The sequence below is a fragment of the Chelonia mydas genome, chromosome 4 (assembly GCF_015237465.2).
Source record: "Chelonia mydas isolate rCheMyd1 chromosome 4, rCheMyd1.pri.v2, whole genome shotgun sequence".
In the NCBI taxonomy this organism is placed as follows: Eukaryota; Metazoa; Chordata; order Testudines; family Cheloniidae; genus Chelonia; species Chelonia mydas.
In genome coordinates this window covers 28,411,713-28,654,334 of record NC_057852.1, presented here as the reverse complement: position 1 = coordinate 28,654,334, position 242,622 = coordinate 28,411,713, and the positions used below count along the sequence as shown (strand labels likewise).

Sequence of the window (242,622 nt, the reverse complement as noted above, 5' to 3'; positions counted from 1 at the left end):
GGACACTTTACAACATCATTTTCTGCAGATAACTTTGAAATATATTCATGTCTTTGTTTCAACATATTACACACTATTTAAAAGAATTTCTTTCTTACGTTTTCATCTCTAATGTGTGTTAGCCACTGCCTCTCTCATTTGGTTTCTCTCTTTTTTTTTTTTTTGTTTTTGTTTCTTTCCACAAACATATTACCATGTCTTACTGTGTCAAATATAATGATTTGAAAGTGGTTATAAAGCACTCCTCATTACCATTTTTTTTAAATAATGAGTTGCATAATGTGCAAATCAGTCATTTGCAAGTAGGAGATGCTTGATCAATGAAATAGAGCAACACAAAATGAAACATTCAGGACTTCTGTCCTGGGCAGAGTGATTCATTTTGGAGAGGACATGTGACTCACAACTTTCCACTAACTTCAGATTTGCACTTTTTAAGACAAGCAACCTAATTTTTCAGCTCGGACAGTAAAGAGTATATAACTCATAGCTATTTGTGTGTGTTGTGCATCGCAAAGATTGTACGTTTAATAAATCAGCCAAGTTTCCAATAACCTGGGAATAGCTTCCAAGAGCGATGGAGTATAAATACTCTGAGGAATATTAGATTGCAACCTGAGCACTTCATGAAGTGTTCAAAAATGCTTGATGTGGATGTGAGTGTTTTAAACTAATGTAGCAAAATTCTCAATTACTGAGGGACAATCTCCATTCATTGATATATTTTGTTTTCCACAACCAAATCTCTGCACAACTTTTCATGAGTGATGTAGCTGAGTACTGTGTTTGGATTCTAATATTTAAACGGAATTGTTAAATCTATTGACCTGAAGTTGGGTTATTGCTGATTATGTGCTTTATGTATCATATGACTTTTAAAAACAAACTTTGTATTTGTGGATAATCTAAGCACTATACCCAGATGTACAGACACTCTTTTCTCAACCTATTTATTACATAATTTTTTTTAACGTTAGCTTTAATAAAATTTTTAAATCTGAGCCTTTTCAATTACAGCAGATAGGATCCTGAAGACTGCAGACTCAGCTGTTCGTGTCAGGGACAGTGATAGTTTGAAGATAGGCCATCTCATTTTATTATAGTAGGATGAAATGTGACGACCTCACAAGAATAGTCATAGGAGTCTCCATCACTGCTGTGTCCTGTCTTTTTGAAGGGAAGCCACGTAACTAAAAGAGCAGGTGCTCAAGGGCATGGAGTGAAAGGGGGACTTGGAAGACATGCACGCTTTCTTAGCTTAGGAAAATTTCATCATAAAGCATTAGTATTAGGATCAGTCAAAAATTAGTTTATATCTAATGGCTTGTCACTAATATGTTAAAGGACTATTTGACCTGCTAAATATATTTATTGGAGCACTTATGCTAAATGTGTGAGTGTACATATCTTGCAACTTATCTTCAGTGAGAGAGAGAATGGGGGGAGACTAGCTTTGTGTCCTTATGCAAATGCAGTAAGTTACAGATGGTATTGGGGAAAAAAACTTAGAAAATGTTGTTGATTGTAGTTGTTTCTGTAAACCAACACACTTCCCTCTCTAATATATTTGCTCAATAACCTACCATAAGCAGTTTCAGAGGAAAGTTAAGCATGCTGTTGAAAGGACACATTAGCATTGTTGCCATCATTTGTTCAGTAAGGACTCTCATACTCAGATTGTGCTTGTTCTACTGTTCTTCAAACTGACTGTATCATTTACTTTAAAGAACAAAGATAAGTAATGAAACGAGGTATCAATTCAATCAAGAGATTTCAGTTGTTTTCCCTACATCCTTAACTTGTCCTGTTGTCCTTTAGTTCATGGTTCTCAAACTTTTTCCTGGTATGTACTGCATCTTAACAGTAGTGAGCTGCATGGATCAACTGTCCCATTCAAGACACCTGTCCTCCTCCCATTCACTGTAGAATAATGCTCCTGGAGCAACACTAGCAATTGCTTACATGGAAAATTAGTATTAATTTAAAGTATTTTAAATTACTCCCTTTCTTTTCAATGTGACTTAGTAGGCGCAAACAAGGAGCAAGCGATAGCATCATGTAACCATTCAGTTGTTTTGATAACCAGGGGGCCGCAGACCAAAGGTTGAGAACCTCTGGCCTAGATCTTTTAGTGAACTGACAGGATTTGACATGTTCCCAATATGACCACACGAGACCTTCGAGCTGAGGTTGCTGCTTAGTTCTTAATGCACTCTTTTTTGCTCTGACAAGTATGAATGGGGCACCATGCTATCATAACAGATAGAAATGATTTTTGGTCAGGATGAGAACTTGCAGAAGGGAATTCTAAATATTGTTAGTTATCAGCTTAAATTTCCCTGAAATGGTGTGGCACAGCACTAGTAAAATTTTCCAAGATTGTCACACTTCATGAAGGAGCATATCCCGAGGCATAGCTGAATAATCTTACTGTGGAACTATAAACTGGAGTTGGCCAAAAAGTAGGAATCACGTTTTTTATTTTGTTTTGCAAAACTTGGTGGGTTGGGGGTTTGTTTTTTGCATAACCAAAAACAGGTGTGACCTCTTATCCAAACATGCCCAAAAGAGTGGGTTAAGGTAAGATTTCACTAAATGGTTCCAGTTTTAGATAGGCTGTGCTTGCCACCATTTCTGTGATCTTGGGTTTATTGAGTTGGTTTTGTTGGGCATTTTTGTCCACCCTTTCTTTCCCCACATTCCCCTTTCCCCCCCACCCCCAGTGTTAAATACATGACACTTCTCAGCTATTGTGAGAAGAATTGATCTAGATAATTGCTTGCTTTCTGCAAAAAGAGTATGTCATTCTACCTGCAGTCATGCCTTTTCTAGTGAACTAGGATTGAAAATTTAGGGTCAGCTTTTCAAAACCTGGTGCATAACTTGCACCCTGCAAAACATACATGTGCCCATGTACCTCTATAATTACATGAGCAGATGGTGTATCCACAGACAATGTGTCTATTTGTGGGCCTGACTCCTGTGTACAAATGTGTGTATACATGCACATACTTGTTAGGGGCAAGTCAGCTGCCAAACTTAAATTTGTTGCCTGAGTTTTTTGATCAAGTTGCTATCCTGTCTTACAGTGTCATGTGCTCTACTCTAGAATGTAGAGAAAAAGACTAGTTCTGTGGGTTACAACAGCTAAAGGTGTAATCAAGGTGTAATGTCGTACTGCCCAGTTGCTGTACAATGCATCATTTCAGAGAGGCTAGAAAGCATAACATCAGTGGATGTTCTCTTCACTTGATGTGCCAAGTTAATAGCAAATTTAGGTTTCCTTAAAGATGAAATGCCTGTGTTAAGAGTCTTGCAGGGTAAATGAAACATCTTATAATTACAGTTCTCTTAACCTTACTTGTATAGGCATTTTGAATGAAGAGCATATCCAAAAGTTTCCGGGGAAGTCATTCTGTATGTACTTTTCAGTGGTTTTTGATGAAACACTTAGGGACTAAACGAAATTAACGCAAGTTTGTTTTTAAAGGGGGAGCCAGCTTTAGGTAGGTTTTTAATTATTGTTGCTAATAGTACATATGGTAATACTTGAAGGGAACAATTGTGCTGTTTCAGAAGCTTTGAAGAGGAAGTTATTCTCTGGCAGTAAGACGTCTCTGATCAACGGGGAACTTGCTGTAGCGAAGGTGGGGCTTCTGTCGGAGTGCTAAGGAAGGACTGTGGCTCGTTCCTTGGGAGCTGGAGGACCTTCCTCTGTGTACATTTTTGGAAATTGGGATTGTAAGTCTCTCCCCTCTTGTGGACAAATGACCATCTCTCTCCCTTTCTGGAAAAGATTTTTGAACAATAAAGCTCTATACCACACTAAGCTTAGGCTTTGTTTTTCAATGTTTGTTTGGCTTTTACCATGTGTTTCTGGTAGTATTATGAAAATAGTAGCATGGAGGGTCTCCAACTGGATGACTCTTTGAGAAGATAAAATTGTTGGTCTCTGAGAAATTACAAAATTCCTTCCCTGGTTTCCCTTCTCATCGCTCCCATGTAAAGTCTCCTCCCACAGCTATTATAAACTATGTACTTTCACTCACTATAGAATGATAAAAGAAAAGGAGTACTTGTGGCACCTTAGAGACTAACAAATGATAGTACAGTAGTACTTTTGAACCAGTGTAAAGAGAGTGTACTCCCCCTTTTTTGGGTCAAACTCACTATATCCAGCTCTGCTAATACAGGTTACTGCTAGCACAGTCTTATGATCACATAAACCATTCAGACTGCCACTTTCTTGTAGAAGGAGTAGTCTCCTTATTGAGACTGTTGGGGGTTTCTCAGCTTGTGCTGCTTTAACCTTTACTGCACACCAGATGTAGGACACGTGGAAGATGGTGCTCTGAGGGAGGTGAAGCTGTCTGGGTAGGGGCTGCAAATGTGTCTTTGGTAGCTGAGGGAGACTAATTAGGAAAGCATGTTTTATTTAGAGGGCGAGGGGTGGCTAGGGACAAAGAGGAAGATGTGCTGGTTGATGGTGAAAGGCAAGGTGGAATCCAAAGACTAGTTGACTGGAAGAGTTTGGCACATGTCTGAAGAATAGCAGGAGGTTTTGACTGTGTGGAGGAAGAAATCAGGAGAATTTACAGAAAGGTCAAACCTCATGGTGGTAGTTGAAGTGATTGTCAGCAGCTGCAAATAAGTATACTTTGTACTGCTTTGTTATTGTGGTGTAGTCTCTGGGGAAAGTGATACATGAATGCTCTATCTAGAGAGGCTGAATCAGTGGTGGTAATAGCAGAGATTCTCAGAAATCTAACTCCCAATGAACTTGACATACTGTTGTATTTTTCATACTGCCATTGAATTCTCTTCATCCCGGTGTAGAAATAGACTCTAAAATGTTTAAAATTTTCAAGGATCTTACATACAAAACCTCAAAGCGCAACACATCTGCTCTATGGCATTGAGTACATTTCTAGCTGTATAGTGTCCTAGAATTTAGAATTTCCATCACCTACCTTGTTTCGTTCCTTTACTTGCTTCTGATGCTTTACTTGAAGGCCTGAATAGAACAGGAAGAGCTTATAAAGCCATAAAAAAAGAAACAGCAGGGATTTTGAGTGAGCTGCAATATGCAGCAATGGCTTAAAGGGTTCTTTGGCACCTGTAAACCTTGGCACTGCTCCCGTTGTATAACTGTGTACCCAAGAATGGAATCGCTTCTAGCTAGCAACATTTTCGATTCAAGCTCTAGCTGACAAGCGTCAATCACAAAACCAAGGTTTTCACCATTAACGTTTTTAAATATAATTCCATTCTTCATTTCTGTTCTAAATTCGCTGACTTTTCTGCATGAAAAGTTTCTTGCAAAAACCAGTCTGACTTGGTGAGTTAATTTCTTTAAAGAACAATTGAATAATACAAACAAAACAGCTCCTAGGTCTACAGGCATAGTCAGCAACAGATGTACAGAACATATTACACACTGAAGATTCATAGCCCAGGCTCACCTCTGGTAGTAAAAGGCATATCTCTTCCCCAACACCTCATTTATTTGTTACTGATGACTGTGGGCAACGATGAGAAAAAAAGACTTTCAGGATTTAGAAGCAGAATAATCCTTTGCCACAGGTAAATGATCTGGATTTGGGGAAGTTTTGAAATAGGAACATGTACAATTTCAAATATCTCTTGCAGAGCTTCATAGAGTACCTTGCCAAAGCATGAAAAAGTTACAAAACCTATTAAGCTTTTAAAACAAAAAAATCTCTGCTCAATATGAAAACGTGTTTTCTCCATCCTAATTAGCATGGAGTGAGCCAAATTCAAATTGAATGTTTTGGGGCAATTGTGAAATGCCTGACTAATTGTGAGTTCTTTTTGTTCACTATCTTAGGCCCCGATCCTGCAAATGGGCACAAAAGTAACGTCACCTGTGAGCAGTCTGCCTTCAGTGGAGCTACCCAATGCATAAATTTTAAGCACATGCATAAGCGTTTGCAGGCCTGGGCTTTTGTTTCTAATTGATATCAGAATCCGCCTCTGTGGTGATATTTCAATACTTCTGGTCTTCGCAATATTTCTGCCAGGACTAGAAGTAGAGAAGCACCTGAAATCAGGAGGAAGAGAGAGAAATTGTTCTCTCAAGATTTGCAGCTTAAATTTGCAGACATCAGCGCTTTAGGTAAGTTTCAGAAAATCATTCAAAATTTGAATCCTTCTCCTACAATGAACATAAACTCCTAACTTTTTGAGTTTAACAAATCCCTGATCCTTCCAATATTAAAGCAGACTTTACCTGAACTTGTTCACTTCTTCTCTTGGTTCTGTCCAAGGGATATGAGAAGGCTTCATTGTATCATGGACATTCAAGTTCTCCACTGCACTTTCTTTTGGTGTATTTTGCCGATAATTCAGCAAGTCCCTGCTAGTCATCTCTGAGCGAATCAAATTTGATACAAACTCTTTCTCTGAAACATCAAAAACCGTCAGAAAAAACTTCCTTTGAAAGAGGTTGCTTTAAAAAGAAATTGAAGAAAATGGAAAATTTCATTAAAGGCTATATTCAATCAATTGGATAACTTCTAATAGAAATCTGAATTGTATGTAAATATGCACAGCTTTATTTTTGTATAGTTCATGACTGCTAGACTGTTTTTATTAACAAACTATAATTGTTGGATTTTTTTCAGTTAAAAAATGCTGGAAAGGGATTTCTAGTTATACAATGACAGTAGTTGCTCTGTGATTAAGATTGTGAGGTTTCCACTATATATCCAACTTTAACGCTGTAGGGAGAAGAGGATGGGCAAAGTCATATCTGCCTCCAAATTGGTTAGGTCAAATTTTTCTACAAAAACATGAAGTGGGCTGAAATGTATAGCAGAGTTGAAAAACTATACCACTTGCTATTTTGTTTCTTTAAACTCATAGCTTACATAACTCTCTTCCTTCCATAGCCATTGGGCATCTTGCTCATTCAAGCCCCTTTGATAACTGATTTAGGCCTATGTCTAGCTAGCAGCCCTAGCCAAGTTCCCTGAGTGGGCACCTCCAGGTGAGAAGTCCCTAAAAGCAGAATTAAATCAATTTATAGCAGGGTTGGCTAAATAAAGAAGTTGGATGGCATTATGATCGTCCACAGGTAGGGTAACTATCCATGAGTAGTAATAACACATGACTGGTAGTCATTGTGCTGACATAACAGTGTGCATTAAGCAGGTGCTGAGGCTAAAGCCAAAGACTGAGTGCTTTGAGCACTTGTGAATCGGTACTGTAGCAGTGTGATGTACACACTTTCCCGTTGGTGTAGTTTTTTGCTTTGAGCAGTGTGTTTCAGGGGCATTTCCAACTTACAGATCAACTTCTACTGCCATCATTGAGATATGATCCTTCTTAGGAAAGATGTACCTTTCAAAAAGAATAATTCAATCAAGACCGTTGTGAGAAGGGCATGCCGTCAATGATACCCTAGTCATCAAAACTGCTACCCCTAGTCCAACCACACTTAACCAGATTCTGCCCTCATTTTCATCTTTGCAGTCTCACTAATTCAATTCAGTGGGAACTCCAAAGGTATTGCATGAGTGTAAGGGAAAGCAGAAAATGACCTTGTGATTAACTGGGGAAATGTGTGTTGTTTATATTGTGTGACTCGGTTTCCCTGTTCAATTTTGTATTGCTTCCTTGCTGAATGCATAGAGCTAAATCAAATGGGGCTGTAAATGGGTTGTTGCAGAACTGAACAGGAGAAGTGAAACAATAACACAAATAAGAAGTCTCTCACATACCCATCTTCAAGAAAGTGAAAATAATAATGACTGGACTACCAGTTGGTGGAGAATTTGCCTGGCTGGCTCAATTCAGGCTAGGATGGTTTACTCTTCCCAAGGCTAAGCCTCAGATCAAAAGACCCTCACTGGTTTAAAAAAGTGCCCCTGGCAGAATTTTTTTTCGGGGGGGTGAGCTGATGGAAGCTGGTCAGGATGTGTCAGTGGAAAAGCTGACAGATGAAAGGACTCACTCAGAGCCAGAGAGAGAAGAAAGCAGGTTAGGGTGTTTCTCCCATGTAAGAGATGTGAAGGAAGCCAGACACCCCTACACTATGGATAGAGTGGCTAAGCTTAAGGAAGGGAAAATGCAGTTAGGTCTTTGTTGTTTTAAGTCTGTTTCTCTAAGCACTGTGTACCTTTTAAGCAAAAGAAATGATGTTCTGTTTTGAAAAAGCTGTGTCTGTCTCATTGCAAATGTGTGCAGTCTAAAGCTCCCAAAGAGAAATCTTTGCCTAGCGTAACCCCAGCTGGACTTGCTGAATTAGTCACAGTTAGAAACCAGGGAGCTGTAACCCAAGTCCTGGTCTGAGAGTGTGTGGATTGTGGAGTTCCACCCACAGGATGTAAAGGCCTGACACCTGTGGGGTTGCATTTGGTGAGACCATAAGAAAGGATAGTAGTGCAGCTATCTAGGTAACTGTGATATGTCAATTATTATTTTAACACACATGCACATTTTACCTCTTATACTTGCCCTTGACAGCCACTCTTGGATCTCTGCAAGGGAGTCTGTCTGTAGAATGTCACGAAGTTTTTCCAAGACCTGGAAGAAGGGCAGTACAATTATGACTAAAAAGGGGTGCAAATATGCCAGACAGTTTTATAGTAGGGCAGTCAAACGATTAAAAAAATAATTGCGAGACTTAAAGAAGTCTAAATTAATTGCAGTTTTAATCACACTGTTAAACAATAATAGAATACCAATTTACAAGTCCACTCAGTCCTGCTTTTTTCAGCCAATCGATAAGACAAACAAGTTTATATTTACAGGAGATAATGCTGCCCACTTTTTATTTATGGTATCACCTGAAAGTGAGAACAGGTGTTCATGTGGCACTGTTGTAACCAGCGTTGCATGGTATTTACATGCCTGATATGCTAAACATTCATATGCCCCTTCATGGTTCGACTTCTGGGGGCTAAAGTTTTACCCTGTTTTGTTTTTCAATGCAATTACGTTTAAAAAAAAAATCTACGTTTGTAAGTTACACTTTCGCAATAAAGAGATGCCACTACAGTACTTGTATGAGGTGAACTGAAAAATACACTTTTTTCTTTTTTTACAGTGCAAATATTTATAATCAAAATAATATAAAGTGAGCACTACACACTTTGTATTCTGTGTTGTAATTGAAATCAATACATTTGAAAATGTAGAAAAGCATCCCAAAATATTTATAATAAATTTAAATTGGTATTCTCTTGTTTAACACTGCGATTAATCACAACTATTTTTAATCTAGTTAATTTGTCTTGCATTAATCGCTTGTGTTAACTGCAGTTAGTTGACAGCCCTACTTTATAGCACTAAACTGTTTACAATTTTTGCCTGTTTCGGTTCAGTTGTGAAATTGTGCAAAATTTTAGTTGTGCAAACTGCTCAGAATGAAATTGCACAGTTTTGTGCAGCCCTAGTAGACAGACATTCATACTGTGCAATGAGGAGAGCACCGTCTACACAGCACTGCAGGGGAACTGGAGCTTTGGGGAGTATGCCATGTACACGGCGTTGCAGAGAGCACTGATTGCAGATCAGGTAACTACTACTCTGCTCTATCCACTTCTGACATTTCCAATGGGAATACTGTATGAGGCTTCCAGTCTGGCAGGGGCAGCTCCCTAGGAACTCCCAAAATAACCTCTGAATACAAATTAACAGGTCAGCTAGATACAGGCAGCAAGAATTGAAACCTCCAGGCGCCCCCTTCTGGGAAATGGAAACATAACACAAAAGGAAAAGGAGGACTTGTGGCACCTTGGAGACGAACAAATTTATTAGAGCATAAGCTTTCGTGAGCAGTGAGCTGTAGCTCACGAAAGCTTGTGCTCAAATAAATTTGTTAGTCCCTTAGGTGCCACAAATACTCCTTTTCTTTTTGCAGATACTGACTAACAAGGCTGCTATTCTGAAACATAACACAAAAGGTTACCATTTACTACTTATATCTTACTTTTATTTCCTGATCCAGATAGTTTGGAACATAGTTTATATTCTCTCTGACTTCTGGCTTGTAATGCATAAAATGGGCTGGAGAAGAGGGACGGGTAAGAACAGAAGGATGGATCTCATGGCCATCTGCAGTCAGAGGACGACCTGGTTGTTTTTTCAAAGGATCTTCCTAAGTAGAAAGTAAGGTATGCAAGGATTCAGCAGATACCACTTACACAATTAAAGTCTAAATGAAGACGTACCCAATCTTGGGTTCCTAAAAGCATCGCTAAAACTGTTAGAGATTCCATGCAACAGGGCCACAAAAAAGGAGAAATACTTAATAATTTAGTCTCCAATCGCTGGTCACAATAGGTGCAGTGCCCCAATATGTCCAGATGTTGGTGCCATAGACCCAGATCCACAAAGGGACTTTGTTGAGTTAGCTGAGGCAGCCAAGCAGGGATTTTGTGGATCACAGTGGTGCTTAAGATTGGGGCTTAGGTGCCTAAAACTGTGGTTTAGACACCTAAAGAGCTCTCTGGATATAGGTCATAATCCTTAAATCTGGATTTTTCTATTCAAAAAGAAAATCTCTGTGGATGTGAGTCATTGTAGGCAAAGTTTTGAATTGTTAACTGTAGCAGATTATTGAGCATGGCTATAAAAAAAACCTGACCTCTTGTATATAATGCAGCACATGCTCGGACTCTCAATTAGTTTAAATTATTGACATAAAAATGCTGAAGAATGAAAAGTTAGACATTACATATATATATGAATGAAAAGTTAGACATTAGAAGTTGTATATTAGAGATGAAACCACAACATTTAAAAGCTCCCTCCTCTACTTGCTTGATGTTTGTGATCCCTTATTTTGGGTCCTTGTCATATTTTAAAGGCCACAGTCTGTGTTGTACAGTTGCTCTCCCTGGCAGTTTGAGAGCTAGGAGTGGATGTACAGTACCTAGGTGCTGAGGGCACAGAGCTGCTATGAATAACTGCAAATCTTTCTTTACCTTTCTCAGTAAAGCAAGGGAGTCTCTTGTCCTTTTAGAGAACTCAGCCATTTCTTCTCTCCCAGGCTCTGGAAATTAATACAGAAATGTGTTTTCAGTTAGTTTATGTTGAAATCAAGACAATAAAATTCCATTTTAACAGTCTGTGGGGTTAGCAAAATCATGGCTACTCACGTGAACTTGGTCGTGATGGACCTTTCCCAATGTGTGGATAAGCCTGGAGTCTTAGTGTAATGCTGCTAGAAGATGGCGTGCCCACGCCCTGCCCAGTTAGCCCATGTTGCTGATCATATTCTCGCTGTGGGATTAGGATTTTGCTGGCAGCCTGGTGTGGTCTTGAAAGACTCCCTGCATCTCTCACAACGCAGACAGGTGCATTATTTAACCCTGGAGGAGAGGCGAACACAGATGCAAACTTTATCACCCTAAACAATCTTCTGCAGACCATCTCAGGGTTAGGGCCTCTGCTGGGTGGGTGGAGGCTGCAGCTATCAAAACTCATTGATTTTTGTGTGGAGTGAATTTAGTGCCTGTAAAAAGGAGAATGTATACAGTACCAGAATATGTGCTGCACTGAAAGGAGAGTGCCAGTGTCTCCATGACTCTTATGCTAATCCAATAGGCCTTAATCATGACTCTGGGTCCTCTGCTTGGCCCCTCACAACCTGCTCTGGCAGAGACCAAGAATGCTGCAGAAGGTGTGTGCACAGCCCTTGTGGGGAGTGGACACCTCGTGTCCTTTTGAGAAATGACTCTTCTAACTGATGCTTGAAAAGAGATGCTTTGATAAGTTCTGCATCCAGCCCTTTCTAGGTGGAGAAAGGAGGTATTTATATTTATATTGCTTGATAATGCTGGCAGGATTGGCAGGTTCTGTGCAAGTTTTCTCTGCATCTCTAATAGTTCTGTGTGTTGCTCTGGGCTTCTTCTCTTAGCAGGCCACTCTTGGAGCTTGTCTGCATGGGAAAGTTAGTGCACAGTAAGCTAGGGAGTGAATTTAAAGCACACTGAGTGCTCTTGGGAGGCTTATCTTAATGTACTCCTAAATCATTAAGCTACTGTGAATGAAGGTGAGAAATAAGTGTGTCCACACTGTGAGCTAGTGCAGAGGGGCTAGTGTGCACTAGGTATTCCGCACTAGCTACTGCAGACTTTTCCCCTCATATAGACAAGCCCTTGTAACCCACTGAGATTTGCTCTGGATTCCCTTATGTTTTAAAGTTGGTATGAAACCAAAATCCCAAGTGTAGCCCTTCGAGGCCAAGCCTGGGTAAACAGAAACCACCTGTTGTTATAGTTCCCCCAAAACAGACAAACTTAAATCAGCAGGTTTTCCACAGTTCTGCTTGTGACCCTTCAAACCAAGTCTCTGCTTATGTAGCAAAAGAAGCCACTGCTAGCACAGCTGGCAGAGGGAACTAACGTTTAAACATTTGGATAATAGATATCACCTATTCCAGTAGAGGGCAGAGGAACACAGTCAACTGGTAATCAAGTGATGATGGTGATGATGTCCTAACTGCTTTCCTTTCTTTCCCCTCAGGACAACAGTCCGATAGAGCAATTCAAATTTACTTAACAGGGGTTAATAGATAGCAAATGTTAATAGACAGCTAAGTATTAACCATGGGCCTTCCTGCAGGCCTCCTCTCCCTGGATGAGGGATGCGACAGTTACAGTGTAGGGCTTTCTAATTAATGGGTCTATTTTTTATCTTTCAGATGCCATCGGGCACATCTGTTTTTCTTCTATAAACTTATTTCAATAACGTGTGTGTCCCGCTTATCTCTGTGCAGATTCAGAGAGTTCAGGACCAGAAGGGCCATTCGATCATCTAGTCTGGCCTCCTGTATGTCACAGGCCATTACATTTCACCTGGTTACCTCTGCATTGAACTCAGTAACTTGTGTTTGGCTAAATCATGTCTTCTAGAAAGGGATCCCTCTTGAGCTGAAGATAGCAAGAGATGGAGGCGCTGCCACTTTCCTTGGGAGGTGTGTTCCAATGGTTAATCACTGTCACTCTTCAAAAAAATTGTGCCTCATTTGTTGTTTGAATTTGTCTGGCTTCAGCTTCCGGTCACTGGTTCTTGTTGTATCTTTCTCAGCTAGATTAAAGAGCTCTTTCATGCCTGGTATTTTCTCCCTATGAAGGTACTTATGCACTGGAATCTAATCACCTCGCAGTCTGTTTTTTGATAAACAAAACAGACGGAGCTCTTTAAGTCTCTCCCTGTAAGGCATTTTCGCTGGCCTTCAGATCATTTTTGTGGCTCTTTTCTTCACCCGCTCCAATTTTTCAACATCCTTTTTAAAAGGCGGTTATCGTAACTGTGTGCGTTATTTCATATCCATCTCGCCAAAGCCATAACCACCTCCCGGCTGCCCTGTTTATACAACCCAGGACTGCATTAGCCCTTTTTGCCACAGCATTGCCCTGAGAGCTCATTATGAGTTACATGTTCACTGGGACCACTAAATCCTTTTCAGAGTCGCTGGTTTCCGGGATACAGGCCCCCATTCCAAAGGGCTGGTCTGCATTCCTTGTTCTGAGGTGTATAACTGCATTTGGCTATATTAAAACGCAGTTTGTTTGAAGGGGCTCAACTTCCTAACCAACCTAGATCACTATATGGCTGCTCTGTCCTCGTTGTTGACTGTTCCCCCAATCTTTGTCATCCACAGATATTATCAGGAGAGATTTTATATTTACTGTACTTTCAGATCATTGATGAAAATGATGAGTAGTATCAGTCCTAGTACAGAATCCTGCTAGAAACACCCTCGTTCAATTATGATTCCCTATTGCCAGCTCCTTTTCAAGCTCTGTTGGTTAGCCAGATCTTAATCCATTTAACATGTGCTCTTATTGATACTGTATAGTGCTAATTTTTTAATCAGAATATTCTGTGGTACAAGGTCAAACGTCTTAAAGAAATCCACGTATATTACATCTACACAGTTACCATTATCAACCACACTTGTAACCTCATCCAGTGAAATAAGGTTTACTTGACAAGACCTATTTTCCATAAGACCATGTTGGTTTGCATTAATTATATTCTTTATCCGTTGACTCCCATATCATCTTTCCTATTATTATACCCAGGACTGAGGTCATGTTTACCAGCCTATAGTTACTTGGGCCATCCCATTTGCCCTTTTTGAATATTGGCACAACATTAGTACTCTTCCAGTCTTCTGAAATTTCCCCAGTATTCCAAGATTTTTAAAAAACTAACATCAGTGGGCCAGTTATCTCTCAGCCAACTGGGATGTTTTTGGCCAAGTTATTTGGCCCTGCTGATTTTAAAAGGTTTATCCTTAGTAGCTGTTGTCTAACATCCTTTTCATTTGCTATTAGACTGGAAAGCACTTCATTATCAGAATTGTGTGATAGGAGTACATCATCCTGCTTCTTTCCAAAAACAGAACAGAAATGTTTATTGAATACTTCCACTTTTCCTGCATAATTAACAACAATTTTCCCATCTCCATCTAGTAATGGGCCAACACTGGTGTCTCTCACTGGGTTCTAGATAGGTCACATGACCAGTTTGAAAGCGAGGGCTCAGGAGGTGGGGATGACTGGAGAGCGATCCCATCCCACAGTTAACCTTCAGCATTGCCTTCTGTCCTGGGGGGAGCAGGGAGCTGGGCCTGGCCCTGCAGGAGAGGGGCCCCACTGTGAGTGCAGGACCTCCCTCCCCTCTGCACTGGACCAGAGTTGTGGGTTGTGGTGCTGGGCCAGAGGGTGCAGCTGTGCAGGGGTCAGTGCCCCCTCAGCATGGGTAGGAGGAAGAGGTGGCCATGAAGGAGGAAGAAGACATTGGCCTATCATTTTGGGCCTCCCCACCATGAATTTGGACCCTGGATGTGTTGCAAAAGAGGACAAAATGCAGTTGGTGGGTGTGACAGAGAGGCCCATTTGTGGTTCTGTGGCAGGCAGCTGTGTTAGCAGCTCTTCTCAGGCCTGACATACACACCACACTTAGCACACTGTTGTCATTATCTGTATCTAAAAAGTAGCATGTAAGATACCAACTGAAAATTAATAACTCACTGATCATTAATATTCTTGCAAGATGTCTGCACAGGGTGTGTACAAAGAATTATGAATATGTGCTAGAATTATATTCTAAAAATGTATTTGGCAAGCGATCCATAAGTCCAGCCTGCCATAGACAAAGGAATGTGTATGTGTTTGTCTCTGCCTGATGCCCAGGCTGGACGGACAATGACAGTCCATCTATATATAGAAGGTAAACAAAGCTATCCAGTGAGGGAGAAGACAGCAAGGCATTTACTCCCCAGCAAGAGAGAGAAACTTTCTCTTGGCAATAAAGGCTGGGTCTGAACCTCAAATAGGTAATAGAATTAACTGATTGTATATAATATACTGTTTTATAAAAGTGTATCAGGTAAGGCCTCTTCTGAAAGCTAATGACATACTGGTGATTAATATAATTGTGAAATGTATGTATTAACACTATATGAGGAAATATGGATACTCAGTGATCTCATGCTTTAAAGTCTGTGACCAAACACAGGGAGAAACAGCTACCTTCCTTCCTGTCTGGGAGAAATCCTATCTACCTGTCTCCAGTGAAATTAAGCAAGGTGTGACCAATAACGGGAAGCTTCATTTATATACAAATCAGCAGGGGGATGGGAAGTCCACAGGAAGAGAAGAACAGCATGAGGTCATCCTGAGCCTTGGAACAAAACAGTAAGTTCAGGAAGATATATATAGAGAGGAGAAGCCATCTTGGCATCTATTACTGGCCAGACACAAGGGGCCAGTGCTTTTGCAAGCTGAGAAAGGTAGTCCTTCAACCATGGGGATTGATGTCTCTGGAAATGAAAGAATGGAAAGGACCTTGAACAAAAACTAGCTTATTAAGTTAGGTCTTAGCCATTAGAATGTGTATTTTTACTTTTCTTTGTAACCCTTTCTAACTTTATTCGTTCTACTTGGTATCACTTAACCCTGTGCCCTTTTGTTAATAAATGTATTTTATCTTTGCAATAAACCAACTCAGTGCTGTGCTTGCGTGTGTATTTATCCCAGTAAAGTTAATAAGCTGCAATATGCTTTTATCTCTTCAAAGCAGCAAACAAATCTTATTATTTCTCTGAGTGTTTCAGAAGAAGCCTGGCCCCTTCAGGTCAGACAGTTTTGGGAAAATTCAGGACTGGGAATGTGGAGTCACCGCTACATAAGGTAACTGGGAGATCAAGACCACTCTAGTCTTATTCTCGTCCTCCTGTGTGTCCCTAATGCAGCTGATCTCCCAATCTTTTAAACACATGCACACTTCAAAGTTGACTTCACTGGGACTATGCGTGTAATTAAAGTTGAGCAAGTCTGTAATTATTTGCAAGATCAGGGCCTTATAGATTTTAGGGCTTCAGAGCAGTTTTCATTTTAATTCCATGTGTTAAACTTACAACATTCCGAAATGTGTGTCTTTTGGGCTGAAATTTTCCATGATTGTTCCCTGCCAGAATGTGACTGTCAAGTAAATGTAGGAGCAAGTCCCTTCAGCTAGGTTTTTAATTATCAAAGAATGAAAAATATTTTTCCATAGTAAAAAATAAATTAAAAAAGTAAGCACACTTTTTATCAAGGTTATAGCAAAAACGATGGGTTTATTTTGTGGAGAACTGGGAAACTTCTCATATATTTTCTTATGAAAAATGTGTGCCTGTTTCCATTCCCACCACTTCACCCTTTGTATGGTTATCTCCCCAGATGTGAATGGATTGATTTTTTTTTTTTTTTTTTGAAACCAGACAATCAAAGACAAAACAAGACTGTGGGGAAATCATCTAGCATGAATGAACTATCAGGAATTAAAATCACTGAGGTTAATTTATTGCAAATCTCTCGACCAGTGGTTCTCAAACTTTTTTTCTTGGACCACTTGAAAATTGCTGAGGGTCTCGGCGGACCACTTAATGCTCTTTCCAGATGTTGTTTGTACTGTTAGCTAATTATTGTAAACCACTTTGTATAAAAGCACTACATAAAAAAACCTTAATAATTAACATTTTTTGTTCTACAAATAAAAGCACACAAGTCATATTTTAATATCAGTACTCTTACCTTTCTAATGTGATGGGTGTGCCCTCTCTTCTCCACCTCAGCAGCTCCTGAGCTGGGGCTGGGAAGGAGACCCGGGGGAAGGTGATCTCTTCCTCTCTCCCCCGCCACAGCAGCCCCCGAGCTGGGGCTGGGAAGAAGGGCCATCTCTCCCTGGCAGCCACAGCCCTGGAGCTGTGGAAAGTCACCTCTTTCTCTGGCCACCTCAGCCCTGCACGTCCCAAATTCCTCCCATTCCCTCTTCTCACCCCACTACCCCCTCCCACCTATCCCCTATTCCCCCCAAGGCCACCACCTCACCTTACATGTGCTTCTTCTCCAGGGTCCAGGCACCTAATTAGTGGAGCCACGCCTGCGCGGCTCCACTATTTGGGTGGGTGGCCCTTCATTGTTTTGTGTGCGGCCACCCAGGCACGCACCTTAGAGGGAACTATCCACAGATCACCTGAATGGAGCTCATGGACCACTGGTGATCCACGGACCAGAGTTTGAGAAACTCTGCTCTAGACAGATAAACATGTCTGGAGAAGTAACACACCCTGGGGGGAATTGCATCTACTGATTTGACCAGGCTAAAGCGGCCCAGCAAACAAAGAACGGAGAATTGTATAAAATCCAGCCTGATACAGAGGCGGGTTCACTCTCACTTGATGCAATAACTAATAGGACACTGTGACCTAGAAGGACAAACCCCACCAGTGGGTTTAAAGGACTTTGAGACCTACCAGGGTTCTGTGTGGTTGATAGGTGTTACTTGGTAGTGAGCATGAAAGCTGTTTATTGTTTTATGGCATGTTTTCTGTGTCATCCTTTTGTTCTGAATACACACTTTCCTTTCTGAAGACTGGCTGGCCCCTGGTTAACCCTGTCATTGCCCCTGAGTGAGAACAGAATGGCTGTTGCTGAACTAAACTCAAACGTATTAAAGTGATCACAGTGAATTGCAGGAGGAATTGGCGCATGCACTGTACATTCACCTCAATCCGTCAGGTGCTGACAATGCACAAGAGAAGAGCAGGACAGGTTTCATTTGTCTAGACACTGGATGCCTGTGCTGCTGGCAACACCATGGCACTTTTCAATAACGGGGACGTCTATGAAAAAATTGCACAGGGGAAAGGAGTATGACAGGGGTCAGCAGCAGTGCCGTGCGAAAACAAAGGAACCATGGCAGGCACCACAAAGACACTCAGAAATACCGATTTTTAAAAAAAAATAAACCTCAGAATATATTTAAAGTACAATTTGCAGTATGTGTGCATGGTATATGGGGGGAAATCCTCCTCCTGGTGTGAATTTTAAGAATGCTGTTGTGACTGACGTGGGAGTTCCCTGTAATAAGTATGGATCTATGAAAAGTTGATACCTGTGTCTTGAGTGCTTGGGGATGGGCTGAGCGCCATCTTTAAATTTAAAACTTAAAGGAAAAAACCATGCAGATGCTTACCCAAAGTCCCTTCCCCTTCATCAGGCTTGTCTGAACTCCACTGGCGGGATTGGCTAGATTGTGTTGGAGTCTCAAATAGGTCATGGCTGGAACCCCGCACCGAATCTCCCTCTTCCTTCCCGTTCATGGCAGGTGGTCTGTCTTGGGCTCCTCTGAGGTATCCAGAGTGGTCTGCGGGGTGCTGATGGGGTTTCCGTTAAGTAAGGCATGCCACTCATAAAAGTGGCAGATCTGCAGCTCCGCACCAGATCAATTGTTGCTCTCCCTGGCCTTGTGGTACGCCTGCCACAGTTCCTTGGTTTTCAAGGGGCACTACTACTGATCCCTGTCATACCCCTTTCCCTGAATCCCCAGGGCAATTTTTTCATAGATGTCCACATCTCTGTGACTGGTCCATAGGTGTGCTTTCACAGCCTCTTCTTCCCACAGGCCCAGGAGATCCAATATCTCCTATCTATTCCAGGCAGGAGCGTGTCTCATGCCTGGAGCCAGCATAGTCATTGGGCAGCGGCGCACACCGGAGAGCTGATAGGTGCGCTCACTAAGGTAGGTAACCAGGAAAAGATGTTTCAAAAATACATGGGGGGCTAACAGGAGGGTTGTGGTTTCTGGGCTTCATGTCCCCTGGGCAGTGGAGTTTACAATTGTGACCAGAGTGGTCACTGTCGCAGGGCGTTGTGAGGCAGCTGTTGGAGGACTGTTAGGGTCGATACAGGTAAAGAAGTGTCTATGTTTGCACTGCGTTGATCTCAGTGCATTGACCATGGTTCCATGCCGTTTGGGGAGGTGGTTTTAATTTGTCACCATAATGGTGCACTTAGGTTGGCCAGAGACAAATTTGTGTGGACGCTGTGATGATGGCAGACCAGCCCATGCCAAGGCTCGTAGGCTTCAGCTGAACACTGACAAATACATTGCTCAAGCCAATTTGGCTCACCTGTGTTAACATAGGTATTAGAGTTATAAAATGTGTTGTGTTGGACTTTATGGAATGCTTGTAAGTTGCTGCCTGCACTAATCTCACTTATAATATCTGTATCCCATGTTATAAGGTAAAGTTTAAGTGTTTGCTCTGTAACTGTAAATCACCAGTCAGGAGAAAAGCATTACCAAGTGTGAAATACTAGTTTGCCACAGAAGATGTTATCTCCTGCCAAATGAAAGAAGGCCCATCAACACCAGACAAACCTCTGTGGAACATTAGAGGACCAAAGACTTTGTTGTTTGCTTCTCTCCCTGAAACCTCCCATGAAGAGGAAACGTGCAACTGAATTCCTCCCAACTGCTCAACTTGAAGCAGAAAGGGGGAAGGAATAAAAAGTGCTAACAAGGAGAAACTGTATCTTTCATGCTGCTTGGACTCTGAGGAACAAGAATGACAAAGCATAAGCAAACAATCCCCAATGCTGGGCGTGGGTTAGCACTAAAGGACATCTAGAGCTTGCCTATTATAGTAGCTTCTATTACCTTTTGAAACTTAAGACTGGAACTCTTTTATGTGTATATGTGTTTACCTGCTTTAACCTTGTAAATAACTCTCTTATTTCCTTTTCCTTGTTAATAAATCTTTATATAGTTCACTATAGGATTGGCTACAAGCGTCGTCTTTGGTGTGAGATCTAAGGTACAATTGACCAGGGGTAAGTGACTGATCCTTTGGGACTGGGAGTAACCTAAATATTGTTGTGATCTTTCACCAAGGTATGGTCACCTGGGTGTCAAAATAGATTGGAATACCCCGCGGGACTGTCTGTGACTCCATGTTAAGGCTGTTATAGTGTCTGAGGAGTCCACACTTGATAAGTGGTGAATTATCATTGGTGAAATCTGAGTAAGGAGCTCAAAACCAATTTGGGGTTTGTGCCCTGTTCCCTGACAGTCTGCCCTGTGGTTGATACTCATACCTTGAGGCAGGACTACTGGACAGACGCATGCACAAATCGGTCAACACAAGGTGACTTTTGTCACCCTAACTTTGTAGTGTAGACTAGGCCAAAGGAAATTGGGTTCCTTTTATTCTTTCAAAAGCCTCTATTCCAGATACAAGAAATAGTGTTACCTATTATGTATCTTTCAAAACCAGTTTGAGCTGCTTCACCCTTCAGTCCTCACTGCAAAAGGTACGTAAGCCAAGTGCTCCATAATTACTCCCGCCAGTCCTACGTCCACTAATCTTAATGTTTCTCTAATAACCAATTTGCGACTGGTTTTTGTTCCCCTTAGTGACTCACAATATACCTTGGCAATAGGTACCTGGCCATGTGTGAGCATTCCCACCACTCCCCGCATACCACCAACACAGTGTATTTATACAGAAATTACACAAAAGTGGGAAGTTTGATACGGAATTCTAAACTGAATATCCAGATAGCTCCATCAGTCAGTCAGCCTTTCCCAGGACCCTGCATCATGACCACCACTATATTTCTGGAGGAGGGGGATTGAATAGGGACTCCCTCCAGAGCCCAGCAAATGGTAAGGACTGTAAACAAAACCCCCAGAAACAGCTGCCCCTGAACTTTAAGGAAGTTTTGTATCTGGACCCAAGTTTCAGGGCCATTTTGTTCATTTGCTAAGTGACATGGAGACCTTCCTTTCTCAGGGCCTTTAGGGGCTTCCCTCCTTGTATCTGCTGATTCAGGAAAGAAAGGAGTAGGAATGATGATCACACCCAGGGCTCATGTGTGGCAGTGTGTAGCGCACTATATCTAGACCATTGAGCTGGCATTACAAACTACACTGAAACATATGGCTGCTATTGGGGAAGGGTGAGAGTTATTTAAGTGATGGCGGGAAGCTATGACATGTTGGTAGTTATATAAGGGGATTTTTTTCTCAATATGCTGTGCAGGGCTGTGCCAAATACAAGGTGGGAGGAGATGTGCTTCCTAAGGCTTTGTCTACACTACCCCCCGGATTGACACGCTGGGGATCGATGCACCAAGGTTGATTCAGTTGGTCCAGTGAAGACCCGACAAATCAACTGCAGATCGCTCCCCAGTCAACCCCAGTACTCTACCCCGAATGAGAAGACTAAGGTAAGTTGACGAGAGAGTGTCTCCCGTTGACCCAGCGTAGTGTGGACCCAGTAGTAAGTTGACCGAAACTATGTCGACTCCAGCTACGTTATTCATGTAGCTGGAGTTGCGTAGCTTAGGTCGACTTACCGCGATAGTGTGGACAAAGCCTAAGTCGGATTTCTCAGAGCCTACGGTTCCACGGTAATCATGTTACATCCAGACTATTGCTGGAGGGGCCTCGCAGCTGCCATTTACTGTTGCCTGCTCATTTACATTTGAGTTGTGCTTGGTAACTGGTTTTAAAAAAAATGAAGTAGTTTGTAAAGTTTTCTTCTTCAGAGAGAATAGTAAAACAGATGAGGAAGGTGAAATAGGTCCAGATTCTGCTGTCAATTACAGTGTTGTAAATTTGCCCTGTACAGAACACAATGGAATGAACTTCAGATTTATACATGTATAACTGAGAGCAGAAATTGGCCTTAGTCTGCATATGCAGGCATAGTTACTGGAGATGCCTTTTAATTTTTGTTCTCTGAATGGAGCTGTAGCATCAAATGTTCAAAGTCAGAGTAGGTCTTCACTGCACGGTGAGGGTATGTCTATGCTGCAAACAAAAGCCATAGCAGCAGAGCCTGAGTCAACTGATGGGTTCTCAAGGCTTGTGCTACGGGGCTCAAAATAGCAGTATAGACGTTGTGGTGTTACTGTGGCTTTAAGGGAATGAACAGAATCTTCAGGGTGTGGCAGCTGACAGCTGGAGAAGGCAGTCTGGCAAATTCTCTCTGCTTTTTCCAGATTTAGATCTGACTCCTCTAACAGTCTCTTTCTTACACTGATAGTGTGTAACGTTTATACCCACCACAATATGATCTCCTATCATTGACTGCGATAAAGCCAAAGGAGACCTTTTCAAAGATTTATAGAAAGCTGTTTAGAAAATTCTGTTATATATACAAATACATTTGTGCTAAGGAAGTGAGATGTGGTGTTACTGTGGCTTTAAGAGAATGGCTAGGATTTCGAAGGTGTAGGAGCTGACAGCTGGAGGAGGTTGTGGGTTTTAGGTTAGAGGTTAGGCTGACCTAAGCTAAGATGCTCTGTGTATATGTTAACTATGTATCCAATAAAGACTGTTGTTAAATTGCTAGCTACGAATTATTAGCGGATTACTTGAATATAAAACAACACAGTCCTTTCTGCTCCGGCTGGAGCCCACGCTCTGAAATCTGGTGAGGAGGGAGGGTCTCAAAGTCCAGGGACCAGCCTAACCGGAATATCTACACTGTTGTTTTTAGCCCCTTTGTGCAAGCCTGAGTCAGATGACCCAGGCTATGAGACTCACTGCCGTTTTGGGGTGTGTGTGTGTGTTTTTTTGTTATTGCAGTGTAGACATACCCTGACTGGCACCCAGGTTAGCCCAGCCTGGGTTTGAGCATCCCCCTTGCTAAGCCATACTTGAGTTACTGCATCCTCACTGGTGCTGCACCCCCACTGTCACTAGGACTTCTGGGGCAAATCCCATGGTTCTTTGTACTGAGATGCTCTAGGATTGTTTCCCAGTCAGTTGTGAGAGAACTTGTCTGTCTTGCTGGCGGGGGCACGGGGGGGTGGGGGGGAGTGTGAGAAGGCACTGGAGGACTATCAGTACTCAAGTGATTTATCCTGTGTGTTCACTGCAAAACTGGTGGGTTTCATCCTCAGTTAAAGTGGATCCTGGGCTCTAATCTGTACCCCCCCCCACCCCCCAGCTGAGTAAACTAACCCTGGCTTAAAGCACCTAAGAGTCTGGGTAAAAGGTTTTTCTGTGTGGACAATAGAGGGGTTTGGGCTAAAACCCAGGTAAGAGCCAGGGTTAATTCAACAGTGAAGACTTAGCCATTTCCATCCATTCGGGTATCTGGAGGAAGGAATTCCAGGATTTTGAACATGTCTTGAACATGACCAGGTAGGGTAGATTGCATTCTGCCCCCCAGAAGGGCCCGGGTCTTCATTACTGCACAGTAGGAGACCTCAATGCCTTTCTACCTGTGCTATGGAACGCGCAGTGGCACATTCCTCTCCAGCAGGTGCTAGTGGGGCCGGGGTGGTTTTGCCCTATTAAAATAAAGCAATTTTGTTAATAGGGACCATGGGAGACAGGCACCTAATTGTCATTTGTGCCTTTGAAAATCTCTCCCTTAAGTTAACCTATACTGTTTAAAGTGGGTAGCTTTCTAAATGGAAAGCAGGTGCCCTAGAATGTCAGTTGTGGCTTAGCAGTTGAGTACACTGTTAATTGATGACAGACTCTCACTCTAAACAAGGCTCTCTTTGAAGAAGGGATTATGTAAAAATGACACCTTTTTACTCCACAAGTGTGTGTTAAAAAATGGAGCTGGTCAGAAAAGCAGGTGGGGGAGCATTGCAACATTTAAAAAAAAAATTTCCTTTGTGCTGAAATTTTCTGACCAGCTCTAATTCAAAGTCGGACCACGCCATCCTCTTGACTGTAGGGATTTTAAAAAACAAAAGAAAAGCTGACTCATGTTAGTTGTATTGTCTCTTGAGTACTATAGAAGAATGAGTTAGGTTCCAATATGGTTCATGAATCATCATCCACAGATTCGTTAATTAAGTTCCAATTGCAGGGCCAAATTCTAAATGCCAGACCCGCAAACCCAGTCTGAGACATTTTTAGATTATCTGACTTTCAGTCTTTCAGTATCTCCTTATCTCTCCATCTCCTTTCCTCTCATTCTGGTACCTAGATTTACACTTTGGGTACTTTTTTTTCTTGTGAAACTGGAAACAAACGTGAAGGATTTTTCATGTTTGCTGCTGAGTAATTTTTTTTTTTTAAAGAAAGACCTAAAACACAAACATTTCTTTTCAGGAGAATCAGGCCGGATGTGGTTATGCGTCTCTAGGAGGATGTTTTACCTTGAATATGGCAGACTGCCCTGGGATGTGGGATGTGTCTGGAGAGAAAATAAGTTCCAGTTGCTCTTCCAAAAGGAGTATCGCTCAGGCTTCCCTGTGTTACTGCTCTGTAGTTGAACTGAGGCTGAGGCTGTTGTTTGAAATTGATATTCATGATGTAACTTTGCTATTCTCCCCACAGCAACTCTTGGGCTACTGGGTTCTGACAGTGTCTCATCAGCAGCGGCCAAATGCTGGAAGTACAGAATAACAATAGTCATGGGCATGAAGGGAGCAGAACACTTGAATTGCTACTGGTTTTTCTTGTGACTGTTTTATACTTTGTTACTGTCTCTTCAATATTCCTTCTGGGGCAGCCTTAAGCAGGCACAGGCTCAGTTGGAGACTGTCTAAGGCTCCACTTCTAGGGGATGGCATAATAGTCTTGGAACCACTTTGGTCAATTACCACTAGCCAGCACTGAACTGCTCTTCTACACATGCAAAGTCTCTGCCCACATGGTCCACCATTCATTGCTGCACACATCTTTGCAGAAACAGGGACACTTCTTTATAGGAGGAAATGACAGAGAGGGGAGACTGGATTTGTTGTTGAGTTGTGTGTGGGAAGAAGAGGGCAGGCAGTAATGGGTGAGGAATGCCACCTTTCCTTAGGATTTTGATATATTTATTAATAGTAGATGGTATTGTGATTGGATGGTAAACTACCATTCTACAGTTTACTGTTGCTGAAAACTCAGATAGTATAGCAGATATATTTACGACTCACTACCTCGCTTTAGATATCTTTATGACTCACTACCTTCAGCTTGTTTCTTCGCCCTCCCCTCCTTATAATAATACTCTCACACTGTCTGTCTCTCTCAGCCCTGAATTTATCACCTTGGATACGATACATTTGGGACCTCCAGCTCTAATGCAGCATTTTAAGAATATTTGAGTTGTTTTATGCCATCTCTATATTTACATCACAAAAACCTTTCTCATTTATACCTCTTTCAATATGTATCAAAAATAATTGTTTTTCCCTGTGTGTGTGTTGCCAGAGGAGTAAAACATGGGAGTTTTTCTGTTCAGCCGTGCTTGCTCGGCTGACCTTAACTAGTTTTTCTTTCGTAGAGTTCCAAGTCATTTTGCATGACATTGAAAATTCATTAGAAAAGATGAAAGCTGTTGTGCCCTTTCAGAAGTCATATGTAACAGTCTCACCGCCTGCTTTCAGATTTGGGGTTTCTCTGGAACCAACATGACTATTCAATCCTTTTCCTTTATTACTAGCATTTATGTTACAGGGTTAATCATATGACGGGGGACAATCAGTAAGCCATACACCCATTGTGGGTATTCTGAATATCACATGATGTCTGTATTTCAATATCCAGATAATATCCATAGGATGTGCTGGTGCTGTAACTTTCCATCTCCTCAATTCTGATTAAGAGAGAACTCTAGTTCAGAGGACTCTAATCATTAGTAAATCAAATTCAATCTCTTTCCAGGAAAAGAAGGAAATGAAATGAAGGCATCATCAGAAAACTCCTGTTTGTAAACACTACATGCTGTCAGTTGTGGGTATAACAGGGTGCTCTGCCCCTTTAAGGGCTAGGGAGACTAGAGCCAGCCAGGCCTGTTCTGAGGCAGAGCCCCTTTAAGAACAGGCCTTTGGGCTTGGTAGAGGGGGGTTTTTAGACCCAGCTGGGGTAGGTTGTCTGATTGCCTGATGATGAGCACCTGATGCCTACCAAGGCTGACAGAGCATAGTTGAAGAGGGGAGCTGGAGGAAGCAGGCTGACTGCTTATGGCGGACGGGGTATGAGCTGCCAGGGGCAGGGAGGGTTTAGCAAGGAAACTCCTGGGTCAGGGGAGTTGTTTAGCTGTTGGATGTATGTGGAATGGTTTTGTTTGGGGGGAAGGGTGTTACTGGAGATTCTTGGTGTTACCAATAAGTGGTGCCCTGAAGAAAGTTCCTGCAGATCCTGGGGGCGTCACTGATTCTTTCCTGGGCTGTGGAGGCCAGGCAGCATTTTACAGTGGGCTTTGCCAGTCAAACCTGTTCTCTGGTAAACTGCACAGAAATACTTTCCTAATTAGAATTTAGCATGATCTGGCAGCTGTGCCAATTAGTCAGCAGCTAACTGAGTAAATAAAACAAAAAGCACTGCTGACATCTATGGATTATGAACTGTTGGTTAGTTTATAGCTAATCCAGATTAGTACAGCAGAAAGGTGGTTTTTGTTGGGTTCCCTGAAAGATACTTACAATAATTACATTTCAATTAAACTGCCTCAAGGAAGGGTTAACATTTTTACTTAAACACACTAATGTGTGGATTATTTACCTTTGGGTCTCCTCTATGCACAGGAATCCCATTGCTTTCAACAATTCTTTGTTTACTGTAGCACCCACAGAGTGGTAAGTATTTTCCAGATGTATGAGAAGATACAGTCCCCACCACAAAATGCTCACAAACTAAGCACAGAGATGGATAAGTAGGCAGGAGAACAACAACATTGGCCATGGATTTACCTACAAACCCCACCCCCCATGAATTTCCCCATCACCCCCCACCCCGTGGTCAACTAAACTAGTTTTTTTAACTGTGTTGCCCATTTAGTCAGCTGGAATTTTGAATTGAAATTGGAACATTACTACATACTTTAAAAGCATATATAGTATTTAATGTTTTGTTTGTTTTTTTAAACAGCTATGCAGGGCATGCTCAGGGCAGAAGGTTACTTATTGCTTAATGTTTGTCTTAATGGGTGCCTGAGCCAACTCTCATGGACTTAAAGGGGAGTTAGACTGGGCCCTAAGTTGCGTGCTAGCCAATTTCATTTCAGTAGGTCTCCCTGTTAAACTGCACCATTGTTAAATTGATTACTGTGATTTGATTGCAAGAAAAAGCCTCCAAACCCATGATGTGTTGTACTGCATCAAAACAAAAGCTTCTATCTTTTTTGCGATCTACCTTAACCAAATATTGTGCAGGGGCAGCTATAAGATGACTGAAAATGTATTGTATAGAACATTAAAATAGTGTTACAAACCAAGTGTTAAGTAGTTACACAGCACTAAGTTTTATGAAGCTTCTGATTTGCTCTGAAGACTCTTGTTCTCCTTTGCTTGCCTATACAAGTGGACACACTCTTATTCTGGAATGAGTATGATGGGTCAAGAGCTACTGCCTGGATGGCAGATTGTGTGGGAACAGGGAGAGTATGGAACTAATGGGACAATTTGATGTGCGGAGGGGAAAATACATGTACTTGATTGATTTGGGGGGGGGGGGGGGAAGGAGAGAATATTTTCCAGGGAGATTTCACACGTATTATCAACTAAAGCAGAACACTTTTGAGGAAGACCCCACTTGACATGTTGCTCTCCTACCCTTCCTATCCCCTTGGGGAAAGCACGAGTGAATACATAGATTTTGCAACATGCCCAGAGGGTCAACAAACTCAGGGTTCTGTCTGATAACAAGGGAAAGTGAATTCCAGAGTTGAAGGCCTTCTATGGTGATCATCCTATCCGCAGACAAACAAATCTAGGGACTGTTAGCTTGAGTGTTGCAGCTGATCTAACTACCAGGTTGCTGCACTAGGAAAGATGCAATCTTTTAAATTATGCAGGGCAGAAACCATCTTGTGGAATGGTTCTGTAGCATTTTTCTTCATGTAAAATGTCTGAGATTATCTAAAATACCTCAGTAGAGACCACAACTAATAAGTTTAAAAATGAGGCCAATAGATACCACGACGAGATAGAAAAGTAGTCATTAGAACTACAAAAGTGCCTAGTTATGGATTTTTTCCTACTGGTATAGATAGAGAATACTGTCCAATGGCTCTGGTACAAGCTTTCCAATAGTCCTCCTCCTCTGCTCCTGGAGTGTAAAAGACTTTTCTCTCTTATTATAAAGTAATCTAATCAAAATCCTGAAGATTTGATTTGTAGAGTAGATTGATCATTTTGGATCATGAATCCTTAGTAGTCTAGGGGAAGAATAACTTAAATCAGTGGAGGGCCAAGAGCAGGTTTCAGGGAGGACGCCAAGCAGGGCCAGCATTAGACTCGCTGGGACTGGGACCCAGGGTAGAAAGCCAAAGCCTCCACCGCAAGGGGCCCTGCCACCCGAAGCCTGAGCAATGTAGCTTTGCGGGGGCCCCGGCAGCATGGGGTCCCAGACAACTGTTCTGCTTGCTACCTCCTAACTCTGGCCCTGTCTTTTCTATGCAGAAATCTAGTTACTGTGGCACAGAGGGGCCATGGAGTTTTTATAGCATGTTGGGGGAGGGGTCTTAGAAAGAAAAAGGATGAGAACCACTGGCTTAAATCATGAAATGTCTCATTTCTGTAACGTGTTGAGTGCTTTTGTTTTAGTCAATGAATTGTTGTTTTATTAATTAGTAACTTCTGGTTAGACTTTTTTTTTTTTAAATCCAAAAGCTTTATAAGGTCATTGCTTTCCAAGGGGCATAATGTTTGTCATTATGCAATCTGTCATGTCTTTATCTTAATCCTTTTTACAAAACTTATCTATAAAATCATTGGATGAAACATACCTGCTTTCTCCAAGTCTATTTTAATAGTCTCTCTTGCATGTTTTTTTGGTAATGTTTTTTGTCTATTCCTTACTGGGGAAATAGATCAAATGATGTTGTCTAACAATATAATAAGGTAATGTAGGGGGGTTTTGATACCATTTAATATATATTTTCTTTTGATGAGGCAAACAAAAGACACCCCCCCCAAAATAAGTTAAGATCAAGTCTTCTATTTTTTAAAATCTTCTCAGTATTAATTATGCTACATAAATAAAAAATATGTTTGCAAACTTTTACTTATCATTATATTTTGCAATGTTTAATGCTAGCTTTGTCTAGAGAGAGAACTGGGTGTGAGAGTGGGTACATATGTATAATATTTACTCCAACAGTAATTTTCTATCTGGATGAGTCTCTTAGAATAACAGGTTTTCATCTGTACCTTGCCAGTAACATTTAGGGGGAAAAAAAGGTGATTTTAAATAAACACTTATCCATCTACATCTGACGGGTTTCAGAGTAGCAGCCGTGTTAGTCTGTATCCACAAAAAGAAAAGGAGGACTTGTGGCACCTTAGAGACTAACACATTTATTTGCGCATAAGCTTTCGTGAGCTACAGCTCACTTCATCGGATGCATCTACATCTGAAACTTTCTTAAATGGTTTAAAATAAAGAAATTCAAAATACCTGACAAGCAAAATCTTGCAAGAGGATTGGTTTTTCAGCAGAATGCCAGGTCAGTAGGGCCTCTCGCTTTGTTCTACAGCAAGTGAAGCTTTCCTCTGTTGTGTTAGATATTTTTGACTCTCTAAAACTTCACTTATTCCTTTTGCTCTTTTATCCTTCCTGGCTCTTTGGTGGTTATGGTACACTGCACATCTTAGTAACAGGCAGACAGGTGTCCTGTGACCTGCTGAAAGTCTGAGTTCTAGAATCTTTTCTCTCTAGTATTCTGTATATCTTTTATGACATCTTCTAGTTGCACACAGCTGTAATGTCCCCTAACTAAGGAATACACCAGGTAGTTATCCTGAGGCACAGTAGCTTTTATCTCTGCTAATGGTAGGTACAGAAGTCCTTTTTCTATTGTATAGCATTAGGCTATATTATCTTGTCCATGGCGGGGGGAAATAACATATCCCACGACTGAATGAGAAATAACTGATTTCTTTGGAGACTGGAAACGCAGGGTGTTATGATGCACAGCAATATCTTTGGGCTAGATTTTCCAAGCCCTGTGATTTCATGATGTGCATGCACAGTGAATTTTATGGGAAACCTATAAAGTCAAAGAGCTGCCCCGGTAACAGTTGTGACAGCACAAGTGACATAGCTCCACAGTTAATTTCAACAAGTTATGTTTGCAGAATCTAAATTGTTAGACATAAAAGTGTCACAGAAACACCAGGGGAAATTAATGGGGGTGGTCAGGTATAAAATATTTTCAGGCCAGGTGTAGATGACCAGTTAGGCATTTAAATATAGTTGTGGGATTGGCATCTGGAATGTAGTTATTACTACCAAACAGAAGTGTCTAGAAAACAGATTGATATAATGGGAGGTGGTGACTGATTGTTACCTGGGCTGTCTCCAGAGGTACCTTATGACAAAAAATAAATAAGGCTTGTGTTTTCTTGACTACTATACTTAACGTATGACTCCAGATCTCCTTAACCTTCAGTGAGAAAACGATGTCACAGAGGCCTTTGGTTCCAGAAGTTTTCATAGTCCTCTGAGCCTCTGAGTTTGACTCCTTGTTGCTGCTAGACTTTTAGATAGCACTGGCTGCCAGAAATACGATGGGCCAAGAGATGTCTCCTCTGTAGGATACAGAACTGACCACAATGACATACGTTTGGGATCTCCAGGCTCAACTGTTGTGATGCATCGTACCTAGGAATGATCAAAGCAGCCTTAAAGGAGCTCCAGCTGGTTCATCATCGTTCATTGGACATCCTAGAGAACTCGGGTTGATAGGAACACACCAGGGCAGTGCATTGGCTCCCTAGCCAATACTAGGTTGGATTCAGTGGTCTTATACTGATTTTCAAGGCCCTCAGCAGGAAGGATCCAGGCTGTCTCAAAGACCCCTTTTTCTCTCTGTATCTCCCTGTCTTTTCTTTTGACAATTATGCTTATCAGGAACATAGATTTGTGGAATTGTCTGCAAACAGAGTGAGGCTCCTGAGGGCAGATCTGTCAGCAGTTGGCTCACAACTGCAGAACTCCCTTCCGGGGGGATTAAACAACATGAATTTCACTGCATTCAAGAATGAAAGAACCCATCGTTCTGCAAGACTTTTTCCACAATAATAAGTACTCTCACCACCCTGGAAAATAGCTCCGAGACTACACACATAGTAAAGGATGCCAGAGCAGAGAAGGAAATGAGGCAAGTAGAAGGAAAGTAGATTCTCTGTTTTTTTAAAACACCTTTAAGACTTGCTCCTGGAGAAACCAAGAGACATGCTGGTTTTTGAGTGTGTGTGATTTTGTCAGTCAATGAAATATGAGCCCTAAGAAAAGGGGCTGGGTAGAACTTACTAGAGCTGGTGCTATTGCTGTCCACGAGAGCTCAAAGGCATCCTGCTGCCACTTGAAAGTGCCTGTTGTTACTGGTTTCAGAGTAGCAGCCGTGTTAGTCTGTATTCGCAAAAAGAACAGGAGGAGTTGTGGCACCTTAGAGACTAACAAATTAATTTGAGCATAAGCTTTCGTGAGCTACAGCTCACTTCATTGGATGCATGTTGTTACTGTTTCCCTATAAGGCCGTTATAAGCCATAGCACTTGTCAAGGCTGATTCCCCACTCTGGCACTTTGAATGCAGAAGGTGGGGCCGCAAGAATTCTAAAAATAATACAACCCTGGAGTGGCCAGTATTAAAACTCCTAAGGTTACAGCTTTTCTCTGACCTTGGATGGGTAGACGCTGCCACCACCAAGTGGCAAAAACCCCTTTGGGAACCCAGGAAGGTGCACTTGGGAATGCCTTCCTGAGGGGTACCTTCAGGCCCTTTCACCCCACCTCTGAGCTGAGAAAGAAAACAAAGGAAATGAGCTGTTGCCACCAGCTAATTAAACAACATGTGCACAAACCTCTTAGGATACAAAAATCCAATCCTGTTCTTAAAAACGGTACATTTTATTAAAAACAAAAAAAGAAAATACATCTGGAAACTTAGGCTATTGTTAGATTTAAGAAGAGCAAATACAATAATTAAGCATCAAGAATGGTTTTCTTGAGGTCCAGCTTAAAGGTGACAAGCAAAACAAAATCATTTGGGGTTCGCACAGAGGAATCCACAAGCCTTAAAGAAATAAACCTAATCATGTCTTCCTAGACATTTCCTGGTCTCCTTACATATCTGGGGTTTTAAATAAGGAGTTTCTAGATATGATCTGATGATTTTTCATACCTGGCCCAAAGTTTTTTACAGCATAGTTCCAGCCCTGTCTCTGCTCTCCGGGAGAACAACACAGACAGACAAAGGGGAAGTTTTTTTCCCAATTTTAAAAAGTTCTAGCCTTCCCCATTGGCTCTTTGGTCAGGTGCCCACTCCCTTCCTTTTACCTATGGACTTGTTAACCCTTTACAGGTAAGGAAAGTAGAGAACAGCTACTAACAGGGATTTTATAGCTAGCTGGCTGGCTGAATGTCCATAAAAGGAGTTACCCTCTTCTCTCCCTCCTTCCCCGCCGCCCCTGCTTCATTTATCACAGCACTTCTTTCAGGAAGAACCCACCATATATAGATGCAGGTTAAATGGAACAGACTGTCTGATGGGAACCAACAATGCTGAGTAACTCCCCTCAGAAATGTGAGGGAGGAGAGCTGAACTAATATGTGACCAGTGCCACAGAACAAGAGCTATGTGAAAGTGAACAATCATGAGTGAGAGCAGATGTCATCACAGAGAAATCAGTGGGAATTGGAAGCATCTCCACTGGGTTCCTCTCTACACAGAAAAAGCCATCTGAGGCAAGAGACTGCTGTGAGGAGGGAAGGGAGAATGTGAAGTATGGGCTGATGCTGAATTGTCTGGTTTTACCAGAGGAGAGGTGGGACTGGTCCACACTACCGTTTAAGTCGATGCCAACCTATGTTGCTCAGGGGTGTGAAAAAGACACACACCCCCGGATGATGCATGTTACATCAACTTAAGCGCTGTCCATACCAGTGCTATGTCATCAGGAGACGCTCTCCCACCGACATATTAGCTTCCGCCTCTTGCGGAAGTGGAGTAATTATGCCAATGGGAGAAGGCTCTCAGTCCTGTAGCACCATGCAGCTGCGCCGATGTAGCACTGTAGTGTAGACGTACTTAAGATTGTCACTACACCAGGAGGTTCAAAAGCAGATCTTCTGTACAGCATGTTATGGATGTACACTTTATTGATCTTTTTTGGTAAAGGCTTCAACGTTGGCATGAGAATGTAGGTTTACACCTCAATAAACTGTGTGTGTGTATGAGAGAGAACATGAATGACCAGGCTCAAGGAATGCACACCATCTTTACAAGTAAAAGGTTACATGCAGCTGAAAATTCTCAGAATTCAAGTATAGTTCAATGGGCTGGGCAAATAGGTGGCACGATTCCTTATTACTATTCAGTTCAAATTTCTTCAACATACTATATAATCTCCAAGGAAACAATTATAACACAATACCTGACTGCAGTCTTGCTCCAACTCCTGGCTATCTGAATCAGAATCATGCTCAAAGGCTTCAAACTGTTCTTGTTTGGTGGTGGGGGGTTGGGGTTTTTTTTGTTTTTGTTTTTGGAGGGGGGGGCTTGCCATTAGTGTGGTTGAGACAAAAATAAAGTTCCGGTTTTTCACTTGATAACCTATGATTTACTGATAGCAGCGATACAGCAAACTAAGCAATAGCCAAGTTGAATCTACAAAAGGGTTATAGTGGCCACCACTAAAAGCTTATATAGTATGCACAATATTTGAGTTTATTGCATGGTTTTGTTTCTGCTCTGAGTTCAGCAATAAAACAGTTTGCATTATTGTGTCAAATGTTGAATTTTGAATAGTTGCCAGGGTATGTAAACAGAGAAAGGAAGAATAGATGGAGGTGGGTCAAGGATAGAAGTGCTGACTTCCAAGGTTTTAATTTCTATGGGGCCACATTTTGATAACTTAACTCATGCTGGGCAACATCTTACACTGCATTTAAAAACCCAGGGCTCGCACACGTCAGCTGACTCAGGCTCACAGGGATAAGGGGATGTTTAATTGCAGTGTAGACATTCCAGGTCCAGCCAGGGCCCAAGCATCTACACCACAATTAAATAGCCTCTTCCTGAGCCTGAGTCTGCTGTCACAGGATCGCCAGAGGTGTTTAATTGCAGTGTAGACATAATCTCTGAATACCTATCCTGGACCTGAAGAGGAGCTCTGTGTAAGCTTGAAAGCGTATCTCTTTCACCACCAGAAATTGGTCCAATAAATATATATTACTTATCCACCTTGTGTCTGGATAAATTATAAATTTCAAGAGTGTTTCGTCGTGAGGTATCCAGCACTTCATGTACCAACCAGTACTCAGAGCCTGGGGAGAATGTAGGCAAACGTTTCAGAGCATTAAAGGTTTGGTTCAATCTTGGTTATAACAATAGCCAGCATGAAAGCTCATCTCTAGTAGTTAGCACCCTTTAAAACTTTTTAAATAAAATTTAACTGAAAGAAGCCAGGCAATTGTTCTGAAGAGTTCAGTTTGTTAAAATCACCCCAGTTGGCTGGAGAAGCAATATATATATTAAAATAAATCTTGTGGTTGTTTTTTGTCAAAGAAAATGAACCTGGCAAAAATTAAGTACACTATACTTAGCATTATAAGATCAGCACAGGTCTTTGTTTTTGTTTGTTTTGTTTTGTTTAGTTTGTTTTTTAATATGTGGTGTGGTCAGATTCATTGTTCTATTGGGACTAAAGGTTTCCTGCCTGATGTGATAGGTGGAGGCAAAAGTTCCAAGTTGGCATGGTAAAAAGGGACAAAAATGGAATTGTCAAATCAATAGAACCCTAGCATGAATGCGGTGCAGGGGCTATTGGCCTTTGGATCCACAAATGGATGAGTCCATAGGGTCCCCATAATCCCCGACCTATGTCGATAGTGCTGTAGAGGCAAGTGAGCAGCGCTCCATGCCATGCCAACAATACAGAGTGCCCCGGCACAGCCTGCTCCCCATCCCTCAGGCAGAGAGGCTGTTCGTGAACAAAGATGCAGGAGGAGATTTAAAGAGAGAACATCTGGCTCTAGTCCAAGGAGCAAAAATCATACTACTTTTACACATTCTAGGAAATACTTTGTTTCCGGATCACATTCGTGGTTTGCTGACTTAAAGCATTTTATCTCTACGTAAGTGGTTATGTAAACTGAATTGACAAATATGTACACTGTACACACAGTGACAAAAAGCAAATCGAGACGATGGATAAAAGCCAATTTGAGGAAAAGTTTATAACCCTTCCATGTCTGAATGTGTTGAACTTGTTGGGACTTGGTGTAGGGTATGAAAAGCATATCTAAAAGTTTGAAAAATACTATAAAATGTCAATGTATTAGTAAGACAAAAGGGGACTGGAACTCTAGTTTCAAGCTGCCAGCCCTGTGCTCATTCTACTAGATCTTTGCCAATATGAAATGATCGACGGGGGGGTGGGTTGGTGGGAGGGGGCGAAGCTTTCAGATGTTGGCTGATATTTCTGTTTACCTAACTTTGCAACTGCATTTGTTTTATAACGTGATTTTAGAAACAGTGAAAGCTGCTTAACTGAAAGCTCTGGAAATTGATACCCATTCCCAGTTCTTGACCTGGTTGATCGGTCTGTCTGCAAGAGTGCCAAATAGTTGTAACTGTGGTGGTGGTTTTTGAATTGTCCTAAATTCTCAGGATCAGGACTGAGACAGTCGACTCATTCGACACAGGTTACTGAACTGAGTAACTGGGTGGGATTCTATGCTGTATTGCCAAAAGGCGTAGCGCAGAACTCCATAGCTCAAAAGGTGGAGGGTAAGGTGGCTTTAAGCTGCCTATGCGCCCTTCTGATCCTGGGCTGCTCCAGGAGCTGGAGAGGTTCCTGGAATAATTTAGACATCTCGGAGGGCTGGAAATGTGCTTTTAGAGCTCCTGCACAACACTGCAGCCTTCTTACTCCGTTTAAAGAGCTGGAGTGGGGATGAAGATTTTGCCCACTTAGCTTTCAGCAAGGTTACATAAATCAGTTTGTACAATACCGTAACCTGTTCCAAAAGCTATCTAGGGAAAGTGCTATACGTTTGTTCACTCTTCTGACCTGTTTTACTGTACAGTTTTTTCTGTGAGGTATTACATATTTGGGGTTTGTCTGATATTAATGACAGCATCTGGAGACTATTTACCAGTATGAATTTACATTCATACTGATAGCAGAATAGAGCCTCAAATTCCCCCCGCCCCTTTAAGTTCAGCTTTCTCTTGCAAGTATCGGGGGCTGGTTTGGCCAAAACAGGAGAATCTCTTCTGAGTTACAAGTTTAAAAGGTTAATCAACAACACGAGCTGACTGCAATTGTCAGCACAGTTTCTAGAAGGTTCTTTAAATTTTATTTTTATATATTCAAGAAACTGCATAAAATTATATAGAATAACAGGGCAGGCCCTTTATGTGTGCACGCATGTATTTGCTGAGTGCTGAGAGCGTGCTCTGTGCTGTACAGGAAAAAGACGACCGATAAACTTTCCCCTGCAGTTTATAATCTGAGAAACAAGAAAACAAGCTTGAGCATGCTCCTGCGAGGTGCTGGGCATCTGTCGTTCCAGCTGACAAGAAGACCGACAGTGTCTTGGGTGATGTTACTGGTGGCAGTACTGACACAGGGGTGCAATGTGAGGCTGAATCTAGGTCTCTGTTATAAGTCTGTTTCTCAACCTCTTGCTTTTTACTTCTCTAAACATAAATCCAACCGGCCTCAAATTCCCCTAGCCATATAGCATCTCTTTCCAGGGTAGGGTTTTTTCCTGGAAAACATGTGCAGAGTTGCACAAAAACGTAGACATTGGATTTAGAAACCTCTCTGTTCACTTTTTTCAAAGACTTTCCTAATGCTTATTGGCACTGTCACCTCTTTGAAACCGCTTTGGCCTCTGACTGTCACTCCTCCTGTAGTGCTTAACAAATAGAAATGTCTTTCCCTGGTCTTGAGGAAGATCAGGTAGCAGTTACTTAAAGGTGTTGTCAGACAACTATCATTAGATGGATGATTATATACTTAGTAATTTTACAATATGTGTATCATACCCATCCTTGGCTGAGTGCATGATCGGATTCAGATGACCACAAAGAGGTAGGTTTCTGGTAGCTATCACATACATTCATCATGATTAAAAATTTAATAGTCTCATTTTTCTAATCGAGAGAGAGAAACCTGTACGACGGTATATAAGGTTGTCTCAGAGGTTCTGGTTCTCAGGTTTGTGCGACGTAGACGACTGAGTTAAGATGATTTGGGTGACCTTTAAAGGTGCTTTTACATATTTGGGGATTTTTGTTACATGCAACCTTATCTTGGAATTTCCAAACATTTTAATATTGGTGGGGGTGTTCAGAAAATTATAACATCCTCTTAATTTATTTTTCGGCTGAGGTGATAAGTTTGTTCTTGTTGAACTCCTGGGGACTAAAGCTTTTTGCTTGGGGATTTTCTGTAGCTCCAATCTGCAACTCATTAGGTAATCTTACTAAAATCATGTGATTCTATTGTTCAGTTTGTTGATGTTGGCTTGTACTACTAGAAACTCTCAGCTTATGTCCATAGGGGAATCTTTAGCAAATTAGAGTTAATAAGTACATGTGTTTTTGAGAAGGACGATACAGCGATTGGAATGTAGAGATCAACTTTAAGCAAATCGTCCAGGGTCCTAGACAATCCTGCTAGGGTCAAGCCATAAACGTCATATCTCTGCTAAGAGGCTGGATAGTAGCAAAATGAAACTTCTGAAAGTACAGCACCTAGCACATTGTGGGCACTACTGGAAACAAATAATAAAAATACCAGCTCATACTTCTATCCCTTTCCATCGTCTTCTCATCTCAAAGAATGTAAGTTAGACTTTTTTTTTTTCTTCCTTGTGGATGTTGTGGCTGACACTGAAAGTTTCTAGGAGCCCTAAAAGTAAAATAAATATAATTGGTGCTTCCAATGGTGATGCAGGAGCACGAGTACCAACCTCAGGGTACACTTATAGCTGTGGCGTGGCCTGACATAAAAAATGAACATGTGGAGGAAGGCCTTATTTCTTTGAAGACAGCACAAACTTTCTGTTTACTTCCCTAATTCTAAGGTCAGTAGGCTAAAGGGACAGAATGTCAACAAACTAACATAAGGGGGAGAAGACCCAAGGAACTATTTACTATGAACTAGACCAGTGCTTTTCAACCTTTTTTCATTTGCAGATCCCTAAAAAATTTCAAATGGAAGTACGGAAATCTTAGATATGGTCTGCAGACCATAAGTTGAAAAGCACTGAACTAGATACCAAGGGACAAAATAAGTTAGGAATGTAGAGATGAGGAAGTCAAACTATGGGCAGTGCATGCTGCACAGGGATTGGTTCCTGCAAAGTCTCCAAGCCAAAAATGAGTGACGTAATGCATAGTAAATTCTATGAGATGTGTATAAAGGGAGAGGAATTCTGTGTAACTTGGGAGCTGTGATGTCCCCTGCATTCATTCCCGCTGCGTTTAAGTTTAGTTAATTTGGTGTAGCATGCCAAATAAAAATACCAAAGTAAGGGAAGGCTGGAGTCAAACTGACTTCTTGGGAAGCCAAATGGAAAGAGGTCGTGGAGGACATCCCAACAATCATCGAAAAACAAGGGCACAAATCCCAAATGGGTTGTGAAGTTGAAACTTAGGTTTTATCAACCAAGGGCAAACTTCTCAGGTACTTCAACAGCCTTAACACAGAGTCTCATTGCTCACCGAGTCTCCAATCTGTCTGGTCACCCAGGTGAGCATATCTCTGTAATAGATGGCCCCTGGCATCAAGAATCACAGCAATATTCAGGTTATTCCTAACCCAAAGGATCAGTAACTGGTCAGGTCAATTGTGCTTTCGGTTTCACACTATACTAAGCTGTATGAAAATTTAATAAATAGGAAAAGGAAATTAGAATGTTGTTTACAAGATTTAAGCAAGCAAACATAGACACATGAATAAGTTATAGTCTTAGGTTTCAACAGGTAAAATAGGCTTCTACAATCAGCAAGCTCTATTGTACTATAGGGCTAACCCAGGCTAAGAAGCTGGGGATCTCTTGCTTATGTCTTGAAACATCTTGCTGCCTTTCTTTCCCGAATCCAAGCAGCAAAATGATCCTTGGTTCCTTTGGTTTGGAATTTTTATCCCCCTCCTGCCATGTGCTGTGAGCTGTAAACTCAGCTGATGGGAGGAGTCCACCTGCATGACTCATCTTCACAAGGAGGAGAGCAGAATGATGAGTCATTAGTTCTTTTGTTGACCGCTTCACTTCTCAATGCAGATGCAAGGAGTTTTCAGTTGTAAAATCCAACCGTAGCTGTGTGGGATCGATGGGTCTCCTCTTTTGGGAAGGAGGGGCATAACAATTTCTGTAGAAAAGCAACTCTTCACACTAATGTCCCTCAGCTGAATGGCAATTCATACCGTCACAGAGGCTCATACCACAACCATTCAAATATTCCATTTCAATATGGAATACAGATATTACAAGTAAAATTAATGCATGTAGCAACTCACAAGCATTCACTAGACTTTAAAATCTAAACACTTTCTTAGAATTCTAATACCCATTTTATTAATATTAACCACCATGTGACCCAAACAGAGTCCAGCTACATATCTGTTAGTGTCCAGTTTGAGACACAGGACCTTCCATGAGCTGGCATGTGGCCTGCCAGCATCGCAACACTATTGTTTTTTAAACTATTTTACAGTTAAAGGCTTTCCTGCTTCATTCAAAACTGCTTTCCTCTTTAGAGTCTTTGTTTTTCTTCTGTGGTTTGTCCAATGCAGTCCAGATAATTTCAAATTCTTTATATATAAAGTGGATATTTCTGTACAATCAGCTTTTATCCTGCCTCTGATTAGCTGACCTCTTAAAATAAAATGATTCACTTTGAAAATACAAAATGGATTCTTTTGAGTTCACAAGCAGTAAAATGCTTGTAAAATACACCTCCCACCTGGTAATCAAGTATAGAGGACATAGAGAAACCGTTGGGCTTTTTTTAGACATTATTTACTGTTTTGTTTGTTTACATGTTGCAAAATGAATGCTCACCATTCCCTGCTTATTTAATTCAGCTCCACTGTCTTGTCAAAACTTGCATAATTTGTCATACTCAGTCTGTCCTATTTTAAACACATCTTAAATTTGGCATGGCTTCAATTTAAAGCCTGAAGCCTACCTTCTGCTTCATTTCCTCCCTGAGCTTCATTCTAATAAGCAAACATGTTGCCACATGCACTTTGGTGCAATTAGAGGCGAAAGGTAGGAAGGAGCCAGTTTATGCACCACCTCAAACTAAGCGTGGGTGAACTTCAGAGTTCTTGGAGGCTTATCTATCCATCACTGTCTTTGGGAAAACAAACCTGAACTTTTTGGGCCTAAGTAGGTTGTAGGAGAAGATAATTGAAAGTTAGTACCTGACTTTAAGAACAGAGGCCACACTTTCAATATATGGCTAATCACTTGTGTCTGAGGATTCCTGTCCTTGCCTTGTAGAGTGGGGTCCTTGTTCTTCCGATTAAATTAAAAAAAAAAAAATCCCTAAAACCATTACTGAAGAGCAACCCTTTTTTGAGCCACAAGAATTTCTGTCTTGGAAGAAATATGTAAGTTTATTAAACACAAACTGCATAAACCCAGGAAGTGGGTAAACCACTGAAAAACCAATCAACATTCTAAGATACAATAAAACCTACTCCAATTGGAGGCTGTCCTGTGTATATTTTATTATTTGCATAGCTGAATAATCTGTAATTGTCATTAAAATAAAATTTTGGTGCATAATTGAGCTTCTGAACATAACTTCTCACTACCAAAGAATTAAGTCTTTTTAGCTCTGGTTACAATATTACAATAAAGATAGCTCCGGCAGGCTAGGTGCAAAACAAATGTTGCAGGAAATGAATGCAGATAAGGGACTTCGGTGGCAAACTTTCACCCCCAAATTATACATTTAATATGTAGAAAAAGGCTGTGTCAGGGGCCCTCACTCACCAGCTGTACTCCCAAGAGAAGGAACTCAGCACTAACCAAGGGATCACAGGGACCTACAGCATACGCTGATGAGATGCGACTGGGGAGGGGAAGATGTGCTGCTGTCTGTCAGATGCGTGAGGGCAGAGAATGTTCACCTTTGATTACCTGCACACACGGTCAGATGCCATTGTAAGTATCTTTAGCATGCGCACTCTTCCTTTTTACAGATATTGCTAAATTTACCTTGGATATGCTGAAATTAACATGCTGTCAAAGAAAATTAGAAGGTGTAAATCTGGTACTGTGTGTTCCCTTGGACAAAAATGGCAGGAGGCTGATAGGGTGGTTATGTGGAAGGTGTGTCTATATTTTGTCTCTGGTTTTTAATTGCAAGGAACCAAACACCTAAAAGGAGTGTTTCAGGAGAGTGTAGTATAATCAGATTAGTGAGATTCACACAAATGAGAGGAGCACAGTTGAGAGAAGAGGCCATAAGAGAAACCTAATGCAGGTTTCTTCTGCTCTTAGATGGTGCTGACTGCTGTGGAGTATGGTATGTCTACACCGCAATTAAATATCTGCGAGCTGATTTGGGCTAGAGCTAGGGGCTGTTTAACTGAGATGTAGATGTTCAGACTCAGGCTGTGGCCTGGGCTCTAGGACCCTGCAAGGTGGGAGGGTCCGAGAGCTTGGGTTGCAGCCCAGGCCCCAACATCTATGCTGAAATTAAACCGCCCCTCAGTCCAAGCCCAAGTCAGCTGGCATGGACCAACCGTGGGTTTTTAATTGCAATGCAGACCTACACAAAGGAAGCTTCATATGGGGATCCCACCTCTTTTTGCCAGTGTCCCCCTGTTAGGAAAAGCTAATGTCAAGAAAAAGGATGAGCTGTAGCGTGACGCTCCATAGTCTTCCTAGAAATATTATGATGTGAATGTGGTCGAAGATCTATTTTATGCAAGATGGGTCTTGTAAGGTATCCTCAGAAAGGTTAAAATTTACTGAATGAGATTATCCAATTTGTATGCTTGTATCATTTCTGTATCTAAAGTTAGGAATATTGACTATGTAACAATTACAACTGTGTGTGTATTTGGGAGACACCCACCAGACAACAGGCCATCAACTCTGATGGGCCATTAGGAAAAAAACAATAAGACTTTGATGATACTAATCTCTCTGCTTCCTAAGAGGTGACCTGGGACACAGCTGTGACACTACTAGGTCAGGTGGTCCTGTCACCTGATACTAAACACCATCTTGAACCTCTAGTAATTTTCCACCAGAAGGAGGGGGAGGTCAAAGCTGGGAAACAGAAGATTCCTGCCTTATGTAAATTTTATTTAAGGCTGGGAGTAAGGCAAACAGGACTCTTCTCCCTTGCCTTCCTGCCCAAGAAGAAAGACTGCTGAAAGTATCTGAAGAGACAAAGGAACTGAGTGGTGGGAAAGGCAAATGCTGAGTCCAGACTGAGACAGAGGAGTCTCTGTCAAGAGAAATCCCTGAAACTCTAAGCTACAGAAACTTTGCAAGTTGCCTAAAACAACATTTAGGGTGAGAAATTATTTCTTGAAACCAGTCTCTTTAAGATCTTAAGCTCAGTATGCATGTTTTGTTTTATTGCTTAATAATCTGCCTTGTTCTGTTTGCTATCCCTTATAATCACCTAGAATCTGCCTTTTATAGTTAATAAACTTGTTTTTGTTTATTATTAAACCCAATTTGTGCAATTTCTAATGGGGGGAGAGGGGTAAGGAGTTTTGCATATCTTCTTCCACATTGAGGGAGGAGGCAAATTTATGAGCATACACTGTATAGATTTCTCTACAGTGCAAGACAATATTATTTTGGGTGTAGTTTCCAGAGCGGAGCTGCACTTGAGTGCTTGGCGATTTCCTAGCTGAACCTTCTCATAGAGAGCTGTTTGCAGACTCTGTGTGATTCTACAGCTGGTGTGTGCGTGTGCGTGCGTGCGTGTGTGTGTGCACGCGCTGCCATAGGCTGGATGAGCCTAATTTAGCAAAACAGGGAGAGGGAGCCCAGATTAGTGGAGCAGGTGGGCTCAGTGAAATCCCAGTATACCAGGTGGCATCCCAGAAGGGGGGTTCAATCCATCCCAGAAGGGGGGTTCAATCCATCACAGAAGCTACCTGCTGGCATCTACCTTCAGACTGGAGGACATGGAGACACACTGCTCTTAGGGGGACCTGAGCTGGGTTATGCATGACTGGCCCTCCCTGACCCATGCCTAGCCCTGCTGCCTCCATGTGGCATTATGTAGATGAGCTGGGTAGAAGGCTCCCTGAGTAGCTATTGTAATTTGTTTGCATTAGTCACTGATTTGCTTCATTGGTTGTGTAGGCTTTAGACTAATTCTTTATCCTTCCCACCTTCTTCCTAAATAAACTGGTTCTTAAACAAGAGGCAATCTGTTGGAGGCACCAGTCCTAACTAAATTAGAACCCAGGGACAAGTTACTGCAAGGAAACACTTTTAATCCCTGCAAAATCATACTATGGATGTAAGTGTCTTTGCACTAAGAAAGATGAAGGGACTCGGAGAAGAGTTGACTGGAAAAAGAGACAGAGGATCTGAGGAAGAAGGAAGCCGGGGAAGAGATGTAAAAGCCAGGGAAAAGGAAATGAGACAGTATCCTTAAGGAGGCAGCTGTAGAGCAAGAAGCTGTCCATCTCATTGCAGGGTTTGCCAGAAACTGCCAGCCCCTAGATATGGTGCCTGGTCAGGTTTTCTAAATCTTTACAAGGACTCAAAGCAACTTCTCACAGTTGTCAGTGAAGATTTTTTCCCCAGGTTTTCAGAGGGAAGTAAATTGTGTCATTGTGTTGATTGGAGATGATAGGTAATTTGGGGGAGGGGAGGCTGTTCCAGCTGAAGGGGGAATTATTTGTGTGAGTTCTTAGTCATTAAGACTTTTGTTTTATTTAAATGATGTTTGCTATAGCATCCTGTGATGTGCTGCCAATATTTTAACAAGGAGCACCCTCTAAGTGTTCAATCTCATTTGACCATGCCTTCACTTCCTCAAAACACACCAGTTCCCTTCCCTGCTCCCTTCCAAATCTGTCAATCCTTAAGAATATAAGAACAGCCATATTGGGTCAGACCAAAGGTCCATCTATGCCAGTATCCTGTCCTCTGACAGTGGCCAATGCCAGGTGCCCCAGAGGGAATCAACAGAACCGGAAATCATCAAGTGATCCATCCCTGGTCACCCATTCCCAGCTTCTGGCAAACGGAGGCTAGGGACACCATCGCTGACCATCCTGGCCAATAGCCATTGATGGACCTATCCTCCAGGAATTTATCTAGTTCTTTTTTTAACCCTGTTATACTCTTGGCCATCACAATGTTCTCTAGCAAGGAGTTCCACAGGGTTGACCGTGCATTGTGTGAAGAAATCCTTCTTTTTGTTTGTTTTAAACCTGCTGCCTATTAATTTCATTTGGTGACCCCTAGTTCTTCTACATTCCAGCCCTTTATCTCTGCATCCCTCATTCCACTGGCAGGCAGGATGTCCTGCCATTGCTGGCCATGGGAAGGTTGGTCACATGTGACCAACTTGTCTTCACACTCCAAGCTGGGTCTGGGAGGAAAGGCAGCTGGAGGAGAGTTGGTTATAATGGCTGTAGGGCTCCACTGGAGAGAGTAGCAGTTTCCTCCTGTCTTTCCCTGGTGTGATGCTGGAGCAGCTGGTGCAAGCCCTAGGGACAATGTGGAGTGTCTGCCATGGGCACCTAGCTGTGCTGTTGGGGACACCTCTTGCAGCAGATGTCTGCAGAGAGAGCTGAATATTTTAACAAGCAAAGCCAGCTTAGAATTTGGGGGCATGTTACAAACCCTCTTTTTATCGCTTGCACCCAAATGTAACCAACTTCTGTCTCTGATGCTCACATGTCTCTGCCTGAGCCTGGCCTAAGGACTTTAGGCAGGGCTATTGACATAATGAGTTGGGGTGCACCACAAACTAAGCTGACTTATTTTACATAAATATGTTCAGTAGCCCCACCCTCCTGCTGTGGACATGGAGCGCAGCTGTATAGTCCTCCTTACAGTTTTAGGAACTGATTTGTATCAATTCACATTTTCAAGGTGCTGTGCAAGGAATAGTGTTAAGTACATTCTTTTAAATACCCCCCCCCCCCCACAGTCAGCTTCTTTTTCACAAGTCCAAATGCCAGCTGTTACCAAGGGGCTTGTGCGAGTCCCCTCCACCTCATCAGTGCCCCAAAGGACCATACTGCTTTTTAAAAAAACCATAGAATTAAAAATTAAACACAATAACACCTCTGTTCTTGTTTTGCACTCAGCATGGGTAGATTTGCTGAGCCAACATGAATCCAAACTGCACCATGATAAAAGGTACTTGACCATGTACTAACATCACTGCTGGGTTAACTGCTGCCCCTTGCACTCCTCCTTGTCTCTTAAAATCTCCTCCCTTCAGGCCCAGGTTTTGGGCTGTCACATCTCTTGGGATGGAATCGAATGTTTCTCTCACTCAGACCAGATCTGGGTTGCAGGCGGTGCCAACGTCCCCCACATGAGCGACCTGTGTGATATCGCGGTGATCACCCACGCCTTCTGCCTGCTGACGTGTCCCGATGCCATGGTAAGGAACATCGCAGCAAACACCCTCCATGACACCACAAAGAAGCGGATTGGCAGAGTCCCCTCCAACCAAGACACCTCCATCTTCCTGTGAAATTCCCTGGATGGTGAATTCGGACGAGACGGGCGCGACATTGCTTCGCTGTGGTCCCACGCTCGCAATGCCACATGTCGCCTGGGGAAGCGCATCGGCTGCCGCTGGGAGCAGTGCGAGGAGCACTGGGAGCTGGGAGTCCTGGTGCCGCAGATCAGGTCCGACGACAACACCATAGTCACCCCGAGCGCCAGGGGCATGCTGGAGAGGACCCTGAAGGCAGCCATCCACTCACTGTACGTGGAAACCCTGAAGTGTAAACCAGACTAGGATAAAGCCTTTGAACTGACCAGCAAGTGGGATGCCAGCAACCGCTTCCTCGCCGGGGGCGGCTTCACCCGTTTCGCCAACTAGCGGTTCATCCACCGTGCCCGGCTCAACTGCGTCCCGCTCAACGGAGCCGTCCGCCATGGGAACCAAGACAAGCGTTGCAGGAAGTGCAGCTAGACCCTGCCCCAACGAGACCCCGCCCCAGGTCCTGTGCAGCTGCAAGCCCCACTCCAGAGCCTGGCAGCTGTGCCACAACGCCATCCAGAACCGCCTGGTGAAAGCCATCGCACCGCGCCTGGGGGAGGTCGCTGTGAACTGCGCCATCCCCGGTACCGAGAGCCCGCTGCGACCCGACGTGGTAGTCACCGACGAGGCCCAGAAAAAGATCATCCTGGTCGACGTCATGGTCTCCTTTGAGAACAGGACCCCGGCCTTCCGCAAAGCCTGAGCTCGTAAGCTGGAAAAATATGCCCCCCCCTCCGGCCGACACCCTGAGAGCGAAGGGCTACAAGGTGCAGATGGATGCCCTAATCGTCGGAGCCCTGGGCGCTTGGGACCCCTGCAACGAGCGTGTGCTGCGGACCTGTGGGATTGGTCAACTCTACGCACGGCTCATGCGGCGCCTCGTGGTCTCGGACACCATCCGACAGTCTAGGGACATCTACATCGAACATGTCACCAGCCACCGACAGTACCAGGAGGTGTGAGCCGGTACAACATCGTGCATCAACTAGGAGAAAGGGACCGAGAAACTTTTTCCATTGGACCATATGAACTGGAACCATAAACTCACTGAACATTTAAATCTCACCAAATGAGGGTAATTCCATCCTCATCATCGTATCCGCTCATTATACTCCACACCTGAACATAGCCATTATATGAACAACATTCCCCCATATCTCAATGTCTGTACTTTGACCCGTTAACCTTTTACCCCCAATCAGAGATATTGCAGATTATGTATTCCTTACGCCACGCGATCCTAAACCAAACTTCACACCCCTTGATAATCTGTACCTTATTCCCTGATAACCAGAAAGTTCTATGCTTAAACTCTGTCCCGTTTTCTTTTTCTTTTAACATCATCTTAATAAAATTATTAAATGCATGATTAGCTCCTCAGGCCTGATTTATCTTTGCTGCCCGCAGTTCTGTTCTCCCCAATGGTCAATATAGTGACCAAGCCACCTCCTTACAGCAAAGTATTATTTATTAAGGTGTTCTCTCAAATTTTTTTGTTCTATCTTAAAACAATAAAACAGACTATACGCATGTGTAGATTTTCTCTAATCCATTGCCTGGATCTGGGAAGGCCAAACTTCTTGACGCTTCTTCCACAGAGTCTCTCTGGGTCAGCCTGTTTCCCTAGGCAGCTTCTGATCAGTGACCTTCCCCTTCTTCTCTTGAGGAGTGTGTTTTAACGGTTCTTTTGATCTCTTCATTCCCAACATTGGCTAAGCAGGGCTTGCAACATTTTGGAGCGGGGGATCTTTGAAGCTAACTTCTTGACCCATTGTCTTTCAAGTCTGTACCTGAGGCTTTTTATCGCGGTCTATTGTGTTGCTTTCTTGTTTGTTCTTTCCACAGCCCACTATTAAGTTGGGCTGATGTCGTCATATAGGAAATGCTAATAAACCATAATTAGACAAGTTTCAGAATAACAGCCGTGTTAGTCTGTATTTGCAAAAAGAAAAGGAGTACTTGTGGCACCTTAGAGACTAACCAATTTATTTGAGCATAAGCTTTCGTGAGCTACAGCTCACTTCATTGGATGCATACTGTGGAAAGTTTAGAAGATCTTATTATATATACACAAAGCATGAAAAAATACCTCCTCCCACCCCACTCTCCTGCTGGTAATAGCTTATCTAAAGTGACCACTCTCCTTACAATGTGTATGATAATCAAGGTGGACCATTTCCATCATACACATTGTAAGGAGAGTGGTCACTTTAGATAAGCTATTACCAGCAGGAGAGTGGGGTGGGAGGAGGTATTTTTTCATGCTTTGTGTATATATAATAAGATCTTCTAAACTTTCCACCGTATGCATCCGATGAAGTGAGCTGTAGCTCACGAAAGCTTATGTTCAAATAAATTGGTTAGTCTCTAAGGTGCCACAAGTACCCCTTTTCTTTTTGCATAATTAGACAGTTACTTTCCTTCATTGATCAGATTGCATTGTTGATAAAATTATTGCATCTCATTCTTCTTAGATATTACAAAGCACCTCCGCTTCTGTCACAAACTCGTTGGGGTGTGATTAGATTCTATTTATTTCTTTTTTTTTAAATTAGGGAACCAACTTTTCTACTTGTTCACTTGTATCACAAAGTTGTTCCTGAAATGTGAAGATAGAAACTATGGGATTACTGAACAGAGTTATTGAGCGTTCTGAATTACTTTTGGGTAGTTAGAAAGTCCTAACAGTTCAAGGCACCTTTGGCTAAATCATTGATTTATGTTTATCGTCAGGATAGTGAACTTTGCTGCTATTTACTCAGTGACCATACCATAAGTTAATGAATGTCAGGGAGACAGCAGAGGGCATGGTTTGATTTTAATAGGCTGACAATGCTGACATTAGGTAAGCATTAAGCTAGTCTCTTGAAACCCTTTCCTCCTGGCTTCTGTTGGGCTTTGTAATGTAGTGGGCCCCATAATGTAGTAGGCCCCACAAGCAAGTTTACAAGGACATAGTTGTAGGGCTCAGATTGTAGATTGTCAAAGTTTTTTCTTTGTTTTCTGTGAAGTTCAGATCAGCCATGAATGCGGGAGGAGAAGGAAGAGGAAGAAAAATATGGTGAGGGGGAAATGAAAAGAGAAATAGACAGAAATACAGAGGAAGTAAATAGCAAGACAAGAAAGAAAAGGCGATGGCAGCTGGGAACACAGGGGTATACCCATGCCAAGGGGGACACTCACAAAAATAGGTGAGGAGTACTGATTATGTAGCTACTGATATGTATGATAAAGAGTAGTGCTGGGTGACATTTTTTGGTTGAAATTCTGCCCCCGCCCCCCGGGAAAAATGGAGATTTGGTGACACTGAAACATTCCACAAATTAATGCCAAGTTGTTCAAGTAAAAAAAAACCCCAAATCTCCAAAAATGTTGAAATAAAACATTTCAATCTTTTGGCTTGAAACAACTTTTTTGGTTTTGAAGTTTCCTTTTTATTTTAAAAATCAAAACCAGTTAAAAATGGTCAAAACTGAAACAAAACATTTTGTTTTGGTTCAAACCAAATTTGTTCAACCTGAAAAAACAAATCAAAAAAGTTGAAACAAGTTTGCGGAAAAATCAGAAGAATATTTCTGGGTTGACTCAAAATGATTCCCTCCTCCCCCCCCAGAATCGTCAGTGAACCAAAAAATCCATTATTCACACAGCTTTATTAAGGAACTCGAAACAACCTTAACTCTGCCCCCATATCCTTTATACACAGCATTCTTTTCATAGAAGGTAGACAGCAATCTATAACCAATATTACAACGAACTGACATCTTAGTAGGTTGGCCAGGAGCCTTAGGGGTAGGAACACTTTAAACCCTGGGTAATTTGATAACTTACAGTTTGAACTTTAAGAAGTCCAATCTTTGCCGCTGGACAGCGACAGCAACTACGGTTTACAAAGCAAGGGAGTAGGTGGCTGTACTGCAAGAGTTGATATGATTTAAAAGGTCTGCTCCGGTAGGGGGCCCACCACTTGTATCGTAAAGGATTATTATTGTTGGTGTCACAATGGTACTTACAGGCCCCAATCAGGGATCAGGGCCCCATTGTGTTAAGAAGTGTACACACGTGATGAAGACAGTTCCTGCCCCAAAGATCTTATGGGATTTGCATATGACATGAGACTGCAAGAGGGAGAACAAAATAACAGTGAAACAATCAGATGGTATTTTGTAATGGCAACAGGAGTGGCATGACTGCTGCTTTAGCCATTATCGAGAGTTTTGTAGACATCCCTTTTCTCCACAGGGCTTGATTTCTGCAGGGCAAGACAAACTAGTCCAAGGCAAGCAGTAAAGGAAAACAGACTCAACATAATTGCACTCCCCAAACTGATCCTCTTTATTAGCCACCTGAAATACTGATGTGACCCCCTCCTGGCTGACCAGGCCTGGCGATGATCCCTTTGGTCCTCGTCAGTACCCACCCTGGGAGTCAGACTGGGTTGCCTGAGAGCAATCCCTACTTTCCTTTTGCCAGCTCACTGCATCTCTGTAACGAGAGGAGTGTGGTGTTGCCTTGTTGGTGCTTATCAAAGCCTTTGCTAGACCAGGAGTGAGAGAGGTGCTAGAGATCTGAATTCTGATTTCCCCTGTGTAGCTGTATGCCTTGTACTTCACTGGGCTTACATCTGCCTCCCACTCATAAGGACAAGCACACTGTTCTTTATCTGGCATGCCCTATTTATTGTAAATCGCCATGTATGTTTGTGGCACTGTATAAATGCACTGTAATAATACAGTAGACTACCAGGTCAGCTCACTTCTAATTGTTTAATGTTACAAAAGTTCAGCGGAGAGTAGGCGTTCATTAGAGGAGTGGTTTAGTTTTTCTGTTCAGTGCTTTGGATGTTTGAGGGGTGGGGTTAGGGCACAAACAGGCTTGGTTAAAAGGCCCCAAGTAATATATTCATTGCTGCAAATTGCAGGAACAACTTTGAATCTATTTATCCAGCAGGACAGACTATCAGCAAGAGGAATCCTTGACAGCCGACTAAACTTCTGGAGCAAGAAACTAGCGTTAGCAAGCTGTGAAAGAGACAGACAGCATGAGCACTTCAGGCAAAGTAAGCAAGCAATTCATTTTAGAAAGTTCTCCTCATTGCAGATGATAAAGAAACTGGTACAGAATTGTTGTTTTTAAATTTGTGACTCTTAATATTTTAATAATTCATAAAACTCTTAAATAATGTTTGGCATAAACATGGTATGGAGTGTTTGTTGTGCTGCTCAAGAATATAAGCACTGTGCTGAAAATGAGCAACAAAGTTTAAATGCAGAACTTTGCTTTTCGAACACGCTCTATCAAGGCATAGCAGCAAAATCAAAATGAAACCCTGTCGTTTGTGCATTTATTTTGTATCTGGTTGTTTAGCTGAATACATTTCAGGTTCATTTTTTGTTAAGTACTTATTAAATGATACATTTATAACTTTCGTCCTGAAAGATTCCAAAGTGCTTTAAGCTGTGGGCATATGGATAGTGTTTTTCTATTTTATTTTCCTTTTTAAAAAAATTAAATACAAAAAATCAAGACCAAGTTTATGGAGTCTTAAGTTTGCTAATGTAACTGTAGAAATGTCCATTCAGAACCAAAATTTGCACAGCACTTGTAACTTAACCACGGTGAATACATATCTTAAATAAACGACAATGAACAACAAATACTGCAATCAGAAAAGGAGTACTTGGGGCACATTAGAGACTAACAAATTTGAGCATAAGCTTTCGTGAGCTACAGCTCACTTATGCTCAAATAAATTTGTTAATCTCTAAGGTGCCACAAGTACTCCTTTTCTTTTTGCGAATACAGACTAACACACCTGCTACTCTGAAATACTGCAATATATACCATATGCAAAATAGGGCTAAATTATGGTTGCTTTGGGAAACTTAATGTGTAAAAATTATCTACTGATCAAAATCATTTATTGAATATTTTCCTGTTCAATATTTAATTTCTAAAATTTATAATTTCACCAAAGATAAATAAAAATGAGTATTTACACCTCTACTAGGCTCTTGTAGTTTCCATGCTGTTGTAGATGTCATTGATAGATTTGGTTTCCTACATTTAATAAAAGGGACTAAAAAACCTTGATATAAGAACACTGGATTTTGATAGATGAACATGAGCCCTACCAGATGAAACACCTAAAGGAAGAATATACATCACTGACACACTCATTAAGAAAGTTCTGTTGAGGCTATATTTTTTTGTTCTATGTCCGGCCAGATTGTGTATAAAGAAGGGTTACTACATTGCAACAGAAATTTTGCCTCAAGACTTGTAGAAAGTTGGAGATGTTCTGAAGCATCTGACTGTGTGACCCCCAGCTTGTGCTGGGAGTTCTAACGGTTCCTACAATAATCCAATGGGTGAGTGCATGCCTAGGGCTCCCACTGAACTCAGTGGAACTTCTTCAGAGGGAGCCTTATGTACTTATACAGAAAGAATTGGGTTGAGATATATTTGTTTGCGTTAGGAATTTGTAATTCATAGTTTGGCGGTTTCGGCTACATTTCTATCCATAAACTATGCAGGACTTTGCCCTTTACAGATTGTGAAATCCGTATTGCCACATGGTAAATGGAATACTATATAAGACCAAAATGTACAAGCTTTTTCTTTTTCCCCACTCATGTCCTGTATCCCTTTAAAATGTGATCTTTGACCTCCACTGTAAATTGATGTTGGACATCCTTATGTCTGACATGTGAATTTGCAGACCTCATGGAGCATTTTTATTAGGTCTGTCCCTATAAAGGATTACAGTCATTCCCATCTTGAGTCAATGTGCTGGGGCTGGACTATTTTGTTGCACTCGGCTATTATTTTGTCGAACTTAATTTTTTTTGTTCAGATAATAGGATTTATTACTAATTGGAAATGTTCTTATTTTGTACTTTTGTTAAGCAAAAATTGGTATTTTCTCACTGCTCTGATGATAAAATCCTTTTGCATTTGTCAAGCCGGCTGGAGTAGCTGACTAGCATGAGTGACAACCTCAGGGCGGACTGTCAAGAAGAAGGACTCAAACCCCAAATTGGTTGGGAGTTCTACACTTCGATTTCACCAGCCAAGAAGTATGAACTCCAAGCGCTACAGCAACCTAACCATGGAGTCACAGATAGTCTCCTGGCGTAACCCAGTCTGTATTGCCACTCGGGCAAACTTGCCTTTGTGATAGATGGTCCCTTACACTAAAAAAAAATCACAAGCAATATTCAGGTCACTCCCAGTTCCAAAGGGCCAGTCACTTACCCCAGGTCAATTGCACCTTAGACCTCACACCAAAAGACAATACTTCTAGCCAATCCTATAATAAACCAATGAAAGTTTTATTAACTAAAAAAAGAAATGTTATTTACGAGGTTAAAGCAGGTGAACAAATCAGTTAACCTCTTTGGTTCCAAAAGGTAATAGAAGCTGCTGTGATATGCAAGCATTCTATGCTCTTGAGAACTACTCCAAGCTAAGCTTCTGTTTAGAAACATTGCCCTCTCTGAATGCCAAGCACCATAGTGATGCAGTTCCTTCTGGTCAGGGATTTTTATATCTTTGAGTTCAAACTCATGGGACAAGTGTTTGTGCCCATCTCTTCTTCATGGGTGGGTGTGTGAGAGGGGGCACAATCAACAAAGTCTTTGGCCTTTTGATGTTTCACAGCGGCTTATTTGGTTTCAATGGGCCTTCTTGTGTGAAAGACCAGCACTTTACATTAATTGATGCTTCTTTTCAGTTTGAGTTACGCAGGAGATTTACAAAGCAAACACTCAATATAACTTTATACCATGGGATATGGAGGTTATAAGTGAGATCAATACATCCTGCAAACATTTCATCAGGTCTAAAGACATTCTTATAAACTTAAGATCTCTTTTAACAACACTAACATACAGCTGAGCCAGTCTGGTTTTCAGCTGTGCATTTGTCAGGATTTGGGGAGGCCTTGGCATGAGCTTGGCAGCATTACATATAAAGGCCTAATCCTGCAAAAACATGTGTGTGCTTAACTTGGTGGACTGTGGGCTTGATCCTGCTGCCACTGATGTCAGTGGCAATATTGTGCCATGTGAATCGTCCCAGTGCACTCTATGAGACCAGTCACAGTGTGTAAAGTTAAGCACGTGCTTAAATCTTTGTGTGATCGGGGCTGAAGTTGCTTATTTTTGAATGTTGTGGTGTTTTCTATAATTACATGAGCTAGCTTTTACAGTGGGCACGTTTAAAAAGTCCATTTTACTTTTAGTGGTGCTAGTAACTATTTCCAGACCAAGTTTTTAATTGAAAAGTTCTTTTAAAAAAAAATCCATGTAATCTTTTGACATAGATGTTCTTTTTTCACTCAAAAATGTCATGTCTTTCTGATATTTAGACTTTTTAATAGGAAGTGTCAAAACAGTAGTCAAAATTTTTCATTTGCTGAAAACCCCTTTTCAGTAAACAGTAAATTTCCATGAACTTTTTAAAGATAATTTGAATAATGCTTTGGGTAAACACTTCAGAAATTAAAAAAAATTGTGACAGATTTGAATAAGAAAGAATCCATTTCAAAACCTTTCAAATTAAAACAAGTTTGACATTTTGAAAATGTTAATTAAATGAGGTTTTTTCCCCCTTTTTTTTTAAACCAGCTATAATTTTGAGAGCGATTCCTGGTTCCAGTGGCATTTCCCATTTTAAAAGTCACATCTACAGGTTGAATCTTTTACAATGGAATGAACTTTTAAAGTATGACTACTCCACTTTTAAAAGTCCAACAAGAGACAATGATTAAATTTAAAAAGGAAAGGGTTTTGGTTTTTTTTTTTTGGGCGGGGGGGGTGTCAATTTTTCTTTCGAATGAATTTTCATCATTTACAGAAATGTGGTTCTGGAAATGTCAGCAGATAAGCAATTCAGTGACCCCTTTAAATGCAATTAATTTAAAATATTTAAATATATTTCAAGTAGCAAGAATCCTGGATTTAACTTGAAGGTCTTATTTTAGGAAAATATGTTATCTTGGGGGAACATTCCACTTCAATCATTCTTTATAATGGTTCAACATACTGCACATACATTAAAATAGTTTTAAAACCAGACCAAATTCCACTGCATTTGATTTATACTCTTAGGCATATGTGTTGATTTCCTCTTCCACACACTGTGAAAAAAGGTTAACAGCTTGGTTAACATCAAGACATTGATGTATTTCCACTAAATGGCTCACATTTCCTGCAGATACTAGAAGCTTCATTATTAGTGAATGCACAAGTGGTACAATAAAGATGGAAAAACAAATTAAAAACAAAAAAGAAAAATGTTAAAGGGCTGAGGTAGACATCACACATGTGCTAGCCATTCAGTAGCGTCAGGGTCAGCAAAATGGAGCCTGGAAAGTCCTGCTGATAGACCAGCATGAGAAGAGCAGCCATTCAGTAGGTGTATGGCACTCAACCGCACCACAGCTATGCAATGGCACTTCCTGAGCCCCGCCAGTCTAGTCTTATTAGCTAGATCAAAACTTGAAAATAAACCTGAGAGAAAAATCTAAAAGTAGTGTGGGGGAAAAATTCAAACCGTTGAACTTGTTTTCCTTTCAAAATGGAACCATTTTTTTGCAATATTAATTTATCAATATTTTATGAAAATAGATAAACAATGAATTGTAAATTTTAATATTTGCATTCAATTTTTTCAATAATCTTTTACACTTTTTATGAAATATTTGAACTATTCACAATTTTTTGCACAAAAAACTTTTTAAATATATATTTTTTTCAAATAGCTTTTTGTTTGAAAAATTTCCACCAGCTCTACCTGAAACATTTGTTTGCTTTTTTTAGGCTTGTTTTCCTTCAGGAATTTTTTTTTTAAATGGAGAAACAAAAATAAAGAAATTGCTATTTAAAAAATGTGAAGCCTGCAGACTGGTAAATGCTCAACTCTCAGACGTGGTGCTAAGGATAACCTAACCTAGATTAGACTAAGTCAAATCCAGAGTTACTTTTTTTGTTCATTCCTTTTTCACATTAATATTGTTTCATTCATAAAGTGTGATGTGGAATGCAGGTTAAAATGAACAGGTGTAACTTTATTAAACTCTGTGGACTGTTCTGTCCATGTGGCTGAGTTGCTTCCAGCCTCGCGGCCTGCATTCCCTATTCCATTGGTGTCTTATCAGTAAGGTCCCTCTGGAAACACTGGCTGTGTGAAGCCAGTTCCACTGATAATGATACATCTTCCCTATTTTACAAACATTGGTATAAACTTTAAAAACAAAGAATTGATGTTCAGACTCCCATCCCACCTCCTTTCAGCCTGAAGCTGCTAATGCATAGCCGAGCTGGAGTCTCGTTTTTACCACAGACTCAGCTGGTTACATAGTCTGAGATAATTTTGGTCTTCTCATCAGGGGACCACACAGGAGTGACTGTCTCACTGCACCATATATCTGTGGCTATTGTGCCTGATAGGTTTTTATCCTTTCGCTTTAGGTTTCCGTTGTATTCCCCCTGTAAACATCCGTTGGAAATATTATTTATTCGGGGTACTAATTCACAATACTAATGTAAGCATAAATTCCTTTATTAAATGCAAAGGATTAAATCCAAAGGATTTATAAATAAATGGTATTTATAAAATTGCTCTAAATAATCAACAATTTATTACATCTAAACAGTAACAAAACATTTATAAGCATTTGCTCAAGATACTTACAAACAGGCTAAAGTCCTGGGTGCTTAGACCCATAGTAATTGGCTCCAACTTGGTCAGGCAGCTATTAGCAATGAACTCTGTTAAAGGGTATATTAAAAAAAAAAGTAACTCCTCTTAAAAACAAGTCATGTTATTGCCAATTATTGGACCTTAGCTAAGGCCAAATGTAGGCATTTATGTACCTGATTATTGTACCTGGTACCCAATTAACCATGTTTTTTTTTTCTATTACCTTATTTAAGATTTGGGCTAAAACAACATTGGTATTTCCAAGGGTCACTACAAGTTTAATACAATCTTCTTTCTCATGATCTCATCCTTTTTGGTCACATGCTTTGGGCCTGTTGCTCATGCTAATATCCCCACTCAATTTAAAACCGTAATTCACACAAATCTAATGTGGACCTACATTACTATCGTGTCTGTCTGTGAGATTGCCTTGCCGGAGCACCTCTTGTCACAGGTGCTGATCCCAAGTGCTGCAGACTGTCCCATCCCAAATCAGGGAGTCTGTCAAGTTCCCCAAAATTGCTTGTAGCAGCCATTGTGCATAGGGCAATTACATAGTGGGTCTATCCCCTGCCCCTCATTAGTCCCTGTTGAAGAACCTCTGTCACGCCTCAGTTTTGTTGTGCTTTTGGAAGCAATAGTTCCCCAGGGCTCCTAGAATCGCTATGAGGCCTGGGGAAGTGATGAGCTTCAGAGTGATACAAATCTCCTCTGCCTTGTTTCCCAATAAGGTAACGTAACACTTTTTTTTGCTTTCCTGCTGTTGTCATCCTCCTGCACAGCCAGGTCTGTGTACAGCTCAAACTCCTCCTTCCATCACTGTAAAATCGAGGACTCTGGGGGGCTTCAGACCAAGTTCTGTGGCACATGCTACCAGCTGCTACGCTACAGAGAACTCTCAGCTTTGACGCCATACTTCGTTAGCAAACAATGAAGCTGAGCACATATTAAATTGAACAAGTGGAACTTTCATGTAAGCTGAGGGCTTACTCTGTCCATGTGACTGAGTTGCTTCCAACCTAATTCCCCACATTCCTTGTTCTACTGATGTCCTGTCAATAACAGTCCCTGCGGGGAATCTTGTCCCTCTGACTTCAGTTTCACTGACCCTGATACAAATAGTGCCAACAATCTTTATTTTTCTGTCTTCCCCTCATTTAATAAAGGTCTAAAGTTGATGGAGGAATTCCATATTTTCTCATACCACTTTTCATTTTAGAAATTCCCCCAAGGACAGAGCTGCCCAAGCACAAGAGGAGGAGCCAGATGCTGCCCTTGCAAGGTGTTCTTTCCCTGCAAGAGCAGCCAGGAGCAGAGTTAACCTGATTTACAAAAGGCTAGCTTTTTTTCTAGTGTCTATGGTCTATGTGCAGAGCAGCGGCAGAGGAATGGTCTTTTAAGAGGGTAGAACAGAACAACACACACAGTAAAGAAGTGGGAAGAAAAGAAGAGGAAGTGAACAAACAAAAAACTAGAAGTGAGGAAGAGCCCCCCTCAGTGAGCAAGAAAAAACCAACAGAACAAGGCATGAGGGAGTTGCAACAATGGTTTTGCATCAAACAGTATACATTTGGGGACTGAATTTGGTTCCTGGTTTGCTGATCCAGGTGTTGTAATTGTTCTAATGTGGGTGCAAGTGTTCGCATTTACAAAGGGCTACCTCAATTACATGCATATTGTACTCCAATGAGCCAAGGTCAGGGATTGAAAATCAGAACCTTTAATATCCCCCTATTATAAATAAGTGGGACTGGAGGGAGAGCCTCCTCCCAAACATAGATAAAATTCCTGATTTCTTAAATGATGAAAAGGAGTAGAGGGATAGGATCTAAAAATGGGTTATTTTGGCTGGGTTCCACAGTTAGAATCCTGAAGCTGTATCTGAACTGCTCATACTGAAGAATAATTTTGCCAACAAAATTTGTTCTGAGTTGTTTTTAACTTGGTTAGTATTTTGCAAATATGTTTTGCAAGGTTCCTACCAAAGAATTAAAACAAACAAAATATGGAGGAAAGGAGGACAACATACAATTTAGTTGCTAAGTAGTTGGTTATATTTACCATGGGTTTTGTTAGCTCTGTGTGTGTGTGTGTGTATTTTTGGATGCAATTTTTTAAAGAGAAGTGTGGGGTTTATAGGCTGCATGAATATGGATACTGGAGGAACAGATCAAAGCCTCAAGCGTGAAATATGTCTGTGCAGAAGACAAAGCTCTCTTAGCAACTGACTATGAATCTGGAATTCATTCTTCGGTGATATCATGATGACCTCAGCATCTTTTTCACAAAATGCAAAAGCTACTGCATTTTGATCTAGCCTGCACACCATGACATCACAGTTGGGAGAAAAATATCTTCTGCCAAAACAAGAAACCATATAACATAGACTACTTACTAGGGGAAGGTGAGAGAAAAATCGCTATCTTGTATATGCTAAAATACTGGGAGATATTCAGAAATCTTGTTGTTGAGGGCCATCTGAGACAGGAAGCTGCTAAAAAAGGAGTGCTACAAACTAGAAAAATTGTTATACAATATCCTCTTTCAGTGTATCCTCTCACTTATGCAGAATGACTCAATCCTGCATTCCTGGTAGTATTCCCAAAACCAATATACACTCGAGACTTCACTGGGAGTTTTGATTGCAAAAAAAGGAATGCAGGATCTGACCGAGAGTCAGTAACTGTACACACATGTAAACCCCAGCTAGAGTTTGCCAGCTCCTGGAGGTCCAAACTCATACCTCTGAAGCTGCAGACTCTAAAATGTGGGACAGTGACCTTCAAAATGAGGGACAACACACCTTGAAATGAGGAACACTATAAGGGACATTACGTTTTCATTGAAAATAGCCTGGAACTTTCTATAATGAAAATCAACAGTGATTCTGTGTCCTAAAGCCATACTTCGTGTATGAAGTTTGAGAGCAGCCCTGAGACATCTCCTTGCAAAGCACTGCAATACCCTAGTAACTTGGGCATTTCTTGCATTGCACAAAAGGAATCCACAAGTTACAACTATAGATGCCCAGAACAGAAGAAGCTCTTCTTCAGCGTTACCTTTCCTCCCTGCTCTGCTACTTGCCACCCGTTGCACTTTCCATTTATGCAGAAAGTCATGCACTAGCTGGGGTGGAAGGGTGGGGGAGGAGAAATTTTATTCCTTTTAAATTACTTCATTGAAACCTGTGCAATAAGTGCTTGCAGAAAATGCATGGGAATCATTAGAAGTGATTACAGCGAAACCGTTCATTGTGCTGCCGCCTCTAGCCTTTGAGCTCGGCTGCTGCTGCCGAGCACGCAGTGCCAGCTGCCACTCAGCACGGTGCAAACAAAACATCAACCCTCCCTGCATGATCGAGCCAGGATGCTGTAATCTCGGGATGTGCCATCCCACATCCCTGAAAGGAGTAGAGGGAGGGGCAGGGTATTAATTAATTATTCCCCCCTTCTAGGTGCTATTTGGTAGCTCGGTCACCATTATTCCAAGTTGTTTTTGTTGTTTCCTTCTGTTTCTCTTGAAACGATCGCCTTCAACCCCTCCCAGAGCTGAAGTCACCTGACACAGCTGAGACGAGTCCTAAGACAAAAGTTATGCATTCAGAATGTATGTGATGAACGGATCATCCACCGGCAGCCTTCTCAGCCGTGATCACACGCCAGCAGCCATGATGGGCCTAGTGAGATGGGTGAGGAACTCGATGGAAATACTGGACTTTAGAAAGGATCTGCAGTACAAATAACCTCAAGAGACAATGCTGACCCATACAGCATGCACACACCTCACAGGATTCCGATCCTATTACTTCATAAAGTGGAAACTGAATTAAAGAGACTGGAATGGATTGATATGATTGAGAAAATCTCTGAGCCAACAGTATATTGTGTTTCAATGGTACCAGTTATTAAAATACAAGGAAAAATATGAATCTGTGTGGATCTTAAATGACTTAATGAAGCAGCTACAAGAGAAAAATGTATTCTCCCACCACTGGATGACTTCCTCCCCAAAGTGAAAGGAGCTACAGTGTTCTCCGAGCTGGATACCTTGAGCAGATTCTGGCAAATTCCTTTAGCTAAGAAAATGCTCCATTTATCACATCCTTTGGGAGATTTTACTTTTGAAGTTTACCTTTTGGGACCACCAGTGCACTTGAAAATTTCCAAAGAAAGATGGCAGAATTGGTAACTAACACAAATGGGGTTCTAGTTTTCATGGTCGACGCATGGATCTTGGATGGAAGAACACAAAACCCTCAAAGTCCTAAGCCTGACCAGTCCATCTGGATTAAAACTCAACAATGAAAAATGCATTTTTCACCTGCACCAAATCGAGTTTTTGGGATCGACAAAGAAAGATGAAATCAATCTGAGCCCTGAGAAAGTACAAGCAATTAGAGAATTGCTAGATAGATTCATGGAAGATAGGTCCAGCAATGGCTATTAGCCAGGATGGGCAGGAATGGTGTCCCTAGCCTCTGTTTGCCAGAAGCTGGGATTGGGTGACAGGGCATGGATCACTTGATGATAACTTGTCTGTTCATTCCCTTTGGGCACCGGCCATTGGCCACTGTCAGAGGACAGGCTGCTGGGCTTGATGGACCTTTGGTCTGACCCAGTATGGTCGTTCTTATGTTCTTACTTGACTACACCAACTAATGTACCAGAACTGAGACGTGTACTGGGGATGATAAGTTACATTGGTAGATACCTACAAAACCTTTCTACAGTGACAAAACCACTGAAATTGGTTATGGTGGCCTGTTAAGGGGCAGATATACCCCATCAGCCCCTTAGGGCAGTATGGCCAGGTGGCCCAAGTTCCTTAAGGCAGGCCTGGGCTTCAGGACCATAGGCTTAGTGGCTAAAGTCTAAGTAGCTGCTCTCCTTCCCAGGGCAGCATGGCCCAATGGCCAGAGTCAGTAGGGCTGTCCCAGGGTTCAGGACACTAAGGCCTTGTGGCCAAAGTCTTAAGTAATGGCCTTTGGTGGCCCAGTTCACCTCCCCGTATGGTGGCGGTGTCCATGGTGGGTTGGAAGGGGCAGGGAGACCGGGACCCTCCCTTCTCCATTGGGTTCCATCCAACCTAGGGCCTTAGGGAACTGATATCTTCCTGCTCAGTGATGGTCACCTGTTGCGACCATCCCATTCCCTGGGTTGCTTCTTACCCCTTCTCCCAATGCGGGGGGATCCCTCGGCAATAATTGCCTCCCCTCCATCAGCCTCAGCAGTTGACTGGGGTTCAGTAGAGGCAACGACCTGGCTGGCGCTGGCGTCTGGTGGCTCTGGCACTCTCCCAGAAGGAGCCTGTGGGGTATGTCTACCCTTGTCAGCAATCAGCCCAGACTGAGTTGAGCTTCTCCCTCTTATACTGAGGTTCCAGTCAGAGCGTGCCCAGCAGGTGTGAAGGGGCATGGCTTCCTCAGCCCATAGCATGGGATTAACTCCCTCCAGCCCAGTGTGGGGCAGGTATTCCGCATCATGGGGCCAAATTAAGAAATTACCTTCAAAAAGAAAAAAGAAAAAAAAGAATCTCAACAGCTCCCATTTTCAAGTACAACAATGTTAACAAACCCACAATGGTCAGCATGTATACAAGCAGCTATGGCCTAGATGGTGCATTGTTGCAACAACATGACTCTGAATGAATTTTGCATTTTGCTCTTACACACTCACAGAAACAGAAAAATGATATGTGCAGATTGAAAAGGAGTACCTGGCAAGCACATGAGAACTTTTACAGATCTCTGTGCAAACTTGATTTGTTTATACTGACAATAGACAATAAACCACTTGTAGCGCTCATTAACGGAAAAGATCTGGATCAAGCACTGCTGAAATGCCATCTGTTGCTAAGGTTAATGAGATTTAATCCAATTGCTAAGTGTGTTTCTGGGAAAAAACTGGTAGTAGCAGACACTCAGTCATGGAGCCCAGCATCACACTCAACTGCCCATCAGCTCAAAGATGGTGTAGAAGCATACGTGGCTGCTGTGGACACATATAAGCCAGTGTCACAAGAGAGACTATTCCAGATACAAAAAGCAATCTCGACAGACATACAACTTCAGGAAGTTCTAAGTTACATTAGGGGCAGCTGACTCAAGTATCTAAAGAACACTAAGGGTATGTCTACACTACGGAATAAGGTCGAATTTATAGAAGTCGTTTTTTTAGAAATCGGTTTTATATATTCGAGTGTGTGTGTCCCCACAGAAAATGCTCTAAGTGCATTAAGTGCATTAACTCGGCGGAGTGCTTCCACAGTACCGAGGCTAGAGTCGACTTCCGGAGCGTTGCACTGTGGATAGCTATCCCACAGTTCCTGCAGTCTCCGCTGCCCATTGGAATTCTGGGTTGAGATCCCAATGCCTGATGGGGCTAAAACATTGTCGCGGGTGGTTCTGGGTACATATCGTCAGGCGCCCCTTCCCTCCCTCCCTCCGTGAAAGCATGGGCAGACAATCGTTTTGCGCCTTTTTTCCTGAGTTACCTGTGGAGACACCATACCATGGCAAGCATGGAGCCCGCTCAGGTAACCGTCACCGTATGTCTCCTGGGTGCTGGCAGATGCGGTATGGCATTGCTACACAGTAGCAGCAACCCATTGCCTTCTGGCAGCAGACGGTACAATACGACTGGTAGCTGTCCTCGTCATGTCCGAGGTGCTCCTGGCCACATCGGCTGGGAGCGCCTGGGCAGACATGGGCGCAAGGACTAAATTTGGAGTGACTTGACCAGGTCATTCTCTTTAGTCCTGCAGTCAGTCCTATTGAACCGTCTTATGGTGAGCAGGCAGGCGATACGGATTGCTAGCAGTCGTACTGTACCATCTTCTGCCGGGCAGGCAAGAGATGAGGATGGCTAGCAGTCATATTGTACCATCTTCTGCCGGGCAGGCAAGAGATGAGGATGGCTAGCAGTCGTACTGTACCATCTTCTGCTGAGCAGCCATGAGATGTGGATGGCATGCAGTCCTTCTGCACCGTCTGCTGCCAGCCAAAGATGTAAAAGATAGATGGAGTGGATCAAAACAAGAAATAGACCAGATTTGTTTTGTACTCATTTGCTTCCCCCCCTTCCCCTGTCTAGGGGGACTCATTCCTCTAGGTCACACTGCAGTCACTCACAGAGAAGGTGCAGCGAGGTAAATCTAGCCATGTATCAATCAGAGGCCAGGCTAACCTCCTTGTTCCAATAAGAACAATTACTTAGGTGCACCATTTCTTATTGGAACCCTCCGTGAAGTCCTGCCTGAAATACTCCTTGATGTAAAGCCACCCCCTTTGTTGATTTTAGCTCCCTGAAGCCAACCCTGTAAGCCATGTCGTCAGTCGCCCCTCCCTCCGTCAGAGCAACGGCAGACAATCGTTCTGCGCCTTTTTTCTGTGCGGACGCCATACCAAGGCAAGCATGGAGGCCGCTCAGCTCACTTTGGCAATTAGGAGCACATTAAACATCACACGCATTATCCAGCAGTATATGCAGCACCAGAACCTGGCAAAGCGATACCGGGCGAGGAGGCGACGTCAGCGCGGTCACGTGAGTGATCAGGACATGGACACAGATTTCTCTGAAAGCATGGGCCCTGCCAATGCATGCATCATGGTGCTAATGGGGCAGGTTCATGCTGTGGAACGCCGATTCTGGGCTCGGGAAACAAGCACAGACTGGTGGGACCGCATAGTGTTGCAGGTCTGGGACGATTCCCAGTGGCTGCGAAACTTTCGCATGCGTAAGGGCACTTTCATGGAACTTTGTGACTTGCTTTCCCCTGCCCTGAAGCGCATGAATACCAAGATGAGAGCAGCCTTCACAGTTGAGAAGCGAGTGGCGATAGCCCTGTGGAAGCTTGCAACGCCAGACAGCTACCGGTCAGTTGGGAATCAATTTGGAGTGGGCAAATCTACTGTTGGGGCTGCTGTGATACAAGTAGCCCACGCAATCAAAGATCTGCTGATATCAAGGGTAGTGACCCTGGGAAATGTGCAGGTCATAGTGGATGGCTTTGCTGCAATGGGATTCCCTAACTGTGGTGGGGCCATAGACGGAACCCATATCCCTATCTTGGCACCGGAGCACCAAGCCGCCGAGTACATAAACTGCAAAGGGTACTTTTCAATAGTGCTGCAAGCTCTGGTGGATCACAAGAGACGTTTCACCAACATCAGCGTGGGATGGCCGGGAAAGGTACATGACGCTTGCATCTTCAGGAACTCTGGTCTGTTTCAAAAGCTGCAGGAAGGGACTTTATTCCCAGACCAGAAAATAACTGTTGGGGATGTTGAAATGCCTATATGTATCCTTGGGGACCCAGCCTACCCCTTAATGCCATGGCTCATGAAACTGTACACAGGCAGCCTGGACAGTAGTCAGGAGCTGTTCAACTACAGGCTGAGCAAGTGCAGAATGGTGGTAGAATGTGCATTTGGACGTTTAAAGGCACGCTGGCGCAGTTTACTGACTCGCTTAGACCTCAGTGAAACCAATATTCCCACTGTTATTACTGCTTGCTGTGTGCTCCACAATATCTGTGAGAGTAAGGGGGAGACGTTTATGGCGGGGTGGGTGGTTGAGGCAAATCGCCTGGCTGCTGGTTACGCGCAGCCAGACACCAGGGCGGTTAGAAGAGCACAGGAGGGCGCGGTATGCATCAGAGAAGCTTTGAAAACCAGTTTCATGACTGGCCAGGCTACGGTGTGAAAGTTCTGTTTGTTTCTCCTTGATGAAACCCCTCGCCCCTTGGTTCACTCTACTTCCCTGTAAGCTAACCACCCTCCCCTCCTCCCTTCGATCACCGTTTGCAGAGGCAATAAAGTCATTGTTGCTTCACATTCATGCATTCTTTATTCATTCATCACACAAATAGGGGGATGACTACCAAGGTAACCCAGGAGGGGTGGTGGAGGAGGGAAGGAAAATGCCACACAGCACTTTAAAAGTTTACAACTTTAAAATTTATTGAATGCCAGCCTTCTTTTTTTTGGGCAATCCTCTGTGGCGGAGTGGCTGGTTGGCCGGTGGCCCCCCCACCGCGTTCTTGGGCGTCTGGGTGTGGACGCTATGGAACTTGGGGAGGAGGGCGGTTGGTTACACAGGGGCTGTAGTGACAGTCTGTGCTCCAGCTGCCTTTGCTGCAGCTCAACCATACACTGGAGCATACTGGTTTGGTCCTCCAGCAGCCTCAGCATTGAATCCTGCCTCCTCTCATCACGCTGCCGCCACATTTTAGCTTCAGCCCTCTCTTCAGCCCACCACTTACTCTCTTCAGCCCGCCACCTCTCCTCCCAGTCATTTTGTGCTTTCCTGCACTCTGACATTATTTGCCTCCACGCATTCATCTGTGCTCTGTCAGTGTGGGAGGACAGCATGAGCTCGGAGAACATTTCATCTCGAGTGCGTTTTTTTTTTCTTTCTAATCTTCACTAGCCTCTGGGAAGGAGAAGATCCTGTGATCATTGAAACTCATGCAGCTGGTGGAGAAAAAAAAAGGGACAGCGGTATTTAAAAAGACACATTTTATAAAACAGTGGCTACACTCTTTCAGGGTAAACCTTGCTGTTAACATTACATACATAGCACATGTGCTTTCGTTACAAGGTCGCATCTTGCCTCCCCCCACCGCGTGGCTACCCCCTCAACCCTCCCCCCTCCCTGTGGCTAACAGCGGGGAACATTTCTGTTTAGCCACAGGCAAACAGCCCAGCAGGAATGGGCTCCTCTGAGTGTCCCCTGAAGAAAAGCACTCTATTTCAACCAGGTGACCATGAATGATATCTCACTCTCCTAGGATAACACAGAGAGATAAAGAATGGATGTTGTTTGAACGCCAGCAAACATACACTGCAATGCTTTGTTGTACAATGATTCCCGAATACGTGTTACTGGCCTGGAGTGGTAAAGTGTCCTACCATGAAGGACGCAATAAGGCTGCCCTCCCCAGAAACCTTTTGCAAAGGCTTTGGGAGTATATCCAGGAGAGCCGCGAATGCCAGGGCAAAGTAATCCTTTCACATGCTTGCTTTTAAACCATGTATAGTATTTTAAAAGGTACACTCACCGGAGGTCCCTTCTCTGCCTGCTGGGTCCAGGAGGCAGCCTTGGGTGGGTTCGGGGGGTACTGGCTCCAGGTCCAGGGTGAGAAACAGTTCCTGGCTGTTGGGAAAACCGGTTTCTCCGCTTGCTTGCTGTGAGCTATCTACAACCTCATCATCATCATCTTCTTCGTCCCGAAAACCTGCTTCCGTATTGCCTCCATCTCCATTGAAGGAGTCAAACAACACGGCTGGGGTAGTGGTGGCTGAACCCCCTAAAATGGCATGCAGCTCATCATAGAAGCGGCCTGTTTGGGGCTCTGACCCGGAGCGGCCGTTCACCTCTCTGGTTTTCTGGTAGGCTTGCCTCAGTTCCTTCAGTTTCACACGGCATTGATTCGGGTCCCTGTTATGGTCTCTGTCCTTCATGCCCTGGGAGATTTTGGCAAATGTTTTGGCATTTCGAAAATGGAACGGAGTTCTGATAGCATGGATTCCTCTCCCCATACAGCGATCAGATCCCGTACCTCCCATTCGGTCCATGCTGGAGCTCTTTTGCGATTCTGGGACTCCATCATGGTTACCTCTGCTGATGAGCTCTGCATGGTCACCTGCAGCTTGCCACGCTGGCCAAACAGGAAATGAGAGTCAAAAGTTTGCGGTTCTTTTCCTGTCTACCTGGCCAGTGCATCTGAGTTGAGAGTGCTGTCCAGAGCGGTCAAAATGGAGCACTCTGGGATAGCTCCCGGAGGCCAATACCGTCGAATTGTGTCCACAGTACCCCAAATTTGAGCCGGCAAGGCCAATTTAAGCGCTAATCCACTTGTCAGGGGTGGAGTAAGGAAATCGATTTTAAGAGCCCTTTAAGTCGAAATAAAGGGCTTCATCGTGTGGACGGGTGCAGGTTTACATCAATTTAATGCTGCTAAATTCGACCTAAAGTCCTAGTGTAGACCAGGGCTAAGGAAGTGACAAGAGATTACTTTGCAGTGTGTGTACAAATAAGTGAGTCAAGTGGACTCATAATTAAAGGGATTTGCATTGCAATTCCAAATGAAATGAAAGGAGAAAACCTAAACCTCATCCATGAAGGACATCAAGGAATAACTAAATGTTGTGAACGGGCCAACCAGTCAGTGTGGTGGCTGGGCATCAGCAAGGACTTAAAGAATAAAGCATCTGTTTGTGAACACTGCAGAACTTCCAGACCAACGTGACACAAAGAACCTTTAGTAACACGACATTTACCAGACAGATGTTGGAAGAGACTAGCTGCAGATTTATACTAATTCAGAGGACATCATTACCTCGTCATCGTGGACTATTTTTCACGTATATAGAAATAACATACTTGAAAGACATACCACATCACAGTGTTATCGAGAAAGTGAAGTGAGCTTTTGCTCACTTTGGTGAGCAACTAGTGATGGACAACAGACCACAATTCACTGCAGCAGAATTTAAGTTGTTCCAAACAAAATATAATTTTGATCCTATTACGAGCAGCCTACATTATCCATAAGCAAATAGAAAGGCTGAGAGATCTGAATAGACAGCCAAGAAAATCCTACAGCAGGAAGAGCCATTCCTCGCTCTTCTGAGTTACACATTAACAGTGGCTACTGAAAATAGTCCAGCACAACTCCAGAAGGGAAGACAACTCAGAGCTACTATTTCAGCTTTGGAAAAGAATTTATCTCCAAAGTGTCCAGACATGAAGAGAGTAGCCAAACTGGATGAAAAGGACAAAAGAACACTTTTTTAGAACAGATGTCACTCAGTTAGAAAATTGCTGGGTCTAGAACTTGGTGACTATGTTTATATCCAATTGGGTGGAGAAAAAGGATGGACAACTGCAGCTGTCCTAAAGAAAAGGAATTCAGTACACAGGTCATACGTGCTCGAGATTGACAGCGGAGACTTCTGCAGAACCCCTCAATGTCTGCCGTTTGTTCCTCAGAAAGAACAATCAACAGAGAAAACTCTACAGATGATGGATGCAGAAGAAGATGATTCAAAAATTCCAAACCAACCACAGCCACTCATTGCAACTAATGGACAGACAGATGACCAAGTAGTTACGCCTTTGGGTCATATAATTTAGAAAACCAGTATGATTCAGAGACACGTAACTGTACTGAATTTAAAAGACTGTGTGATAGTGTAGGACTCTGACCAGGAAGCGAGGAGAGGAGCCTGCCCCACCCAGCGCGAAGGCACAATAAAGAGGACCCTTTTTGTTTAAGCCAGCCAATGTTCACAGTGCTGCTGCACATGTCCCCAGATTCATCTCTAGCATACCATCTGCTGGGGAAGGTGCCAGGAAGGGACTTAGGGGTTGTGAAGATTTGAGTGTTGGGAGGTGGATAATTGGTTGATTTGCTCATGTTTTAATACTTCGTTACCCCTAACCTTTTTCTTCCCCAGATCCTATTTTCCAGCTTCAAATAAAGTCCCCTTTTGTTGTATTGTTATTTTTGGGTGTGTCATTCCTTTGCTGGGGTTTGTATTAATGTATTGTGTACTGGGTGTAACTGTAGTGCCCTCGTGGCCAAGACTTCCTGAGGCGGGCTCTGGCCAAGAACAGGGGCCTTCAGGAATGCATCAGGGAAACTCCCTTCCACCCTAGAGGCACTCGTTCTAACCTCTTCCCTCACGCACACTAAACACACGCAGATGCACACAGTGGAATAATACAATGAATATAGGAAAGGGAAATATTTATTTACAGGAGGATGAATGGAGGAAAATATAGGGGGAGAAGTAAAACGATTACATCCAATACAAAGATCCAGGAGCTCAGTGTTATCACAATGTAAAAGGACAGATGCTGAGCACCGCGTCCAGACTCAGAGTTCAGGAATGCTTGGCAGAATTCCAGTCCAGCAGTGAATCTTGGGTGTTCCTGGCATCTTCAGCACCAGTAAACTTTCCCCAACAACCCCTCCAGTGCCCTCTTCTATCTCTCTCCACAGAGCGACAACCCTCCCACTTAACTGGCGACAACCTTTCTCCATATTCTCAGTGTAGTCGTAAGCCTCAGTACTTATGGACCTATACAGTCTGTCTAAGTGACAGTGATATGAGGTGCAGCTCTGCTTTGTACTTCTGAGGTGATTCCTTACTGGCACGTGCTCCTCCTGGCTTCCATCCTGGGATGTCCCAAATCAGCTGCTTTGTCTCTCGCAGGCTTCAGGCTGGTTTTCAGCTGCTTCTCCAGATGAGGGTCTGCTTGCTGTACAGACACCCACACGTCCCTGTCCTCTATTTCAACCCTCTCCCCTTTGGACAACCAGCACTTCCTCTTCTCAGAACAATAGCACTTCCGCTGCCTTAGGACAAGGTTTTAAAGCGGCCATACTCTCTAAACCCCAAGGGGTTACATAGGTTTTATACTGCTTACCAGCAGTGGTAGCATTATTCATTTTCCCAAGGGACAAGGTGAAGAGTCACCTTGGGTGGAGGCATCAGGTGTCAGAAAAAGAACCCAAGACCCAACCTTAGTGAGTTGAGGGGAGAAGCCACTCTAAGTACAAAGTGCCAGGGAGGAGGCTTGAGCCACACCTTGGGGAAGATGCTACGTACACAAATGCCATTTTGTTTTCCTTGCTGTTTTCATAGGTCATTAAATGCAAAGCAGCTGTTGCCTGGGAGCCTAAGAAACCATTTTCCATTGAGGAGGTGGAAGTTGCCCCGCCAAAGGCACAAGAAGTTCGCATTAAGGTAGGAAAAAGATGAACTTTGTAAATTACATACTGTAGCGGTGTCGGTTTTGTTCATGCTAAAGAACTGTAGGGCTCAATCTTACAAATATTACCACCAGAGTGCTTACTACTCCGATGAACTCATATTGAATTATACAGGCTATTTAAAACTGCTGTGTTGGTTCCAAAATATTAGCGAGACAAGCTGGGTGAGGTAATATCTTCTGTTGGACCAACTTCTGTTGGTGAAAGAGACAAGCTTTCAAGCTACACGGACCAGAAAAAGAGTAAACATTTACGGAAGAGTCTTGTGTGGCAGATGACAAAGGCCATAACTTGCTGTGCAAAAACACTAAAAGTTATGATTTCTGTCATGAGTCATGGCTGTGATAAATAAGCAGTCTTAGGGATCATGTCTTAGGTTTATTATGGTTATACTCACTTCTCTGAATACAAAATACATCTTCACTTCTATATCATATCACACAGGTAAAATCTGAAAAATTAGTTCCTTACATATTGAAATATTCTTTGCTTTCCCTGCAGATTTTGGCAACAGGGATCTGTCGCTCGGATGACCATGTTATTAGTGGTGCATTTGCTGTGCCTTTTCCCGTAATTCTTGGCCATGAAGCAGCTGGTGTTGTAGAGAGCGTTGGAGAAGGGGTGACTTATGTGAAACCAGGTATAAGAAAGCATTAAGCACTAACCAATGATAAGTAGTTCTCACTGAGCATTCACACGCCCTGCTCCAATATCAAAGACACTCACATGTATGAACTCCTTTATTGCAGAGGAAACAAGTAGTCCAACATTCAACTTTCACAGGGCCTCATCAAGGATATTTTGGAGGAGAAATATGTTGTTTAAGTCTTTCTTGCTATACTCCCAAATGATCTTTCCTATTTCAAAAATGTTTGCCTGTTCACGTCTAGTTTTATGTGACTGTGAAGTGCTCCCCGTTCCCCAGCATTCAAAAGAGGTGCTTATTTGTATTTCACTCAAAGGGAACCAAATGTGAGCTACCATTTTGAGTTCAGATCCTCATTAGGGTTTCCGTTCAGCAAGGAATTTTAACATGTGCCTACCTTTGTGCATACAAATAATGCCATTTACGTCAGTGTGACTATTTTGTTAGGCATGTGCTCAAATACCTTGCTCAATCAGGGCCCAGGTCATCAGACTTTGATGGTACTGAAATTCACACTTTATTTCACACTTAGTATTAAGTGACACTAGCACAGAAAGTGTCTTAATTCATGTACTTAATTCATCTTCCAGACAAAAGATTTAGTTCCTGTGCCTGTTCTCTCACAGAATACCATTTCATTGTTTATTATTTCTTTCACCATATTCTCTGTGCCATAGAGCTGGTAAATATAAAACCCGAGGAGGAGGTTCTCATCTTCCTCTGTACACTGTAAGATGGGACACCAACGCTTGTACTCTTTTCCCAGTGACTCTGAACTGTGAGGAGGGCTGCGCGGAGTATTTAAGATAAAATATTAAATGAACCAGATCAGTATCTGAATCTTGAACTGAATCCAAACCATTTTTTAAAGATTAAAATATTTACTTACTCCCCTCCCCCCATGTCTCTGTACCTCCTGGCTATCCTGGCAATTGAAGTGCTTCAGTAATGCAAAAGCATCTATTCTATTCTTATTGGAATTAGAAAGGACAGGAAATCTTCTGAGAGAGCTTATTCCCATCAGATTTCCAGATCAAATTGCTTTGGATAAGCTTCAGATAAGCATGCAAACTGTTGGACAAGTTTTGGCTGTAAAGAAACACGTTTTCTTTTCTCCTTTTCTTTTGAGCTTGGCATAGAGTGTGTGACAATCGTTTGGTCCAGAGAATTCATATAAACATAATACTTTGAATTCTAACTACCACGTGATTTCAGTGGAGTCCTAGGCTGTACCTTTGGGCAAATCATCAGAACAACTTTTTACTTTGGAATTCTGTTGATGCTTTGGGCACACAGACCTGTGGGGTGGACTGTGAGACAAAGGAAGAAAGGAAAGTGTCTGTGCTAACTGAAGTTCAGAGGGCAGCTGGCAATGAGATCTATCAATCTCCTATTCCATCAGGTTGTAACAACAAAAACTGGCAAGTTTCTTTCAGCAGTCTTATTACTAAGTCCAGGTCACAGTTATCTAAAACTGGTTGCTTTCTGCCGTCTCCAGCTTCTAATTCCCTATGATTTCTTTCCCTAGATCAGCGTTTCTCAAATGCGGCCACCGCGGGCTTTTCTTGTGGCCACAGCCTCCTGGGCAGTGACTGGGGGGGAAAGCAGCTGCCCTCCTGTTGGTTGCTGGGACTGCCAGCAGGGGTTGGCCCCTGCCCCCCTCTGGAGACACCTGGGGCACAGCCCTGGAGGAGCAGGCGGGCTGTGAGTTCCCCCACCTTCCCAGGGGTGGTGGGGCTCGGGCTTCAGCCTTGGGATGATTGGGTGGCAGGCTCCGGCCACAGGGCTTCAGGCTCCTTCCTGGTGCCCCATCCCTCAGGCTTCAGGCTCTGGCTCCCCACTGCCTCCCCCCTCATCGCACCTGGACCTTGCTGCCTATACATCCACCTCCCCATCCAGGGCTTAATTTGTCACCAGGCTTGCTGGGGTTGAGTAAGTCTGCTGTGAAAAGTGTTAATATCCCTTTTCACAGCAGAGAGACTTGTTAGCTAGCTGGGAGGCTGTGAAACGTGATATTAACAAACGTACAAAAATAACTTTTCACAGCAGCAGACTTACGAGCTAGCAATAAATAAATTACAAGGATTTGGATGTGCATATTTATTTGTTTCTCTTCAAGTTAATTAAGTGTTTTAGGAAAAACTGTCAGAGCGACCACCAGCAAGAGCTGGTGGCCGTACTCTGAGGCCATCAAAAAATTTGTCGTGAGAACCCCTGCCCTAGGTAATCTGGCACTAGAAAGCCCTGACAGCCTCCATTTAAAGTTAGGTATTATGCGGCATGTGTTTATCCAAATGATCCTCTGAAATCTGTTGACGTTTGCCCATTGAGACTGGGCTAGGAAAGGTAGCCGCGGTCTTCCAAAATCCATCGTTCTGTGGGGGGGGCAAGTTTTTATTCTTTTGTCAGACACTGCAGTAAAATAGTGTCTAATCCTAATGTTATTTGCTAGAGTTCTATTGTGTATTTCTCCACCAATGAGCTAGATTTGTGTTAGTTTAGTAAAGAATATTAGCAGATTTTTTAAGAATTACCATGCCACTCCTTGTCAGCAATTCAGGTACAGGTTCTGACCTGACTTTGCCAGTACTGTGGTAGTTGCAATTGCATTAAGAATTTAAGGTTTTATTCTGCAGAGTGTCTCACATTTCTTTAGTACGAAGGTATGATTATAACTAAGGTCCAAACTTGCCCATATCATTGCTTCCATAACCAGGATTCCTAGAATACCATTTTAAAGTAAATTCATAGCACAGGGTTTTCTTCATTGTTAAAGGCAAATTTGTGCACCAGTCTGAAGCTGTTGAATTGTAATGACATGACACAGAGACCCTTTCATCAACTATCTCTGTTGTTCAAGGGAACGTTTACTGAGATGGGAAAGAGAAAACCAAGAATTCAGATCCTCATGTAATTAACTACCCTTATTGGTGACTAAGACCATGAGCTCCTAACCTACCAGACAGTTAAGAAAGACCTGCTGAACATTTTAAAGTATTGAAGGCAAATTTGTGGGTCAATCTGAAGCTGCTGAATTTTAATTTGATTGATCAGAAAGACAAACAGATGTCCTCATCAAATATCCCTGAAGCATAATAGAAGGTTCCCTGAGCTGGAAAAAGAAGAAACCAGACGTTCTAATCTACATGTAATTAACTACCCTTATTATGGTTCTATGGTAGCATAGTTAAGGTGATATTAAGAACTTTAATTTTGATAAGGATACATTTGTGACTATCTTCTGTTCTTGAATACGTTTCAGTAAAATGAAAACTGTTGTCGAAGCTGAGTTTCATCTTGGATTGTTTGTACTGGTTGTTGAATTTGAAGTTCTGAAAAATGTATAATAAGATGTTAAAATGGGTGTCTGGGCATTTCTTTCTGGGAGTGTCTTCACTTTCTACAGTGGTCTGTTAGCTTTCTTCCTTTGTGCTGTGGGTGGTTTGTTTTTTTCCTTTGTAAGCATATTACATAACTACAAGAAAATTTAACAGGCCTATAAAGTTTGTTTTGTCAAATCAGACTGTAATCAAATAGTCTGTTCCCTTTCTGTGGAATTTAAAAACTGCGTACATAATGGGCTGTAGAAATATCCCTCATCAATTCTCAAAGGTACTATAAATGATTAATATCTTTATACAGAGATAGCTCAACAACAATACATCAGAATTAAGGTTGGCAAAAGCAGAGCTGCTGGAAAAGATGGTAACATTTGATTATATTAAAAGTAGCCCATTTAAAAATGCCTTCGCTACAATTTTAAGGCATTAGGTTTTTATATGTTAAAAATTCCAGAGACATACATGTAGATTTTTCCCTGTTCGTGTACGCTGGAGCGTGTCTGCAGACATCTCCGCAAAATAGCAGATGCTCCTGTGTTTTGAATCTTCAAATTAAACTCTCGTAGCAGGTTCCATGGTATAGACTAGAAACATGAAAAATATTTGAATTTCATACCTCCATAGGTGCTAAAAATTAATTCTTCTTTGGAAATTGAATGACAGCTGCTCACAAAGATTAGTGAACATTTTAAGATGTAAAAGTACAATTCATGTTAATGATTAGATCAGGAAGTATGGCAATAAAACTTGCCACACATCCGCTGTGCATTTCATGTTCTTGGGCAGGCTAACGTCTCATATGGACCCATATATATCTGATACATTTTAAAGGCTTCCTTCTGACAAAAGTGGCATGATGATGCAACATTTGCTGTCTCTAGCAGCTGCGAATCAATTAGCTCCTCTAGAGATAGTGCCTTTCCTCCTGACTTACTGGAAAGGCAGCCAATAGTGTCCAGAATGGTTTTTCTTCAATAATGCCACAGTAAGCTTTAAGATATTCTTTGCTGATGTTTGCCCAAGAACTTTTGACTTAAACAAAATATGAGAGTGAATTGTTTGGTTGCTAATTGAGATTGTCTGGTAAATATATATATTTAGTGGAGATAAACTGTAAATAAATGAATTGGCTTAAATACTCAAAAGCTGGTGCAGAAAGGATGAGTGATTAAATGATCTAAAGAAGTTTGCCTTAAGAGTGTTTGGTAAAGGAAGAGGTTGATTACCTTTTGAAATTTTGGAGTATACTGCCATGTGTCTGGACAAAATAATGACACAAACTAAAGACGGAACAGTAAATGGGTAGGGAATGTTATAGAAAGGCTATCTAAAGGGAGTATTAGTCTAGGGACCGATCTGTGTTGGTATGTTCATCTTGGTTCCATCAACTCCCTGGACATTGGGTGGTAGTGATGGGCAAATAGTCCATTAATCTGATATGTATAACAGTTGGATGTGGAGGGCCTAGTAAAGGGGAAATAGCTGTACTTCCAAAATTTGGCATTTCATAGAATCATAGAACTGGAAGGGACCTCATGAGGTTTTGTAGTCCAGTCCCCTGCACTCAAGGCAGGACTAAGTATTATCTAGACCACCCCTGACAGGTGTTTGTCCAACCTGCTCTTTAAAATCTCCAATGACGGAGATTCCACAACCTCCCTAGGCAATTTATTCCAGTGCTTAACCATCCTGACAGGAAGTTTTTCCTATTGTCCAACCTAAACCGCCCTGGATGCAATTTAAGCCCATTGCTTCTTGTCCTATCCTCAGAGGTTAATGAAAACATGTTTTTCTTCCTCCTTCTTGTAACAACCTTTTATGTGCTTGGAAACTGTTAACATGTCCCCTCTCAGTCTTCTCTTCTCCAGACTAAACAAACCCAATTTTTTCAATCCTCCTTCATAGGTCGTTATTTTCTAAACCTTTAATCATTTTTGTTTCTCTTACTGGACTTTTTCCAATTTGTCCATATCTTTCCCAAAATGTAGCACCCAAAACAGGACACAATACTCTAGTTGAGGCCTAATCAGCGCGGAGTAGAGCGGAAGAATTACTTCTCGCCTTTTGCTTACAACACTCCTGCTAATACATCCCAGAATGATGTTCGCTTTTTTTGCAACAGGGTTACACTGTTGACTCTCATTTAGCTTGTGAGCCACTATGACCCCCAGATCCCTTTCTGCAATACTCCTTCCTAGGCAGTCATTTCCTGTTTTGTATGTGTGCAACTAATTTGTATGTTTATATGTATCCAGAGCCATCCCTTGGGTATGGCGAATCGGGGCGACCGCCCTGGGCCCCACGCTTTGATAAAAACATGAGGGGGACGGGGAGGTGAGGGGGCGGCGGCCTGGCGCACCACTGCTGCTCCTGGACTGCAGCTCCAGGGCAGCCTGGGACCAGCTGCCTGGGACTGCCCGAGCAGCGGCTGGCCCCGGGGCCGCCCGAGCTGCGGCCGGTGCCCAGCTGCTCCATGCTTCCATGAAAGACTTGCAGGCTTAATTATTATCCTAAGTAATTTGATATCATTCATGTAAAACTGGCCCATGTTTAAAATATCAAATTTATCTTTATTTTTGGTTGTCTTTTGAATAGCCTTGGTGCAGCTTGTGAATTAATGAACGATGGCACCACTCGGTTTACCTGCAAAGGAAAACAGATTCATCAATTTGCTAGTACAAGCACCTTCACTGAATATACAGTGGTGCACGAGACATCAGTTGCCAAAATTGATGCAGTTGCTCCTCCGGAAAAAGTGTGTCTGATCGGCTGTGGATTTTCCACTGGTTATGGAAAAGGCGAGCAGCAGGCAGGTGGGAGAGGGGTGAGGAGGCGAGCAGGCGGGTGAGGTGAGGAGGCGAGTGGCGGCCACCGGCAGCCCCCCTACCAGCGGCTCCCTCTCAGCGCCTCCTGCCTGCCGTGGATCAGATGTTTCGCAGCGTCAGGAGGCGATGGGGGCAGGGAGGGGAGAAAAGCGAGGGTGCAGCGCACTCGGGGGGGCGGGGGTGGAAAGAGGCAGGGTGGGAAGAGGTGGGGCTGGGATGAAATGGGGGGGAAGAAGCAGGGTGGGGTGGGGCCTTGGGGGAAGGGGTGGAGTGGGGGCAGGACCTGTGCGGAGCTGGGGGGAGCACCCCTGGGAGCATCCAATGAAGTGAGCTGTAGCTCACGAAAGCTCATGCTCAAATTAATTTGTTAGTCTCTAAGGTGCCACAAGTACTCCTTTTCTTTTTGCGAATACAGACTAACACGGCTGCTACTCTGAAACCTGGCAGATTAGAAACTCGGTGCCTATGTCCCAGGCCCTGCACCCCCGCCAGGGACGGCCCTGTATGTATGCATGGTATATTATCCAACCCTGATTACCATCTGTCCCAGAGCTTCAGAGAACATCCAAAAGGCCTGTTGCCCCCATCTATTCTTGGGCCGCAAAAATGGTGGTCCAGTTGATATTATTATAATATTTATAAAATACCAACATCGTACTAGGTTCTGTACATTCTATAGGTATGAAGACCAGGTTCCTGCCACGAAGAATTTACAGACTATACACAAAGAAATAATGCAAGAAGGAGATGAGGATGGGACATAAATCAATGTGTTTTGAGCACTGAAGTTCTGCACGTCTTGTGAGCCTTACTGTTTTTTAAAAAGAAGAGTTTACAGCATCTGGCTTGCTAACTCCTTAATGAGGAGAGACTAGAAGCTTATGTAGGAAGTGCTTGAAGCAGGGACTGGAGGGAAGAAATCATTTTGGGTTAGGGAGAATGGGTTTCAAATGTAGTGGACTGCATGGGAGAAGGCAGGGAGAATCAAAGAGCTGGTAAACTCACTCAGGTGCAAATTCTCCTCCTGTGATCTTCTGGGGAGTTGTTTAGCTGTCTGCATCCCCATGTTGCAGCAGCAGGACTAGATATGGGACAGAGACTCAAGACACAAGGGTAACAGTCAATGAATTCTTCATTTCCTGTTAATGCAGGTCTTTTGTATGGAGTTAAAAAAGAACCTATAAGGCCTATTTAATTTAGCACCTCTAAGCCCCCACACCAGTAGTTCTCAACCTTTTCCATACCATGACTCATGTTACAACAGAATGTAGTGGTTGCGTTTTGGAGTTAAACAGTTTTGGGAGGGAATTAATAACGAGCTTCATCTGATGACAAAATGCGGCTTCCTGGATATCCCTTAACATGTGTATTTAGTGGTCCAGTAAAGAGTTTTCATTTTTAACAAAACAACAAATTAATTTTTTTTATTGTTAGCAGCTAGACTTTATATTGCCCATTATTGGATATGTGACTCCTCCTCTGGAATTTTGGTATAGTAAAATATGGACTGTCTTTGTAATGGAAAAGCTTTCACACCATGTATGTCCACAAGAGAAGAGACACAAAGAGGATAGATATTTAGAAAAGTGGTCACCCTTCCTAGTGTACTCAGAGGAGGAGGGCTCGCCAGCCAGAATCTTTAGCCAGATTCTTTACTTGTTTAGCATCAATATTCAATGTGTGATGTATGTTAATGTTCTATTCTAACTTTGCCTTAATAAAAAGGTTTTCGAAAAAAAGTTTCATGATCGCCCTACTATCTATTGGTAAATTAAATTCACGCTCCACGCTAACAGTCCCCCTCCCTCCGCCCCGTGAGAAAGGGGAAATGTGGTAGATTATGAACAGGCAACAAAGCTTTGTCACATACCATGTATCCAGCACATCCACAGCAGCTGATAGATACCATCTGTTTGAATTTCCTAATGTTTTTTGTGTTGGAATTCCCAGTCAGAACTTGGTACTAATATATTTTGCAGTGAATTTTGAGTCTTGGAGAGCAAAAACATTTAAGTACTTACTAGCTACTCTGTTTGTTTGAAATGGTTGTGGTGAGAACTCAAGTCTGCACTGTACTCTTCCTGCACATGTTTGTGTAATAACTGTACCCGCTACAATCTTTTACTTGTGTGCTCTTCGGTGCTCTCTATCTGCTTGACTGAAATTTTCATAACTGCTCTGCTCTATTTCTAGGAGACAAAGTCATCCCGCTCTTTGTTCCACAGTGTGGAGAGTGTAGCTCTTGCATAAGCTCCAAAGGCAATCTGTGCACTAAAAATGAGTGAGTTTCATTGATTATTATTATTAAGGCTATGATTTAGTCACGGGTACTTTTAATACAAGTCATGGATAGGTCATGGGCAATAAACAAAAAGTCACGCCCCTGACCTGTCCATGACTTGTACTAAAAATACCTGTGACTAAATCTTAGGTGCTGGCTGGGGCACTCCCACAGGTGTTGCTGCTCCTGGGCCAGGGGTGGGGGGGAGGTGCTCTGGGACTCCGCTGCTGCTGGGGGGTAGGAGATGGGGGGGAAGCTCCAGGCCCATGCTGCTGCTGTTGGGGGTAAGGAGCGGCCTGGGGCCCCACTGCCGCTGCTGCTCCAGGCGGGGGGGCGGCCTGAGGCCCCACCGACACTGTTGGGGGGCGGTGGCCTGGTGCGTCACTACTGCTCCTGGACCGCAGCTCCAGGGCAGCCTGGGACCAGCTGCCTGGGGCCACCCGAGCAGCAGCCGGTGCCCAGCTGCTCCATGCTTCCATGAAAGACTTGCAGCCTTAATTATTATCCTAAGTAATTTGATATCATTCATGTAAAACTGGCCCATGTTTAAAATATCGAATTTACTTTTATTTTTGGTTGTCTTTTGAATAGCCTTGGTGCAGCTTGTGGATTAATGAACGATGGCACCACTAGGTTTACCTGCAAAGGAAAACAGATTCATCAATTTGCTAGTACAAGCACCTTCACTGAATATACAGTGGTGCACGAGACATCAGTTGCCAAAATTGATGCAGTTGCTCCTCCGGAAAAAGTGTGTCTGATTGGCTGTGGATTTTCCACTGGTTATGGGGCTGCCCTCAATAGTGCCAAGGTGAGGATTAGCATGTGCATTTAAAGGACAAACTCTGTTGTTGGGATAGTGCTGATTATTTGTATAGTCCAGTAAAGAGGGCATCAGCCTGAGAGTCAGGAGAACTGGCTTTGCGGCTGACATGCTGTTTAGCACTTTGAGTTCTACAGATGAAAAGCTATATACAAAAGCCAAGTATTATTATCATATGTAGGGTTTTCTCTGTTTGTTAGTTTTTATTTATCTATCTATCTTATGGCTCATTTTTAGGAGTAAATAATCTTGCATTTTCTGAATTACAAAAAGGTTTCCTTTAATTTATATTAAATAAATAAAGGCCTTCTATGAAATCATTGGTTCCCTGTAAGCACGGAGTTCTTCGGGGCTCGACAGTTTTCTGTGGCAACAGCTTTCATGCTGCAAAATTGGCCCAGTTCAGGTTTCTTTTCTGGCTATATTTAATGAAAACTAGAGAGAGGCTCCAACCAAAGCCATGGATGTGAAGAGCTCCAAAGTTTACATGGAGGGTTACGAATCCAAATCCACATGAGTATCTGATTTTACAGCTGGCCTCATCTCTAGAACAGGCTGAGCCCAAAGAAACCTATTCTCCAACATGTGCTTTGGTAGGTTTTATCCAGTTGTAATCCAGTAATGGGAACCTTTACTTTGAATAGCAAAAATGCTTTCATCCAATTGACAAGTGTTGTATCCAATACAAGCAGAGCCTAAAATGAAAAGATTTACAGGATAACTCATGCAGTGGAATCACTATATATCACTTGGATTCTAAGAGAATCTGATGTTTTTATGATTATGCAGGTGGAACGTGGTTCTACCTGTGCCGTCTTCGGTCTGGGAGGAGTTGGCCTCTCCGTTGTCATGGGCTGTAAAGCCGCTGGTGCTTCCCGGATCATTGGGGTTGACATCAACAAGGGCAAATTTGCCAAGGCTAAAGAGTTAGGAGCCACCGAATGCATCAACCCTCAGGACTTCACAAAGCCCATTGAAGATGTTCTGATGGAGCTGACTGGTGGTAATGGTGTGGACTATTCCTTTGAAGTCATTGGACGCACTGATACCATGGTATGTGACCAAAAGATGTAAGATGATGATGTAGTGCAAAATTAATCAGCTTCGAGTCGCTTATCTAGTGTCCTATGCTGGCCGTATTCAACTAGGAGGCAGTTTATGGCATGTAACTCCACTGATCTCTACTGAAATTAATTGAGTTACACTAATATAAAACTGGTATAACTGAGTGGAGGATTGCATTCTTTCCCAAGGCAGCAGCATTGGGGTTCACCCCCAATCCAGCAACTTTTGTCCCTCCTTGACTCAAGATGGCAGATGGATGGATACGGGCCACAATATTTATTTTACTTCTCATTGGGAATGTCCACTTAAGATGATTTCATTGTCTTAAATCAGACAGCTGCCCTGGCATCCTGCCACCAGAACTACGGAACGAGTGTGATTGTAGGAGTGCCTCCGACAGCATCACAGATCTCCTACAATCCTATGCTGCTCTTCACTGGCCGCACCTGGAAGGGGTCTGTTTTTGGAGGTATTGACATGAGAACAACTGGCTAAACTCTTTTGTGTGCTTGTGAAATTCACAGATTCTGAGCACTGTTCTGTTGATCAGGGACATTGTTGCAACATTAAGCAGTTATGTAATGGTCACAGGATGAGAGATATGAAGGATCCAAGGGCCCCAGGAGATGATGGGGGTACCAGTTACTGTCATGGTAAAGCTTGCTTCATCCAGCCTAATTTAGCGCCCCCCCCCCAGAACCTATTTGGAGTGACCCAGGTTAAAATGAATATGTGAGAATGTGGGGCTGCTGATGTATTACTATAGCTCTTTGGCAACCTGCTCTGTAAGGAATCACTTCCATTTTAAGATATTAACTTTTTGTTTGCACATGGCATTCCATGAGTAAATGTACATTGACAAGTCCCAACAAAGTCTCAATTGATGCACTGCTCTGATTATTTCGGTGGCAGTACATTGATAGATAATGTACAATCTTCTGTCTTTCAGGCTGGAAGAGCAAAGATTCTGTCCCAAAACTAGTTGCAGACTATATGGGGAAAAAATTCAACCTGGATGCCTTAATAACCCACACTTTGCCTTTCGATAAAATCAATGAAGGATTTGAACTACTGCGGGCAGGAAAGAGGTGACTTATTTATTTATTCATCTTGTAAATACCATTTCCATGAAAGGTAGCAGCACTGAACTGTAAAGTCAAAAGACAAGACAAAGTGTGAATTTTGACAGGCATTTTCAGAAAGAGGTAAGGTTCAGCTGAGCAGTTATTAAATTGTTTTTTATAGGACAACCCTGTTGTTGTTAAATGCTGACATATCTTAATTGGTGAGCAGTGAAATACAACCATAACAGCTAGAGACTGAAGAACAAGTGAGAGGTCTGTCCCAGTGGGATGTGCCCCACAGTCTGGGAAAGCATGTAGTGTAGAACCAGCAGAAACTGGATTTCAGTAGTCTAGTTGAATGTTTACATGGTAGGATAATATACATTCCTGACATGAAAGCAAGAGGACTGCATCTCAGGATTTCATTAGGGAGGTCTACAATAATGACAGAACAGTTCCCCTTAAAGGAAGCAACATATTCAGAATAAGGTTCCAAACATCAGTCATTAACCTGACTTTTTCTATTTCAGTATCCGCACTGTCCTACTAATAGCTGAGTAATGGACGGAGTCCTACAATCTTTCCAAGTTTATTCAAATATGAATGCCAACAACCACATGAGCCCAGAGCTTTGGAAATTAATTAAAGCAGTTAAATTAAAATTTGCATCTCATCTTTTAGCATTATTACAACGGAAAACATAGCCTTAACTGATGAAGTCCTTGATCTGTATCACCCACAAATGGGATTGGCAGAAGCAACTGTGAGGTTTTAATGCTCTAGAATTACATAAATCTAGCTAAATAGAGTTAAAAACATAACTTTTCCTAACTGAGCATTCAAAATTAAAAAAAAAAAAAAAAACCATAACACACTAGAGATTGTGACTTTTACTTTCTAATAGGCTCAACCACCTACCACATTTCCAAACCAGCTTGAGGTAAAATAACCAAGAAGCCATTTCAGACAAGAACAAAACCAAAAAATTTTTGAACTCTCACTATATAAAAGCAACATGGGGCCAGGGGACCAGATTTTTTAGGTTACTAATAAGCTTTCATGAAGTGAGCTGTAGCTCACAAATACAGACTAACACAGCTGCTACTCTGAAACCTATTATGCAGGTTCCTAAAGGCACATGCATTGCTGGGGGCAAAGAATGTCTGTACATGTATCTCTGAAGTAAAACAGTGCAGCACAAGAAAGAGCCTCTCCCCCCCGGCCAGGATACCTGAAAGAAATTGGAACAAGAATCTGATTATTGACCAGTGAAAGGCAGGAGCAGCAGTCTTAAATACAATATAGCCACCATAATGCAATTGCTTGACTAGTGCAGTAAGACACATACATACAAGCTATACTTTGATATGTCGGAAACGGCAGCACCCCCTTCCGTCCATCCTATATCTATATATAAATACCACACAAGTTAGCTCTGCTCTACTTGTAGTAACTCCGCCCAGGGGAGACTCCGCCGCCAGTACAGCCTTGCCCGGGGGGAGCGAAAGGTACCGTCTCTGACCGTTCCGAGGCCCGGCAGCCGGACACGCGCCGCTCCAGCCTCTTCCCTGCTCCCGATGCTTGGAGCAGCCGCCGCTCTCCCGCGCGGGGGCCGCTTCCTGCCCCGCCCGCGCCTCCCCATTGGCTGGGAAGGCGCCCAATGGGACGCTGTACCCAAATGCGCATGCGCCGCCGCACCAGATGAGTGCCGAGGCCGCGGGTCACGGAGCCAAGCACTGCACGGACCCAGAACAAAAAGAGAACGGCGCCTGCGCCCCCGCCCGCCAAAGAAAGCGGACTGTGACCTGAGCGAGAAAGCAGCGCGCAGCCGCAGAGGGGGCAGAGGCCTGGAGGCCAGCAACAACCGAGCGTCTGTCACCGAGGCGGACAAGGGTAACGCGCCGGGTGCGCGTGGCACAGAAGACAAGTGGGAAGGTGCTTTATTACACCCCCAGAGCAGGGCTCCTCCGGGGACCAGCACTTGCACCCTCCCATTCCCCTGGGTCAGGAGGCGCCTGACCACCACCACCCCTGCTCTTAGCATGAGGAAGTCTTGCTGCGGAGCCGCTCCCTGACACCCACCCCCAAGCCTCTAGTTACACGCAAGATTAGATACACACACCCACTACAGGGCCACTGAACACTTTCCCAAATAAACAGTACAAAGTGGCTTGTAAGATTCAACTTGGGACCAGCACTTGGCTTAACCACAGGCGCTGAGCTGACAGCACATGAGAATACATTTATTAACAAAGAACAGAGTTTGGAAACAAGGCATTACCGAAACCACCAAAATCATAACACGCTTTCTAGACACAAACTAGCAGGTTAACCTCCTGGCTGAAGACGTTTCTCTCACCCAAAGTCTGCTGCAGCATTTTCAAGCGAGGCTGCCTGTGACCCACGCTGTCTATTCGCTTGCCAGGTGCAGGGGTGTCTTCCATGCCTTCTGTATATACCCCCGACGTTCATTGGCTTTACTCCAAGGCAGGATTATCCCCTAGGGCTTGTTTTTGCCTGTGTGCTCCTTTTCTGTAGAGTTCACGTCTCTTTATTACATAGACTTTGTATGTAAACAGGCATGCATTCTGTTATTTTACAATGCTACATTTACATCCCAACAGAGACGTACACCTTTCAGAGTTTAAACACATTTTTTCAGTATATATACACACACACACACACAACTCCTTACATGGTATCTATGTAACATTTCACCACAATATTAATGACTAGTGTGTCCCCAGCATTCAGGTGAGACCTCACCTGAGATGCTTTGGGAGAACTAGAATGTTCATAGCAAACTTAGGAGGTTTCTGTAACCCCTCTGTACCCCCCTTGCCAGTTGCCATGAACATATTCTTGTGTCACAGACACCAGACCGGTGGCAATGAGTCAATGCGGGGATTTGTGGCTAGCCACCAAGCCCTTTCTTAACCCATCAAACAAGTAACCCCCTGGTCTCAGGAGGTGGGATGCGGCAGCCCTGGGATGGCTCTGTGTTGTAACCAGAAGGCAGGCCAAACTGAACGCCCAGGCAATGCAAAGGAGGTAAGCTACATGTTGCGATAGAACTGCTTGGCCTGTGACATAAGCAGATAGGTCACTTGTCAAAAATCCAAATACATTTCTATTTTGCCCTGGTACGAATTACAGAGGTACCTTCTGGGGTCAGTAACTGGAATGCTAGTATCCAAAACAAGGAGAATGAAAGGTACAGAACAAGTTACTCCTGAAGGCATTCTGCACCAAAAGAATAAAAATTCTGTACACAATATTTTAAAATTCTGCTCAATTCTGCAAATTTTATTTGTCAAATGTGGAGACTCCAGCATGGCATTGGGGAGCACAGGCCACTGGCTTCATAGAGGTGGGAGATCACTGTGCAGCTCCCCCCGGGACTCAGTGGTGAGGCTGCACCCAATCCTGACACAGTGCAAGGACAGGGCCTGGCCCAGAAACAGCCCAGGGCTCTACCCCACCTTGCTAAGTGCACCAGCTGTGGGCAGGCAGGCTCAGCAAGGCAGGATCCAAGTCTAAAGGGACTTGGGGGGGGGGAATCCAGGTGTGGGTTGAGAGGGTTCTAGGTGGGGCAATCTGGGTACAGGCGGCTCAGTGGGGGATCCGGCTGCTGGGCGGGGAGGGGTTGCGGACCTGGATGTACAGGGGCTTGTTGGAGGGTTCTGGGTGCAATGGTAATGGGACTCTGTGGGGTTGGGGGGTGTCCAAGTGAACGTGGTTGGGGCTCAGCGGAAGGGGGGTCTGATAGAGCTCGGAAGGGGCGTGGGGGAGGTCTGAGTGTGGGGGGATCAGTGGAGGGGTGCAGATGCTGGGTAAGTGGGGCTCGTCAGGGAGGTTCTGGGTGCGGGGGGGTGAGGCTTGGCAGGAGGGTCTGGGTATGAGAGGGTCTGGATGCACAGAGTTGGGCAGATGGGGGAGCAGCTCCCTCTACAGTGATCCCTCCCCCTGCAGCTGAAGAGCAATGGGTGCAGGAAGTGGGGGGGGGGGAATGTGCGTGCGGCACTTCCTGCAGTTGGGGGAGAAATCTGGGGGTGGGTCTCACATGACCCCAGATACCATGGAGGGGAAGAGGAAGTCCCATGCTCCCCAGCCCAGATGGGACTAGCAGCTGAGCCCGGCACATGGTAGGAGCTATCAGCCAGGTCTTCCCCAGTCCCGCCCCCTGCCCCACAGTGATTTACCTCTCTGCCGGGGAACATGCTGCTGGGGAAGGTTGCATGACCGCTCTTGTGGCTTCCTTATCAAAGAGTCATTTTTCTGTGGGGAAGCAAAGAAATTTGTGAGGAACATAAATTCTGTGCACATGCAGTGGTGCAGAATTTCCCCAGGAGTAACAAGTGGAAGAATTGGAACCAACGGATGGGCTGGATTTTAGTGATGTGAAGAGTTTTATAACTTGTAAAATCATCCTAGAAATACACAACCTCCCCTGCAACGTGGGGTGCCTCACAATTGTTGCTGTGGCTCCCAAGCAGGGCCACTCACAAACAGCCAAACAACTTGCAGGTCACACCCTGAACATCTTTGTATCGCCACGGCCCTGGTCCAGCAATTCTGACCCCGGCAGCCTGTTAGCAAACACCGGCCACTCTTTGGCTTCCGGCAGCCTCCATTACTATGTGCGTGGTGATCCCAACGCACTCCTGGTCTTCCCCACAGAAATATCTGTCCTGTACTGTCCAAATATATTCGGTCCATTGCCTCTGTGCGGGCATCGAGCTACAACACCTTAAATGGAGTTCCCCACAAAATTCACAACGCTGGATGAATTGTGATTAAGGAACAAAAGAAGTTTATTTAACTACAACAAGAGATTTTTAAAAAAGTACAAGTTATAGTCAGAAATGATTACAAGACAAACATAAAACGCTTCCTACTTCTCAACTTAAACTAGACATGGTTCAAGATGAAATTCTTACCACAGATTTTCTATAGCATTGCTGACCAAATTACAGGGCAGGATCTGCTCCCGACGTCCAATGGCTGTTTTCTTTTTGTCAGCTTAGGTGAAAGAGAGAGATGGACAAGAAGAGAAAATTTGGGATGTTTTTGCCCCTGTTTTACAGCTCAGTCACACTTTGGAAATCATGTTCCTGAGCGTGACCCCTGGTTAAAATCTCTTTCCAGCTGAGAGCAAGGAGACACAGAGTTTGGTGGGAGAAAGGTTTCATACTGTTGTTTGCTAACATCAGATCTGTGTGTTCCTGCCCTGCTTCCTTGTCAAAGAATGACTGCTTGATCAGGGCCAGATTAACTCTCCTGTGGGCCTGGGGCTATTTGATTTTGTGGGGTCCCTGGGGGTTTTGAGTGGGGGAGTGGGCTCAGGGCTGGGGCAGCTCCTGGGGTACCCAGCCACTGGGACCTGCGGAGCCAGTGCTGGGGGCAGCACACAGAGATTCCCTGAACGTCCCTCGTCTAGGTTCTGTAGGGGCACATTGGCGAGCCAGCGCTCACAGCTCCAGCCCTGGGTTGGGGGGGGGGGGCGCCTAGGATCGGGGACCAGTGTCCGGCCCACGGCATGGAGACTTGCCGCATGCCGGATGAAAAGAAGTAGTGGGCCGCATCCAGCCGGCAGGCCTGCGGGGCCCCGGACTGCAGCCCCTAAAGCCCCTGCATTAATCCGGCACAGCACTTGATAGGTGATGACACCTGCCTGGGGTATCAGCTTGTCTTTTGCTTTTGAGAAACAGGTTTGCCCACTCTCCAGACATATCCGGTAAACACATAGTATTGATTTTGGCTTAGGTTCATAACTTGACATATAATGTTGCTACATACATTTTACCGTGATATTATTGACCAGCAAGGTTTACTTCTCACATGGTACCCCCAAGCAGGCGTATTTTGTACAAAGATTTTTACAATCGTGCATCGGGTGTGAATACAGGGGTGTCTTCTGTCACAGTATCTTATTGAACTTTTCTTCCTGTATTATGCCATTATTGACTTTCCTCAATAAACCTGACTGCTATTGGTTATTTGAGCTCTTCTATATATTTCATAACAAACCAAAGCAGAGCCAAGCACTCAACGCTATAATTTATCAACACTGCCCACCGGCCACGTCGGTGGTTAATTACAGGTGGGCTCCTTCTTTAAAAAGCTCATCGTGGATAAGACCAGACCCTGGTGCCTCTTCAAGAAGCCGGCCACCCGGGACATTGGCCTTAAATGGTTGGTACATTCGCTGCTGAAGTAAACCCGGTCTTTGCTCCTCCTCACCCCCTTGCCCTTAAATAAGGGCCGCCCTCTCCTCTGGCGTGTGACACCGCTTTGCCTGGAAGGAGATATGCCTTGGTCTCGGCGTTTCTCTTCGTGCAGAATTATTTCTGTGAATTAAAAAACGCCCCCAAAACTATGGAAACGCCGACAGGGTTCCGAACACGTCGTGACAATTCAGCAAAGCGCCCGGGTCCCTGAACGGCTCGTGGAGAGACCCGGCTATACGGCGGTGGGTGATGCTCCGATTAGAGCCCCGTGAAACTAGAATGACCCAATGGGGAGAGACAGGGTGGGGGATATCCAGTCTGAAGTGGCGTCGGTGGGGTTACGCAGAAGGAATCAAAAGCAGAATCCAGCCCAGAGGCAAACAGCTGCTGGGCTTTCTGAGGGAGCGATGCCTCACTGCACCCTTGAACCCTTTCTGCTCTAATGACTCCAGCAGTAGTACCATCCAGGCGGGCTGTGCTCGTCTGGTGATGTGACTCCTACTCCCCGGGAACGTAGGGTGCTGATCTGAGAGCAGCAATGAGAGAGAAGGCGCTGAAGGGGGGGAGGGCAGCGACAGCCAGGAGCCAGCGCAGCTGGGCCGCTTGGGATCATTGTTGTGTGGGGTACGGTAGCGCCGACCAAAATCAGGGCCCGCATATGGCATGGGCATGATTAGCAGTATTATGATAGCACATAGAAGCCCAAAACCAAGGAGGAGACCCTATGACGTGCCCATTATCAGCAGCACATTACAGTAGCACCTTGGAGGAGCGGCGGGCCGTTATGAAGCACACCTTAGCAGCAGCACTACAATAGCGCCCACGGGCTCCCCTTTTTTTATAGTGCCTGGGGGGTATGTCCCAGAACAAAGTGCACATTATCCAGGGACATGCACAGAAATTTAACTTTGACTCCTTTTGTTGGGGCACTGTGTGCCCCCCAGCCCACCGCTCTGGCAGGAGCATGCTCTTCTCCCCGCCCTGGGTCCAACAGGAGCTCACTCTCCCCACCACTGCAACCCCAGGAAGAGTTCAGTGTCCCCGACAATTATAGGGGAGGGGGCATGCCTCTGCTTGTCCCCCCCCTTTGCATGCCCTGACATCATCATACCACCTGGGAGGTGCCCCAGTATGAAGTAGACATTGTCAGCAGCATTACAGTAACTGCCTCCCCTTTTTATAGTGCACACTGTCAGCAGCATTATGGGAGTGCCAGGGGGCGGCAGGGAATTATGAGGATTATAATCATGATCAGCAACATTATGGTAACTCCTTTGGCCTCTGTGGTTTGCTGTTACTCGGGACTGTGCTGAACTATTTCCATCTGGCACAATCCGAGTTACTCATGGAGAACACACAGAGTCCTGTTCCTTGAGGGAATCAAACCACCCAGGCCCTTTCCTTGCTCCGAAACCCAAGCCTGCTTCTCCAGCCGGCCCCATGTCCAAAAGAGCTGTTTCTCTGCTTCCTTCCAGGGTCCTGGCTTCCTTTACTGTCTGTTAACTTTCTGCCCAGAACACAGCTGATCCCTCAGCCCCTGCATCCACAACTGGTCCCAGAGACACCCCTCAGCTTCTGATCGGCTGTGCTATGCGGCCCAGTGTCTCCGGTGGTGGCTTCCCATTGCTCACAGCTATCTCTACACAAAGGGGCATTTAATTGCCCCTTCCGCTTAGCTGGAAAGAAAAGCTCTTCACACACTCAGGTCTGCGATTGTCTATAGATCAAAGAGCCATGATCACCTTCCAGCATAACAACAGTTAATACAGACATATTTTGGGGTGGGTATGAATCCTCATACTTCTGGGGTGGGGTGCAGGAGGGACAGGGGCCCCCCCCCTTGCCCGGTGCTGAGATGCAGCCACCTCTGGGGTAGGGTGCGAGGGCTGTTTACATGGGGATCCCCATGGGCTCTCTGGTTTATAATTTAACCCTTTGGGGACTGCACAGAAGGCAAAGTAAGAGGAGTTTAACCACAGTAACTTTTACCCTCACCGCACACAAGAGTCACAGATATTCAGATAAAACAAGCAAAGCCCATATGGCTCCCCCACCTCCTCCCTGTCTCTGCTCACCCCTTCTTGAGAGTCCACAGGGGCGTCCTCCTGTTCGCATTGTCAGGTGATGCTCAGCTGACGTACCAGGCCATGTATTTCCAGAAGCTATTGAGACATTTCAATGCTGTGGACCAGGCCTCATCTGGAACCCTAGGTCCAATTCGTGGCCCCAAATAGGAATCCTAACTAAAACAGAGCAGGACAACTACAATGCTCAGGGAAACAGCCTGCAACTCTTCCGAGAGGAGACTGCAAGAGTTTGGCTTGTTTGGCCTAAAACCAGGGATGTGGTTGCTCCCTGTAAGTACACCAGGGAAGGGAAAGAGCGAGTGAAGCTACAGGACAAGGTTGTCCCAAAACCCAATAGGGATAAACTCACCAGGGATCAGCTGAGACTGGAAATGAGAAGACTGTTCCCACCCACAAGCGGGGGGGGGGGGGGGTGGGTCTGGAAAACCCCAAACTAGCTGCAAGCTGGAGCAGTTTCTGAAGGGGATTCTCTGTCACAGCCCTCCCCATAAGAGAGAGCCCGGCCTAGATCCGGTGCTTAAATAAACTTCCTGACCCTGCTTTACCCACTGATCAGCTGCAGATCCCTGTCCACCTGGAGATCAGCCTGGCTCCTCCTCCTACCAAGGCGTCCACAGCTGATGATGACTGTGGTGTCAGCCCTTACAATGAGCTGCCCTGGGTCTCTGCTGACAGCTCAAGGGTCTCGTAGATCCCAAAGCCGGAAGGGATCCCTGTGATCATCTCATCTGTCCCCCTGTCTGACCCAAGCCCTGATTTAATCCCTGCTTGACCCAGAGCAGATCTCTTAGGAAAACATCCCAGCTTGATTTAAACCTGGCCAGAGCTGGATAATGCGCCGCACCTCATGGCGGGGAAATGTAAAGCAAGATGCTCACGTTCTGTCCCCAGCACTGGGAGAGTACTGGGGTCTAGTGGGGGGCTAGATACCAGGACTCCCAGGGCGTGAACGGGGCAGAGAGGGAAGAGGGGCTCTAGCACAGCCCAGGCTGTTCTCTCCCCTTAATGTCCTGGGATCTGCCAGTCAAAAGGACCCATGTCCCAGCCACCTACTCAGCAAGCAGCCAGATCGCTGTTCTCCTGTACCCTCCCGGCCTAGGCACTGACCCACAAGGCCCTCTCCTGCTTGCCTGGGGCTCTCCCTCCTATAGCACTCTCCTGCCCTGATCCTGTTCTTGCTCAGGGGGCACCTTGCCCGGGCTGCCTTCAAGGTCTGTGCCTTCAATGTGCACAGCTTTGGAGAGGCCAAGTGGCCAATGTGCGGGTGATAAGTACACTGGTTGAGGTGTGGGCTGGGGGAGGGCAGCTTGCTGGGGGGTGGCTCTGAGACCAGCCTGGCTCCACAGGAGGGTTTTAGGGACCAGCCTGGCTCTGGAGGGATGGGGGGGTGCGTCTGTCATGGGTTCTGCCTGGGGAACAGGTGCTGATGAAGCGAGCACGCTGCCTGGCTGCCCACGCCCCCATGCTCAGAGTGCGTCTCTGCAGATCCTGGTGCTCTGTGACGTTGCCATGGTGCAGCAGGTCCGAGACACCACGGGAGACGCTGTCCTGGCCCTAGCGAAGGAACTGACCGGGTACCGGGCCCAGCCAGGTTGCCTGGGTTCTTTTCCTGGTTTTCAAAGGGGGAATGGGTCTAGTGGGCTAGAGAGCAGGGGAGCTGGGCGCTATCCCTGGCTCGGGTGGGGAAAGGCAGGGGGTGAATGAGGTGATGTTCACAGCTCTTTCCCTGGGCAGGTACAACCCAGTTGGGGACCCAGAGGCATGGGTACGGGACCTACAAGGAGAGGCTCATCTTTGTGCATCTGTAAATTCTCCCCAAAGCACCCCTCGGTGTCAGGGTGCCGTGTCCCATTCCCCGCTCCCTTGAGCCAGCCAGTCCCCCTGCTTGGGGTCTGGATTGGAGCTGGCGTCCCCTACAGAGGAAAGGCCCTGTGTCCCATTTCCCTCTCCACACACATACACACACACTCCCGAGCCAACCAGTCTGCCTCCCTGCCCTGGGACCGGATCGGAGCTGGCACCCATGCAGACGTCATGCTCTGGACTGGCTGTGACCCCGCTCTCCTGGAAGGTCAGACATGGTGTCGGTCACCAGTTGGTGCCAGTTCAGGTATGAGGAGGCTGCAGAAGCTGGGGACTTTGCCAGGGGGCTCTTTGCTGCCAGATTCCAGGCATCCAGCACAAGTGGGTCGCCCGGTGACCCCTCTAGTGCTCCCTGCTGCCCTCCCCAGTGCCCCCTGATGCCTCTGTTGCTCTCCCACCCCACCCCATCCAGCAATGCCTCAGTGCCCTCTCCTTCCCCAGACCCCCCCCTCCACACCTAACTACTTCTCCTCCCAGTACCTCCAAACCCCAAGTGCCCCCTCCACCACTATAACCACCTCAGCGTCTTCCTCCTCCACTCCACCAAGCCCCCCATGCGCCCTAATCCTCCATGGCCCCCTTCCCCTCCACCCTTTGTGACCCTTCCCTTGCCCTTTTCCCTATGATCTCTCTGACCCCCATACCCATGTTCCCCCAGCCCCAGCCTCCACAGGGATGGAATGGGACCCAGGCATCCGGGAGGACGCCCCTAATGGCAGAACCACAGTGCTGCTAGGCCCAGGGGTGGGGGTGGGGGGTACAGCAAAGGAAACAGACCCAGCCACCCAGGTGTCCAAGGCAGCTCTCCTGGGAAAGGGATGACAGTGCTGCCAGCCCCATGGGCAGGGAATGTGACCCAGACATCCAAGAGAGCTCCGCGGGGGCTCTGTAGCTCCTGGGGATGGGGAGAGGGAATGGGACCCAGGCATCTGGGATGACTCCTCTTGGGGCTCTGCAGCTCCCAGCCCCTGGGAGTGGGGGTGCTAGGGAAGGGGACCCATGTGTCCAGACTCCTGTCTCATAGATTCATAGATATTTAGGTCAGAAGGGACCATTATGATCATCTAGTCTGACCTCCTGCACAATGCAGGCCACAGAATTTCACCCACCACTCCTGCAAAAAACCTCACACCTATATCTGTGCTATTGGAGTCCTCAAATCATAGTTTAAAGACTTCAAGGTGCAGAGAATCCTCCAGCAAGTGACCCGTGCCCCATGCTACAGAGGAAGGTGAAAAACCTCCAGGGCCTCTTCCAATCCGCCCTGGAGGAAAATTCCTTCCCGACCCCAAATATGGCAATCAGCTAAACCCTGAGCATATGGGCAAGATTCATCAGCCAGATACTACAGAAAATTCTTTCCTGGGTAACTCAGATCCCACCCCATCTAATATCCCATCACAGGCCATTGGGCCTATTTACCATGAATATTTAATTACCAAAACCATGTTATCCCATCATACCATCTCCTCCATATACTTATCAAGTTTAATCTTAAAGCCAGATAGATCTTTTGCCCCCACTGCTTCTCTTGGAAGGCTATTTCAAAACTTCACTCCTCTGATGGTTAGAAACCTTCGTCTAATTTCTAGTCTAAGGGTATGTCTACACTACGAAATTTGGTCGAATTTATAGAAGTTGGTTTTGTAGAAAGCGGTTTTATACAGTTGATTGTGTGTCCCCCCACACAAGTGCTCTAAGTGCATGTAGTCGGCAGAGTGTGTCCACAGTACCGAGGCAACCGTCGACTTCCGGAGCGTTGCACTGTGGGTAGCTATCCCACAGTTCCTGCAATCTCCACCGCCCATCTGAATTCTGGGTAGAAATCCCAGTGCCTGATGGAGCTAAAACATTGTCGCAGGTGGTTCTGGGTACATATCGTCAGGCCCCCCTTCCCTCCCTCCCTCCCTCAGTGAAAGCAAGGGCAGACAATCATTTTGCGCCTTTTTTCTTGAGTTACCTGTGCAGACGCCATACCACGGCAAGCATGGAGCCCACTCAGCTAACCGTCACCATATGTCTCCTGGGTGCTGGCAGACGTGGTACTGCATTGCTACACAGCAACAGTTTATTGCCTTTTGGCAGCAGACAGTGCAGTATGACTGGTAGCCGTCGTCGATGTAGTCCAGGGTGCTCTTTTAATCGAGTGCCTGGGCAAACATGGGAGTGACTCAGCCAGGTCATTTCCCTTTTAAGTTTCGTCTTGTGGCAATTCAGTCCTACCGGCAGTGCACTGTCTTTTAACCTCCAGTCAGCAGAAGACGATGGCTAGTCGTCATACTGCACCATCTTCTGCCGAGCACCCAGGAGATGATGACGGCTAGCGGTCGTACTGCACAGTCTGCTACCAGCAAGATGTATAAAGATAGATGAAGTGGCTCAAAAGAAGAAATAGACCAGATTTGTTTTGTATTCATTTTCTCCTCCTTCCCTCTGTGAAATCAACGGCCTGCCAAACCCAGTTTTGAGTTCTATCCTTGAGGTTTTGAGTTCTATCCTTGAGGGGGCCATTCAGTTTCTCACAAAGCCACCCCCTTTGTTGATTTTAATTCCCTGTAAGCCAACCCTGTAAGCCATGTCGTCGATCGCCCCTCCCTCCGTCAGGGCAACAGCAGACAATCGTTCCACGCCTTTTTTCTGTGAGGACGCCATACCATGGCAAGCATGGAGCCCGCTCAGATCATTTTGGCAATTAGGAGCACATTAAACACCACGTGCATTATCCAGCAGTATATGCAGCACCGGAATCTGGCAAAGCGATACCGGGCGAGTAGGTGATGTCAGCGCGGTAACGTGAGTGATGAGGACATGGACACAGACTTCTCTCAAAGCAGGGGCCCTGGCAATGTGGGCATCATGGTGCTAATGGGCCAGGTTCATGCGGTGGAATGTCGATTCTGGGCTCGGGAAACAAGCACAGACTGGTGGGACCGCATAGTGTTGCAGGTCTGGGACGATTCCCAGTGGCTGCAAAACTTTCGCATGCGTAAGGGCACTTTTATGGAACTTTGTGACTTGCTTTCCCCTGCCCTGAGGCCCAAGAATACCAAGATGAGAGCAGCCCTCACAGTTGAGAAGCGAGTGGCAATAGCCCTGTGGAAGCTTGCAATGCCAGACAGCTACCGGTCAGTCGGGAATCAATTTGGAGTGGGCAAATCCACTGTGGGGGCTGCTATGATGCAAGTAGCCAACGCAATCAAAGATCTGCTGATATCAAGGGTAGTGACCCTGGGAAATGTGCAGGTCATAGTGGATGGCTTTGTTGCAATGGGATTCTCTAACTGTGGTGGGGCCATAGACGGAACCCATATCCCTATCTTGGCACCGGAGCACCAAGCCGCCGAGTACATAAACCGCAAGGGGTACTTTTCAATAGTGCTGCAAGCACTGGTGGATCACAAGGGACGTTTCACCAACATTAACGTGGGATGGCCAGGAAAGGTACATGACGCTCGCATCTTCAGGAACTCTGGTCTGTTTCAAAAGCTGCAAGAAGGGACTTTATTCCCAAACCAGAAAATAACTGTTGGGGATGTTGAAATGCCTATATGTATCCTTGGGGACCCAGCCTAGCCCTTAATGCCATGGCGCATGAAGTCATACACAGGCACCCTGGACAGTAGTCAGGAGCTGTTCGACTACAGGCTGAGCAAGTGCAGAATGGTGGTAGAATGTGCATTTGGGCATTTAAAAGCGCGCTGGCGCAGTTTACTGACTCGGTTAGACCTCAGCGAAACCAATATTCCCACTGTTATTACTGCTTGCTGTGTGCTCCACAATATCTGTGAGTGTAAGGGGGAGACGTTTATGGCGGGGTGGGAGGTTGAGGCAAATTGCCTGGCTGCTGGTTTCACACAGCCAGACACCGGGGCAGTTAGAAGAGCACAGGACGGCGCGCTGCGCATCAGAGAAGCTTTGAAAACCAGTTTCATGACTGAACAGGTGTGAAAATTCTGTTTGTTTCTCCTTGATGAAACCCCCCGCCCCTTGGTTCACTTTACTTCCCTGTAAGCTAACCACCCTCCCCTCCTCCCTTTGAACACCGCTGTCAGAGGCAATAAAGTCATTGTTGCTTCACATTCATGCATTCTTTATTCATTCATCACACAAATAGGGGGATAACTACCAAGGTAGCCCAGGAGGGGTAGTGGAGGAGAGAAGCACCAGGAGGGGTGGTGGAGGAGAGAAGGACAAGGCCACACAGCACTTTAAAAGTTTAGAACTTTAAAACTTATTGAATGCCAGCCTTCTGTTGCTTGGGCAATCCTCTGGGGTGGAGTGGCCGGGTGGCCGGAGGCCCCCCCACCGCGTTTTTGGGCATCTGGGTGAGGAGGCTATGGAACTTGGGGAGGAGGGCGGTTGGTTACACAGGGGCTGTAGCGGCGGTCTGTGCTCCTGCTGCCTTTCCTGCAGCTCAACCATATGCTGGAGCATATTGGTTTGATCCTCCAGCAGCCTCAGCATTGAATCCTGCCTCCTCTCATCACACTGCTGCCACCTTTCAGCTTCAGCCCTCTCTTCAGCCTGCCACCTCTCCTCCCGGTCATATTGTGCTTTCCTGCACTCTGACGTTGTCTGCCTCCACGCATTCGTCTGTGCTCTGTCAGTGTGGGCGGACAGCATGAGCTCAGAGAACATTTCATCACGAGTGTGTTTTTTTCGCCTTCTAATCTTCACTAGCCTCTGGGAAGGAGAAGATCCTGTGATCATTGAAACACATGCAGCTGGTGGAGAAAAAAAAAAAAAAAGAGGCAGTGGTATTTAAAAAGACACATTTTCTAGAACAATGGCTACACTCTTTCATGGTAAATCTTGCTGTTAACATTACATACGCAGCACATGTGCTTTCATTCCAAGGTCGCATTTTGCCTCCCCCCACCACGTGGCTAGCCCCTTCCCCTTCTTTCCCCCCCCCAGCTAACAGCAGGGAACATTTCTGTTCAGCCACAGGCAAACAGCCCAGCAGGAACGGGCACCTCTGCATGTCCCCTTAAGAAAAGCACCCTATTTCAACCAGGTGACCATGAATGATATCACTCTCCTAAGGATAACACAGAGAGATAAAGAACGGATGTTGTTTGAATGCCAGCAAACATACACTGCAATGCTTTGTTCTACAATGATTCCCGAGTACGTGCTACTGGCCTGGTGTGGTAAAGTGTCCTACCATGGTGGGTGGAATAAGGCTGCCCTCCCCAGAAACCTTTTGCAAAGGCTTTGGGAATACATCCAGGAGAGATGCAAATGCCAGGGCAAAGTAATCCTTTCACATGCTTGCTTTTAAACCATGTATAGTATTTTAAAAGGTACACTCACCAGAGGTCCCTTCTCCGCCTGGCGGGTCCGGGAGGCAGCCTTGGGTGGGTCCGGGGGGGACTGCCTCCAGGTCCAGGGTGAGAAACAGTTCCTGGCTGTCGGGAAAACCGGTTTCTCCGCTTGCTTGCTGTGAGCTATCTACAACTTCTTCATCATCATCATCATCATCTTTCTCGTCCCCAAAACCTGCTTCTGTGTTGCCTCCATCTCCATTGAAGGAGTCAAACAGCACGGCTCGGGTAGTGGTGGCCGAACCCCCTAACATGGCATGCAGCTCATCATAGAAGCGGCATGTTTGGGGCTCTGACCTGGATCGGCCGTTCGCCTCTCTGGTTTTCTGGTAGGCTTGCCTCAGCTCCTTAAGTTTCACACGGCATTGATTCGGGTCCCTGTTATGGCCTCTGTCCTTCATGCCCTGGGAGATTTTGGCAAATGTTTTGGCATTTCGAAAATGGAACGGAGTTCTGATAGCACGGATTCCTCTCCCCATACAGCGATCAGATCCCGTACCTCCTGTTCGGTCCATGCTGGAGCTCTTTTGCGATTCTGGGACTCCATCATGCTCACCTCTGCTGATGAGCTCTGGCCAGCATGGCAAGCTGCAGGTGACCATGCAAACAGGAAATTGAAATTCAAAAGTTCGCGGGCCTTTTCCTGTCTACCTGGCCAGTGCATCTAAGTTGAGAGTGCTGTCCAGAGCGGTCACAATAGAGCACTCTGGGATAGCTCCCGGAGGCCAATACCGTCTAATTGCGTCCACAGTACCCCAAATTCGACCCGGCAAGGCCGATTTAAGCGCTAATCCACTTGTCAGAGGTGGATTAAGGAAATCGATTTTAAGAGCCGTTTAAGTTGAAAAAAAGGGCTTCATCGTGTGGACGGGTGCAGGTTTACATCGATTTAACGCTGCTAAATTCGACCTAAACTCCTAGTGTAGACCAGGGCTAAATTTCCTGGTGGCCAGTTTATATCCATTTGTTCTTGTGTCCACATTGGTACTCATCTTAAATAATTCCTCTCCCTCTCCGGTATTTATCCCTCTGATATATTTATAGAGAGCAATCCTATCTCCCCTCAACCTTCTTTTAGTTAGGCTAAACAAGCCAAGCTCCTTGAGTCTCCTTTCATAAGACAAGTTTTCCATTCCTCGGATCATCCTAGTAGCCCTTCTCTGTACCTGTTCCAGTTTGAATTCATCCTTCTTAAACATGGGAGACCAGAACTGCACACAGTATTCCAGGTGAGGTCTCACCAGTGCCTTGTATAACGGTACTAAAACCTCCTTATCCCTACTGGAAATACCTCTCCTGATGGTTCCCAAGGCCGCATTAGCTTTTTTCACGGCCACATCACATTGGCGGCTCATAGTCATCCTATGATCAACCAATACTCCAAGGTCCTTTTCCTCCTCCGTTACTTCTAATTGATGCATCCCCAGCTTATAACTAAAATTCTTGTTATTAATCCCTAAATGCATGACCTTACACTTCTCACTATTAAATTTCATCCTACTACTATTACTCCAGTTTACAAGGTCATCCAGATCCTCCTGTAGGATATCCCTGTCCTTCTCTAAATTGGCAGTACCTCCCAGCTTTGTATCATCCACAAACTTTATTAGCACACTCCCACTTTTTGTGCTGAGGTCAGTAATAAAAAGATTAAAGAAGATTGGTCCCAAAACCAATCCTTGAGGAACTCCACTGGTAACCTCCCTCCAGCCTGACAGTTCACCTTTCAATAGGACCCGTTGTAGTCTGCCCTTTAACCAATTCCTTATCCACCTTTCAGTTTTCCTGTTGATCCCCATCATATCCAATTTAACTAATAATTTCCCATGTGGCACGGTATCAAACGCCTTACTGAAATCTAGGTAAATTAGATCCACTGCGTTTCCTTTGTCTAAAAAATCTGTTACTTTCTCAAAGAAGGAGATCAGGTTGGTTTGGCACAATCTACCTTTTGTAAAACCATGTTGTGTTTTGTCCCATTTACCATTGACTTCAATGTCCTTAACTACCTTCTCCTTCAAAAATTTTTCCAAGACCTTGCATACTACAGATGTCAAACTAACAAGCCTATAATTACCCGGATCACTTTTTTTCCCTTTCTTAAAAATAGGAACTATGTTAGCAATTCTCCAATCATACGGTACAACCCCTGAGTTTACAGATTCATTAAAAATTCTTGCTAATGGGCTTGCAATTTCATGTGCCAATTCCTTTAATATTCTTGGATGAAGATTATCTGGGCCCCCCGATTTAGTCCCATTAAGCTGTTTGAGTTTCGCTTCTACCTCAGATATGGTAATGTCTACCTCCATATCCTCATGTCTCTCTCTGTGTCCCCCCAGAACATGATGGTGCTGAGGGACCTGAATGGGGGTGGGGCCTGCATCCCATCCGGATGTGGTTTCCCCTGGCTGATCGGTGACGGTGCTGACACCATGATCAGAGTCCTGACCCACTGCAGCTATGACGGATAGCCGGGGGCCAGCATGGGGACAGGGGTGCAGTCCAGGGAGGGCTGGAGGACTGGGAGAATGAGCACAGGGCGGGGAGGAGTGGGGGTCTCAGCCTGCCATGTGGAGAGAACTGACTCCGAGCCCTGGGTGTGGGAGGGCAGAGAAGTGGATCAGACCACAATGATGTGGGGGGTGGGGAACTGACTCCAAGCCAGAGGACGGGCTCCCCAGGATGGGTGGGGGTCCCAGCATGAGGGGTGGACGAAGTGAGGCACAGACTGCCCCTGGCAGAGAGGAGTGGGTGGGGAACAATAGGAGAGTGCAGTGGTCTCACGCCCCCGCAGTTTATAGATTAACCCATCTGGGCAGGTATTGCAGGGAGTTGAGGGCTCTCTACCCCCAGAGCAGATGGCAGGAGCAGCAGCTTTCCCCCCACCCCAAGCCAGTCTGTTCCCCCAGGGTACACAGATGGGTACAGAAGATTAGGAGTTTGGGTTCAAGGAGAGGCTTGTCAGATTAATCTAAATTGACCTTGTAATCATGATATCCACTCAGTCCACACCTAATCTTCTGTCTTTCTCTCTTGCTCTCTTTCTAGCAACTCTAAAGACAAAACATGTTACACTAATAAAATAATACCAATAGGATCTTATAAGAGGGATAAGGCAAAAGAAATGCCATGTTTATTGTAACTACAACAAAACATTACTATATGCAATTTCTATATAGATCCATTCACACACACAGACATTCACACACAGGTTGTACATAAAGGTTGTTATAGTTACCAGCTTAGATGTTGCTCGTGCCAAGTCACCGACCAGGTGGCCTGGACACGAGAGCGGAGCCGAGTCGTTGTCAGATGCGCATCCGATGCTCCTGGAGGGTGGTCGCAGAACCAGACTCAAAGAACACAGTCCCAGGGTCCAATCTTTATAGGTCTCTGGTTCAATACAAGTCTATAGAAGTTGCTTCATCGTGCTGAATTTACAATTGAGATGACCATCAATCAGCTCAGTCAGCAGATGGTACATCCATGACTGCTCCATGACAGCTAGGTGTTATCTTCTTGTTCTTCCTTTATGCATTTTGGGTGGATTCCGGTTCGCCCTCTTGGGGTCATCCGGTTATCTCCACTCTGCATACTCTTCGGCCCATCGATACCAAGGTTGTAATTCTTAGGATTAGGCTGGCACCATTTACTAACCAATTATTTACCTGCTTCAGACATTCCATTCCATGCACTCATCATTCATTCTTTTACTTAAAAACACAGTCTCATGACTCCTTTGGGTTTAACAAGTTTCATCCCATTGTTTTTCCCTCTTTGGTTACAAAGATTTACATAGGCATGATAAGGGGCCCCCGCGGGGGAGGAAGAGCATCAGGGTGTTGCTTCAAAGAACATCATTGTTTTCTCAAAGTTCGTATCACTCTCCAGCACAGACTTTGTCCTGTACTGGCCATTCTTATCATCTCCTTGCATAGCCTATTAACTCAGTCCTTGTACTGGCTTGAGATAATTAGCATTTTGGCCTTGCATTTGTTACAGAGTGAAATTCAACATAATAGTACAGCATGGAAGTGCTATTCATAACCTTTTACAATACCTATATAACTCTTATATCTATCTTTATTTTTACTACTACTTGATTATAATTTTACCATACTTATATGACTATGAGGGTGACCCAACAAACAGACAAGACCACAGAAGCACCAAAGAAATGGCAGGAAAAGAGAAGGGAAGAAACAGCCCCGGAAAAAGGACGGAGACACACTGTACACATGCCTCTGCTCTCCTGTAACGAGGGCTCGGGTCCTAAACACTTGTTTCAGTGGGTTTAAGCCCCCTAGAAGTGCCATGTAGAAGGACCTCCCTGTAAATAGTCATCAATGTCCTTCACCTCCAAACAAATGATTTGGGTATCCATTACATATCTGTAGCTCAAGGACCACGCTTAAATATGGGCTCTGGTCTCTTTCTGTTTCACACCTTTTAAATGCCCTGTGTGATTGACCTCTCTGCGCAACAAGGGTTCAGTTCCCCCCCATACTGAGATGGAGTAGCCTCCCACTGAGCTGGAGGGGGAGGGACCACTCTCTGATCCCTGGTGGGCAGAGCCAGGCTGGGCTCACCCTTCCTACAGAAACCTAAGAAGCGGGACAGGAAGTATAAAAGGTGGAGCCTCTAATATGGTTCAGCCTGAGCTAGGGAAAGGAGCAGATGTCTTCAGACTGCTCTTGAGCCTGAAGCAACAGCTGCACTGTGCCCAGCCTAAGGATGAGACTGAGAAGAGCTGCTGGGGTTGCTGCTTTCTGTATACCTTGAGGAGATGCAGGATGACCCTGAGCTGCAAGTACCTTATGGGGAGAGAGTAAGAAGTAGCCCAGGGACAGCTGATGATAGTTCAGTGGCTGCCTGAATGCTGGTCAGTGTGTTTTGGTTGGCTCCCTGCTGATCCAGTGGTGGAACACTGTCATGGTTAGAGCCCTGGGCTGGGACCTGGTGGAATAGGGTGGACCTGGGTCTCCCTATGCCCTGCTGCCAGCCACACCCTGGGGTGGCAGCCCTTAAGCTCAGAAGCCTGAGTTTGCCTGCTGGAGTCAGGATGCTAAATACTAGACTATATTTGTTTTGCTGGGCCCTGCCTAAGGGCCTGGGCTCCTTGAGATGGTTGGACTGCACTGTCCCACCTAAGGACCTAACCTTGAATTCCTGTTAAGGGTTGGTGTCCCAGGGGTGTAGGGAGGTGGAGTGGCCTCTCACTAAGGAGGGGGAGGAACACTGCCAACCCATTAAACACCCAATTTAGCTTCTCTTGGTCTTGGGTCCCAGGTAACTGCTAGGCAAAATGACCCCTGGCTACTGAGAGAATGTAGGTCTCTCCTTTCCCTCACTCTTGGCCCTGGCCTTTTTTCATACCCTTGGTCTAATGACAACCTTTTAAGAAGGGTTTGGGTCACCTTTCCCATGTGTATTTAGTCCTGGGTCACTTTCATGTGAGTCAAAATGACTGCCCTGTAAACCCAGTGTAAGGTCTTAGCCCTCTTACACTTAAAGTAGTGGGGCCTTTTTGTGGCTTGAGGCCATTGCTGGCCAAGAAATGCATGGATACAGAGGCCTGACTATTCATATCTGTCTTTTTGACATCACTTCAGCTATAATATTGGCTTGTCAGATATCAATAAAATCATTGACTTATAACTGTGTTGCTTGGGGACCATTTTTGGGATGGACCAGAGTGGGGCCTGGATGGAGGAGGCAAAGTTGAAAGAATCTGGAAGGGGGATGGGGTATGACAATGCTGTGGCTTCAGCCCTGCAGTTCAAACTCTCAAAGATGTAGCAATGTCTGACTCATCCAAGGAGACAGTGCATGGTACTTCAAATGCCCTAGATATTAAAATTTGGAATGGACCACCAGAGCAAGAGGGAATATTGGTGGCAGTCTGATGTTCTGGGGGTTCAGAGCAGTAAGGAGTTATGTAACTCTTGCCCTGCAGCTCTGGGGGCTGTAAAAGCTATGCTCCCAACCTGGACGCTAATGGCCAGCAAACAAGCATGCAGGTCACCCCCTAGCTTCCACCACCCATTTATTACTTCTGAATTTCCCCCAAATCAGCTGCCAATGTGACAATATGCCAAGGTTCCCAGAATTGAGTTACTATGTTACCTCTCAACAAGTGAGAGTTTTGCCACTGGTAAGTTGTGTGACAGATCTCTGATGCACCTGTTTGTCCTGTTAGGAAACTCTTCAGGACTCTGCCAGTCCAAACCTTGCCTTGCCACCGACAAACAGAACCCCTACTCCTCAGTTCCTCAGATATGTTTCCCTACAGTGGCCCACCTTCTCTTGGAACACTCACAGAAATTAAGCTTGCTGCTCCTTTAAAGAGATGGTAGTAATAGTTTATTAATTGTGGTTAACTAACTCAACTTAATCACAGCACTAAATTGCTTTATAGTACATTAAGTGGACTAAAGACTACGTCAAAGGTTTAAGTGACTCCAAGTATAAGGAGAAAAGCTAGAAAGGGTAACAAACAAAAGTAAAAATGTGCTTCTAAGACACACTTAACTTCAGCAACTTAAAATCTTCCATGAAGCAGGTTTCTCAACTGCCGTCACTTCCCAGACACTTAAACTTCCTTGGCTGAAGGACCCAATTTTCTGTGGATTTTTTTTTTGAGAGAGAGAGACCAGGCCCCTTGGATCCCTTAAGTCATGGATAACTCCAATGTCTTTTTGACCCTGTGATGTGGTTTACTCCCCACACAGGACCTCAGAGGATTGACTTAGGCCAGGCAGGTCCAATTAAGCAGCAAATAGTGGGGAGATTTAGGCTATGAGGAGGTCACTAATTGGAAGCGAGCTCTCTCCTATGAGGGAACAGGTGGGGCTTACACAAAGCTCAGACTGGCAACTGAAAGATGGCTGCCAGTGAATAGTATAAAGCTGTCAAGGTTCCTTCCCCACTCTGAACTCTAGGGTACGGATGTAGGGACCTGCATGAAAACCTCCTAAGCTTACTTTTACCAGCTTAGGTTAAAACTTCCCCAAGGTACAAACTATTTTACCCTTTGCCCTTGGACTTCCACTGCCACCACCAAACGTTTATCTGGGTTTAGTTTTATTGGGAAAGCATTGTTTGAAAACGTCTTTCCCCCCCAAAAATCCTCCCAACCCTTGCACCCCGCTTCCTGGGGAAGGCTTGGTAAAAATCCTCACCAATTTGCATAGGTGACCACAGACCCAAACCCTTGGATCTTAAGAACAATGAAAAAATTCAGTTTCTGAAAAGAAGGATTTTAATAGAAGTAAAAAGAATCACCTCTGTAAAATCAGGATGGTAAATACCTGACAGGGTAATTAGATTCAAAACATAGAGAATCCTTCTAGGCAAAACCTTAAGTTACAAAAAGGCACACAGACAGGAATATCCATTCTATTCAGCACAACTTAATTTCTCAGCCATTTAAAGAAATCATAATCTAACGCATATCTAGCTAGATTACTTACTAAATTCTAAGACTCCATTCCTGTTCTGTCCCTGGCAAAAGCATCGCATCAGACAGACACAGACCCTTTGTTTTTCTCCCTCCTCCCAGCTTTTGAAAATATCTCCTCATTGGTCATTTTGGTCAGGTGCCAGCGAGGTTATTTTAGCTTCTTAACCCTTTACAGGTGAAATGATTTTTCCTCTGGCCAGGAGGGATTTTAAAGGTGTTTACCCTTCCCTTTATATTTATGACAAAAGCATATCCATGATTACCCATAATTCCTCACAGTTCTAAATATTAATAACCGGTGTATCATAGGCTTGCATACAAGACCTCACTTGATGCACTCTTATAGTACATAAGGCTGCACTTGTGGGATAACTCAAAACTCTCTGCCTTGTAGAAAAATCATGAAAAATTGTGGGAAAACTAGTTTTACCATATTTGTGGTAATAAGGTTCCATCATTGCTTTGCCACAATTTTGAGTGGCCACCCAGGGCTCCCACTCAAAATTGTGCTGTGAGCAATACTGTGGATTCAACAATGCTAGGCAAGTTAAGTATAGTATAGTAAGTCCATGCAATTTAGTATTAATATAATATATTATAATAATATATTAATATTAATACTATACTATTAATAGTATTAATATAATATTATACTATTAATAGTATAGTAATAGTCTATGCAATTAACTGACCCTCATCATTTGAGGGTCAGACCTCCCATCTTTATAGTTGAGGGGTGGGGAAGACACCCTCTTGCCAGGTCCGTGGCTCTCAACCTTTCCAGACTACTGTACCCCTTTCAGGAGTCTGATTTGTCTTGCGAACCCCCAAGTTTCACCCCATTTAAACTACTTGCTTACAAAATCAGTGCTCAATTCATTCTGGTCCTTAGCTGGAATCTGCTCCCCCAACTGCTCCAGCTCAGTGAAATTTCTTGGTACAGATGACTGTTCCTGCCATTCCAGGAGAAGCTGTAGAGGACAGTGTATTCCAATCTGGATGTGGTTGGTGGGCCAGGTGGCTGCTCTCAGAGCAGGATCCATTGTCACCTGTGAAGAGAAGGGCAGAAAGCAGTTCTGATATGGTCAGTGCAACATGCTACTACTGGTGAAAATGGGGGCACAGGGAGCTTTACAGATGGGGTAAAGTTCAGGCAGAAAAGGGTTCAGTATGTAGTGGGACTGGGGGTGGAAGACTACAAGTACCAGATCTCATGTTTATGTCCCTTACACCCATCCGTGCTGCCAACTGGCACAAGTATGGAAGGAGGAGCTAAACTCAAATGCTATTCCATAGGGTAAGGCAAAAAAGGTGGCCTACACATCACTTTTCTGTTCCTACCCCTGCTCTGCTCAGCTGCAACAAGCCTAAACTTGTCTCAGCTGAGGATTTGGCACTCTGCCTTTTGAGTTAATCCCTTACCTCTCTAAAAGTGCAAAGTTTCAAAAAGTTCAATGAATAGATTGTTGGGGGCAGAATAGATCTAGACAAGGAGAAGTCTGGAGATAAATGTGAGAAGTGAGAGACATACTTTTTTGTTAAAATGTTTGTTGAAGAGAAATCCAGAATACTTAACAGTGGTTTTTAGTTAACTAAAACTTAAATGTCTGTGTGGTAGTCTCCTCCTAATACAGCATGGCAAGAAAATCCTCCAAATATGAAGGATCGTTAAATCTCCCAATGACTTCATAAAGATCTGCTTCAACTACCTTTGGTAAATGAAATAACCAAACAATCATTCATTTTCTGGTATAGCTATAAAACTAATCTGAAAAGTTCTCAAAATAAATCACTTTAAAAATGTATAATGTTCATCTTCTAAAAATGAAACCTACATCGGAGTTGTGAAGAATATGTATTAAGGTTATAACCAACAAAAATACACTTATGTAGAAAACCATGATTAAATCAAGTCTTCCTGACTCATGATTTAAATCAAATCTAGCCTCTTCAGACAAGAAGCAATGGGCTTAAATTGCAGCAAGGGCGGTTTACTTTGGACATTAGGAAAAAACTTCCTAACTGTCAGGGTGGTTAAGCACTAGAATAAATGGCCTAGGGAAGTTGTGGAATCTTCTTCATTGGGGATTTTTAAGAGCAGGTTGGACAAACACTTGTCAGAGATGATCTAGATCAGGTTGGCCACCTTTGAGAAGTGGTGTGCAAAGTCTTAATTTATTTACTGCAATTTAAGGTTTCACATGCTAGTAATACATTTTACTTTTACAGGGGTCAGCGGACAGAACCCCAGACTGGCGTGGGCTGAGAGGGGCTGGCAGCCAGGACTCCGGCTGGCAGGGGCCAGCAGATGGAATCCCGGGGTGGCAGAGAGAACCCCGGGCTGTGCTGCTCAGACTGGCAGGAGCCTGGGGGTCTGTGACAGCCGGGGTCCCAGTCACCAGCCCTGCTCAGCCCACTGCCAGCCTGGGGTTCCATTCATCCACTGTGGATTGCCACTAAAAATCTGCTCACGTGCTGCCTTTGACACATGTGCTGCAGGTTGCTGACCCTGGCCTAGATAATGCATAGTCCTGCCTTGAGTGCAGGGGACTGGACTAGATGACCTCTCAAGGTCCCTTCCCATTCTGATTTGATGATTATGCATGTGCATGCTTCAATTACCTGAATTCTGCATTTTTCCTGTTGGTTTTCCAGTTTGTCTTATCATTTTATAGCCCCTTGCCTGGGTCTTCCCAGAAAGGACTTTTTGGTGTGTTTGTGTTCTTTACCTCAGAACTTACAGCACATTGTGTTACTGTCGGTCTGTCAGCAATAACATAAATTTGAGCCATCAGTTACTTTATGAAGGAAAAAAATTGGTAAAACTACACTTACACAAACAAGGCACTGCCTCATGGTTTTTCTATACTGATTCACTAATTACAAATCTTTAAAATATAGCTGACAAAGCTTTTAATTTTACTATTTAGCCATCTTCATTTTTATGTCAGTACACGTTATCCTTTATCTACTTGGGCGCTAACTTTCTTTAATGTCAACATTTCTTATCTTTAATCATCAGGGCTTTTCATTCAAAGTTCATTTTCATTGTGAATCATTACCCAGAAACTTCATTATAAATTTTCCTGTGGATGCATTTTTGTGGGGTGTCAATTTTAGGGCCTTGATATAGAGTTGCTTTTAATGGTACCCCAACAATATAGTGCCAGTAGGGTTTTTGTTTGAATGGTCTCTCTTTAGGTATTTATAGCTCACTCATCACCATGCGTGGTAGTTGTTCACCTCTTTCCAACCACCACAACAGCCATGTGCCAGAAATCCTTAAGGGATTTAACCCCGGCTGGGGTTCTTGAGCTGTGCTAGAGACATGAATGGGACTTTTGTGCCTGTCTTGTGACCTAAACCCCTGAACAAACCATGCAGATGAAGGTTTTAGTGCCTGGGGAAAAAATACATGATCCATGACTGTAAAATGGGCAAAGTGGGATGCTAGTTGCTTCTAACAACATTAACGGACCCTGCATAATCCCTTTCCTTGTGGTTTATGATGGGCGAGGAATCTTTTTCTATTGGGGCCATTGGCCCACATTAAAAACCTGGGGTGAGGCCAGAAATGGGGGTGGAGAGGGCTGTGACATTCTATACCTTGGGGAGTACCCTGTAACCCCCATATTCCTCATTAATATCTATAGCTGATATTGCATATAAAGCAGGCCATGTGAGGTATCAGGGGAAAGGTTATGATCTGCTGGAAGTGACTGTTGTATCTAAAGGTGTATATCCTTAATGCATATGAAGTTATGAGAATGTTGTATGGTTGTCACTAAAATGTGTTGTAGGTTTGGGAGGCATACAGATACTAGCTCTCCAGGGACAATAAAGGTAACCAACATCTGGGTGGGGTGCTGAACAGCATCACCAGCCATTGTCCAGCAAGGGAGCTGCAATTCAATGACTCGTCTGCATAAGGCCACACCAGGGGAATTGCTTAGCCTTGCCTGAGGACTCAGCAATGCCCACCAGACATGACCTACGGGTATAAAACAGAACAGTGGCCACATGCTTGACCTTTTTCCTGCCCCCACCTATGCTGCAAGCAACAAAGACACCCAGAAGAAGACTGGCCCAGGTTTAAGGGACAAATTAAGGACCGCAATATCCAGTGGGGTGAGAAACTGCTTAACCTAGATGTTGCCCAGCCTAATAGGATTGAGTTTGGACTGCATGCTTAGAATGGTTACCAAAATACGAATTTTAGCCTGTCACTTAAACACAAAAGTTTGACTAAAAAAATTTTATCTTTACCAGATCTTTGCCTGAAATGTGTAGTAAATCTGCTCAGGTTAGAAAGGCTGGTGTACATCCGCTCTCCATTAGAGTGGTGAACAAATTAATAAATTTGTACTCCATCTTCAGAAGTGCAAGAGTCCTGAGGTACAAGGCTGGGAGCTGGGGGGATTTGGCTAGTGCCTCACTCTGATTCATGAGTGGCTTTAGGAGCATTCATAAAATCTAGCTGGGTGTGGGGCTCCACATGCTGTGGTGCTGAGTGATCACAGCACCTGGAGGGGTTTGCTGCTTATCATTAGCAAAGCACTGTGAGAGGCAGCCCAGGCTGGAGAGTTAAGAGGGCACAGCAGTCCCAGGCTACACCCTGGGGATCATATCACAGGGGCTCTGGGTTGGGGCAGGGATGTAGAATGGATTGAGGGATCTGGTTGGGGGTGCAGGCTCTGGGGTGGGGATGAGGGGGTTGAGGTATGGTGGGGGGTTGGGGTGCAGGTGCAGGGAGGTGGTATGGGAGGGCGTTCTGACCTGGGCCAGAGTTCAGGGTGCAGTCTCTGGCCACACGGTACTTACCTCAGGTGGCTCCTGGTCAGCAGGGCTGAGGCAGGCTCCCTGGCTGCACACAGCTCCCAGAAGTACCTGCCATGTCCCTCCCTTAGGCGGAGGGGCCAGGTGGCTCTGAATGGTTTCTGGCCAATGGGAGCTACAGAGCCAGGGCTGGGGGGCAGGGGCAGCATGCAGAGCTCCCCTAATTGCCCCTGCTTCTAGGGGCCACAGGGACGTCTGGGAGCTGCATGGAGCTGACCAGACTTTTAATGGTCTGGCAACCCTAGTTTCTCCTTTTTTCTCCCTTCCCCCTCCCCACCCACAGCAGGGTGAGCTGGTGCTCATGGCTCCAGCCCTGCCAGGAGGCATAGAAGCCACTGGCCCATGGTGGGAGAACTTGCCAGGGGCTGGATGAAATGAAGCAGCAGGTCAGATCCGGCCCATGGGCTGTATGTTTCCCCAGCCCTGGTTTATGAAACTGACACAAGCATAGGCTATTTCAAATATTTATCATAAGCCAATGACTTCTTTTGTGTGAGGTGTGCTGTAGTGGAGGGAGAATAAACCACACTTAGCATGGTAAATATCTCTAATGTAGAGACTTTTTTAAAATAAGACCATTGAACCAAGGTAAAATGTGCTACCACTCAACTTGATAGTAATTATGTAAGTTCTGTGGAACTTGTCTGCACAAGGAGTTTTTGGCTCCACCTAAATACCCAGATGCTCTCCTTCTGCACTAAAAATTTGAACAATGTTTGAATGACCCATCAATGGCTAGCCTAGCATATGTTACACACTGAGAGCGTGCAGGGAATATATCTAGTTTGTATTAGTACCTATGTTCTTGCCAAAGTCAGACTCTTCAGTGGAAAGAAGCAGTCTCTGCACAGCTGGGACAGCTTTCCAACAGAGGCCGAGACACAAACTTCTGGAAAAGTAAGCAGGGGACACTTATACAATATAGATGCTAAAGTTCTAAAAGATAAGAAAATACTGTTTGTTCAAAGGTCAAAGAGCTGGCTTTGTTATAACATTCCATTTTCCAGGCAGGTTTTCTGTCCTTTACTCATAAGGTATACCTCTAGCTAGAAAAATCCCATTCTTCAAATATTTTTAAACTACCTATAGCCATGTGCAAATAGGTGGCATAGCTATTGCATTGCTTTTTTTCCCCCTATCTCTTCCTCAGCCATCTCTTCCTCAGCCTAGTGCAGGGTTGACTGAGGTGTGAAGGGCTCGGTTCAGTTAGGAATGTAAAAACTTATTTGGGATTTTGAGGGTCTTATTCTAATTTAGAATATACAAATCGGTATCTGTAGCCAAGAGAACATGAATTCTGGATATCCAGAGGGGTCGTGGGGGAGAGCCTGGCAGTGGGGAGGAGTGGACTATAGCACTGGGTGGCTGCCACTGGAGCCTGGGACAGGTTAGTAGGTGGGAGCTGAACAGTGGGGAGGTTCTGGGGTTTTGAAATTCTCTGTAGGGAGAGAGATGTAGGTGGGGGGGATGAAAGAGCTCTGGGGCTGACTTGCAGAGAGCCAGGGGATAGGTCCCTGAGTCAGCATGGCATTTGGGTGGGGGGGGGGGTGAAGAAACAGTGCAATAGCATGAAAAAAGCTTTCTAGTTCCAGTTGAACAGAGCCCTTATATTTGCTCTTTTGAAAACACTTCCTTTTATCTTCAAGTGCAATTGCACTAGACTGCATATCTGAAATAAACTTGAAAGCTGTGGCCGCTGTACAATAGCTTTCATGCAATCTGCAACCTGGGGCAAAGGACAGTGATGTATCTTATGACTGAGCAGATAAAATGTAGTGTTAATCATTTTCTTTGCAAATAGTACAAAAGTGCAAATCTCATGGAGCTGGTCAAGCCATTTTTGGCATTGCAAAACTATTTCAAATCCATGAGTCTTTTGCCCATACAGGACTGAAAAGTTCAATACAATTTTCCATCTCTTCCATGCCCAATGCCAAAGTTGATTCATTTTTAAAAACTAGAACTGCTTTGGTTGCAGTTTTCCTCACCGTTTCTCTCAATTGGTCTTTTTACTCTACTTTTACCCTGTTTGCCCCTTGGATGTTTTATCTTAGCTCCTTTTTCCCTCTAGTCTCTAATAAAACAATACAATAAGGTTCAGGTTCAAGTTGAAATTTTTGCACCAACAATTTCTGAGGGTGTTCTAGATCGGACCAACCATTCTTGCCCCCATTCCCTATTTCAGTCTGTATAGCCATTTCATTAGCTGCAGTAACAGAAGCTAGACTTTGGTCCCCAAATATGGGTTTGAAGCAGTAGCTACAATTTCTTTTTAAATCCTTGAAGCAAGGGGATTCCAAGCTGAGGGGAAAGTGGGAGGCAAACAAGTGCAAATAGAACCTTTAAAAACCCATTTCCAGAAATACAAACGTTGCTTCTGAGCATTGGTCAGTTTTATTCTGTGGTTTGGCTTGCAGGACTAATGGCTGTAATGTTGACTCTTGAGGGCATCAGTTTAAAACGCCAGTATTTTTCAGTTCTTATCTTTTACTACTTACCAGTCTCTAGAAGGCAGGCAGCTCTTCTCCCACTGTAGCTGGGGTCTTTGAATGAACATACTAGGAAGAAAATGTTTTCCATGGCAATGCCCTGTGAAGCAAAATGACTGTAAGTAACAGAATACAGCTTAGTCGAATGAAACTCAACCTATAGAAAGGGAAAGTCACTCAGCAGGGACAACTTTGCTTGGAATAAAATGTTCTGGATTCCTGAAATGAGCAAGATGCATATGAGCAGCAAAGTGGAAATTAATGTTATGCCATTATTTTTGTATTTGCTCCTGGTCATTTTTAGTGACTACAGGCTCTTGCACAAGTGTAATTTTTTTTCCCCACAGGTTATTAAATGCAAGGCTGCAGTTATCTGGGAGGCAGGTAAAGCGCTCTCTATCAAGGCGGTGGAGGTTGCTCCTCCAAAAGCTCAAGAAGTTTGTGTTCTTGCTCATGTTGTTCCTATCCTCTGTGAAGGATTCTGTGTGGATGTACTGTATGCCCCTCTTTGACATCTCATGTCTTGGCAAGGAGGGCTCTTTTTTAAAGATTCCTGGTTGCCTAAATGTTTAAGAAATCCCCATCTCTTCACCAGCCTCTGACCAGAGGCTATCACTGATGGATATTTGAGCAGTTGCTGGATGCTTTGTTTATGCATGCTCCCAAGGAACTTTACAAAAAATCCCTAGCCTTATTTTACAGATAGGGAAACTGAGGATAGGGTGATGAGTGATTTAAGATCACACAGCAGGTGAGTGGTAGAGATAGGCACTAGACCCGGGTCTCCTGACTCCCATAGGGTGACCAGAAGTCCCCATTTTATAGGGACAGCATAGGCACCAACTCTATGGGTGCTTTGGGGCTGGAGCACCCACAAGGAGAAATTAGTGGGTGCTCTGCACCCACCAGCAGCCGAGCTCCCCACCCTGCCTCATCTCACCTCCTCCTCTGCTTCCTTCCCTGAGCACGCCATGTCCCCGCTCCTCTGCCTACCTCCCAGCGCTTGCTGCTGCCAAACAGCTGTAGCAAGCTCCAGGGGGGAGGAGTGGAAACATGGCATGCTCAGGGGGAGGGGCAGGGATTTGGGGCAGGGACAGAGGGGGGCCAAGCACCCACTGGCACCAGTAGAAGTCAGCACCTGAGGGACAGTCCTGATTTTTTGGGGGGCTTTTTCTTATAGACACCTATTTTCCCCCCCACACACACCCCATCCCAATCTTTCACACTTGCCCTTTGGTCACCCTAGACTCCCAGTCTAGTGCCTTAGCCACTGAAACACTAGCACTGTTGTTGCCGGCACCCAGTGCCGAGAGGCTGAACAACAGCTTGAGTGGTTGGTTACCCGGTGTGCTACACCCAATAATCACAACGGGGTGGAGAAGCAGAAAAGTTTATTTGAAGCTTCAAATAGGTACAGGGAGATTTGAATTTCAAATCCTGTACACGGAGCAGGAAGTTACACAGGCTTTTTTTATACATCCTTTTTCCCAGCATACTTATCCAATAGCAAGCTGCCCCAAGTATCCATATAGCCAGCCAATCCAATTCCCAGCTAGTTCCCTGGTTCTCTGTATCATTTGTTAAACTATACATAAAGCTGCTTTATTCAGCATTGTTCTTCCATATCTGCCCTGTGTGGCCTTGCTTAGTTTCAGGCAGTCTGACTCTGCAGCATATTGTTGTAGATTCTCAGCATAACTGCTGCGAGTGCCTCCAGGCGGGGGGGGGCCCAAGGACACTTTGCCCTAGTACACAGAGCTGCTGCGAGTGCCCCCAGGCGGGGGGGGGGGGGGCCAAGGACACTTGGGCCTAGTGCAAGGGGGCTTCGACACTCGTGGTCTTCCATCCCCTCGAGTTACCTAGTGGCCATGCCCCAGTGTCCCCAACACTGTTAGTATTCCTATCAGTACTTGACCGACATTTTAGTACTAGTTAGTTTTTTTTGGCAAGTGCACTGTGCAGAATGGGGGTTACTGTGGATCTCTAATGAAGCTAAAAGATCAGTTAATGTAAAACCATTGCAATACAGACAAAACAGAAATAAATGCCAGGATTGCTCATGCCAGTAAATGTGCTGGATGTGGCTGAAAAGCAGGAATTCTCACTGGATTCTCAAATAATATTAGATTTCAGAGTAGCAGCCATGTTAGTCTGTACTGGCAAAAAGAAAAGGAGGACTTGTGGCACCTTAGAGACTAACAAATTTATTTGAGCAATTTATTTGTTAGTCTGTAAGGTGCCACAAGTCCTCCTTTTCTTTTTTCAAATAATATTGTGCATGCACTCACTCTCCTGCAAGTAACATTCCTGTATGTCTTATGCATGGTCTGTTGCATAACTTGTGTCAACACCAAATTTGTCACCCACTAAGATAAGCACCATTACAGCAACAAAATAACATCATCTCCTGAGCAACAGCAAGCCATAGCAAACCTACTTTTGGTAGACAATGTGAGTGTAGACACTGCATGGGTTGTCAGCTTCATAGTCCTCCCGCAGCTATCCCACAGTGCTCCAGGCCCCACAATTCAGTCACAATTGGCCCCCACTGCTCAGGGGCCACAGAGTAGAAGTCTGCCCCCCGACCTCTTTTGAACTCAGTGTGGTTTTTTTTTTAATGCCTTTTTCCTGACTGCCCACTTTGAGCACACCTAGCAGCTCACCTTTGTGGCATGCATCTGACCCTGCCAGCTCCACGCACTCTCGGACCGAGCTACTGGACACAGGCCTGCCTGGAGCAGGCAAGATGCCATGGACCTCCTCACGTGGTGGGGAGGAAAGGCTGTGCAAGCATAGCTGTAGAAACAATCAACATCTAGGTGGAGATGGCACAGGGGATGCTGCAATGGGAACACATGAGATGGAACAGCAGTGCCACATAAAAGCAAAGGAACCTCACCAGACCTACCACAAGGTGAAAAGAAAGGAATCAGAAATCAGATGTTGCCCCTCAGACAGGCAGCTTTTACAATGAAATGCATGCCATACTTGGCAATGGACACCCCCTCTCTCCCCACCAGCACCCTGCAGGCAACTGTAGATGCTTTTTGGAGGAACCCATTGTGGAGACTCCTGCTGTGGACAGTGAGGAGGAAGATGATGTGGCCAGGGACTCCAACCATGCTGCTAGCCAAGAACTATTGCAACTCTGCCAGAGTCAAGCTAATCTTGCCACATTAGCAGACGTGCCCACTCACGAAGGGGAAGTGAGCTTGGGTAAGTGTGTAAATGCATTATCCCTTTCAGTGTGGGGGGGGTTTTTGCTTTGTTTCCCTGAAACCTCATCTTTCTGTCCCTTCCCCACCCCCGAACAACCCTCTTCCTCCCATTTAAAAATTGCACCCATTCCATCCGCAAGCTTAGAGGAAAAAGGGTTTTGAGTTTGGTTTGCCGGTATAATGTCACAAAATAAAAGGCTAGGGAATAAATTCAGAGAGTAGTAGGAGAGTCCATTCACAGATCAGTGGCCTGTACTGAGGTAGAGGTGGAACAGAGGTAGTCAGCATCTGCTTTTAACTTCTTTTGCTTGTTGCACTAGGTGGTAGGGGCCATGCAGAGTAGTTTGCCTATCTGAATAGGAATGTTCCTATTGCCTTGAGAGCTCCATGGAGAACTCTCAAGATTTCTAAGACAGCAGTGTGTTTTGTGGTTTGGTTTTTTTTGGTACTGCAAGGGAACACTTGCCCATGCCACTCTGCAATGGGTTAGGCTGGCACCATTGCAGTAAACAGGATAGTGGCATGTGAGCCTGGGGGCTACAGGGCCCCAGCTAGAGTCTCTGTGCCTTTGCCACCCTCAGGACTGAGGGGCAAAATCACCAGTGCCTGTGAAAATAATGCCTGTATTCACTGCACTTTCCCTCTACCCACACCCAGGAAAGGACATGTATTAAAATTATTTGTGGGAATAAGGGCATTTTGAGACTTATTTTTCTCTGTTCCCTCCTGACAGTCAATATAATAGTGCATCTGTCTAGTTTAATCAATAACTTCTGGCATGCTGGCCTTGAGCAGTGCTACCTCCATGCCTGCTGAATGCCTCGCCCTGACCAGGAGGAGAGAGGCGAGAACCAGGGAGGATTTGTTCTGTCAGATCTTCCAATACTCTGGCCTCAGACCAGGAGCATGGGGCTGGGAGGGCCATCTGAACTCATTCATGGAGAATGACTGAGAACAGGGGGAGTGGCTGCTGCAGGAGAGGCAGAAGGACTGAGAGGCACACTGGGAAATGCACCAGGGTGTAACAGGTTTGCTCAGGCAACAAATTGAAATGCTGCAGAGCTGCTTTGACCTACATACCCAAAGACCCTAGACTCAGGAGCCTTTCCAACATATTTCCCGGGGGGGGGGGATGAGCTCCTTGGATCCCGCAGTCCATCATGTACTCCCTTTTCTCTGCAGTTGGCAGCCTTTGGGGAAGCTCCCTGTGGGCGACCACCAACAAGCCAGGGGTTGGCTCCTGTTCTTCCCTTCGCTGTGCAGGAGGGGAGGGTCTGGCTGAAACAAGGACCAGTCTCTGAGGCAGCCCCTAGAGTCAGCTCCAAGTGCTCAGGTCTGAATCTATTTCTGCTTTGTGGGATTTACCATCTTCCCCGGACATATTGTTTCACCATCAGGCAGGGCAGCTTCAGGAGGGGTGTATCTCAGGGCTGTCTTCTCAGCTGCCAGTAATTCCTGGGAAGAACAACCCTCTTCCTGTCCTGTGGTAAGTTCCCCCCTTTTAAGCCCCAGCCCCTTCCCCTTCAGGTTGAGTAAGCCTTGCAGGTGCATCTCATTAACATGGAACAGGCCCAGGGGAGCTCATTAGCCTCCTCCTATCCCAAGGTGAGGGCGTGTCCCTTCACATACCCCCCCCAACTTGGCACTGCAGAGTCCACACTACTCCACACCAAACAGGAGAATAGCTACACATACACCAACTTATAAAAATCAAAGGTCGCTGTGTGTGTGTACATATAACCTACGATACTGTAGTAGGTTTTGATACATGGACATAAATGTTCACTGCTTGCTTCCATTTTCACTTGGGATTTTAAAGTGTGGTTCACCTGTTACAGGGCTGATAAAAGTTGTTTGTCTAACTGTGCGTCACACTTTAATTTTGTTCCCTACTTTGCACACAATCAAGTTCTATTTTTGGGAACTGGAGCTTGTAGTGCTTGGTGTACTCAAATAGAGAATTGAGTAGTCCCCAAACTTTTCAGGGTCACCTCCCCTTTACCCTGTCTGTGCCCCCCCACCCTCGACCCCTGGCCCCACTTGCAGCCCTGGCTTGGGGGGCACAGACAGGGTAAAGGGGGCCAAGGCTGGGGCCACACATAGGGAAAGGGGGGCCAGGAAAGGGTCCGACCATGATCCAAGCTGGGGGGGCAGGACCAGGAGCAGAGCCCCAGCGGGGGCCAGAGCCGCAGGGCTAGAGCAAAGCTGGGGGCAAAGCAGGGCTGGGGAGCCCACTTACAGAATTCCACAGTGCAGGGGCAAATGGTCACCAAGAATTGTTGCTTGATACCAATGTTCTAGAACTAAGGGCAGCTCATTACGTGTACCAACATTTTTAGTGACATTCAGAGCTGCCATGCCGGGGTAATGGTAGACAACAGGGCAGCGATGTACTGTATAAATCTGCTCCCCTTGCTAAGTCCCAGTCCTCATGCACAGAATCCTTAACTATGGAACTGGTGCATTACCCATCGCATAGAGATCCCTGTGGTCTACCTACCAGGCCTCCAGAACACAGTAGCAGTTGCCCTAAGCAGACTCTTTTCCATCAGCACCATGAATGGGAGCTCAACCTGGCTGGGTTTTTTTATTTTATTTTTTTTTTATTTTATTTTTTTTGCACCAATATCTGCAAAGTTTGGGGCAGCCCCATAGCAAATTTCTTTGCAATCCTAGACAACACAATAGTAAATCTTCTGCTCCTGGGGGGACTTGACCTCAATTCCTTAGGGGATGCCCTTCTAGTCTCCTGGCCCGACAGCCTCCTCTATGCCTTCCCTCCAACTCCATTTATTCTCAAGACACTGATCAAATCTCAGCAGAAGGTGAGGGTCATTCTGATTTCAGGCAAGGAACCACTGACAGGTGTGGTATTGGGAGATACTTCACTTTCCTTAAGAGCAGGAATCATTGATGTTTTCCATCAGACCTCCAGACACAGAACTCAGGCACCATGAACCCCCCCCTCCCCCAAGTCCTATATCTGAACTTCAAGACCTGGCTCCTCAGTGGCTCTTGGCTTTAGAGTTGGACTGCTCAGCAGAGCTCCACTTTGTACTTCTCAGCACTGCTTGGAAGTCTCCTAGAGTGGAGCACTCATAGTGACATATACTCGAAGAAGAAGGGCAGTTACTTACCTTTCAGTAGAGCTCTTCAAGACGTTTTGTCCCTATGGGTGCTCCACCTCCCTCCCCTCTGCTGTGGAGTCTGCAGCTCTGGACTGACGGCAGGTTCCACTCCTCTCTGTGGCCTTGCTTTGGGGCACGAGGCTGCATGGTGCACAGGCGCAGACCTGCAGTCACTGCTAATTCAAATCTCCAAACAAGAGTGTGCAGGCACATGCATGTCCCATGGTAGAGCGCACACAGGGATAAAACACCTTGCAGAAGAACTCAAGTCACTGAAAGGTAAATACCGTCTCTTTAGGCACCTCAGTTAGTAACCTTACTTTCAAGTGCCTGAGCACCCAGCAGCTCCCGTTGACTTCAATAGGCCCACCTTGATTATCATACACATTGTGAAAAGAGTGGTCACTTTGGATGGGCTATTACCAGCAAGAGAGTGAGTTTGTCTGTGGGGGGGCGGAGGGTGAGAAAACCTGGATTTGTGCTGGAAATGGCCCATCTTGATGATCACTTTAGATAAGCTATTACCAGCAGGAGAGTGGGGTGGGAGGAGGTATTGTTTCATGGTGTCTGTGTATATAATAATGATATTCTGCAATTTCCACAGTATGCATCCGATGAAGTGAGCTGTAGCTCACGAAAGCTCATGCTCAAATAAATTGGTTAGTCTCTAAGGTGCCACAAGTACTCCTTTTCTTTTTGCGAATACAGACTAACACGGCTGTTACTCTGAAACCGTTCAATAGGATTGTTTGTGGCATCAGGGTATTGCCAATTGGCCCTATCCTAGTTATTCTGCACATAGTCTCCCTTTTAGCAAACTTCAGTATTATGGAAAAGTTACAACCAGCTCTGAATGGAAGCTTGTTTCATTACCTTCCTGCCCTCTTTACATGTCTGTGTTCTAAAACAGATGGCTGCCCTGCTATCGTGCCACTTGGGCTATGGAACTTGTGTGCTGGTAGGAGAACCCTCTTCAGGATCGCAGATCTCCTTTGACCCTATGCTGCTGTTCTCTGGGCGTCAATGGAAGGAGAGTTTGATTGGAGGTAAGGAGTTAAGCGGAAGTGCAGTCCTAGTGCTCTGATGTACTTGTGAAATTCCGAGTCTGAATGTTCAGTCTCGATCTTGATCTCATGGTTATGCAAGAAAAAGGTCCTGCTGCAGGACAACAGCCAGAGATGGAAGCTACGAGTTGCGTAAACATTGCATAGTAAGGAACAGGGTGGATAAAAATTCTATTTAAAAAAACTGGGTTTTTTCTTAATTTAAATAAAAATCCAGTTTATTAAAACAGATTTGAAATTGTAACACAAGTAAAATTTACACTCACTAAAATAAGCAGTACATGTTTTCTGCTGAAGTTTTAAAGAAAGCCAAACCACTGAATTGGTGGAGGTCACTGGCTAAGTACCTAGAACCAGAGTGTTGAACTACTAACCCATCTTTTGACAGCAGTAACCTCTTCAGGTGCAAGGATTATACATGCTCCAGATCCATTTATTCAACTAGTTCAGTTCAATGACTAGTTTATTCAAAGTTAAATCAACTGGGAGTTGATAAAGTAGAAAAACTAAATTTCCACTTTAAGAATAAAAGCTAGTTGAGAGGATGAAATTCTGCTCCTTCTAAAATCTTGAAGGACATGGTGACTTGACAGAATCGCTTCAATTCATTAACCACAGATCTTATTTTAATCTGTTTTAAATGAAAAATTTGTTTGGATAACTTTTTTTTTCTCATATACCCAGCACATTTAAGTAATACATTAAATGCCATATTTGCACACTTCTATTTGAATTAAAATTTTTCCATCCAAATAGAGCTTAACACTAATCACATTTCTTATTTACTATTTTTTTTTACATTGTTCACCATCTAAGATGAAATTTAAAATTGAAGACTCAGTGTATGTTAAGCTAAATAGGTATAGCTGTTTACACTAAATTTGGTACTACTTTTGCTAAAGGCTACATTGAGTTGCAACAGAGTATCCACTTTTGTGACTTTTCCCAAAAACAAATGAAAACAGAATTAAAATTTAGTATTTAAATTAAGGTTTCCTGCTCGCTGATTTAAATCAGCGATTTTTAAATCGGTCCAGCCTGGTGCTACTCATCTCATGAGCAAGAATTCTGGAAATAAAACAAAGGGTCAAACTGAGTCCTCAAAGTCTGACTTCATTATAGCTCTTTAGTGTTTGGTGCTGCTCTGAGCACTGAATGCCAATGTGTCATTGTGTTTACAGTAACAATTCTCCTTCACATCCGCAGCTAAAGCAATCTTCATATTATGAACATGACTTTTCTTACCCATTCTGAGAAAATAAATCATGCATGTCACATTCTACTGATAAGCTCTTTTTTTTTAATTTTTAAGGGTGGAAGTTGAAGGACTCTCTCCCTAAACTGGTGTCTGATTACATGAACAAGAAGTTTAACTCACACTTTGCCTTCTGATAAAATCAATGAAGGATTCAAACTGCTGTGGGCAGGGAAAAGGTGAGATTTTATTTATTCATCTAAATGATTTCTTGAGTCTGATATAGGAATTTCTGGAGATTCTACCATTTCTTGACCAGTTTTTGTAGAACATAAAGGCCACATGAGGTCAGGCCAAAGATCCACCTAGACCAGTATCCTGTCTTCTGAATGCCAATGCCAGGTGCCCTAGAGGGGATGAACAGAACAGGTAAAATCTAGTGATCCATCCCATACCCAGCTTCTGGCTTGTGGTAAGAGATGGATTCAAAATGGAAACTGATCCAGACCGTTTTCCCACAAACTTTTCAAAATGTTTGTATCTGAAGCTTGTGTTGACCTGTATAAGGATTTAAAACAAGAACCCTGAATCTAGTCACTCCTGAAACTTGAAGAAACCCAAGATCAGGATCTGAACCTCATGACTAAGGTTCAATCTGTCATATAAAAGATATAAATAGACAGTGGCCTGTCACTGAGAATTCTGAGTGCTTGGAAACTGAATCAGGAAACTTAAGAGCCTAAATACTTAATTTAGGTGCCTAACTTTAGGCACTTAAGTCTGAACATTTGGCAATACAGTACACATTATCCTTATTCGCTGGACAAGGGTTACATCTGTCTCTGGTCAGTTTACGTGTTGCATAGCCAACAGAATGGAATTGTGAACATAACTGAAGGAGAATGGGCTTGTTGTAATAAATATCCAATGTCTGCATATGGACAATTGTTCGTTCTGGATATATAGAGCATTATTTGTGTACCAAAGTCCATCTTGATGTGCATGGAGCATTGTTTGGCAAACAGGTTTGTTCTTCCATTTTTCATTTCAGTATTAACACATCCTATTTTAAGCCCCTGAATGACGAAACACTGTACAGCTCACACCCCACTCTCCAGAATCCTCTGACTCCTTCCCATTAGTTAAAACTTTAATTAGTGTTGTTTTTTTTACAGTCTTTGCTTCTAGACCTGTATAAACCAGGCCCCTCTCAACCTGGAAACATCTGATGAGATTTAGGAATCTGTTCTTGTTTGGGACTAAATTCAAACCTCCAGCCACAGCTTTGAGCTGTGTGTGAAAGACAGCAGAGCATGTAGGAAGGAAGTTATCCTAGAGATAGGTCCACTTCCATGTTGGACGCTCAGGGAGGTATACCAGCTTGTGGGATATAGTCCTGTTTCCCAAAGCGCATTCCGCTGGGGCATACACTGGGCACTTGGTGTCCCTGCCTGTGACTCCCACCACAGTAAGGGAATCTGCTACTGGCAACTGAAGAGGCTGATTTACGGCAGTTTGGGCCGCTCCAGAGTCCACTAAAAAATCTATTTCTGAGCTTCCCACCCGCATCTTTACTCGGGGTTCCGGGGGTAGGGTGATCCGTCTCCCCTGACACCCCTATTCCTGCTCCGCCATCGCCATCATAGGGGCACCCCCCTTTTCTTTCCTCTTTGGGCACTCATTTTTCCAGTGTCCCTCCTGTCGACACAGGGCACACTGGTTGCGACCCAGTCGTCTCTCCTGCGGGCCCAGACGGTCGCGTCCACGTCCCCTTCCTCCCTGGCCACTTCTCTTAGTGCCGGCCTGTACCGCTGTTACCATCAATCTCACTTGCTTTCTCTCCTTCTCTGTCTCTCTCAGACTATAAGCTCGGTTTGCAGTCTCTAAGATTTGTGCCATGGTCATGCCCATTAAATCCTCCTTTTTTTGTAACTTTCTCTTAATATCAGGGGCTGCTCTGCTCGTAAAAATTCCCTTAATAATTGACTCGGTTGCTTGATCATCGGGGTCTGCATTATTGTTCTGTCGAATGGTGTCCCGAATACACTGTAGAAAGGCCCCTGGGCTTTCTTTTAAATCCTGCATTACTTCATATGGCTTTGCCCAATTATTATGTCAGACAGCCGAGTGACGGAGTCCATGCAAAAGCAACTCCTTATAGGAGGTAAGGCGGGTCATATCCCGATGATCATTTGGATCCCACCTGGGGTCTGCTTGGGGGACTTGTGCATCCGGGTCAGGGACATTAATACGATCCCGGTCGTACCGTCTCTGCGCCTCCTCCCTTGCCTTGGACACAACCTGTTGTCTTTCAACCTCAGACAATAGGGTTCGCAGGAGGATGTTACAATCATCTCAGTCCGGCTTGTGACTACTGAGGCACCCCTCAAAGACTGATATAAATCTGCTTGGGTTGGTGGAAAACTCTCCTGCCTGTGCTTTGAAAGCAGCCAAATCCACAGGATTAAAGGGCACATGAGTATAAACCTGCATAGTCGTGGCCGGACGCCTGTCCGATCCAGACTGGGCGACTTTAGTTTCGGTGATTAAGGGGTATAGGCCAACCATTGGGGACTTACAAGGTGTGGGTGTAGGGGCCGAAGGGGACACCGGCTCTGCCATTACAGTGGGGGTGGGGATCTGGGGACTAACATTAGCTGCTACCGAACCAGTCGGAGTCAGATTACAGTGCTGTAAAATATCTGGTCGAGTACATAAAGTCAGAAACAAATGCGCATACATATGTTCATTCCATTTCCTTGCTCTCTGACAGAACAGGAGTAACTGAAGGATCGTGTTGTAATTAATTGACCCTCCTGGTGGCCACCACTCCGGGTCCTCTAGTTGATACTGAGGCCAGTTCTGCAAGGGACCAGTTCTTCACCGTCATCGTCCACAACTGCAAGGGACCAGTTCTTCACCGTCATTGTCCACAACTGCTTCTCCACTATATGAGTGCGTTGCACCATTGTGCCCTCCGGGGTCGATCAAATCGCGTCTCCGCCGAGGCCCCGGTGAACTCACCGGTGCGCACTGGGCGTCGGTTCTCGCCGCAATCCTCGACCTCCAGGAGGGGTCCGGGCAAGGCTAAATTGCAGCCTCTGGCCCACCCAGAGATGCCAAAAGCTGTTGCCAGCACCCAGTGCCGAGAGGCTGAACAACAGCTTGAGTGGTTGGTTACCCGGTGTGCTACACCCAATAATCACAACGGGGTGGAGAAGCAGAAAAGTTTATTTGAAGCTTCAAATAGGTACAGGGAGATTTGAATCTCATATCCTGTACACAGAGCAGGAAGTTACACAGGCTTTTATACATCCTTTCTTCAGCATACTTATCCAATAGCAAGCTGCCCCAAGTATCCATATAGCCAGCCAATCCAGTTCCCAGCTAATTCCCTGGTTCTCTGTATCATTTGTTAAACTATACATAAAGCTGCTTTATTCAGCATTGTTCTTCCATATCTGCCCTGTGTGGACTTGCTTAGTTTCAGGCAGTCTGACTCTGCAGCATATTGTTGCAGATTCTCAGCATAACTGCTGTGTGTGCCTCCAGGTGGGAGAGGGGGGCCAAGGACACTTTGCCCTAGTACGCAGAGCTGCTGCGAGTGCCCCCAGGCGGGGGGGGGAGGGGAAGGACACTTGGGCCTAGTGCGAGGGGGCTTCATCGACACTCGTGGTCTTCCATCCCCTCGAGTTACCTAGTGGCCATGCCCCAGTGTCCCCAACACTGTTAGTATTCCTATCAGTACTTGACCGACATTTTAGTACTAGTTAGTTTTTTTGGCAAGTGCACTGTGCAGAATGGGGGTTACTGTGGATCTCTAATGAAGCTAAAAGATCAGTTAATGTAAAACCATTGCAATACAGACAAAACAGAAATAAATGCCAGGATTGCTCATGCCAGTAAATGTGCTGGATGTGGCTGAAAAGCAGGAATTCTCACTGGATTCTCAAATAATATTAGGTTTCAGAGTAGCAGCCGTGTTAGTCTGTACTGGCAAAAAGAACAGGAGTACTTGTGGCACCTTAGAGACTAACAAATTTATTTGAGCAATTTATTTGTTAGTCTCTAAGGTGCCACAAGTCCTCCTTTTCTTTTTTCAAATAATATTGTGCATGCACTCACTCTCCTGCAACTAACATTCCTGTATGTCTTATGCATGGTCTGTTGCATAACTTGTGTCAACACCAAATTTGTCACCCACTAAGATAAGCACCATTACAGCAACAAAATAACACCATCTCCTGAGCAACAGCAAGCCATAGCAAACCTACTTTTGGTAGACAATGTGAGTGTAGACACTGCATGGGTTGTCAACTTCATAGTCCTCCAGCAGCTATCCCACAGTGCTCCAGGCCCCACAATTCAGTCACAATTGGCCCCCACTGCTCAGGGGCCACAGAGTAGAAGTCTGCCCCCCGACCTCTTTTGAACCCAGTGTGTTTTTTTTTTTTAATGCCTTTTTCCTGACTGCCCACTTTGAACACACCTAGCAGCTCACCTTTGTGGCATGCATCTGACCATGCCAGCTCCACGCACTCTCGGACCGAGCTACTGGACACAGGCCTGCCTGGAGCAGGCAAGATGCCATGGACCTCCTCACGTGGTAGGGAGGAAAGGCTGTGCAAGCATAGCTGTAGAAACAATCAACATCTAGGTGGAGATGGCACAGGGGATGCTTCAATGGGAACACATGAGATGGAACAGCAGTGCCACATAAAAGCAAAGGAACCTCACCAGACCTACCACAAGGTGAAAAGAAAGGAATCAGAAATCAGATGTTGCCCCTCAGACAGGCAGCTTTTACAATGAAATGCATGCCATACTTGGCAATGGACACCCTCCCCTCCCCCCCAGCACCCTGCAGGCAACTGTAGACGCTTTTTGGAGGAACCCATTGTGGAGACTCCTGCTGTGGACAGTGAGGAGGAAGATGATGTGGCCAGGGACTCCAACCATGCTGCTAGCCAAGAACTATTGCAACTCTGCCAGAGTCAAGCTAATCTTGCCACATTAGCAGACGTGCCCACTCACGAAGGGGAAGTGAGCTTGGGTAAGTGTGTAAATGCATTATCCCTTTCAGTGTGGTGGGTTTTTTTGCTTTGTTTCCCTGAAACCTCATCTTTCTGTCCCTTCCCCACCCCCGAACAACCCTCTTCCTCCCATTTAAAAATTGCACCCATTCCATCCGCAAGCTTAGAGGAAAAAGGGTTTTGAGTTTGGTTTGCCGGTATAATGTCACAAAATAAAAGGCTAGGGAATAAATTCAGAGAGTAGTAGGAGAGTCCATTCACAGATCAGTGGCCTGTACTGAGGTAGAGGTGGAACAGAGGTAGTCAGCGTCTGCTTTTAACTTCTTTTGCTTGATGCACTAGGTGGTAGGGGCCATGCAGAGTAGTTTGCCTATCTGAATAGGAATGTTCCTATTGCCTTGAGAGCTCCATGGAGAACTCTCAAGATTTCTAAGACAGCAGTGTGTTTTGTGGTTTGGTTTTTTTTGGTACTGCAAGGGAACACTTGCCCATGCCACTCTGCAATGGGTTAGGCTGGCACCATTGCAGTAAACAGGATAGTGGCATGTGAGCCTGGGGACTACAGGGCCCCAGCTAGAGTCTCTGTGCCTTTGCCACCCTCAGGACTGAGGGGCAAAATCACCAGTGCCTGTGAAAATAATGCCTGTATTCACTGCACTTTCCCTCTACCCACACCCAGGAAAGGACATGTATTAAAATTATTTGTGGGAATAAGGGCATTTTGAGACTTATTTTTCTCTGTTCCCTCCTGACAGTCAATATAATAGTGCATCCGTCTAGTTTAATCAATAACTTCTGGCATGCTGGCCTTGAGCAGTGCTACCTCCATGCCTGCTGAATGCCTCGCCCTGACCAGGAGGAGAGAGGCGAGAACCAGGGAGGATTTGTTCTGTCAGATCTTCCAATACTCTGGCCTCAGACCAGGAGCATGGGGCTGGGAGGGCCATCTGAACTCATTCATGGAGAATGACTGAGAACAGGGGGAGTGGCTGCTGCAGGAGAGGCAGAAGGACTGAGAGGCACACTGGGAAATGCACCAGGGTGTAACAGGTTTGCTCAGGCAACAAACTGAAATGCTGCAGAGCTGCTTTGACCTACATACCCAAAGACCCTAGACTCAGGAGCCTTTCCAACATATTTCCCTGGGGGGGGGGGGGGATGAGCTCCTTGGATCCCGCAGTCCATCATGTACTCCCTTTTCTCTGCAGTTGGCAGCCTTTGGGGAAGCTCCCTGTGGGCGACCACCAACAAGCCAGGGGTTGGCTCCTGTTCTTCCCTTCGCTGTGCAGGAGGGGAGGGTCTGGCTGAAACAAGGACCAGTCTCTGAGGCAGCCCCCAGAGTCAGCTCCAAGTGCTCAGGTCTGAATCTATTTCTGCTTTGTGGGATTTACCATCTTCCCCGGACATATTGTTTCACCATCAGGCAGGGCAGCTTCAGGAGGGGTGTATCTCAGGGCTGTCTTCTCAGCTGCCAGTAGTTCCTGGGAAAAACAACCCTCTTCCTGTCCTGTGGTGAGTTCCCCCCTTTTAAGCCCCAGCCCCTTCCCCTTCAGGTTGAGTAAGCCTTGCAGGTGCATCTCATTAACATGGAACAGGCCCAGGGGAGCTCATTAGCCTCCTCCTATCCCAAGGTGAGGGCGTGTCCCTTCACATACCCCCCCCTAACTTGGCACTGCAGAGTCCACACTACTCCACACCAAACAGGAGAATAGCTACACATACACCAACTTATAAAAATCACAGGTCGCTGTGTGTGTGTACATATAACCTACGATACTGTAGTAAGTTTTGATACATGGACATAAATGTTCACTGCTTGCTTCCATTTTCACTTGGGATTTTAAAGTGTGGTTCACCTGTTACAGGGCTGATAAAAGTTGTTTGTCTAACTGTGCGTCACACTTTAATTTTGTTCCCTACTTTGCACACAATCAAGTTCTATTTTTGGGAACTGGAGCTTGTAGTGCTTGGTGTACTCAAATAGAGAATTGAGTAGTCCCCAAACTTTTCAGGGTCACCCCCCCTTATACCTGTCTGTGCCCCCCCACCCTCGACCCCTGGCCCCACTTGCAGCCCTGGCTTGGGGGGCACAGACAGGGTAAAGGGGGCCAAGGCTGGGGCCACACATGGGGAAAGGGGGGCCAGGAAAGGGGGGCCAGGAAAGGGTCCCACCATGATCCAAGCTGGGGAGGCAGGACCAGGAGCAGAGCCCCAGCGGGGGCCAGAGCCGCAGGGCTAGAGCAAAGCTGGGGGCAAAGCAGGGCTGGGGAGCCCACTTACAGAATTCCACAGTGCAGGGGCAAATGGTCACCAAGAATTGTTGCTTGATACCAATGTTCTAGAACTAAGGGCAGCTCATTACGTGTACCAACATTTTTAGTGACATTCAGAGCTGCCATGCCGGGGTAATGGTAGACAACAGGGCAGCGATGTACTGTATAAATCTGCTCCCCTTGCTAAGTCCCAGTCCTCATGCACAGAATCCTTAACTATGGAACTGGTGCATTACCCATCGCATAGAGATCCCTGTGGTCTACCTACCAGGCCTCCAGAACACAGTAGCAGTTGCCCTAAGCAGACTCTTTTCCATCAGCACCATGAATGGGAGCTCAACCTGGCTGGGTTTTTTTATTTTATTTTTTTTTTATTTTATTTTTTTTGCACCAATATCTGCAAAGTTTGGGGCAGCCCCATAGCAAATTTCTTTGCAATCCTAGACAACACAATAGTAAATCTTCTGCTCCTGGGGGGACTTGACCTCAATTCCTTAGGGGATGCCCTTCTAGTCTCCTGGCCCGACAGCCTCCTCTATGCCTTCCCTCCAACTCCATTTATTCTCAAGACACTGATCAAATCTCAGCAGAAGGTGAGGGTCATTCTGATTTGAGGCAAGGAGGCACTGACAGGTGTGGTATTGGGAGATACTTCACTTTCCTTAAGAGCAGGAATCATTGATGTTTTCCATCAGACCTCCAGGCACAGAACTCAGGCACCATGAACCCCCCCCCCTCCCCCAAGTCCTATATCTGAACTTCAAGACCTGGCTCCTCAATGGCTCTTGGTTTTAGAGTTGGACTGCTCAGCAGAGCTCCACTTTGTACTTCTCAGCACTGCTTGGAAGTCTCCTAGAGTGGAGCACTCATAGGGACATATACTCGAAGAAGAAGGGCAGTTACTTACCTTTCAGTAGAGCTCTTCAAGACGTTTTGTCCCTATGGGTGCTCCACCTCCCTCCCCTCTGCTGTGGAGTCTGCAGCTCTGGACTGACGGCAGGTTCCACTCCTCTCTGTGGCCTTGCTTTGGGGCACGAGGCTGCATGGTGCACAGGTGCAGACCTGCAGTCACTGCTAATTCAAATCTCCAAACAAGAGTGTGCAGGCACATGCATGTCCCATGGTAGAGCGCACACAGGGATAAAACACCCTGCAGAAGAACTCAAGTTACTGAAAGGTAAATACCGTCTCCTTAGGCACCTCAGTTAGTAACCTTACTTTCAAGTGCCTGAGCACCCAGCAGCTCCCGTTGACTTCAATAGGCCCACCTTGATTATCATACACATTGTGAAAAGAGTGGTCACTTTGGATGGGCTATTACCAGCAAGAGAGTGAGTTTGTCTGTGGGGGGGCGGAGGGTGAGAAAACCTGGATTTGTGCTGGAAATGGCCCATCTTGATGATCACTTTAGATAAGCTATTACCAGCAGGAGAGTGGGGTGGGAGGAGGTATTGTTTCATGGTGTCTGTGTATATAATAATGATATTCTGCAATTTCCACAGTATGCATCCGATGAAGTGAGCTGTAGCTCACGAAAGCTCATGCTCAAATAAATTGGTTAGTCTCTAAGGTGCCACAAGTACTCCTTTTCTTTTTGCGAATACAGACTAACACGGCTGTTACTCTGAAACCGTTCAATAGGATTGTTTGTGGCATCAGGGTATTGCCAATTGGCCCTATCCTAGTTATTCTGCACATAGTCTCCCTTTTAGCAAACTTCAGTATTATGGAAAAGTTACAACCAGCTCTGAATGGAAGCTTGTTTCATTACCTTCCTGCCCTCTTTACATGTCTGTGTTCTAAAACAGATGGCTGCCCTGCTATCGTGCCACTTGGGCTATGGAACTTGTGTGCTGGTAGGAGAACCCTCTTCAGGATCGCAGATCTCCTTTGACCCTATGCTGCTGTTCTCTGGGCGTCAATGGAAGGAGAGTTTGATTGGAGGTAAGGAGTTAAGCGGAAGTGCAGTCCTAGTGCTCTGATGTACTTGTGAAATTCCGAGTCTGAATGTTCAGTCTCGATCTTGATCTCATGGTTATGCAAGAAAAAGGTCCTGCTGCAGGACAACAGCCAGAGATGGAAGCTACGAGTTGCGTAAACATTGCATAGTAAGGAACAGGGTGGATAAAAATTCTATTTAAAAAAACTGGGTTTTTTCTTAATTTAAATAAAAATCCAGTTTATTAAAACAGATTTGAAATTGTAACACAAGTAAAATTTACACTCACTAAAATAAGCAGTACATGTTTTCTGCTGAAGTTTTAAAGAAAGCCAAACCACTGAATTGGTGGAGGTCACTGGCTAAGTACCTAGAACCAGAGTGTTTGAACTACTAACCCATCTTTTGACAGCAGTAACCTCTTCAGGTGCAAGGATTATACATGCTCCAGATCCATTTATTCAACTAGTTCAGTTCAATGACTAGTTTATTCAAAGTTAAATCAACTGGGAGTTGATAAAGTAGAAAAACTAAATTTCCTCTTTATGAATAAAAGCTAGTTGAGAGGATGAAATTCTGCTCCTTCTAAAATCTTGAAGGACATGGTGACTTGACAGAATCGCTTCAATTCATTAACCACAGATCTTATTTTAATCTGTTTTAAATGAAAAATTTGTTTGGATAACTTTTTTTTTCTCATATACCCAGCACATTTAAGTAATACATTAAATGCCATATTTGCACACTTCTATTTGAATTAAAATTTTTCCATCCAAATAGAGCTTAACACTAATCACATTTCTTATTTACTATTTTTTTTTACATTGTTCACCATCTAAGATGAAATTTAAAATTGAAGACTCAGTGTATGTTAAGCTAAATAGGTATAGCTGTTTACACTAAATTTGGTACTACTTTTGCTAAAGGCTACATTGAGTTGCAACGGAGTATCCACTTTTGTGACTTCTTCCCAAAACAAATGAAAACAGAATTAAAATTTAGTATTTAAATTAAGGTTTCCTGCTCGCTGATTTAAATCAGCGATTTTTAAATCGGTCCAGCCTGGTGCTACTCATCTCATGAGCAAGAATTCTGGAAATAAACAAAGGGTCAAACTGAGTCCTCAAAGTCTGACTTCATTATAGCTCTTTAGTGTTTGGTGCTGCTCTGAGCACTGAATGCCAATGTGTCATTGTGTTTACAGTAACAATTCTCCTTCACATCCGCAGCTAAAGCAATCTTCATATTATGAACATGACTTTTCTTACCCATTCTGAGAAAATAAATCATGCATGTCACATTCTACTGATAAGCTTTTTTTTTTTTTAAGGGTGGAAGTTGAAGGACTGTCTCCCTAAACTGGTGTCTGATTACATGAACAAGAAGTTTAACCCACACTTTGCCTTTTGATAAAATCAATGAAGGATTCAAACTGCTGTGGGCAGGGAAAAGGTGAGATTTTATTTATTCATCTAAATGATTTCTTGAGTCTGATATAGGAATTTCCAGAGATTCTACCGTTTCCTGACCAGTTTTTGTAGAATATAAAGGCCACATGAGGTCAGGCCAAAGATCCACCTAGACCAGTATCCTGTCTTCTGAATGCCAATGCCAGGTGCCCCAGAGGGAATGAACAGAACAGGTAAAATCAAGTGATCCATCCCATTCCCAGCTTCTGGCTTGTGATAAGCGATGGATTCAAAATGGAAACTGATCCAGACCGTTTTCCCACAAACTTTTCAAAATGTTTGTATCTGAAGCTTGTGTTGACCTGTATAAGGATTTAAAACAAGAACCCTGAATCTAGTCACTCCTGAAACTTGAAGAAACCCAAGATCAGGATCTGAACCTTAGTCATGAGGTTCAGATCCTGATCTTGGGTTTCTTCAAGTTTCAGGAGTGACTAGATTCAGGGTTCTTGTTTTAAATCCTTATACAGGTCAACACAAGCTTCAGATACAAACATTTTGAAAAGTTTGTGGGAAAACGGTCTGGATCAATCTGTCATATAAAAGATATAAATAGACAGTGGCCTGTCACTGAGAATTCTGAGTGCTTGGAAACTGAATCAGGAAACTTAAGAGCCTAAATACTTAATTTAGGTGCCTAACTTTAGGCACTTAAGTCTGAACATTTGGCAATACAGTACACATTATCCTTATTCGCTGGACAAGGGTTACGTCTGTCTCTGGTCAGTTTACGTGTTGCATAGCCAACAGAATGGAATTGTGAACATAATTGAAGGAGAATGGGCTTGTTGTAATAAATATCCAATGTCTGCATATGGACAATTGTTCGTTCTGGATATATAGAGCATTATTTGTGTACCAAAGTCCATCTTGATGTGCCTGGAGCATTGTTTGGCAAACAGATTTGTTCTTCCATTTTTCATTTCAGTATTAACACATCCTATTTTAAGCCCCTGAATGATGAAACGCTGTACAGCTCACACCCCACTCTCCAGAATCCTCTGACTCCTTCCCATTAGTTAAAACTTTAATTAGTGTTGGGTTTTTTTTACAGTCTTTGCTTCTAGACCTCTATAAACCAGGCCCCTCTCAACCTGGAAACATCTGATGAGATTTAGGAATCTGTCCTTGTTTGGGACTAAATTCAAACCTCCAGCCATAGCTTTGAGCTGTGTGTGAAAGACAGCAGAGCATGTAGGAAGGAAGTTATCCTAGAGATAGGTCCACTTCCATATTATTCAGCATAAAACTAAATTAACCATTCCATCAATGTAATTACACTAGCTCTCAGATAACCTAATCTAGCCCCTGCTTCAAGACAAGGCCTGCAACCTTCTTTCTATTTAGAAGGTGTTGTCCACCAGCAGGCTTAGCATCTCCTGTGATCGTTTCCCTGACTCATCCTCCTAAGAAGTAAGCTATGCTGGGGTTGAAAGCGGCTCAGGTCTGGCCTGCAGACACTGGCTGAGGGCTTGGGGAATTGAGTGGCAGCAGGAACAAGGTCTGCTTTCTCCAGCCTGCTCTGTAGAAGCAGGGGGAGCTAGCTTTTTTTTTTTTTTTTTTTTTTGGGGGGGGGTGGGGTTGCTCTGGTCAGCTTTGCTCAAGACCCCAGAGCCCTGGCACAGGGCAGATCACTCAAAAGCAGGGGGCAGGGAAGAGAGAATTTGCTCAGGCAGTGAAGCACTTGCTTCACATGTGAGAAGTAGGTGGGATTGATGCCTGCGCTCTTCATATGGTGGGACAAGGACTTCCTGCACTCCCTGCAAAGCAGCTAGCCTACTTGCTTCCCCTCTTTTTGCCCCCTCTCCCCATAGCAGTCAGCAAAAGTCAAAAAGCCACCCTCCTGAGGCCCACAGTCACCAAGTACCCACCATCAGGAGTCAAACTAACAACACTGGCATCATTGGCACCACGCTCTAGCCAGCATCCAGGAAACATGCTTCCCCTGGATGCTTTGGCAAGGAGCAACAGCCTGCTAAGGGAACTTTTTGGCCAGTGACAGGGGTAGGGTGGGGATAGTCTCCAGTCAGGATAAATGTAGCAGCAGTGTGGTACCATAGGGTCACAGAGCAGGGCTTGCGGTACCTGGGGGTGATGCAGAGGTCATACAGGAACAGTGTGGAGGCAGAAAGGTCACAAGTCGACAGAGAAAAGGGCTGTTGGTAGTGGGAGGTCCTGCACAGGTTCCTGAGGACCACATTGGAGGCAACAGGGTCACAGAGAGAAGCACTGGTCCTATTGGAGGTCATGTAGAGGTCAATTAGAAGCAATTTGGAACCAAAGGGATCAAATGAGGACACAGAGCTGGGGGCTAATGGACAAGTCAATGAAAATCAATATGGAGGCAGTGGGGTCACCCAACAGAACAGGGATGATTGTACGTGGGGGTCATGCAGACGTCAATGAGGATCAATTTGAAGGAATATGGGTCACAGAGGACTGGTGGTACTGATGGATCATGCACAGGTCAAATAGCATCAATTTGGAGGGTGGGGGTTACATGGAGTCACAGAGACTAGCCTTGGTGGTACTGGGGGTTCATGCACAGGTCAACTAGGATCAATATAGAGGCACAGAAGAAACATGGGGTCACAGAGAGCAGGGGTGCTGGTAGTGAGGGGTCCTGCACAGGTGAATTAGGATCACTTTTTGGAGGTAGAGACATCACACAAGGTCACAGACAGCAGGACTGCAGGTAGTAGCAATTCCTGGATCAGACAATGAGGATAGACTTGGAGGCCGTGGGGTCACACAGGGTCCCAGAGAATAGGGATGTTGGCAGTAGATGGTCATGCAGAGGTTACCGAGGATCAATTTGTAGGCAGAGGGGTCACTGAGACCAGGGCTGGTGATACTGGTGGGGTCTCTTTCACCAACAGAAGTCAATCCAATAAAAGATCTCTCTCTTAACACTGTCGTCATATTTTGTTCAGGTTCAGCCATGCTCAGAGCACAGCTACCCAATTGGGCCCCAACAGGAAGATAAATAGGGAACTAGTTTGGCATGAATTAGGCACTTAGCTGCCAGGCAGTGTCAGAATTTAGGGAGCTGTGTGTGTGCCAACCTGCCAAAAGGAAGGTACCTCAGAGATTTTAATGGTGGAAACTTAGCTGCTGTCTAACCTTGTAGGTATCTGAACCAGGGTTTTGTGAAAGCCAGTGGCATCTAAATACTGGACTTGGGGACCTAACTGCCACTTTGAGTGCCTGAGTGGGCAAAGAGGAACATGGGGTGGTGCTGGAAGGATGGGGTAGGAGACAGGATAGCGATAAGGGGGAGGAGAATGGAAAGCAATTGAATTCCCCCTCCTGGGCCTTAGGAAATGGATAATAGACACCTTTTTGTGTACCTAGCAACCATTTAAGGTCGCATTTTTGACCCCAAACTGTTCCCTTACAAACAAGGGGCACACAACTTTACTCTGAAGTCTCAGCAATCGTAAGGCAAGTGAGAAACAATGTGATTTATTGCTGTGGTATCATGATTTTTAAGCCAATCACATTTTTAGTCTCCTGATTTTTGGCAGATTGGGGTTGGCAATACTGGGCAGCTGATGAGTCATAAGTTAACTGTCTTGACCCTAATAAATCAGTTTGGATTTCAGTGTCTCTCTTGAAGGTCGCGGGGAGGGTGCCTTGATTTGTCGTCATTGCATTCTGTGGTGGAAATCTTTTGCTCACTTACTTTGTTCAAGGGCAGTTCTCTTCCAATACCTAAATTCCTGAAACTCATTACTACAAGCCTGTAACAGCCAGCAACACTGCAAGGGGGAAAAACTTCTAATAAAAACCTCTCTGGTGTATGGGAGCAGAAGCAGCTAAAGCAGGGACCTTTGGAAACCTTTCTAGAGATTTGACTGGACTTTCTCTGCCCTGTGCTGACTGGCTGTTTGTTTCAATCTTCCATCTCTGTCTGTGGAAGCCTATGAGTGGGATAATGTCCCTTGAGAAGCCATGAGAAATAGTTGCCAGTTGGGTCCAAGTAATTAAGAAATTAGGAGAAACAGGAGGCTTATGTGTGGGGTGGTGCTTTTGGAGGAGTTGGGTTCTTTACTTTTGCAAAATCCTGTTTTAAACAGGGTGTTCTTATGAGGAATTTTTAGAGAGTACAATCTCAGAGGTAGCATTGTTATCTATTGGCTTACCTTGTAACTGCTACCAGCTATAATGCTTCTTCCTAAACTCCTTGGCACTAGTCATGGTGGTAAGCGTTATGCGCTGTAGTGTTTGTAAAATCAGGCCCTATGTGTCTTAAACTTTGTGTGCAAAATAATTATCTTCAGGTGAGAGACCAGCTCACAACACATTCACAACACCTAGTATGAAAATGCAGCAGCTAGCAAGCTATTAGTTTGTTATAATTACAGCCCAACCAATGAAACTATTTGGTTTTTCTTCCTCCAAGTAAAATGGGAGGGGCGGTTACCAAAGAGATAAATGTGCTCTTAATTACCCAGCCTCTTTGTTGCACTACTAATAAAATACTTGAAGTACTTTAAGCAAATAAAATACAAATTATTGTAACATCTGGTGTGTACTAATTGCTGTTTATGTAACACCTGCAGTTGGAAGGATAGGCATAGAGTTGGCCAACTTCCACATGGCTAAGGACAGCATTCTATGTCCCTTTTGTCTGTCTTGTTCTCCTGGGCTGGGTCAAGCCCCAGCCCAACTTAGAGCATGCTCAGGACTACTATAACTTATATTGGCAGATAATCACTTGGAGGCTGTTACATCAGCCAGTGATCCTAGACATACTCTGGCCACTCCCCGTACACCCTACCCATGATCATTTTACCATACCCCCTCACCTCCGCAATCTAATCCACCAGTCTAAGTTATAGCAGCCCTGAGGCTGCTATAAGGTGTGCTAGCAGCTGACTCAGCCCCTAGCAGCCCTAGGGATTGCGAGAGCACAAAAGTGATACAGTTTTCCTGTCCATTAAGTATTGATTCACTGATATGCTCATACTCCATGGGAGTACAGCTTCCTGCACAAAGTTTTAAACAAGAACTACAAACAGCTATTACAAAAATCACCAGAATTAAGATTGCATTGTGAGAAGAGTGGAATATATGCATTCCATAGAAGGATGATTTGCAATCCATTACAATATCATCCTGTGGGGCAAGAATATTTGTGAAGTTGACTTTTTAAGTGAGGTCTGATATGATTCAGTGTAAGGATGTTCTCTGTGCCACAAGGTTCAAAAGTCTGAGCACAGGATCCAGAATAAAGCCCGTGGGTGCCTTCCGACAGTGCGATATACATAACCTTGATGAGAAAATATATTTACACAGCCCTGATCAGAGCATTGCTGTATCTTTTTCCAAATAGACAACTGTTACCATCCATCAGCGCTTTCCAAAAATAAATCCAAAGAGCGAACATGCAATGTTACTGCCACAGATGTCGCCATTGCAAAACTATTCATGGTGAAGAGGAGTGGACTGTAGACTGTGAAGGAAATGGGCCTATCTGAGGGAAGCCTAGTCTATAAACTTCAGTGTTGTTGCTCTGAAAACTCTTAATGTTTCTCTACCTTAAGTACAGTTTAGATTAATAGAATAGAAGATAGCTTTGATAATCAGAGGTAAGCCTTACTTGGTGAAATAAATGATTAATTCCCTAATTCTTTGCCAGTAAAAAGCCCAGAATGTTTTAAGAAATGGTGAGAGAATGAAATATGGAGAAGTGAAAATGTGGGAAGAAAAAGATTTCAATAGTTCATATTAGGTCATTGATCACATACCGGGGACTTGAGGAACTTAGCTCATTTGTGCCCTTTAACCAATACCCCAAATGAGGTGGGGCCGAAACCACATCTGTAGAGTCATCTGTTAAATGCCACGTTTTCTGTAGTTTTAGAGCAGGTCTGGTGACATATATTATTACAGAATGATCAGTAAGAGAGGGGACTTGCCAGAATGACCAAAGGTCACACTCACACACCTCAACCGAGATTGTACCTGGGTATGAGACTTGTGATCCCCTTTATTGCTTAGAACATCTCCCGGGAGGTATCATGGGGAACAAGCTAGAATCACAATATGGACTTGCATGGCCCAGCGGATTCGGGAGAATAGTACCTGTAAAAATGTGCCGAGGGGTGCTAATTAATGTTTGGGGGGGGGGTCAGTGCTTGGGAGGGGTGTGGGCTTGACTGCCATGCAATGTACTGGTGAATGACAGATGAACAATGAATTGGGGGGGGTGAGAATCACAGTATGGGTTCACATAAGGAAGTTACTTGAATTGCCGTACCTAACTTCACAGAAGAATAGTGTTTGCTCAGTAATGTATAATTGCTCCTGATTATGGTTTTAGCTTTATTATCTCAAATCATGATTGTTTGATATGATGCAGTGATACCAATAAACTTTCTTGATGACATAAAAGGCTTTATTTGTAAACATGCTAAAACGATCCAACTGTCACCCATTGCTAGGCAGGCCAGGTGCCATTACGACCCCCCCCAAACAAGCAACAGAAGAAAATTTCCAAAACAAAAGTGCAGGAAATACTGCAAACCCCCGACTGCTGCATGTCGCCTGGCCCCATGTTCTCCTTTCCCTGTTTTCTGCACACTTGGTCCTTGGGAAGGAGGCTGGAGATAGCCACAGGAAAGAGGTTCCAGAAGGAAGGCTGTCTGAGCTTTAGTTGCCCTGCCCAGCTGCTCATAGGGTCTGAATGCATAGGCCACCCCAACATGGAGTTGACCAAGCAACTTCTGGACTGAAGATATGTTGCAGGGGGGTCACGCCGTGGTGTGGGGAAGGCAGCAGGAGCTAGTGCTTTTCCAGCCGTGACAGAGATGAGTTGCTGAAACAGTTCTCTTTGTTGAGCTCTGTCCTCCTCCTCCTCCCTTAGCTGCCATTCCTGTTCCAGGAACTGCACGGCAAGTGCCGGCTCCCTCGCTGAAACCCTGTCTTTCAGCTGTGTGGCGAGCCTCAGCCTTTCCTCCAGCCTCCAGCATGCCATTGCTCCGGTCTTACATCCCTCTGTTTCTGGTACTGGACCTGCTTGTCCGCTCTCTCCAGAACTTCGAGCATAACTTCATCATGGTAATGCTTCCTCTTGGAAAGGTCTGTGAAGGTACATTGAGCCAGGGCTCAAGTTCTGGATGTACAGCAGCCAGTGGAGGTGGGACAAGAAAGAGAGGGAGTCAGAAACTTACCAAGCTCAGGGGCAGCTTCTATCTCCTCTGGGTTTGCTGCAGGCTTGGCAGCAGGGTGTTGCTCAGGGTCCATGGGGGGCATCAAACAGCTCTTCCCAGTATGGACACAGAATTTGCTGTTGATGCTGTTCCACAGCCTGCTCTGGGACCAGTTTCAGAAACAGAGTCACTCAGCGCCTGCTGCTGGTTCCCATCAGTCCCCATGCTGGATTCAGACAGAGGACATAGACCAGGTCATCGTGCACCACAGTTGGCTCCATGCCCGGCACCCGGCCAAACTCCTCATAAAACAGGAATGAGGTTTGTCAGTTACCCAAGGTGCGGTTCTCGTCCCTGGTCTTCTGGTACTCTCTGTTGAGCTGTTTGATCTGCTCCCTGCACTGGTCACTGGTCTGAAAGATTTATATGTTTAAAATATTCCCAAAATTCTTTTTTCACTCCAGTTTCACAAGGAGGAAATATGACTGTATGTAAATATCTGGAAAAAAATCTTTTTGAAAAACCAGTTCACCAAAGCCATTCTTAAAATATATTTCACAACTACGTTATAATTCCTACTCCACCTGTGAAAATACCATTTTTGTACTACATTTGTGATGATCTTGTGTTGACCCCCCAACTCAAAATACATTATTGTAATTAGAACCAATCACTACAATAAAAGTGGCAGACTTATTAATTAACAGACTGTACATTTTAAATTCTGCATATTGGGCCAAATCTGGAGGCCAGGTTATTCAGCCTTGAGGGGCATATGTTCAGCATCAGGCTGTGTAAGTTCTCTGCACTCTGGGTATGCTGAATAAAGTCAGTGGAGGGGTAATACACTCACTCTCTGGGCTGGAATCTATCTGCTACAAAGTCTCCAGGATTTTGTACCCTGGAGACTTATCCTCCAGGACTCACACTAAGAACAACAGCTTGTCTCACATAGACCAGTAGCTGTCCATTTACATGATAAGTTGCTCACACCCCCGCTGGGATAGATTCAGATCAGTGGAAATGAGGTATTAACTCTCTGAGCCATCTAGTCCCTTTTGACAAAGTAGTTTATAATAAAGCATTTCATTAAAGTACTTTTTTCTCTCAGTACCTATTCCATTCCATTTCACCTCCATATTCTCTTTTGAATACATACAGGCTTTAATTATTAAACATCTCACTCTGGTACTATCCCACAGGGACAAGAGGCAGCCATCAGTCGCTAATGCCAAGATTTGCCTTTCTTGTGCTTACCTTGCCTCACTCCCAGTGTTGAAGCCTATTCTGTGCTGTACTGATCAGGCCAGAAGACAGGATCTTTAACTTGGATTGTGGAATTTACTCATGGCCTTCTATTACTGTACGTCAGTAAACTTTTTTTCTTTTCTTTTTTTTTAAAGCAATGAGATCTGCTTCCTTAACACAGATAATACAGCTAGAGGAAATTGTTAAATATATGTAAATACAGTATTTTTTTGTCCAAAATGAATGCTTAAAGAAAACTAAAATATGCTACAGCAAAAAGCCCGGTCGTTGACACTGTGTTTTTGCTTGGCCACGTTATGGTGATCAGATTGACTGTGTCCACATATCTCTTAAGCCAATGTCGACATGTCAGTTGCACAACAGCACTGTCTAGCTTTATTTTACTTTTTTTATGGTCAACAGTGCCTCACAATGAATGGAGCTGCCCTGTGCTCTAATTAACTAGCCACACTCACTTCTACAGAGCAATGTCTAGAGAAGAATACATAGCTAACCATGCAGGGGATCACACTTATCCCAGGTCTCCTCAAACACATCCATTTGTTGCCTATATCTGGCCCACCTTTTACCCTTCAGTTAGAGGAGTAGGAATGTGGGTGGTTTGGGACTTACGTTTGTCTACCTTTGCTCACCCTGGTGCTGAGGCACAAAAACTATCAGACGTATTGTATAAGAGCTGACAGGACGAAGACCAGCATGTGTTTTTAAGTATCTGTTTCACTTACGTTTTTATATAGCACCAATCACCAGGGTATCTAAGACTTGAAATGAATTCAGACAGAATCAGAAATTCACTTCGCAAACTCTTGAGCTCAGAGATATCATAGAGTGTTTTCCTGGTGCACTATGATCCACTGAATAGATAACGCTATTTTATTAATGTATCATTTTCTTATATAATGCCTGATTCTGGTTTCAGTTACACTGATGTAAAATGGGAGTAATTTCACTGAAGTTAATGGACTTACACTATTGTAAAAACGGTGAGAGATCAGAATTAGGCCCATAATACTTAATCCCCTGTTCCCCCTTTTCTGTAATTTTTCATAACAATATACGGAAGAGCGCATTAAAAAGGCAATTGCTTATTGTTAATGTGATGATAATGCAGAAGGCATATTGTTCAGCTATGATGTCTATTCTGGGAAACATTAGCTGTAACTACGAGAAGAATGACAAAGAACATTTTCTAAAATGTATTTCCTGCACAGATATTTAGCTTCTGCTTCAGCTAAAGCAAGTCACAGTTATTACGATGGACAATGCATAAGGAAATGTTGAAATAAGACTGTATTTGAAAGTCATAAGGAAATCCATGGAAAGTATAAAGCTATACTGCATGAGGACCAGCTGTGTAAGAGAGACAGTAAGGATTAAAGGGTGGATTCTGCAAGGCACTATGCCTCCCTCAGTGCTGCCGCCTAAACAGGCCTATTTGGGGAACCAAAGGCAGAGAGACAGCAACCCACCCACAAGGAAACTAATGAACGTGCATCTTCTAAAAAGCAAGAGTGCCGTTTAGGGCATTCCATAATCACTTGTTCCCTGCAGTGACCTAAAACACTTCACAACAAACTCATCCATATCCTCAAAAGGGTGGCATTTTGCACATGTAACTCAGACAGAATTCTTCCAGAATTAGAGTCAGTAAGCCTGGTGAAGTTCACTATTCCACTGCCCTAAAAAGACCCATGCAAGACGACTCTGTGGCACAGTGGGGTTCTGTACAGACACAGGGCTCCTGCCCCATGGTTTTCTTTACTGGACTGGGACCCATAAATTTATTTTTGCTTTGCCTTTACTTGTGAGTATAAAAGGGGGATTTCCTAATGACATCCTTTTTTTCTCCTCATTTCCTTTCCCCTCCATTAAGTTTTACAACTGTGAGATTAACATATTACAAAGGGAAAGAGAAAGAGAAGCCTAGCAACCAGCAAGTAAATCAGCAGAGATGTATTATATACAGTTTTTCTATTAGCAATCATCGCAGTTTTATTTTTTATGAATAATCCCATTGCACCTACAAGTTTACTGCAAATGTGTTTCTTTCAGGTAATATTGTTTAAAGATGAATAAAGCCACAATGAAAAGGGAAAATCCTGAGAAAACAGTAAAAAAGCTATTTGGGTTTTATGTCAGGCAATCGACACCAAAATTAACTTCTGAAGGACGGGGACAGCAACTATTATAAGGGTTGCTGAGCAGCAGGTAGTTTACAAAATTGAACTTGTGCCCATGAAGTCTTACGGTTTGTTTCTTTGTGACCAGTGTAAGAGCAGTTGGTGACCAGCTGTGGTCTAGTGGTTCTCTCCTGGATCTGGAACAGAGATTCCTCTAACTTGTAGAAAAATCAGGGTGGTAGCTTAACTTGCTATATTGCAGTGCACCCAGGAGGATTTTTATTTTACAAAACTACAAGGAATATAATATCGCATTAGAAATAAACCCAAGCCATTGTTCTGGATCTGGATTCTAGTTCACAGCTTAAAAAAAAACCAAAACAACCTCTCTCGTTAATGGTCTGAAACCTATCAACCTGCATATTGCCAGTTTGAATTTGGATCTGGATTTCATACCCCAGAGTTCTGCAGTGTTCAGCTCTGGGTGCTTGATACAGCCTGTTTTGGAAATAGGAAGTCACAGACTCTGCACTTGGGCTGGATTATACAGTGCGGGTGACAGGATATCATACTGTAAACTCCTGGTTAGGGACTCTACAGTACCTTTCAGGGTAGGTGTAGGATTTTTGTTGTTGTTATGGAACTATTATAGGTGCTCTCTGTACTTGGCTTGAATTTTCATTAATTTCCTTTTAATTCTACTGCGGGATAGTTTTCTCCCAGAAAACGGAGCAAGAAATACTATTAATTAGTATAATTTATTTCTTTTATAATACACTTAGAGGCCACAACTAAGATCAGGAGCCCATTTGTGCTCGGTGCTTTACACGAACCTAATAAGCACACGCACTATTGCAGTAACTTTGAAATACAAGATGAGAAACGTATACTGAGACCATGGTACACTCTGAATTTGTTAAACCTTGCAGTGTATGGTTGCTATGTAGTTAGGAGAGATTACTCATGTATTATGTATGTTTCAGAACTTCACAGATGTCATTTGCAAGCTATTCTTACATTTCCTGCTAAATATTATACCGGAGATGTATTTGAAATCATATTTCTATGATACAATGGTATCAGTTTTCTCATTATTTGCCACTTTAGGCAAGGTTTATTGTCTCTATTAGTTCTAGATATGAAGGGACAAATGTGAAGTCACACTATTTAATGACAGATAAGCAGAAGATCTTAAAAACAATCCTTACTATAAAAGATTGAAAACAATTGCTTAAAATCAAACTGCAGCCAATTTACTGTATGAAATAAACCTAGCAACATATTCTGCATGAATGCAAAAGCAAGAAAGCAAGAAAGCAAGCAAGCAAGCAAGCAAGAAAGAAAGAAAGAAAGAAAGAACAAGAAGCAATGAGCTGAGAATAGGTTCCCTCCTATTAAGCGATCATAAACTTTATTCTGATTATAAATCTGGCCCCAGTCCTCCTTTCATTGAAGTCAATGGCAAAATGGAGCCCTTAATTAATAAAGTAATGCTTACCCATCCTCCCATCCAGGAACTTGGGGTACTGTACAACATTATTAAAATATTTGTCTCTAGCTGCATCTGGGTAATAAATAATCCTTTGCTCTTTTAGAGCATCTTCCATCTAAGAATCTCAAAATGCTTTACAAAAACTAATTAAATAAGTCTCACAAGGCATCTCTTTGAAGCTGATATGTAGGTAGGTAAATATTATTAGCTCATCTAATTTAACAGTTGGGAACCTGAAGTTCGGAGATATTTATGCTTGACCAAAGTCATACAGGAAGTCCGTAGCTGAGCCTGGAATCGCATCCAGCTCTTCTGGCTCCCAGACTTCTGTCTTAACAGCAAGACCATCCTGCCTCCCCAAGAACTCACTTAGGGTTGAATCCTACAGCTACTGAGCAGTACTGGACTTAAAGTTAAGCACATGATTAAGCTGGATCAGGACCAGATGCTCAGCCTCTTGTGGGATCAAGCTCCTATTGGTTTAGTTGTTAGTAAATAGTGACGTTGTAAGAACATGAAAAAATGGTGTCCACGCAGCTGACAGAGATTGCCTATCAGAATTAGTTAATACCCATTCTTACAGAGTAATTCTCACAACTTGCTGGAAGAAATCATTTTTAAAATATACAATATTATCTGATGATATGAAGGGACAACAGCGCAGGCACCAAAATATGGCATGGAGTGGGAAAGAATCAGTTACTCACTTCTCGTAACTGTTGTTCCCCAGTTGTGTTGCACATGTCCATTATACTAGGTGAGCATGCACTTCATGCATCAGTACTGGAAAGATTTCCCTAGCTGTACCCTAGACGCAGAGGCATCCCTCGTGCTCCAAGCTGAGAATATGAAGGGTGGAGACATCCCACCCATCCTTCAATTCCTGCCTGCCAGAATCTTAGATGATAGACTCCCTTGTGCTGGGGACGGAAGGCAGGTCGTGTAATGCAGTGGTTCTCAAACAGGGGTATGTGTTCCCCTGGGGATACAAGGAGGCCTTCCAGGGGATACATCAACTCATCTAGATATTTGCCTAGTTTTACAACAGGCTACATAAAAAGCACTAGCAAAGTCAGTACAAACTAAAATGTCGTACAGACAATGACTTGTTTATACTGCTCTGTAAACTATACACTGAAATGTACGTACAATATTTATATTCCAATTGATTTATTTTATAATTATATGGTAAAAATGAGAAAGTGAGCAACGTTTCAGTAATAGTGGGCTGTGACACTTTTGTATTTTTATGTCTGATTTTGTAAACAAGTCGTTTTTTAAGTGAGGTGAAACTTGGGGTATGCAAGACAAATCAGATTCCTGAAAGGGGCACAGCAAAGTGGAAAGGTTGAGAGCCACTGGTGTAATGGACTTACGCAACACATTTTGAAGAACATCTGTTACAAGAAGTGAGTAACCATTTCTTCTTCTTCGAGTGACTGCATATGTCTATTATATTAGGTGACTCCCAGGCTGTTTTCGATGGAGGTGGAGATAGAAGCCTCATCAGACAGTAGGGTTGCCAACTTTCTACTTGCACAAAACCGAACACCCTTGCCCCGCCCCTCCTCTGGGGCCACGCTCCTGCCCTGCTCCTTCTCCAAGGCTCCGCTCCTTCTCTGAGGCCTTGCCCCTGCTCACTCCATTCCCCCTCCTTCTGTCGCTCGCTCTCCCCACCCTCACTCATTTTCACTGGACTGGGGCAGGGGGTTGGAGTGCAGGAGGGGGTGAGGGCTCCAGCTGTGGGTGCGGGCTCTGGGGAGGGGCCAGAAATTAGGAGTTCAGGGTGCGGGAGGTTGGCTCCAGGCTGAGGCAGTGGGTTGGGATGAGGGAGGGGGTGAGGATTCCGGCTGGGGGTGTGAGCTCTGGGATGGGACCAGGGATGAATGGTTTGCAGCCCAAAAGGGGGCTCCAGGCTGGCGGGTGGAGCTGAAGAGTTTGGAGTATGAGAGGGGGCTCTGGGCTGAGGCAGGGGGTTGGGTTGTGGGAGGGGGTATGGCTTCCAGGGTGGGGCCAGAAATGAGGGGTTCAGGGTGCAGGAGGGGGCTCCAGGCTGGGGCAGGTGGTTGGGGGGCAGGCGGGAGGTCAGAGCTCTGGCTGGGGATGCAGGCTCTGGTGTGGGACCGGGGATGAGGGATTTGGAGTGTAGGAGGAGGTTCTGGGCTGGGGCTGAGGGGTTTGGAGTGCAGGAGGGGGCTCCGGGAGGGGGCAGTGGTTGGGATGTGGTGGGAGTGAGGGCTCCAGCTGGGGGTGCGTGCTCAGGGGTGGGGCAGGGGATGAGGGATTTGGGGTGCAGGAAGGTGCTCTGGCCTGGTACCAAGGGGTTCAGAGGGTGGGAGGTGGATTAGATCTGGGGCAGGGGTTGGGGCACGGGATGGGGTCAGGAGTGCAGGCTCCGAGCAGCGCTTACTTCAGGCAGCTCCCGGAAGCAGCGGTATATCCCCCCTCCAGTTCCTACATGGAGGCGTGGCCAGGTGGCTCTGCATGCTGCCCCATCCGCAGGCACCACACCCGCATCTCCCATTGGCTGCAGTTCCCAGTCAATGGGAGCTGCAGAGCCAGCACTTGGGGCTGGGGCAGTGTGCAGTGCCCCATGAGTGCCCCTACTCGAGGGAGCTGGAGGCGGGACATGCCACTGCTTCCGGGAACCATGCAGCACCATGGCAGGTAGGGAGCCTGCCTTAGCCCTGCTGCGCCGCTGACTAGACTTTTAACTGCCTGGTCAGCGATGATGACCGGAGCCACCAGGGTCCCTTTTCAACTGGGCGTTCTGGTTGAAATCCAGACACCTGGCAACCCTATCAGAGAGGGACTGCAGGTCTGCTTTCCCCACACTCACGTCTTCCCTTGATGCAGTAATAACTGAAAGAAAAGAGGGCCTAAGGGACTCAAATATGTACCACTAACTAGAGCTAGGCTGACAACTAGCTAGAAAGGCAAGTTCACAGGAGGAATGAGCTGAAGCACATTATGTGCTGACCACCAAGCATGGATAGTAGGAAGGAACTGAAGGATGGGCAGAGGCAGCTCTGCCCTTGATAGCCTTAGTTGGGAGCACGAGGGACATCAGGGCACAGCATGGCTGCCCCTACATGTACCGCTGGGGAGAACTCTCTGGCCCCGGTGCAGAAGGTGCGGACGCACCTAGTGTAATGGACATATCCAATCACTCAAAGAAGAATAGACATATATATCAGTAGGGCCACTTTCACCTTACCTGTGTTCAGACCCTTATTTCCCCTTGCAGAAGCCATTGTGGTCTTTCTGCTGCCTAATATCACTTAAGTTTTGTTTTTGCACAATAAGGATCCTATTCCTGCTTTCCTTGTGCACCCCAAACTTTCACTGAGGGCCGTTGGAATCTGAGGCTTGCAATAAAAAGCAGGGTCAGGACCCTTGTTTGGGAAAAGAAAGCCTAAGTGGTATTAAGTATATTTAAGTCAATTTGAGTTTTGGGTATGCCAAAAAAACCCAACTGGTTAGTGGACAAAGGAAGCAGTTGGTATAAACTGCTTCCTTATGCGCTAGAATGAGGCCCTGATTTGACTGAAATCTCTAGAGCCTACTACATTATTGGAAAATAAATAATTATTAATAATACAGAACAGAGGGGATTATGATTTCTGCCTAGAAGCATCTTGGAGCATTTCCCATTATTAATAGTTTTCTCAATACAGATTTCTCCTGAGAAACACAAACTGTGTAGAACTATATAAAATCATGACAGGTGTGGAGAAAGTAAAGAAGGAAGTGTTATTTACTCCTTCTCATAATACAAGAACTGTGAGTCACCAAATGAAACTAATAGGCAGCAGGTTTAAAATAAACAAAAGGAAGTATTTCTTCACACAATGCACAGTCAACCTGTGGAACTCTCTGCCAGAGGATGTTGTGAAGGCCAAGACTATAACAGGGTTAAAAAAAAAGAACTAGGTAAGTTCATGGAGGAGAGGTCCACCAATGGCTATTAGCCAGGATGGGCAGGGATGGTGTCCCTAGACTCTGTTTGCCAGGAGCTGGGAATGGGCGACCGGGGATGGATCACTTGATGACTACCTGTTCTGCTCATTCCCTCTGGGGCACCTGGCATTGGCCACTGCCGGAAGACAGGATACTGGGCTAGATGGACCTTTGGTCTGACCCAGTATGGCCGTTCTTACGTTATGTTCTGTGATGTTGTGACCCAACTCCAGTTACTAACCAACTCTTTGAACATTACAGGGATTTTTAAAAAGTCACAAATTTCTTTGACATTAATCTGCAATGTCAAACACGCTGTGAGAAGCCTTCAAGGCAATGATTAAGGCCCCACATAACACTTTTTGCTTCTGATTCACTCTAGTAACACAAACACAACATAATGGTAATATCAAAAAAACCAACTTTCACAATAGGAAATCCAAGGTATGATCTACTTATCGCCAATTGTACACAAGATCGAACCAAAAAAAAAAAAAAAGCTTCAGTGGAGAGATACTAAAGGCTGTTGCTCAAGGCAAAACAAAGGAACTATGGATGGAGAGATAAGAATAGCCAATTACATGTCTGACTATAACAAGGGAAACAGCACATGCTATTTCAGTAATAAAAACAATAAGGTGATACAATAATGCAGAATGCCATTTAAATAAATAAATCTCTTTACACCGAAAGACCTAGTCTATTCACACTATTCCAATACTACCCTCAAAATATAATTCTTTCTCATGTAGTCTTAGCACACACTGCCAAGAGGTGCACAAAAACATCAAATCTTTTTGAAAATTAAAAATTTCCCCAGAAATCTTACTGAAAATGAAATTTTGCAAGTCAACAAGCCTTCCAGCCTAGCTAAACCACTACAGCAGACAGTTTACCAGCAGGTTTGTTACAACCTATGTGCACAATAGATAAACCAACGTTTACTTACGCTCAAATAAATTGGTTAGTCTCTAAGGTGCCACAAGTACTCCTTTTCTTTTTGCGAATACAGACTAACACGGCTGCTACTCTGAAACCAGCCTTTACGGCAACTGCTTAATTAGATTCAAAGCAAATTAGCACTATCTTTGTTCCAGAACCTGACTTCTATTTCTGTACTAACAAACCCAAATAAGGACCTCACATATTAACTCATTTAAGTTCATAATATTCATAATATTCAGAACTGACATAAAAAGTTTAATGAGACTATTTGAGACTATTCGTGACACATACAAAAGGACGTGCACATCTTTACAAATCTGGCCCCTCAGGCTACAGGAGGCAATGTATTTGCAGGGACAGAGCAAGAGAGGAAGCCAAGACTCCCCAGTTCTTTCATTGGCTCCACTACAAGCTTTCTGTGTGACCATGGCAAAGTCACTTAACATCCTTGTTTTTCCCCCCCACTATCTGGAAAATGGGTATAATACTAAAAGACTGTAGACTAGCCCCAAGCCAATTTAACCCCAATTATCACTGTCTACATATTAGAGAGACAAGGTGGGTGAGGTAATATCTTTTATTGGACCAACTTCTGTTGATGAACGAGACAAGATTTTGAACTACACAGAGCTCTTCTTCACCAACAAAAGTTGGTCCAATAAAAGATATTACCTCACCCACCACATCTCTCTAATATCCTGTGACCAACATGTCTACAACAATACATTCTACATATGAGACTGTGACAAACTAACTAGCATCTCTTTATTCATTATCATATTAATGTATCTATTTGTATTCTAGATCAGGATGCCATTGTGTTAGGTGCTGTACATACAGAGAATAAAAGTAAAAGTCCCACAGAAAGAGAGAGACCTGCTCTGAAGAGCTTACTTTGCATTGTTAATCCCTGAATTTGAAAGCCCTTTACAAATGCTAAAAAGAGTGTTTTGTAAAGGGCTTTGAGATTCTCTGCTGAAAGGAGCTAAACAAATGCAGAGTATTATCATCAATAATAAAAGGTTACCACTAAGTTTGTTGAAGTCCAAAATGTAGGTTTTGGCAGTTAGAACTTCTTGGTGTATAAATGTCAAGGCTACAGGATCCAGCCCTGCTCCCATAAACTTCAATGAGAATAGGCTTGAGCCCAAACTCTCTTTCAATTAAGTCTGTACTGCGTAAATAAATCTGACTCTCTAAGTGTGTCATTAATCAAATCAATCCGGGTGAAAAGTTAAAATCTATGTGGTAATAAAATTTGTATTGCTGGCTCTATATACAGTACAGATGATAGAGACCAAAAGAAATAATTCAAATTATTGACTTTAAAGTGAGGTGTACAACTTCACTTTACTAGTAGAGCTCCCATTGGTATTACATATTTAAGAAATTCAATGAATTGTCAATGAGGGATTCTTTTAACACTGGATACCTGCATAATGACTACTTTTTGGAATGTTAATAGGAGATCAGTTCAGAATTATTTATAAGAGTGGGTCTCCTGTATTAAAACAGTCTCCCAGAGCTTCACATTACTTTTAACTATTTTTAGCACAGTTTTGCTTTCACCAGCTGCAAAGCAAAGCACCAGTATATTTATCTCAAAGATCTTGTTGCCAAGCACTCTTCCCTTTCACCAGCTGCACATATATACCAAGAGGAGGCTTTCCCTTATGGACTGATCCTGCTCCCTTCAAAGTCAACAGATAATACTAAATATATCTGTGTCCTGCCATCACCAGGCAAGTCAACACAGTCCAAGCCAAGTGAAGATATATCTCTGTTCCCGTTGCTTAGTATTTCATATGCAGCATGAACAGCACCTTTAATATTCTGCTAGGCCATAGAAATGTATATGGGAAGTTCATTGCTAGTTTACCATGGAGTTAGAAACAGTCGATTTTGTGAGCTAGAATATTTAATATTTCTCAACTAAAGCAAACAAAAGGTTGAGGAAATCATGGGAAGTACAGGGTAGGTACTGAAGTACTGAAAGGGGAGGAGAAGGGTATTGAAAATACTGAGGTAGGAGGGGAAAGGGGAGTGGAATGAGGGAAATGCTAGCTGCTATTTAGGGCAGTGTAGGCTGCTCCCTGGACAGACAGACTTTTGTGGGCTGTACCTGTGGAGCTGGTAGCACTGCTTATCTGAGCACAACTCTTTGAGCCCAGACTCCTTCCTGAGAGAGACTCCAGAGGGGAAGAAGATGAGCACTGTGGGCAAAGTAAGACAATGGGGTACGCTTGTTTGATGCTGATTTCCAATCCTCCTCTTTGATTGCATAGCATGGGTATATCTTCTCAGAGTGCTGTGCAGGTATCACATGCTGCACTCTTCCTTTGCAGCAGTGACTAAGGTGGGGTGGGTGGCACAGAGGGAGAGTGCTCTGAAGGATCCCCATGTCTCCTGCTCGGGGCACTGTAGAGCGCAGTAAGTGGAGAGTAAAGTAAGGGATGCTGCAGTCCTGGTGTTCCCTTGATTTCACTGCGGATTTGCGGGAAGATGGATCACACAATTGGGATGGAGAGTAGCAGGGTCGGGCTGAGAGCAATACCCCTGGGCTGCAGCATGGGGAATGGGCACCACTGTGCAGAGGAGCTGTTTCTGAAATTAAGATATACAGAAAAGGGTTTTTATTAAATCCAACCATAAAAAATTGGACTAAGAGAAAATGTGGCAAATCAGAGAATAGAGCACATTCCTAGTACATGCCCTGCCCCAACATATGCCATGGTTTGACTTTTATTCCCTGTTGTTTTGTTGTACTGCGTACCTGGTCAGAAGTATAACTGTTTCCCTGGAATGTTAGTATGCATTATAGTATATGAATGTTACAGATCTAGGGCTAAGTGCAACATGGGGCCCAATCCTTCAGTCTTTATTTCAGTATTATTTATTATTACTTGTTTAGCACTGACAATATACTCTGCAAACAGATTTCTGGCAAACTTGAGGCTGTACAGCTCTTAGGAGCCATTACATCCGAGGAATTGCTGAAATGCAAAGCACTCCACCCCCTCCAGCTCTGGGGAAAAAACCCCCAAAACAATGTCCCATCCCTGTCCTGAGCAACACAAAAGCAACATATCAGCTCCTGAGGGTAATTTTACAGTCCTTTGGCACCACTCTAGCAGCCCAATGGGACCATAGCAAGGACAAGAATCTGACCCAATTTAAAGGGCTCCAAAGAATTTACACTCTCAGGGTCTGATCCTGAACACATTTATATGTCACTAACTTTATTTATGTGACTTCAGTGGGAGTGCTCACATGAGTAGGATTATGCACATGCACAAGTGTTTGCAGGGGAAGGGTCTAAAGAGGAGACGGGGCACACTGCCAAAACTGGACGAGGAAGCAACTTAGAGTTTGCTTCTTTTGTTTTCTGTATTATTTATTACTACTACCGTCTCAGTCCTCATGAGCATTGTTAAAATGTTATTCAGCGGTATCACAATGAGGACAGGGTAGTAACCCGATGAACAAGGAGAAGATAGGGGCCAGTGCATGCGTAAGGGAAAACTTCCTTTGACTTAAACGCAAGCAGGATTAGGTCCTGACAGTTCCACCTAATAAATTATTTTGCAAGGCACTCTCATTCCATTAACTCTGTCCAAGTTCACATTTCTTCAAGAAATTGAACACTTCAGTAAAAATATAATACTAATAGGGAGAGTTATGATGAAATACTGGATGATGGCAACAAGAAAAAAAATAACAGGAGACCAACGGTTGTTAACTGATTGCAACATTCCACTCCTGGAAGTTATAAATATCTAGTTACATTGGAAGCCAAGAGGAATTCATTTCAACAAACTGTGCTTGAGGCTGTTCCACAGTAAACCAGAACTCTAACTTAAATAGTTGTTAGAAGGGAAATTAAATGAGGACTGCTGTTGAGTTAATGTTAATTGTTCTATTAACTGAACAATTGTGCAGTCAGATTGTTAGATTATTCCCCTGAAACACCTCAGTAGCTATGTCTACAAAGCAGCTGAAGTTCTGCAATCCAGAAAATATTGTTTTAATTTAGCTGTATATTTGAGCCCCATATCTGTTTTTTAAATTACATTGTAAGATTTAAAGGATGAAAGCTAAATTGAAAGCCTCAGGCCAGGTCTACACTACGGGGCTGTGAGGGGATCCAAATGCTAAATTGAAAGCCTCAGGCCAGGTCTACACTACGGGGCTGTGAGGGGATCCAAATGCTGAATCTCACATGCCTTAGCTTTCTGGGGCAGGGCAAAGTTAAGCATTGTCCCTGACTTTGGGCCTCTTGGCACAGACCTCATATCTGACATCCCTCTTGGAGGTAGGAACCCTGCAGCCCAACTGCTTCGGCCCTGAAACTAGTATATTCTCCCTCAATCCTGCCCAGCAGCTCTTGCACATTCCCCAGGATCCCACCCAAGGGTGAGCTTTCTGGTTTACAGCTTACCTCCTCAGGGGTACATGACAATGAAAGCCAACAGACACACAGACAGGTTTTGCAGAGGATTCTAAACACCATTACTCTTTACGTCACCTGAGAGATACACCGTTCTATACAAAGTACTAAACAAACCTATACGTATTTTCCCTGCCTCAGTTTCCCCACCACTCTGGACAATTATTTGGGCAAAGTCCAGAGTCCTCTATGGAGTCCAGGTTCCTTTCTCTGCCCCCCGTCCTCCTGCATATGGACTCTCTGGTCTCTTCTCCTCCTCCTCTCTCTCTCTCTGCCTCTAAAATGACAGCTGAGAGACCCTCTTTTTATAACTTCCAGCCCCCTTTGGCAGGTGACCACAGAACCCTACAAGGTGACATCATTGCCAAGCAACCTATCACTCTGCAAATCTGTCCTCATGGATAGGAACCAGCCTTTTGTCTCATCTGAATAAGTGATCATTTAAGATCTAAAGACTGACTCTGTGTCATCCTTAGTCTGGTAAGTACATGCTACAGCTCTGTCAGCAAATGATCCACTGAGAGGCATTCTAATGATACAACAATTTCATAATAGCAAGCAGAATTCATCAGCTGCACATAGACAGAGTCCTCAAATTGCAACACACTGCAACTTGTGCTTTCATGAACGGCAATGCAGAGCGAGTGAAAAATGGAAATAAAATGCTACCTTTCTGACCTGGTAGCATTTTTACAAGACTTTGCACTCAAATTGTGCTGATGTCAATGACTACACAAGTTGCAGGGCAACAGTCAATCAAGCCAATAGGCTGAAATTCACACCCCTGTGCAGAAGGCCAGCACAAGGCCTACCCAACCACTTAAACCTCAACTCTGGCCTGTTCCTCCGCACAGCTGTAACCCTAACCCTGTAGGCCTGCGCTGGTCCTCTGCACAGGGATGAATTTCACCCATATAGTTGGATTTTGCAACGGGTTTTAGTAAGACAGTCACAGTTCACTCCATTTTTTAAAAATTCTCAGTCATTTAAAATGATGCCAGTTGGCAGCTCTGATTTCTATGCTTCTTAGCTGGCTAAAAGGAAAAAAAAAAAAAAAGGTAAAATGTCATTTACAAAAAGTTCACACCTTGATTCAAACACAGTGTCTTTTCTCAGCTATTTTTGAGAACACAACTACCCAATTCAGGCTGCTCTAGTTGGAAGGTATCTGGACACTGTTACAAGAAATCCTTCTTTTTAAATATCAATTCATAGCTTAGTTAAACAAATTCACTTGGAATACAGGGTCTCAGCCAAAAGTAATAACTCTAAATAGCTGTGGGGTAGATTAGTGAATATTTCTAGTTGTATATGTCTTAAAAATAGAAGCCAAGACTGTCTTATAATATTTGTCAAAAGAACAGACTGAATATCACCTTCCCTTCCCAGTGCAGGATTACTCAGATTTTAGGCGACATCTTGGCAGAGCGGCCTTAAAACTGACAACCAGATACAAGTGGATTCTGCTGGTGTAGGTGAACCCCCAGGGCAGGTAGGCTTGCTCTTGCATAGGGGGTATGTCAGAGCTTGGCCTGGGGAAGGACTGGAGGCATGCTAGAGCGTCGTGTTCTCCAGATAACCCTAGCTGAAGAGAGGCTCCTGCCTTTCATTCATTCAGCTATTTTTGTATTTAACTTCCTTCTTGCCGTTTGTCAGTAGCCAAAGTAACATGCTTTGTATATCTATGCCATATACAGTGGCGTGCTGCATTTTCACTAAAATCTTCACAAGCAGGATTCTGTGGGTTTCCATGATTCTGGTTCAGCTCAGATAATCGGCCCTGTCCTTCAGTTCTTACTCATTCAAGACATTTTGTCTGTGTCAGGACTGAAAGATCAGGAGCGATAACAGCTTCAGTAACTTAGAAAGTTATTGTCATACTATGGGCCAATATGTTACTAAAATCACAGATACTAATGAACACGTATGTTAGATGCTTACAATACTATAGATTTCTTTCTAAAAACCTATTACCACAGACCCTGTTCTGTTTTATTATAACAGCTGCTCCTGATATTACGGGTGCAGCAAAGCAGCTCCTTATGTAGCACCAGCATTGAAAATCCCAAAGAAAATTATAAGAGCTATTTTTCACATAATTTATCTGTATATATTATACTTGTTCAAAGATTCACATTTGTCCTCATCAGCCTGTGGCTCCATGCTTGGAGATTCTTCAAATGCTTAAGCTTTAAGGAGGAATTAAATTGTTGAATACATTTCAAACAACATAAGAGTTATTAGAAGACCACATTCTTGTATTCTTTACTCAGGCAAAACTCACTTCATGTCCATCAATGACAGCTTTGCCTCAGCAAGGAATGAGAGACACGCATGCTGTCCTACTAGGGGAGGAGTGTGGGAGGAAAGAGTGCTCAAGCTGCCGTGACTTTGAACCCTTCGGATTTCAGCAGAAGTGAAAGTAAGCCGGTACGCCCCGGTACAGCATACCGGCAAGAGCCGGTGCGCCGTACTGGGATAGATCGGCTTCCCCAGGCGCAATTTAAAGGGCCTGTGGCTCGCAGCAGCAGCTGGAGCCCCCGGCCTTTTAAATTGCTGCCAGAGCCCCGCTGCTGGAGCCCTGGGGTAGCGGCGGCGGGGCTGGGGCGGTGATTTAAAGGGCCCGGGGCGGTAGCGGCGGCCGAGCCCTGGGCCCTTTAAATTGTCCCCGGAGCCCCGCCGCCGCTTCCCCAGGGCTCCGGCAGGCTCCAGGGACGATTTAAAGGGCCCGGGGCGGTAGTGGCGGCCGGAGCCCCGTCCCCGGAGCCCTGCTGCCGGAGCCCTGGGGAAGCGGTGAGGGGGCTCCGGGGATGATTTAAAGGGCTCAGGGCTCCGGCCACCACTACCACCCAGGGCCTTTTAAACCACTGCCAGAGCCCCCGGCTGCCGCTGTTACCCCAGGGAGGGGGAAGGAGGCACTTGCCGGTACAGGGTGGGCCAGGGCTGGCTCTGACCTCCCCCAGCCCTGCCCATTCCAGAGGCCAGAGCCGGCCCCAGCCCAGCCCCATACCGGTAAGTCTCTAGACTTACTTTCACCCCTGGATTTCAGTCAAATCCTTCCCTCCGGAGTGAGACATTTATGACAGTGTGGAGAGCAAAAGAGACAGGGCTGGAAACACCAGCACACTCGACGGATCTACAGAGACCTTTGAACCGAACCAGCAATTTGAGTTCCTTTTCCCTTCCCTGGGCAACATGACTCCCTTTGGAGCTGTGCTGCTCTTGGTTCCGCTCCCTCTCCAAGTGGTTGGAGGGTACAAAAGAGAATTAATTCTGCTTTATTCAGCAGTAATTTCCCCACGGAAATCCACCTGTCCTGAGAGGTGCACAGCGTGGCTAGTCCGACTCCTGACTTCACCTCAAGCCACAGAGCCCTGACTATACATGAAGTTCATACAGAAGAGCTGCCATGCTCCATAGGGGCTAAGGCGTAGAATGACAATGATCCTGCTCTCCCCCATCACCTACATGCTGCACACAATTCAGGGTTGTTATGCTCTATTTTGCCTCTCTTCATCTCGTATCACACAGAAAAGGGGAGCGGATGGACCTATTGCATTTGGGTCATAGTATTTATGATACCTCTGTATCAGAGTGGTGAGAATGAATGCATCTACAATGTAAATAACGTGAGCTGGAAAGATAAAAGGGCAGATTAATGAAGATTGGAAAATTATTGTCATTCTAAACGATGCAGATTATCTTGTATCTGAATTCCAAACTTGAAATAGACCTAAACTTCAAGCTGATTTTATATGGTATGGATCCCAATTCTGATTTCAGTTACACCAGCTTTTCTTCCAGGGACCATCATTCATAGATTCCAAGGCCAGAAGAAACCACTGTGATCATCTAGTCTGATCACTGTATACAACACAGGCCAGAGAACTTCCCCAAAATAATTCCGAGAGCAGATCTTTTAGAAAAACATCCAATCTTGATTTAAAGATGGTCAGTGATGAAAAATCCATCATAACGTTTGGTAAATTGTTCCAACGGTTAATTAGTCTTATCGTTCAAAAATTAAACCTTATTTCTAGTTTGAATTTGTGTAGCTTCAACTTCCAGCCATTGGATCGTGTTCTATCTTTCAGTGCTAGACCAAAGAACCCATTATTAAATATTTGTTCCCCATGTAACCAAGTCGCCCCTTAATCATATCTTTGTTAAGATAAATGATGGAGCTCATGGAGCTATCACTATAATACATTTTTTCCAGTCTCTAATCATTAATCATTTTTGTGGCTCTTCTCTGAACCCACTCTAATTTATCAACATCCTTCTTTAACTGTGGGAACCAGAACTGGACACAGTATTCCAGCAGTGGTCACACCAGTGCCAAATATGCAAGTAAAATAACCTCTCTAATCCTACTCAAGAGTCCCCTATTTATGCATCCCAGGATCGTATTAGCTCTTTTGGCCACCCTGTCACAGTGGTAGCTCATGTTCAGCTGATTATCCATCAAGACACCCAAATCTTTTCAGTCACTGCTTTCCAGGATAGAGTCCCCCATCCTGTAAGTATGGCCTATGTCCTTCGTTCCTACATATATACATTTACCGTTAGCCATATTAAACTGAATATTGTTTGCTTGGGTCCAGTTTACCAAGTGATCCAGATCGCTCTGAATCAGTGACCTGTCCTCTTCATTATTTATCACTCCCCCCCCAATTTTTCTGTCATCTGCAAACTTTATTAGTGATGATTTTATGTTGTCTTCCAGGTCATTCATAAAAAATGTTAAATAATATTGGATTAAGACGCAATCCTTGTGGGATGCCACTGGAAACACACCTACACAATTATGATTCCCTATTTACAGTTACATTTTGAGAATGGTCAGTTAGCCAGTTTTTAATCTATTTAATGTGGGCCATGTTAATTTTATATCGTTCTGGTTTTTTAAATTAAAATGTCATGTGGTACCAAGTCAAACATCTTACAGAAGTCTATCACATTGACACTATTATCTTTATCAACCAAACTTATATGTTTACCAAAAAGAAATATCATCAACTTAGTTTGAAAGGATCTATTTTCCATAAACACAAGTTGATTTGCATTAATTACATTACCCTCCTTTAATTCTTGATTAATCAAGTCCTGTATGAGATGCTCAGGATCTATGTCAGGCTATAATTACCCAGATCACCCCTTTAACCTTTTTTAAAAATTGGCAGAACAGTAGCTTTCTTCCAGTCTTCTGGAACTTCCCCAGAGCCCCAAGACTTACTGAAAATCAATATTAATGGTCCAGTGAGCTCCCCAGCCAACTCTTCTAAAACTCTTGGACCTGCAGATTTTAAAATGTCTAGCTTTGGTAGCTTTTGTTTAACATCCTCTATAGATACTAGAGGAATGGAAAGAGTGCTATCAACACCATATGATGAGAATATATCATTTGTTTTTTTCCCAAATGCAGAATAGAAATATTTATTGAACACTTTTTCCTTTTCTGCATTATTATTGATAATTCTACCATTTCCATCTACTAAAGGACGTATACTATTGTCAGGATTCCTTTTGTTCTTAATATAGTTTAAAAGCTCCTTATTCTCCTTAATTCTGTTAGCCATAGATTTCTCCTTGTGTCCCCTTGCTTCCCTTATCAATTTTCTACAATTCCTAACTTCTGGTTTATATTCATCACTATCAGCCTCCCTTTTCTTCCATTTGCTATACATTTTTATTATTTTTTATTTTTCATTTATTTAAATTGAATTATTCTTGATTCACCCCAGGATGAATGAGATCAGAATCTTGCTCTTTATTTTTCAAAATGCACTTTGGAGAGTGCAATAAAGTAAAATCTGAAATGTACTTACTCCTTTCCAAGGTTATTAAATGCAAGGCAGCCATTGCCTGGGAAGCAGGGAACCCCTTTTCTATTGAGGAGGTTGAAGTCGCCCCACCCAAAGAACATGAAATTCGAGTTAAGGTAAGTCATCTGGATTGATATTGGTGTAAAACTGGAGTAGCATAGCAGTGAAGGCTATTACATTTGAAAGAAGCAGTTAAGATTCACCAATATATCCTGGCTGTGCAAAGCAGTCATAAACATAAACATAGTTTAAAAGCCCATTTAAGACGGGTTGACAGCTGTTTTGTGTTGCTAAAGTGGGGCAGAGCAGCCAGAGTGAACTGTGTTCCCTAAATCACACCAAGATGTACATGCAGGCAAAATTTCATGATAATCAGATTTAATTCACTTTTGTGTGTTGCTTCTCAACAAAAAAAAAAAAGAAAGAAAGAAAAAGAAAGAGAATGGTTGAGCATTTTGTGATTCCTTGTCTCCATAAAAAAGGGCATTCAAATGTTTATTTTCTGCTGTATATGTTGACAATGGTTGGGTTGTGCAAAACCACAACATTAATGAAGTTCCAGTGCTTGGTATTATCAAGGCAATAGCTCAAATTTCCCATCAAACTTGGTGGTATTGCAATGGTAAGAGCAGCTCTCTAATTTGATTCAAGTCACAGCTGTAATTCTCCATTATCAACCTACAGTGTAAATGTAAGAGTGTTACTGCCTTACAGATTGTTGCCACGGGGGTGTGCCGTACTGATGCTCATGCTGTTAGCCTCAGTTTTAAGGAGGGTCTTTTTCCAGTCATCCTGGGCCACGAAGGAGCAGGAATTGTGGAGAGCACTGGACCAGGAGTGACTACATTTAAACCAGGTACTGAGAAATTAGCTATACCATTGCAGTGTCAGGGCCTTTTTTGCCATTCTGACACAAGGGCTATATGTTGGTGATGCTCTGTTGAAGTCAATGATTTATACTGGTATAAACTACAGAAACCAGTGAAAAACCAGGCCTTCTACTAGAGTAGAAGTTTAGTTATAATTAAACTTAGGTGGTTATACATGGTGGAGGATAAAATGCAACGGGATGAAGCATTTTGTCTCCAAAGTTATCTGTCATGCCAGAAGACATGGCACTAGTAAATGTGTTTAAAGAGAGTGCACATAAACTGAACTCCTCCTACATGCCCCGCACCCCCCATGTGATTGGGGATATGATTACTCTCTGTAAATAGATTGCAGAGGAGGAGGGTAAACACCAGGGAAGATGAAGAGCTATTTAAGCTGAAGGACAATGCTGGCTCATGGACATTAGAAGAAGTTTTCTAACTACCAGAGGGCTGAGGTCATGAAACAGCTTCCCAATAGGAGTTGTGGGGCAAACAACTAAATTAGTTTTAACAAATAGAGCTAGACAAATTTATGAGTGGGACTGCATGACAGGGTTGCTTGTGATGATAGGGGGCAAGGCACAGCAGCCCTATTTGTCCTTCCATTTTGTCTTATGTTCCTAAAATCTCATGCTTTGGGACGCATCCCTTCGGGTCAGGAAGGGATTTCCCCCTCCAAGTTTATTCGGAGGGATGGGAGTGTCTCCTTATTCTGAAACAGCAGAGATGGCCGCAGCTGGAGATGGGACACTGGATAGGGTGGGCTAGTACGCATTGCCAGCGGCATCTCTTTTTCTTTTTTTTTGCCTTCCTCTACAGCACGGGGGGCAGGTCACTTACTGGAATCATTTGGGTATATATCAATTAATCAGTTCCTTGCTATTGCAAGGGCCTCAGGCACTGGTGTACCTCAGTCCCTCCGATTCTCTGCTTGTAGCACATAACAGTTTAGTTTCTGGAGGGCTGTAATATTTTGGTCTAATTTTGGTTGTTGGGTGTTGTTGATGGGCTGTGATCTGGTGGTCCTTTCTGGCTTTGAGCTCTAGGAGTCTGTGACAAGAAGTAACTCTGACGTAGCTAATGCAGATACGTTTATAGTTGTTTAGGATTTGAGAAGGAAAGACCACAAAGCAATTCACATGGATGCTGCTGGAGATATGTCCCCTTCAGTTATTGTACACAGAAAGAACAGGAAAAAAATCTGCAACTGCAGAGTAAACCAGAAATGGAAACTTATGCTGCAATTGATGCCCTTGGGGCTGGTTAGCAACGAGTGATTGATGAGTGTCACCAGGGCTGTCACTACTCCCCAGATCCAAAGCTAATGCTGCCACGACCAGTCTCAGGCAAGGAGGTTTATTCTTTAAAGAGAGGTTAACAAACAAGCACAACACAGTCCTAACTCAGCTCTTGGCCCCAGGCTTCAGGGCCCCAGCCTCCGTCCGCTCTGTTCCTCCCAGAGCAGCAGCTACAGGGCCGTGTCCCTGACTCTAGGGACTACGGTGACCAGATAGCAAGTGTGAAAAATTGGGACAGGGATAGGGGGCAATAAGCACTTATGTAAGATAAAGCCCCAAATATTGGGACTGTCCCTATAAAATCAGGACATTTGGTCACCCTACTAGGGACCCACCACAGGAGCTAGCTCCACTCCAATACAACTTCCTCCTTAGGGCTCAGCCTATCTCAATCCTTCCTTCTCCCTGCTGCCTATTAGCAGCCCTTTATAGGCCCAGCTGTAGCCCAGACCTCTTTAATTATCTGTATTGGGCTTACCTGCTCCAGTCCAGGGCACTGGTCTCAGTCTATCCACAGAGACCAGCTACTCTGTGACAACGAGCAAAGCAGGTGACTCTTCCCTCTCCCATCTGATGATCAGCTATTGTTGTAATGCAATCAGGCTTTCCCATTCCCCTCTATAACCTCTGGGGCACTTTTTTGGTGTTGTTTTTGGGGTGGGAGGTTGTTTTGTTTTTACACAGAAGCACAGTGATGCAACCTTCTCTTTTCTGGCTTGCTGCATCACCACCCTCAGTTCATCCAAAATGTGGCTGCTAAAATTATCTTCTTTGCCAGCTGATCTAAACATCTCACCCCCTCTTTGAATTCCTCCACTGTTTCCCATGTGCCTACCAAAGAGAATTTAAACTTCTTGTCCTCACCTTTAAGGCTCTACCCAACTCATTTCTGGCTTTCATCTATCTCATCCCTTGTCTCCCTCTGATATGCCAGTCTATGTGCCTTGTCGCTGTCCCACTCCCAGTTTTTTACCCATGAAAGCTTATGCCCAAATAAATCTTGGTCTTTAAGGTGCCACCGGACAACAGAGAATTAGACATATTTAGGGCCTACAAGAGTTCCAAGAAGGGAGAACTTGCAGGGCTGGGCCTATGAGACTTTGAAAAAAACAACAGCAAATTTTGTAATAACTTTAAACAAACAAACAGTATCTGATAAATATTGATTTTTCTAGGTGACAAGGTTATCCCACTCTACGTCCCTCAGTGTGGCCAATGCAAGTTCTGCTTGAATCCAAAGACCAACCTTTGTGAAAAGATCAGGTAGGAATTGCAAATACTGTATTTTACCTTGCAGGGAGCAGTAGGAGAGGCTTTTACATTGGGCCACAGCTGGGGAGGGGCTGAGAGACAATCATGGAGGCAGTTACAGTTCCATGATTCTCTGTTCAGCTTCATCCTGGGGATGGCTCTAACTTTCACGGGCTGGGATAGACCATCCACCAACTGGCAATAGCTGGAGCACAGTATACTCTAGCCATGCCTTATCCCTCCTTCCCCTAACATGTCTCTTACACTGGGATGAGAATGATGGTATAAGAGCCAGCTACCCTTCTTTATGGGTCTCCCGCCATACCAAGGAAAGATCCTGCAGTGGAAATGCAGCGGCTTTCCTCTCCCTTTTTGTGCCAAGAGGAGTCAGGTCAGAGAACACTTCACTTTCTAGTCATCTTGCTTGCCAGACACTTAGAAAGTGTAATGAATAAAATACTGGTCTTTGCCAGCTTTTAAATCCAAGTGATAGCCACAGGAGATTTATTCTCAAGTATCTAGCTAAAATATCTGACTGTTTGGAGCCAGGTGACACACTAATCTAGCAGAACATCTGGAGACCCCAGTTAAAATCCTTGCTCAGGACAGACATGAAAGTGAGTTTGATGGTTGGTCTCCTCCTAAACTCTACTGTTCATATTCCACAAAGACCAACTCACCATTTGGCAAAATTGACAATCTTTGTTCAAGTGCAGCCCATGACTGCAGTAGCAAAAGGATGGTCATAGAATCATAGAATATCAGGGTTGGAAGGGACCTCAGGAGGTCATCTAGTCCAACCCCCTGCTCAAAGCAGGACCGATCCCCAACTAAATCATCCCAGCCAGGGCTTTGTCAAGCCTGACCTTAAAAATATCTAAGGAAGGAGATTCCACCATCTCCCTAGGTAAAGCATTCCAATGTTTCACCACCCTCCTAGTGAAAAAGTTTTTCCTAATATCCAACCTAAACCTCCCCCACTGCAACTTGAGACCCTTACTCCTTGTTCTGTCATCTGCTACCACTGAGAACAGTCTAGATCCATCCTCTTTGGAACCCCCTTCAGGTAGTTGAAAGCAGCTATCAGATCCCCCCTCATTCTTCTCTTCCGCAGACTAAACATCCCCAGTTCCCTCAGCCTCTCCTCATAACTCAGGTATTCCAGTCCCCTAATCATTTTTGTTGCCTTCCACTGGACTCTTTCCAATTTTTCCACATCCTTCTTGTAGTGTGGGTCCCAAAACTGAACACAGTACTCCAGATGAGGCCTCACCAATGTCGAATAGAGGGGAACGATCACGTCCCTCGATCTGCTGGCAATGCCCCTACATATACATCCCAAAATGCCATTGGCCTTCTTAGCAACAAGGGCACACTGTTGACTCATATGGTGAGTCAGAGTAGAGGGACGCTGACAGCAGGGGACGGTGAAGTATAAATTCTTCTGTTGTTGTTGTTGTTGTCGCCATAGCAAAATTAAAACACCTATTTCTGATCAAGACCTGATGCCTGATGGTACCAGCAGGTTCACCTGCAAAGGGAAGCAGATTTACCACTTCATGGGGACTAGCACCTTCTCTGAATACACCGTTGTAGCGGAAACCTCTCTTGTCAAAATTGATGCGGCTGCTCCTCTGGATAAAGTCTGTCTGATGGGCTGTGGATTTTCCACAGGTTATGGGTCTGCCCTCAATACTGCCAAGGTGAGCTAATTAAGACCCAACTCCTACTCACTGTACTAACATGAATAGTCCCTTTGATTAGGAACTTTTCCACATGACTGTAATGAATTCAGTAGGTCTACTCACATGAAAAAGTGAGCAATATTGCCTCTGAAGGTTAATTTGAAAAAAGAATATGCTCTTCTGGAACATTAACTGCAACCATTTTTTATTATACATACATATATATGTATGCATAATGTAAAATAATTTAATAAAAAAGTTTTACTCGGTGTATTGTTACTGTAGTTTTATACAGCATTTTATATATTTTTAAAATCTTTAGTACAGTTTTAGTTTTAAAAACAAAACTGTACTTGATGGTTTATATACAACCTCAGTTTCAAGTTTCCACATTTCTGGTGTTAATGAATGGTAATGAACACTAAGCCAACACACCAAGTTCCATTTGAGAGGCGTGGTCTGGGTGAGTCATGAATCAAAGGTCTTGATAATAAACACACAAGAAGTGGATCATTTCTTATGTTTTTCAAACAATAAAAAGGATATGGCCCCATCCAACCTGTGCATTTGCTGTGGTTTATTGACATGAGCCGGAGATCACAGAAAAACGTTTAGAAAGCTCCTTTTGTCTCCAGAGTTCTAAAGTCATTTCCTAACCTTTCTTATTATTGCAGGTGGAACCTGGGTCTACTTGTGCTGTATTTGGCTTGGGAGGAGTCGGCCTGTCAGCTGTCATAGGCTGTAAAGCTGCTGGAGCTTCCCGGATCTTTGCAATTGACATCAACAATGATAAATTTTCATTGGCAAAACAGTTAGGAGCCACTGACTGCCTCAATCCTCAGGATTTCAAGAAGCCCATTCAGGAGGTTATAACTGAAATGAGCAATGGTGGTGTTGATTTTGCCATTGAATGCATCGGTAACGTTGCTGTCATGGTATGTGTCATGTTCTTCTGTACCAGATATGGACTGGTCACAGAGCTTGCTTATGCACACCAGATGTGTTCACCATAAGATCCTTTACTGCTCTGCCAGGAGTGGCTAAGGTTAGCTTTAAATAAGGTATTTTACACACAGTGCCACCTAATGACTGAACCGTATAACACAGTTTAGCGTTCCATTACAGTATGTGTATTTTGGTCTAGGTCTGTGCTCTGATACAGTGGTAATAGGTGTGATAAGGACTCTTATGTAACCCTTCTGCCCGTCAGAGTTGGCAGCAACAAGGGCCAGGTTCAGTATCTAGGGGTTCCATTTCAATAACACAATGCAAAAGCGGCTCGAGCCCCCATCCAGTGACCTGGGACAATTACATACCACCCCCCTGGGCACCTCTAAAAGGCAATACTTCCCCTCTCGCAAGCACAGAGTCTGAGTATAGCAAAAGCCTTTTAATAAAGGAGGGAAACAATGCGGCATTATGTTGAGGAAACACCACAAACAGGATTCATAACACAAACCATGAGCAAAAGACCCACCCCCAAGTAAGTTTGGCAGTGTCTTTTCCCCTCAGGGTCTTAAATCCAGCCATCCAACAGTCGCTCCTCCCACAGTTTCTGTCCTTGGTCAGTGCAGCCCCCAGAGTTCAGAAGTTCATCTGCAGAGTTTACCTCCCAACCTGGGTGGACATGGGGGAGGTATGGGGGGGGCATCTTACATGCTCCACTGCTCGGGTCGACGGCCTCTCCGTGGGGTTCTGCTGCAGTCTTCACTGCCAGCTGCGCCTCTCCTCCAGCCACCCAGCTGGCCGCTCCTCTCCACTAGCGGTCCTGCTAGCCACTCTTCTCCGCCAGCTGCCCTGCTAACCACTCACCAATATATCTTCAGGCCCCCTGCTTAACACAGCTCCCAGTGATTTCAGCTATTGGGGAGAAGGAGGGGACCAGAGCTGGCGCACTCAGAACCTCTAGCCCAAAGTACGTCTAATGCTTAGACCTAGGAATCAGTGATTTCAGCTCTGCAGCATATAACAAGACTCCTAATGGAGTCAAAATTAGCTCTGTTATTACACAGTGGTGAGAGGAGAGGTCAACATAGTTTGGGGCCCATAATGCCAGGTACACATACCTATCCCCAGCCTCTCTCAGTTCACTGGGCTTTGGAACCCATGTCCCTTGCCTAGCAAGTGCTATTTAATTGAGGGCGAGTCCCTCCATCATAAAATGCCAAGTACAGTTCTACTGTCCTCGATTCCATAACCAAGATAACAATACCTTATTACTCCTACCCCAATAACAAAGAGACTTGGGGTCCCACAGTAGCCAAAGTGACTATTTGGGCAAGCAGTCCCATTATGCTAGGCCGGGTTGGTGTGCCCATGCAAACGAGATCAGCTCCTGAAGTCCTTTTCCACAACTCACCACCAGATGTCAGGGTAGAGCTCATTCTGACTCTGCTTACACTTAGATGGGATAAACAGTCGGATATAATGAGATTGTTGTTTTCATTAAAACAGACAGTAATAATTCATTACAATTAAATACGCTCCAAGTGTTATGTACTAAAGATCCTCCCAATAACTGTCTCCCCCAATGGCTCTTCTTCCCAAAATGGTACACTCCTGACATGAATAGAATAAAGCTGCTAACATTAAGTTTCTGTGGGTTATACGGGTGCCTTTACAGAGGTTAATGAAGGGTGCACTTCCCTAGCTGCAACTTCCTGAGGTGTTGATTCTGAGGCAAGCAAAATGTCCCAGGGAGCTCACGAGGCACCTGTTGTTGCTGCACGCTTTAATGGAGAAGGGGAGACCAGCCCCTTTTCTGGGATGGATTGTTAGCATGGCCTTTGCTGTCAGAATTCTCCTCTTCTTTCAAACCTGAAGTACAAGGAACAAGATTGTTCCTGGCCCCTACACAGAGACACAAGAAGGTCCTTCTTCCCTCTTCCTCGCTCCTGGGTACCTACCTCTGTGCAGGTTTGTGATCTAGCAACATGCCTTAATCTGGCCTCTGCATCATATGGAAAGCCAAAGGCAACCTCACCTATTCCCACTAGATGCCAACTCAGACACTGCCCATCCCGCTGTTTGGGAAAGAGAACCATATAAGCAAGCCATTACATAAAGCATTTCCATTCAGCATCTTCTCCAGTTCTCACTAGTTGCCCCAGTCAACAAGGTCTCCAGATCAGGCTGCAAATCTGTCACCTCAAAGTTTAATTTCCAGCCCTCAATAACACAGACTGAATGTACGTTCTCCTCACCTTTATATGCTGCCCCCAATGGGGTGCATACAAAGTTCTCCTATACATGCTTTTGGAATTGTAGAGATTCATATGGTACCATTTCCCAAGCCAGAAATCTTAAAAAAAAAGATTATTAAATTACTCAATCTTTTTTCTTGGTAATTATTTACTAATTACTAACTTCTTACATCCTACTTAACCCATGCAAACTGGTACCAAGTTTACCACAGAGCTGCAGCATTTATCCTATCTCCCAGCAAAAGTTTGGATTCAGGAGTTAAGAAATCATGGGATATCCTCTATAAACCAAATTACTGTGTCATATGAAGTATTATCATTTACAAGAATATGATTCCAGTGCCAAATGTTGGTTCTGTTCAATCCAATGAGAGTATTGTCATGGCCTTTATTGGAATCAGGATTTGACTTTTAACGTAAATGAAATAAGACTGAACTACTAAAACAAGCATAATACTGTAAAATATCATATATCTTTAAGACAGGTGATCATGGTATTGTTCAGGTAAGACTAAACACAGTACTGACTTTTTGGAGGGCATAGAGTTCATGCAATCTTTCTGCATAATTATGTTAAGTCAATCTTACTTGTTTTGCAAAGTTTCAGATCACCTTTATGTCTAGTTGAATTGCAGTAGTGGGGAGGGGGATCTGTTCCATCTTTTCATTTTAAGCACCTTTGAACACATTTATTGCCATGATGAAAACTACCATTTTTCCTGCGCTTTGTTTTCTGGCAATTAGCCAGTTTCTGATCCATGACAGTAATTTACCTCTTACCCCATGGCTAGCATCTCAGTCCTCACTCAAACTCCCATTAAAGTCCATGGAAGTTTAATGAACTATGAACTGAGTAAGAGCCTAAAGTCTGGTCACACAAGCAGTAATGTGCCCTTTAAATCTGAGTTTGCTTTGTCTTTCAGAAAGCTGCCCTGGAGTGCACCATGGTGGGCTGGGGAACTTGTACAATTGTTGGAGTGGCTCCGGGTGGACAATCAATCCCTGTTTCTCCAATGCAGCTGATAATGGGAAAGAAAATAAATGCCACTTTCTTTGGAGGTCCGTTTTCCCACATAGTTTAGCCATAAGGCAGTGGGAGGGTGGAAGAACAGTTATATCCATCTCATCTAAGATATACAGGTTTCAGAGTGGTCGCTGTGTTAATCTGTATCAGCAAAAACAACAAGGAGTACTTGTGGCACCTTGGAGACTAACAAATTTATTTGGGCATAAGCTTTTGTGGGCTAAAACCCACTTCATCAGATGCATGGAATGGAAAATACAGTAGGAAGATATATATACACAGTTCATGAAAAGATGGGAGTTGCCTTACCAAGTGTGGGGGCGGGGGGTAAGATCTAACGAGATAATTCAATTAAAGTGGGCTATTTCAAATTAGGCCTGAATAAAGACTCGGAGTGGATGGGTCACTACAAGAACTAATTTCTCCAAGCTAATTTCCCCCTACTGTTACTCACACCTTCTTGTCAACTGTTTGAAATGGGCCACTCTGATTACCACTACAAAAGTGATTTTTCCTCCTGTTGATAATAGCCCACTTTAATTGAATTGTCTCGTTAGAACTGACCCCCCCCCCCCCACTTGGTAAGGCAACTCCCATCTTTTCATGTACTGTGCATATATATCTTCCTACTGTATTTTCCACTCCATGCATCTGATGAAGTAGGTTTTAGCCCACGAAAGCTTATGCCCAAATAAATCTGTTAGTCTCTAAGGTGCCAAAAGGACTCCTCATTGTTTTTTCTAAGATATGCAGTATTTCCCAAAACACGATGGCAGTTGTTTTGCCACCACGTTTCGGGAAATATAAACAAAAATAAAAAAAGACTGTCTACCATCCAATTCAAGAAAATTAATCTAAAATTGCACAATCTTTCCCCCTTTTCAGACAGCATTCTTGGAAGCCAAGCTGTTTGCCATCTTGTATTTTTATAGGAAAAACAGAATGTTTCCATACAAGAAAGAAACCATAGCAGTGAGACGTTACATAAGGGGAGAATGGGGAGAGGTATCTGGAGTTGCTGGATCCTTTGAAATTTAGAAATTCCAAAAATTGCAAGCCCAAAGTCTAGTATATTCCCCCTACCTTTTTATATAGCTGTGAATCACTGAAATTATGTTCATCAGAAAAGATTGGAATTACTGGTCTGCAGGGAGCACTTCATCCCTGGGCTTCAAGCTCCCTATTGAACCCTGGATCAAGTTCAAGTTCATGGCCCTACCCTTCAAAGATTCCACCGGCAGATCTATCTGACAAACTGCATCTTCCTCTACTACAAAGATTCTTCATGATAGCTTTTTTTGTTTTGAGAAGCACAGTTATCTATCAGAGTCAAACTCACGAGAACTGGAGACCGAGCTCTCTCAGCAGTCAGCCCAGGATTGTGGAACTCAATTCCTGTAATGGTCAGGATGATCATGGATCACTGCTTTCAGCTTCCAAAGGCACAAGCCCATCTCTACACCCTACCTGCCTTCAGCAATAACAATAGTTAACACAACAAGCCAAGTAACCAACACAATTTCAGTGTCACAGGCAGGGAGAGAGAGCCACAAGACAAAGAAAAACGGGAGAAATTCACCATGGCAGAAGTCCCGCACAATGGCTATTCACCACTCACACCCTCAAAGCAAAGCTTAAGTGGGACTGAACTGGTGCACAAGCCTCATGCTGGCCCACTGCACAGGGGTAAATGTCACCCACTTGATTACTTGGTTATGGTCTTTTAAGGCTCAGATGCCACAATGATGAACATGGTATAAATACATACATCAGGAGTCTAAATGGCCATTAAATAAGCTATACCCCAAAATCAGAGAAGGATATTATTTATATTGTTGTACATACACATATTATCAAACTTGTAGATCTTCAAAAACAAATTACGATTCCAAATTATACAACCAGTTTTAAAAGAGGTGGCTCACTTCCTAACAGATTAGAGAGACCAGGCTCTCCATTCTGTGAAATGAAGTATGTGAATGACCCCTCCTGAGTTGATGACATTTTGCCTACAGTTTTGTTTTTCTGTGCCAAATCCCCATTGACTTCAAAGGCCATTCCACATATGGAATGAGAGTAAGCTATGACTTTAAATGCTTTTTTAATGACTGACAGCTCCATAAACTACAACCTTGCACACCTCATGGTTTAAGCAAGAGAGAGTCTTAAATAACTGTTCTGAACTTAAATTAATTTCCATGTATATTCTCCTACCTGCAAACTGTCGTGCCCCTTGATAATTCTAGAAGTAACTGGAGAGAACAGGGGTAGTTTAAAAACCCTCACAGGAAAAAATGTTCAAGTTGAGCACGGATTTCATGACCAAGCCGCTGTTACTTTCCTCTCTTCATAGAAAATCCAGAAGGCTTTTTTCACTCCCTGGGCTTTGCCAGGGAATACCAGCAGAACCAGGATGCCAGCTGCCCCCCATAGTGGAAAGTGCAACGAGAAAGATGGGTTGAGATGACACAGGCTGCCTGCATCCTCAGTCCCCCCCAGGGAACCTGGAGGCAGCCAGCACAGCCCAGAAATTGTGATGGGCTTGCTTAGGAGAGGGCATAACAAGTTTGCCTAGAAAATGCGCTGACCCAGAATATCTCTTGGGCAGCCTTTGGGGAGAGGGGTACCTTCCGTAGTTTCCTGGCATAAATTAATGCTGGCCTCTCCCAGTGGAACTCAAGGGGAGAATCACAGTGCAAACATCTCCTCCTGCAAGTCAATCTCCCCAAAGACACAGTTGCAGGAGGGTGCAGATTGCACTCCCTCTGGGCCAGAGGAGGCAAATCAAGCCCATTCAAGAATGACTTTGGTCTTTTCAGTGAAGTGCTGACCTGGCTAATTTCCTGTTCCGATTCGTGAACCAAAATTATCTTTTTTATGACCTAGTTATGTAAATACAGCCTGTTTGATTTGGGGTGCTATATGCTTTGTTGCAGGTTGGAAGAGCGTAGATTCTATACCAAAGCTGGTGTCTGATTATATGGGAAAGAAATTCAATTTGGATGCCTTGGTGACATACACTCTGCCATTCGACAAAATCAATGATGCTTTTGATCTTATGTATGAGGGGAAGAGGTAGGTTGTTATCAAGAAATTAAACCAGCCTTATCTTGCTGCTATAACACCTTTAAAACAAAACATCATTTAAAAACCCAGCAAAAACCTTATTCCTGCTGCTCACTTAGCGAAGCACAACTGATAGGGTGATCAGACAGTGTTTTCAAGGGGCTCCCACAAACAGTTTCCTAGTCAGCCCAATGTGTCAGGCAGGGGTTCATGTGCTTCCACAGAGGAGGGTAGAGGGATGGGGAAATCTACATTTAAATAAAATACTTTCTTATAAACAAAACTAAAAAAGGAGGTATCAGCACTGAGCAAACAAACTTTTTTTTTTTTTTTAAGCTTTTAAGCTACGCTTTTGCTGGAAATATTTATACTTTCTTCCCAAGATATATACTGAGTCTACTGATAGCATAGCACTGAGTTCAACTTGTGTAATTTGAAGGGTGCATGTGAGGGGACATTTTAGAGGGGCCAGGGCAACTGCCATCTGGTCCAATCTGGCCTCTTGCAAAAGCCAAAATTTGTCTTGCCAAGTATTTTAGTGACATTCCCCCACAGGATTATGTTATTTGTGGCACGGACAGGTTTAGCAAAGAGCAGGTTACTCCATCCAAGGCAGGGAAACTAGCCCAAATTTCCCTTTACTGTGGGGACAATTTTAAAAGGAAACCCAAACATCTCCTGCACCCCATCACTGCAGCAACCTCTGAATCCTAGCACTTCACCCTCCCAGCACAAGAACAGTTCTGCTAAATTGGTCAACAACTGACAGAGGTGGGAATGGCTGAGACTTTAAACAGAAGCAGCCACAGAAGGTAAAAAATGAGTGTTGTCCATACGCAGATGCTATGCACAAATGTTAAATAAAAAGTTACAAATAAACAATGTTGATATATTTTTCTATTTTCTGTTTGCAGCATCAGAACCGTCTTGGTTTTCTAAGGATTCAACTTAAATTTTTGCAGACTTCCATATGAATTTGAGCCTTATCCTCAGCCTGCCTCACTGCTTAATGACTCGATTATCTTTTCTTTACATATTCCGGAAAGTACTTATGTTCAGTACGTGACAATATCAAATAGGTAGAAACTAAAGGTCACAATAGACAGTAGCTATAAACACACAGATATAAGTGTTGTGGTAGTGTATGATACCAATACACAACATTTATACATGGATGTGCAGACAGCGGGTCACTTTAGTGCAACATGCTTTTTTGCTAACACTGCGATATGTTATTTTTTATTTGTATACAGTATCTAATCTCATGAAATAATTAACTATATAAAATGTGTTTCCTAGTTTTTATGTCAAGAGTTTTCATTCCATTCCATTTTTGTTGGCATCGTCTTGCAAAAAGACTAAAAACAGCCTCAAAGTGACTAAGCGTTAGATCCACAAAGGGACTGAGCATTGTAAAGCCTAACTTTCAGGTGCTTTCCCACCCAGTGGTATCCTCAGCCCTGAGTTAGGCACATAGATTCTCTATACAGTGCCCGAGGAGAGTTAGGTACCTAAGAAAGGGATTCACAGAAGCCAGCACGATAAGTGGGGAACTGCTTTAGGCAGCCAGTAAGAAATGCTGAGGAGAAGGGTGTGGCCTAAGCCCTGCTCCTTCAGGGAAGTTAGGCACCTAACTCCACTACTAGGGATTCACATTCGTGAACCTTCTGGAATTGGAGGCCTAAGCCAGGCCAGCCCTTACTCCCAAAGGGGAAAAAAACAGAGTGAGAGACAGAGACATCCACTCTATTATAACCAATAACCCAGCGGTTAGGGCACTCACCTGAGATGTGGGAGGCCTGCTGTCAAATCCCTTTTTCTGCCTGGCTTGGAGCAGGGACTTGAGCCTGGGTCTTCCCTATCACAGGAGAGGGCCATGACCACTGAGCTATTAGACATTCTGGGGTAGAGCACTCATTCTCTCCTGTTGAAGTGGTGGAGCAGGGAGGAGTCAGAGAAGCAGATACTTGAGACCAGGACGGGAAGAGAGAGCCTGCTGGGAACAGGAAATCAGGCTGCTGCTGGAAACAGGAGGGTGGTGCGTGTAGTCACCATCTCCAAAATAACTGCACGGCTGCAGGAGCTCTTTGCATCATCATGAGAGCTCCTGCAGCAGCGGGGCACAACCATGTGTCTCACGATAAATTCATGAGAGTTGGCAATACTGTGTCTATGTGGGAAAGCTATGCCATTATAGGCTAAGGTGTGTATTTAAACCAACGGTGTTATATCAGTATAAACCCCTGCGTAGACACTTTTATTCCAATGTAGGAGGGCTATTTTTGGTTTAGCTTGTATGACTTGGGAAGCTGTGCAAACAAAACCAAAAAAGCCACTCTTATCAACACAGGGATTTATACTGGTATTACTATACTGGTTTAACAATAGGCGCCGACTCCGTGGGTGCTCCGGGGCAGAGCACTCATGGGGAAAAATTAGCGGGTGCTCTGCACCCACCTCCCCCTGCCCCCCTCCTCACCTCCTCCTCCCCCTCCCCCATGCGCACGGGTCCTCGCTCCTCCCACTCCTTCCCAGTGCTTCCCACCCGCCGCCTAACAGCTGTTTGGCAGCACTTAGGACTTTCTGGGAGGGAGGGGGAGGAGTGGGGACGCAGCGCACATGGGGGAGAAGGCAGAGAAGAGGCAGGGCAGGGGCCGGGACTTGTGGGAAGGGGCAAGGGTGGGGCAGGGGTGGGAAGAGGCGGGGCGAGGCCAGAGTTGGGAGGTCAAGCACCCAGCAGGCAGAGGGGAAGTCGGCGCCTAAGGGTTTAACTATACCAGTTTAATTATACTGGTATAACTGAGAAAACATCCCTGTTTAGGCAAGCCCCCAGTGAAAGTTACAGAGGAAATATCCAGGACCTCATTTTTATGACAAACGTTTAAATAACATCGATGGTGTCATAAATATAAAGGGAAGGCTAACCAACTTTCTGTATACAGTGCTATAAAATCCCTCCTGCCCAGAGGCAAAACCCTTTCACCTGTAAAGGGTTAAGAAGATAAGGTCACCTTGCTGGCACCTGACCCAAAATGACCAATGAGGAGACAAGATACTTTAAAATCGGGGGGGTACAAAGGGTTCTGTCTGTCTGTGTGATGCTTTTGCCGGGAACAGATCAGGGATGCAGCCTTACAACTCCTGTAAAGTTAGTAAGCAATCTAGCTAGAAAATGCATTAGATTTTCTTTTGTTTAATGGCTGGTAAAATAAGCTGTGCTGGAGGGAATGTATATTCCGGTTTTTGTGTCTTTTTGTAACTTAAGGTTCTGCCTAGAGGGATTCTCTATGTTTTGAAACTGATTACCCTGTAAGGTATTTACCATCCTGATTTTACAGAGGTGATTCTTTTACCTTTTTTTTTTAATTAAAATTCTTCTTTTAAGAACCGGATTGATTTTTCATTGTTGTTAAGATCCAACGGTTTGGGCCTGTGTTCACCTGTACCAGTTGGTGAGGATTCTTATCAAGCCTTCCTCAGGAAAGGGGGTGTGGGGCTTGGGGGGATATTTTGGGGGAAGACGTCTCCAAGTGGGCTCTTTCCCTGTTCTTTGTTTAAAACGCTTGGTGGTGGCAGCATACAGTTCAAGGACAAGGCAAAGTTTGTACCTTGGGGAAGTTTTTAACCTAAGCTGGTAAGAATAAGCTTACGGGGTCTTTCATGCAAGTCCCCACATCTGTACCCTAGAGTTCAGAGTGGGGAAGGAACCTTGACAGATGGCACTGATCCTGCAAACTCTATGTACATCCTTAACTCTCCACCAGTGCAGGGCCACTGGAACTACTAGTGCTGGAGATACAGCATCTCACCCGGCTCTAAGTAATAATAGGAAATGAATGCAGAGCTTCCATCATACACAGTGTTTACAGTTTTGTTAGCTTTCAGTATTCCCGCTATAAAACTTGCTCCAGCACCCACGCCCCTGTACCAGGTCTGTCTAATTATTCAGTTGAATTATTCAGGGCAATTGATTTATTCAATTCACATTTAAGTATGTGCATAAGTTCTTCTGGGACCAGCACCTAAAATATTAACTAACACATTAACATCTCACCTCTGTGTTATAAATAAATGAATTCTAATCTCCATACCATTGAGTATGACTGTCGAGTTTTGCAAATTTGACTGAATCTAACCAATTTTGTTTTATTTAGCTCCATGTCATAAAAGTAACAGCTATCTAAAACTAGGTAAAAATAAATATTACTCTTACAAACACCAGTCTTTGTCCCTGGATTTTATCACTAAGTTTTACAATTAATTTTAAAAAAAAAAAAAACTTTTCAGTCTTAAGAATTGTATAAGTGCTCCTGTGAAGAAACATTCTGCAATTAAGTTAATGTTTCACACAAGTTATTTCAGTGACATCTAATGCTTATTTTATTTTATTTTCTCTCTGGTACAATTTGTTATTGTTTAATTTTCTTACGACACAGACGTGATTTGATTTTTTTCATATTACGAACACACGGCAATTTGTTTCTAGTAGACTTATCTGATTACTAGCATCTCCCTGGTCTGCATGTAAAAAAAATATGAAATTCCCTAATCCTCTCCTTCTGAGCCAATAGGAGTTTTGCTAACCTTTCATCAACTACAAGTTGTTCTTACAGTATACCATATTGAACACTGATTGGGGTCAGGGCCTTGGATAAAACACAGGTTGTCAATATATAATGGTAGAGTTCCCCAGATCACGTTCAGTTTCTAAAATTTCTTTGGCTTCTGGGTTGAACAAAAATCATATTTAAAGGACTAGCAAAGACCTTTAAGTTATTTATGAATTAATCTCCACTGGGAAGAAAAGTATGGCTTCAATTCAAGTGGGCGTATGGTTTTGTTGCCTATAACCCTATAGTTTGGTCTTTGAATTTCTTCCTGGATGGTTAGTGTTTCACTTGGGTAATGTACCCAAAATTTACCTGAAAGACCAGCCTTTTCTGAGTTTCTTTAAAAAAAAAAAAAAACACCAAACATCTAACGCAAAAAGTTATAGCAATAGTAAATATAATTTATGGGGTGTCAAATCATAGAAAATGGACCCATATAAACATTAGAACAAACAAAAATTTGTTTGGTTGGGCAGTTAAGGCTGCATCAGGATATACGCCAACTATTCAAAACCTTGAAAGCATGAAAATAAGAAATTATGGGGAAATACTCTAGTTTTCCTTGTCACCGTCACACATCCTCCACGAAGCACTGATTTCCATCTCTAACAAAAACCGAAAAGCAATACGCACCCCAGCTTCATGCTACTCTAATGCAAAACTTTAAAAGCAACCTTGTACTCGCTTATATCAAGAGATCAGCACATCTGACTGTCACACAGTCCACTGATTTGGAAATTTATTTTGCTTTAACATTACTGAAATCAGGTTTTCCTTTTGAAACTAAAAATTTCAATACCTATTTCAATAACATTTTCCATGTTTTTGACAAAAAAATTGATTTTTAAAAAACCATTAAAAATTGTGAGGGGGAAAAACTAAATGTGGGTCAATTTAGTACACTTCCTTAAAATATGTCAAAATTATTTTAATTTTGAAGACAGGTATTCATTTTTCAACCTGCTCTTCTCAACAGAAATAAGTAAGTAATATTTATACCTTTTAATTTTTCAAAGTGCTATACAAACATTGTCTTTCCAACTCCCCTATGAAGTAAGTTAACGTAGGAGAGTTGAAATTATAATTCAGAAGTTCCTGGCTCCTAGCCCAGTTGATTGCAGTACATCACATGGCTTCTCCCATTCAAATACAGGCCCCAGTTATACAAATAGTCCCTTACATGCGGACGGCTGTGTTCACACATAGTCGTGTACCTTGATGGGAGCTGAGAAGTTTCTGATGCTCCTTGCCTCCCCACCAACAGACAAATTGTAAGCATTTTTCAATTCCAGCTCTAACCAGGCTGAGCTTACTAAGATACAGAACCAGACCTTAAGAAAGCTGAGTCTGCAGGCCCAATAAGAAATGTGAAGAAGGAGGGCCGTCCCACGCAGTGGCATATGGCCAGGCATATTATGGCTGTATAATTCTGCGCCCCCCCCCGGCCCCCCACCAAAAAAATCTAAAGAAACTTTTAGCCTGATCCCGGAAATTTTTGTTCAAGATGGACAGAAAGCTGTTCGGATAGGTATGTTGGGATAAATAATATCGTCTGGAGGCTCCTGCCTTCCCAGGAAATTCATAAGATCTGTCCAGGATCTAGAACCAATTTGATATTTTCAGTTACTTTTGGACAGTGGTGTTCACAGAGGTCTTGGAAGAACAGGTTGATATAAATACCCATATATCTAGTACTGCATTTTGCTAGTCAAAAAAGAAACCAGAATAGGGAGAGTAGAGTGTCACAGAGTGTATGGAGGAGAGGGACAAGAGTGGGGAATCCTCTCCTTATCTAATGTTAACTATATAGCCCAATAAGTCTCTGTATGAGGTAACGATTTCCAGTAGGTACATTTTTCAGAGTGGTAGCTGTGTTAGTCTGTATCAGCAAAAAAACCGAGGAATCCTTGTGGCACCTTAGAGACTAATACAGTTATTTGGGCATAAGCTTTCGTGGGCTAAAACCCACTTCATCAGATGCATGCAGTGGAAAATACAGTAGGAAGATATACATACACACAGAGAACATGAAAAAATGGGTGTTGCCATACCATTTGTAACGAGACCAATCAATTAAGGTGGGCTACTATCAGTAGGAGAAAAAAAACCTTTTGTAGTGATAATCAGGATGGCCCATTTCAAACAGTTGACAAGAAGGTGTAAGTAACAGTAGGGGGGAAAAATTAGCATGGGGAAATAGTTTTTACTTTGTGTAATAACCCATCCACTCCCAGTCTTTATTCAAGCCTAATGTAATGGTGTCCAGTTTGCAAATTAATTCCAATTCTGCAAGAACACCTCAGCTATACCCCATGGCCTTGCAGGCATATAGGCTCCGATTCTCATAGAGGTCATGGGAAAAAAAACAATCTTGAGGAGAGATTTAAATAAGGGTTCTCTCAGACCAGTTTAGGATAGGCATTACATGAATGAAATAATACCTGAGTGGGCAGCAGTTGTGATGTCACAAAAAAGGGACTATGGCTTTATGCAGAGGAATAATGAAAATCAATGTAATGCAAAAACATGCTTGTATCACGATATCATGAGACAATCTCAAAACAGTGTGAGAGTGTCACGAACACTCAATCACGTGACCACACAAATGATGACGTATGGAAACACCATGGTGATATGTAGCACCCCTTCCCCTCACTGCACCTACTCTGAAGAACAAAATAATGTTGCAACATGTTGATGTAAAATTCACAATGCGTGGGAACCCTGAGAGAACTCCCAAGTAACTGCAACCTATTTTCATGCAAATAACCTTGGCAATATACACAGGAAACAGAAATACATAAAGAATAAAAATGTCTCTCAGTGTAACTTTCTTTTTTTAAAGTCAGAATGAGACACTAGTGAATCTTGATGGGGGGGTATCAAGAATGAGATCGGGGGGCATAATCTTATTCTATGGTTAGTAAAGACTGGCAGATGTTTTTGTCCAATCCCACTGCTGGAATAGTGCTCTGTGTTATTATTATTAGCTATGCACTTCAAGACAGTTATCCTATAGCCTCACACAACACGGGTCCCCATAGGTGCAGGAGGGCTCTGCATGGAGCACCCTGCAGGGGCCGGGCCATCTTGTAGTACTGTAACTGACACCGTACCAATATTTTCACTAGTGCAGGTAATTTTATTTCCAGGTTTTCCAATGTGTTCCGCAGACCCTTTTCCCCCATGGAAAAGGCTGGAAGTTCTTCCACAAGAACAGTCACACTGTGTTTCGAACACCTCTAGCTTGTACACAGAGCGCCTTCCCCGGCTGGGTGCTTGTGGCATTGGCCTGCTAAACCCAGGGCTGTGAGCTCAATCCCTGAGGGGGCGATTTAGGGCTCTGGGGCAAAAATTGGGGGATTGGCCCTGCTTTGAGGAAGGGGTTGGACTAGATGACCTCCTGAGGTCCCTTCCAACCCCGATATTCTATGAATTGAAAAATGCATAAAAATCACAATTCATAGATGTAGGTGTGAGTTCTAATATATCGGATGCACAATTGCAACAACAGCCACGCGGCCCGGGGACAAACGAGGACTAGGACTAGTGGGGGGGGGTCACGTTTTCCCTCCTCCCCCGGGGAACTTTTTAGCGTCCGGCCCCTGCGGACAATTCAAACACAGAGAGACTTCGCGGGGCCCATGCAGCTGCACTGCAGACTCCCCTGCACCTGACGCTTCCTACCGCTCTGGGGCGACGGCTGCAAGCAAACGGGCAGCAGCCCGGCGCCTCGCCGGCGGGGCGACGCTCCAGCCATCGCCATAAGCGGAAGCGGCAGCCTGTCGCCCAGCCCTCAAGAGGCGGCTCCAGCGGCAGCGAGCGCGCATGCACCGGCTCGGGCGGCCGCTTTGCTGAGCGCGCTTGGCGGGACGGCGGGGGAGGACCGGCAGCGGGGGCCCATGGCGAGCGCGGTAAGGGGCGTGGAACGTTCCCGGGCAGCTCCGGGCGCGGGGGGCTCGAGCGGGCGGCGAAGCGGGCTGCTGGGCCGGCAGCGCGCCGGAAGGCGGGAGGCTGCCGTGCAGGAGGGCCGCGTCCCAGCTTCCCCGCTGGGCTCGTCTGATCCGCACGCTCAGCAGGCGACCTGCTTGGAGCTGGGGCTTGCAAGGCCCTTGGGGCTGCTCGCGCTGGAGTTGCCCGGGGTTTTAGAGCAAGCAGGCGTTTTCCGTAAATCACAGTACCGGAAGCTGGACATCGAGGATGTCCTTACATAAGGGTCCATCGCATGCGGTTAAATTGTGCTGTTGTTCTTCCTTAAGCTTTGCGATGCAAGCACACAGCATCGTGTAGAGTACAGCATGGACTTTATCATCTATCATTTCTGTTATGGGGGCGCGCAAAGACCCCGGTTGGGATCATGGGTGCTGTGTTCAAAGCCATGGTCCTGTCCCAAAGAGCTTATGATCTGAAGCCCCAGTGAGTTCAATAGAATTGCACACACGCATAAAGTGCCACCGGACTCCTTGTTACACATGCATAAAGTTATTCCTGTATGTGTCTGCAGGAGTGCAGGCCTAAGCTGACAAGTAGCCTTGCACAGATAAGATCAAGGAGAAATATTCATGCATTCTTGACTCCGAAGAAGAACTATGATCATTATAAATGTGTTTGCCCTAACAGGGTAAATATGTATACATCAGTCTGGAAGGCTGGGTACATAATTAGTTGGGAAACTTGTTACTCTCATCTGCCTGTGTGGTTGCTGTGAAAAAGATTGGTATATCAATCTATCCCTCAGGGGTTCTCAAATTTCATTGCACTGCGACCCCCTTCTGACAACAAAAATTACTACAGGACCCCAGGAGAAGGGACTGAAGCCTGAGCCCGCACAAGTCCTGCTCCCCGGTTGGGGGTGCCAAAGCTGAAGCCCAAGGGCTTCGGCCCCAGGTGGTGGGGCTTGAGCTTGAGTTTCGGCCCAGGCCTCAGCAAGCCTAAGCCAGCCCTGGCAACCCCATTAAAACAGGATCACGACCACTTTGGGGTCCTGGCCCACAGTTTGAGAACTGGTGCTTTACAACTATAAGATCATCAGGTACTGTTCACACAGTGACAATGAGTTGGCCATTTCACATAACTATTGCAAAATCTCTTGAGAGTATAACTCTACACCCTGCTTTCTTCCCCTCAACTACAACCTACATCACCAGTCTGTCTGAGTAGGCCAAACAAGTAAATGATTGCCCAGACAGTGAAAGCTTGTCCTATCTACCAACCCTTCCAAGATAAGATGCAACTTCTACAACCGTTGTAGTGGGCTCAGCTGTAATGGCATAAACAGAAGATGATTGTGCGTTTGGAGGGCTAGCTTGATTGAATTAACAAATATACTGTTTTGATGCTAATATCTGTAATGAAAAACAAGAAAAATACAGCAAATAATCTTTTTCAATTGTTGTCTTCGGACCTTTCAATGAAGCAACAGAAAATTAAATTTCAGCCTAATAATTTCTTAACAACACATTGATACCCTAATTTCACTTTTTAATATTCCGGGGGCCTGGATAAACATTAACTACTTATTATTTCAAGTGTCCTCCATAAAGGCTACACTTTTAGACTGAACAGCATGTTGTAGACTGAGAGGTACTTGGAATGAGCCTTCTGCAACATCTTATCATATCTGTTGAGTTGTCTTATCCTTTTTTGCTTTTTATTTTTAGAGGTATTTATGTAGGAAAAACTAGGAACTTCTTAAATTGACAATAAAAAAGGTAGAGGTGTAATGTTTGTTCATTGAATGTTCCCAGCCAACTAGGAAAGTCTAAGTCTATTCTATAACTTTTATTTTTAAGCCTTCTCTTTATTTAAATAACCTATACCCATGCACATTTTGAAAACATTTACTCTTAAATGCTCACATTTAATCTGAGAGAATGAATCAGCTTTCATAATGTGGAAAAAGGCTTAACTGAAAACTCCCAAGTTATTTACAGGTTAACAATTCCTCTTGTACTTTGATCCCTAGAAATTGACTAGATTTCCTGGCAAACTTTCAGGAGTTTAATCAAAGCATTAAGCACTGCAAAGCAGTGTAACTTGTTGGTTTCTATGCAGCTGCTTTCCCAGAGTTAATATATCACATTTATTATATGCATACACACAATAATGCAAATAAACTAGCCTTAAGTTTGTGAAAAGGGCTGGTAAAGAAGTAACAAAGGCTTTTATGCTTGGGGGAAATTGATTGTAATGACTATTCCAGTATAAGGTAACTATTTTTGGATAGCTCCCCATGTTGGCACTTTGGAATAATTACTCTGCTCACAAAGCAATAGCTATAGCTATGCCAGTCAATTTCCCTGTGTAGACAAGGCCTTAAATTCAGCTTCAGAATTCATTAGAACAGGCCTCTGTGTTCTGTGGCAACCTATTGCATGTAGCATTTTCCTGAAAAAGATGCTGTCTTGTGTGGTTAAAAAGGAAAATAATTTAAGTTAACAGATGTACTACCTGCATAAGATTTTTCCATAGCTCCTCAGACAATGGAACTGAAGCTCATAAGACTTTTTTAGAAAGGGAAATCTAAGAGCATTCCAGATCCTCATTCTCACAGGACCCAATTCTGCTCTTGGTGATATGGATGTAACTCCTATGCTGACTTTCTCAGTTGGAAGTGCATCCATGTAACTGGAGGCAGAATTGGAGCCATTGATTCTAAAAAATGTTGTTTTCAAGAATCTAAGTTTTGTTTATCTTCAAAATGTTTCTACCCTTCTTAATTGAAAAAGAGAGCTTCTCTAGATAAATAAATGCAGTGTGGTTTTTAGGATGAAATTCATCTGTGATGCTGAAGCCTACACAGAGCCTTGGTTGTGGGCAGTTCTGCTGACAGAGTGGTCACGCAGAAGTATCTGTGCATCCCCTATACATTGCATAAAGGTTCTCTGTGCTGGCCACATATAGTCCGCTGTAGAAAGCCACAATAGGAGCGGGCTGGGTGTGGGGCAACAGATTGACCTCTGTGTTGATCCAAACTCTTATGTGAGACAGATGGCTTAACTAAATTTTCCAAGTTTTGTAATCTTGATTGTGTGTACTGCTGGCACTAGCTATAGAAAAATACCATGTGCCTCACATAAATGCTGATTGTTTATTTTAAAATGTCACTAGCATTATCTAACATTCTTCATATGGCACCCCCCACCTCCCCCATTACCACAACGTACTGTCTTCAAAGTACTAAAATAACACTTTAAGTCCAGATCTGGTGGTTCTTGTTTAAGTTCCTGAAAGCAAATGTAGGGCAACTGTCCCTTTGTTCTAAAGTCATTGGGAGTTGAGGGTTGGATCTCACCCATAACTTCATATCTGGGATTATTTCAAAAAAATAGTAGCCTTTCTTTTCTTTGTTCCCTCCACTGAACAAGAATTATTATAAATGAACAGTGCAATAACTCTGTTCTTCTTTCTCATTTAGGTTATTAAATGCAAGGCTGCTGTTGCCTGGGAGGCAGGTAAACCACTCTCTATAGAAGAGGTGGAGGTTGCGCCACCAAAAGCACATGAAGTCCGTATTAAGGTAACTTAAGCGAATGTTTGTTGCTGGCTTTACAGTTTGTATTTTGGGAGGCCAAATAATAGAGGTGAATAATTTGTTTGCCCTTGTAGGACAAAAATGTTGAATTTATAGAGTTTGTGTTATCTGTTTGTTTGAAACCTAAGTCAGACTCAAAAGAAAAGAATGGTGTCTGGTTTTTGGGGTGGCATAAAATGAAATGGCTGCTGGTCTGAGGCCTAACACTTATTTTGATCATGGGCCAAAGCCTAAAAATCACTGCTATTCTGAGGGATCAGTGGCCATTTTAAACCATCTGAGCGAGGAAAAACGTGCTTTATCCCAATGAAATCTCATCTCATTTATTTATTTTAATTTTTCAAATTGTATGGGACATTCAGTGCTAGCCATTTTAGGTCATAATTTATCAGACCTTAAACTCATCACTGTGATTAGCATCTTGCATGCTCCAGATCTTCACTTCTGATTCTAATGACTTCTAATAGGCAGTATCTCCCAAACTAATATATAGGATGCAATGTGCCTCGATGAAAAGAGTCCACATGAGGTCCTGTGTGCTGCTTAAGACTTCTATTAAGAACTTAAATTGGATTTTTGAGTGCTTATAATGTTATATGGACCCTCTGTACGGGGTGATTTTTTTCACTGTTGGAGATTGATCCCATTTGAAATCTGGGGTACCATATTGTTTTCAAATGGCATAGAGCACTGGCTTTAGCAGATCTTGAGCCAGCAGCTGCCAATTTCATGTCCGAACTGAAGAGATGAGAAACAAACAGAGATCAAAGCAATGTGATTATTTTTTCAGGTCCAGTATCTCTTGTGAGTTGCCGGAGCTAAAAACACTTTGGTTAAACTACTACAAAAGACTTCAGAATCAGTGAATTCATCCTAGCATTAGTCTTGGATTACTGACCAGGAAAAATATTTCAATACCAGTTATCTCTTTAGATTCTCCTTCATTACCTCCAGAATATTTCAGATTATAATATTCCTTTAGGTGGTTGCCACTGCAGTCTGTCACACAGATGCCTATACGCTGAGTGGTGCTGATCCTGAGGGGTGTTTCCCAGTGATCTTGGGTCACGAAGGAGCAGGAATTGTGGAGAGTGTTGGGGAAGGAGTAACTAAATTAAAACCAGGTAAGAAAACATTTGGTCTTCACAAGCGCTTTTTCTAGTTTCTTTGGAAATCTTGCTTCAATGGAATAAATTGCTGAGACTTGTCCACTGAAAAGCAGAATTGATGAGCTGCTGTGATGGGTTTTTTTGGGCTACACCTGCCTAAAGTTTTCCTTCATGCGGGTGGTCCAGTACTAAACTAACTAATGTGCTCTTGGTTTACTCTTCAGAAGAGAATAGTTTACAGGGTTATTATGTAATACTTTATGAAGAAACTATTTGAATTCAGTTTGTGTTCTAAAAGTGTCAGTTGTTTTTAACCAGTTGAACAATTAGAGATAACAGCTGTGTAAATACACTGGTTTTTCCATATAGGTTTTACATCTTTGTTCCTATTTGTTCTTGTTTAACTTTAGATGGAAATTGATCGTTTACTCAGACATGAGATGAATCAGGGTTTTTTATACAACGCACTTTACAAAACCTGTATATTGTCATTCTATATTTGAAAGCATTTTGGAGATTTCAAATGCACAAATAAGAATGCATGAATTATTGCCCCCATTAAAATTTCATAGTATTGACCATGTTACATTTGACCACGTACCAAATGTGTGTATGTTCTGACATACTGTCCTTTCAGTCTTTAAACAGCTAGTCATATGAAATGTTTCTCTCGTTATGTTCTCTAGGTGACACAGTCATCCCACTGTACGTCCCACAATGTGGAGAATGCAAATTCTGTTTGAACCCTAAAACCAATCTCTGCCAAAAGATAAGGTTGGTGCACTTTTTTTCTTGATACACACAGAATAATAATTGTTCAGTGTACGCTTACTTTTGTAACAAAGTTAACTGAATTTGTATCAAATTGTTCTGAATTCAGGTAACATCAGATCAAATGCAGAGCAAGGTCATTTAGTTGGAAAGATGCATGTTTTAGGTTTGTTATGCAATACCCATTTTTTCCCCCCCTCCTTTCAAGGCTTAGCAGTAGTGGTTTTTTTGTTGTTGTCGTCTTTTCTGGCCTTACTTAAATTCACTTCTTTGTGTGTGGCTGTGATACTATGCCACAAATACTATCATTTGTCAGGGTATCTAGTAAGCGAGGATGTATTCAAAATTCTGTTTGATTCAAGTGGTAGTTTATCGTAGAAAATTATTGCCCTTTGAATGGGGAAAAAACAACTCTCTGTGGTCAATATCTTCAACCCAAGGAACAAGTAGTTCTCCCTTTGTAAACAAGAATCACAGACTGTTTTCTACACTTTAAAAGGTCTTTGTCCTAAAATGTGATGCACTTCAGTTAGCCTTTGCTAAGTAGTCGCATGTTTAGATCTCAGTCATGTAAGCCAGTGGCTCTCAATCTTCCCAGACCACTGTACCCCTTTCAAGAGTCTGATTTATCTTGTGTACCCCAAGTTTCACCTCACTTAAATTACTTGCTTACAAAAGTGGACAAAAATACAGAAGGGTCACAGCACACTATTACTGAAAAATTGCTCACTTTCTCATTTTTACCATTAGATAAATCAATTGAAATATAAATATTGTGCTTACATTTCAGCGTGTAGTCTATAGAGCAGTATGAACAAGTCATCATATGAAATTTTAGTCTGAACGGACTTCGCTAGTGCTTTTTATGTAGCCTGTTGTAAAACTAGGTGATAATTAGATGAGTTGATGTACCCCCTGGAAACCCTCTGCGTATCCCCAGGTTGAGAACTACTGATGTAAGCCACTCAGCCAGCAGCAGAGCTCCAGCAGTAATAGTGGCTACCATTTTAGCAGACTCAGATTAAATCGCAAGTAAACACTAGCATGACCTCATAGTTTCCATTCATGCCTGTCACAAAACCACTATCCACTGTGATGGGATTGGCAGAGGCTGCTCAGCAGAGACTTGGGGTATATCTACACTGCAATCACAGGATGTGATTGGTTTTTTTTTTAAGCTCATCTAAACGTACCCAAGCTAGCTTGATTAAGACTAGCTAGGGAACCAGTAGCAGTGAAGCCACGGCAGTACGTGCCTCTAGGCAGGTAAACTAGCCTGCTCAGAACCCTGAGTAGCTACTTGGGTGACTACCCCATGCTGAAGCCTGGGCTGCCTCAGCTTCACTGCCCGGATACCCAAAGTAGCGAGATTAAAACTAGTTCAGGTATAAGTGCACAAATTGCAAATCACACCGCACGATTGCAGCGTAGGCATACCCTGGGACTAAAAGGAGAGAGGATACAGTGGGGCAGGACTGGGGTGTGTTAGAAAGGTCAGTTATGGTTTATATGCAATGTGTGGTTTCCTGAATGTCTGTGTCAGAGCGCTATTAGGTCCTGCTTTATCAAAGCACTTAAAGTGCTTACGTCCCACTGAAGCCAAATGCATCTTAAGAACTTCGATGAATTGAGGCCTTGGAACCTGATCCAAAGCCTGTTAAAGTCGGTAGAAAGACTGCAACACACCTGTTGTCTCTAACTTTCATGAACTCAAGTTTTACTTAAATGTCTTCAAAATTTTTACTCTGCGGGTAATCATGTAACTGAATCTCCATGCACCGTTCAGGAACTGTACCACTTGGTGAAAATTAACAGTCACTTCCTAGACTCTCTCCTGTCACTTTCTGTGACACTGTATTAAATATCATTTGTTGTACTGTGTTTTTTTCAGAGTTACCCAAGGAAAAGGACTGATGCCTGACGGTACCAGCAGGTTCACCTGCAAAGGGAAGCAGATTTACCACTTCATGGGGACTAGCACCTTCTCTGAATACACCGTTGTAGCGGATATCTCTGTGGCTAAAATCGATGCTGCAGCTCCTTTGGATAAAGTTTGCCTGTTGGGCTGTGGAATTTCAACAGGTTACGGAGCCGTCCTCAACACTGCCCAGGTACGGGATCTGGCTGATCACTCTCTCTCCCCCATACCTGTGGCTAATGACAGTAAAAGTACTGTAATGAAAATCTGTTAAGGCTGGGCTTGGAGAAAGTAAGACCAGAGGAACAGCCGCTGAGTGGGCAGAGGGAGAAAGGACATGTGCTCACCACTTCCTTCCTTCCTTTTCCATTGCCAAATCTGACAAGGAGCCGGACCAAGTAGGAAACGGGAAGATCGGCCTGGGCTTCCCACCTGTTTAGCCTCAGCAGACGAAGTCAGATCAAAAACCCTGTTTCTCCTTCTCCCAGCTCTCTTTGTGCAGAGTGGGGTAGAGGAAGCATGTCTTGATGGAGGCAAGTGGCTGTGGCGAGGAGCCACCTTGAACTGTTCAGGAATTTGTTTGTGGATGGGTATTATTGGTCAGTTGGGGTTACCTTATAGTAAGGACAGACTTGTACATATTGACAATGTTGTAAAGTTGCTTTAAATATTCCCTTTGATACAGTGATCTCTCTCTGCTTCCACCTGTTCTCATGCTACCATCCTATTATGTGGCAGGTGCTCCCGCTTTGTTTGGGGGGGGCGGACTTCCCACTGTTCTAGCCATTACCGAGCCATTACCCACCTTTTGGGTAAGGAGTAAACTTAGCCCGTTACAGCCCTTCAAAAACAATTCATAAAAAAATCTCTGGCATACTTCCCTACATCTGAGTGATGATGACTTGCAATTTTGGATTTTTGTTCTCTATTTTTCTTAATATATAAATAATCTGTATTTCTCATACATGTGGAAGGATGTGTTTTTTCTTTCCTCCCTCCTGAACAGATTTCTCTTGCTCTGTTAGGTGGAACCTGGTTCTACCTGTGCCATCTTTGGATTGGGAGGAGTTGGGCTGGCAGTTATTATGGGCTGTAAAGTGGCTGGAGCTTCCCGGATCATCGGCATTGATCTCAACAAAGATAAATTTGCCAAGGCTAAAGAGTTTGGAGCCACTGAGTGCATCAACCCTCAGGACTTTAAGAAGCCCATACAGGAGGCGCTGGTTGAGCTTACTGATGGTGGAGTGGACTACTCTTTTGAGTGCATTGGGAATGTTGGTGTCATGGTAAGCGTGCACATAGCAGTACTGAAAGGGAAGTTTAACTACAACTTGGGATAGTTAATAACCTTAAAAGAAAGACAAGCTCCTTTCTGTTTACAAGGGAGTATTCTATCATTTCTTTTCTGTTGAGAGTAGCCTGGTAATTTTTATATAGTAGACTAAGAGTCCATTTCAACCAATCCTAATTATAAAATGAAAGACAAGTCTACTGCTTAGGTGGAAAACACAGCTCCTTTATGTTCTAAAATATAATTATGGAAGAAAATTAGTCATGCAAACCTTAGCAGAGCTGAAAAACAAAATATCAGCAAATAGACTCCCTGTGACTTCACATTTTCACCTTTCCTCCCAGATGACAAACTTAATACCCTAATTACAATATTGCTAGGTGGAATGTTTTCCTAATTCTTTCAGTAACAGTGTAGACCAGCTTGTTCTTTCTAAGTACAATCCAGCATCCATTGAAATGGACAGACTCCATGTGGGAGATGGGAATGCACTATAAGTGTTTTAAAAACAAAAGTGTGGGGCAAGGTGTAGGAATATTGGCCATTTTACCAATTAAATTATATATACTTGTCAGAATTTTTTTTCTTAACTAGGTACAGCATCGCTGACATGCTCAATGTTAAAAAAATGAAATCTCTGTGGGGCTATATAGCATCTATATAATAGATTCTTCTTAGCAGTGATTAGCTTTCTTTCTGTTTGAAGAGGGCTGCCTTGGAATCCTGTCACAAAGGCTGGGGAGTCAGCGTGATAGTTGGAGTAGCTGCTTCTGGTCAGGAGATCTCTACCCGTCCCTTCCAGCTAGTAACGGGTCGCACGTGGAAAGGAACTGCCTTTGGAGGTATCTTTCTGGCACACTGATGATCTGTCTTCTAAAAGAGGGATAAAGTACTGTCTTCCTCTGTGGTTGTACAAGAAACTGGTTCCTATCAAGTCATTCTTAATGAATGCTACACTAGCTTTTCAAATATAACCTTTTATAAATAACTATCCCCCACAGACAAGCTGTGAATGATCATCCTTCTGTTGCATATTATGAATTTAAAATGCAAGTAGCAGCCATAAGGGGAGAATTTCTTCTGTGCAGTTCTATAGCTGTATCATGGTTGAGGTGCAAATAACAAGAGCTGCTCACCTGGGAAATGGGGAATAATGTAAACATGTTTGTGTAAGTAACTGCCCTGTTTAATCACTGAGCAAATAGAATTGTTGAGCTCTGTTGTGAGGATGCACAGCTGGTGGGGAAGGGGGTGGTTTTAGACAGTAAAAGGGGATCCTTTAAGAAGAAACTGTTTAGACATAATTCAGGAATGAAAAGCTGCTGGAGTCTTCACAAAGTGCCACTTTTATACAACTCTTTTCCGTGCATACAAAACTCTGCTGTGGTCTAGTTATAAAATACATAAATGTAGACCAGGAAGAGGGCTGAGCACAGTTTTCTGAGGTGATCTCAGCTAGACATTGAACACACATCCCTGCAGTGAAAGGTAATGCACTTTGCAAATGAGGCCCTCCATTTTAACTGGTCATTTTAGCTGTACTCTTGCATTCTTTACTCCAGTGTTATTCTACAGGCAGATGGGTATGGATATTATGACATGATCCTAGGATCTCTCTCATACCAAGAAAACTAAGCTTTAATGATTAATACTATTGAGGGGTAGGGTTGATATTTTATTTCCTCTATTTATACCCTAGTATGGTTTTGATTTACGGGGGGGGAAAAAAAGTTGTTTGTTTTTTTCAGGTTGGAAGAGTGTAGAAAGTGTACCAAAGCTGGTGGCTGAATACATGTCAAAAAAGATCAAAGTTGATGAATTTGTGACTCACACGCTACCTTTTGACAAAATTAATGAGGCTTTTGAACTGCTGCATGCAGGGAAGAGGTAAGTTTAAATGTCTTATGTCCGTAACATTGAATAGCTCAATAAGAGTTTGTAGGCCACTGCTATGTTGTTCTGACACCCGCCCCATGCATCCCCTTTGTGGTTCAGATATGGTGTGTGAAGTGCTATGCACCAAGTATGTTCATGCACACCTAGAGCAACTAATTGCTCACTCTGTTTCTAGGTCAGTGCTGCAACATCAGCTTCTGTTTTGGGTGGGGACAGGGGAAAGGCAAGGAAAATAAATTAGTGTTGGTGTCTGAGCAGAGGAGGAAACAAAAAGTGGGGAAAAAAAGAACTATAGCCATAAAGGACAAAAATTTTAAAAAGTTAACTTCAAGAACCAGAATAAAAGTAGAGACTGAGAAGGAAACAAAAGAAAGTACTTGGATATTAAAATCCCAATGAAACTTATTTCAGAACAATTAGCATTATTTTAGATTACACTTGAACCTCGGAGTTAAACACCAGAGTTAAACTGATGAGTCAGCTACCTTCTTCATTTGGAACTGGAAGTACACAATCAAGCAGCAGCTGACAAAAAAATAAACAGCAAATACAATACAGCACTGGTAAATGTAAACTACTACAAAAATAAAGGGAAAGCAGCGTTTTTCTTCATAATATTTCAAAGCTGTATAAAGTCAATGTTCAGTTGTAAACTTTTGAAAGAGCAAAATTTTGTTCAGTTATGAACAACCTCCATGCCTGTGAGAACTGAGATTCTACTGTACTCCATTAAATAGAAGGTTTGAATTTCATGTTCCTCAAACAAAGTATCTTAAATAATTGGCTGATAGCTAGGTTAGATTCAGTATTAACAATCATCTGGTAGTGGGCTGTTAATGTCCAGTTTACATTTATTAACATGCTGGATTTGTTCTGTCCTTATCTTGTTCACCAATGGATTTTTCCCCCTCTCTAACATGAGACTGGAGGCGGAACTAAAGAACCTTCAGTCACTGGCTATGTGACTTAACTCTGCCCATGTTATCCTGCCTAGAGTTTCTTCTCTGCTCAGGTAAATGGCAAGATTGTGCTGCTGTTTGCAAAGCAAGCCTCAGCTATAGCAATAAGTAAATTCAAAAAACACTTTTCCTCAGGAAAGGCTAACAGGCTCTCATTGAGCTTGGTGCAAGCCTGGGGGAAAAAAGATGAACGTTATTTTCAGATTGTGAATCAGTGCAGGAGCAATTCTGCCACCTGGTGAATGCCAAACGACATATCACAAAAGCATAATATACAGTCCAGGATCTGTTCCAGTCATAATATATCCCTGGCAACCTTTGTGGAAGGGATGGTCTGGTTCTCTTCCCTATAAAGCAAAGGCTGGATCTACTATGGATTTTATATAACATTTCTCTTTGCATGTGAAGGAGAAGAAAGCCTGTCCATAGACCCAATGGCAGAATCCATAGCTGTGACTTAGAGCCTAAGAAGGTTTAACTCAAAGGAAAAGGCAACATCCAGTTTCAGTCTTAGAAATAGCATTAAGTTTGGTTCTCCAAGCTGATGAGTTCCATGCCTGTAAGTCAAAGGCCAGATGACTGGGAATTCATCAGGATAGTAAGTAAGAGCTTTAAATCCAACTCCTAATTGAGTTTCAAGGCAATCTGTATGAAATAGCTATCTTTCCCCCTAGAAATAGAAGCCGGATTAATAAATGGTCCAGGTCACTTACCTATCAAGAGCATGAATAAATGGAGAAGGGAAAAAATCAATTGGTGGACATGATAGGAATCAGACAAAAACATGGTGGTCTCTCTTTTTTTAAACTAGTAATTACATTTTATATTTTCTAACACTGACAACTGCAGACACAGCATTGCCCACACAAATTTTACTCAATTAACTTGTAGGAAATGAGACTTAAAACCTATCCAATTTGTAACTATTTAGTGCACTTCTGTGCTCTCATGTGAGCAGCCTCTAAAATTTAAATAGTAAAAGCTGTTTTAAATTCAGGCTGGGGCAGAAAATACATTTAAAGCCATCCATTAGTCAGTTGACAAAAGGTCAAATACTGAAAATTGACTTTAGAACTTGTATAGGTTTTTTTTTTTTTAAATAGTCTCAAATCTAAATTTCATGTGGAAGAACATATTTACATCTTTGAAGTAAGCATTTAAAGGGTATGACATAGGGAACTGAAGACATTATCGGCTCAGTTGAGAAACTGGTCAGTCATGTTGGTTAATTTTAAAAAAGGAAATATTCGCTAGAGGGGATGGGAGGCTTGCTCTTAGATGAGATGTAGGATTAAGTAACATTTCAGGAACAGTGGTAAAAGTCTGATACCCATTTTTGTCTTTTTTCAAGCATTCGATGTGTCCTGAAACTTTAAGGATCCCGAAGATGGAACCTGCCAGTCTTAGCACTATGCTGTGTCTACTAGTTAATGGAGCTTTTTGAAGAGGTGTAGGATCAGCTGGAGAGAAAATTCAGTTGTGATGGGAAAACTATCTGCTTTAGGATCATAGTCTCTATTAAATCATAGGTAACCTGATCTCAGACGAATGATAAATACTAAATCCAGTTATGAAACTAATGCTGGTTGTGGTCATGAAATTAACGTTTTATTCTATACTAGTCACTCCTGAATTCTGACAGTGCCAAAATCTTTAAAGCTGCTTGATAGGTTTTTTTGTAAACACCACTTAAACTTTCATTCCTTTAGTCATTAATTTGTTTTCTCTAATTCTAAAAAGTTATTAGGTGGAGCACGTAAGACCTAAAAGTCTGTGGGTTGCAGATATGCATAGAGGAACTCCCTCCCCATGCAAAATGGGATGGGGAGAAGACCCAGCTGTTATCTGCAGCAGCTTCCTAATCCTGATGCTGGGGGATCTTTCTGCAGTGCTCATCAGCAGTAAAAGTTAAATGTTGCAGTTAAGCTCTCCCATTGCAAAGAACCCTATGGATGAAGGGAGTATATTTACACTGTTTTATTAGTTCAGAGCTAGGTTTTTTTTTTTCAAGCCACTAGATTCTTATCATGGGAAGCTTAATTTCTGCAGATGATTGAACTGCCAGTGAAACACTGCACTACAGGCTGAAGCTGACTTTATCCTAACTATCTTTCATAGTACAGTCTAAGGAGAAGACTGAGCAAACTCCTGTCCTAACTTAACTGCTGTGGAAGCCCAGGGGCACAGGAGAGGGTGATTTAAATCAAGGCCCAACACCTACCCAACCTGTCACCACTACAGTAAATAGCCCTAATTCTAAAAGAAACTTGTCTAAGACTTACCCTTTATTTTGAAAAAACATTAAAACTAGTCAAAGATTTCTATGATGATGAAGTGAGCTGTAGCTCACGAAAGCTTATGCTCAAATAAATTTGTTAGTCTCTAAGGTGCCACAAGTCCTCCTTTTCTTTTTGTGGATACAGACTAACACAGCTGCTACTCTGAAACCTGTGATGATGATGATACAGTATGAGGCCCAAAGCCACAGCTGTGTGGGCTGTGATTAGTCAGCTCTGACTGAAAGTGAGGTGAGGGAAGTGCACTCCTTGCAACAATGCTGAAGGAAAACTGAGCATGGTATAGAAAGTGATATTGGGGATTTACTTTCTTCCTCCTGGCCAATAAATTGCTGCCCTAGCATGAGTGTGTGGAGCAATCAGTAGTAAATCTGATCAATTAAGGGCTGGACTAAGTAACATGAATATCCCATGGTAACTTCACAAGAATCTTTCTGGTTGTTCCACTCCTGCTTCATTTCCCATTTGGCTAATTAGTCTACTGTGCTGTAGTGTTACAGTTAACCAACTGTCAGCAAATCACTAGTAAATAAAATATACTGGAGGCCTTCTAGCAGATATCTGTAATGTAAATCCTACACTATCATTCCATACACCTGGCTATAGGTTCAGATGTTGCAATTTATTTCAGTGTTTAAACATGGTTTCACTCTGACAAAGAAGTTTTAGTAGGAACTACCTGATCCACTTATAACTAGGCTGTAGTTCTGTTAGACTTAAAGCTTCCTCTGGTCTTTCATCTATTTAATTCTAAGGCAAAATTAAAGTAGGGAATGAAGAAGCCCACTGGAGCCATTCCAAGCAAGGTTTTTTAACCTGCAACTTCAAAGTCAGTCAGATATCAGTCCTGGTTAAGTCATTGCATCCATAACTTCTAGGATGCACTGCCTTTACTACCACACAAACATCATGGTGTGAGTAAGTAGTGTGTGACAGGGGAGAACCACTCACCCCCATTGTTAGAAAGATAAGTATCTGGCTCAATTAGTGAAAAAACCAGCTTTTGTCATACCTGGACAATTACTAAGAGGGACCCCTTACACCACCACCCACCCACATCATAAATAAAAAGGCCTACAAGCCATATAGTTAAGTTCTCACCTAATATTTTGACCAGTTGACCACTCTATTAAATGGAGTAATTTCTGAAGAATTAAACAGATAAGGAATATCATCAAAAGGTTTTCTCCTAATAGTGCTGATGAGGGACTAACTCTGCTCTTCAAATGTAGCATAGGGAAGATTTACCAATTAAGAACTTTATGGGACAAATCTAACTCCATTTTGGAGCAATACAAGCCTGTAGGCCAAATCATTTCAATGGCAGTCATGTAAGGGATGGAGAGTTCACCCTGCTTCTCTTTCCTCCACTTCCTCTTCTAGTCATTCTTGTATCTGTTTGGTTTTCTACAGTGCATTGTTCTTCAGCATTAATTAGAACAACCTGTCTTCTGGAAAATATCTACATGAGTCAGCAAAAATTGCTAAATGCTACATGGAAATTTAAGCAGTTTCCCTATCCCCTTTTGTGGTTTGGGGAGTGAAGGAGGTGGTATAGGGAAACTATGGTGAAAGGTAGTTCCAGAGCAACTACACATTTGTGCTTGTGGCAGGATCCTTCAAATCAAGAGAAACTGTTAGAAATTTAACAAGACTTTTTTTAAATAGATGGTAACTTTTATAAGATTTAACCTATTTCCAAAATTTGGAAGACAAAGAAATATAGTCTGCATTTGTAAGCAAAACTACATAGATTCCTAGATATTAAGGTCAGAAGGGACCATTATGATCATCTAGTCTGACCTCCTGCACAATGCAGGCGACAGAATCTCACCCACCCACTCCTGCAATAAACCTCTCACCTATGTCTGAGCTATTGAAGTCCTCAAATCATTGTTTAAAGACTTCAAGGTGCAGAGAATTCTCCAGCAAGTGACCCGTGCCCCATGCTGCAGAAGAAGGTGAAAAACCCCCAGGGCCTCTTCCAGTCTTCCCTGGAGGAAAATTCCTTCCCGACCCCAAATATGGCGATCAGCTGAACCCTGAGCATGTGGGCAAGATTCACCAGCCAGATACCCAGGAAAGAATTCTCTATAGTAACTCAGATCCCACTCCATCTAACATCCCATCACAGGCCATTGGGCCTATTTACCATGAATATTTAAAGATCAATTAATTGCCAAAATGATGTTATCTACAATTTGACACATGTAAAAATCTACTAGAAACTGGGGGGAAAAAAATACTGAAATAGTGGGGGAGAAAAGCCAAACTGATCTGGTCTTCAGATTGATTTGCTATCTGGTGAATAAACTAGGAGGCTGTCTAAACAAAAAGTTAATTTAAGTTTAGACCTTACTATATAATAAACATTAATTCAGAGATAACTGAAATGCTGTTTTAATTGTAGCTTACCTGCAGAATGCACATCATGGATTGTCTATATTAAAGTTATATTGGTCTATTTAGTTCTCCTGGTGCAAATACTTAACACAGATGTGTATTAAACCATGCTTGTAGAAGTTTAGCACATAGTTAAATTAATGGAATTAAATCTACAACTGGTTTAAATGCATCTATGGTAGGGATTTGGACAGGTTCAAACAAATTAGCATCTTTGAGGCCTGGACACATGCTATGTCCATTTTATATTATGAAAATACTGTTTCCATTAAAAGAAGCTGCAACTCTTAATTTATATGCCAAAGTCAACACTTCCCGTCATGCATGCACACACAAAAAAGGCAAGACAATTGTACCCACTCAGGTGACTGGCATGGTGAGCAAATCTCCATGATAGTCATCCCGACTTTTAATCTCCTTAATACATTACATACATGGCACTGAACACAGGTAATTCCACTCAAGTATTGCAGTCTGTTTAGTTAAAATCTACACACGCACGCACACAAACCATCTCAGGTCATTTTTTACTGTATCATTAAAAATAAAGGTAATGAAAATGTTATCACAATGATACTCTTACAGCAATAAAGGTTTGAGGCACTGTGGGAAAAGAAGACATTTTCTGGCAAGTTTCGTGTTTAGTTGTGACACAATGGGTCCAGTTTTGTGAAGCATTAACTGCCCTCAAGTTTAACTGGAGCCAATGAGAAGTGAGGACACTCAGTACCTTCAAAGACCAGGCTCCCTATGTGACAAGAAGTCAGACACCTAGTAAAATGTGCACTTTATGCCCATGATTTTATGGTTTGATTTGTCTTCATTGGTTTAAGTTTTTCTGGCACTACAGTGTTGTACGGAAGACAGACATTAGGTCTGCAACTGTGGGTGAAATCATTTTCATTACTGATTCAGAAAAGAAAAAATCTCAGCAGAGACACTAAAGATTGAGAAAGGGGAGGAAGGGGTCAGAGGCTAATCAATTCCCATAGTCCTGGAGATGGCAGCTTTCAGATCAGGAGGGTGGCACGCTAGTCAAGAAGCATGAGGAAAATTGCACTACTGCTGCCCACACTGTATTTAGTCTGAGGGCAGAGCACTTCATTTTCCAGGCCTGTCAGCCTGACACCTTTCAAGAGCACAAAATTCAATTAAAAACTTTCTTAAAATTCAAGAAAACAGCTAATACAGCAGCAGTAGTATCTAAGACATTTCCTCTTCACTCAGACATGAGCATTCTTTTGAAATAGTTTTGAAATTCGTCTTGCTGTAATGTCTTTCACTTTGCAATCCCCCTCCCCTCATATCTCTAGGGAAGAGGCCCCTCAGTAAAAACACACAGGAGCTTGTAAATAATTTTTTTTCTTGGTTAGCTGGCTCATTCCTTTCCCTGTCAAGTATGAAATAGCAGTTTCACAGTGAACTTTTGGAGCACCGAACTCTGCCAACCACTGCTCTTCAGAAAGGCAGCTCTTTGCCCGGAGCAATTTTCGTGATTTTACAAAAGCAGGGAATCAGCACTAACAATTTCCAGAAAGAGAGATGTCTAAGGTCTCGATTACAGCAGAGGCAATTGGCAAAGTGATGGGAAAGTACTAAATTTGAAGATAGATGAGTCTTGGTAACACGTGCCTCTTTCTATGTACCAATTCCCCCTCTCTGATTATAAACAAAGCCCATTGGTTGCAGAAGTAGCTAAGCAGGTCTTTGGAACGAGAAACACTTAAAATCCCAGGTGCCACTCATACACAGACAAAAGCCGGGCACACTGAAGAAATGAGAAAAGACTTGATGCCCAACATGTCAAGTCCCCAGTGGGAAAGTAACCTGCACTTTCTAGCTAATACCATGCATGTGACACAAACAACTGCAGGTCTGATTGAAAGAAAGGTGCTAAAGGGGCAACTGAAGAAAAATAAAAAAAATACAGTACGAGTGTCGTGGGTAGGAAGGAAGCAGAAAATATTTTAAATACTTCTCTCCTTTTTTCAGACATTGGGTCAGGTTCTTCAAGATATATACCAAATGCTGTATTCCTCTCTTATCTACAGTCAATGAGAACAAAACAAATGATAAAATCCCACTCTGTTCTGTACTCTTAATAAAATGCATAGTACAGAGACAAAAGATTATATTCAGATCCGTCAGCTCAGTCTAAACTAATACTGGGACATGAAGTGAGGACGAACACTGTCCGACCGCCGAGTTAAGATTTCACAGCCAGTATCTGTGATCAGAAGAGTGTGCTCAAACTGTGCAGACCGCTTTCCATCTCTTGTCACTGCAGTCCAGCCATCAGGCCAGGTTTCATCTTGCCACCCACCTAATAAGATAATTATTTAAAGATTAAAACAAAGTATGGACAATATTAGTTCTTAAATGTGTCCCTTCTAAATAGTATATACGTAGTGACTGTTATAAATATGAATGTGTATTACACATTGAATCAATTCATCAGAAGCCTTTTAAAGCTTCCAATTTTGGGCATAATATTCCAGTTGGCTTCTCTCACTGCCCTACCATGCCTGCTGTTAATAATACACATCAAAACGTATGAAAGATAACAAATGAAGATGGATCTTCAAAGTCCGTTCTCTTCACTTCAGTCATTACACTCTTTTTAGAGCTTATTAAGGTTGTCAACCTCATTCTGTGATGGCAGCAGACTTACCATGGCAGTGAGAGTCCCTAAGCTGGGGATATAAAGTTGACTGGCAAGAGGCAAAATTTTGCAGTCCAAGTCAGATCACAGTGTCTCTCTAGCCAGCCAAGTTCAGTATCACATTTAAAGACAATTAAATAGTATTTTTTTAAAAAATCAAATATATTAGGAAACCACCTTCCCTCTGCCCATTAATTCACCTCTGCTTCCCCCCCCCCCCCCAATACAGGTCACACCCTCCTCAGCCTCACTTTTCCTCACCAGCGTGCACGCACACACCTGCCCTACCTTTGGGAGATTCTCTCTCATGTCCCTCACTCTTCCTCCCAATGAGGAGTCTCTCCTCCTCCCCCCATCCAGTACTGCCCCCATCCTGTTCCCTGGAGCAGGGGGAATGGAAATGCACCTACTTCCCAAAACCTGCTCCTGTGGGACTCGGCAACAGTGGAGCACAGGGAACAAAGAAGGTATGGATGCTGCTGGAATCAGTGTCAGCAGGGGCAAGGGAAGGAATGAGGAAGGAAAAAAAGGGAGAAGGAGCCCAGCTCCTGCAGGATTTTGTAGAGAAACGAGGCTTGGTGGGGGGAAGAGGGGTGGAAGAGGGCTGGAAAGGTGCCTCTTCAGAACCCTGGCATGTAGGGGGTAATGGCATCCCCATTGGCTGCACGAAGCTTCACTGCTAGGATAGAGGAGGGGAAGGGAGTAGAGTCCTGTGTCCAGTCCAGCACAGACTCCCTCCCAGCCCCTCAGAACCACCACAGCCAGGCAGCTGTGGGTAGGAACCCTTCATAAATTACAAAGGTAGCTGCAGGATGAAAGAAAGGGCCTTTGGGGCTGGATACGGCCCATAGGCCATATGTTTGACACCCCTAGTTTAGAGGAAGTTCCATAACAACAAATGAAACCCTAGCAACACCCACATCCTTGCTCTATTTACTTAGCCTCCTTTCGAACTCCTGGCCGCTTACCTTCACAGATCATTGGTTCAATTGTAAACACATGACCAGACTTCATCACTCCAACAGCCTTATTTTCTGAAATGAAATTAGAATGCACATTATGATTGAACACATCTTTCAAGAGTGAAGGGCAGAAGGTGTATGGAATGCTGAATCCCTGTAATGCAGTGTATGCCTGAACTAGGACAGGTGAAGGGAAAAGTCTGCACAGCGCTGCAGAGCGACCCACTTTCTTCCAGGTTATACTTCTATCTTTCTCCCCTCCTTGCCTTCTCAACCGAGTATCAATGTTTGTTATACTTCTATTTCAGGAAAAGTGCTTACAATTCATTTCTGTCTTTTTTAAACCCCAGCTTTCGCTCCATGAAAGCGATGAGCAAATGTAATGTAGACACTCCTACAGAAATTTTTTTTAAATGGTGGAAAAGCACAAGTGGCAGTCTGAATAATAAGCGTGTGGTATAATAGTTTTAAAAAAAAATTCAAAGACTATTTTAAAATGTCAATTTGTTTTCATCATTGTTGATACTCCTCCAAGCAATGTGATATACAAAAGTCAAGAGGTGATGACATTCAGATAATCTTGCTGTCCAGAGGAGACATGACAACAAATAGTTCTTTTATTGGCAAGTAAAGACTCATTCTGTTACATATTATTTTTGCAATACATTTTATGTAGCTAAGGTGTTATTGGAGATTTTCAAAGCAGTATAGGGATTTAGGTATATTATTAAAGTTTGAATACAGAACGTATCAATTTTAATGGAAGTGGTATGTCTCAATCACCTGCACAGCTTTGAAAAATCTCAACCATTAATGTCTTCAGACTGAGTTACTGCATACAGTACAGTATATCTTTCTTACACTTAAAGAGGCTTCCCTTTATCCTGATCATGTGCTGCTGTTGCAGGCTACAAACAATTATGCTAAGTCTTCACACCTTTGTCACTGTACCAGTTTTATCCAATTGTAGATTTTTCCTTTAATCTTGTTCAGCAGAGTTTGTGGACTAAATTGAGTGGTTTTGGTTGGTGGTTCCCCCCCCCCTTTAAAAAACAAAACAAAACAAAACCCACACACACCTATTTGGGTTTAGCCAGAAAGGAATGGCCACTCCCCTCTTTTCTCATTAACAGTTCTGATTTGGATCTTTCCTTTTTGCTTCCGTCACTCATCCAAGCCTCAGAAAAATAATGTCTTTCCCTCCTCAAAATGAAGCTTGCCTTATTGTCTCCATCAAAAAAATGTCCATGGTTGCTAATATCCAGAAAGAATATGGATTTCTCTCTCTCTGGTTGTTTTTTCGGTTGGTATAAGATGCCTCCTTTTCCACAGAGACTGGGTATTCACACAGTTTTACAGGACAAAACTAAAACAAAAGGGAAGTACTACTTTTCCACCGTACCATTAGATGATCTCTTTTTTCACTCCCATTAAAGCGGACATGTTAAGAATGACCTGAGCAAGAACCAGTGACTTCTATATTATCATCCATGACAACAACACAACCATCTGTGTGTGATACAGAGCTTGTCAAAAGTGGGAAGCTGAAGGATTTTGACAGCTATGGGAGAGAAGGCATCATGTCGGGAACTCAGCAGCTAGAGTGGATTGGAACTGCTTGTCATTGGAGAATTGGTTGGTTTAAGTGACCTTTCCTTCCCTCCCTCAATTCCCCACTGGTCTTTCAAGTTCTCCCTCTTCCCTACTTTCTCTCCTCATTTTACCCCTGCTATGACTGCAAACCTTTGGCTGGTGCACTGTCATCTTTCAAACCGAGTCCAGCTGTGCCAGCCACAGACATCCCTCCTCCTCATTGAACTTTGGTACACACTGGCATGCAGTGAAATCTGTGCTGTTCTAAATCCCAGGGCATGCCACATCACACAGTAATTCAAGTGGAGATAAAGGGATCCAAAACAGATACAGCTACCACAGCAGCCCAAACTTGATGATCATGGCTCTACTCTAGATCACCAAGGAGTAAGTGGGGTACTGGTTACAGCAACTGTTATTCACCACTGGGAACGGAATTTAGAGTTTCAGCTCAACCCCATCCATTCCAAATAGCCAGCATTAAGAAACCTCGGTAATCGAATCAACAAAATTGGTAATGGTCATGTGGTAAGCTGTCACTCACCACTGCAGCTAGGGTCCATTCCCCACCCCCAAAGCAGATGCACATTGGCTCAGTTTGTTCATAACATACTTTAAATCCAACATTCAAGAAATTATTCTGTAAATACAAAAATTCAAAGTGACAGGCTGTCAAGCCACGTGCACAACTTTTGTATGAGAGAAACAAAGTTAATCATGTTTATTCATCACTAGCCATGCACTGGCAGATAACGGAACAATACTCACTGGCATAATGTGGCACATTGGGAGCAGTATGGAAAAGCTTATGGATCCCATGCCCACAGTAGCTCCGAACAACTGAAAATCCATTTGCTTGGGCGTGTTTCTGAATAATATTTCCCAGCTCTCTATATCGAACACCAGGTTTTACTGCAATATAAGATACGCACCATTTTAAAAAGAGCCCTCCCTTCAACACATTTTACCATCTACTTAGCACAGGCAACAGTTGCCACCTGCATCTCTCTATAGAATAAGATTCCAGGATTGCCACTCTGTCTAGGCATCACTCTGAAGCCTAGAATGTCTGGTGAGTCAGCGTGAAGTGATGGAAACGGCTACAAGCATGGTGTCGAGCTCTTTTTGTTTAGCATATCACCAAGTTCAATCAATCATTGCTGGGATTCACAGTCTGTTACCATCCAAGTTTTAAGTTCTCAGCCATTTTTGGCTTTTTTACACATGACTATGAATTATATCAGTGTGACAGCTTTCAGCTACCAGCAGCTATGTAATAGTGATAGCCGGATAGTCCATCTGCTTTTGTGCACAGCCTCTTGCACCATGGAGCATGAAATATAATCCAACAGAAGCTCAGTGTGCAAATGAGCTGAGTCTGACGAGTTGGAAGAGGAGACCAAAGGGGACCTTGTCTTCGATTGTCTCAGTCTCACACAGGAAGACAAACGAGAGAGAAAGCGGGAAATACCTCCTTCACCAAAAAATGAATTTTTCATAAATACAAGCTCCTGTCTTAAAGGAACATAGTTGAAATCTAGCTGATTTCAAAGAAAGAGTTCAAACTTGTTTGAGGCACTACACCTGCCCCTGAGTTCCCCTGACATTTTTGTGGGCTTAGCAAGCACATTTTCCTATTATTTAAAAAAAAAAAAAAAAAAAAAAGTCTCTCTATTGTTGCTAAGTAAAAGACCCACACAAACAACAAGAGAAACCAAATTGTACACATAGTGCTGTCAGGTACACAAAATACACACGATGAAAAAACAGAAGAAACGTGTGTCTCTCTAATCTCATTTTAGATGTTACTTGTAACAGTAACAGGTTAAAACTTTCATTCAGGAGTATGAATTCAAATTTGACTCTGTCCCTTTGGCAGTCCACATGAGGCAGAAAGTTAAGCAAACTAAATGGTTTGGAATAATTATTTTGAGCATTTTTAGAAGAGAGATTCAATATATATTTCACAGGGAACAAATTTAACTATCCTGTTAACTCTCTGCATGTGGAAGCCCTGCTAAACGCATCTGGAGGCCCATCACCGAGACAGTTCACAGGTGCAGGCTCCCAGTTAGTAAATTCATAGCACTATCAAGTTAGAAAACCAATTTTCTTCACTTTTCAAATGGTGCATTTTGTTAAATTAGTTGATAAATACAATTTCTAAAATTAAAAAAAGAAGTTACCCCCTCCTGGGTTTCCCAAAGCATCCTGTGTGCTCTTTTTTCTAGACGGTGAGCAACTCAAGTCAAGTATCTTGCAGAGAATCAAATACATGTTTGCACGCAAACAAACATCATATGGATCAGTTAATTAAATAGATTATTACAGCTTTTCCTTGTCAATACTCATTGCAAATGAATGTTGCAACAACCATCAACAGAAACTAAAATACAGCATTTTAAGAATGACTCTGCGTTGTACAGTAGAAGCGTATTGTACTAGCAACATGCATTAAGTACAGTTCTGTAACAGTAGTAATTCCTAAGTATTAGTTAAAACATGAGCGCTCTAATATCAAAAAATCAATATAGCATTGCACCTTAGGCTTCAGCAATGGTACTTACCTGCATCGATTGCTTGCATTAGGCACTCATAAGTTGTCTGAACTAGTTTCCTTGCACCCTCATCAACTTCCCCAACATAAAACGTCTCATTCAGATCCCCATGATAACCATTACGATATATAGTGATATCCACTGCAAAGAACATCAAAAAGAGAAAACGTCTCACTTCTTGGCCCTTGTTTTGCTTAAGGCACAATGGCAATTAAATACAAAGTATTGTTGCAATGCAAGTTACATGCCCAAGTGCTCAGAAATAAGAACATTCCAAAACTCCAGTAACACTGACTTGCCCACACTGTCCATATTATAGATTTTATGGTACGAATTAATAAAAGTGTTATGTAGTTAAATTGTTCACATTAATAAAGGGCAGAAGGAAAATATAAATTTGCAATACTGCCACAGCAAGCCTATTTCTGAGTGCTTGATTTAACAACCTTAAATGTTGCTGAAACCATTTTTTTTTAAAATTTACATGGAGGAGGAAGGGGGTATTCAACATATATACCTTAGAATCTCTTCTATCTGCTAGACTCCGAAATTTAAGTAGCTGTGCAATATCCCCCACCTTTTAGCCCAGTGTAAGTAATTTCTACTTTGGAAGCTCAGTACATAATTTTTAAAAACGGTCACCTCTTTGTTAAATCAAAGCCCCTTTGTTTCCAAATGAAAACAGGCAATCGTCCTTAAGGAGCACTAAAAGCATGTCTTCACTGCAAAGCGTCAGTAAGCATACCCATGACTAGACTGAATCTAGCGCATGGATAACCACCGTAGCGAAGACGTGGCAGCACGGGCTTTAACACAGGCTAGCAACCTAATCATACCTCCTAGGTGGCTACCCCAAGTTCAAGCCTGTGCTGCCACATCTTTACTACTATTGTTACACATGCTACTTAGATTAAAGCTAGCATGGGTCTGCCTACCTGTGCTACAATCACACCTTCACTTGCAATCAAGACATACCCTAAATCCATGCCAAGTCACAAAGTTCAGTCATTTTTGCTGTAGTCCTGTCCAAGACCACGTGGGTAGAAAGTTTATTTGAAGGGGAAAAGTTTATACTAAAAAAATGTTTACTAAAACTTAAATTTCTGACAGAGACAGACCATGGAAGTTTTCAGCCCCAAATGGGGAACGTTTCAGAAAGTATGTGAAAAGAGTTATATATGAGAATTATTTTGCAACCATGATTATGGCAGGTATCTGTGAAGAACATGGGGACGAACTGCAATAATGTATGAATACTGTATGGGATCTTACTATAGCTGTGTAATAACTATACCGGTGACCAGAATGTTTACTAGGTGCATACGTTGGTTGAGTTTAATAGCAGGGTTGTGGGAAACTAGCTGGACAGTATCACAATGGATCCACATAATCAACCTCTCAGTAAACTTTTTGGGAGTCATTAAACCAATGCTTGAGCTTTTAGCTACTTCTAGGTGCCAGGCAAGTTAGACTGGTTTTCCCCATGCTGGGAGCCAACAGATCAAAAGGACTTTAAACAGTTAAAAAAAAATGTCACTCTCTGTCCAGAGGTGGAAGACAGTTGTCAGGGACCTGTTCCCTGGGAACAGACTGACACACACACACATGCCCTTGGAGGTCTGGAGAAGTCAGGCCTTCCCAAACTTCCAGGGGGACGGTAAGCTTTAGGAAAGATAGACATGCATGCAGTCCTTTTAGTGTTTTATAACATAAAAGAAAGGGGGTTTTGTTTTTATTCCTACTATTAAGATTGAACAATACTTTGATTTAAGAAAGCTGTTTTGATTCACTGTATTTACTACTGATCACAGCTTCCAAAGGGAAGACTTTCAGTTGCCAAACGCAGTCACGCTTTCTGGCAAAGCACAGTCGATCGACAGAAGGCTGAAGCCTGGGACCTGAGTGGAAGAATTCCACACCAAGAAAGGGGCAGGCACGAGGCCTGATACTAGGGGGCTGAACTCAGAAACCAGAGAAAGGAGACAGAGGTACGCTTGCCCTGTCACCGTGACAGCATCCACCAAATATCATTATCACATTTATGGTACGCTTTTCAACCCAAAAGGATCCCAAATTGCTTTACAAACAAAATTAAATAGAAACCCAGCCCAGGCCCACAGTACAGAAAACATCTGGGCATGCACTTAACAGTAAACACACAAGTAGTCCCATATGAGAACGGGAGGTGAAAATGACTACGAATAAAAGTGAAACTGGCTTCATTTATTTTCATTGTCAAAGCTGAGAGAAAATGCAAAAAGTAAAAGTTAAAAAATTATTTCTAAAGTACTCCATCCAGCCAAAAGATTTGAGAGCCTGGAACAACACAATCAAAAATATTGCACTTAGACTGCAAGCTCCTCTGGGAAAGGCCTTGTCATTTTGTGTGTCTATAAAACACCCTGAGCCACTAGGATGCAATACAATAGACATGATAATAACTATGATCAAAAATCATCCTACTAACAATGTATCCCAAACTAATCAAGGAAAATCATTCTACCATTAAAACAGTCAATGCACCATCATTTTGTCCTGTGTTTGTACAGTGCCTAGCACTATAGGTTTCTGATCCATGACTGGGATTCCTGGGCATTATCACAATAAATAATAATATACAATGATAATTTAAAAGCTGTTAAAATTGTCTTTTGTCCAACTCTAATTAGTTTAAATTTTACTCAGTCCATGAATTTGGATATGTAGATGCTAAACATAACAAAAAAGCTAACTAAAGAAAAACAAAACATGCCTGAAGAAACAACTTCCAACCATGATGTGCCATACTAAACCAAAACTTTGTCCCAGTGAGTGTTTCAGCTGTAAAGACTGGATGCAAGCAGAGCTGTTGAAAGGTTTAACTTTTACATCACCTACCATTAACAATATCACCCTCTTGCAATGGCCGCCTGTCAGGAATTCCATGGCAGATCACTTCATTCACTGACGTACAGCATGACTTAGGGAAATTATAATAATTCAACGGGGAAGGATAGCAGTTCCTTGCAATGCAAGCCTAAAACAGATTTAGAAAACACACATATTACACTTTAGATTAGCAAAGACGTTTGTAAAGGAGTAGAACAGATTTGCAGGATGGCTGACATTTTAAATTCTCTCTGTATTAGCAGCAATGCTTGAAAATATTTCCTCAAATGCTTTCCCCCCAATTTGTTTAGACTCCTGACATGCTCTCTGTGTTTAGTTTATTTTTCCTTTTTGCATTTCCTCTCAATATTGACAGTGTGAAACAAGTTTCATTTATTTTCTTTTGTTTATAGCCATTTTCACTTCCAGTCATCAATGCTGCAATGTTTGGGTTGTTAAATACCTCATGGGAATATTTGTTTATTTAAAAGCTATTTTGGAGTGGGTTCTTTTTTAAACAATGAAAACATTTTGGCTAGTCTACAGCTTTATAAAATTTCATTTTTACAAAATGTACAGGCTGAGCAAAATTTAAGTTGGCACCATGCCTTTAAAACTTTTTTTTTTTTTAATTTATCTAACTTCTTTTGTCTTTCTGCAACAGTTTAAACGTTCTATACAGACACACACACAAAGGCCTGCTCTACACTAAAAAGTTAGGCGAAGGAAGCCGCCTTAAGTCGACCTGTTAATGTATGTGTCTACGCTACTGGGTCCTTTACACCAACCTAAGTCACCTCGAATGTCAACTTCTGTCATCCACCTCTGCAAGAGACATAGCACTAAATTCGATTTTCATGAGTCGACTGCAAGGTAGTGCAGATGCAGCATTGTGTAATTCGACTTAATTGGCCTCCAGGTGATGTCCCACAATGCTCATCTGTGACCCCTCTGGAGATCACTCTCAACTCTGCTGCAGCCAGGTATACGGGAAACAGCCCCTCCCCTGCTAAAGCCCTGGGAATTTTTGATTTCCCATTTCCTGTTTGATCAGCATTGGGAGCATGCCAGCTTGAGCACAGCTGATCATGGAGACTACACGCCCGAAACGCACCCCAGCCTGGTCTGCAGACGAGGTGATGGATCTCATCGCTGTGTGGGGAGAAGAGTCTGTGCAGGCAGAACTCCGACCCAGAAGAAGAAACAGTGACATCTATGCAAAGATTACTCGTGGAATGGGGGAGAAGGGCTACACGAGGGACACATAGCAGTGCCGTGTGAAAATAAAAGAACTTCACCAAGCGTACCAGAAGACAAGGGAGGCAAACAGTCATTCTCATGCTGAACCCCACACATGCTGGTTCAGCAACGAGCTGCATGCGATTCTCGGGGGTGACCCTACTAGCACCCCCACAAGCAACATGGACACCGCACAGGTGTTTGAGTCTAGGGACAACAAGGAGGATGATATGGTGGATGAGGAAGAGGAGGAGGAGAATTGGAGACAGGTGAGCAGTGGATCTATTCTCCCCGAGAGCCAGGAAATATTTTTAATCCTGGAGCCCTGTGGGTCACAGGACATCATGGTGGCCGAGTGATGCCAGGGAAGGCACCTCTGGTGAGTCTACAGTTACAACCAAAGCCCAGTTACATTCAGCGGGCGCACACATTCGGTGGTACTGCATGTTTACTGTGAGGAAAAAGCGAGGAGCTGTGGTTCTCTGCTTACAAGAGGCTGATCCAGCTACGCAGAGGGTAGCCCCCAGAAAAGACTGTTTATGTGGACTGGGATAGCCTGGGACTCCTCCATGGATATTTCTAGGAAACTTTCATGGAGGTACTCCGCAATCCTTTGCGGAAGGTTTCTGGGTAGACCCCATTCGTAAACAGCTTCCCATGGTGCTATGGGAAATGGCCATTGTTTGACTAGTTACCTCTGCTCCTGAGATGAGCTTGCCATCAATTTCATTATTCACCAAGGCTGGAGCAGCAAAATGGCACAGTGAAGGTTACGGATTCTGATTATGTTATGGTTTGCACCTAGTGTGATAAGGGTTTTTGGTTTTCTTTAATGGAAACGGCCTTGCTATGGAAACATTTTATTCATCTACAATGGCTCCTTTATTTTTTCCCATGACTGACAGCTGGAAATGTGTCCTTTGGCGTGTCATCGACACCTGAAAGCAGCCTGTTGCTGATTAGAAGGAGGAGAAAGAGAACGCAGGAGGACATGTTCACCAAGATAATGAACGCCTCCGGGACAGCTGACAGAGCTGAGAGTGTGGAGGATTTCATTGTCCGAGAAGTTAGACATGGACAAGGAGAGCAGGAAAGCTTCCAATGAGTGAGAGCGTGCGGCGCAGGATGAGATGCTTTGGATTACGAGGGAACAAGCAGACATGTTGAGGCATCTGGTTGAACTGCAGAAACAGAAGCAGGAGGGTAGTACCTCTGCAGACCCTGATGGACAGCCAGCCAGCATCACCTGGCGCAGAATCACCCTCCCCAAAGCGTTCCATGAGGCGTGGGTGAAAAGTCCCCTCTCACTTAACTCGGGGGAAGGGTACAAGGAACAGAAGGAGCCCATTCACAGACCTTTGATGGTCTGGAATGCGGTGTTATGTCACACAGCTTTCCAACTTTACAACCCCTTTTCCCCCAAGGTTACTTTTTTCCCCTCTGTTCTCCCTCTTTACCTATGCTTGTTAAATAAAGTAAATGGATTCAAGAAATAAATTTTCTTTATTGAGTAGAAGCAGTGGGCTGGGGGGGGGGGGGGGGGGTTTACAGGAACAATGATACAAGCCAGGTGAAGGTTTGAGAAAGCACAATGCAGACAAGCAGTTCACATTACTGTGACCCACTACTGAAATGGCTTCGTGGATGCAGCGCCCCTTGCTGTGCTCTTCTTATTGCCCTGGTGTCTGGCTGCTCAAAAATGGCTGCCACGCGATCTGTCTCAACTGCAGGAAAGTTTCTCCTCCTCCCCCTCCCCCCCCCCCGCACAGATATTACGGAGCTCACAGCAGGCAGCTATAACCATGGGGATGTTCTCCTCACTAAGGTCCAACCTTGTTAGTAGACTTCTCCAGCGCCTTTTCAAGTGACCAAAGGCACATTCAACCACCATTCTGCACTTGCTGAGCCTGTAGTGGAACCGTTCCTTACTGCTGTCCAGATGGCCGGTGTATGGCTTCATGAGCCATGGGAGCAAGGGGTAGGCTGGGTCTCCCAGGAGAACGACAGGCATCTCAACGTTGTCAATGTTCATTCTGTAGTCTGGAAAAAAAGTCCCGGACTGCAGCTTTTTGAACAGACCCGAGTTCCTAAAGATGAGCACATCATGAACCTTTCCCGACCATCCTATGTTGATGTAGATGAATCGCACCCTGTGATCCACCAGAGCTTGCAACACCATTGAAAAGTATCCCTTTCAATTTATGTACTCTTTGGCAAGGTGGTCTGGTGCCAAGATGCAGATAGAATACGTATGCCATCTATCGCCCTGCCGCAATTAGGGAACCCCATCGCGGCAAAACCATCCACTTTGTCTTGCACATTTCCCAGACTCACTACCCTTCGTAGCAGAAGTCACTTAATGACCCTACACACTTGGAGCACAACAGTTCCCACAGTTGATTTACCTACTCCAAATTGATTCCCCACTGATCGGTAACTGTCTGGCATTGCAAGCTTCCAAACAGCGATCGCCGCTCGCTTCTCCTCTCTTGTCTGAGCAGCTCTCATTTTTGTGTTGCTGAACTTCAAGAGGGGAAAGCTCTGCACAAAGTTCCTGGAAGGTGGCATTCCGCATTCGAAAGTTCTACAGCCATTCCTTGTCATCCCATACCTGCAAAATGATGCGGTCCCACCAGTCAATGCTTGTTTCATGGGACCAGAAATGGCACCCAACAGAGTGCAGCTGCTCTACAACTGCCAGCAGTAACTGCTTGCAGAACAGCGCTATGTTCCACGCGGCAGACCCTACTTCAGCTCTGGAAATACTGCAGGAGAAGGCGCAAGGTGTTTGAGATGCTCACAGGAAGAGTGCACAACTGAGCAGGCTCCATGCTTCTGGGGTTAGGGTGTACATGCAGCGGTTTTAAGGCACGAAAACCACGATGTTGTTTGCCGTTGATATGAGGGAGGGAGCACAGTGCATCATGGGATGCCGACACAATGTTTCCACTCTCCCCTGTGACAATGTTTTGGTCCCATGAGGCATTGCATAAACTTTCCAAAACACACTGCGGCAAGTTGCACTTTGGAATAGCTACCCATGAAGCACTGCTTTGTGCATTGATGCAGGCACTGCTAGTGAGGACGCACTCCATCAAGACAATGAGCACGGTGTGGCCAGGCACAATCTACTTCATTAATTTGGGAGGCTTGAGGTCGAATTAGATAAAGTTGACTTAATTTTGTAGTGTAGACAAGTACAATTCTGGAAAAATAAAATTGCTCCTAAAACAGTTATTAACATTGTTCACTGCTATCAGTTGGTTCTATGCAAGGCTAGCCACAATTTTTTTTGGCCACTAACAATTTACATGCTGGCTGCTCCTATCGAAAATTTTAAGAGTAAGTTAGTTTCGTCCCTGTTAAACCATATTAAACATGGATCTTCATGAGCACTCAGCATCCTCCACTCCTATCAGCTCAAATCAGGTTGTTCCCTCTTGCTCTTGGCCCAGCTGCCCTAAATGAAGATAGCGAAGTAGCTAACATAAGGCTCCTCCACCTCAGCTAATTGCACCTGACATTACAAGTTATGCGGGAACTGCTGCACTCTTTGTACACTCCACAGTAACCCTGGCCCCAATATAAACAAATTCCTAAGTGGACTTTATGAAAACCACAAAAATCAAGGTAACTTAGAACAACTTAAGCCCTCATCCAGCAAAGCACTTACTAGACTTCAAATACTTGGCTGGATTTGGGCCTTAATTGGCCTGAATTGCACATGGCAGCTGGTTCCAGAGCCTGGGAGGCTAGTGGGTCAACATGAGCTATATTTGTGGATTCTGAACAACAGCCAGCTCCATCCCTGTTCTCTTAAGCTCCTCAGTGAGATTCCCATCAGGGGACCTTTGGAGCCTTTACATTTGGGGTGGGGTACGCGGTTTTAAATGTAACATTCTTGCTTTGTAATTGTTGTAATGTCTATTATCTAGTAGCTTTAAACTGAGAGGGTGTGAGGTTTTTTAACATGGAAATTGAAGGTAGTTTGGAAATACAGAAAATCAGAGCAGACATTTTGGCAGTAACACACACCACACAGTCCCACCAAATAGAAGGGTCAAGAGAGCACGTACAAATCCAGAAGTATGATAAAATAGCCTTACTAGATGGACGGCATGATCTATTTCTTCAGTAGTTATGCCTGGTTTCACCATCATGGCAGCAACATCCAACACTTCTCTAGCAAGCTGCAAGTGAGACATCAGGAACTACTTATTCAAAAACATACACAGCCTGAGCCACTAGAACACTGGGTAACCCCCAAGGGTGGAGCAGTCAATCTCCTGTGGATACAACCAGGGTGCTAGGGAAGTTGTGCTAGGATGAAAGGGAAAATTGGGACTTTTGGATATCAATGGGACTTGTACTTCTAAATCACTCAGACACCTTGGAACATCCCACTCACTGATAATTAATTGGACACAGAATCCTGCCAAGTGAAATGAACCACTTAATTAAACCTGGAAGTGTGGTTATTATCAAGAAACTAATTACAACTGGAAAGTTCTTATTCAACAGATCGACTTATTTTGGAGGCTGCTAGTCCTGTTAGCACCATCATCAACAACTATAAGAGAAGGGATGGAATTCTGTTCTCACTTATACATAGCCAATAATTCTGTTGATAAAGTTCCCATTGCAAAATCTTTGTTACTGGATATATCAGAGCCAGAAAGTAGCCAGCTTGACTTTCAGATCTCAGGTTGATTTTGCAGTGGTGACAGGTAGAAAAATCTTTTCACTTGCAAAATAAGAAAATTTGATCTGGAGTTGCTGGGAAAGAAACAGAGGCAGAAGCATTCCAATTTTAGTCAGTCACTTTTCAGAGTATAACTGCACTTTCAAAGTTCACACCCTTAAGGTGAATGGTCATAAACTAGTAAAATCACGAGTTCTCTAGATTTATGGAGAGTATACCCATTCTGTACCAGAAACTCACCCTACACACTAACCGCATCCCTTCTATATCTTCAGAGGATAGAATTTTTATTTGAGAAGTTCCTTTAAGTGCCTGTTCTGATTCAGACATACCTGAAAAAAAAAAAAAAAAGGATTATATTTAGGGTCAATTTTTACATGTGCGCGCGTGCGCATACACAGAGAGCACAAATCTCTTTTAACGTGCTTAAGGTAATACAAATGTACCTCCTTTCAACAAACACACTGACAAAAAACTCACCAGTCAAGGTTAACATTAACATCTGACCAACCTCAATTCACATGCCTTCCCACACAAACTCCCCAGGTCCTCACCTCCACACCAAACTCTCATCCATTTCCAGTATACGATCACCCATAATGCCCACAGCCAATTACTCAAAGTCTTGCTCAAACATACAATTTTAACTCCAACATCAGATGTTTTAAGGAAACACACCTTTCTGTCTATTGGTAAAATATAGTAATATTGCAAAGGGTGGAGTTAAGGCTATATGTTTGCATTTGATTGAAGAACTGGTTACAAACTAGTTGAATAAATAATTTTCCACAGGAAGCAGAGAGCATTACAAAGGCTTGTGATAGTAGCTAACATTGTAACCTCACTGTAATAATTGCTGTACCTGTCCGATGGAAAAGTGTTCAACTTATTCCCACTGTGGCTTTGTGCAACATCAGTTTTATAATTTCAGTTAAAAATAAATAATGACTATCAAAATCAATACTTTGTATTTTAATATGTAGTTTAATAACAAATAATTTAAGTTTGACTAAGGTTTAAAAATGAATTCTGAGTAACACTTTTTTTTATTGTCTAACATTAACTTATTAGCATTTCCCAAAGTGAAAAAGGAGGAGGATCAAAATAATTAAAGAACCAAATAGGTTTTGAAGACACTTTCTCTCCATAAGTAAGAGCCTGGCACTAAAATGCCGCGTGTCTTAGTTTGTCTGTCTTCTCCAGTGATTTTTTTTTTAAACAGCAAACAAGTCATGCAAAAATATCTATAGACCATTTTACAGTACATTTGCAGCAGGGTCCCTGATGTCACTGGGAATAGTTTCATGGAGTCAACTTTTGAAATAACCCTGGTTACATACAGGTACTTTGTTATTCAGTAAGGCACAGACCTAGTGCTATATTTTGAGAGAACAGAGTTCAAAATGCACCTGTGGATGACAACTTACTAGAAGTTCTGGAGTATCTATGAAACATATGCAACCTTATTGCTGAAAGGATTTTGTCACGAAAGGACTATTAAAGACAAACTCCTCTCTCCAGTTACTTTGTTATAAGAAGTTTTAAGAATACGTGCAGCCTAAATCAACAAAAGTAAAAATTTTAAATTGCGATGCGTTTCAAATTACCTAGTGGGTGATCAGCATAATCTGGTCTCTGAATATAACTTGGCACAGGCCTCGTTGGCATCTAAATGAATCACAGTCAAAGCTAGTTAGATTGTAAAAGCACTTATAGTCATAAAAACAAGCAAACACCCATATATAAAACTTAGTACAATTAAACCTGGCAAATCATACTCATTGCTAATCCCCACACCCTATAGTTTACACACACACACACACACACACACACACACCCCCCTCTCTCTCCATTTACTTTTCAGCAAAGATTTAGCAGTAGAGCACTTTTCCGAAGTCTCCTAATACTACAGAACCTTTAGTAGCCTAATGTGAAGCTTCATAAAAATCACACGTCACATGTCGATTTTGGGATGTGTTATCCCTGCTGTTTCACAGTGTTTGTTCACTTACTCCAACTTGCAAAATTCACTAATTGCAGATGGATCCTCCAGTTATTAGTACGAATTAGTGAGAGTTTACTTTTTTCTTTTTTTTCTTCATTTAAACATCCCATTTCTTATCGCTCTTTACTGGGGTTTCACACCATTCAATCTTCCAGCAACAAGTGGCCAAGAAGGCAAGGATCTAACTATGGTAATGCTGTGTTGTGCTGGCTAGTGATAGAATCAATATTCCCCATTCCCCCATCCCAATAAATGCACAGGATCTGGGATGTGATCAGGCCCAACTGGGCTGTTCTACCTACCCGCGCAGTACACTGAGAAAAACATCAGGAAGATACTTTGGTGATGCGGGCTACACTACAAGTAAATTTGATAGACAGAAGCACAAATAAAGTGTCACTAGGCCACCACGCCTGGATATAATCTGTAATGTATTTTAGAGTACTTGTTTCTTCTGTCCTTTCAATAGTTTAGGCCCCAATTCTGCAAAGGCTTCGGCCTTGTCTACCCACAAATTTGCACCAGTTTAACTAAAGGTGTGTTTTAAAATGATTTAGTAAAACCAGCACAAAATGCTGTGTAGACCATCTTATTTCAGTTTAAGAATGGCCTAAACAGATTACGTGTAAATTGATTTATTACCAACTTGAACTAAACCAAAATAAGACACTCAGATCAAAATATAAGTGTCTACACAACGTTTTGTGCTGGTTTCACTAAATCAGTTTTTAAACTCATTAAAATTATGCCAGTGCAACTTTCTCATGTAGACCATCCATTACACACAAGCGTAACTTCACACACCATGAAAAGTCCCACTGACTGAGAAGAAACTACTCACTGCATAAAGTCAAACACGTATGCAAGTTTTTGCAAGATCAGGAGCTTAATTTTTTAATGCTTTGTAGCCATGGGAACAATAGTGTGGTGTTGGCAGCAATACTGTTGCAGGAGCAAACAGCTCGGATGTATCATAAACCCATAACTTTCAATGGGATTTAGGTGCAAAAGTTTGAAAATCTATCCCAATATAGTTTCACAGATTTCCAACAAACCTAAGTTTTCTTTATTTGGGGATTTTTAATTATTCTCCTTCCTCCCCTTACTCTCCTGCAGTGGGATTAATTTCCAACTCTATTATTATTTTAACTCATGCATTCTTTATGATTATCCTTCCCATTTTTCACCATAAAATGTCCCATACCAGACATCATGAATGGAAGGATCATAGTAGGTAGTCTTAAAAATATATACATATACACACACACACACACACGTAATAATACACATATGTAACCATTTTCTCTGAATGACTCAATTGCCAAGGACTTTCCCTCCTGATTTCATTGTTGAAAACATCTGAAAAAAATAATCAGATATTATTTCTGCCACTTGTAATAGACAACGTAGCTACTTACTAGGGGATAATGTGGCCTAAGTTTACCAGTATATCGATAACCAGCCCAGGGATCTGTGTTAATGTCATCTTCCACAGTCCAAGATGAAACTTCACGTTTAGTTTTTTCATCTTCTGCAAAATAAAAAAAACCCTAAATTTCAGGATATTGGGACAAACTAACTTCCTATTCCAAAAATCTGGAGAGTATCGAAAGGTGGCCTGAAAGGACAAAACACATCTCGATTTGCACCCTTTTTTTTTTTTTTTTGCTTCTTTACAATATTCACAAAAAAGTCTGAAAGTGTTTTTCCCTAGTTTGTTTTTTTTTTTTTTTTTTTTTTTTTTAACATTAGAAGTGTAGGTCTTGTCTACCTTGTTTTTACTCTAAGGAAAATGCAAGGATTTGTAGGACAATGATATTGGAGACACCAAGCAAGCGAAATCTAATTATTGAGGGGAAGTGATTTTCATTCAGATTCCCCAATACTCTGTTCTGTGTTGTTTTTATTAACTCTTGGGAGACAATACATCTCTGCCCCTTCGGTTAAGGCAGCGGTTCTCAAACTTTAGCAATCTGAGGACCCCCATTTTTATTTAAAAATGTTCACTGATCCCCAAACTCACCACTCAGCCCCAGGCCCCACCCCATTCCACCGCTTCCCCCAAGGCCCCACTACAGTGGCGTAGCCACCATGGGATATTTGGGTGGGCCCCAACTTCAGGTGGACGGGCAATTACCGGGGAGCTGGGAGGGCAGCCTTCCCCCACCCCTGCAGCCGGGCTTGTTGGGGGCCATGGATGGACCTTCTGGCCAGAGGCACCCTGGGGCCCAAGGCACGCACCCAGCTCTGGGAGGAAATGCTGCTTTCAAGCGTGTATGACTCTCGGCTCCCTTCCAGGTCCTACCACCCCATGCCAGGCCTGGTTCCCCCAGGCAGCAGGCCTACCGTTTTTGAATATCTCCTCTACCGCCACCAGCTGCCTGCTCACTCACCCTCCTCCTATGGCAGATTAGCTACCGGGCCAACCCGGGGCCCCAGAAAAATGGGCACTCCCCTGCCCCAACCTGCTCGGCACTCCTGCCGAGGAGCGGGGTGGGAGCGTGGGGGCTTGCCCCACTCCAACTGCCCCACCAGTGCTCCAGTCTGAGAGCAGGGTTGAGGCATGGGGGCTTGCCCCGCTCCCCCCACCCGGCCCTGGCAGGAGCGCTGGGCAAGCGGAGCAGGACAAGCGCTTGGGCCAGAGCACAGCTGGGGCTGGGGAGTGGGCCTGGATGCTAAGTGGGTTGGCCATGGCCCACCCAGGCCCACACGTGGCTATGCCTCTGCCCCACTCCCACCCCTCCTCTTCCCCGCCTCTTTCCGCCCCCTCCCCCAAGCGTGCCCAGTCCCCGCTCCCCCCCTCTCCCTCCAGCACCTCCTGCATGCCGCTGAATGGCTGAACCGCAGAGTGCAGAAGGCCCTGGGATGGAGAGGGAAGAGTTGATCAGCACGGCCAGCAGCCCCAGACATGACTCTCAGACCCCCTGGAGTACCCTCGCAGACCCCCAGGGGTCTGCCGACCTCAGTTTCAGAAACACTGCGTTATGGGATTCTTGTTTTGTTTTGTAGCCGAATTAAAAGTTTCCTTCTTACAGAAAGAGAAGAGACTAGAGAGAGGCCATCCTTCCCTCCATGCCCTTCAAAGTAGTGCAGTAAGTTCCCTCCGTCATGCGTAACCCCAAGCTAATGCAATACAGTTCTTTATCAGTTTTCCAAGAGAGCTGGAGGAGATGACTGGAGTACTAGAATACCATAGAGAGATAAGAGGATTAACTCATGGGTAAGGGAGTAGCCTTGCTGCATCATCTTTACCTAGCGACATGATTACTTGTTTCTGCTTTCCCATTCTGAGATCTCAGGAGTATGAGAACAGACTGCCATGGCAATCCCAGTGAGGTAAGTTCATCAGAGTCTGCGTGTCTAGTGTTGAGCATCTACCCGAATGATGGCTGATAAAGATTTTTGTTCTTTAGGTGAATCCCACATGGGACAATTAAAAAAAAAAAAATAGTTTTCAGGTTTGCATTTTCTGAAAAACTTTATTAAAGTACTATTTAGAATTATGTTGAATTATCCATTAGAACTCAGGAGTTAGTGGCATCAGGGGAAGGGGAACTGGAAGAGTCAGGACCAGTGAAGAACTGCTCAGGTGCTCTCAGGCCTTTACACTGCTGTGAAGTGAGTAGCTTTACACTGAGCTGTCAAAACTGTCACTGACAAGTGGGCAGGAGCACTGTGGGATTGCACTGGGAGGATTAATTGCACCACTGCATCTAAAATATTTGCATTTCTTGTCTATACTGCCATTGCAATGGTGCAAAGTGATCCAATACTGAATGCTACAGTGGCAAGAGTTGCCTGGGGAGAGTCTAAATTAGAAAAATTCATTAGTGTTTTTCTGTGCTGCTCCCAAACAATAAAAACACATATGACAATTTATTCTGGGAACAAGAGTCTTACTGATCTTAAGATAAGTAAGGTAGGGGGTGGGGAGAAGGAAGTCAAGAGTTTGGCTTCAATCCCTCTCACTTATTTTTAGTGCCAATTCCCCTTTCATCCATTTCTTTGTTGTTGGGTATTTTTCTTCCCCATACACTTCTAAGGCTGCCCTTCCAGCCCCCGCATAATTGCCCGCCCACCCAAATGTCAGACTTGTATGAGTAACGTATCCAGTCAGAGCAAATGGATCATAACAACCAAAGTAGAGTGATTTGAATATATGAAATATTGTTATCGAGAGGTAACCACACAGGCATGTAAATCAGACACCCACAATCAGAGTTCAAGGAACTGTATACACACAACAACTCTACAGTTGTGGAACATACAAATGAGTTCATACAAGGGAAAATTTGCCAGCCTTTTTCTGCGCCAATGCTACCGATAGTGGAACCTGTAGCGTAGGCCAAGTGCATATATTTCTACTACTGTGCCACCCACTAAAAACTCTAAAACCTGGTTTCACAACAGCTGCCACCACTGATAGCGCTAGTGTAAAAAAATGTTACAGAGCTTTTCTGCATACATAAGCACTAAATGTCCAGCACAGCTGTACTCTGATTGGCTGTCTAGGTCATTTCCATTTTAGTATAACCATTCAAACTTTTTTTTTTTTTTTTGGCCTCAGGCATTAAAAATACAAAAAGTCTGGCAATGTCTCAATGCCATAACTTGTTCTCCTTTCTCTGTTCACAGTTTAGCTCTCAGCAATATTTCAGTCACACACGGGTGTGGCATGAATACAAGAGATTTATATGCCACAAGTCTTTAGTTTTACCTAGATCTATAGTAACAGTTTAGAGCCGAAGCTGAATCTCAGATGAGCAGTGCACGCTGCCAGGTACCTCAGAAAAATCCACAGCCATGCTTCCGCATGCATGCACGCACATTAGTGAATATGCAGAGTACACTGTATAACTTAGGCCAGCAGATAGCCCTTATTTTACATTTTGAAACTAGATTGAAGAAAAAAAAAAAAACACTTGCAATAGCATGAATAGTTGATCTTGATATACAAATTCAAGACTGGATAAGGAGCTTACTTACTTGCTTTCTTGTGTAGTAACTTGTGAGTGGCCCAGCTTCCCTTAAAACATTCCTGAAAATGAAAATATAAAAATCACGGTTGTCTGGGACAGAATGTGATCTCCACAAAATGGATGACAAACTATATTTAACAAGGATTCTATTATCTACTTTAGCAAATACTCAAGAAAACTACTTTAACTGCCAGTGTTAAGACTGGAAAATACTGTATTCAACTGGTTTATAATGCAAAAGGGAGAGAACCGAGCCAAACAGCTGCAACCATTCTATTACAGCAAGTTGATTTCCTCTCATCTCCTTGATATTGTCCCAGTATTACTTTTCTGTGTAACCAACCACTATAGTTGCAACAAGGATGATATATCGGGCAGTTCATAGAATCACAGCAGTCAGAGTTGAAAAGGCTCATTCGATCATCCAGTCCACCTCCCTGCCAATGCATGCTTGGTGCTTACCACATTTCCTAGTGTTTCAAGTGGGAGGGGACATGTGCAGGAGAGTTTCTCTAGCATAGGAAGTGATTTGCAAGATGAAAATATTTGGGAACCAGACCTGGGACCACGATGGTCCCCTCCCTGGGTTGTTGGGGCAGGATAATTCCTCTTGTAGCATGCATTCTGCCTGCCTCGGTTAGGGCGCCTCTGTAGGGGCAGCAACAGGGTTCAACTGGCATGATGTGCGCACAGATGAAAAATATATGGGTATATGTGTGCAGGCATGCACTAGACCAGAGGTGGGCAAACTACAGCCCGTGGGCCACATCCGGCCCACAGGACCGTCCTGCCCGGTCCCTGAGCTCCAGACTAGGGAGGCTAGCCCCTGGCCCCTCCCCTGCTGTCCCCCCTTCCACACAGTCTCAGCGCGCTGCGCCGCCAGCGGCCTGGCCTGCCGCTCCTGCCAGGCAGCACAGGCAGCATGGCTGGCTCCAGCATGGTAAGGGGGCGGGGAGTCCCTGGGGGCAGACGGGGAGCAGGGGGCAGTTGGATGGGGCGGAGGTTTGTGGGGGAGGGGCGTGCGGTCAGGAAACGGGGGCTGGATAGGGCATGGGAGTCCCGGGGGGCCTGTCAGGGCTGTGCATAGGGGTTGGGGCAGTCAGGGGACAGGGAGAAAGGGGGTTGGATAGGGGGTGGGGTTCCAGGGGGGCAGTTAGGGAGGGGTCCGGGGGGGGGGGGGTGGTCAGGGGTCAAGGAGCGGCGGGGGTTGGATGGGTCAGGGATTCTGAGGGGGGCAGTCAGGGGGCAGGAAGTGGGAGGGGGGCAGTCAGGGGGCGGGGCCCAGCCTGTTTGGGGGGGGGGGGGGGGCACAGCTTTCCCTACCCGATCCTCCATATAGTTTTGCAACCCCCATGTGGCCCTCGGGCCAAAAAGTTTGCCCACCCCTGCACCAGACAGAGAGAAAAGAAATAGAAAATAGAGAAAAATGAATGGAGATAGTGAGCCTGAATGTAAAGCATGGCAAGAGTGTGTATAAATGGGAGGATGCGTATGGGGAGAAGAGAGAGAGGGAAAATGTGGATGGAAAGAAGAATGAATACAGGACTTCATGGGAATAGGAAAAAGCAAAGGAATGAATCTGCACTGAATGGGCGGGCAGGGTGGTATAGTGAATGGTGGGGAAAGACAGAACGGATAAGAGTTGAAGGAGAGAAACAGAGGATAAGGAAAGGATTTGGGGGCAAGCAATAGATTAAGGTAAAAAACAATGAGGGAAGAAGAGATTAAAATAGAAGGGTGGATGAATAAAGTGCTGAAAAGGAACCTCCTTCAGCCCTCGCTGGCAGGCCAATATATGCCATTTCTAAATGGGACTGGTACTTGGGAGGAAGACAGCAGGAAAGCTGAAAACTAAGTTATTTCCTGTTAGAACTACAGATGGATATCTGTGAGTAGGGAAAGAGGTGGATTTGACAGCAATGGGTTGTGTGTGTGATTTTCTACATGCACACAGGCCTTGTCTCCACTTGCGACAGTATGTGCCCTATATGTAAGCTACATGCCACAGTGAAAAAACAAACTCCCCACACAATGCAGTATGTTATCTACACAAAGTAGTAAAAGGCTCTGGCAGGGGTGGGGAGACAGCGGGTAAAGTTCCTACAGTGGCAAAAGGCTTCAGCAGTGAGGAGCTGCTGGAGCCTTTCCCCGCTGCCTCCTCCTACCAGAGCCTTGCCCCACCACTGGAGCCTTTCAGCGTGGCATGGAAAGGCCCCAGCAGCGGGCAGGCAGTGGGACCCGACATGGCTGAAAGTAGCAGCATAGGCATGGGAGGCACTGCTTGGGTGTGTAGAGAGCCATGTAAAGTATATACCGGGGTGGGCAAACTATGGCCCAGGGGCTGCATCTGGCCCTTCAGACGTTTTAATCCAGCCCTCAAGCTCCTGTCAGGGAGCAGGGTCCAGGGCTTGCCCCATTCCAATGCTCAAGCCAGGGAGCGGGGTTGGGGGCTTGCCCCGCCCCACACATGCTGTGGCTCCACGCAGCTCCAGGAGCACTGGCATGTCCTCCGAATCCTACACATAGGGGCAGCCAGGAGGCTCCACGCACTGCCCCCACCCCAAGCACCGTCTCCATGGCTCCCACTGGCCGGGAACTGCGGCCAAGGGGAGCTGCCTGGCCGCACTTCCATGTAGGAGCCGGGGGGGCGGGGGGGGAGACACATGCTGCTGCTGCTTCCAGGAGCTGCTTGAGGTAAGCACCAACTGGAGCCTGACCTCCTCCCGTGCCCCAACACCCTGCCCCAACACCCCTCGGTCCCAGCCCGGAGCACACTCCTGCACCCCCAACCCCTCATCCCCAGCCCCACCCCAGAGCCCACACCCCCAGCTGGAACTGCACCCCCTCTGCACCCCAAACCCTGCCCCAGCCCAGAGCCCTCTCCCACACCCTGAACTCATTTCTGGCTCCACCCCAGAGCCCACACCCCCAGTCGGAGTCCTCACCCCCTCCTGCACCCCAACCCCCAATTTCGTGAGCATTCTTTGCCCACCATTCAATTTCCATACCCAGATGTGGCCCTAGGGCCAAACAGTTTGCCCACCCCTGGTATATACCCTAAGGTTCTGGCATATTTTTACTCACCTAAGCAGTGCCTCGCTATCTACAATGCTATTCATACCCATGCTCAGGGGCATGCAGTGTACGTACTCTACACTCCACCTTACGTGTAGACATAGTCACACACAACACATGCATGCATCACACATACTGTGCGTATGCATGCATGCATGCATCACACGATACCTTTCAAGTTGTTCATTCAGTCACACTCTGATCAGCTGCCTAAAGAGTATGGTCAGGCTGCCTGACTCTTTCACGCCAGCCCTTGGTGAAAGTCACTGACTTTCTCCACTGTGCTAAGCATCGCATATCTCTAAACAGCAGATATTTAGTCTTTCTCCATATATCTGAAAGCCTAATTACAAATGGTGTTCTATTCTTAGCTCTAAACTTTCTGTTCTTGTAGAAGAAAGTCTAATTCACAAGAAGATTTTTTTGGTTGTATTTAATCACATTAACTGTTTGGAAGAGGGCAATTCCATTGATTTACATCAACAGCTGGAATTTCCGAGAAAAAATAAACACTTTTTTCCTTTATAAGGAAAGCCTAGTGCTACTGATGAATCATCATAATTTTAAATGGCTAGCCATAGCCAGCAATTTATTAAAACCAGTGTGTGCACATACTCAACCCCTGACTACTAAAACAGGTCTGAAAACTACAGGGTGCAATTTAACACTAAAATGAAGACACCCGTCCCTCCTCCCCGAAAAAAAAATAGAGAGAGAGAGAGAGATACCCCCAATTAGCCTCTCTCTTCCTGGGTGGTGAATGTGGGGGCATGAGGGAGGAGACGAGACTATATACATGGACTCACAAATTTTAAACAAGTGTAGCTATCTTTGAAAACAATGACTGGCTTCAATGGGAAAAGTTACTTTTAAAGGGATACAATCAACTTAAAATCTAATCAATTTAAAAAAGTTAAAAGCTATTTCAAGAATCATTTTCTATGAGTCCTTCTGACAATTTTTGTGGTTTACAGTCATGTGAACCTATTTTTTCCAAATGTATTTCTCTCCTCTTTTGCTGTATGAGAGCGCCACATAAAGGGGAAAACTGACTTGTAGAGGAAACAGTGAAAATTACTACATAAATTTACAAAATAAAATTCCAAATTACAAAATAAACTGAAAAACTGTCCTCAGCTCTTGGCTATTGTAATCTTAGATGTAACTTGAAACAGCAGCACAAAAAACAGAACTGTAACTTTAATTTGATCTTGTCCCTTTCAAATTCACACATTTATTTTGGCTTCAGAACACTACAAACAATTACAGTAATTCTGTACCTAGACATGAGCTCAACCTGATGCTCACTAGGAGCAATGTGTTCAACTTACCTTTCTGGATTCAAGTTAACGGACTACAATCAATATTAAATCTGTGGGATTATTTCCCTTTCAGAGAGAGTTTCTGTCAATCGGTCCAACTGGCTTCTCCCTCAGGGAGCCAGCTCAACATCTGCTGATTGAAATGTTGATATAGGTATGCACTGTAGCATTGATGTGCTGCCAACACCATTTTCTGGCACATGGGTACGACAAATGATGGTTAAATGTTATGTTACATGCTCTGTTTACTGATTATATGTAAGAAAAGCTGTAAAACGGACAATTCTACAACATATTCACGGACCTGCTCTTCACAGAGCAAATGTCAGGTTAGATCTTGCTGCAGCCGTCATTCCAGATACTTCTATCTATTATACTTGAATGGTCCCCATTACCATGGTCCCTGAGAACCTCCATCTTTTGTAGATTTAGCATCACAACAAACCTGTGAGGTAGAGAAGCACTAGTATCTCAACTTTACGCAAGAGGAACTGCGGCACGGAGATACTAAGTGTCACACAGGTAGGATGTGGTGGAGCAGAGATTTGAAACTGGGCCACCAGCATCCTAAATACTGGACCATACTTCCTCTCACAATCTTTTCAAGAAACACCCACACCCCCTTTTAAATATTTACAAAATCATTTCTTGCAGTCTGAGACTTGAATTCAATCAAAAAGAACGCAAGTCACAGGAGGGGATTAAGGCTTCACTAGAAATGCTGCAGCTGCACTGTTGCAGCTGTGCCATTTTAGCGCTGTCCTGTAGACACTTACTACAGTGACGCAAGAACCCCTTCCATCGCTGTAGTAAATCCACCTCTCCAAAAGGCCGATGGAAGAATTTTTTCATCAACCTACTGCTGTCTACACGGGGGCTTAGGTCAGCTTAATTATATATATATATTAATTATAAGAACAGCCATACTGCATCAGACCAAAGGTCCATCTAGCCAGTATCCAGTGGCCAATGCCAGGTGCCCCAGAGGGAATGAACAGAACAGGTAATAAAGTGATCCATTTCCTGTTGCCCGTTCCCAGCTTCTGGCAAACAGAGGTTAGGGACCCCAATCCTGCCCATCCTGGCTAATAGCCACTGATGGACCGATCATCAATGAATTTATCTAGTTCTTTTTTGAGCCCTGTTATAGTCTTGGCCTTCACAACAGCCTCTGGCAAGGAGTTCCACAGGCTGACTATGCGTTGTGTGAAGAAATACTTCCCTTTGTTTGTTTTAAACCTGCTGCCTATTAATTTCATTTAGTGACCCCTACTTCCTGTGTTAGGAGGAGGAGTAAATAACACTTCCTTATTTACTTTCTCCATATCAGTCATGATAGAGCTCTATAAAATCATATCCCCCATTAGTCATCTCTTTTCCAAGATGAAAAGTCCCCATCTTATTAATCTCTCCTCACATGGAAGCTGGTCCGTACCCCTAGTCATTTTTGTTGCCCTTTTCTGAACCTTTTCCAATTCCAATACATCTTTTTTGCGATGGGGCGACCACATCTGCACACAGTATTCAAGATGTGGGCGTACCATGGATTTATATAGAGGCAAAAGGATATTTTCTGTCTTATTATCTATCCCTTCCTTGATGATCTCCAACATTCTGTTCACTTTTTGAGTGCCGCTGCACACTGAGTGGATAATTTCAGAGAACTATCCACAATGACTCCGAGATCTCTTTCTTGAGTGGTAACAGCTAATTTAGACCCCATTGTTTTATATGTATAGTTGGGATAATGTTTTCCAATGTGCATTACTTTGCATTTATCAACATTGACTTTCATCAGCCATTTTGTTGCCCAGTCACCCAGTTTTGTGAGATCCTTTTGTAGCTCTTCGCAGTCTGCTTGGGACTATCTTGTGTAGATTTGTATCAAATGCAAATTTCGCCACCTCACTGTTTTACCCCTTTTTCTTGATCATTTATGAATATGTTAAATAGGACCGGGCCCAGTACAGACCCCTGGGGGATACCACTATTTACCTCTCTCCATTCTGAAAATGAACCATTTATTCCTATCCTTTGTTTCCTATCTTTTAACCACTTACCAATCCACGAGAGGATCTTCCGTCTTATCCCATGACATCTTACTTTGCTTAAGAGCATTTGGTGAGGGGCCTTGTCAAAGGCTTTCTGAAAATCTAAATACATTATATCCACTGGATCCCCATTGTCCGCATGCTTGTTGACATCCTCCAAGAATTCTAGTAGATTGGTAAGGCATGATTTCCCTTTACAAAAACCACGTTGACTCTTCCCCCAACAAATTATGTTCATCTATGTATCTGACTATTCTGTTTACTATAGTTTCAACCATTTTGCCCGGTACTGAAGTCAGGCTTATGGGCCTGTAATTGCCGGGATCACCTCTGGAGCCCTTTTTAAAAATTGGCATCACATTAGCTATTCAATCATTTGGTACAGAAGTTGATTTAAACGCTAGGTTACAAACTACAATTAGTAGTTCTGCAATTTCACATTTTGAGTTCCTTCAGAACCCTTGGGTGAATACTATCTGGTTCTCGTGACTTATTACTGTTTAGTTTATCAATTTGTTCGAAAAGCCTCCTCTAATGACACCTCAATCTGCAACCGTTCCTCAGATCTGTCACCTAAAAAGAATGGCTCAGGTTTGGGAATCTCCCTCACATCCTCAGCCATGATGATCAACGGAAAGAATTGATTTAGTTTCTCCGCAATGGCCTTATCATCTTTGAGTGCTCCTTTAGCATCTCGATCACCCAGTGACCCCACTGGTTATTTAGCAGGCTTCCTGCTTCTGATGTACTTTAAAAAAAAAAAAAGTATGCTATTACTTTGAGTCTTTGGCTAACTGTTCTTCAAATTCTTTTTTGGCCTTCCTAATTATATTTTTACACTTCATTTGTCAGAATTTATGCTCCTTTTTATTTTCCTCGCTAGGATTTAACTTCCACTTTTTGAAGGATGCCTTTTTGTCTCTCACTGCTTCTTTCACTTTGTTCTTTAGCCATAGAGGCCCTTTTCTGGTTCTCTTACTATGTTTTTTAATTTGGGGTATTCATTTAAGTTGAGCCTCTATTGTAGCATCTTTAAAAAGTTTCCATGCAGCTTGCAGAGCTTTTACTTTTGGCACTATAACTTTTAATTTCTGTTTAACTAACTTGCTCATTTTTGTGAAGTCCCACTTTCTGAAATTAAATGCTACAGCGTTGGGCTGCTGTAGCGTTTCCCCACCACCAGGATGTTAAATTTAATTTTATTATGGTCACTATTACCAAGAAGTCCAGCTATATTCACCTCTTGGAGCAGATCCTGTGCTCCACTTAGGATTAAATCAAGAATTGCCTTTCCTCTTGTGGGTTCCAAGTAGGGTGACCAAACAGCAAGTGTGAAAAATTGGGAGGGGGGGGGGGGAAGAAATAGGAGCCTATATAAGAAAAAGACCCAAAAATCGGGACCGTCCCTATAAAATCGAGACATCTGGTCACCCTAGTTCCAGGACTAGCTGCTCCAAGAAACAGTCATTTAAGGTGTCAAGAAACTTTATCTCTGCATACTATCCTGAGGTGACATGTACCTAGTCAATATGGGGATAGTTGAAATCCACCATTATTATTCTTATTATTGAGTTTTTTATTTTTATAGCCTCTCTAATCTCCCTGAGCATTTCAGAGTCACTTTCATTATGCTGGTCAGGTGGTTGGTAATATATCCCTACTACTATAGTCTTATTATTAGAGCACGGAATTGCTATACATAAAGATTCTATGGTACAGTTTGGTTCATTTAAGAATTTTACTGCATTTGACAGCTAGGTCGACCTAACTTTCGAGTGTAGGCCAGCCCTACGGCTTAAGAGTGTTTACCAGGAAAATACATCCTACAGCCTGAAGTCACACAATGAGAACAGCCACTGTCAGCTTTTGCCTATATGGCAGAGCTAGCTCTGGCACCTGTATCACAAGGTGCTGTCTTCAGTGCTGCTTTTCAGGGTTTTTAAAATAGTTCATGTACACAAGCAACACTGTTCTATTCCACCAACCATTAAGGAGTTTTGAGCAGTCCCACTGATTTTGATGAAAGCTCTCACAATATGAAGCACTATGCTGAGGAGTAAATGACTGCAGGATCAGGCCTATAGTTGTTCAGAAAGAATCCACTAAAAAGAGGTGTAGATATTCTATTTCTTATTATTGTGGCTGGAGCTGCAGAAGACAGCATTGCTCTCAACCTAAAAACCTGTCAGGTCACACTAGCAACCAAAATGCATGACAAATATGTGACAAAATACAGGACAAATTTGGGTTGTCACATAACAGTGGACAGATATAAAGGTTTTAACTATGAACCTGTTTTAAACAGTGCTGCATCAATTAAATAAAACGATTTAGTAATCAACAAGAAAATTAGAAAAAAAATTCTACCACGTGAAAGCATAAATTCTAATAGGGGTAATCAGCAGGTTTGACCTCTTGGTTCTGAAAGTCCCCAGAAATTGTTATCCTCTTTGTAAGCCAACATTAGAGGGGAACTTTGCACATACTTTGCCAACAGGTTATACAACCAGGGTGGATAAAAATCAATTTAAAAAAAAATTATTTAAATTGGATTTTTTTTTTTGATAAGTTTTTCCGCAAAAAGCATTTTATCTAAAGATAGTTTTAATTAAGATACATTATAGCTCAAAGATATCTCACCATGGAATAGGGATTATAAATTCTAATGCTATAGTATGAGACATTATATTCATGTCATGTTTAAGAAAAGTCCTGTAAATGAGTTCTAATAGTTCATGGATTAGGGACTCAATCTTATGGAGTTCCAGGGGCTTCTGTATAGATTATTTAGGTTGATCTTTCTATCTACCCAATGGGACTCAGTTCTCAGTCTAAAAGATACTATCAGAGATGCTTAGTTTTGCAGTTCTCAAACTGTGGATTTATGTCTTCAGAGATAACAGCAATAAATAAATAAAATAAAATAAGAGGTGAGAAGTAACAGACCTCAACCCTACTGTCCCTCTGCAAATTTGTGTACACAGAGTCAATCCCTTACCTCTCTCTAAAAGGCCAAAGTTCCAAAAAAGTTCAATGAATAGAGGATTTTTTAGAGCGGAATAGATCTGGACAAGGAGAAGAAGTCTAGCGATAAATGTGAGAAGGGAGGGACAGACAGAAGAAACAAACGTGGAACTGTTTGAGCAGCATATTCCAGAAGTCTTGAGGGCTTTCTGAGTGTAGCTTTCATTGATTTGAGATCTACCATACCATTCTCTCACTAGAAGGGAAAACCTATAATGGCAGGAGGCCACAAAAGAGATTCAGTTTGGGAATATTTGAATGAAGTTCCTCTACCTATGGGTAAGACAGGCATGGGTGCAAAATGCAAACAGTGCAACAAAGAAATGCAAGGCCTTGTTGCCCGAATGAAACAACATCATGAGAAGTGTTCCTTCTCGGGAGGAAGCCGCGTTGAAGATGATGAAAGGAACGTGTCTGAACATGCAGGATCTTCAGGTTGGTACCCTTTTTTATTTCCTACTTCTTTCTTAAGGACTGCCTGTCTTCCTTCTGGACTATTCTTGAATTCTCATGTTTGAGAAAAAAATATAGTTGTTACTCTGTGGTACTATCATTTTAGATGGAGTTGTGATAAAAAATAAATAGCTGAAATAGGCAGATCTTCCTTTTACAATTTCACCTTTAAAGTAGTACTGAGTGTCAGTGAATGCAATGAGTAATACTAAATGAGCAGTACGATAATAATAATTAAATAACTGCATTGACTTATTTGTTTAGGAGAATCCATCCTCAACATACAGGATTCTGAAGACTATCCACCTTCAAGATCACCATCATTTTCTACAGTTTTGGAGTTATCTGCCAATGATAGTGTTTCAGTCACATCATGTATGTCACATAGCAAAAAGAAAAAACCTCCATCGTCCAGAAACAACTATAGATAAGCTTGTGATAAGAACCAGCAGATTACAGAAAGAGGTAAGTGATGAAAAAATTGCCCAGTTTGTTTATGCAACAAACTCTCCTTTCCATATGTTTGAGAACCCACACTTTATTAACATGGTTCAGTCATTAAGACCAGGATATAATCCACCTAACAGAGCAGATATCGCAGGCAAACTGCTGGATAAAGTGTATGAATGAGAAATTGAGCAGTGTGCAAAAGGTCTAGAGGGTGAAATTGTTAACCTGAGTCTTGATGGGTGGAGCAACGTCAATATGATCCTGTTGTATGTGCTTGTGTGACAACAGAAGAAGGGTACGTCTTCCTTACAGAAAGAATTGATACATCAGGAAATGCACACACAGCAAAATACTTACAAGAAATAGCAGTAAAAGCCATAGCAAACTGTGGGGAAAAAAATTCAAATGTCTACCACGCAGCTTGGTCGCAGACAATGCTTCAAATGTATCCAAGATGAGAAGAAATTATTTAGAAGAGAGTCCCAAGCTAATAACATATGGTTGCAGTGCTCTCATTTGATGCACCTCCTAACCAAAGACTTCAGTGTTCCAGAAATCAAGGCTAATGTTATTGAAATTGCAAAATACTTCCATAACAACCCATTTGCAGCAGCTGCTCTGAAAAAAGTGGGCGGAACCAAGCTAACTCTCCCACAAGACATGCGACAGAACTCAATAGTGGACTGTTTTAAGCACTCTCTCAAACCTGGCCTAATCTGATGACAGTTTGTGACTGAAATCATGAACACATAGATGGCACTGTCACAGCCAAAGTTGTCAACATTGGGCTTAAAAGAAATGTTGAACACATGCTGAGTACCCTGAAGCCCATTTCTGTAGCTTTGAACAAAATGCAGGGAAATAGCTGTCTTATTGCTGATGCTGTTGAAATTTGGAAGGAACTGAGTGAGATCTTAAAATGAGAATATGCAATGACAGAGTTAAATTACAAGCATTAAAAAAGCAAATGGGACAAGCACTATCTCCAGCTCATTTTCTTGCAAATATTCTCAATACGCGGTACCAGGGTCAAACCTTAACTGCTGAAGAAAAGGAGTTGGCTATGACATGGACATCCAGCAATCATCCCTCCATAATGCCAACTATAATAAACTTCAGAGCTAAGGGTGAATCATTCAAGAAATATATGTTTGCTGATGATGTTTTAAAGAAAGCAAGTCACTTAAGCACTTGGAGCTGCAGACGCCAATATTTTAAGTTTCTCAAGTTGACCTGGCTGACATAATTAAAAAAATTAATCAATCAACTATTTCATTTAACTATTTTAGTAAAACCATTTTAACAAAAACAAACCTGATTTTAAGAAACTTGAATGTTTAACTAAATTCAAAAATTCATATGCTTGTTATGTTAAAGTATTATATGTTTGCTGTTGAAGAAAAAAAATCCAGCATACATAACGTTGTTGTTTTAGTTAAATAAAACAATGTAAATGTCTGTCTGGTGATGTTCTCCTCCTAATACAGCTTAGTAAGAAAATCCTCCAAATATTAATTAATCTGTTGAATTGGAGATCGTTCACCTCCCAATGACTTCATAAATATCTGCTTCAATTACCTTTGGCAAATGAAATAACCAAACAATCATTCATTTTCTGATATAGCTGTAAAACTAATCTGAAAAGTTTTCAAAATGAATCACTTTAAAAATGTATAGTGTGTACCTTAAAAATGAAACCTACATATATCTCTGAGTTGTGAAGAATATGTATTAAGGTTATAACAACCAACAAGAATGCACTTCTGTAGAAATCCATGATTAAATCAAGTCTTCCTGACTCGTGATTTAAATCAATTTGATTTAAAATCAAATCCACCCTGCAACTACTTAAATATTGCAGATCAGGAATCCTAGGATCTAACCCAGCCTCGGAGAGGCAGGTACAAGTGTGGTGTAGTAGCTATCACTAAATAATCTAATCACATATATTTAGCACATCAATTCAATCTGAAAGGCATTGCGGCTAGTAGCTAAGACTTGGATATACCGTATAGCCCCAGGTTCTATTCCCAACTCTGCTTGAGGTGACTTGTGCAACCTTGTCAAGGAACTGGCCCCGAAATGTATAGTCCATTTTACTATACCAATACAGTAGTCCAACAGTTAAGCTGCACATTCCATTTTAAAACCCGATTTAAGCTGCGCACAATATTCAAAAATTGCCTACAGGACTCATTGCAAAACTGGGGAGGGTTGAAGGTATTTAAGCCAGCTTTTAGTTACATGAATATGAACCAAAAACTTTTTTAAATGCACAAATGTGAGAATGAACTTTTTTAAAAAACACAACATAAAACAGTTTAGCCTTAAAATTTCATACTCTTAAATACATAGTCCTCATACGGTCACAGAATTATAGAAACGTAGGGCTGAAAGGGACCTTAAGAAGTCAACCTGAAGCAGGATTAAGTACACCTAGACCATCCCTGCTAGATTGTTGTCAAACCTGTTCTTAAAACTCTCCAATGATGAGAATTCAACAACCTCCCAAGACAATTCATACGGAGTGTGAGCTTTTAAAAGTTTGAAAACTTTTGGTTTTGAAATAAAATGTGATAAATTAGGAGAATCACAGGGAATTTAGCTGAATATGTAGTAGCTGAATTTCATATGGTTTTTAAATCTAAGTAGTGCTGAGCCTGACCATTACTTAGAAGAAAAGGAGGACTTGTGGCACCTTAGAGACTAACAAATTTATTTGAGCATAAGCTTTCGTGAGCTACAGCTCACTTCAACGGATGCATCCGATGAAGTGAGCTGTAGCTCACGAAAGCTTATGCTCAAATAAGCTTGTTAGTCTCTAAGGTGCCACAAGTCCCCTTTTTCTTTTCACGGATACAGACTAACACGGCTGCTACTCTGAAACCCATTACTTAGAAGGAAGATCTCCACAGGAATAAGAAGTCTATGGAATGTGTGTACTCTCTGTGCATTTATTATTCACATACCTTAAAACTGCATTTCTCAAATGCAGCCTCCATGGCCGCATGCAGCCACCAGAATTTTTTCTTGCAGCGCAGCCTTCTGGGTGGTGACAGGGGCGGGGGGGGCAAAGCAGCAGCCCCTCCCCTCTGGAGCCACAAACACCGGAGGAACAGACAGCCGGTGTGAGTTCCCCACCTTCCTGGAGGTTGTGGATCTCAGGCTTCCGGCTTCAACCCTGGGTGACGGGCAGCAGGCTCAGGCCACGCGGTGGCTGGCGAGCCATGGGCTCCAGGCTTTGGCTGTGCAGCCATGTGTTCCATCCCACAGCTGCTGGGCTTCAGGCTCACCACCCCCACTCATCGTCCCTGGCCCCCACTGCCACACCCTGCCCCTCACCCATCCACCCCATCACCCCTGGCCCTCACTGCCTCCCTACGTACATCCCCATCCAAGGCTTAATTTGTCTCCCAGCTGATTAAATCTGCTGTGAAAAGTGATATTCGTATGTTTGTAAACATCACTTTTCACTGCCCCCCAGCCAGCCAACAAGTCTGGTGCTGTAAATAGTGATATTAACAAACCTATAGATATCACTTGTCACAGAAGCAGACTTACTAGCTAGCAAGTCTAAAAAAAATGCGCAACCAAAAAAGCAAAAAACAAACAAAACAACAACAAAGACAAGAACATGCAAAACACCTTGTGTTTCTATTCTGGTTAGGTCCAGTAAAGAATAGAGATAACTATTCATTATTATTAAGTCTGCAAATAAAAAAAAAACCCATCCTACATAAATAAATTACTATGATTTGGACATATATGTGCCTACTTTTCCCTACAGTTAATTAAGTATTTTAAGAAAAATTTCCATGGCAGCCACCAGTAAGAGTTGAAGGCCGCACTCTGTGGCCACCAAAAAATTTGTTGCGAGAACCCCTGCCTTAAAGAGGCCTTTGCTACTACTACTAGAAAAAACAGATCCTGCTTCAGCTCCATGTATCAACCTCCTGATCTGGGGTACCGAGACACCTGTTTCAATTTGCTACTGGGAAGGATTAATCACAAATAAGGATAATCATTCTTCAGACAAAGAGTAAAAATGCTTTGTACTTTTCTAGCACCTTTCATTTGAATATCTCAAAATGCTTTATAACTATGTTAACCCTCACAATAACCTTGTGAAAAATTAATGAATACGTACCTTGTCTTTACCCACCATTAAAATGAAGCAACTTTTGGGGTAGAACAGAGTAGCTGGGTAACAAAACAGATGGATATTACCCAACAGTTAGGACAAGAAGCGAAGAGGAATACCATATTCAACTGAAACTGAAAGATTAATTTTAGATAGACTAAATGGGCCTAAGACCATGAAACAAAATTCAAGAGAGGGTCAGACAAATTCAGAGTAACCATTTGTAGGGCAAATTTCTAAAACCTCCTCTCTCTGAGAATGAAAGGAGAAATAACTTCATTTACAAGAAAAGTGATCTTTACCAGGGCAAGGAGAAATGAAGATGACTACAGTCCTCTAGGGATCTCGCCATCCAGATATTATTTCCTTGAAAGTACACTTCAATACTATGACTTTGGGCACTATAGAAAACACTAAAGAGATTAAATGTTTAATTTCCTCACTACTCTGCATTTAAACACTCAGCTTTAATATTGCATAAATTTAACTGTTTGAATTGAATTATATATTACTACTTATATTTTTAGACATTTTCCACAGTGGGCAGTTCTATAAATCAGTACATGCATTTCTATATGAGGACACACGGAATATCCTCTCCAGCCTATGCCAAGAGCAAACAAACTAGTAATCAGGAACAATTTTGGAGTGTGAAAATATGCACTGAATATGAATGGATTCAGGATCTTCCTAAGGAATTTATTGTTTTCTCTGAAACTTTAGGCCTGAATTTTTCACACCCCTGAGTGATTTACTTAAGCCCACCTAACACTGGGTGCAATGGAAGAACTCCTCCATTGACCTAACTACATCCACACAGGGAGATGGATTAACTACAGCAACAGGAAAACACCTTTAATTGCTGTAGGAAGCATCTGCATTACAGAACTACAGCGGCATAGCAATACCTGTGCCTCTGTAGCTCCTTGCAAGATTTCCTGACTTTTAATAACACCTAGGTTTTTTATACTGTTTTTCATCCATAGTGCTCAAAGCACTATTCAAAGGAGGTGAATGTCATTACCCACATTTTACTAATGGGGAAACTGAGGCACAGAGCAGTGAAGTGACTTGCCTAAGGGTTATCCAGCCATTCAGGTGCAGAGCCAAGAACAGAAGCCAGGTCTCCCAAGTCCCAGTCCGGTGCTCTATCCATTAGGTCACATGGCTTTTCTGTGTCACGTGATTAGAAAATAAGCTGCTGCACTATAATTTTGAGTTATTTTCCTTATATCTTACAACAGTACTTGGTATTCCAGTAGAAAAGTAGAAAATAAGAATCCCTTTACCTCTACAGACATTCTGCAGATTGGAGAGAGAGTGAAAAAACCCTGCAGATACTGCTAGAATTTCTCCACAGACTTTTATTGAATGGCTGCTCACTTACAATACATTGTATTCACCAAGCAGTATCTATATACATACCGAAAATAAATCTGTATCGCCTGTTTTGCATAGGGCAGCAGGTTACAATGGGTAGAGACCATGGAGCCAATCCCACAAATCCTCTATACGCAAAACCCTCATAGGAGCAAGAGAATCAGAAATACCATTCCAAATCAGACCAGTGGTACATCTAGTCTAGCATCTGTCTCTGACAAGGGACAGAACCAGATGCTTCAGAAGATGATGCAGGATTCTATAGCAATAAATATGCAATAACCTACCTATTTGGGAAGTTTCTTCCCAACTCCAAGCAGTTAAAACTTGGCTTATACCCTGAAGCAGGAGGATTCATGTGCCTTATAAATAAATGTATCAATCCTATTTTTCTTATCATCAATGATACTTTTGACAATTAATTGCACCCGTTAATTATGCACCAAAATATCACTATTTGTTCACTGAGGTCAATGGGCAAGAATTAAACTGTTTGTTTTACTGTTTATTTTACATTTTTCTAACTTAGAAAAATATTACAACTGTAGTAGTAACTGAGGCCTGTCAGGTTTGCTTAAAAAAAAAAAACAGAGGTGATTAACCAACCCTGAATTATAGTTGTTTTACCTTAAATCTGCAAATCCTATAACATATTTTCCAAGAGCTTGTTTAATTAATGTACCCAGAAAAACAGAAAAGCCATATTTTCAAAGCAGTAAGTCCATGTTACCCTAGGCACAGAAACATTTTTAAAGCAATTTGATTTTCGGGTTCCATTTTAAAGTATAAGCACATACTTTTAAAGAGGATACCACAAATGTGAGACATGGAGAAAAAACTCTTTCATGCTACAATTACTCTGGCTACACAAAATTGGAATATTACACACATATATGGGGCAATAGAGGCAGATTTACACAGATAAAATCCAGTCCACAACATCTAACTTCCTACACAATAACAATGTGATTTCTGTGAAAATAAAAGCAAACACTACCCCATCTCCCATTGACATGCCTCATTCCCTTCTTTCTGAAATGCACTGTGAATCTGACAGAGCAAGCTGAACTGCAAATTAACTTGTAGTTTATTAAGTCCAGCAAAAGCGGATTGGGGGAGAAGGAAACAGATGACAGAGCTGAAAAGAGATGTAGGTTGGTGAAGTGTAATAGTGAAAGACACAAAAGGAGAACTGTTTCAGCATTTCCACATGCTTGCATCCAGCCCAGAAGCATGGCCCCGAGTAAAGTACCTTCCTACAGGGTCTAATTTTCTGGTGTGAACTTTCCTCTAGGGTCCAAGTACAATCTTTCCCGCACTTCGCCTCTGCAAACGGAACACATCCTCCAGCCCAAGCCTATAAAAACCAAGCGTGTGTTTCTGCCTGTCCACTGCAAACGCGGATCTCGGGGCGAAAGGGGGCAAAGTTGGAAGCCGCGCGGCGCGGATCAGAGGCCCATCTGCTCCTCACTCTCTCCCCGAGCCACACACCTGCCCCCTCTCCCCACCTGAAAGCGCCTGCTCACTGCAACCAAAAAAAAAAATCACAGGACTTCGCAGCCACACGAAAACTACGGCCAGCGCCGGAGCAGCGCAGGGAGATGCCGGGGGTCCCGGCTCAGAGCGGGCTCCTCGCCCCCCAGCGCCGAGAGCCGCGGAGAAGTCGCAGCGGCAGCAGCAGCGGCGGGAGCCTGGCGGGGCTGTCCGGACAGGAAGCAGAGCCCTGACTGCCGCCGCCGCCGCGTGAGCCCGGGCGGGCGGGCAGCTGGCGCCCCCCGGGGCAGAGGCCCCCGGCCGGGGCTTACCTGGGAGCAGAAGTAGGAGCCCTGGATGCCCAGCTTGATGCAGGTTGGGCACTGCAGCTTGGCCTCGTGGCTGCACCCAGCCGTTTCGCACACCCGGGTCTCCACGGCCGCCATGCTGCCGCGGCCCCAGGAGCGACTCAGCAACCGGGAGGGAGGAGCCGGCGGGGGCCTCTGAGTGAAACGGGGGCGGAGCCCCAGCCGCGCCGGCGCCGGCGCCTCCCCTCGCCTCTCACGTCGGGCCGGGCTGCGGCGGGCCTGGGCCGCGCGCGGGCAAGCGGCTCAGGCTCGGGCGCGGGTCTGGCGCCCTGCCAGAGGGGCCGGCGGCGCTCAGGGGCCCGCGCAGCGCCCCCACCCCGCCCCCCGAAAGGCCCCCAGCCCTGCCTGTGCTCCCCGCGCCTCTGAGCGGCCAGGCCGGGTCAGAGCGGCAGCGCCGAGCCCCGCCCGCTCCGCAGGGCTCGCCGCGCCGGGGGATGCTGCGGGCCGTGGCAATCGCTTTGAGCCCCGACGGACAGTCGGGTCTCCTGGTGTCTGGCTGCGGCTGGGGCCTGTTCTGCCAACCAGGGAACCAGGGGCGCTGGAACCTTTTGTACAGCGGGGGTGGTGAGAGCCATTGACCCAAACTGTAAACCCTCATGGAAACGGTTTCAAGCTAGTTCCAGCCCCTATTCCGGGTGCATCCCCATGGTCTCCCACTGGCCTGGCACTGCTATGAAGGGCAGATGGGAAAGGTGATGTTCATAGCCTCTTACCTTGGGCCATGTGTGGGCACTATGAAAAGATGTTCCAGGGTTCCCTAGCTGTGTTGGAATTGGCCTGGCTGTAACATGGCCAGTAGGCATCAGCTTGCTTGCAAGTAGGGTGACCAGATGTCGCTGTGTTATAGGGACAGCCCCGATATTAGGGGATTTTTCTTATATAGGTGTCTATTACCCCCCCATCTCCTGTCCTGATTTTTCACACTTTCTGTCTGGTCACCCTGCTTGCACACAGCACAGCACAGGGAGGCAAAACTGCAGCTAGGACACTGGCGCAAACTCCTACTCTTACGAAAAGTTAAATAATCAGAGTTGGCACTTTATACAGCCTTTTGCATCCAAGGATCCCAAAGCCCTTTCGATAAGTTGTACAAAGTGTAATTATTTAATTTGACATGAGAGAGAAACTAAGACATGGGGGCCTTGTCTTCACCATGAAAAAGTATTGTTATTATTTGCCATGTGATCTTAATGTCCATGTGCCACAGAGAGAATATATATTCATAAGGTTTCATTTGAAAGGCCGACTATTAGTAAACTGCATGCTATTCAATATGACTACTCAGACTAATTTCAGAGTGGTAGCTGTGTTAGCCTGTATCAGCAAAAAAAAACTAGGAGTATTTGTGGCACCTTAGAGACTAACAAATTTATTTGGGCATAAGCTTTCGTGGGCTAAAACCCGCTTCATCGGATGCATGCAGTGGAAAATACAGTAGGAAGGTATATATACACAGAGAACATAAAAAAATGGGTGTTGCCATACCAACTGTAACAAGAACAATTAATTCAGGTGGGCATGACACATGGCTGGTGGGACAAAGGCAGCTACACAGCAATTAAACATCCATAGCTGGCCTGGGTGCTCCAAACCCACTGAAAAGTGTGTCGACATTGCCATCTAGATGCTGACCGCCCCCACAGGCCACCAGTTTGTAACACCACCCAGTTTGACATAGACTCTTAGGGCTATTGTCCTGCAGGTATGTGATGCCATAGGCACTGACTCCATGGGAGCTCCGGGGCTGGAGCACCCAAAGAAAAAAAAATTGGGTGTGATCAGCACTCACTGGGATGACCAGCTGTTGGCAGCCAGGGATCAACTGTTTTCCTGGTGCCTTGGCAGATGAGCTGTTTCCTGTGGGTAGCCTGCATGCAGCTGCAATCAGCTGTTTGGTGGGCAGGCTCAGATCAGCTGTTTCCCACCTCCCTGCTCCCGCAGGGGCTGAGTGAGTCTCACCAAAAAAAAAAAAAAAAGCCTTAGGGTTAGATGTGGGTGGGAGTGCTGGGCTATCAGCAGCAGCACTGCCAGCCCCTGCTAACCTAGGGCCTCCCCACACCTCTTGGACTGATGGACATGGCGTCCACCTGTATGATTGCTTCGTGCCAGCCAGGCTCGACTCGGGCCACAGCCGGCATCAGGTGACCCAAGGGAGCCCAGCTAGGCTAGGGCTGGGTGCAGTGGTGGATTAGGGGGAGGAGAAGCCCTGGACCCCGTCAGGAGCTGCATTGAAGGGAGGTGGAGGGGGAGGGAGGAGAAGCTCTGGACCCTGGCAGGAGCCACGCTGGAGTGGGGAAGGAGGAGAAGCCCCGGACCCCGGCAGGAGCTGCACTGGGGTGGGGTGGGGTGGGAGGAGGAGGAGGAGAAGCCCCAGACCCCAGCAGGAGCTGTCCTGGAAGGAGGAGGAGAAGCCCTGGACCCCGGCAGGAGCCGCGCTGGGAGCAGTGGCAGAGGAGAAGCCCTGGACCCTGGAAGAAGATGTGCAGCTGAAGTCCACGGCTTGGGAGCCCCAGCCAAGGTAGTGGCAGAAGCTGCATGGCTGAAGCCCCGACCCCACTCTGTGCAGAGCTGGCCTGAGCCCGTCTCTTTCTCCTGTCCCCCCTGCACGGAGCTGGCTCTCACTCTCCCGCTGTGAAGAAATTCAGCTCACATCTACCCACATTGGTATCTCCTTTTCCCCCATCATCACACAGCCATGAATGGATTTAGCCTAGGAAACAGGGTCAACATTAGCCCCATTTGGCAGGTGGGATCTAGGGCACACAGAAGTGAAGTGACTTTCCCAAGGCTCAGCAGGGAGTCTGGAGCAGAGCAGAGAATCAAACCCAGAACACCTGAGCAGGGGTGCCTTAACCACTAGGCAACTTTCCCACACATGAAGGGGGAACCTCCTCTGCCACTCTGAGTGTGTGGGTGGGAGCAGGCACTAGACAGAGCCACCAGGAGGTGGGGAGCAGAGGGAGATGGGAAGAGGGACATGGGTGGGAAGCAAAAAGGGGAAACATCAGGAAGGGGAGCAAGAACTTAGAAAAGAAAAAAGGGAAAGGGGTAGGGAGAGGGGAAAGACTCCTCACTGCTTGTCCTTCCCATCCACCTTCTTCCCACAGCCATCAGTGGCCTCAGCTCCCAAACAGGCCCTAAGCAGGTGTGAAGCCCAGAGCGAACGTAATGTCTTTACACTGGGATGTTAGTGAAGACAGCTTGTAGCTGAGTGTAATGAGTTTAATATACTGTAATTCATGATAATGTAATGCTATATTTAATTACTATTTTAATAATGATTACATTGTTAAGATGCCAATGATAGACACACATTCAATAACAGAATATGAAAGAAGTGTATAAATATGCTGAAAATTGCCAGTTTTGGGGGGAGGCTGAGCCCCCCAAACACACACACACACACACCTCGTCTTCAAGACAGGAAGGGGCAGAAAGGAGTGAGCAGTGGGCAGGAGATGCTCAAGGGAGAGGACCTAAGGGGAGGGGGAAAAGCGGGGGCAGGAAGAGGTGGAGTGGGGCAGAGTGAGGGCGGGGCATTGGGGAAGGGGGCAGAGCCAGGATGGGGCACCCACCGGCAAAACCAAAAGTCACCACCTATGTGTGATGCCATTTATAAGACACTGTTGCACTGGGTTATAAAGCAGGGTAATGCTCAAGAGACTGACAGCTTTCCATGCAGGGGGTTCCCAAACTGTATTTATAAGCAAAAGTCCCAACTGAATTTATAAACAGAAAAGGGTATTTCTCCCCCATGCTCCTAGAGCTGGCTGATCACCATGACAGGTTTACAAACATAAATGCAGAGTGGACTGGAAAGAGCAATGCTGTGATCGGATCTTTTGGAACTCAGCTCTGTTTACCATCATGAATAAAGGACAGTTTTCCCCCAGGATCACTTTGGACATTAATGGTGTGGAGATTACTCTGGTTAGCCTGGGAGAACTGTCTTATCCTATTTCCCATGTTAATGAGGGTATCCAAAGGCTACTTGGACAGAAAGGAAGGAACTATTTAACTATTGCCTCAGAACGGCAATGGAGTATGTATTTGGCCATCTGAAAGGCAGGTGACACTGCTTGTAGAATAGATTGTAAACTGCTGAAAAAAAATCTTGCGTTAATGTGACATATTAGCAGAGGTGTTGGAACAGAGGGACCTGGGGGTTATGCCCCCCCTTTTTTACCGACCATAAGGGTGAGCGACAATAGGAGGGGGTAGAGAGGAGTGATCAGGGGCAGGGTCTTGGGGGACGGAAGAGGCGGTGCGGGATCAGAGCCTTGAGGGAAGGGGCAGCGCAAGGGTGGGGCCTTCGGGAGAAGGGGCTGTGTGAGGGCGCCTGTGACCCCCCCACACACTTTTAGGGACCTTCTGTCACTCCTGCATACTAGGGTACAATCCAGACTAAAGAGCAGCTGTGTCACCCCTGCCCTGCAGCCTTGGGTGCCTTACAATGCCTTGCTGAAGTGGCTTCCACATGGGCTACTTACAAACAGCCTTCCAGCATGCAAGCCACAAGTATGTGTGTAACTGCAGCCTGGTAGCCTCACTTGGGTTACACTCTGGTTCTCATCAGCCTTGGTTATACTGCAGGTGACACCAACACACCCCCAGTCTTAGATTTCCCCCCAGTAATATATGTCCTGTACTCCCCAGCCCTCTCCTGGACAATACAGGTTATATTAAGTCCATTATTTCTTTAAAAGAATAATATGACATCTTATTATTTCAAAGAGTTATTCAGATACTAAACACACTGGAATAGATAAAACAGTAAACAAGTTTATTCACTACAAAGAG

General features: G+C 43.8%; 5 protein-coding genes and 3 long non-coding RNA genes across 12 annotated transcripts; 3 read left to right on the top strand and 5 right to left on the bottom strand.

Annotated features, from left to right (window-relative positions):
• Positions 1–3,593: 3,593 nt before the first annotated feature.
• Positions 3,594–25,138, bottom strand: C4H4orf17 (chromosome 4 C4orf17 homolog). The gene is made up of 8 exons (XM_027825430.2): positions 24,444–25,138; positions 11,127–11,339; positions 10,953–11,020; positions 9,956–10,123; positions 8,466–8,547; positions 6,251–6,422; positions 4,971–5,014; positions 3,594–3,787 (listed from the first exon to the last, which is right to left on the bottom strand). The coding sequence occupies exons 1-8, from the start codon at positions 24,595–24,597 to the stop codon at positions 3,594–3,596; spliced, it is 1,095 nt and encodes a 364-aa protein (XP_027681231.2). The 5' UTR covers positions 24,598–25,138.
• A 25,717-nt stretch (positions 25,139–50,855) lies between these two features.
• LOC102932219 (alcohol dehydrogenase 1) lies at positions 50,856–83,165 on the top strand. The gene is made up of 9 exons (XM_027825464.3): positions 50,856–51,024; positions 70,327–70,428; positions 70,956–71,094; positions 79,460–79,547; positions 80,139–80,358; positions 81,160–81,423; positions 81,769–81,904; positions 82,385–82,523; positions 83,030–83,165. Exons 1-9 carry the CDS (start codon positions 51,007–51,009, stop codon positions 83,058–83,060), a joined length of 1,137 nt encoding a protein of 378 aa, XP_027681265.2. The 5' UTR covers positions 50,856–51,006; the 3' UTR covers positions 83,061–83,165.
• On the bottom strand, positions 71,090–84,113 carry LOC114020243. Of its 3 annotated transcripts, none has more exons than XR_005225085.2 (5): positions 83,848–84,113; positions 80,112–83,730; positions 74,904–75,025; positions 74,327–74,432; positions 71,090–71,888 (listed from the first exon to the last, which is right to left on the bottom strand). It is a non-coding gene; the product is annotated as an uncharacterized LOC114020243 (long non-coding RNA). The 3 variants fall into 3 exon arrangements; XR_005225086.2 differs by having other exon boundaries at positions 83,852–84,113; XR_005225088.2 differs by having other exon boundaries at positions 83,944–84,113.
• Positions 84,114–97,333: 13,220 nt separating this feature from the next.
• On the bottom strand, positions 97,334–113,790 carry LOC119565988. Its single transcript, XR_005224991.2, has 5 exons — positions 113,737–113,790; positions 112,806–112,896; positions 111,105–111,196; positions 106,332–106,520; positions 97,334–97,403 (listed from the first exon to the last, which is right to left on the bottom strand). It is a non-coding gene; the product is annotated as an uncharacterized LOC119565988 (long non-coding RNA).
• A 9,030-nt stretch (positions 113,791–122,820) lies between these two features.
• LOC122465647 lies at positions 122,821–141,610 on the bottom strand. 2 transcript variants are annotated; one of them, XR_006290637.1, is made up of 3 exons: positions 141,600–141,610; positions 133,051–133,055; positions 122,821–122,956 (listed from the first exon to the last, which is right to left on the bottom strand). It is a non-coding gene; the product is annotated as an uncharacterized LOC122465647 (long non-coding RNA). The 2 variants fall into 2 exon arrangements; XR_006290636.1 differs by lacking the exon at positions 122,821–122,956 and adding an exon at positions 123,047–123,269.
• Positions 141,611–151,137: 9,527 nt separating this feature from the next.
• LOC102947015 (all-trans-retinol dehydrogenase [NAD(+)] ADH4) lies at positions 151,138–173,027 on the top strand. The gene is made up of 9 exons (XM_007063017.3): positions 151,138–151,282; positions 159,345–159,446; positions 160,045–160,186; positions 162,676–162,763; positions 164,223–164,454; positions 165,111–165,371; positions 168,563–168,698; positions 171,600–171,738; positions 172,644–173,027. The coding sequence occupies exons 1-9, from the start codon at positions 151,265–151,267 to the stop codon at positions 172,666–172,668; spliced, it is 1,143 nt and encodes a 380-aa protein (XP_007063079.1). The 5' UTR covers positions 151,138–151,264; the 3' UTR covers positions 172,669–173,027.
• A 6,935-nt stretch (positions 173,028–179,962) lies between these two features.
• On the top strand, positions 179,963–197,317 carry LOC102946787 (alcohol dehydrogenase class-3). The gene is made up of 9 exons (XM_037896952.2): positions 179,963–180,253; positions 183,757–183,858; positions 184,856–184,997; positions 185,669–185,756; positions 187,645–187,864; positions 188,697–188,957; positions 189,669–189,804; positions 190,711–190,849; positions 193,169–197,317. The coding sequence occupies exons 1-9, from the start codon at positions 180,242–180,244 to the stop codon at positions 193,191–193,193; spliced, it is 1,125 nt and encodes a 374-aa protein (XP_037752880.1). The 5' UTR covers positions 179,963–180,241; the 3' UTR covers positions 193,194–197,317.
• METAP1 (methionyl aminopeptidase 1) lies at positions 196,868–238,021 on the bottom strand. 2 transcript variants are annotated; one of them, XM_007063015.4, is made up of 11 exons: positions 237,787–238,021; positions 220,093–220,144; positions 216,525–216,637; positions 214,709–214,769; positions 213,342–213,433; positions 212,506–212,589; positions 207,170–207,308; positions 204,302–204,433; positions 202,503–202,646; positions 200,148–200,213; positions 196,868–198,840 (listed from the first exon to the last, which is right to left on the bottom strand). In XM_007063015.4, the coding sequence occupies exons 1-11, from the start codon at positions 237,898–237,900 to the stop codon at positions 198,677–198,679; spliced, it is 1,161 nt and encodes a 386-aa protein (XP_007063077.2). In that variant the 5' UTR covers positions 237,901–238,021; the 3' UTR covers positions 196,868–198,676. The 2 variants fall into 2 exon arrangements, with proteins under 2 accessions (XP_007063077.2, XP_037752879.1); XM_037896951.1 differs by lacking the exon at positions 202,503–202,646 and having other exon boundaries at positions 237,787–237,951.
• Positions 238,022–242,622: the final 4,601 nt, after the last annotated feature.

What these genes read in the sequence shown, in the direction of transcription:
- C4H4orf17 (XM_027825430.2), bottom strand. Translation starts at nt 24,597, where the DNA reads ATGAATATCAATTTCAAACAACAGCCTCAGCCTCAGTTCAACTACAGA. An exon ending in ATCTGGATCAGGAAATAAAA is followed by an intron (nt 8,548 to 9,955) that starts GTAAGATATAAG and finishes CCCTTCTTCCAG; the next exon opens with GTCTTGGAAAAACTTCGTGA. An exon ending in GAAGAAGTGAACAAGTTCAG is followed by an intron (nt 5,015 to 6,250) that starts GTAAAGTCTGCT and finishes TGTTCTATTCAG; the next exon opens with GCCTTCAAGTAAAGCATCAG.
- LOC102932219 (XM_027825464.3), top strand. An exon ending in CACAAGAAGTTCGCATTAAG is followed by an intron (nt 70,429 to 70,955) that starts GTAGGAAAAAGA and finishes CTTTCCCTGCAG; the next exon opens with ATTTTGGCAACAGGGATCTG. An exon ending in TTGGACGCACTGATACCATG is followed by an intron (nt 81,424 to 81,768) that starts GTATGTGACCAA and finishes GTCTTAAATCAG; the next exon opens with ACAGCTGCCCTGGCATCCTG.
- LOC102947015 (XM_007063017.3), top strand. An exon ending in AGTGACTACATTTAAACCAG is followed by an intron (nt 160,187 to 162,675) that starts GTACTGAGAAAT and finishes TGATTTTTCTAG; the next exon opens with GTGACAAGGTTATCCCACTC. An exon ending in TCGGTAACGTTGCTGTCATG is followed by an intron (nt 165,372 to 168,562) that starts GTATGTGTCATG and finishes TTTGTCTTTCAG; the next exon opens with AAAGCTGCCCTGGAGTGCAC.
- LOC102946787 (XM_037896952.2), top strand. An exon ending in CCGTCCTCAACACTGCCCAG is followed by an intron (nt 187,865 to 188,696) that starts GTACGGGATCTG and finishes TTGCTCTGTTAG; the next exon opens with GTGGAACCTGGTTCTACCTG. An exon ending in TTGGGAATGTTGGTGTCATG is followed by an intron (nt 188,958 to 189,668) that starts GTAAGCGTGCAC and finishes TTCTGTTTGAAG; the next exon opens with AGGGCTGCCTTGGAATCCTG.
- METAP1 (XM_007063015.4), bottom strand. Translation starts at nt 237,900, where the DNA reads ATGGCGGCCGTGGAGACCCGGGTGTGCGAAACGGCTGGGTGCAGCCAC. An exon ending in AGAGGGTGATATTGTTAATG is followed by an intron (nt 204,434 to 207,169) that starts GTAGGTGATGTA and finishes TGTTCTTTGCAG; the next exon opens with TGGATATCACTATATATCGT. An exon ending in TGAACCAATGATCTGTGAAG is followed by an intron (nt 198,841 to 200,147) that starts GTAAGCGGCCAG and finishes TTATCTTATTAG; the next exon opens with GTGGGTGGCAAGATGAAACC.